Raw genomic sequence first — 274,870 nt, forward strand, 5'->3', positions numbered from 1 at the left:
TTGGTTTGTTTTTTTTTTTTTTTTCCCCTCATAACCACCAATATATTTATATGCATTATTTTAATGCAGAGATTTTATTTTGATGTTATGTGAGAGATGGGAAAGTGCACCTGGGAAATTTGGCTGGCATTTCAGTAGAAATAGTACAATAGTGGGACTGCTTAACCAAGTGGGTGCTGGTATTTAATTTGCTTTTCTTTCAATCCAGTAATTCAAAATGTAATTTGAAATATGCATGAGACAGCAAGACAGTGACTCATTAAAAGATGCATCATGTTCTATAGAGTGAAATGCTGTGGAAATGAGAAGTGTGTTTACAGGTTGTGCAGATCAAATACAGCAGAGGCCAGAAGGGGAGGCCACATCACAAAACTGTCACCTTTCTTTTTTCTCAGTGTGTGCATATGGCAAGGATTAGGATCATCATGTAATATTCAGGAGAGTTGCATGGGAAATACATTTCCCATAGCAACAGCTGGTTTAGGCGTTAGGGAAAGATTAAAGAGAACCTATTTCATCTATCTATTATTTTAAATGAAAGGTTATCTGCCAAACCACCAGGTCAAAACAGGCACTTCCATGAAGACAAACGTCTTTGCAAAAATTGTACTCTCTCTGTGGATTTGTTTTTCTTATCTGATAATGGGCAATCATGTGCCATACTTAAGGTCTTTGTGTAATTTCTAATTCAACATTTCAGTCCTACATGGCTAGCCAAAAAGGCTCTTAGGTAAGTAAAAAGGAATGCAAAAATGGTAATACATTCAACATGTTAAACTTTGATTTGTACCTAATTCCATTAATACATTTAGTTCAAATTAAAATGTCACATCAGACTTTCCAGTTTTGTTGGCTTTTAAAAATCCAGTAGAAGACGAGATTGTAATATAAAGATATTATAATCCAGTTATGCTCTTATCTCTAGTTCTGTTAAAAGAAAACTTAGAAGCAAGTAATAATTTCTATAAACAAGCCATTATCAGAGATTACTATTTTTAAGTAGCATTCAGATTTTGTCAGGCATTAAAAACCAAATAGGCAAGATTTGACTTTGATCCTTGTACGAAGACATTAGGCTCAAATCCTCAAAGAATTTCATACTCAAGTCCTGTCAAGGCCCCAGGTTTATTTCATCTGACCAAAGGATCCTAAATTAGGAATCAGTCAATACAGACTCCCTCTAAAAATGGTCAAAGAAAAATGAGGGATGTCAGGCAATGACTCAGGTTCCCTAAAAGTCAAATAGCCCTCTGGAGGAGGCTGCCTCTTACTTTTGGGGTCCTTGCAGGAGATGATGCTCCTGCTGAAAGCTGATGAAGGCAAAATGCAATCAGCTCTGAAAGTGCAGGGGGTCATCAGTGGTTCAGTAGTTCATTGCTTCTGCACAGGTGGCAGGATGGACCTCTGTTGTATGGGATGTGCCAGGTGCTGCCAATAAACAAGGGGAGGAACAGAGGGAAACTGAATAAATCCATTTATGGCAATGGACTGTGTACTCATGAATTTTTTACATAAGCATATCCTGATGGTATTTGCAAATTTATTAACTGATTTAAATTACTTACGCTAGTCATATCATGTGCTGCAGGCACCATGGAAGAAAGAGTTGTTTTTGAAGTAACATAAATAAAGAGCAGATGGTGGCTTGGTGAACAGGGCCTGAATTTGTGCTCAGTTACAAGTTCACAGTCACAACCTATTTGTGATATTCTAAATAAGAATGTATCATACATGAGCCAATATTCACAAAACTCTTTATGGAAAAGATTACATTTGATAGCTTATAGTCAGTGCGTTGATTATTTTTTGGTAGAAGGAACCTAAATGTCCTGGTTGCTTTGGCCATTGCATATCTGATTTCTATTCCTTGGAAAAAAACAGTTATGGGGCAACATCAAGACAGCTCAAAGTTCTTGATTGAAGGTCTCTATCCTGGTAATGTTGGGGCAGGTTGTAGTCACTGATCTCCTTGGAGCACCAAGGAAATGGCATAGCTTCAGTCAGGTTCATATTGCCCAGGGAAAACATCTGGCATGGCACCACTTAGGTTTAACCTGTGACATCCTCCCAGAAGCTGAGCTCAGGACCAGAGGTAGTGCCAGCCTGAAACACACAGGAAACAAAAAGAACTAAAGTCCCTTTGAAATCTCGCTCCTCTGCTCTAGCACATCTTCATTAAGAGGTCAGAACATGTCTGATTGGGTTTTAGTGGCACAGTGTTAAGCCATGCGTTTGCACCAGTCCGGGGAGGGCACCTATATATTCCCCACAAAAGCAGCTGAATTCCTCAGTCAGAGGAAGAAGCTGTTCAGTTTGTCCCCCAAGTTTGCAAGATCTCTCCCATCTCAAGGGAGAGGCTTGTTACAGAGAGGGTTTTCCCTTCTCTCACTGAGCACTTTGAATCATTTCAGTGTGACGTCTCCCTTTGGATCTCATTTGTTGTTTGGAAGGTGTACCTTACTTGTATCTAAAATAGAATTGTTAGGAACAAAAACATCTATGTGTGTGGGAAAGGAATTAACACAAATAGCCACATCTGCAAAAAGACACTGCTTTGCTTTTCAAGTGACTATGACCCCAGATGGTAATACACTACTGTGTTCTGGCAGTCTTTAAAGTGCTAAAATAAAGCCCCTTTGCAAGTACATTTGCCCCTAGAAATAGAAAAATATAATCTATATTTATGTTATAATAGTGTTTGGGTTTGGAAGTTTTGCCAAAGGTTGTCCGGAAATAAAAAAAAAAAAGGTTTTGCATGAATCATCTCTGTTATGGTCTTCCTACATTTACATCATTACCAAAGTATGACCCAAATTGGTGCATGAATATCAGACTCAAAATACTAGTGGGAAAAGGAGGGTATGAAATTATGTCAGCGTACAACTGGTACTAATATGATGGCAACACAATATCATCCTGTCAGCTTACGAAATTTTTGTGGTGATACTGTAAGACGTATGCCTTTGATACCACTGCAGATGTGGTAATGCTCTATTTTACATACTATGCCATGCCTCCATCAGTCTGTGGCAATGTAACCTCAAACCATAAAAGCAAAATAAGTCTGAACCCATAACTATTTTAATACTTATTATAGTGTGCAGCATTGCAATGGTAGTACTCACTACAGATCAGATTGAGGGTGCCCCTGAAGAGAAGAAGTTGCTGACACACTAAGATTCTTATGATGACTTAAAATAAGACTGATTTATTGAAGACAGTTGTATTTCTCTTTCAACAGCCATCTCATGGAATAGTTTATGTTGTTTTCATGATACCTATGTTATAAAGAGAAGATTTATGAACTTTTGCTAGTGAACACATAAATTGTCATCCACAAAATGATGATCAACCTATCCATTCCATTAACTCTTTTGTCTTTGCTTATTCACTGTTAAACACAAGAAGGTCAGGACAGTCAACCATGGGAACTGAGAGACTGTGCAGTCTCCAGCCTTTAAGGTTTTCAGAACCTGTATGGATTAAGGCCCAAATAACCTGGTCTGATCTCACAGATGCCTTAGATTTGAGAAAGAAGTGGTCTTCCTGAAGCCCCTTTGCACCTGAATTATGCTATGATCATATGACCCTAATATTTGTTATTTCCAGTTTCATAGCTGAAATAATACGCACTAGATTCTCATAATTCAGCATCGCATTTACACCACAATAGTAATTAAATTGGACAGAAAGCTCTGATTTACAAACCCTGGACCCCAAGGCAGACTTTCACCTTCTTGGCAGCTGCTAGAAGGAAGATGAGGTGGGACACAGTCAAGAGGATTTGTGGAAAAGGACAACTTCTTGGTTCAGGTATATGATAGGCAACTAAGGCTGATGCATGGTTGGATCTACTATTCACTAGGAAGGACAAGCTGATTGGAAATGTGACAATCAGTTTCGGCTGCAGTGCCTGTGAAACAATGGACTTTGAGATCCAGAGAGAAGCAAGGAAAGAGATAGTAGAGCATTAGAGAGCAGACCTCAGAGTATTCAAGGAATGGGTCACATCACTGCATCTCTGAAGGGTCTGCCAGGAAAGGTATTTGGGTGCTCTCAGCCAGGCCTGTGTGTATATTAATTCACTGAAATTTACATTTTGAGGGCTTCCCCCAACCCTAACAGATCAAACTGCAACCATCACTTTGACCAGTATATACAAACACAGGTCCTTCAATGCTATTTCACTCTAATCCACCCCAAGGGATGTACTAACAAGAACCCCAGTTAGCCTCACCTTCAGGGGTGGGTCACCACAACAGCAAACTGGGGGACCAGTCAATGTGCTCAAGGGCAGAGCTACCAGCCAGGGGGAGCCAGATGGGCTGGAGGGATGGGCCAACCTTGTGAAATTCAAATTCCTAGACTCCCCAGAAAAGAGTGACTGCAATCCACAGTGTGGCTGAAGAGGCTCAGGGCTGATTCTTTCCCTCTTAGACAGGGGAAAGACCTCTGCTTTGTGCCCTTCCACATGCATGTAGTGAGAACCAAGATCAAACTTTCCCCACTATATAGTAATGTTGCTGAAAACCTGCCAGTGCATTCCCACTGCCTTACTACATTTCAAGTCACTCAATCTTTCCACAAATTATCAGTCTGAGAGCCTGATTCCCTAACTCATTGAGGTTGCTGCAAATCTTTCAGCAGACTGTAACAGCCCTTTTGTCAAGATCTTTGCAAGCCATGACTCTCCTTTGTGTCAATACATTAATAATTTTCTTATACCTTGCCATATTTACATATTAGCTTTTTTTTTTCTTTTTTTTTTCCCTGAGATTTTTCCTTTTATCTAAATGTCTAAGCTCAGTTCAATTATTTTGTTTTAGACCCTATTTCATCACCCTTCAGAACTTTGTAGCTAACCCTAGAGATAATCAGGAAGTGGAGATCTACTGAGGTCCCCTCACAACTGCATCATTCTAGGAAGATATGAATTGCACTTCTCTGCTTGCTGAAGAGTTGAAGAGTTGAGGAGTTCTGTTTTAAGAAAGAAACTAAATGCACCTGCAGCACTAGGTGGTCTATCTTTCTCCTACCTTCATCTTTCCCCTGACTCTTCTAATAGTTCATTAAGCATGTTTATGCTGCTTTCAGTTGATGAATTGTTTATGCAATCCTTCATGACACAACTGTGGCAAATGCTTTTCAAACAAACAGACAGACAAAGAATTTGGCTGTACTAGTGAGGACTAGACTGTGGCTTTGTTCCAAGACCCATGCCCAGAGGGATAATCAGTTGTACTATGCTCAGCAGTAGAAAAAAAAGAACATCTTTCTAAAAGATTCACATTCAACCTAATGTTGTTGTGGGAGAAAGAGGAAGGGGGGAATGCAAGCAGGAGCACGTGACAATTTTTACTGTCCTATGCCAGCATAAACTCATGTACACGTACACACCCTCTTGGATTCCCAGCCATGATCTCTTTCAGTTTTTGTTGACCTGATGGAGAAGAGCAGGGGGAGAGGAGAGGCCACATACAGATAAATTAAATTCATCTTGCTCCTCAGACAAGATATTGCAATAGTAAATTCAGTTTTTAGTGCTCAAGCCAAATAGAGTCTAGGAGTTTTCTTAAGCATCCTCAGTCATTCACATTCTTCATACCGGGAGCTAAAAATGTTAAAGTCATTGGCGCAGCAAACTGACATAACAGCTAAAACCTTTGGTCTGTTAAACATATTAAAATGGAGAAAAGCTATCCTACAGGCACTCTCAGTACGTTTGAACAGCTCTAGTGGAGTCTAGAGAAGGAATTTTAACGTAAGAAAGTTGAAAAATGTATTTTGAGTTCCTCAGACATAAAAGTTGCTTTACCTACCAAAATAAGAGGCAGGATGGAAGAGAAGCATGGAGGAATTTGACAGAATTCATAAAACATCTCCAAAATTTAAATATGCCTGTAGTAGGAATCTTAAAGTTAGAAACTCATAGGAAGTAACCATGGACAGATTTCCAAAGGTATGAAGAAATCTGTGAACCAGACTTGCAATCCTACAGAAAAAAATCAACAGAGAACCAGAAGAACTTCAGGAGCAGACCTATGACCTGACTTAGGCAGAGGAGCTCAGGGAGCTGGAAGAAGGTGCTACCATTTCTTTCAGTTGAAGATGTTTAAACTTTTATTAAATTAGTTTAATTTCCTGTCCTGTCCAGTTAATGACACAATTTGTGGGATATGGACCTGCCAGCTACCTGTCCTGCCTCATGGACACAGGCCCAGTTTCATAAAGAGGAGTGCTCTAATATAGGAGATGTGAGAGCACTGTCACAGCTTCAGGTGTGCCAGAGAAGGGTTGGGAACTGGCTTTTGGACTGGGGTGTTGTCTCGAGTGTCACCACACTTTGAATCCTCTGGGTCTCCTACCCGCCAAGCGAGTTTCTCACCTGCAAGTCTAGACAGCCTCTTCTGTCAGCCAAATCCCAAAAGTAGCTCACTCATTTATGAAGTACCCTGCGCATTGGAGAGCAATTTTCCAACATCTTGGTTAAGGTGGCACAGACAGGGACAAAGAACAATCACTTCTTTTCTTCCATGTTTCCCATTGTATTACTACTGAGCCATAACTCCACGTGGGCTCAGTAGTAATTGGATGCCAAAATCCCCCTGAAACCACCCAGACAGAGCTGGCATACCCATTTTACACAATATGGATCCCTGCAGATGAACTGATGCCTAAAAACCCACCTTGCAAATCCAGCCTGAAGAGATTGGACCTCAGAAATTTTATAACACTCTTATTTTCATGTATCACAATAAAGCGAGCCCTGAAAATAGACAGAATCATTTCCTGGTACTAAAGGCTTTAGATCACTGAAAAAAATATGTGGGTTAAACGTATTTTCATGGCAAATAGGGGGATGAAATTCCAATCTCAGTATTATTTAAAGAAGAAAGCTGAATTGGGTTACAGGGCAGGTCAGACAGATGTTCCACCCAAGGAGCCAAAGCATTACTAAGTATTACATTTGTGTTTTATTACAGAGCCTCAGAACCTTTGTCATGGCCAGGACCCCACTGTCAGTGATGATATATCAAAACAGAACTAGTACCTTTCTTGACTTAAGCCTGAGAAATCCACTGGCTTTGGCGTGGTTACTCCCACTGCAAAGAGTAGCTGATTTGCCCTCACATACAAACCATTAATGCATTTCAAGCACAAATAAAAACCCCAGACCCAATACCAAACACAAACAGGAAAGAATACAATATCTGGCTGTAAAACTTAAGATTCACCATGAAAATGGAGAGAGGTGTTTCTAACGAACAACATGTGCCTTTCCTTCTTGTAAGCAAAGAACACCAAGACAGCCTTCTTTCTGTCTTGTTTTGGCATCGTTTTGTGTTGGTGATTTCCAAAGACTCAGGCTGGCCCCATACCTAGAGTAGCAAATTTAGTCAATGTAAAAGTTGATTATAATACTACTTGAATGAAACTTTGCATCTCTTGTTTGCAACTATAATTAAATAGTACATAAAAATCTGCTAGCACGTAACTCTCAAAATATAATTATGATTAAACTGAAGTGTTTGAATCTGTAGACAAGTTCTATTAGCCACATACACTAATTTATTTTACCAATGACCATGACTGGGCTTTACCTAGGCACCAGCCAAAACATGCCACAAAATTGGAGATGTCTTAGAAGCTGAATGAGAAAACTACTTTCTTGCCTTCTTTCAATCTCAAATAAATAGCAGGGTACTGTGTGTGCTGAAAGGGAATCGTTTATGTTGGACTAAAACAGAGAAGGAAAAAAAGATGCAAAGGCCAGAATAAAAGTAGGCTGGATGCCTGGAAATAAATATGAATATATTTGAAAAATATTTCAAGCAAAGGATGTGAAAAATGGAAAGCCCAAACCAAAACTAGGGGAGGAACCTAATATAATTCAGTTTCAAGACTAAGAAGTGGAATAATACCAATATCAAGCAGGGCAAACTTTCTTCTGAGATCTGGAAAAATAGGAAATTTCTACTCCTTACCTGTTCTGATGTGAGTCTTGAACCATTCCTTTGTTTTCTACAGGTTTGCTTTGAAAACAGTCCCTAATCTTTTGCCTACAACTCCTGCAAAGGCAGCGTGATCATAATGCAACCTTCTTGAGAAAGAATAGCAATTACTTGTCAATTGACCTGAAAGATTTCAGGTTTTGACTGTCTGAAGTGAAGCAGAATTACGGCCAACAAAAATATGCTTTCACCTTCCCCAGGGGCTTTCACTGCCAACAGCACAAGGTTTTTACGCTTTTGCCAGAGGAATACTCTTATCTGTCTGGGTTTGCCAGACACGCACCACCATCATCCGTGGCAATGCCACAGGGAGAAAGATGACAGCATGTGCCAGATGGCACTTAATAAAAACACTCTTTATTCACTTCCTACCACAAAATCTGGGAAGATGTTTTCTTCTAAGTGTTCTTTACCATCAAGAAAATGAAGAAATATCAAACTAAATCTGTTAGTTGGTACGTAGGTAGAAGAACATAAGAGGATAAATGCTGCTATGAAACCATGACCAAAATGAGGATCTCTCTGTTATTCCACCTTTGTATTGCAATATATACTATAAGATAATTTTTTGCTGGTTTTGTTATTTCATGATGAAGGCTGCAAAATAAAGAACTAGGTTACCATATTTATTATAATGCACTAGAAGGATAATTGTCTCTTAAATACTATGGAGTCAGAAAATGTTGGTGACAGAATGACCAAGAATCTTTGTTAAAAAATTATTACTAAGGGCAAAAATAGAATGACTGCATAAAAAGATCAAAATCAAGAGCATGGACAAGAGGAACACAGAAAAGCCTTGGGAACATAAAATGTACTAAACTGTAGATACTGAGCCAAGGAAAAGAAAGTTATCTACAAACATAAAAAGTAAAGGTGAAGGAGTGCCAACACAAAAAATATTGTAGAGTATATTCAAAATATTACAATTTAAGACGTCACATAATAAAGAGAGCTTTAAGAAAACATGCATTAACAAGACCAAAACCTGAATGAGCAAGAAAATCCGTCAAACCAGAGGCCAGACAGAGACAGAGAAGTAGGCAAATCAGAAGCAATGAATGGTGAGAAAACACATCAGATAGGTTAATGGAGAGAAGGAAAACAGCATTCTAGTCAAATACTGGAGGACTTGTACTGTATATAGGACAAATTACACGACAGGCAAAGGAGCAGTTAGTAGAAAATAAGCCTGTCATTTAATCCTAGGAGCTGGTTAGAACCCGAGCGGATGAGAACTGTGGTTTACGTGGTTTCTCTAAGATCAGCATGCCTGAAGCCCAGCTAAAGAACATAAACAGAAAAATGGTGTCAATCATGCTTGCTGGAAGAAAAATGGCAGAGGAATGGTTTAACTTAATCCCCCAGGGTTGAACATTGACTCTAACTTTATCTTCGGGTTTCAGCCTATATTTAAGAAAACCCCTCTGTTCCAATTGCTGCCCAGAGATTTTGACATTCCAGTTCTTAACTTTCTTCCTTTCTTCATAACTAAGAGGATCACTGATCAAACCAAATCCAACAAATGTCAAAGGCATTCTTTCAAGGCCAGTATGTGGTCTCAAAACATCTCACTTCTTGGCAATGACTAAAAGCAAGAAGACTGGCCCTGAGACCAGATGATGGTTATTATTTTTAGGGAAAGGTATTTGTGTATTCATATTTAGTCATATGTTCCATCTAGGAGATCTTATTCCAAGGTTGGTTCTCATTCCAGTCAGCCACGCATCACTGACTCCCATGGGAACCTCGGAGTTTCAGTCTTGTGCTTACTCACTGGAAAACTCTCTTCCACAGAGACATCTGGTGTCCCACGCAACTCAACAGCAACATGGTGTTTTAATTTGGGGGGAGATGTTGTCCCAGCACTTCAGGCTCCAGAGCGTGGGCTCACACTGGTAGGGAGCACCATGGATAGAGGACAGAAATGCCTTTGCTCTGCATTTCACTGCTCTGTGAACTCCAGCTGCATTTCATAAAAACAATCAAAAGTATTTAGTTATAAATTAAACAGGAAGACTTTATCTGAAAATATAGTCACAAGTAGGTGTGAAGGTATTTAAGGGTACATAAACAGCTGATGATGTAGGATCTGTCAGCACAGTTGTGTCACTAAGTAGAATTTGCCATTTTTTAGGTCTCAGCCATTTATAAGCATTGTTAGTGTTCAGGATCAAGAAAAGCAGGAGATAAAAATCCTTTTCTTTTGGAAATACGTCCTTTTCAGTGTGGGGTTGACTTAATGTACCTGCATACTGACCTTCATGCTGATTTAGGAGCATGTGCAAGACTAGGCCAAAAACAATTTTAATGGGACACAGATAAACTATTAATGTCATCTTTCTCAAAACCAAAAGAAGGGGGAGTCCTGGTCCTCCAGACAGATTGATATTTACATCAGAACTAATACAAAGGAGTAATTTTGGAATGTTGGTATCTTGTAAACAAGTCAGTATAATTAAATCTGAGCCGCATTTTTTGACATTTTCTTATTTCCAGTTTTCCATCACCCATTTCCAATGTTTCAGTTGTACACAGTGACTACTTTCCTGTACATGGGCAGTACCACAAAATCCCTTTGTCTGTGCATTTATTTGTTTCTTTAGGCTCACAGGGCTGGTTTTTTACACATCAGTGACAAATATAATTTACAGAATGTTTCCCTTATTTTGTCATTATTTATTTCCTAATCCATTAGTGAGTCTTATCCCCATCATCTTAGTAACAACATATCTGAAGTTGACATAGAAAGGCAGGAGAGACTGTCCTTACCACACAACTTTGTTGATGTTTCTGCTTCCACTGTGATTCTTGGCAATCCAGTTCATCCTCTCCCAGCCTTGGCTGATGAAGTCATACCCACAACCTCAACAAAGAGAGATTCAATTTCTCCTCACTTATGTTAGGTGGGCTTTTCAATATTCTCCTCAGAGAGGTTGAGGCCTCCAGATGCCCTGTGCAAAACAGCTCAAATTTATTTCCCCTGGCATTGATAACATCCATGTGCCTCATTCTCCCTGAAGAAAAGACCTACTATTGCTTGGAACTTGGGATCCCATAGGTAGATGTGTTTTACATTCTTCTAGTTCACTGAATACCTCAGGACTAGGGCTGCTCATTAGGTTTCCCATGGGAAGTAGGGCTCAGTGCCTTTGTCACTTCCACCTGCTGTCCCAGTAAAGGTAGAAGGAAGATGGCTGCCATTTAATTTATTTAACATTCAACTTGCTTGTGCTGTGTGCATTTATGTCTGTCTGTCTGCTCAGGGACTGATCAGACCATCCTCCCCCAGTCCAGTAATTTTGAAGCCATTGGCTAATCTCAATTAAATTTGATTCAAGACTGGAGCTCTCTCTCAAGTGTTTCTACAGCCTGGTCCTTGACCATGTTGCACAGAATAACTCACATCTGCTTTCACTACAGAGCATTGTCTTTGAGAGCACGTCTGCCCTTTTCCATCTTGATTTCTCCTACCCTCTTTGTGCTAGGCAGGAGGCTGGTAAAAAATGGGTATGGGATTTGCCAGCTTCTCATGAGATGGGTGTAGAGATGCAGTTGGTGTCCCAAGGAAGAGAAAGGCTGGGCACCATCACAGTTCTTTCTGGGCCAGGCACTCAGCTCCCTTAACTTCAGGCCACCTCCTTTGTAGGCTATTCTTGTTACCAGCTTCCCCTTATCTTCACCTATGGTCTCTGTTACATTAAAATATTAATATGTATTCATTTCCCCTGCCTTTCCAAGAAGTCCAGAACAAAAGAGTATCCTGTCTTAATATTTTTTTAATGCTGCTAGGATTGTCACGGGTCAACATCATGCTCTTGCAGGTAAAATCTTTCAGTGGTATACAAAACAATGTTCACTCTTCCAGCAAAACCTGTATTTTTATCAAGTATGAATCATTTGAGAACTGTTTAAAGTTTGACAGCTTACAATGGAAGACAATAAAAATTAATAGTCCTGACATTTCTTCAGAGGTGTCAACAAAATTTATTTTATTATGACAAAATTTTGCCTTTCAACCATTTTTCCATTATTTCATTTTAACTTTTAGATGATCATTTTAGCATTATATTTATATATGTATTCCATTTTTTTATATTGAAGTTTTGACCTTATCCAAGTGAAATAACACAATGGCTCTAAACATAGCATTTTCTGGAACAACAAACCTAAAACTCACTTATAAACTGTCCTTATAAACTACATTCTGTAGAGCTCAGCAAATAATAGAGTTTGTAGTCTGGGATTGAACCAAAAAGATTAAAAAAGAAATTTTATTCAAGCCAAATCAAAACAGAAACAGACATTACAAAAATAAATTTAAAATTGGGTGGCTATTAGAACAAAAAAGTTTTTCCTCTTATTTTAAGGATGGCAATGTCTCTGCCCTTCAATATCTTATTAGCCATTGATTTGCCATATTCAGCCCAGCATCCTAAGTGGTTTCTGTTCATGGGAAGGCTCCTTTTTGGTGGACATAATGAGAAAATACCTTTCTGGCTCAGACTGTGTCCTACAGGAGCACTTCTCCATGTCTCTCTTGCCAGACAAGACCTCCGCGTGTCTTTGAGACATCTGAGCACAAGCTAGAATGGTCCTACTTGTTGTTTTTTGGTTTGGTTTTTTTTGTTTTTCCTTCTCTCATTTTTAAACCTATATGAGACCACTGAGCAGCACTGGTTTTGTGTAAGCTCTGGCCTGATACTACCTTCACCACCATCACCATCCTTGGTCAGGAAACCACACCTAGCTAACTTGAAGTGACAGATTTTGTGAGTGGGGAGACGAGGAGCAGTTATCAAGCACTAGATCCTGTGAATAAGGAGGTTTAGAAGCTTTGTGGGTCCTAAAGTGTGACTTGCCCATCACAGAAATCCTTCAGTCTCTATACATAGCAACACAGCAGCTTGGTCTGATTGCTGGTGTTGTTCTGACCAGCAGAAGAGCGGAGCTTGCTTGAAAATTAAGTTCTTGGAGGAAAAATTAAAAAACAGAGGCAGAAATTAAAATCCAAAGGGTTTGTTTTCAGAGGAAACTGTTGCAAATCCAAGTAATTCCATTAGCACTGATGCTAACAAGACCCAGTTGCCCACGTTTTCTTGTCTCAGGACCAAATTCCCTGGTGTTCCCCAAATTCTAAATGTCTCATAGAATTACTTTGCAATTTGAGAGAGTTGCAATGCCACTTTCCTGTGTGGGTTTCTGACAGGAATGTCAGGAGGTCTTGCTCTCTCCAGCAGGCTGCATACCTTCAGGAAGATCACAGGAACATTTTGGAGTTTCCATCACATTTTGCACAACTAGCTGGGGAAGTGGACTAAAACCAGCAGCAGATGCCAGAAGTCCTAATACTTTCCTTTCCTGTGCTCCTGTTGCCGCTTAGACTGCCACATGATACTAAGCACTAAGAATAAGCTTGAACATCTGTGTGATTCAGGCAGTCCTCTTGGTGGATATGAAGTCTAATCCTCTTTATTTTGATGTTCTCCTTTTCTGGCTTTCCTGGTTGGAATTATCAGCCTTACACAAGATAGATCACCCTTCTTCTCTTGTCTTGCTGGCTGAGCACCACATAACTAAAAAGACAGGTTTTTGCATTTGCCACTAACTTATTAAATTGTTTTACTAAAACTAGGAAAAATTTGGTATCTTCTGGGATGCTGAAATCAAGGGTTAGAGTTTGGCCCCTTAAGACATTCAAATCCAATTCAAATTTTCTAGAATTTTCTCCTTTCTCCTGACACCCACCTGAACATTGCTATGAAAAACACCTCTGTAAATGATCCTTGAATTGGAGAAACAACTACACCATTGTGCTCTGTTAGCTACCAGGTTCTCTTCCCACCAAAATTATTGTAGAATTTTTTTTTTTTTTGCTTATTTGACAGTGTCCTGGAGGGAATAAAATGCTTCACAATACAGATGAGAAAAGCCAAATTACTGCCTATAGCAGTTCGGAAGCATGGCATTATGACAGGGATAACAATAGAATAGGGGAGCATTGTCAGAAGGAAAAATCAAGTATAAACAGTGAAACCATGCTGCTGTTCCCTGACACTTGCTGTGCAGCATGAAGGGGCAGAAAATCAAGGGTTTTTAAACAATGAAACACAAAATTCAATTTTCTTGGAATCAGATTTTCTTTCATAAAATCATGATTTTTAAAGAAGTCTAAATAAAAAAACTTAAAAATCAAAGTTGTTGTCACCAGTTCAGAAAAGTATATTGACTTCAATAGCTCCATGGTCACATTAACTCTTATTTTTTTCCAGAATGATAATAAGTATTGAATAAAATCTGAGCCAATGACTAGTGTGGAAATACTGGCATCAGAAATGTTTTATTTCTCAAATATTTTGCCATTTTGAATGGTAATTACTGAAGTAATTACTGCAGCTTTCCTCCTCAATTTTTCTAAAATAGTTTTTAAATGGACCTGGATTTGCTGTTTAGCAAACTGTAGACAGAACAATATAAGAAAATCTCTTTGAAGAAAAATGTCATGATTTCAACAGATTTTAATTCTATTCTTCTCACAAAAGAAGGGTTTGGCTACAGAAACTACTTTGGGTCGTCATATCCCTAGTCTGACTTGGGAAAACAGATCTAGGAAGCTCTTTATTTTCATCTATTTTTCTAAGTGAAAACTGCACCATTGACTTCATAAGATTTAAAACTTGCTGTGGTGTGAGCCACAAGACTTTCTGCAGCTAGTTATAGAATTATTTCAGTCTTAAACACCACCAAAAATAACTAGCACAAACTCATTATTTTTAAAGAAAACAAACTTATTTTTGTAGAAATTCAGAATACATACATTTTTGCATAGACTTGTAATATCAGCTGAAGGCAGTGCTAAAGATCAAACATCCTTTGAAAATATATGCTTTCTTCCAGTAAAAGGTTTTATGAATCTATGCAACAAGGCGGCTTGGATTTCTTCCAAGAATAGAATTCTAATTGTCATTCTTCATATAGCAATAGCGTCTAAATGCTTCTATGATTTTCAAGCCTCAGGGATGTTGAGTAATGGTCAAGGGAGATAGCTGCTGCTCCAAAGCATTACTGTTTGAGATTAACAAGCAGCACAAAGGATAGGTGATGGAGAGGGGGGAAAAAAAGACACAGAGCGAGGAGTGATCTACACAAGACGTGCAAATGAAACGAGGTGAAATTCAAATCTTAACCCCTCACTGTAATGCCTTGTCCAAGCAGATGAATTGTCAGTATGGTGATGGCACAATGGCAAGACTGAGATTCTATCCCAGCAAAATCAATGGCAGATTTTCTCAACAGTGTCAGACTAAGAATTAAATAATTTTGAAGGCCCCACTGTGAGTAATGTGTTCAGATCTGAGGCCTGCCCAGCATAACAGACATGGTCCTGCTTGAATGGGTCCAGAGGAGGGACATACAAATGATCAGGGGTCTGGAACACCTCTCCTATGAAGACAGAGTGAGAGCTGGGGTTGCTCAGCATAGAGAAGAGAAGGCTTTGGGAAGACCTTATAGCAGCCTTCCAGTACCTAGAGGGGGCCTACAAGGAAGATGGGAAGGGATTCTTTATCAGGGAAAATAGTGATAGGAAAAGGTGTAAGAGTTTTAAACTGAAAGTTAGTTCAGATGAGATATTAGGAAGAAATTTTTACTCTGTGGGTGGTGAGACACTGGACCAGGTGGCTCAGAGAATATGAGGATGACCCATCCGTGAAAATGTTCAAGGCTGGGTTGGATGGTGCCTTGAGTAACCTGGTGTAGTTGAAGGTGTCCCTGCCCAACCCAGCAGGGGGGTTGGAAGCAGATTATCTTCCAAATTCTTTACACTATTCTATGATTTCTAAAGGGATTTGAAGGCTATAACACTTAATCTACCAAAGTCATTATCAAAGTTCCTACTGACTGAGTGACCAAGGTCTTGTAGTCAAACTCTATGAAGCATGTGCCTGCTCCCAGAACTTAACTATTTTGCAGTTTTCTTCTAGAGAGTTACTGAAGAACTTTATTGATTCTCAGTGAGCCTGCCTCTAGTTTCTCAAGTTTTCTACATTTGGGGCTATGGAAAAATTTCCCATACATGGGAGGAACTCTTCTAAATATGCTTAGTCAGGCTTTCTTAAATACTAAGTTCCTGTGAATTCAGCTACTTTATATACGGCAAAAGTTAACATATGTAAAATATATTTCATTATCCTAAACTGCTGTGTTCTGAAGTCTGTGAGATATATTCTAAACACACTGACACAAATTTTTCAGTTCTATTTTAGTGATGCACTCTTTGTGAATAAAATACACAATAAAATCTAAACATGGATTTAAAATCGCTTGATAGAAGCTGGCTTCAGATTCCAGATTCAGAGAGATAGAGATTTCAGCAGAGCAAAAACCTCATTGCAATCAGAAGTATGTTAAATTTGAATAGATTCAATTATTCACTTAAAAAACATTGATTGCATAAGTAATTATTTCCTTTTATTGTGAGCTGCTTATGGACTAATGGACTAGTTCATTATTAACATTTTTTACTCATAAATATTCACAGAATAATCAGGATGATCTTCAGATTCAGAATGTTCACCAGATGTTTTCTCTGACCACTTTTTGTTGTTATTTAAGCTGTGTGATTAGCCACTCGAACCATATGGCATTGTTTCTAGTCCCTGAATCAGTGACAAATGCTTAGATCTGGATAGTGATGAAAAAAGTTCATTTCAATTATGAATCTTCAAATAAAAAATCGTGTCCCAAAAACCTTTTCTTTTTCATGAATTGGGAATATTTTCACCCATTCCATGTGAATATCCAAGCAATGATGAATAACATAACACATAAATTAATCCTAGGACATTTCTTTTTCTCAAAGTTTGCACAGACCATTCTTTTCTCATTTGACAAGCTCCAGCTTCTCCATAGGTTCCACATTTTAATGACAGCTACATTCTTTGGACTTTGGTTGCTATCATCATCATCATCATCATTTTTATTATTAACCTTTGAATTTGTTATTTCTTCAATTAATTCAATCAGCATATTTACTTTTCAAAACATGCTTTCAAATAAATATTTTTGGGCAAGGCAGACATATTGGCTCATTCCTTTAAGAAAACAAACACCATTTTAGGAATATTAGGGGAAAAGCCATATAAATTGGCACTTTTCTTGAAGATTTCTGCACATAGCAGCACATTTTTTCACAGTTATATAAAAGTCAACTTTACTTGAACATTTCTGAGAAAACTAACACTTTTTTTCAATATCTGGAAATGATTCCTACATAAAACCAACGTGTCTCAAACTTCCAAATTTTAAGACTATTAAAAACATAGTCCACATGGCATATTTCATAATACTAGTCTATTCTATTCATACCTGTTACATCACTCATCATCTTGATAGCTAAATGCACAAAGCTAAAAAATTGGTTTTCCTATTAAAAAAATTCAAATCTGACTTCTCAGAGATCATAGAAGTTTATTTCACATAACGAGCAAGAATTTGCTCTAGTCTCAGCATCTTTATTCTCAGTATCTTTAAAATTAACTTTTTTATACATAAAAATATAACTACTATTAAAGTTTATAATTTTTCTATCTGCAAAATAACAAGGAATTTGTGGGACACAACAGTTCAATCAGTTTAGAGTAAAACAGTCTAACTCATGCAAATATAAGGTGTTATGTGTAGGAAGAGTGACACAATCACAGTCATTGGATAAGAGCATCTCGTGTGAGAGACAGTGTTAGGCAGGGTCTTAGGGCATTAGGATGTGGAAGAATTGATCTGTCTGTCATGGTTGTCCCTTCTCCATGTAAAATTCTGTAAAGCTGCAAAATAGAGGAGATCCAATCAGGGCACCAAACAGCAACAGAATCTGAAATTTGACCAGCCCTTCCACAGGCAGCTGGTTTCTGACATTATTAATTCATCCAAAATGCAGCCTTTTTCTTCCATCATTCCAGTGTTTCATAACAAAAATGTCATTTTGTAATGAGCAACATTTCTAAATAGAAGCAGTAGAAGGGAGTCCTGCTCTTCAGTAGTGTTTTTCCTTCTTGATTCAGAATCTTGTTGCCATGCTGTAGTCACATATTTAGAAGGGTTGCATTAGCTACTGTAACTGAGGAGTGCTTCAGGAATTATCCAGAGTTATTGACAAATTTCAGGGCATGTTTTTCACGCTTGGCCTCTAGAACACAAAGCAAAGATTTTCACAACCTTCTGGCATGTTTTTTTTCAGAATTATGGAAGATATCATGCCACTCTACAAGAATTCTGTTGTATCACCGAGGGGTGCATTTGTGTAACAGCTATGCACAGCCTGATATATGCCACCAGAACTGGATCTACCACACATAAACAATCCATGCAGATCCATACATTCATTATGAACTTAATTATGTCTTCCACAGGTACAGCAGCCATACTGGAGCTACTTTACCTGCGTAGTAGAACCCAACCTGCTAGAGGCCATCAAACATACAAAGTATCATAGGAAAAAGTAAATTATGCCCAAAATTCACTTAGATAAAACTACTGAGTTGAAAAAGGCTTCAAAAAAAAAAAAAAGACATATAGCACTTCTAATGTAGACTGCATGTTTTAGTGTAAGTCTGGGTTACTCACTGATGGTCCTGAATTTGACTCGAAGGATCAGCTTCCCATGAGTTAGGCAAATCTGACAGAATCTTTGCATTTATTTCTATGCACATACACACATACACACACCATAAAATATTACAAATGTGTAGGATTTGCCACTTTAATATACAAGAGGTTCTGATTATTCCAAACACTCAGAGAACTTTCTGGTCTGCCAATTATAAGAAGAGTGAGGAAAAGAGAGGAGAGGCAAAAGAAAGAGAAATAGAAAGGAACAAGGTAAATCAGAGAAAACAGAAAATAAGAGAGAAAAGGCGAAGAGAAAAATCCTAGTCCTTCACATAAAACAGATTTTTCAGGATGCACAAAAATGCCTGATGACATTGCTTGTTTGGAAGAACTGTTTTTTGTTATATCCCAGAACACCTCCTACTGCTTCCAGTCCTGGTTCAACTCAGTCACTTCATTTTGGGGAGAACCATATGTTTTGGATAAAAGATCCACAGTGATCTCTCTGTGCTTTTCACCAGTTCTGCAGTACTCCAACCATTTGTTTGTGTTCTCGTTTAACTGGCTTCATTCCTCTAAGCCCATTGAGTGCTGTCATATACCTTTGTTGCATTTAACATGAATTTTGAGTACTTCAAATAGATGAAGAACCTGAGATGATGCTGTCTGAACTATCTGTCAATAGCATGAAATAAACTTCTTGGTTGAGCTTCTGTGTCTCTCCTTGTCTTCCATCTCTTCCAGCATTTGAGCAGGATACTCATGACACATTCCCTGACTGATCACCGTCCAACTTCAGCCCTTCTGGAGGCTCAAGTTTTTGTGAAATTGCACCAGAAGATGAAGCCGGCTGGTGGAGCACAGAACACAAAACAAATTAAACCAAGAAAAAAAACAGTAAAGAAATGTGGTGCAAGAAAAAAAATTCCTTAGTGTATACAGTAAAATCTATAACTTCCTCTTCTATTGGAGTTGAGGACAGAATGGTTTTTCATCACTTCTATTGACAGCAGTTTTCATGCTGCTACATTTGCAGTAGCACTGGAGAATATTCAGGCCTTGCAGTATCAGGGAATGTGCTTATATAAAAAGCTGCAAAGTTAAACTAAAGGAGGAGATAGAGCAGGAGGCAATTGCCTAGATGCATATGAATACTCTGCTGAAAATGAAAGGTGGTGTTTTTTCTTCCAAACCTATAAGACTCCTAAAAACATATCTCATTCTTCTGATGAAACTGGAGGGATTCTACATAGGGTCTGAATTTCACCAACAAGGTCTACTTTGAACTAAGGGACTAGAAGGGTTATATTTTTCTTATAGTCTATATGTTTCTAAACTCATTTTTTTTTCTGGAAACAGTAAATACTCATAAATAAATATCTGCACTTTATTTGCACTTGTATTGCATCATAAAATCTTTTTAGGAATCACTATCTCATCACTATTGAGATTTCTAAGACAGGAAACTTCTGTGACCAAGGCAACTTACATTCCATGTTTGGGAGGAAGTGGAGAACAGTCATGCATTAGAATATCACTTCATTTGTATAAAGATCCCTACACCTTTTATTAAATATTGGGGGGGGATTAATTTTTATTATTATTTTGACATAAATAAATTTATTTTATTTTCTTCAGGGCAGCATATCAGGGAGTTGACACCACAAAACATGCATCTACCAACATAGCCACACAAATTTCAAACAGGAAGATAGAAATTACTTATAAACATTTCAGAGGTTTGACTTCAGTGCATCCTTTTGGATTCTCAGTCACCATTGCACATTTTGAAAAATGAAACTAGCAACTGGAACACAACCCTTCCATCTCTGTTTAGACACCTTACAAAACATGAACAATCAAATCTGTGAAGCATAGAAAGGGAAAAGGAAAATTACATAAATGAAGCTGAAAAGAATGACAAAACAAAAGCAAACACTTCAGATAAAAGAAGAACAGAAGGCCAAGTTTATGTTTTCAGCTTTGAAAAGTATCATTTCCTGATGAACAGTTTCTCACAGAAGTGATTCTGAAAATAAGAATATCCAGGGCAGTCATTCAGTTCTATACAATATTATTGATAAGCTATCAGTTTGTTCTTATCGTTGCAAGATAAAGAATTTTCTATTTGTTGAAGCTGCAAACCAAAAATTTGAAACTTTAGGAAGTTTTAAATAAAGATAATTGGGTTTTGTATCCTAATTTAAAACATATGCCAAACTAAAACAAGGTTCAGTTTATTTATCTCTTCTTCAGAAGTCTTACTGCTCTTCAAGGGTCTCACTGCTTTGCTGCCAGAAAACATCTTCTCATTTCTATTCTGAGGCCGGTGACGATAAAGTGTTTGACCCTAACATGCTTGGATGGCACATTGTAGAAACTGTTTGTTACATGATCCCTACCAACAGCAGCACAACCACACCAGAACTCTTTCCTGTCTGGAAGCAACAAGGAACAAGAAGATGAAATTCTGTCTCCCTCCACCCAGGCTCAGGCAGACTGACAGAACAGCAATGAGACCTCCAAATTCCATCAGTCAGGATGCAAACCAACCATGAGCATAAAGAGGCAGGGCTGTTAATGCAGATTATACAATTTCTTGCAATCAAAGACAGAAGATATGTTCCTCCCACATACTTATGTTATTCAAGTCAAAGCTGTACTAACTGCCCTGGAGTGACTTCACAATAAAACTCATGTTGCATCTAGACCAAGACAATCCCCACAGTCTCTAAATACGTAATTCTGTAAAAAAATGTTCTCTTAATATTTGCAACAATTAAAAATAAGTTTCTCTTCTTAAAAAATGAACTCACGGAGTAGCTGTGTTCAAGAAATCTACAAATGCAATGCACCAGACATGGACCAGGTAGTCTCAAATCTGCAACACTGTGCCTGGCACACCACAAGGTTTCCTGCAGGACACTGTTATTGCTTCCACTAAACTACCAAGACACAATTAATTTTGTGACAGCTTGGTAAACTTGGTGATGTGGGATATTTAAGCAAGATTAGGAGTTTTTTGCTGAACATTTCATTCAGTTACTGCTATTATTGGCATATTTGGTGTTTAGACACTTTTTATTGCCTTCTGTAAACCAGGAAGTCTAAATAATTTTTTTTTTTTTGGAATTTTATTTCCAGTGAAACCAACCCATGTGCATGCCATCTGATTAAAAAAAGAAAATAAAAAAAAAAAAAGAGAGACAAAGAAAATGAAGAAAATCTAAGCTTCCATCAAAAATAAACAGCCAGGCTTAAAAGATGAAAAAATGCTGACAATTTTTCTGCTTTGAGGTTCTGTCTTTCCCATGCAAACCTGTTTTCTTCCCCGCGACTTTTGCCTTCCCCATCAAAGAAAGATTTGGACTTTTTTCCCTTTGAATTCTTATGAACTCAGTGCTTATCCATTGGAAAACTATCCTGAGAAATGGCCTGCTTTACCTTACTTCCTTCTTATCTTTCACACTTTTCATGTGCTATTCCTGAGAACAGACTCAGGGTCTAACCCCAATCTGCTGCAGTCAGTGGGCTCTGAGCCAGGCTGAAACCCCGGATTGCTGCAGAATCTGTCATCAACCACTGCACAAGCAAGAGATGGACCAGTTTTTATCACAAAGCAGCCCTCTCACACCAGCAATCCCTCTGTTGGAGCACCAGTTGCTAACCAGGATGTCTGGAACACATGCTCTGATTTTAGGAAAGCTCTGGACAAAACAAAGTCATGTCTTTCCCAGAGACTGGACAAGTCAGACCACAAGAATGAAGCAGTACTGTGGTTTCATGTTGCATGCTTGTAATTAGAGAGCAGATTGGTAGTTTCTTCATTATCATCCTTCAAATCCTTCCTGAAGCTGCCTTTTGTCAACAAAAAAGAAAAAAAGTGGCAATGTTATTATGATTGCTTACAGAGCTAAGCCATACCTTCTCACTCATGTTCAATCTGCATCCATCTATTGCCTCATACTAAGAAGCTCTTTATTCTGTATTTGTAAAGTGCCTGTTAAAATGGAATCCAGACCCACAACCAGCTGCCCTGAGCATCACAACAAGATGAAGGCATGTCAGCCTCAGGCTTCCTGGGTTCAAAAGGCTGATAATCTGAGTACATCTTTTAAGTTTACCTTGAGAGGTAGCACAGCTGATCTCATAAAATGAGTGGGTTTACGTTTCCATGGAACAAAAAGAGTGCATGACCTACTGCACTGTTTTTGATGCATTTAGCCAACAAATGTTGGCAATGCCATCACCCATGTCATGGTTTTCTGTGTTGGCAGACTCTGATGTACACAGATTCCCCTTTTTGCTAACACCACACACCCATGATGAAAGGAGGCAGCCAGCACACAGCTGATGGCTGTCAGCTGGGACAAGATTATGGTAGAGTCTGTGCAATAAGAGCTCTATCCTCAGGTCTGCAACCCAGGTAGCCCCCAAAACCTCCAGGTTTTTATTGCTCCTGGCAGAACACCAACATTTTCCCTCTCAGCAGCATTTTACCCACACTGGGAGAAGGAAGGAGAGACTGAGCTCAGGTTTTTCCCATATAATTAGGAAAAAAATTGAGGAGAACTTGCTAAACAAAGTATTTAGATTCAGGCAATGCTAATAAAGCTCAAGGGATGAGTTTCCATTATTTTTGCTAAGAGCTTATCAGAAAACTTATTATGGGTTGAAAAGCCTATCCTCTACTGCTGTTAGTCATCCTGAGTTTGTCCTTCACAGTCACTGGAGGTAGAATACAGTGCTCTGGGTCCTGGTGCTGCTGATACATCTTTATCAGCTCTTCCCAGGGAAAACAGTGTCAGCAATGGCTGCTGAAGATGTGAATGCTTTGCTTTACTAAATTGTCCTCTCCCAACAAACGTACTTCTCTCAGGAATTAATCTTCCTCTGCCTCCATAGCTTTTTTTAACCTGGGAGGTGTGGATTTGTGATTTGCCACAGGAAGAGCTCTTACAGTTGGTGGAACACCATGTTCCTGAGGTCAGGACCAGCATAACCCAGTCAAAAACAACCCAGCATCTGGAAGGGGTCTCTTTTTCAACACTGGCATCTCATTCCATTTGATTCTTTTCTGGAAACCACAGTCACTTGCATATTTTTAAGTCCCGGGAAAAACCAGTCCAGCTGGTTCCTGAAATGACTCCAACTCTATTACAGCAAGGCAAGAAGGCAGGGATTTGTTTTTCTTTCTCTCCTGGTTTGTTATTTAGTGCTTTTTAAGAGACACGCATGTGGCAAACATCAAATTAAAACACAATCAGCCTCAACACTGTATTGACAGTGAAGACAATGTTTTCCTTCATACTCATTTGAAGACGGCTTATGTCTGTCACCTCACTACATGCAGAACTACATGCACTGCCTTTAAAAATGTAGAGGGAACAGAATAAAACACTTGTAAACAAGTTTAGTTTCCTCCAAAACTGAAAAATTACATTGGAACAGACAAAAGAATGTGCATTCAGATGCAGATGTATACAATCAAACACTAAAAGGATAATAAAATCTTGTGGTTGAATCCAATTTAAAAAAATTTGAAAAATACTGAAGGTTGCACATAATAAGTCTTGAAAACAGTAACTAAACCTGAATTAATCTGTGAAAATTTGGTCCTTCATTAAAAAGCTGTAGCTTTGCTTCCCATCCTTCTATCAAAGGCTTGAAATTTGGCAGAAAAACTGCACTAACCCCAGACAGGAATGGTATGTCCAAGAAAAGCTGCCCAAATCTGGCTAAGGTTCTGAAGAAGAAAAGAGGCAAATGTAAACTTGTTATTGTTTGGCAGCAAAACTATTCCAAAATGTATTTCACTGAGTATGATTCACTGTGGATTGATAGGGCTTGGTCAGGACTTTACATGCAATTGCTCTTACTACCGCTTTCTGGAGCCCACCATGGGGACAGACACAGGGAATAACCACAGGGAATGGCTCCTTCCTTCCTGCTTTCTCTCTGGACACTTATTTTAACCCCCATCATGCCATTCAGATTTGTCAAAAAATTTAAACCAATAGACTAAATCTGGGACCTGTGTCATTCTGCAAAAGCGTCATCTTTCCAGCAAGCCAAAGAACCTCTTATTTGAGTATATTTTGGTGAGAACAAGGTTTCAAGTAACCTGATTCTAAATTACAATTACAATTACTGCATATTACCTCTACAACTCATTCTTCTAACAGAAATTTAATTTTGCTAATGACTCACAGTAAAGCCCTCCTTATTTACAAAATACATTCCTGAAGTAGAAAATCATTTTGCACTCATTGAAACACAAAATGTGTTCCCTAGGGAGATTTTATTCATGGCACAAAATGTTGAAAAATGATATATTTTTTGAAACATTCAAATTTGACTTAAGCACAGAAAGACTGGGAAGATAACTTGCACAAATTATGCTGGTTTTAATTTAAGTACAATTTTTCTAATGGGAAGGTGGTACTGTCTGGATTTTTTTTTCTTTTTTTTTGATGCTACTAAATAAAAGTTTGCTCTGTACAAACAGTAAAGATACATATTTACTTTCCTTCTTGAAATAGCAGGTGATTTTTTTATTTCTTGAAGACAGCAGCCAAGGTGAGAAATGGCATCTCCCAAGAGCTGAGCTGCTGCACGCTGAACACTAGAACTCCAATGTTCCAATCCAAGGAAGTCTCCTATTGGAATCAGGGCAAATAGTTTTTTCAGAATTTCTTAGTGAGAGCAACTACCTGTCAAGATCATTAATTTCCTTGCATTTTTTTAGATCTATTCTTTGATTTTTCAAGATTCTTTGGTGATTTCAACTTATCCAGGATAGTTGGAATATTATCAATATAAGGGCATGAAAGGGAATGTGTGTCAAGATACTTCACACAGGCTGCTCCCCATTTATTTCCCTCCCCCAGTAAAGCTGAGTCAGTTACTTTACACTAAAAGCAGAGCAAAATATGCACATGTCAGAGAGCAGCTGGCATGCATGAGATTAATATTGTCATACCCCAATGTAACGCACCCATGTTCCCAAATCTCATGCACAAATGTATCTCTTGAGCTGTGTGGATTGATGCAGTTCATGGAAAGCCTCTGCAAGATCAGTAACTGACCAGGGACAAATTTCTTTCTCTCCCTCTTTCTTCACTGTAACAGCATGCAGGAACCTTGCCCCACACACCTAAATTCCCAGAAACCATCTCCCCTGGACGACAGACCTTACTGGAAATGGCAACATAGAAGAACAAGCATTCCCCTTACCAACTGATGAAAACATCTGCATAGGAATTTAATAATTAAACCAGAATAATTGAAATGCACTGCATTAGATCTGAAGTGCCCCTATCCTTGTATTACTTAAGACACTGACAAACTCAGCTGGCTAGTATTTATTAGCTGATGAGAGATTAGCCAGGGCAGTTTTAGATCCTTTTCAAAGGGAAATTAGTTGTGATAATTATTCATTTAGCCAAATAGCACCCATCAATATTTATGTATGACAGGAAAGTAATGTAGACTTACTTCTGAATAAATTAGAGAAGGACTAATCTATGGTAGGTACATAATGCAGAAATGACCTGCTTAACCTTTAGTTACATTTCCCAAATCCCTTTCCCAGAGAAAGGGAAATAGGCAGACCTACAGAACAGTGTAATTCTCCATTACATGTAAAGAATATAATGTAAAATACCAGTTTAAACTGAACAAAACAATGCAGTCAGTATGAGTTCATGGTCATTTTATATAATAAATACCAAACTGCTGTGTCTAATATCACCTCCGCACAGAGTGCATTTCAGCAGGAGATGTGAGGCAGCAAAGGGAAAGGATGAAGCAACAGGCGAGGAGATTTCCTGCCTGCAGGCCCCCCATCCACAGCCACATCCACACTGAGGTTCTACAGGCACTGACTCTAGGCAAAACATCCAAGATCTGTGTGATAGAAGTCATCTCAATAATTTCTTGAAGTCAGAGCATTTTTAAGATGTGTTCATGCTTCTGGGAACGTTGCTGAAATTGATATTATTATCAAAATTTTAGTAAAAGCAGAATGCTAACTCTTTTATGTTTAAACATTCACAATATTTGCTTATTAATTTTTCCCATACTTAATAAATTTTTTACAATCTCTTCCAGTACATGAACCGAGTGGCATCAGCTGAGAGGAGAAAGGGGTGGGCTGAAGCGAAATACGTGAAAATGTTTCCTTGCACATTAGGTCATTGAGCTGCAGGAGTCTGTTCTATGTTCAGCTAGTGCACACCTGAGCTTGGTCCTACAGGGCCAAGCCAAGGGGCTGTGTGGGGCAGCATCCTGCCTCCAGCAGGGGCTCCAGCCTGAAAAAGGAGCCCCAATATGGCCTTTCTTACCTGCTTAGGTAACCCTTCCCTGCTGGCCTGAGTCTTTTTTATTTGGACACTGTCATTGAAAGTATATCCAAATGAGGCTTCAGTATGAGCTCCTGTGTACCGAAGTCATCACAAATTCTAAAAATTGTTTCACCCAAACATCTTTATTAAATCTGGAAACTTCAACTAATTTATTTCCTTCTTCAAGAAATTACAGGTAAAATGAATGGAGAAGGTGGGAAAGGCCTCAAAGTCTATGAGAGACAAGACCTCTACGAAGAGAAAAAAACTGACCACAAAAAAGAGCAGTTCACAAGAGACACAATGTTATACCTAAGGTATTGTGCTATGTTATACTAAACAGATAGAAAATCACATCAAGATCCCTGACAACATGCTGAAGAGATGGCAAGGAGTTAAGATGGCCTGTCAGCTTTGTGCAGTGAAAAGACAAGACATGCCTCAGCCAGGCAGCAAAGTCAATGGGATTTTCTGCACAGTGTCAGCAGATTCATTTATCCAGCCCAGCAGACAGACCTTGGTACTCTGGAGAAACACAAAACAGGAAAAAAACCAACAAGTCAGCAAAGAGAGAACATATCAACATAATCAGGGCTTCTTGGTGAACAGTCTTTCTTTAACCTGTTCAAGACCTGAAACTGCTATTTTGCTGCTCAGCTCAGTGAAAGTTTGCCCTGTGAAACAGCCATTGCTTGATCATCTGCGAGAGACATTTGCAAATAAGATCACAAGCGCATAAGATTTCTGAAGCCAAGGACAAACCCTCTCTTACTGTGACTTACATACCCAAAACTTGTTATCATTCTACAGCAACAGCCAGTGCAACAGCATTTTAATAATATTTGTCTGATTTAAACTTTACACACATATGCTGAATCCTTCAGTCTTGAGGGAGAGGGGGAGAGTAATATTCCCAATGCTATTGTTTAGCTCCTGTTGAACTGAGACAAAATCATCACTTGTTTAATTTTTGGGACTGGCTTGAAACCTTGGTTATGCTAAATCAATGAAAACACTGCTGTTGGCTTGAGAGAGCTTAGCATCTATGAATATACTATTCAAAGATGGAATAGGGAGAAAAGGCTGTAAAATGCAGACAGCAAGGAGTTCTGCAGGACAACTGGACTTGGTCCTTCTAGAAAAACACAAGTGTGTGTTCCCCAGCCTTGTAGGATCCATGAGACTGGGCTTCGCCAAGGTGCTTAGACCTTGATCCATATGGCAGCCCAAAGGTGGAACTCAGCCCTCTTCCCCCTTCCAGCCTCTCTTGGCCCTTCTCTTCTGTCTCTCACTCAGCCTGTACCACTGCCACCATCCCAAAAGCATGGCATTCACTCAGGAGAAAGGGAGAAAGATTTCACTCCAGTAAATCAGTCTATTTTTCTCTATCCTCCAGCCTGGAAACTATTGCCCAGGAATCATAGAAAAATCTCAACATTTTGAATATATCTGTCACCTTCCTATAAAAAACAAAAGAATGGGACCAAATATCTCGAGGCTAATGCCCAGCATGGAAAATGTCAGAAAAAATTGTTAAAACTTAACAAATTTGTTTATGTCCAAGAAATGGACTTGGTAAGTGAGAGTAGTAAGGAGCCTCACACAGCACTGAAGTGTGTCCAGGTTCGAGTGGCACTGGAAAGTCATTTTGTATTGCCAGAACTATGCAGTGGTTTGTAAAGCAAAGGAAGAATGACCATCATTTCTGCACACAAAACTGCTCAGTCAGGATAAACTCCATTTGGGAACGGGCAGCCATGGAGTGTCTGACCTGGCCAGAAATTTGGTGACGTAGCAGAAGCCAGGTTCAAAGACTCTTACAGGACACAAGTGGAATGCCAGCTGCATCAGGGACCTTGGGTTGGGTCAAGTTTTATTGACCACACATTGAAATCTCCTGCTGAGGTTGCCAGATGCTGCTGAATTCATCCATTGCTGGCTGACACATTCAGGAATGCCCACAGTCTCCTTCTGCACTCCTGACTTGTGTTCTTGGTGATATTTAGACCTGATTTGGGTTGTAACTGAGATCTAGGCAAAGATCTGAGCAGTTTTCACACCTGCTAAGTGTGGTGATTGATGGCTTTTCTCCATTTCTCTTTTGCCTTCACAGACAGGCAGAGAAAGAGGGCTGTCCTTGTTTTATCTGAATATATTTTTTACTGCTATTTGTACTTTAAAACACATTCAGGTGCAACTGCAAATGCAAAGTCTACATAACAGACTGCAATGGATGTACCCAGATTACTTGAAATGCCTTCTGCATCAAACATTTTCTGCATTCTTGGAAAATTTAACAAGGCATCTGTTCAAGAAGAATAACAAATACAGGCCATTTTATTACACAGCAGAAAATAACAAACTTCTAGACACACTTAAGTCCACAGCAAAGAGGGCGATTTTAAAAGATGAACCATTTCACTTTAAAAATTCAAGAAAATAACATTCTTTAGACCATAAATTAGAACGTAATGCCATTTTGTGGTCTCAGATTAAGCAAAACATTATCTTCTCATCACAATTTTTGATAAATGTCTATTTTGGCACCCACTTCTGCATCTACTCAGCTTGCCTAGGCAGCTTTACCCATTCTGATGGTGTAAAGGGCTGGTTTCCACATGAAAATGTCTCTTACTTACTCCAGACCTGAGCCAGAGGTTGAACTCTGAGCCAGATTGAGCACCCCGACTCCTGGCAATTCAGAAAGAAGTGAGGATATCACGGCCTTAGAGACACACCATGATCCTCTCTTGGTCATGGCTTGCACAGATCAGTCAGGCACGAAAGCCATTCCGCGCACGAATGACTCCTCCAGTGCAACCAGTCGTGCCTGCTGCAGCCTCGGATGCCCAGAGGCCCAGCTTTGCTTGCAGCACTTTGCTCTCCTGAGCTGTCCTCCACTTCCCTGACCCTGAAATGCCATCCCTTACCTCCCCAGAAGAGGGGAGAAAGGAGGGAGAGGGAGAGGGAGAGGGAGAGGGAGAGGGAGAGGGAGAGGGAGAGGGAGAGGGAGAGGGAGAGGGAGAGGAACGGTGGGGTGCCACACCGAAACCTGTGCTGGAAGGACAGGTTTGGAGAGCACCACGCCCAAAGGGAAAAGCCTGGGATGCAAGGTGCAGGGAGGTTCTGTTTGCTGCTGTTGCACTCCCATGCCAGAGCCAGAGCTGGGGTGCGGGAGAGGCAGAGATGCCTGAGAGCATCCTGACTTGCTGCCAGAGAGCCGGAGGCTGGCTGCTGCTGGGGACAGAACATCATCCACCGCTTGGAAAGAGTGAATGTGCAGTGAGAGGCCAGCTTTGGACACGAGGCTGCGGTGCCTGATGCCGTGCCAAGGCAGAGCCTGGGCTCCATGGGTTACAGGCATGTCTGTGTGCACACAACCATGAGAGGTGAGCCGCTGGCTGCAGTCGGGGCTGCAGTCCCCATGGCCCTGTGTTTTCCTAGCTAATATTTAGTTGAGAGGCCTCCAAGGAAAACCCATGGGATGCTGGTGCTGGTGATTCAATAAGTGTCATTCTTCCCTCTGAGTCAGTGCACAACCATTTCCCATAAATGGGGTTAATAAGTCCTCGATGGCTGGAGAGAGCAGTCTTTTAGGCCAGACATAAAAAGCAGAAGTCCTGAACAGTAGTGTGAAAAACATTTGTAACTATAGCAAAGTGAAGGGATTTTCCTAGCTCCATATAAACAAATGGGTTCACTTCTGCACATTTTGTTAAAGCAGTATCAGGCCCATTTTCCATTGAGAGCAAGCCAGCTTCAGAGCAAGACTAGTCCTGGTTTGGGGTAAAAATGACTTTTTTATTATGTACGAACAAGGTGATATTTTTGTCTGGGTTTTGTCCTGCAGTGAGGGATGTGAGGTCAGGCAGTGGAGAGGAGCCATTGCACCAGCACACTAAAGAAGCGAAGGGAAAGGGAAGGACCACCACAGCGGGGCTCTGTCCAGAGAGGAGCCTTAGGCTGGGGTTTGCCAGGCAGGTACTTGAAATGATGCTACAAAAAATGCCACTGCTGCTGCTGCCAGCAGTGCTGCACTGAGCAGTGGTGCTGGGCCAGCATGCCGAGGTCCCCAACAGCCAAGGACGGGCACAGTCACACCCAGCTGTCCTGGGAGAGCCGTGTGGCACTGGCTGGAAGCAGAGCTAGCATGCAGCCCTGGAGTTTCACTATTCTTAGGGATGCAGGTTTTTCCTGCTGGAAAAAAAAGTTAGTTATAAGGCAAGGTTTAGCAAAGAAAAAGTAATTTTAGGTGTACCTAAATCAGAAAGTTATAGTGAAAGTGTCTCATAAAAGCCAAGTTAAGGGCAGGTGCAAGACATGCTGCTCAGTGTTGCTCATTAACATCACCTCCACTACTCAGGTGATGCAGGTGAAATAGGTACCCTCAGGGCACAGAACTACAAATCCAGAGAGCTGTGAGCATTTCTGAAGGTGGTACAGGGTGCTGTGGGGATGTGGGATGGTGGCCAAAGCAGAGGAGGAAGTCTCCATTGAGGGGATTAATCACAGCAGCAGTCACTGCTGTCAGGAGGGAAGGGACAAGGGCCCTCCCCACACCTGCCCAAACCAGGTAACTGTAGGAATTTATTGCCATAACCTCAATCCTCTCCCTTCCTGCCATGTTTCTGCTCTTGCTGTGTCCTGTGTGCAATTCCAAAAAGCTCTTCAGAAACACTCATCATTGTTATATGTGGCTATTGCTATTATTTGCATGTTTAAGGACCCTAAATATGCAATGATAAGGGAAATAGGCACCTAATGTGCAGCTAGCAGAAGCCAGAAATTGTCACAATTCCATATGACTGATGGACTTGGTTCTTCAACAGTAGGGAGGCTGTGGAGTTACTTAACCCTCTCTGTACCACAGCACTGGTAATTCTCACTTGTAGTAATCTGCCAGAAACCTACACAAAACCATGACTCTCCACCAGAATTCACATGATGTAGAAACAACAGCTGTGGAGAATTGCAAATTCTGTCATGCTGTTCCAGTCAAAATCAGTGCAGATGCCCAGTGCTTGTTGAAATCCAGTACTTTGTTTTGTCCCTACAAAACTACCATTCCCTTCTTCTAACCTCCCATTTTACAGCAGCTTAGAAACCCTCACTGGCTTTTTTCAAAATGTTTAAAGGCTTCTTTACTTCTGTTCTCTCCTTGCAAAACGAGCTTTGGACATCCACACTGGAAAGTTTTAAAGGAACTGCTCTGCTCAGACAGGCTAAATTACTCGGTTACAGGGAGTCATTAGAAGTCATTGTTCATGAAGATTTTTCCTCCCTGTTGGGCATTATTTAATTGCTATTTGATTTCACCCCTGCATGAACTCAAAGGCATTTTAAAGAGACTGGGAATAAAATCTCACTTGCAAGAAGCCGGCATTTCTCCTGCAGGGAACACTTAGGCCAGGAAGCAATTCAAGGTTAAGGCACCGGCATTTCAAGGGCCTTCTTGTGAAGTAGGTGACTGGAATCCCGTTAGAGATGGAGCTTCAAGGGTGACTCAGTTTACTGCGAACACCCTGCAGCTGTGCAGCAAATCACCCTGTAGCCTGCACAGACACCTAGGATGGGGCAGGGCAGATATTTTGAATGCTTTGGGGTTTCTCTTTTGCCTGCTTGCTGCTTTTGCTGTGCCTGGAATGATAGCCTGTGTGCACACTGAGCACAGGCAAGGAGGGGGCACCTGCATCTCCGCCTGGGTACCCTGGCACCCGAGCCCTGCTGGCATAAAACTTCCTCTACTATTCAGAGGTGTTAACACATTTGGCACCAGCTTTGGGAAAGTTCAGAGTTTATCCTCTGACAGTGTATAAGCACTTTGCAGACAGTGCTGATTTATCAATTTTATTATTTATACCCCATAGCCATGATCTATTATTTTTAGATATGAACGTGTAACTGTGTTGCCAAGAAAATGTGTCCTCTGATATATTTGGTTTCTTTCCTTTTTTGAGCAGTGACACAGACAGCCCTTTGCTCTGCCATCCATTAACATCTCACTGGAGCTGTGATGGGATGGTATATGTGGGACAGCACTTTTTTGATTTGCTTGCCACTTCCAAAGATGTTGCCCTGTTCTTCTAAGTTCTTTTAAGCCTTCTGAAGTTTACATTCTTGTAATGAAGTTTCTCACATACTTTTACGTAAATAATTATTGTTTTACATTCTTTTCTGGAGAAAGAGAAATTTGATAGACTGTTGGTTTTTCCAGTGTCATTGGAGAGGTGGAAATTTCATCCTCCAATCCACTGTCCCATTTGAAAGTCTATAAATATTAAAGTCAGGAAATAAGCTTCCCTTCTTCTTACCTAAGAGTTCCAGTGTCCACGTTGTTTTATTTCATGTCCTATTTTGACACAAAGGGGAGCTCATTTCCTAGTTTAACAGGTGCTGTACAGAGTGGGGTTGATGATGGCAGTGCAAGGGAAGTTAACTTTCATCAGAGCACTACAGCCCTTTGCACGTATTTCACAGATACCTCAGTGCCTCTCTGTTCTCTCCCATTGCTGCCTGTGCTGACAGCCACTGCCCTCAGCTACAGCCACACGATGCACACACAGGAGCAGTGCTGAAATCCCCCACAGCATTTGGAAAGGCAGATTTTGCTGGAGGCATGAAGGCTTCACCGGATAAGGCAGATTGCTTCTGGACAGAGATGTACTAATGAGGAGGTGCTGAGACCCTTCTGTCCCCAGCTCTTTTCTTCCAACAAAATTGTGAGAATGTAAACGTCACATTTTCCTGCGAAGGATTAAATAACCACTCACATCCAAATATTTATACTAATAAGCACATTTTCAGGATTTCCTGATTGAAACCTTTTTTCCCAAGCAATATGCTCACAATGCTCCAGGCTGAAATTGGAAGTATAGCAGGGATTCAGATGAGAGAGATGGAGCGTTATGTGAACGCTTCACAAGCACATGCCTTGAGAGACCTGTGCTGGGAGGCATTCCCTCATGTTTTGCTGGACCTCCCTTTCCTGTTACACCATGGCACAGCTCTGCTCTGAGGAGCAGTAGCAGGTCTGGGCTGAGCCCCATGGTACTGACTCCACTTTGGAACTGCAGGCAGGGATGTTGGACAGATGCCCCTGCACCCTTTGGCACTGGGCAAATGCTACACAAGCCCTTTGTGTCAGCTTGGCTGCAAAGTCATCTCTCTTGAGCACCCCAAAGTGAAGCCCATGGCAGACCTAGGGGCATGGTTGCAGTCAACATTTCCTCAGATGAAGATTTTTAATATCAGTTGAGTGTCTGGACTGTGTTCATAAAATGCACATCAGAACAAGTGTTAAAGCTTAGTTTTATAGGAATGTTTGGTTTTCATACATTTAACTAAGCAGTAGTGGTATCTTTGAGTATATTTTTAAGCAAACACATGAAACACTTCTAAAGTTGAAGAAAAAATTGAAATCAAAGGTGCCAGTAAGAAGCATAAGCACAAGGAGACTACCAGGGCAAAGAAAGGGCATTTCTGGAGTATCACTCTGACAGCAGTAAAATGCTCATAAATGTAATCAAAGATTAGATGCTTGCTGTTTCCCAGATTGCACACAAAAATACCACCAAGAGGAACATATTTACAAGAAAGAGGAACATACAACAAGTACTACAGCAGCTGAGTATGTGTGCAGTTAAAAGAGTAACAACTGGGTAAATAGCCATAACCTCCGGCATTTATCTCCATAAAGACCGTCCTAAATAGCCAAAAGCTCTGCTTTAACTAAAAGCAGCAAAAAAGGTGTGTGTTGATGATATCTGCCTATAAAGGGTTTTTATTTTTTCATGCCACAGAGAAATTGCGCACCGTATTCTAGTAACTACACCAACATGGCTATAACATTTCCCTTTTGCAACAATGTAGCTATTATTGTTAAATAGGATTTAATGGGATATTTTTTCCTTTCAACACAAGGCTGACAGTGCTGATTTTATTACACAATTACTTCAGGCATTCTTGTCCTGTTTAGAGAAAGGGAAAAATTGGACTGAATTTGGTTTGAAATCTTCTCCTTGATTTGGAAAGATGGCTCCGAGAAACTCAGCAGAGATTACTAGTCTGATTCCATTTGTGACCCTACAGCAACACAAACCTCAATCGTGACCTGACACCCTCACAGTTATCTCTAAAGAACTGACTCTGTCCCCTGGGGCCAGGCCTTCAGCCCTGAGTGACACTGCCTATGGTAATCACAGTGATGCACACGTACAATACTTTGCCATGTCCCCTGTCTATCACTTCTTTTCATGCTGAAAAATACTCAGTCGTGCAGCAGACAGATGTTTTGATTTATCCCTCAGTGCCCAAAAACAGTGGCAACTTCACAAAACTTCTACTGATGCCTACAAGCTTCTTTTATTTAGAAACAGAAATGAAACGAAAATTAATTAGTTGATTACCCACACAACACACTAGCAAAATTAATTGCAATAAATAGTCCATCACTTTCAGAAAGTTCAGTAGGGTAGGAAGTCTTTGTCCTAACTTATGAAGACCAGGTTTGTAAATGTGCAATGAGTTTGAGTGGGATAAACACCTCTCCAAAGGGCTGTTCTGGAGGGGACACTTCCAACATCCCTTCCACTGACAGGCAGGCCCCAAATCCTGGCTCCTCCTCTGAGACCCAAAACGGGAGACAGGGGATGAAGGAATGGGAACAGGGGGCAAAACATGCTCCATTTCCATCATACTGACAGCATATAACCACAGAGAAATCTCCCACAGCAATCCTACCTTTTACTGACATTAGAGGCAGGATTAGAAAAATCAGTGAGAAAACTATTAACATGTCAGATTTCCCTGATGACAATGAGAGCACTAACACATCACAGGAGCTGCTCTGACTCAGTGCAGCACATACTGAAGCCCCAGTAAACTTCCCTAAACTACCAAGTACACAGGCTCTGCTGCTGTTGAGTTTCCTCTTGATGCAGAAGTTATAGATTTCTCTTGCTGCCTGCAGTAACTGTAACTTTATCTTTTAAACACACAGAAAGGAGTCCAACTCTTTTTGTGAAATCATCTAAGTTATAGCTTACAATGTCACTACAGCCTTTAACACAATTTATGTAACATCATCAAGAAGTCTGATGGAGAGATAGTGGACAGCTTAGGGAAAGGAAAACAGGGTACAAATCATGTTCAAAACATATACTTGGTATTTCTCCAACAACTTGAACCTGGACCAAAAAATCATAAATATGTCAGTATTATTTTCTGGTGATATCTTTGAATGGAAGATAAAGTATCTTTTATTACCATGTAAATACAACCTTCTAAATTGCCACAACTCAGAAATAAATTACACAAACATGTATAAATGTCAGGAAAATGGTTTCCAGAATAAATAATGTTTTGCAACTCTTCATTTAGCTATATAATGTTTTCTAACTTTTTAAACAAAAATAATTTCTAAACTATATTTTTAGACAATACCACTTATACACTGAATTTCTGTGAATTTAATTATAAAATGTAGATTTCAGTGATTTGAAAAATTGCATGCATTTCTTTTAGATAGACCTGCCAGAAACTAGGCTCTTGTCCTGCTGGGGGACTTCAACCACTCCAGCATCTGCTGGACGTGTGGCACAGTGAGCTGTAGGCAAACCAGAGGAATCTGATATGCTTGGAGGATAACTCCTTGAGTTATCCAGGTAATAGAGTTGGTGAGGAAAGCCAAGGCAAAGCTGGAGATGAACCTGGCAAGGGACACAAGGAATAACAGGAAGGGTTTCTACAGTTAACCAGTTCTACCTGTTAGCGAGAAAAGGAAGGTCAAAGAAAGTGCACTGCCCCAATAAACACGGCTGGCAAACTGGCAGCCACAGATGAGGAGAAGGCTGAGGTACTCAATGACATTTTACCTCAGTGTTCACTGTCAGCCTCTCTTCCCACTCCTCTCAAGTGGGTGGAATGCAAGGTGGGTTCTGAGGGAGCAAAGTCCTTCCTAGCGTAGAAGGTCGTGTTCATGACCACATGAGGAACCTGAACATACACAAATCTATGGGGCCTGATGAGATGCATCCCAGAGTCCCAAGGGAATGGGCTGGTGTAGCTGCCCCACCACTCTTCATGCTATTCAAAAACTCATGGCAGTCAGATGAACCCCCTGGTGACTGGAGAAAGGGAAATATTGCACCCATGTTTCAAAAGGATAAAGAGGAGGACCTTGGCAACTACCAACCTGTCAGCTCCATGTCTGTGCCTGGGAAGGTCATGGAACAGAGAGGTCCTCCTAGAAGCTGTGATAAGGCTCACAAAAGACAAGGATATGATCTGTGACAACCAGCACAGCTTCACCAAGGGCAAGTCCTGCATGGCCAGCTCAGCCTTCTACAATGGAGATGACTGCATCAGTGGACAAAAGAGCTATGGATGTCATCTATCTGGACTTCTGTCAGTCCTTTGACACAGTTCCCCACAAACATCCTTCTTGCTAAATTGGAGAAAGATAGAGTGGATGGGTAGGTGGTTTGGTAAATGAGAAATTGACTGGATAGCCACATCTAGAGGGTTGTGATAAGTGGTTCAATGTCCAGATTGATGTCAGTGGCAGTTAATGTCCCTCAGATTTCTGTACTGAGACTAGTGTTATTTAATATCTTCATTAACAATGTAGACAAAGGTATTGAGTGCACCCTTGGCACATGTGTAGAAGCCACCAAGCTGAGTGGCATGGTTGAGACACCTGAAGGATGGGATGGCATCCAGAGGGACCTAGACAAGTTGAGCAGTGGGCTGACATGAATCTCATGAGGTTCAACAAGGCTAAGTGTGAGGTGCTTCACCTGGGCCAGGGTAACCCCCAGTATCAAAACAGGCAGAAGAATGAAGATTGAGAACACCTCTGCCAAAAAGGACTTTGGGGTGCTGGTGGGACTCAACAATGTGCACTTGTGACCCCAGTTCATTAGAGAGAAATGGATTGAAAAGTCCTTTCACACACACAAACAAATTCAGCAATGCGAAATATCCCTTAAATCACAAGGGTTACATGGAGCACAGTGAGGCCATGCTTATGAGCCCAGCACATCTTACAGAATAGGATTTTTCAGCAGCTCCATTTCCATTGTGGGGTAGGTAAGAATTGCAAGTGCACAAAAAATGTGGGTGGCCATGGAGAGGGTAAGGCCTGGGAAATACTCTTGGTTTTTCAGTAGAGCTATTTGAGCCTCATGGCTCACTAAAAGACTATTTTACAGCTTGATGCTCTTCCACATTTCTTAAGTATATTCTATATTAAACATGAACTAAAATAGACAGAAGCAACTTACCATAGAAATGTTGAGGGCAGCAAGATGAAAGTAGAAGAAAAGTATTATGTTCAACCATGCCAAATCCTGCCTACAGCTCTGGAGTTTACCTAAGTTCAAGCTAAAATGAGGCTGACAAACCATCACTAAGAAATAAAAAGCCCTGCAGAAAAAAGCCTTCCATATGGGTTTTTTGACCTGTCCACATGGACCAGCTTCTCAGGTGTTATTTCAGGGCCTGGGAAGGGGCCAGAGCTAAAGCCTCTTCCAAGTGGAGCTGTGGGAAGGGTTTAGCTAAGCACCAGAAGCTCTGGAGAGAGAGATAAGAAGGCAGAGATAGGAACCTTAGGTAAGAAGGAGATGTCAATGGGTACAGGAATGTTTTGGGCAACCAAGAGCTGGAGAAGGTGGAGGAACCCTTCAGTTGGGCTGGTTTAATGGTGAGGGCACTCTGGACTGCCATGTCAGGCTAAGATTAAATGAGACTTAATTAACAGTTCCTTGCTGTTGAACAGAACACAGGTGCCCTACAATGCCAGTTTCATTCAACTGTGCATTAAAAGGTGGGATTAATGCTTCTAATAGCTAAAATCTGTGCTCCTGATTTCCTGTTAGTTTTCCTTGTTTGCTTTCACACATCTTAGGAAAAGCAAGATGGTATCCAGAAATTAGATTGAGGACAGACTGTGAAGAACTAGCTCTTTAAACTTGTTTTATATCTTGTTGAATTTTTACAAATTCATTTAGCATTTCTTCACCGTGCTGATCAATGTGTTACAGTAATGTCCTTATTGGTTATAAAAAATCATTCCTACCAATATGACAATGACACAATAACCAAGACAACAAGATACTAACACAGTTAGTCTTGAGACTCACAACTAATTAAAAATTAGTGAGGCACAACAGACATCATGACTTGAAAAACAAAAATTTTGTTTTTCTTGCCATGCAGTTCAGAAAAGCTGATGAAGGGAAGTACAACTGATTAGCTCTCTCCTCCAGGTATAAGTCCAAGGTGTCTTCAAATGGAAGAAAAAAGGTCTTGTGCTGTCAAATGCCCTGGGAGCAGCTTGTATCTTCTTCATCCCATTTGTTGCAGCTCCATGTGACTTGCTCACTGGGTGTTAATAAACTGCTCATTTTATGGAGTTTTATTAAAATATGAATCATAGTTTTGCTGTTTCTGGAGCTCTGTCAGGAATAAAATCTGTCCACAAGTCTCACTGCAGACTGCATGTCTTTGTTATATCTGACACAATAGCAATAAAATAGTGCAGCAGAGTTAAGACTTTAGAACTTGGGGGTGTGTCTTGAACATGGGGTCCAAGTTAAGGCTTTAGGAGGGGCTAAAGCTTTAGTGTGTCATTCCTGGGGGAATGAGAGGGGCTCTTGTATTTCCCAGCAGATAACTGAGTTTCATGGGGAAAGAGAGCCACTCACTCTTGCATTTAAAAGCCCTCAGGAGGGATTAATGACATCTGGTTGATGTCTGTGCAAATAAAGACACACTTCATGCTGCTGCTGCAATCCCAGGAATGGGGGTGGGAAAGTGAGATTTTTGCTCATGTCCAATAAAAACTAAATGGGAATTTAATCTACAGGTACTTCTCTCAGAACTGATCAAGAAGTAATTGAATTAAGCAGACACACTGCAGTGGCAAGCTCTGAGCCCAAATGTGTCTTGATCAAAAAGCAAGTGCTGATAATGCATGAGCTGCAATAAAACTGATTAGGCCACTGACTGGGAGGAAATTGGTGGTTTTGTTGTTGTTGTTGTTATATTGACCAGATCCTCTAAGTCCATTAATTCCTTAGACCTGTGCTTGGATAACACTGCAGAACCTGTTATTTGAGAAATAACCTCGGTAAAGCCACAGATGCAACATGCAGAGATAAATGAGACAGGAATCAAAGCCACACAAGCTGGCCATCTTTCTTCTATCAGAAGTGAGTTGAAAATCATTAACTAGCTCTCAGAGGGAAACTCATGCAGAAAGTCCAGGTGGATGGGCAGGAGAAGAGGTGCTGCAGTGTAGTGCTACTTATTTCAGGTAACTGAAAATGCATTTCAGCAAGTTTGCTGTGGTTTTCATTCAGAAATTATTTAGCTTTGATCTTTTGCTTTCCTTTCCTGATATATGCTAACCACCATCAAAAATGAGTTGTGATCCGTGCAATCTCCTCATAGATATTTTACAGACCATGTGACATCCTGAAGACTATTACCAGGTTGAAGTAATTGTCATCCCACTCTTGCCTGTCTGTGATTCTTTAGTAGTCCTCAGGAGTCCTACAAACAATATCCAAACTACACAAACACCACGCCACTTTTCCTTCCTGTTTACACAAAAATATACATTTGTACAGATAAACTTAGACCAGCTGATTACTGTGGAATTGACCACTAGCCAGAGGGAGGCAACATCTGAAGGATAATAATTTTATCTTCAGCTGCTTTTGCTGGGAATGGGAAGAGGCTTTAACTCACTCTCCCAAAAGGGAGAGAACAGAAACTAGTGTTTGGGGGTTTTTTAACAGGCATCAGATTTCTGTGCAGCATGAGCCACAAGTAACTCTGCAAGACCATGGGTGAATGAGGATCTGAGCAGAAGTGGTTGGATGCTGAAGGGCAGAGTGAGGCTCTGTAGTACACAACAGGAGACTACAGAAATGGGGGAGACCTTGGTGCATGCCAATCACAGCCAGCTAGCACAGCCCCTATTCCCTTCTTCCCACTAAAATTTCAGAGGAGCAGTTGCAAAAAAAGTGTTTTCTTTGCTTCATCAGAGTGAAGTATTTTCAGAAGTTCCCCAGTGATACAGGAATAAAGGTGTCTCTGTCTTTCAGCAGTTTCCTCCATGCTTTTGGAATCCCAGCCTGCTTGCCTCACACACTCACATGACCTTCATGACTGCTGCACCCAAGCACCTCACCATCTTTCAGACATTAATCTTCCCAGCATTCTGCCAAGCAGCCTGGCTGTACCAGCTCTGCTTTACAGCAAGTGATAAATGGCAGTACTGAAATCAAGACCTAGAGATACAAAAAGACTCAGGCTCCACAAAAAGATTCTGCTGCCCAGTGTGATGAAATGTGTGCCAGGAGAGGTTTAGGCTGGACATTAGGAACACTTTCTTCACATAAAGGATGATAATTACTGTTTACTGAAATAGGCCGTCTGCAGAGCTGGTGGAGTGACCATCCCTGAAGGTGTTTAAGGAGAGACTGGACATGGACAAAGTGCCATGGTCTAGTTGACATGGTGGTGTTTGGTCATAGGTTGGAGACTTGATGACCTCAGAGGTCATTTCCTACCTAGCTGATTCTGTGATTCTGTGACATGTAACATGATCCAGCAGCATGTTGCCCCACATGGGCTGCAATACATGGGCAGCAGGAAGCATGTCGCTGCACCAGGAGGTGAATGAACCTTCACATCCCTCCAGGGCATCTGAGGGATGTGAAGGTTCACTCCCACTGTCACAGAATCATTTCCATATACATAGTAAGGTCCTTCTGAAGCCATCCCAACTACTTGACACTTGTTATAAAGCTCCTGCCAGATGTCATTTCTTAGGTAACCAGAAGTTTCTCATTTCTGACCTAATTTCTTTGTCACCCTTTCTTTTTTTCTACTATTAACACTGCCATTTAACCTAAATAGTTATTTTCTCTCACTGTGATTTCAACACATGATTTTTTTCATGAAGGGCCTGTTTTCTTCATATCGTTAAGCCAAAGAAGTCACTCTCAGTCTCCACGTGGAAGATAGACATCCCATTGCTTTGATCACCCTTAGAGCCTTTCACCACATCTGCTTCAGTTTATCTTTTATTAAAACACAGCTGATCAGAGCTGGAACCAGTTTTCTAAACAAAATCATGCACAAAGCCTTGCACAGCAGTGCTAATGCTTCCCATCTCTAGGGGGAAGATGTTGTCTGTCTCATCCTAAAACCTGAGTGGATGTTTTTAGGTCACATTTATCTGCAGCTGTAGCACTCCTGCAGCTGGGCTCAGTTGCTGTGAGTGCTCGAGAGGCACCAGAGTCCGGCCTGCCTCACACCTCCCTGCTTGTTGCATGTTTAGCAGCCCTGGAATCAACACACTTAACTCATCCCTACTTCATGCTTAACTCTGGGCTTTGCCCACTGTGGTCTGTTGTGAAAAATGCCCACGGCCAACACGGGAAGGAAAGGGAAAACCACTCCCTCTCTTTTGGCTACCTTGCCCATCAACAGGAGCCCAAAATAGTGAAAAGGCTCAAACCTGACTCCCACAAGTCTGAGGCTTTCACTTCCAGGTGCTGGTGTCTCTGTATATTCTGGGCAGGTTTCACTGAAGAGGACAAGACAGCCAAGAGAGGCAGCCCCACTTGCTTTTCTATTTTTGTCTAGCTAGTGTTATCAGAGCCTGCTGACTAATTAGCAAAGGACAGTCTTGTGCTTCTGAAGTGCATATGGCCTGACACCCAGAGCAATTTCTAGAGCATAGAGGCAAATACTCCAAGGAATACAAATGCAATAAGAAACAGTTCCCTGAAGCTCCCCATCCCTGCTGCATCCAGCTGGTTGGCCAATTGGTCTTTTTTTCATTATGATAAATTTCATTTAATAATTAATATAATTTCATTTAATTAATATAATTTCATTTACTAATTCATTAATATAATTTTCATTATTATAATTATAGTCCAATTTTAAATACCTGCCATAACCTTCTGGAATATGTACACAAGCACTTTATGAAGCCTTAAAAACAAAATTAAGAAAATATATGCACAGCAATAGGAATACCAAATCTTCTGGGGCGTCCAGTTACAGCCTTCCTGTCCTTCTGGGATTAAAAGAAAACAAACATAAACCCAGCAGAGCATAAAGCAAAAAGTAATGAGCATGCCAAGGTATCCTTTGATAGAGGTATCAAGCAGGAGTGCTGTAATTGTTCAGCTTAGTTCTTCATTTTAAGAAACTTCTAACACTGCGAAGTGTCTTTGATCTGAACAAGGGAACAAGTGGTTTTGATATGAAAAAAAATAAAGGTGCTTAGAGAGGTACATATCCTGTGCTTCTTGCATAATTATAGAAACATAACCAAAATGGAGCTTTTTGGTGAGCTACAGGCATCTTTGATGGCATTTGCACAAGTGACAGGACAGACTCTGGGAAAGTGTGGGCCAGAAGCTTACTGCACTTGTGAAGAGATGTATTGTGGTCCCAAAACTGCCATCAGCATTTTGGAAAAAAAGATGTCTACCTCTAAACAGAGGTGATTATGCAAAAAACTAATTTAGAACTTATTTTTAAGTCAGTCCAAGTTTTATGTCACGGCATTTTTTGCCTGCATTCTTAGCATTGCTCTGGAATGACAATTGAAAAGGAAACTACCTCATTTAGTGAATAGCCACACTTCAGATGAGCTGTTTGAAATGCTGTGTGAAGGAACCATGTGCCATATATTTCTGAGATTGCAGTAAACAAGAACATCTCATCACTGACTGCATCAAAGTTTCATTTAGAAAAAAAAAGATCCAATCTCTTTCTGTAGGTAAAAGAAGTCTTAGCAAGGCTTTCTGTCCTGTCTACTGTGTGAAATCCTGAATTTGTCAGCTGGAGCTGTAGAAACTGAACCAAGGTGCATCACCAGTACTGCTTTTTTTCCACTCTTCTTCCCAAGTGGACTGCAGGCTTACCATGGTTGTTGCCATTATTAGAAATTTCAATTGCAAGATGTGATATGACACTATCTACACAAACAGGAGGAAAAAACTAGCACATCAGTGGCTTTCCCCTGCAAGTCAATAAGCATCAAGAGCAAATGGAAAACACCAGATCCATCAGTCATGCTGGCATCCCAATCCCCAAGCATCACAAGGCTATTAGGGACAGAGAAATACTTGGTGTCACATATTTGAATTACTGTGTCATGGTGGCCTTCAGTAACACCCTGTAAAAGGTCCTCAGAAATGTTTACCCAAAATCTCAGGAATGTGACAGAAACAGTTTGCCCTCAGCCAGGCTCCAAGCAAACAGAGCACATTGTAAAAACCACAGTCCATAACTTACTGCATCCCATTTGGTTATAGATGCAGATGCAGCCATGTGCACACATCTGGCCACGGGTGCGTGACAGCTGTCACCTCTCCAGTTATTGCTCTGGGACATTAAGTTCTGCATGCAGCAGTCAGTGGCTTCATGGGAAAGGAAAGTAGCTGGAGCTGAAAGCAGTGGGATCCAGCAAAAACAACTTAGTTTTGCAATGCTCATCACCCCTTCCAGTGTCCCACCTTAAGTGTAGTAAATAGATGAAATTAAAGCAACAGAACAGCCCAAGGTTCCCACATATACTAAAACTGATGGCCACCAGATTCACAGAAGCAGTGATGCAAGTGGTATGAATTAAACTCACAAGTGTTACTCATTTTTCTGGGTGCAAAACTCCCTATTTTTTAATTCAAATATGGAGGGAATCAGCAATACAGTACATGCAGGATAAATTAGTGGTTCATTCCCAGACCCAGTAGGTTATAACTCTGCCTGCCTGCCCAGTTCTTGTTTCTATCTGGTTTTGGTCTCTGTGACTCATAAAGCCAGCAGATGATTTCTCCAAAACCGCAGACATTGGTCCTTTCATCTACTTCTTCCCAGCTGATCTTCAGCTCATTTAGGTCCTTGCTAATGTTTTGTTGACACAATGCTCTTGGTCATCCCTGACTTGTCTTCCCAAACATTTTCTGGACCCCGATGGTCACAGGGACCTGCCAGCTTTCCACTTCAGTATCTTCCTGATCTAATGAGCTTTCCTACCATAGCTTACTGGCTGTGGTCCAGCTCTCTCAGACATTTCCAGACCCATAACCCATAACCGGTATGTTCTCTTAACTCTTATTCCCTGTCAACATCATGAGAACATGTAAATGACTTTAACTCTTACCACCCATATTTGGTTTTCCCCAGGAAGAAGAATATGTCACTGTTTTACCTGTTGAAGGGTTTTTCCAGCTTGTCTCCTTGATCTCTGCTCCGGCGTTTCTCAGCACTACTGGCCTTTACTGCCTCTTGTTGAACTGCTCCCGCTCTTTTTCTCCAGTAAAAGCAAATGAGAATTATCCAGGCTTTCCTGCCATGTCAGATGCTGCACTTCTGTCTGTGCGCCAGGAGTAGGTGCTGCAAGGTGTCTACTCACCCACACACCCAGGGCTCCTGCCAAAAGCTGGCACCACCCCAATGCTGCTGTTTGAGGCATCCCTTTCACCCAAACAAAAAAGAAGAGGTGATTGCCATCACCTTGGTCCAATTCCTGATGTTACCTTATAGCAGCTGGTTGTTTTGGGGTTGGTGTTTTATGCCATGTTCACTGTTGACATAGAGCTGCAGTTTTTTTCTTCTGTTTCTTCTAACATCTGCCAGGTGCTATGATCTTCTCTGGGGTCTCTGCAAACCACTGCTACTGTGAGGAGATCACTGCCAAGACTTTATGGGTATGGTTGGCCCAGGCTCCCCAGTGCAATTTCTTGAGTCTCTGTCACCATCTGTGCTTAGGCCATACACAACCTCCCATCTCTGAAGCCTTCCCATCTATCCCCATCATCAGGCACTGTCCCTTCTCACAGACCCAAGCTTTTCTTGCTGGCTGAAGACCAAACTTCAATTAATCATAGAATGGTTTGGTTTGGAAGGAACCTTGAAGACCACCTAGTTCCAATTTCCCTGCCACAGCCTTCAACTAGACCAGGTTGCTCAAGGCCCAGGCCAACCTGACCTTGAACACTTCCAGGGATGGGGCATCCACCACCTCCCTGGGCAACCTCTTCTAGTACTTCACCACCCCAATGGTAAAGAATTTCTTCCCAAGTTGTAATATAAGCTCACCCTTTTTAAGTTTAAAGGCATTACCCTTTGTTCTATTGCTACATGCCCTTGAAAAAAGTCCCTCTCCAGCTCTCTCGTAGGCCCCCTTTAGGTATGGAAAGGCTGCTTATAAGGCCTCCCCAGAGTCTTTTCTTCTCCAGGCTAAGCAATCACAGATCTCTCAGACTGTTTTCATAGGAGAGGTGCTCCAGTCCTGTGAGCATCTTCATGGCCCTCTGGACTCCTTCCAACAACTCCATATCCTTCTTATGCTGAGGCCCCAGAGCTGGATGCAGCACTCCAGGCGGGGCCTCACCAGGGAGGAGCAGAGGGGCAGAGTCACCTGCCTCATCCTGGTGGCCACATTGCTTTTGATGCAGCCCAGGACACAGCTGGCATTTAGAGTTGCAAGCGCACATTGTTGGCCCATTCTGAGCTTCAGCGTGCCCAGGTGGCCAAGAAGGCCAATGGCATCCTGGTCTGCATCAGCAGTGGAGCTGGGGAAGGGTCTGGTACACAAGTCTTGAAAGGGATGCCTGAGGGAACTGGGGGTGTTTAGTCTGAAAAAAAAAAAGGAGGCTATGGGGAGACCTTCTCACTCTCTTCAACTCCCTGAAAGGAGGTGGTAGCCAGGTGGGGGTCAGTCTCCTCTACCAAATAAGAAGCAAGAGGACAAGAAGAAATAGTCTCAAGCTGTGGAAGATGTAAGTTGGATATTAGGAAAAATGTATTTACCAGAAGGGTGGCCAGACATTGAAAAATGTTTCCCAGGGAAGTGGTGGAATCACTATCATGAAAAGTGTTCAAAACCTGTGGATGTGGCACCTGGAGACATGGCTTTGTGCTAACATGCTGGTGTTCGGTTAATGGTTGGACTCTGATCTTAGAGGTCTTTTCCAACACTTCAGTTCTAGGCTTCTTGTCAAGCCACACTCCCAAGTCTTTTTTCTAGGAGCTGTTTTCAATCCATTCTCTTTCCAGCCTGTAAATGTTGCCTTACACCTGTGCAGGACCCTGCCCTGGCCTTGTTGAACTTCACGAGGTTGACATGGGCCCACCTTTCAGGCCTGTCAAGGTCCCTCTGGATGGCATCCCCTCCCTCCAGCAAGTCAGCATCCCCACATAGCTTGGTCTCGTTAGGAAAATGGCTGAGGCTGTACCCAATCCCAGCATCCACACTGCCAACAGAGATGTTCCACAGCGCTGATCCCAACACTGATTCCTCAGGAACACCATTCATCTTGGGCCCCACACATCAAGTAGGTAACCAAGGCATTTCCAGTTGTTATTACTGCAGTTAGCACGTGTGTCTCTGGCCTGGCCAAGCCACAGCCTCTCCAGAGATGCCTCTCATCCAGAAGATGACCCTCTGGGACCAACCGTGGTGTTGTTAACTCACACCACACTTCCACGCTCACAGTTTTGCCCAGAGGAGGTCGGAAGAGCAAAACCCACACGTTTTGTACAGCACAGCTCACCCCAGCAAACCTTGAAGTGAAGGTCACACCTGGAAAAGCAGTTTTACCTTTCATTTATCGGTTTTCTCACTTTGTATCAGAATGCAAAGTGGGGTTGTGGGGGAACACAGTGAAAAATGATACTTCAAAAGATTTCAGCATGAAAAGGTTGCTACATGTCTCTGGCACAGGGGTCTGAATTAGAAAACTCAAATATGTAAACACACCCAAAATGGTACAAAAGATCAGGCCAATCGTATCTGCCACATGACTGACTTTATTATAACTGGAAGTCATACAGGTACTGAACAAGGATTTTTTTAATTCTTTCAGATATTTTGTGAGCTTCAGAAGGGAATTCTTGGCATGAATACTGCTTGAAAAAGGGCTTTTCAGCAAATGTATTAACCTTACAGGATATGCCAAAATGAAAAAGCTGTCTATCCATGGATTTCCTGTATCTTTTGGCATGTCCATACAATAGAAAAAATTTGGGGGGCGTTATTTATGATTATTATTTTGGAAGCTCAGTAGTGCACTCAAGACTTTAATCCTGGTAGCTGAATTGTACAGTCAAACCACTGACCTGTGGACTACTTGCAAAACAGAAAACTTACAAAGGGCTTGACAAAGGTTATTTCTCTCTGCAAAGCCACAAAGGTGCCAGCAGGTTTGGATCCAGGTGCCATCCTACAGCTTCCCCTTGAGGACACGGAAAACAAGGAACCAGCTCTGATTTTCACCCTGGAACCCTTCCTCTTCCAGGAATGGCAGCTAGGGCAGGGGGAGGCTGAGGCTCCCTTGGGGCTGAGCAATGAGCAAGATCCTGTGGGTTGAGCATCCTCATCCCATCTCATCCCATCCCCACCACTGCTTCCAGAGCTGACACGCTGCAAACCCCCCTGGCTGGGCTGGTGGCACTGCCTTCCTCTGGTGTGTGAGAGGCAATGCCCACAGTTTCATGTCTCAGCAGGCCTTGCTCAGTTCAGTGGTAATAACATGTTTGCTACAGGATGTAAAAATAGAAATGTATGGATGTGGTAATCCCTCCCTGAAAGCCTGGCTGCTTAGGGAATGGCTAAACAGGCAACCTAACCCCCATCACACTTTCTTGCATGTTTTTCATCATCTCTAGCTGTACCTGTGCTGCAGACTGAACGTGGCCAAGTCTGAGGGGTGGGGTTGAGAAAAAAAATAAATCAAGGACTTTGTTTAAGCAGGTTTTTCTGTTAAAGAAATTGTGTCAATTCAGGAGTGTTACATCTTCATGGAAGTAGTTTTAGCTAACATTGCTACAAGCCCTGCCTTAAGTCTTTGGAGCTAAAACCAGATCTTAGCAAACAAACTAAAGTATAATCCCTCTTTTTCAATATACTTACCTGTGTGAATTGCTGGCATGTAGCACACTGGCAGAAAATCACTACTTTTCACTCAGGTGTTTTTTGTGTGGTTTTTTTAATGCAATTAAAAGAAAGAGGGGGAAAAAAACATTTAGAAAAGAAAAAAAATACGCCGAAAAAATGGGGTTAGGGAGGAGGTGTTGTGTTTAGGCATATCTAACAGAAATAAAGAAATTATCCTCAAATCTCCTTCTCTAATCAGAGATCTGTTCATCAAATATACTTTAAAGAACTGATTTAGTACATTGCTGGCCAGTTTTAGATGTTCTCCACATGAAACACCAGAGATGCCTCTTGGTCATTTTTTCCCTTTCAACAATGAAGGCAAAGAAATCAACAATAGGCAAGGATAGGGGAAGCAAAGGAAAAAAGCTGAACTTTGGTAATACACGCACAGATTCCATCACAGCAAAAAATATAGTCAGTCTAATAGCATATCCTAGGCTGAGTATATATATAATAAAGGCATAAAGCAGTATACAGTGCTTATTGACAATACTGTGGTAAAGTTAGTTCAACTAGAAATGTAAGTGATGAGGTAGTTTTTGATGTGATGATGCTGACAGTGAAGGAGAAGCTCCTCAGCTCTTCCCTGGTGCTCCTGTGCTTTCCCCTGAGAGCACTGCTGGCTGAGGGAGTAGGTGAGGATCTCATCCTGCTCACTGCATGTGTCACAATATTCCAGTGGAATTTCACCTATAACAGCACATAATCCAGGGGCTGCAGTCTGGACTGGACGACAGCCTTTTTGTTCCCAGGTCAGTGGCAGAGCAGAGCTGCTCCTGGCACTGTGCCATGGGGTTGTCTGCATGCTCAGTGCAAGGCCCTGCCTGTCAGCCACACAAACAAGAGATGCTGCAGGCACAGGCACATCTGTGTCACTGCTCATGAAAGGTTTTCCTGGTGACAGGAATGCTCTGGCCAAACTGACAGCACTCTGGTCACAGCCTTTCAAATTCCTTTCAAATCCCTGAGCACACCACCGCCACCTTTGAGGAGGTTTGCATTCTTTCATGGCCAGGAAGCTCTATCCAGGTGTGGGACAGAGCTGGAGCCCCAGTACTCTCGTGTCATTTTCACTGGCCTGTTTATTTCTGTGTGGACTTGCAACCCAGAAAGCCAACCGGGCTTTTTGCATTCTGGGCTGCATCCAAAGCAGCCTGATCAGCAGGTTGAGGGAGGTGATTCTGCCCCTCTGCTCTGCTCTTGTGACACCCCACCTGGAGCACTGCATCCAGCTATGGGGTCCCCAGCACAGGAAACACACAGACCCTTTGGAATGAGTCCAGAGAAGGGCCACAAAGATGATAAAAGGGCTGGAGCACATCCGTGAACACAGGCTGGGAGAGCTGGAGGTGCTCAGCCTAAAGATAAGATTCCAGGACAACCTCATGGCAGCCTTCTCTGACCTAAAGCAGGCAACAAGAAAGCTGGAGAGGAACTTTTTACAAGGGCATGTAGCGACAGGATAAGGGGGAAAAGCTTTAAACTGAAAGAGGGCAAATTTAGATTAGATATTAGGAAGAAATTCTCTGCTCTGAGGTGAGGCAGTGGAACAGGCTGCTGAGAGGTGGTAGATGCCCCAGTCCTGGAAGTGTCCTAGGCCAGGCTGGATGGGATCCTAAACAACGTGACCTAGTTGAAGGTGTGCCTGCCCATGGCAGGAAGATTGGACTAATGACATTTAAAGGTCCCTTTCAATTCTATGATTCTATGATTTATGCTTAACACCCCAGCCCTGTGAGGTCGTGCATCAAACCCCAACAGTTTTCAGGTCTAAGAGAAACCAGACCTGGTTCCATGGTCCATATGTCCACTTCACAGCCATCATCACTGGGCTCTCAGTGGTTTGAAGATATCAGGACAAAAAGATTTCCAGGAGTTTCTCCTACTGTTTATACTGCCTGAAACAACATTTTTCTCCAAACATCCCTAGATCTCAGCAGCCAAAAGGCAGAGCTACATTTACCCTGGGACTAAGAGGAGCAAAACAATAAAGGAAAACAGAGGAGCCTTGCAGACAGGAGTCCAGAAGGAAGACATGGGGATGGGGTGAGCCAGAGCTTGCTCAGGGAGCCGCCTGCAGCCGTGGATGCCTCCCTGCCTGGTGCTGGCTCCGGCGGCTCAGACGGGCAACAGGAACCGTGACTGGCACTTGGCAGCAGGATAATTATAATCTGGGCTCTGCAAGTGTGGGTTAGCTCTCACTGAAATAAACTCCTCAAATCTAGGATGAATATCAACATTGTAGGCACAAGGGGCAAGGCAGTAAATTGTAGTACGATGAAATACCTACATTTAATTATGCAAAATTATATAGAATTTTAGAGTTTTCCTGATGCATGCTATTTAAAGCTATGCCTAAGCGCACTTCCTTGTCTGAATAAAGCAGCTTTTCTTGCAAGATGTGGGCTTACTTTGTAGTTTACAATTTATAATCTTCACCACATTTTGCCACTTTCTTATTTCTTAACTGAGATGTTTCTGAACATCTTATTTCAAATAATAGAACACAGCTCAAGTGCTGCACTATATACAGCCTCTTAAAAACTCATGAACAGGGTTCTGTTGATTTTTTTTCCTCCAAGATACTGATACTTGAGTATGCTCTTCACTGAAGTGTGTAACACATGCATGCACAAACAATAGTCATTGCTCCACCAGCCTAAAATTCAAGCACTTGTACGCCAGATGGATGGTGCCAACCCCTCTGATTTTCCTTGCAAATAATTTTTGATCAAACCAACCAGGAGCATTTCAATAGCCCCAGACCTGCCCAACTGAGCTCATTCTTAGTCTCCAAGGTGGAGCCCTGCTTTGGGACACTGCCTTGGGAGCTCTGTGCTGCACTCTCATCATGGTGGGGCTTGCAAATTACAAAGTAGGGAGCATCCATCTCAAGGCAGAGGGACACCTAAATCATTTCCAGTGTGGGCAGAGGAAATGACTGGCTGGTGAAGCTGAAAGGGTTGCCACCCACACAGTTCAGTGGCCCTGGAAATAAAAGAGGGTTTTATGTGCAAATAAGAGCCTGGAATATTCCTGCCTGACTGGCTTGGCATGCAGGATTCTGCAGAGAGTGAGCTTACAGCTGCAGGCCAGTAAGGATGCACAGGATGTCAACAGAGAGACAGAAATTTTGTTCAGCCTCAGTGAGCACAACATTTAGCTGGTGATGGTGACCCAGACCTGAACCATTTATTCACATGCAGAGACACATGGGAATATCTCTGATCTGATGTTCCTGCCACTACCCAGCCCTCAGCACCCTCCCTGAGCTGCAGGGCTGTCCTGAGGGGTGGTCAGCCCTGCACAAGCCTTGCAGCTGCACTGGCTGGTAGGGCCAGGGTCTGGTGATGACCAGCAGATCTGATGTCCTCCAGGTGTACAGGACACAGGACAGTGGAGTCATGGCTTTATTTCTCAGTGTTGTGGTTTAAGTCCAGCCAGCAACTAAGAATTGCACAGCCACTCACTCCTCCCCTCCACCTCCCCAGTGGGGAGGAGAATAGGGAAGAAAAAAGTAAAGCTTGCGGTTTGAGGTAAGAAGAGCTTAATAATTGAAATAAAATAAAACAAAGTAAAATAAAATAATAATAGTAATAGTAATACTGGAAAGGAAAGAAAGAGATGAAACCCAAGAGAAACAAGAGGCACAACACACTTGGTGACCAGCTGCTGACTGATGACCAGTCCATCCCCAAGCAGCAATCCTCCTGGCCAATGCCCCAGCTTATACACTGAGCATGGCGTTCTATGGTATGGAACATCCCTTTGCTAGTTTGGGTCAGCTGTCCTGGCCCTGCTCCCCACCAGCTTCTCATTTGTCTCCTACTGGCAGAGCATGACAAACTGGAAAATCCTTGAATTAGGGTCAGCACTACTGAGCAAAACCCAAAACATCAGGGTGTTACCAACATTATTTTTGTACTCAATTCAAAACATCACATTGTACCAGCTACTTTGTGAAGAAAATTAACTCCATCCCAGCCAAAACCAGGACATTCAGATACAGTACCAGGTCTTCATATTCCCAAGCAGTGAAGGGGAGTAATCACAGACATAATTCAGCTCATTGCACAGGACTGCAGCAACACTTACTGAGCAGATTTTTTCAGCATAGTATCAGAAGTAACGAAAGAATTAAAGAGCTTCATAAATAATAAAAGAACAAATCTCACTTGAATTTAACTATTTCCCCTGGCTGAAAAATAAGCAAATAAATCCAAAGAAGTTGCTTAATAGATAGCTCCATATTTACTACTTAGTTGAAAAATCTTAAGATTTCATCTGTGGATATGTTTCATGTATGGATATTTATGTTGCCAGGACAGTGGAAGGAAATGACTGTAACCTAAGGATTGCTTGTCCTTAAAAATAAAATTAATCAAATTCATTGGGAAAGATACTTTAAATTTCAATCTCATGGAGCCAGATTCATTCAAGAGCAGCCTCACTAATTTCAGTGTGTCTGTAGACACCACAAACATCAGTTTGCTTTTGCGGCTATGCTCCACCGAGATAATTTTAACTGCATTAATAACTTAAACATCCTCCTTCCCAAAGCATCAGGATGAATGCAGGCAGTTGCTGTGCTGCCACAAAACAGCTTTGCAAGAGCAGAGGCAGATGAAGCGAAGGGGAGTGAGCTGGTGCAGCAATGACAGAAACCCAGACAAATCTGCACAGGGCGTCCCTTAAGCCGCAGTACTGTGGAAGCTGAGGCTCGGTTAGCGATGCTGACAGCAAAATGCTCCGTGATTTCACTGCTCGTAACACAAGATGAATCACACGTTCTTCGTTGAAAGCTAATTAGATAAAGTGTCATCTCCCAAAGGCTCAAGCTGTGCAGATGACAACAGCCAGATCACTGCCTAAGTGGGTGTTTCACAGCCTGAGCAGTGAATTGCTGTAAGTCACCAAAGCTGCCTCCACCTGGGTCAGAAGAAACAAGAAGGGATGGGGATGGGACATGGTGGCTGCACGCACCACGGTAGGGAGAGATGCACAGTCTGTGACATCCAGGCTGGCTCCCTCTCCCAAGGGACTGGGGCTGGGACTGGCAGCGGAGTGGGAAGCCTGGGAAGGCTGGAGTCACTGGTTGAGGACAGGCATGGCTATGCCCCTGCAACAAGATGCTAATGCCTTCCTCACACCTCTTCTCCCTCTCACTCTTCATCACCCAGCAGCAGCAGCAGTAGCTGCCACTGCTCTGGTACTCACTCCACGACCTCCCTGGGCCCAGCCCCCTGCCTGGGGCAGCAAAACACGCAGCAAAGTTGTGGCTTGGCTGTGGCATGGTGCCAAGCCAGGAAGGGAAGGACCAAGGAGGAGGCCAGGGCTTCAGCTCTGCTTTGTAAGGCTGTCCAACATCCACTTGCTTCAGTGGCCTCTAAGTCAACTGTAACACAGCAAATGAGGAACAATAGTTTGGTTTTATTAAAAAAAATAGAAGTCTGACAAAAATGACTTCAAACATTTAAAAGTGTTGTAGTTGATGGAGTAACTAGGTTGTTGGCAAAATGGGAGGGGGGAAACTTTACTCAAGAGATGAGTGGGGGGACTGACAAAAATATTTGAGAGGACTAAGTTACATTTACACTAAGCTTGTCCTTAGTCCTTTTTGTTCTCCATGTATTAACATTTGAATGCCAGCCTGCTCACACTTTCCTTCCCAAGCTAAATTCTGTTTTGTGAACAAACCACAGGATCAGTAGGTTACAACAAGAGATGCCATGAAACCGTCAGAGCAGCACTTGAACAAGGCTGCACTTTGTTCCTCCACTGCCTCACCACTCTCTTGAGAGGCATCTTTGAAAATTCCTGAGGCCAAAACAATTTATTATGTGACACACACATCTCAATCATCTTATGCTTAGACTTGAGGCACTACCCTGTAGCAGGCTGGATAGTAGAGAAAAGCATACAGCACCATGTTACTGCCACAGGTCCTGCTTAGGGCACCTTGTCTGCACCTCCTGCACAAACCATCCAAAAATTTTTAACATATCTGTGTTTGCCCCTTCTTGCAAACCCCTAGACTAGCAAACAAGTGTGAGACAGCCGAGCTGCATGTGGAACACTGTGCACTGCAAATGCAGGCAGGCTTGGAGTCACACAGTGCCTGTCAGGTCCCAGGTCATCACTGAAACACAATCTCTAATATCTCCCCTGTGCAGCTGCCACTGAGACCTGCCTGGATGCTCCAGCCGTGCCAGAGCCCGTTCCTGGCTCACTGACCTGAGCGGTGCCGCTGTCGCAGCTCCCACAGGGCAGGGCTCTGCACCCTCTGCTGCCCCCGCCAAACCAGAGGTACCCGGGGTCCCGCAGGCACAGCTCGGCACAGCCACAGCTCGGCACAGTCACAGCGCCCTTCGCCGGCCATAGCCTCGGCAGGGCTGCCTGGAGCCCCCAGCACGGCTGAGACTGGCAGGGCAGCAGAGGGGAAGGGGCTGCATCAGCTGAGACTGCAGGCCAGCAGAGGGGAAGGGGCTGCATCAGCTGAGACTGCAGGCCAGCAGAGGGGAAGGGGCTACATCAGCTTTAGCATCCACAAAGTCCCGTCTGCAGCCCGGGTCAGTCTCAGAACTGCCAGAGACTACTCACACCTGGAACCAACAGCGGCTCAGGCAGGGCAGAGCTCACCAATGCTGCAAGAGAGCAACCACAGGCAAGTCAAACAATTTCTCTTTTCAGCAAGTACTCAGCTGCAAGCAGAGTGCAAGTAAACAGGGATGATTTAATTACCATATAAAAGTAATTAATTACACACAGGAATCAACAGGGATGCCTTATGAGACACTGGTGGCACATTACTATCAGCTGTAGAACAGTCAGCCACAGACCTACATGAGCAAGACCAGACACTAGTTTCTGCTCTTAGAGTAGCAGAATTATTTTGGCAGACAAAAATAGGGTTTAAAAACCTCACCAAAGACCATAAAGCAATTTCAAAGCAAGTAATATAAAACCAAGGCTGGGGTTGCTTCAGTGCTGCCCTTGAAATATGAAAATAGGCAGCTGATCAAATTAATTGGTATTGCTCATCAGGAGGTTTAGTTCTTTCTGTTAGAGGGCTAGGGATGACTTACATGACCTGAAGTATGGATTAGGCCAATGCTGCTTGTAGCAGCTGGACTGAAGGACAGATCATCCTCCCCCAGCTTCTTACACCACTTAGTCCATGGCCCCAGCATCCTCAAAACACTTCATGTGCCTCCTCTCCATTCTATCCCTTCTGCCAAAAGCATAGAATGAGAAATTTTGTCTGAAGTTAAGAATCTAATGCCTACCTTTGGGCTGTGATCCCATGGCAGCCACAGCCACTGGGGAATTGTTGCCCAGACATTTAGCAATGATGCCCCAGATGACTTTGAGCATGGTGAAAGATGTACCTTGAGTACAGCAGGTGTGACCAAGCACTGATGGGAGACTTGAACCTTTCCAGACAAGCAGCTGAGGGCCAGGCAGGACACCTTACAGCACCTAATGTGGCACCATGCAGAGACCAGTCAATGGAGTCAGTTCAGCCTGCAGAATGAGTCAAGATTACCTTAAAGGAACTTAGTACCAGCTCAACTGCTCTGCTCAGTCATACACACCTAAATCCAGACACATTTAGGTGGCTTAATCCTGAGTTGAATCCCACACAGAGCCTACAGAAAGCAAGGGGACTCATCTCCCATTAACTCACTCCTGTTGCTCATGGTTTTACTGAAATAGAACTAGGTCCTTTCCCCGTTACCTTCAGATAATCATCAGAAACCTTGTGACATATGGCAACCAACTCCAGCCAGGTAACAGTTCCAAGGCTGGGGTTTTGCTCTAAATTATTCTCCTTGGGGAACCAACAGGCCAGTGCAGCATCAGCCCATCACCTAGGAGATGATACTTTCTTTCACACACAACATCATGTATCCCACCTTACATACATACTGAGGATTTGCCCAATTTACCTGGAAAATCAAGGAATAGACCAATCTCATTGCTGGCATTTTATGCAAGCTCACAGAAAAACAGTCAGACATCAGCTATCCTAAGTTCTAGAAAACAAAGGGCTCCATTTAGATGCCTGAATGCCAGCATCTATGCTATTTGAGATGCCCTGAGGCACCCAAGATACACAGGGGGTTGGCAGATACCACATAGGACCTATGGAAGCAGCAGCTGGAGACATGGAGACCATGCAGGATACCCCAGGGTGCCTCAAATGGTACTTGATGCCAAAGCACAAGCAACTGAACTAAGTTCTAAAAATCATGTTTCATTCTGAAGTCAGCTGTAGCCCTCCCATATCTAATCAATGTGTATCTTGCAGAGCAGCTAAGCTGAAAAAGAGCTACAAAAGAATTGCATCCTTATTTCAGGTCTGCTGAAATCTGGCAGAGCTTACAGACTGTGTCAGCTTATTTTGTTATGAACATATAATGCTCACTGAACCCCATGAGCTGCTGTGATAACAATCTCTGCCAGCTTGCTGAATGGATTCCTTTCAGTTGCTGCCTCTGAAGTTATGTGGCTAGAACAGAGCTTCTGTAGTATACCAGTGTACCAGGAACACCGGGTTTTAGCTAAGGGAGCAAGAAATCTGTCTGGAAAGATTAATGGGCTCAGAATTGATTATCAGACTGTAGGAGCAGAAGGTCATTGTGTCAAGGCTCCTGGCTACTGCAGTGAGAATGTACTACTGGCTAATCCTCTTACAAACACATGCACTTCCACGAGGAAGAATACCTCTAATGATTTAAGTCCAATTTTTATATAATCAGCGCACTGTTTATTACTGTGAGGTTGTTATGGCACTACAATCTTAAGTGAGCTAGATGACAGAAGAGGATACAAGTCTTTCATCTCCAGTTAATAAATCTGGGGTCCCAGGAGGGCTGTGTAGGTCTTTCATAGAATAATAGAATAACTTAGGCTGGAAAAGACCTCTAAGATCATCCCAGTTCAATCATTAACCTGGCACAACCAAGTCCACCACTAAACCATACTCCTAATATCAAAGCTACATACCTTTTAAAAACCTCCAGGCATGGTGACTCCCCTATTTCCCTGCAGCTCTTCCAATATTTGAAAACCCTTTCAGTGAAGATCTCAGGACCCAGCAATTAACTTTGTACCATAAGTATTTACAAAAATTGGTGTTAAATGAGCATGATTAGGTAGATTACCAATTTTCTGGACTATTAGCAAGGAGTAGTGACATGATTTTTCCTTTAGGAGTTACTTAGTGTGAAACAATCATTGCCCAGGTTAAATCTGAGAATAAAATTAGGAGACCTAACTGGTTAAAACCCAGAAAATATGACTTGTCTTTGGATTTTATTATTAGGAAACTTAATAAGAAACAGTTATTTGTATGTACCAGCATACACCTTCCCATCCAGTTTAGTACTGTAAGTCATTTTTCCGTAGCACGCACTTAAACAGCCTCCATCCTTGAGCATGGGTTATGTGAGTGAATACTGCCATCTAGGCAGGCTTTTGGAGGCAGCACCTCCTAAAGAACACTAATCCATGTTTGTCAGGGAAAAATAATCTATTACCCCAAACAGAGGAGAAAGGAACAATTTTTATACTATTAAAACCAACACAACACCAGTCACCGAAAACACAAAACCTGCCCCTAAATTGGATTGTAGCAGTCCACATTAAGAGCAAATATTTTCTACACCTTTATTAAGAAATATATTATTTCAAATATCAATACAGGAAACTTGAATTTAAGCTTTGCACTACATTAGAAATCACTTTTTTCTGTGAAAACTGTAAATACAAAGTATATTTTGTTAAGGCTATTAATTACCAAAGTACATTTTACTAAGGCAGTACTATAATTGCATCTATTTTATATGCTTTGAAATACAGTAACAGTACATTTTTAGGAGACAGTTACTAAAATATCTATTAATTTTTTACAAAGACAGAAATAATTTTTAAAACCATTTTTCTTCATATGACCAAAATAGCTTCCATCCAGCACAAAAAAATATAAAGTATGTAATGCACCTATCTTACTTCAGACAATAAACAAGTTCTATACATGGCATTTACAGGAGACTTACACAATTTGACAACAATCTCATTTTGACTGGATACATTAAGAACTAGCTTCATTATCAAGTGTGAAATTCTTTAGGGAGTGTACAAACTGTGAAGACAGAATCTTACACAAAATGGTAAGACCTGAAAAGATAACAGTTTAGCACTTCCCATAGATCCACTGATACTGAATGTGAAATTATCCCCCTCAAGTTCCTCCCTGGTGTGTTTTACCTGTCTCCTTGAGGATTGTCCTGAGCAGGTTTGTGTACAAAGGTATTCTTCTTTCTCTGAGAAAGACCCTCCTGAACAATCACAGAAATGTGATTATCTGGCTACAGTCCTCCATCTCCTCAACCCCCCCCAGTTCTTCCCCTATTCAGTAAGAAGCAATGCAGCATGAGATTGATTTGTACAGAGAGCAAAGCAGGCAAAAAGAAGAGGAATTGTTTTTTGCCTAGCTGCTTAATAGCAAACACATTCCAATTCTAGAAGGAAGGATATTGCAGCAAAGATGTACCAATTAACCCTCTCCCTCACAGCAACAAGGCAAAGAAAGCTCTCCTCCCCTCTCAAGAAAAATGCAGAAAGGGAAATCAAGTATTAGGGACTATTTTGCATGAAGCCACTCAAGTAAAACACTGATGCCACCAGCTAAAGCAGGTCTCTATCACACAAGTTGGTCTGGCTGTGTAAGGTTTATTGTGTTGAAAACAGTCACATTCAAATAACTTCTTTGGGTTCTTCCAAAACAATAGCAAAACGAAGAGACTACATGAGCATAACATGTTTTATTGAATAAAATTCTGCTTCTAATATTTACACAGTGAAGTCTAGATGTAGCCTAGTGAAGCACGGCAATGTGCAATTTTCATTCAACATCTGGAATATCTTTGAATACATCTGAAAGTACTTACTGTAACAATCACCTGCCCATCACTGATTTCATAATAAGGAAAATTTGAACTTGCTGAAGAATAGCCAAGATGAACATTTAGGATAGCTGAGTTAAAAGAAAAGTCTGCTATGTAAATTCCAAACCCAAAAGATCTGATTAAATGTCAAGAGTTTTGAAGGCAGCTTCTGTATTTCCCTGTTGTTCTTCTCCTCTCTGCAGAAAAAGATGACAAAATAAATTATAAATGTGAAGACTGAAACTAATATCTGCACATTAAACAGACAGCTCACTCCAGGGTAATCTTAGTTTTTAAATTCATAATGTCCTAACTTCAAGGTGTATGAATTAAAACAAATTACTATCAATTACTTACTGATTTTGTATTAAATACTATTTCATGTCTGCCTGGGTAGACCCACAGAAATTAGAAATGCTGCAAATGATACCTAGATTCAGCACAGCACACCACTAATTATTGCCATTTACTCAAAGAAATATAAGATGAACTACCTTCCCTCCTACTCTAGAATGTTCAGCATTAAATGTTTTGTATTTTTTCTACTAGATATAGTCTCATTCTACTATTACAGAGAAGAGGGGTCTGGTAAAGAAACTATAGGCAACACCTTTCCTGTTTACAGGGATTTTTTTAAGATAATTTCATTATTGATCTTGCTTGAGTTCTCAGCAATGTCTGAATGCAAGTATAGATTTGCAGCAGCCATACTAACAGTCTAACTCATAGCTCTAGTAGAGTGGTATCTTATATGTGGACTACTCACTTGTAAGAAAGACATGATTCACTGACCACCTGTATGATTTTTGTCATCCAGAAGGAAAGGATTATAAACCAGGAATGTTGTGTCCTACTCAAGTTTCTGGAGGTTGTTTATTCTAGTGGGTTACAGATAGCTCTTATTAAGCAGGCAGTCTTGTCTGCCACATTTTTGATTTATGTATTGAAAGAAACAGGTTGTTAGTCCCAGGTTAAAAAGATCTTGCACAGTCTCTCATATCTTATTTACCAAACAGGGAGAGGAAGTACAGTTGTCCTGTCCTCAAGCTAACCTGTATGAAGTCCTGCCAAACAGCCAGGAGTGCAAGGAAGACACAATTACTAACTAAAGTACCTTCCAGGTCCCTTCCTGTTTCCCAGCACAACCAATTTCAACTGCATGCTTGGAAGGAAAAATAAATTTAAACCAGTCCCATAAGATCCCCTAACATCACCTAACCTTTAAGCACCAAGATTAAATTTCTCATACAATAGTTCTGCAATGAAGTTCAGTGTGCTGCATTTTTAGAGAGTAGGTTTGTATGAGTAACAGTGGCTCTCCATGAACACACACACTCTTATGGAGGTAAAGTGAAACCTAGCTTTAAAATTCAGAATTTGACAAGAAAACAAAATATGCAAATGTGGTAGTAAAAGCTGCAAAATTAACAGAAATGCACTTAAATACTTGCCATTTCGATGCTACAGTCAGCCTTCAAGGTATTTATGAACAAGAGCATATTTCATAAATCTTGTCACTATTTTCTTTGGTTTCATGGCTATCTTCTGTTTCTTCTTTTAGGGTTTTTTCCCTCAAACAAACAGCCAGACACTGTTCCATTTACCCAGGAAATGTATATCCATCCTAATCTCACCGCATTTTTATCTTTATCTGTTTTCCAACTACAGAGAGTTATCTGGAACACAGCTGCCTATCTGGAAGCTATTTCTCATATACTTAACATAGCTAGAAATTTTAATAACTGAGGAGCTGCTGAAAGACAGAGACTTTGCTCTTGCCTGTCTCGTTGGCGAGGTACACAGGACACATTAACAAACACTGTCTTTACACAGGAAATCCATCTGTACTGACAAACTCAAGATAAGCAACTACCTGTGCATGAGATGCTGTCAACATAGGCTGAACAAAACTAAATGTACATTAAGATAACATTGCTAACTTTAGAAATTATTAACCACAGTACCCAGATATTTTTACTTTTCTAGTTCTCTCTCCCCTATCCCACTGGGGGGAAATGAGAGAGGCTGTGTGGAGCTGTGTTGCCAGCTGGGGTTAAACCACAACACCAGCTTGACCATTTTTGTAACTCAAAAGCCAACCCTACACCCATCTCCACCTCAGGGAAATCCTAGCTGCCCTGCCTCTCCAACAGTAGGACATGAAGGGGCCCAACCCCTCTAACATCCAGAAGGACTGGCTGTGCTCAAATCCACACAAACTGTATAACCATTTCTTAGAACAACATATGAGATGGTTTGGAACACTTAAATCCATCACTGTACCAATGGCAAGTAACAAATGCTACCATGAGTACAAAAATAAGCAAATATAAAGCAATCCTTTAATTTCTTAGAAACATAAGTGAGCTACCTTACAGGCAAACTCGGTGGAGTTGACAGCAGAATGGAGGTCTGTTGCAACTGCTGTGTCAAGTATGTAAGACCAATATATAGCAGACAGAAAAATAAGGGAATACTCCCCTGAAATGTGCCTTACAACAAGGAACATTAATGTTCTCTCATAGAAAAACACAGAAAAACTTTGAGCAGCTCATTCTGTGACACTAACATGTAGTCACACCAACCAAAATATATGGTGCTATGGGCCTCAACATCTGGGTGTTTTGTTAGACAAAGCAGAAAGCAGAGTTTTCTGTGTCTTGACACTGTTTTTCAGACAACCTCTAATAAACCTGCTCCTTAACATGCTAAGTCCAGGCAAATTTTTTAGACCAGGGTTAGTGTGGATTTCCAGTGTCGAAATTGGGCTGTGCGCAAATTCAATGCAATCTCAGAACCCATTTTTCCCTCACTTTACCATCCTACAGAGGAACAGGGGGTTAACTAAGTCTCTGAACAAACAAATGCCCTCAGTTTGTCCCCCTTTTTTATAGAGGACCAAAGGTTTGGTCCTTTGGTTTCCTCTGAAAAGGAACAAATCAGAGGCTATCTAGCATGAGCCAGTAACTTGCCTCGAGGAACAGATACAACCAAACCATTCTCCTTATGTAAGATACCCTGACTTTGCTACAGAGGTGCCAAACAAAAGAGGAAATAAATCTTTAGTGGGGTTACTTCAACCCAGAACAAAGGCAAGGACAACTGTTATAAAAAGAAGAGCACTGATTACATATTCTACAAAAAATATGACAGGTCCGAAAACAGCTTTACTTTTAATTCCAAGGAAATGAGATGCACTAAGAACTGCATCACCAGCTGGGCAAGGGAGGGGATTGTCCTGCTCTGCTCTGCACTGGGGCAGCCTCACCTCGAGTACTGGGGGCAGTTCGGGGCACCACAATGTAAGAAAGACATTAAACTATCAGAGAGTGTCCAAGGAGGGCAACAAAGATGGGGAAGGCCTTGAGGGGAATCTGTGTGAGGAGTGGCTGAGTGTTCAGCCTGGAGGAGACTGAGGGGAGACCTCACTGCAGTTACAGCTTCCTTGTGAGGGGAAGAGGAGGGGCAGGCACTGATCTCTTCACTCTCATTATAAGGCAGGACTAAAGGAAACAGCATGAAGCTGAGTCAGGGAAGGTTTAGGTTGGATATCAGGAAAAGGTTCTTCACCCAGAGGGTGACTGGGCATTGGAACAGGAAACTTAGAGAAGTGATCATAGCACCAACATGAAAGAGTTTAAGAAGCATTTGGGACAACAATCTTAGGTACATGATGGGACTCTTGGGATGTCTTCCCCAGGGCCAGGAGTTGGACCCAATGATCCTGATGGTTCCCTTCCAATTCAGCATATTCTGTGATTCTATGAAATGCTCTGGTATGTCAGTAATAAGCCATTTTTATGTATGAAAAAGTAGAACTACATTATTTTTTGCAGAAACTGCATCACTGGTAGCAATCCCATTTCTCATACACAAACTCTGCTTTTGAAGGAAACAAACAGAGCAGAAACAAAAACATCTCCTGAAAGCAACTCTGGGAGTTGGAGATGAGGGTTTGAATCCTTTCTTCCTGAGACAGGGTGGTGGGGTAACTCTAAGAAGGAGTTTAGTCTTCAATCTTTGACTTACAAGACCAATGTTTTTATAAACTATTAGAGTTAATTAGAGTTTGAGTATTTTATTTTCTAGGGCGGCCGCAAGGGGGAATAAAACTAGGATGATTGTGAAGTAAGTGAATGAGGCTTGTTGGCCAATGATGATGAATGGGTGTTCTACTGGTTGGCTGCCTACTCAGGTTAGAATGAGGATGTTAGCAACTAGAGTTCAGAATAAGATTTTTGATAGAGGGTGGAAAGTTATTGATCGCAGTTTTGATGTGTGTAGTAATGGAGTGAGGAACAGGACGAGGATTGAGGCGGCTAAGGCTAGTACACCTCCTAGTTTGTTTGGGATGGATCGGAGAATGGCATAGACGAATAGGAAGTATCATTCTGATTTGATGTGGGGAGGGGTTTAACATTATGGTATTGGTAACCTTCTATCCATGCCTCTAAATTTACTTCACAGTTTCATGTAGAGGTAAAACAGACAGAAGATGGCACTCGTCATTTAGGGCCCACCTTGGCCCTCCTGTCTTGGGTGTCAACAGCTAAAAATTCCTTGCATGTCCATTATAGTTTCTGTTGTTTTCTTCTTCTCATTTCTCATGGACAAGATCCATCAAGACTGTATCTCAAAAACCAGGTTACTTTGTTCAGTTAAAGGAAACACAGAATACATTTTGTTAACACATTTTCTAAACTGTTAAACTTTGATCATTATACACCAGAAGTTCCCCCACAGCACAATTCTAAATCCTCATCAGCCCACTCCACAGTCAAATGTTACTTAGTATAATATTATAATGAAACAAAAGATGTTACAGACTGCGAGTAACAGACACAGGAATATGTATTATTTCACACTCTTTGTACTCTGTAAACAGAAATCTTCAAGCATGATTAAATTACATTGAAGACTGTAAAGAAAAATAATTTTTTAATAAATATTAAACAATAGTACTTCAACAGAACTGTAAGACACTACAGATGCTTCACATTATTTCCAGTGGTTTATGTGTGTTTACAACACAGAGCCAATATTCAGAGTAAATTGGGTGTTATTTGTACGTTGCAGGATTACAGGCTACACTGAGGAGTGAAAAATTATAAAATTTAACACTGTGGTTTGCCTACGAAGTAACTCTTGAGTATTCTAATAGAGATTAAAATATATTCTCTGCATAAGTATTCTTTTCACCCTTTGCTTTGTACTCTTTTCACTTCTCAAGATTCAAGACACTTAATATTCAAATTGATTAAGCAAGGTAATTAATTTTAAACACTGATTTCAATGGCAGTACTCAAAAATATTCAAATGCCTTTAAGACTGAAGGCCCAAAGCTGTAAGAGGCAAATCTTATTAAAAATAAATAAATAAACGAATAAATTAAATAAATAATGCAATAATGAAAAAATTAATTTAATAAACAAGTAGTACTATAGGCCCAAACCTTACAGTAATCCTGTCAGAACCCTTGCAGGTAACCTGTCAGTACAAGCTGTTATTCCTCACCTGTACTATTGCTCAGTAGTTAATCATTCTTCTAAGAGCATCATAGCATTTCCATTTGTCTGGGATGTAGAAAGGCTCAAAGATGTGAGGGAAGGGAGTGTCATAGCCACATACTCTTGCAATAGGAGCTTCTAAATTCAAAAAGCATTCCTCCTGTTAACAAAAATACAGAATAAATGTTAGCAAGGACATTCTTTTCAGGAGTCTTGAATCACAAACTGGGGTCATATGAACTTTGCCAGACAGACAGTCCTGGAAACTCAGAAGTTCTATTTATATCACAGAATAAGTAGCCATAACCAGAATAGTCTTCCTCTTGCACAAAGGTCCTAATTAAAAATACAAATCATATTAATGTTATTTTCATTCTCTGCATGTGTGCTGCATTAAGTCATAGCCAGATTATATTTAGTACATCTGCTATACATTCAGACAACTCCTGACAAGAAACAAATATTTTAGGAGCAAAGGAGTAAGAGTCTCTTTCCTGTGCCACTTTTAAACATATAGAAAAATTATATAATCTAAGAGTGCATATTATTTGTTGGATAAAGGAACACCATATTCAAAATTCTTTCAACTTTTAGATTATTAAGGCTCTGTCTAAGCATTAAGCAGTAAGGAAAAGTAAGTGGATTTGCATATCTCCAACCTTTCAGTCAAATCCATGCTCTACTCAACCCTCCACAATTTGTGTTCTACTTGGAGATCAGATTTGATAATGATTCATAATGTTTCATTACTTGACCTAGAACAGCACAAAATATTACAAACACCACATTAATTTGAAAGTAACCTGTAAATATGTAACATTATCAGCCTTAACAACCAAATAAATAGTGGGGTTTCCATCTTCTCATTCTCAAGTGCCAGAATGATGGCATGGACCACAAATACCTGCAAGAAGTGGATGTAGAAATAACTTAGCCAGACCAAACTGATGTTGATGCTAATTTTCAGCTCCCTTTTCTCCCCGTATCTTTAGTATAGGTATTTGCTTTCCAAAGCAGACAAATGAAGTGATAAAACATGTCTCCTCTTGGTCTCTCCTTTATGGCGTGCAGCAACTGAGAAATCCTGGCCAACTTCCCCTGTACTTGGCTCAGCAAAATGGAAGATGAAGTATTATCTACTGGTCCTTTTCCGCCAGGCCCACAGGGAAAACAGTTTAAAAGGTTTTCTACAAATGCTTGAACGAAAAGTTAAAATGCTTTTCTACAAACGAGTGCCAAGTATTTTCTCAGACTGATGAACTGTTTTGAACGCACGTTGCCTTGCAGTCCATGGCAGCCTAATTCCACTTACTGTGCTTTCTATACATCACTGTTTGGCAGTATAGAAGGTACTGGTAACACACTGAGATCTCAACCTTTCACTCCAGCATTGTCAGATGGGTTTTTCTGGACAACGAACCAAAGTAAAAAGTCCAAGAAGTCATGTGATTGCACACAGTATCAATTACACTTCATAGTGCATTAATTCACCTAGAAAACTTCACACTCTGAGTAGGTCTGAGGTAAAAGATAAAGACAAACAATATAAATATTTTTGAGCTCCATTTCTAGGCAGTCTTTTCTTTGCAAAGCAAAAGATTCACATCAACACAAAACCCTGGAAAGCAGAGTGTAGTAAGTCCTTTATCTGTCCATGAGATAGATCATGATGTCCTACTCTGACCTGCTGGCAAGGGTAATTTTGATACTAAACAGACCTTGATTCCCATGTTGTAACTGACCAGTAAGACAAGACAATAGATTTTGGACCATGCCAAAACTGACTGCCCAATCCACCTGGCAGTTGCATTACACCAAAACATGCAAGTATATTCCAGACCTGCAGGCTCCCAGCCCTGCAGTGCTGTTTTCAAGTGCCCAACACAGACCACTATCTAGAAGACAGACTGTTTAAACAAACTGATATCTCCCCAGGAAAGATATTAGGAAAAAACTTTAAAGTTAAATGGTTTTGGAAGTAAAGTAGTAGGCATGGGATTTCTGGTTCAGTGTAAAATGTTTAGTTTTGAAAACCTGTATGAAAAAATACTCTATTAGCACAATATCCATAACCTCCAAAATTCAGTTAAAGTAAAAAATTATTATTTTGTAAGAAAAGTGTTTATGAAACCAACAGCTATAGTTATTAGTTCAATGTATTGAAATTTTTTTAATGTAAAAAAATCCAACAAAACATTAAATTGCTGTTCTTGCCCTGCTTCCTAACTGCAGAAGCCAAATTCTGGCCTCAGTTATTCAATATGACTTTTGCCAATTTTCCTTCATTTGCTTGATTTTCACTGAAAGCTTTCTGGAAAATATATTATTATATTAAGATATAAAGGCATATAATTGGTCACATAATTCTATTTGAACATTCGCTGCTTAATACACTCTCATTAAGACTTTTCAAAACATCTTAAGAGCACAGGTCACAATAAAAATGTGTTCTTGAAATTCACAGCAATCAGTCAAATGTATCACACATGCAACACTTTAAAACAATCACATGCCTTGATTTTTTAGAATAGGACCTAAAACCAAGGACTTGCTGGATGTTACATAATTGTATGTGAAATGGATCCTCCAGTATGTGGTACACTCAATCTATTTCCCCAGATTACAATGTCTCAGTATGCTAATATAGAAAATTTTATCCACGTTTCTTTTAGCTTTATTTAAAAGCATATTTTACTTTTATCAGAGATACAGGTACTCATTGCTAAATCAGGGTTCTAAGTTAAAAACTTTTAAAAATCTTGGAATGAGAACTGCAGACATTTACAGAGATATATACTTGTACAAAAAGGATAAAATAAAAAATCAAGTCCATTACTGGGCATTGGTGAAAGAAAACATTACTCATCCATCTGCAATGTATGAAAAAATAAAGCAATCTCATCTGCTGTTTGGAGGAAGTGCTTTCAGGCACCTAGGCAAGAAGAAGATAGTTAAAAGAGGGGTTTTTTTGCTCCAGCCTGTCCTTCCTCTGAAGGGAATCTCTACAATTCTACAGTCACAGTAAAAAGATCTTCAAATGCAAACACTTTGGTAAGTAAGTACTGGTAAATGAGACTATTTAATGCATAGCTAGCAAATCAGGCAAATTCAAACTTGGTCTTTCCCCCATTACAATCCTAATTTCTTTTTTTCTATATTTTGGATCTATTTCATTTACCCCTGTAGCTGGCATGGATTAAAATCCATCAATAGGATTTTTTAAATTATTTTTAATTTCTGTTGTGTGTAGAATACTTCCTAAGTGAGAAAGCTTTCCTTTAAAAATAAATTACTTCTGCAATATATTATGTCCTCAGAGTCTCTCCCACACTATTATTATTTTGCAATACTACAAGTACCCCAAAAACAGCTACTCAGAATTAACAGCTACTAGAATTCCAGAAGGTATCTACATGAGACCACTGATTTTACAACTCCTTCTTGAGTACAGGAATTTACTTTATGAAGGATGATAAACAAAAAGTTTATATAAAAGGCTAATATGAATAGCGTGAGTTAGATGGAACTCTTGATGTTTATTGTGGTATTATAGCTATTATAATAAAAAGAAGACTAAACATAAAGTCCATTACACAAGGCAAACTGTAGGAACATTCTTCATGCAGGAATACTCATTTTTTGGCTGACAATTACAACAAAATTTAGACTCAGAAATTCATTTGCAAATGAATTGCAGGATGCAAAGCTTTAATTAAATTGTGGTCAGTACTGTCAATTAGAACTCTGAATTTTGCTATCTCATCTATAGATTATAAAATTTTAAATCCACGCATTTAATTATAGAACTTTTCAGAGGGAGAACTTACTGCATCAGAGTTTCAGTTTCTGTTCTGGATTTTTATTCAGATTTATTTATGCTGTTGCCATGAACTCAAGTGTGGGGCTTAAACAGTTAAGAAAATTTATTTCAGACCACTTTTTTTGTGATTGTTACATCTATATTATCAATTACTTCCACATACAGATTTTCAACAGTAAATTACCTATTATTTAAAAAATAAGATTAAACCTATTATAGGTTAATAATGAACACAGAAATCTCATTTATAATAAAATCTGTTCTTTAACTCATAACTTATATTTTCAAAAGAAGCTTTCCAAAGACATTTTCAACCAAGTCCCATTTTATAAAATGTGGATTTCATGCAATAAAGCTGACACTAAATAAAGACTAAACGTCTTTTTCCTTGGTTTCTGCTTAAAAATGTCTTATTTTAAAAATCTACTTTTTATAACAGAAAAGTCAAACGTCTTCAGTTTTCATATGTTTCTCAGTTGCAGTACAATACCTTCCTTTGCAGCTGCAAGCACCAAATGCTACACATTTTAAACACAATTTGCTTTGATAACAAATATATGTCACATTCCTATGAACAGTCACTTCTAAGAGCTACGTAAGTACTATACAATGCACCCACGAGATATTCTCAATTTGAGATATGAGTAGAGAGAGTGATCTATACATTCTTTCTTCAGAGGAACTTTTTTTTCCAACAGCTTAGCCATTTTTGTCTTAAAGTACTTTTATAAATCTTTTCCTGATAGTTACAACCATGACACAATTTTTCCTCAGAGAACTCCGCAGATGTATGTTATAAACTTTTAACTTCTGTCAAATATTTTTCTCCTGTTCAAATCACTCTAAGACTATATAACTTAGCACAGATTAATAATGATCCATTTTATTTGTTACCAATTCTTTGAATATATGTAATTAATATCTTGTCAAATACATAAAAATAGTTAGTTGCTAAAATTATTTATTTTGTAATTGCCAAAAGAGATCATACTTTTACTTACAAAATACTTCAGTAATTATAAAACAAAGAAAAATTTAGGGGGAAAAAAATGTCCGTTCTGTGTAAGTAATTGCCTTGTTACCATTAAAATGTAATTAACTGCAAATATTGTCTTTGCAGTAATAAATTATATAAAAGAGTATTTATAGAATAACTCAAATTTATTCCATAAAAGATAAAGCATTATAACATAAAATGAACAATTCATACACAGGCTTGAAGATTGCTTTCAAATTTCATTTCAGACAGCTTAAAAAATGAATGGAAAAATCTTTAATTACCCAATACACAACTGGTATGGTCTATTAAATTTTCCTTATCAAGTTAACAACAGAACCACTCCAACAGACATTGACAGCAAGATCATTAACTTGAAGCTGTTGGCTGAGTTGTCTTGGTGGCAGAACTGCACAAAGAAATCGGCACTGCATGCCCAAGGTATTTACAATACCAAACAAAAAAAAAGGAAAACCCACAAACTAAACAAACCCAAAACTTTATTTATGTCAAATAATTATCTTTTCAACAAGGAGGAAAATGAATAAAAAGTAATTTTTATTTCTTCACAACCTAATCCTATGTTTTATGGAAAAAGTCAAAGACTTTCTATGAAAATACTATACCACTTAAATTGATTCTGGTAGAATCTAGGACTAGAATTGAAATATATTCAACTCAGAAGAACACACAGAGAGGAATTAAGGTCTTCCTGGTAAATGTATAATTTGCATTGTTTGGGGTATGAGGTGCAGCAGCCAGTACAATTCTTCTCCACAAAATAAAGGGCACAAGACAGATACACTCCAGAGGATGTGGAATGACTTGCAGATTATGGAATATGCTACTTTAATTTAACCATAAGAATGTATTCTGGCAAGTCAAGTTTTTGATAATTAATTGCAATTCGCTAAATGATCACTTCCCATCTTTTTGCTACAAATACTAGAAATACTATCTTTTTCCAAGGCAATTATGTTATGTATTATGTATGCAGAATATGACAAAATTATTCAAACAGAAGTTGTTCCTCTATATAGCAGCAAACCACCTTACAGCAAAGTTACTACAAATTCTGTTATTCTATAGGATATTCCAAGTTTTCTGTGCACTTTTTAAGTGGCAGTTACAAATATTTGCAGCAGGACCCACATATTTTCTAAAAGCATGCCCAAAGCGCCAGAGCTAGAATGATTCCCCAGGCCCATGAGTATCTGAACATTCTTGCCTTTTTTAGCTACTTGGCATTACTAACTGATCTGTTCAGTAAATGATCCTGCAAACTGCTACACGTACAATAACATGGCTGGATAATCCAAGGGAAATCAACAGAGCTGAAGGGCCTGCACAAAATTATTCTTACGTGAAATTGTTTGCAGATCACAGGTCATTTTTCTGCATGAATGAGCAGCTGTTCTGTACAACAAACGTTTGTTAAGATTTGCAGTAAAGATTAACCTACTTCTAATTACTTCCTACCTTTTAATAACAAAGCTAGAAATATGCTACCAATGTAATCAAACTTTATACTTTTCAATCATCATTTATCACCTACCATTCTAATAACTTATTTAAGTATTTTGTGAAAACATCTTCTGGTTAAGCTCAGCATGCCAAAAGTGACTGGAAGGATTTGCTGCTAAGAGTTTTAATACTCAGCGAGTGGTATTTTTATTTTTACAGCTGTTGAGGCAGCTGAGAGATTCTTGCAAAGACAGCCTTGTCAGTCTACGTATCTGGCACAGTAAAATTCTCGTAGAAGTATTTCGCTCAACACACACTAATGAACTTCAAAGGAAATGCAATTTCAGCTGCTGTTACCAAAGAATTTAAACCAGCACACTTCCCTTTTCATACTGAAGCATTTGCATTTTGGGACAGTGCAGTGAGAATGATGCTGTCAATGTGACTGTCACCAAATCCTTCCCCAGGGCAAACCTACAGCTTGGCCAGGCAGCCAAGGCACAAATACAAAGGAATTATCCCATCCTCTCATCAAAAGGTTAGGGCTTACCTCATATCTTTCCCAAATTTTTTACATTATCACCTTTGCAAAACAGGCCCAGAGTGGAGGGGATTATTAGATCACACAAAGATATAAGGAATTTCATGGTGTATTATTTAAAGCAAGTCATCATTTTACTTATAAATTCAAGTTATCGGAAGACGCTTGATGGTTCAAGCCCTCGGGTAGAAGAATTCTAGTGAAAAGCTTCAAGTTAATAATAAATATTCTCTCATACAAAGGCAAAATTAACAGTTATGAAATCTGACTGGTGAGAATAGACATGATTTTTATTCTACAGAAAAAGTTTTAAAAGTTGGAGAAAAATGTAATGAGGTTTTAATATAAAGGTTTATGCAAAAAATTACACAGAAATACTAAAATAATTATATTAGAGACTGAGCTTTTGGGCACAGGTTAAACTAAAAAGCATGAAATAATTATTTCAACAGATTTCTTAGAGTAATTAGCTTTTCTTCTTTCCTAGAGAGATGCAATTTTTTATAGTTTTGATCATTCTACACTTCATTTCCTAAATTACTATTCAAACAGGCTATATTGATATTACAGTGTAATGAAAAATTGCCAACAAAACAAATGAAAACAAGACCTCTAAGAAAATAAGAAATTAATACTTCATTAATTTTTGCAGCTATAAATAGTCAATGCAACTCTGTTACAAAAGACCTGCAAATTAAACATTTTTATTTTAAAATGTTTAATAATACTATAAACAGTTCATATTACATCTCTTAATTTAAAAACTGATCCAAAAATGAAGACAAAGAATAACATATTTTGGAAGCTATTAAATTTTGAGTTTCTTTTATGCCAGAAAAAATAGTTGAAAATTATTGCCCTGATTTCGAGGAGTCGATGAAATGCATGTATAAAAACAAATGTGTGGGACCTGCGACATATTCAGCAATATTAAACACAGAAATACAGATAACAGAATTAATTATTTTTACACAAGAGAGAAGCATAACATAGATGTCAAATGTATATTTTAGGAGTCTCACTGAAGTTTTCATTGGATTAAGCCCAAGTAATTAACTTGGTCTATGTTTTTGATCATTTAAATAAATTTCTTAAAATGGTTATGTGAACTTTATTTTTATGCTAAATCATTTACACAAATTTAATTTTCACCCCACTAATGAACTTACTGTTTTTAAGTTGAAACGACAAATCTTTTATATAAGCTAACATATGTCTTCTATCAATGTTATCAATTGTACAGTGAAATTTCTTAAAGAAGAACAAAGTAAAATACCGACACAGCTGCCTTACTGTGAAGCACCTCTCATAATTTTCTTCTTTTCTGTTTCAGTTAGCACTCAACATAAAATTGCCATGAATTAAATGCAAAAATAATCTATTGGTAGTACTGCAAAAGGAAAATTGCAATAGAGTTCACACTGAGATATTTTTTTTCTGCCTATATGTCTGCTAAACAATAAAAAAAAGTGTTTCTCTCATGCAAGTACTTGAGAGAAATTCTCAGTTTATTCACTAAATTTTTTGCAGAACTCAATCCATCAGGACTCTACTGGACTAGACATCTCTAACAAATTACATTCAATAGCATAATACATAAAATCAGAATCTATAAAACAGTACTATAGTACAAATGGACATTAATTTACTCTTTTACAAGGTCTGATTTTATTAAGCTAATTATTACACAGCAATCCTAATTTCTATCTGCCCTGAAAAAAAAAATAACAAAAAAACACTAGTATTATATTAAGGCAGGATTTTTTGACAATTAGTGTTCCCTATGTCAGATTTTTTTTTTTTTTAATTTTTAACATAGCTCTTGAATTACATTGGACTTCTGGCTACATCCAGTACTGTGATTGTACAGTAGCATAAACTCTAACCTCCTGCAATCACAGAGACTGTGATACATGACATACAAGAGGAAGCATAAAGGGAGAACCCAAAATGTAGAATTCTGTGAAAGTCTGGGATTTTATTTCCTTTGCTAGTGACCAAACTCACCACTGCTTGAGTCAGGCTTCCTGTCACCTAAAACCACTACTGATGTCAGAAGTGAGGGATTAGGTGCACTTACACTGATGTGCTCGCCCAGCTGGGCAACCACAAAATCAAAGCACATTTTTAAACAACAGTTATCCAGCCATGGACATTTCTGTGCCCACCTGCCCATATGCCTGATTTTCTCTCAACAAATGAGACCACCAGGCCGTGCACAGCTGAAGTTGGAGCTTTTTCCCTAGACTTCTGACAAAGAGTACGGATATGAAACTTGGCAAGTTCTCAGAACTGAAGACCTGTCTCGGACATCACAGAAGGCCGGAGCTTCTATCACAAATTGATATTGATATATTTGACTGTATTGTACTGTATTGTGGTGATAATACTGTAATGTGATTATTGCTGTTTTTATTCACACTCCTTCTGTGTGACAGGTCATCTTGAAACTCTTTTTCTAATTTCAAGCTATTAATGTCAGATCCATTCATATATAGTTTTCACCCAGTATTACTTTAGCAAACACTTTTCTGCTGGTTACCTTTGCTTATTTTCCCAGTAAATTTATAAACAGGAGTTACATTCCTTTAGTCTTCCTTTTGAAAGTGGAAAGAAGGCAGGCACTATTAAGCTATTTTCACAGAGCAAGATCTCCACGGCTTCTGATGACCCTAACAGCTCCTGACTCATGTCACCTGGTTTCAATACTTATTTTAAAAAACTAGTTCACTACACCACTGTCTTCTGCAACAAAATAAGTCCTTACCATTTCTACCATAAGGGCCTCTCCTAACACACTTGTCTTTTTATCCACCTGCAGGATATACAACTGAGCTGAAGCCAACTGATACACCAGCTCTTCCTCTTTCATCCAACAAATCATTTATAAGTTTATGCTTAAAAAAGGTAGGAGTTCCTAGCCATGTAGAAACTCTGCCTCTGAGACCCTCCATATTGCCCAGGTTCATTATAGGATTCTAATTTTTACTATGTCAATAATAGACTGACTTTGTGACTTCAGAATTCTGTGTTTTTAACTAAGAGACTAAAAGAATGTTAAGATCTAATTAAGTCTTTAAAAATGCTTCTTTTTACAACTTGGTGATATTTTTGAAAGCCCACCATACCACAATCCCCACATCATATACCTTGCAGTTCTTGTACTGACATGATTTTGTAATGTCAGGATCTAATCTGTCAGGTTAATCTGCCACAATCTACACTCACTGTATAAAGCCCAGCAATTCACTGACAAATTAAATTTCAAAAACGTGAGGCTGACAACATTTTTACCAGAGCACAATAACACAAAATTAGTACTTCATGCTTTTAGAAGGGAATTATTTGTCAACACTGAAAACCAGTATTCAAAAAAATCCAGCCAGTACAGAAGTTATTATGGGGCTTTTCTCACTGTATTTGGTGAGATTTTTAACTGGTCAGATGGTAGAAATACAGTCAACCAATCCTGCTAACAACAGTAAGAATGAAACATGCAGACACTGCAGATATGGGTTTAGATCACTAAAGATCCAGTTTAAGTGTCTGATGTACTTTTTCTTGATCAAGACAAGAAACATGTTCTCAAATGTCTTCTTTTGTGGTTGACTTTAAAAGAAGTCATCAAATAAAGTTCACACATAACACTAGTTTCTTGGTTTGTTTCTGCTATGAATTCAGGGATACTCCAGAAATTACGGGGTTTGTTGGCTTCATAGTTTCCTATCCACTGTAAAATCAATATTACTTTGAATACTCTAAAAAATAGAGGTTTAAGTATCTTTTTCTGAACAGTATATAATTTTTCAAGGCATTTCTACTTATTTTAGTGGTCATCACAAATTATGTAGAGAAAGAAAAGCTTAGCTTGTAGTGGTTAATAAGCAACTTCAGCCTAGAAGACACAGTGAATGAACAGATCAAGGGCTGAGATTTGCTGCAGCACAATGACCAGCATGCTGAAATTCAAGTTGCTGCTTTGCCGTTTTCTTATTGAATACAACGGTTTCCTTTATCCAAACATCTTCTGAAAGTTTTCACAATTATTTGATATAAGTTTCCTAAATTATTAAGGCTGTTTTCAAGACTTATTTCTTTCTGATTTCCCTCCAGCCAAAGAATTTTTAAGGGTAAAACAGGCAGTTCTGTGTAATTCATTAGATTGTTACCATTAAAAGTCAAACAAAGCTATTTATGCTCTTAAAAGGGAGACAATTTTAGGAGACAATCAACAGGATCTCTAGTTCTCAGGCACTGCTAAAAAGTTTCAAATCTCTCCATAGGGATATTTACTCTAAAATTAAATGTACCATCCTTCAAAGATATTAATCCTTACTGACTATAAAGGAGGCTTGTAGGGCATAGACTGGAGATACAATTTTAGATCAATCCCAACTTAGTCATTATTAATAAAATTCAAATCCATGCCACCTTATAGCAGTGGCAATCTCTGAGATGAAACAAATATTCACAATTAAATGAAATTATTGCAGAAGGTAGACTGCTACAAAATCTGTGGTACCCAGTAAGAGTGTCCATCAGTAACAGTGAAAGAGACAATGATATTGAAAAATCAATCCATATTTCCCTTTCTTTTCAGTCAGATCCACTGCCAAGGGTGACAAAATATTTATGGACATAAAATACAAGATGATATATATTGTCAGTACACAGACAGTGAAAAGTCTTCAGATCTTTCAAGTTTCTCAACTACCTGGGATTCAAAGCTGGTATAATATCCAGCTTTACAGATGAATGAAGATTGCAAGTAATCAAACATATAAAAGGAAAATAAATGCCATTCATTAGGTGACTTCTGAAATTACTCCTATAATTTTGGTAAACCCATTGGCTTCTGGAAACTTCTAAATCCATATATAATGTTACACATAGTATTCAGAGCCAAATGTTTCCCTCAACTAGCTCAAAACTCCATATGAAAATGGGGTAAATTCAAACCTTCCTACTCAAAGTTAAATCAGAATTTCAATCCTTAAACAACAGTACAAGTTTCTTTAAAACTTGTGCAAAGATGGTAACATCCATATTTATTCACATAATCCCAACATGCTTACTTATAGAAGAAATCCTTTCCTTAGTAGTCTCAATATAGACAGCAATTAAATACATAGGAATTAGAAGGATTTTGCCTCAGAGGAAAGTAGATTTTTCAATTCTGGTTCAACCAAGTGGGACTCTTCTCAGAGAAAAGCTGCTAAAATTGTCTTGGTAAGGCAACATTGATGACGTAAAGTGGTTTTTGAGTAACAGTGGGGCTACCTCCTCTGCATTACTTACCATGTTCCTTGCACATCTGAAACATTTTCAATATATTCTGAAGACAAATTGCTTACCTGAAGCATTCTGAATAAATGGGAACAATTTTCTGACTCAACACATAGCAATAGATGGTGTTACAACTCATATTTCAGAGACATTTTGTCTCCTTTCACTTCTGCCCTTTGGGACTGAATAGAGGTAAGTCCATCAATATATTTATTAGCATATAATCACATGAATTCCATCAATATCAATATATTTTGTGGTTAACTCAGACATATGCATATGCAGACTTGAACTTGACACCTACAATACACAGAATGTGTATTGTGACACCTACAATACACAACAGTCAATGCTTTTTATAACCAGTACTTCTTATTCTCAGCCAAACAATATTCTTAATGTAAGGTGGTGGCCAGGCTACCAAGAATCTGATGTTTGGAACCTAATCCTCCTCAAGTAAGGTATCTGAAGCTATTCTACAACAAGCAAATAAAAAATAAACAAACAAACAACAAAGTCTAATTTTTTAAGTACTCCCATGATTAATAAATAACCACAGAGATGGGTAAAATTTGAAAGAGGGACATTCTGTTGTGGCACCCCAAAAGTCACAGTGCCACTGAGCAGCAAAGAAGGGAGATCAAGTAGGGCACTTCTGCCCATGGCCAGGGTGCTCATCTCAGGGGTGGCAGCTCCTCACATAAGGATTTTATCCAATGGACATGAACACAAAGCAGAAAACAGTCCAGGGAAGAAGTTCAAACTTTCAACCAAGAACACTGATTTGTCAGAAATTCCACCTGGAAAGACAGAACAGGATTCCCTGAAAAACCTCCTGCTAAAACTGGCAAAAAGATTTGACATTGGCATTTTCTGACAGAACAGTATTTTGCCAAAAGGACAGTGATTAGGATCAGTCCTAAAATAAAGACAATTCCTTTTTGTGCTAAAGAATGGAAGTGTTACATGTAATTAGCATCCTGCTTGATTGAAATAATAGATTGGCAGGGACTAAATATAAGCAGCCCCAGTGGAATTGGTTATTCCTCCTCCAGGTCCTCAGACAACTTTCATCTGTCTCCTTCTCCTACCATTAATGTCTTGGATCTAACTCTGACTTACAGAGGTATTTAAATGTAAGAGTCTGAACATCTTTTACAGTTCATCTTGAAGAAAAATATTGAAACTATGTTAGGCAAAGGGACACATACATCATATTTCTACTTGCATATTTCATAAATGAATTGCAATGCTTGTTTCTCTGGAATAACACCAGTCAATGCTAGCCACCCAAGGGGCCTTCCAGGATTTAATTACTGAAACTTGGGCCTACAGATAAGTTTTTTTTCTGTGGCAATACTGAACAGTATAAGTCTGACTGTATTTAGAGCAGCAGCCAATCCTAAAATACAGTTCATCCATCTCAGCTGTCCAACAAAAGCATGGAGCTTTCCCATTATAATGCAGGATTTAAGGAGTGGGGTTTTCTGCCTTTTTTTTTCCCCCTTCAAGTTTTTGCAGGAACACCATGTGAGTTGTCTTTGGCCTCACCAACTATTTCTTGTATGCTTTTTGGATATCACTGTTACCAGTATTTCTGCCTCCCTGATGGAACATCTTTGGTCTGAGGTTTCATGATTCAGAGCAATTATATCATAAAAACTGAAATGTTAAAACAATTCATTTACACGTATGTTTATACTGCTCCGAAGATTTTTTACACTGAGATCAGATTATAAAGCACATGCAACTAAACTTGTGTTTCAACTTCAGCTAACAGACAATTCAAATACAGTAAATTGTTTTAAATTAAGAAGGCTGCATTTAATTTTAAAGTTTGTGCATTTTTATAATTATATTATACTCTAATGTATTTTGGAATTAATTAATTATATTATTTGGCAAAAATACAAATGTAGTGCTTTTATGTTTCTATTGTATTATTTAAACCTGGCTTTGATTATAAAACCTATGAACAGCTGTAGAAAGAATAATTTTGCCTTTAGTCATAAGCTGTACAAAAGAGATAAAATATAAAAAAAATTAAATATATAGAGTTCCACATACCATAAAATAATTGTTATCATATTTTTAAGGTATGGAAAACTAATTTTTAAGATTTACAGTGCATCAATCAGTGGGTTTTTAAAATCAAAAGTTATGGAGTTTTTTCTAAAGGAAAATTAGTAATATGGTCAACATTTTTCTGATCTTTAGAACTAAATTTAATAATTTCTAAAAAGTAATAAATTATAAACATATTAATTTAGCACAGAAAGAAATTACTTAAAATAACAGTTCCGTCTTTAAGTTCTGAATGTATGTTCCATAATTCACTGTGAAATTTCATGCTATGAAATAGGCATTAGAATGGCTTTCAGATTTTAAAGCTGCAGTGCTACTATTAACCAAAGTACATGGAAGCAATTAACTCCAATTGTAACCATCTTATGCTGTGTTTAGAAAATTAAACTTTAAAAATACTTATTTAAAATTGTCATCATTCACAAATATGCTTCGATATGCATAAAGAGAAAGAGGTAATCTATTATGTTTTAGTATCAAAGTATGCAAAGAAATATACTGTATTACTGAAGTAAAAACAAACCCATACATTTTCTTTGGAATATATTTCATAATTGTTACTAATATTTATATAAATATGGTCACTAAATTGACTCATTATTACTTCCACTAATCACTATTTTGAATTCTTTCTACAATGTAAACAAAATGACTGGCTCAGAATTATCAAAAAAAAAAGTTGCATAGACATTAATGATTCCAGCCCTATGACTTGTGAAATGCCTTCCCATTTTAAGCTTACTTAAAACTCAGATTTCAGTTAAAGGTGACAGCAATAAATAACACAAAGGGTTTGGTCTGAATTTTTTGTGAAAGAAGCAGTGCAAAACATGGCACTAAACTCTGTTCTAGTTATTTTACTGCTCGAACATGTTACAGCCGACTAAACTGCAGACTAAAAGCAGGAAACATTTCATTTTTAAAACAACTTTTCAGTTTGGTTTTTGTGCCCTCAGGCATGGACTCCAGTTCAGCTCCCTGGGTATTTTGGCTATAGAGGAGACAGACATCCATGCCATCAAATATTCACATTTCTGCAGTAGCTGGTCAAAAACTGTAAGAGCTAAAACAACTGATTTTGCTTTATACTTATTGTAATTCAATTCAATTGAAGACAGTGACCAGTCTGCTTCAAACGCTGCTCTGGAAGTGGGCCCTGAGAAAAGCCATATGTTCCACTCAATAAAATCAATTTTTTGGGCCCTCTTCCACTTTTATTTCTGAATTCAAGTGCCAAACACCTGCAAATTCTCCAGGCAACTTCCAGATCCAAAATTCCCACTTCCCTCACATTTCAAGACATGAGTGCACACTGCAGTGACTAGCAAAGCTCCTCAGGGTGGAGCCCCCATAGTTAGGAGGCATCTCCAGGGGGGACAGAGCTGTCCCCTGCGCTGAGCAGGCAGGGATGGCACAATGATCACTCTCCAACCTTGGGCAATGCAAGTCAGTCCCTCAAGTCACAAAGCAAACATTGAATATCCAGGTTTGGCACGTTTAAGATACCTAAAAGCAGGTTTTGTTACTCAGAAGCCGCTGAATAAACTTGTGTTACTGTTTTACTACCCAGAGGAAAAAGGCAACAACCACAGCTGAGTATTACCTGAAAGGACTTGAAGATGCACTTGGACAGTAAAATATTTAATTTAGAACTGTTTTGTCAACAAAATGTCTGAAATCAGTCCAAACAGTGGGCAGTTTCTAGCCTCAGCTGGCTATTTTAGAGCCAGCATCTGGTTTAAGCCAGTTGTCCAAAACCTCCTCACAGTTTGAGGAGAAGAGAGGGGAGGAGAAGAGAGGGCCCTGTGGGGCATAGCAGACCCTGGGCATTCTGTGGTGTGACTGAGAGCTCTGCTTTGTGACTGCAGAGGGAGTTTATGGCACCAAAACTTCCCAGTCCCTTCACGTACCCCAGCCCAGACAATTGTCCAGTCAAGCAACAATTAAATCAAAAATTATTATCCCTTTGTATAAAGAGTTATCACCACTAAATTTAATGTATCTGGCCCATAAAGAACATACAAAACTGCATACAAAGAGTACACAACTACCGTGTGCCCTGGTCATCCTGACAGTTAGCTACATAGTGAGGTGAACCTTTGTTTTTCATACAGTGCAGTAAATCATGCTGGTAGATGACACCATAGAGCATGTCTAAATCCAGAGAGCCACTGAAGAATACCTAAAAACTATCCAGCCAAAGAACTGCAAAGAACCGGCACTAAAATCTCCCTCCCTCATGCCAAAAAGTGCTACAGGGTTAAAAGGAAAGTATAAAAATACTCTGTGGTGGGGAAATGCTCAACAGCTTTTAACACTGTAACACACTTGCCTATTAGCACGGTTATCTGCTTATCAGATATATTTGTCTTTTTAGCAAAGATCAAATATTTTCTCTGCCTCCAGGACTTCACATTTTACAGCATCACTCAGTGCCTAAATGAAATAAGTGCATCTATCTGGGATTAATGAGTCTGGCCTCCCTCAGTTTAAAACATAGATACCCAGGTTCTGCAGCTGAAAATCCTAATTTTCAACTTTCTTGCTATAAATGCTAAGCATTTCTGAGCTGAGAAAGAATTTTCTTTCCTTAATACTCAAGGGTGAAGATGGCAGGAGAAAAAAGAGTAACGGGTCGCTCACCATTTCCCAGCTACAGAAACAAAACCATCAGCAGTTCCAATCGGATCAAACACTTTGCTCTGTACGTCTGAATCAGCTTTTCCAACCAACTGAGTAGTTAGAGGTTAAAGCACATGATAAAATCAAAACACCAACAGCATTTCAGAGCAAATTATTGCAAACATTAGGATTTTCAAATATTCAAATGCAGGAGATAATTCTTAAGTCTTCTGAATAGCAAAATGTCCTCACTAGTAAAATCTGGCACCCACATAGCAAGGTAGATCTTATGAACCTCAGCAAAAGTCTAAGAACAGCCTTTGAAGTTTCAATTAAGTATATTTTTATTTTCTAGAAATTGTGTTCACAATGAAGAACTAAAAAAGAAAAGTGAAAGTTCAATAAAGTGTAAACATAATTACAACCATATGCAACAAATCTCCGTAACAAAATACTTGTGCAAAAGCCCGAGTGACCTGGAAGAATATCTCTCAACAACAGAATATATTTTCCTGATACAGTCCTCTTGCATTTTAAAATAACAATCTTTGAATATTTTTATGTATACAATCTTCTCAGTCTGTACAACTATGAAAGATAAGTCACAGGTAATGCCAGTTTTATATCAGAGCTTCAATCACATTTACTTATTTTGTTGTGCTTCAGAGGCTTGTCCTCTAGAATAAATGTCATCTGTCATTTTAAAGACTACCATCTTGATTGCATATCCCCTCCTTTTCATGAATTCTGAACTTTGCAAACATTCCTGAAATCCCCTGAACTCAGTCCTCCTTTTGGACTCTATTCTGAACTCCAATACTATTTTTTTTCCAGTAGCATTAGTGAGATAATTAGAATTAGACCAACTACTTTGCACAAAAATCCAAATTTCTTTCACTATTTCAGGATATTTGACAACTCAGGCATTGAGCAAACACACCACTCTGATAAAGCTCATGTTAAGTATATTTCTTACTACTTAAAAATTTGAAGGATTTTCTGCTTCCTTTCACTTGTTAAAGTGTCATTTTATCTATAGCACTACACTAAAACAAGTCAGATTTTTGACAGACCTATTTCACTTTCTTGTATTTTAATATCAGAGAGAATTATGATTTAAGTAATTTTAAAAACCTTTTAATCCTCACATTTCTCAGCTGCATTGTGGGTAACACTACTGCTTACTCTTTATGTATGTAGTAATGTTTGAAAGGATACACTGCCTCTTTTTTAAGAATTATTTAAGGTTGGGATTTGAAAATTTATTTTGATATCCCTTACAAACTTCCCACTGAATATTTGCTATTATATAGGGTAAGGTACTGTTTCTGTAGTTATCTTCAGAAAAAGAGCTATATATTTAGCCTTTAATTCCTCCTTTTCACAGACACTATTACACAAGGCACTCCTATAATCTGGTGAACTAAGGCTTCTAGATACTTGGGAAACTATCTATTGCTAGATCATACAGGATCTTTATTAAAGATGCTATGGTAGCTGAAATAGTATTTTGATTGGGTTATGATACCATAAATACTTATTCACAGATTTTCCCTCACTGAGATTTTTAAGTGTGACTCCTTATTTTATAGCAATCTAGAGGAATGTGGATATATTCAAAGGTATTTCAAGAGCAGATGGTCCTTCTGCTTCACTTACATTTTATTAATAGGCTCACAAAATTACAGAATTCATACGGTTGGAAATGACCTCTAAGATAATTCAGTTCAACCATTAATGTAGTATTGCCAGGTCTCCCTTTAAAACCATGTCCCAATTTGCCACATCTACACATCTTTTAAATATCTCCAGGGATGGTGAATTCACCACTTTCCTGGGCAGCCTGTTCCAATGCTCGACAATCCTTCAGTGAAAAAATGTTTCCTAATATCCAACCTAAACCTTTCCTGGTGTAGCTTGAGGCCATTTCCTCTTGCCTTACCCTCTCGTCACATGGGAGCAGTGACCACCCCTCAGGCTACAACCTCCTTACAGGCAATTGTAGAGAGCAGCAAGGTCTCAGAGAGCTCAGTGATCGCTTCCATCAGCTCACTCAATATCCTTGGGTGGATCCCACCCAGACTCATAAACCTCTATGTGTCTATGTGGTGTAGGAGGTTGCTGACCACTTCCCTTGGGTTATGGGATCTTCATTCAGATCCCCCTTTCTGCCTTCCAGCTCAGAGGGCTGAATACACAGCTATTAGATATTGTCTTCAGTGTGAAATTCTTAGTCACCTCTGCATTCTAAAGCTAATCCCCACACCCCATTTTCAGAGCTCAGAATGTTAATCTCAGTTCTAAATACATTCTTTATCTTATTAGAAATGCTGAACTATCCTAAATAAACAACTGTTCTTAGAAAAAAGTACAATAGTCCTTCTCTACTTGGTAAAGAATCATTTATCTGGAGATAAATTGTTTGATTCTGAATAGACAAAGCAGAGTGTCTTCAAGTGCTAATCACACGTAATTTATTAACGTCTCCTTTAAACAGGAAAACTGAACAAGTACTCCTGAAAACAATGTGCTGTCTTATGAATGTTTATGAATTGTCTGAGAAGACATTAGTACTCCTTACTCAAAATTAGGGATTTTCAGCATGTAATTCTTACCAGACAGGGAATTCATAAATCATCTATTGTAAATTATGCAGTCTACTGTAAGTAATGCAGACAATTCACCTGTCGGTTATTACTCCCTCTAAGAGTGGAATTCTCCCTAACTTCAGTTTAAGTTAGGCATCCTAACCTAGCACCAAACACAAGATACAGCAGAGATTAAACACCCTCTGCATATGTTAATCAGTTTTAGAGAAGGGTTAGTTCTTCAGTGTAAAATCCCATTTCATCTGCTATTAAAAAAATAGATAAAAATCTGACCTTAATCAATTAAAACTATGTCTGACAGTTTGCATTAAGAAATTATCTATCCACAATAAAATTAAACTATTGGCTTATATTCAATTACAGAAGCAGCACAACTGCCTTTGGAGAACATTCCCAATCAAGCATAGATATATGCAGCATAAGAATAGTCACAAATGTAATGGATTCAACATTTTCTTTGACTGTTATTAAACTATGTTTAAGTAATGCAAAATAAACAGACACCAATCAACACATCTCAGAGTTACAAAGATCAGATGTTGCTATCATTTGCAAGTGAAGCTAGCAAGCTTTACATAACAATTTAAAGTTTAAGGAACTTATTTTCAGTTGTTGACATTTTTATTGATTGCACTGACGCCAAGTGGAGGTAAATTACATGAGCAGTGGAGCTCAGTTAAGCAGTAATTCAATACAATTACACAATATTTGTTGATGAGCACCCACCTAGAGCAGAAGTCTCAGCAAGATCAATTAGCTACTTGCCAATATTGCCACAGTTTAGGAGATGTCCCTTGTATTCTAAGTCACTGCACCTCTGCAACTTTTGGAAAGACTTTGTGCTGCATTCTGCAAAGTCCCTCACAGAGTGCCCTTGCTTAAGATGCAATGCATCTAAAGAGAGTAACAGTTTTGCCTGCAACTCCAAAATGCTTCTCTAATTATTTTTATGGCCTGAGTTAAAAACAACAGTTTACCATTACAGGTTTTCCTTAGATAATTTTAAAATACCTTCTTGTAAATGAGACCATATGATTGTTTTCCTTCCAGGAGTATTTGAAAGAGCTGCTAAAATAACTGAATAGTGCTGAATGTGAGAAGAGGCAAAAATAAAAATAAGAAATGACACTAGAAAGAGAGAGTAAGAAAAAACAATGAAAATTAATCTTGAATTATACAACAGGGTCATCTAACTTGATAGTGTAGAGATCTGAAGTGTTCTCCAGAACACCCAGTCCACTGCCCCATACAGAACCATTCTGTTTCACACAGACAGCTTCCAGTAATCCCAAAGATAAAATGGATTCATACACGAAGACTTTATGGAAACTATGTGACACCAAGAAGTAAGAGATAAAGTAAAAGCCTTTTGTCAACAGCAGTCAAGGTTTATCTAGCATCAAGGATCAGGAGAAATATGGTCAAGCAATAATCTAGATAAGAGATGGACACTCATGTTCCAAAGCTCTGCTGCTTTTCCTGCTAATTTTTCCCAAAGAAACACATCACAGATTCCCAATCTTTCCAAACTGAAGTCCCCTTTTATCTAAACCAGCTAGCAATATACAAACCAGGATTCTAGGAGAGACAATTTTTCAGATTTCCTACTGAGCACTGTTCCATTTGTCTACTTTTTGAGCCCAATTCCAGCTGTTGCAAAGGAATGCAGTGCAAAAAAAAAAACCTTTAGACAAATGTGATGCTGAAAACCATGCATCTCTGCAGGATACAAAGTCTACTAGACTTCCAAAATAAATACCTTCCTTCCTTCAAAAATAATAAAATATTAATTCAGCTTTTCTTTTCCAAGTATCTCAAAGTATCACTGTTTGAACCTTAAATATGTCAAGAGAATGTTCAAAGAAAACCCAAATTGACCTGTTTGATGATGACTGGGTTTGACAGACCAGATGGGAGGTAATTTAGGTAGTGAAAGATGTTAACACAATACATAGCAAAAGCATTCCGGTCTCATGTGGTCACTGCAGCTTTTCATATTGATACAATAATTGCCAGGCATTGAGTTGCTATGATTTTTTTTCAGAAATGCTATCATTAGTTTTCTTTTCTTTCCACCATAATATTCTAGATTAATTAGGAAAATTAGTTATGTAAGAATAGACTAGCCCATGCACTTCTGCCAATCCATTCTGTTCATGCCACTGGGTACTGTATAAACAAAACCCAGCATGCCCTTTCAGCTAAATCAGGTGGTTGACACAGGGTTGGGGTTTTTGCTTAGAGGGACTCCCTGGTACCACAAAAAGATTTATAAAAGCTGATTTCTTCCTCATATCCTGTATGATTATAGGAATCAGACAGAGTAGGGATGTGATCTACAGAGCAATATAATTAATTCACATTTTTAGGCAGGGCAAGGAGGACGTACAGACATGTGAATTTACAGCTGTAAGCCAGTCAGCCTAATATCAAGTTTCTAGAAAGACAGAGTAAATCATTCTCAATTGCATCTCCAAGACCACCAAGGGGCCTCAATGCCATGTCTAAGAGCAAAAGTTGTTTGGGAATGGTCAATATTAATTAAACAAGGGCAAATCTTGCCTGATCAACCCGACTGCCTTCTAACACGAGATGTTAAAGATAATGGACAAGGGGAGATGCTGTTCTACCAGGATTTCAGCAAGGCTGTCAACAGCCTTCCTTTAGTCAAGCTAGTGAAACACAAGCTGCAAAAATGAGCACTGTTGGAAAACTGTCTGTATCTGTCAGGTTCAAAGGGTGGTGATCAGCAGAACAAAATGTAATAGGAGGTAATTAGTCGACATATTCCTTGGGGATCAGTGTTCACCAACAGTTTTATCACCAATCTTCAGGGATGGAGCACACAAAGCAAAAATACAGAGGGGACAAATATGGGGGGAAAGGATTGATAAGCTGGGACAGAGGCACCTCATCACACAGAAAAACTGAATGACAAGCACATCGTGGAGCACAAGTCCTACACCCAGTATCCAAGCACCATGAGCACCGCTGCCAGCTGGGGACAGCCGGCTGGAAAGCAGCTCTGTGGAAAAGATGGAAATCCTGTCAGGCAATAAGCTGCATGACAGGTAGCATCAGGCACTTCCAGCAAGGGCAGGTAATGGCATTTTGGGTTGTATTATCAAGTCCAAGATCAGACTGGTTTTAAAGACTTTGCTTTCAATGTCTATGTTTCAAGATTTTGAAAATCATATTCCTTACATGACACAAGTGTGACCCTCATGGGTTAATACTACAACTGGAAGTAGTTCTCAGCTAATGACTTCTTCCTCAGCTCTCACTGTCTTTTCTTTCACGTATTAGGACTTTTCATGGATTTTAATTTTAAAAAATATATTAAAAACTGAGTAAAGGAAAACAGATAGGCCAAAGTCTAACAGATACATTTTTGTCGGGTTTTTTCCTTGCTTTAAATGAACACTCTTTGCTAATGAATCATAACACATAACCCCTGCTCATACTATATTAGTTCAAAAGAATAAAAGCCAAAAATAATTGGCATCAGCAAAGATTTCAGATTTAAAGAGAGTGAGCACAATACATGCCTTGTGTTATTCCTCTGTACTGTACCAGAAACTCTGTAATATCCCATCATTACAAAATGTGCTTGTGAAAGAATATAAAAATAGGCAAACAAAATAAAGACCAAAACACTCAAGCTCAGAACACACAGTGCACAAAGTACATTCCCATTGTATTTACCCAGTCATTAGCTATCTGTTTGCATTGTATATGGGGAAGTGCAAAGTAAATCAGAAAGCCTGCTTGCGTAGGCACTGACATCAGGACTGAAGGGTTATTAGACACTGGACAACCTTTTGCAAAAAGCTTTTATGATTTAAAAACTATCTAAAATAACAGATATGGATTTACTGTGAGAATTGAGAAAATTCTAAGCCCTCATTGCTCTACTTTCTCTAATTAACACTCTCTGCTATGGCGGGCACAGTCCCCAGCACTGCATGACAGAGGTGTCATGCCTTCTGTTGATGTAACACTCTTGAGTTTCAGAATGTGATTATTTAAAATTCATAAACACAGTCCACCAGATTATGCATTTCTCTGTTAATCAAAAGCCGTTATTTCTTTACCATGCCATTGCAAAGGCACACAAAAATGGAAGGAAGAGTGGCCACGACTGTGAAAATATCTCCAAGATCTGTCAATAATCTTAATGATCTTCTCAAGAGCTGCAGCTCACATTGCCAAGTACAAATGAGAAAGCAGGGGAAAAGAGTCCAGAAGAACAGCAGCACAAACACATCCTTTTAAGCCCAAAAGAATCTATGGAGCAATAATTCAACTCACATTCATCTTTAGGACACACACAGACATGACTCTTTAGCAGAATGGCTACTGTACACCTGTGGGTTTGCAAGGACCAAGAGAAGGGTATAAAAGCAGCATGCTGGCACGTATCTCTCCAAAAATTGGTTTTTACTACTATTTTTTATTATCTAAAAAAATGTTTTGTCAAAACGGACAGAAAAAATCACCTATATAGGAAGCTTAATGTGATGACTGGTTTCGATTTTTCATGATTGATGTACAGCAGCAGTTCAGCATCATTCATGTAACTCAGTTCAGTCTGGAACTTAGGAACAAAACCTTCCCCCACCAAAAAAAAAAAGAGAAAAATTTTACAGTTTAAAAAACTTAAGAGTTATTATTCCATTTTGGAAGCATCAAAACAATATTTATTTCACTATTGTCAAACTTGAAAATTGCCAGTAAAATCTGCAGCCATACTTCTCCATTTTTTTTCCTTCTGATCCGTGTACGCTAAGGTTTCAGGAAGCACAAGCACTGCCACTTCCTTCAGGAGAGATACAAAGGCATGTTGCAATATGATTACTTTTAATCACTTCAGCTGCCAGGCCAAACTTAATAGTAATTATCTCAGCCATCTTCCTCAATTGCTTCATGTTTTAATATATCTACTGCTAGTAAATTATGACAAAATTAAAAGCAAACACAGAGCATTTTGCAACTGACTGGAAAAAGGTATGATGAACATCTAGGACTCCCAGACAGTGAAGCTGTTTGGAATACTGTCAGAAATTTGTCTCAACGCCTTTGCAGAAACTGTTAGTTACCAGGAATAAAGCTGTTGCACAGTGCAGCTATTTCCAAGCAAATTGTTAAGGCTTCAGCAATTGAAGTGGGTGTAAATAACAATTTTCTAAGGAAACAGGGGGTTTCCTCTCAGCCCTCAATAGATATCAAGGGGAAGAAGGAGAAGATACCACCTTCAGGTTTTGTTGAAAATGATGCTGTTTGCTCTATTCAAGTTAACACATTTGTGATCTCTAGTGAGACTCCATTCTAACAAGTATCAGAGGGGACCTTAGTTATGACAGAAGGCAGCTTTGGGATGTTTTGATACTACTCAGGCTGTATTTTTCCTCTCAGAGAGAACATGCTTCACATCATTCCCTATGGCTGAATTGAAGAGACTTTCTTCCCTCAGCTTGTGACAAAGAGGAAAGTAAAGGAAATGTACATGTGCTTAATTCAGTCACAATTGACTGGCTAGTCAGATCTGTATATCCAGTAAATCATGAAGCCCAGCCTTTCCTAATGTTATTCCACACTTTTATAGCTCTTTCTTCCTGATGGTTTCAATCAGCATTTTAAGTGTTTACTTCCACTGCAATCCTGGCTGCGATATTAATGTTGTCACAGTCAGTCAATAATAGAAGTAACCTATATATTGGCCTTTATGTTTCTCATCATTTATTTCAGCCTTGTTTTGATACACTGTAATTACTGGCTCTATTTTTATGCCTCTCAGTACTACTGACCTTAACTATTGCAAAGTAGGACTGTATTAAGATAGATGTTACACAAGGGCTGATAATTGGCCCTCATACCTCTCATAGTCAAAGTGCCAGGTAACTCACAAGGCAAGGAGCACTGGGCTGCTGCCTGCAGCTGGCATGATACCTGTTAGCACACAAATAAAGGACCAAGATCTCACACTTGCAATGAATTTTAAATATTGCACAGGCAATTTTTCAAGTAAAATAAATCTGATTTACTTCCACAGGTGTAAGTGATCTTCACCATATTTTTAGCATCACTCCCAGCTCATGACTCAGAGTAGGACTAACTTATGCAGAACTACATCCCACAGTGAAGCACTAAAGCACTGGAACATATGCAAACAAGCAGCTTTTTTTTTCACAGAAAATATTTTAAAATGTCACTGAGGAGGACCTGGTTTTAATAATGTAAAATATACCTACCATAATAAATATTTTAGGGGCTGATTAAAGAAAAACTGCCCACATAATTATAAAAATGTGTAGCCTACAGAACTTCAATAACAAACCAAAATTCTATTTTAACACTGTAAAACCATTTTATTTTAGATATTCAGCAATTTTATTTAACTACCAGCTGAAATCAGATTAGGGAAGATATTTTCTTTGGCAATGCACGTTTGTATGCTTAGAAATATATTTTATTCTGGTCATAGTTTAAGTTAGTAATGCTGGAATACAAGTTTCAGTAGCAGATTTTTCTTTCATCTTTAATTTGAGCAGTATCATGTACTACCACAACTCAGACCTGAAATTCACTTCTGCAATATGAAGTCACTTGGCTGCCAGCATTTCAACAGCTCTCATATGTATCATAATAATTCTGTATTTAAAGCTGATATGCAGGATTTTCTTTAAAATTCATAGCAGCTAATTTTATTATGTCATCTAGAGTGCATTTAGCTGTGATGTTCAGAAGTAATAATGAGTAATAGCCTCACCATGGCATCAATTATTATTCAATTTCTGCTTACTTTCTCTTAGACTGTTTATACACATTAAAAACAAAATATATAATCAGTGTGACAGAGAAAACCCTATTATTTTACCACAATGGATATTCCTCTGTCCAACAAATGTCATATGCATGGTAGAGATTAACATATTTGTATCTTTTAAATTAATCAATTCCTGGGAAAGCCATGTTTTTAACCACAGGAAGCTCAAATTATGTATTCACAACATCACAGAAGTCACACAACTTTTTAAAAGTTAAGTGATTGAAAGATTCACACGAAAACTCTGAATTCAGTATGGAAAGATTTCTGAAACATAGTTCTCAGACATCTTTTTTTGCAATAATTCTCAGACATCCTTTTTTGCAAGCCATCCTACCTATAAATAATGCTTGCCCAGGGGCAAGTTAAGCCCATAGGTAAGCAAATAAATCAGAGGAAAGGACAGGAAAAATAATTTTTATTCTAAATATTAGTTTTATCTCTACTTCAAAAAAAACTCATTATATTAGCATTATAGATTTCTGTATCTATTGGCATAATACACATGCAAGCCAAGTGTCAATCTCTATCCATGGGGAGGCAAATTTCATCAGCTAAATTTGCAAACCATGAAACACATCACTGTTAAACACAAAAGTGCTGCTGCCTCAGGCAATAAGATACTCCCAAATCTACAATCCATTTTAAGAGAACCTTTCAAACCACACAACTTCACATCTTCTTATTTCCAAAGCACTCTAAATTTAAAGAAGTTCTGAAACCAGTAAATAAATAGTCAGATATGGACAGAAAACCCAACACCTTTTCAGTCACACAATCATGAGTGCAAAATTGCTGGGTAAAAATCATATCTCTCTCAAAAGGTAGAAAAGCTTCTTTATAAAGAAATTTTGAAATGCTAGCTATGCCAAAGTTAAGTAATGATGTGTTCATCTCAGTGGTTCAATTACTTTCAAACAGAAAACTTAGATACAGACCTTCCCTTTTTCTTTCAGTACTTTCTTTTGAAAAAGTGTCTCTGTGATTATGACATTTTCTCTCATTTATTTCTGCAGATGATCTATGGACTATCAACTTTAAAAGGAATAACTAGGATATTAGATTACTTTAGAGTAGATTAGATTCACCTTTTTCACTCAGTTTCTTGAATGAGAATCACTAAGAAAAAGAAGCAAGAAGAACTGTTTCAGTAAGCTTCAAGACAGATGTGGATTGATTTTTTAAATTTTTTTTTATGTCAGGCCATGTATTTAGGTAACCAAATACAGACTTCTTAGTCTAACTACAGGTATCTTATAAAGGAAAAAAACAGACACCTTTAAAATGAAAAGTTATATGAGAAGGACTGGAAAACAGAAGACTGCGGAGTCTCACAAATGGCTTTTAAAAACAAAGGCTAAAATAATAGAATTTCTTTTTCGGATTGTCAGTGACAGAACCACCATAATTGTGGCATATTTTTCAGATGGTTGTGTGATACCCATAAATGCACTGCATTGCCTTTTAAAACTTCCAGTAAGGCAAGACACACTGAATAATGAAGATTTCTTCTTTACTGCTGCTTTTATCATTTCATGTGGCATGAGTGTAATTTTGAACTGAATCACTGTGTTGAGGAACACTGAGTTCTTTCAAAAAATGTACTTCATTTTGACTAAAAGGGCTTAAAAGAAATGTGCCCAAGCTACAAGTTTACTCTTACAGTTGGATACTATACAGCTTCATTTAGGTCTCCCAGTATACAGTAAGCAGAGGATATTCATGCAATATAAAGTACAAAGCCATAGAGGATCCTGATATAATGTTGATGAAAACAACAAAATTAGAGCAAAACCATTAAATGTTTCCTCTCTAGAACACACAGTGATATATGATTCTTATGCATCTATCAATAATATTCCTAATACTGCAATATTAGAACACAGTCTTGGCATATTATTTCTTGACACTTTTTAGTTATTTACTTATTGCAAGATTATTCATCAATGCACAGCAAACCTAATCTTGTTGGCTGAACAAAAGAAGGTACAAAAAAGCAAAGCACTAGAGTCTTTGGTTTAATGAACTAGAGCTTTCCAATTGTACACATGTGCAACCAGTAAAAGAAGAAAACAGGTGATTCTTAGGGCAAACCATCCTCTCCATGCACTGATATATAAAAGAATACTAAAAATGGAATAATAAAAAAGAGGTATTCAGAATGAAATCTTAATTCCACAGACTTCATCACCAGGGCCTACATTTGCACTGTGGGCAACTCAGAGCCAAGTTGATAAAGCCAGAGACACGTGGGGATTGAGAGGATATGCTATCCACATAAGGGCTGAAAACTGTGCAGCTTGTGTTGCCTACCACCCCCTGGGAGAAGAGTCAGGTCTTTTTTTAATGTTGCTTTGAGTAGAAAGTCACATTTTATCTATGTTCCTTCCTAATCTGCATTACTCCAAATGTAGGACAGCAGTTTCTTTAAAATGTACAGAAGAAATGGCATGTTTTCACTAGATATAGGGAAAAAGTGAAACACTTCTGTGCCCACTTCAAGCATCTATTCAAGAAGACATTTGCACGCCTTAGACACCCAAGTTACTGTTAGTCATTTGTGCATGCTTAGTGCTTCAGCAAAACACAGCTGGGTGATGAGCATGCCACTTGCTGGAACATGGATAAAAGGCACTTCTTCAGTGATGACAGGGAGCAAAATATTTTTTCCAAACAAATGTATCTGAGGAACAATTCCAGCTACAGCTACACAGATCGGCTTTTAGAGAAACTTCAGAAACTTCTATATGTAGATTAATAAAAGATGGATTTGTCTCTTTTGTAGAGAAACTTTTTCAGTTTTGAATGTTATTTTATAAAATTATTCCTTCAGTGTTTGGCAAAGAGGAAGCAGCCCTCCCTCCGTCAGTCACAATGAGCATTAAACCTTCACAAGCCTTTTCTGCTTGTGACATAAGTGTCATTATAGAAGGATTTGTGCTGTGTGTGCCTGGAACTTTGTCTCTTGCTCACCATGATCACTGTTAAGTGTGGTAAGAGTAACAAACATTTCCAACAGGATGCAGACAGATGCCAGTACTGCTATAGCTCTTCCATAAATGCTGCCTTTCAAAATCCCACAGTGGTAGCAAACAGCACAACTAGAAAAAGCATCACAGGCACTGCTGATATACACATATGAATTATATGCACAACTTGGAGTACCTTAGCTCATTCTCTTTTGCTGGTGCTACATTACAGAATAGAGCTTTCTCTAGCACAGATCTTGTCACAGGTAAGATCATAGGAAGAGAGGGACACACAAGGTTCTCTCCCAGTGTGGTTATTTTTGTCATGTAATGGACCGTAACTGTCTTTTTCATTGGAAATTAGCTCCAGGCTTACATCTGCTATTCAGGCATTTTTACCTGCCTTTAATCACTTTTGTAGCTTAATTGCCTCACTGTAACTGCTAGATCCCTGCATGATTGCAATGAACATGTATCCATTTGCATTCAAAAGGACTGTCGGACAAATAAGACTATTTGAAAATTTCTTTCACTATGCCTACCTACAACAGGGAAACTTGGCACTGTCATAACTTATCTTACTGTTGTAGATCCAGATTTGAGGCTTTGACATCTGGGGCACTGAGAAGCTGTGCCTGCCCCAGGGAGGTCAGGCAGTTCCCTTCTCAACGAAGCAGCAGAAGCTCCTAGACTGGTTTTTTGAGGTAGCAAAACTGTACCCTCCATTTTCTCTTCTACATTAAAAATATTAATGTAGCCAACAGCAACAGTATAAAATTCACAGTACTCTGGAAGAGCACAGAAGCTCGGAAGAGCTCAAGAGGCTCTTTTTACATCTCCTCCTACGAATATATTCATCACAGAACTGAAATAATTTGATTTTATGAACATACATAAAACATCAATAAATACACACACACTGTTTTACAGGCCTTTATGTAATTATTAAATTAAACCTGCAAGAAAATTAAAAAGGCAAAGTTCCTTACATATTTCTTTTTATTTTTAAAACTTCATTGAGCCATTAACATAGAAGGATAGATTTTTCTGTGTTGCTCTATAATTTTCCCCTATTCTGAATAGATTTTTATATGCTACAGGCCACTCTTCTCTAATCGTGCTACTCTGAACTATGTCTGTTGCTCTAAACTAATAGTCTAGCCAGATTATTTCCAAAAGCCATATCAAATATGAAAGACCAGGAAAAAAACAGAATATACTTGCATGAATCAGCACTTTACAACCCCAAACCAACAGACTAAAATAATTTTTTCAGTAAGACAAGGTAGTGATTGTATGGTCCAAGGAAGTAAACCTGACATGCAGTGCAATTAAAAACCTTCACATTTTTCTTTACCCTGGCTTGCCAGGGCGCCTTAGTATGTTTTAACTTGTTGTACCTGCGGCTAGTAAGGGATTCTAGCATCCCACTGAGGCATTTGGAGAAATCATGCCAAAGGTTGAGTGACTTTCACCACCCAAGTAGTTTTTACAGCTCCAGGGCACTGAAAATTGAAAGAAAGGTCATTATTACACTTTAGAGGAGACTCCTGGGCTCCCTATCATAACCTGCTGTTCAAAGCTCTTACTAGTAGTTCTAAAGCAACTCATAATTTACTAGGAATTAAAGATAATGCCAAAGAAAATAAAGCAAGTTACACATGGTATTGTTCAGCTTTCAGACAGGAGAGAAGTTGAATATCCTTGAATTAGTAGGTGCTCTGCAGAGTTGCCTTATTCCAGAGCCCTGTCACAGATCATCTGTTATTGGACTAAAGTCAAAATTTCAAAAAACTTCATTTATATTAATTTTCATTAAGCAATGAGTCAGTGATTTGACAGGGTGTAATATAAAGGCCTGCTGAGTAATAGGCTTATCAGGGACCCAAAATTGCTAGAGGGAAGTTCATAGTTCTGATATTCTCCTAGATCATCATTAGCTGTATTTACATATCAGCTAGAAATGCTGAGATTACTGAACTAAAATATGGTATTAGAGGGGGAAAAAAGGAAAAATATCACTGGATCACAGAGCAAAAAACATAAGATGTGCAGTTCAGAGAAGTTTTTTTTTGCCCTCCTCACAATTAAAACCATTTCATTTCTATCAGCTCCATGAGCTATCAGAAATGTAAATGCTAGAATCACAACATGATTCTAATCAAAACAGTTTGCATTAAAACTGTAAATGTAAATTCTACCTTAAAGTAAGTAAAAAAAGGTTCCTTCCATTAGAAGGATTGCTGATAACTAGAAAGATTCCTGAAACTAGAAAATGCAAAGGGAAGATAGTGTACAGAAAAGAGAAAATTTTAATTCTGCCTCAGTGCCCATGTTTTTGGTCTTTTTCAGAATTAGTATATGGAAGACTAAACACATTGTTTGAAGTTATAAATCACATTGAATGAACATGGATGTATCAACAGGACAATGATGCTGGAGCTCAGCCTCAGGCATATGAACATTTGCATGCCAAATTAAATATTAGAACATGGAAAAAATGTCCTCATTGGATCCACCAAGAGCACACTTTATACTCTACACTTGAGTTACAAGAGTGAATTAAACACTGAATTGTTCAGTAGTTAAAACTTTTGATTTCACTGAACCATAATGACTTTCAGCATATTCTTCCACTTTACCACTTTGTATTGCCCAGGGATAAACTTGTTCCTCTTCAGGAATTTGCATTTAAAAATAAAAGTACTTGGCTGCACAATTCTGTACCCCACCAATACAAGGAAAACCAGTTCTGACAGGAGAAGACAAACAGGGTTTGATGCAGCTGGAAGAAATGCTAACACACAATGCAGCTGAAAGTGGGACAGGAAAGGGTTATTTTGTTTCAATCCCAAAAGCTGTTGCTCAATACATCACTTGAAAATAAGTAACTCCATAGAAAGCATTCAAGTTAACTCTCAGTTTTAAAAATGCTCTTTTCTCTGTTGAATGCTTTTGTTAAAGGTGCCTATCTTACAGGGCTTTGGCCACCATAAATGGCAGCCTGGAGAAGCAGGCAGTCACAATCTGATCACTGGCTTGAGCTCTCCCTGTTCAATCCATGGTGAGGTGTTCATGGGCACACACCCCCCTTCCAACCCATCCTTTCCATCTGTGAACTCTGGTCCTGCAGCACACTCCAAAAAAGCAGGCATTTATCCACACACAGTGGGAACAGTCCCCAAAAACTTCACTGCTGGACTTGTTCTCTCACTTACAAAGGACTTTTAGTAAGGCAGACCTTATTGCTCTCCTCTCCTTTCAGTGCCTATGGAAACTGCCAAGCTCCTGTCCCGTTTTTCATGTAAACAAACAGCTTTAGCCCCATAGCACATAGGAAAAGCTTACCCCAACCCATATTTTTTAGACAGAACAGACCCAAAGCCAAGTAGATGGGGCACAGTCACATAATGTAGAAATCCATGTCCAAATCAGTGCCAGTGGGATTCAAACATGGTTTAATCATTTGCTACCAGAAGAACATGCCACACGTGGCTGACTGAAACACCACCTGAAGGCAAGGCATTGTTCATGTCCTCTGTCACCCATGGAATGACACCGTGCCCAAAGCCAGGAGGAGCGAATGTGCACGAGCAACCTTCTGGCTGGGACCACTCTTGGCCCACGTGCCCACTCCTGTGTGGACTTCTTCATGAAGTGCTTCACAGAGCTGAAAACACTTCAAGCTAAGCTGCAGATGAATAAAACATTTTGATATTTGTTATGTCTAGAGACTGGACTAATTGGACATGTAAACACTTAATGCTTTCATCTTTACAGAAGGTATTCTGGGGCTGATTTTATGAAAATCCACCAACATTTTTGAGCACTTAATTTCCCAATGTTGAATCTTGTTTTAGAATTTGGGGGGTGAGAGCTTGTTTTAAGAAATGTATTTGGGAGGTTTGCACAGTACAGAATACCGTGTCCTGTTCAATATTTGGCTACACTGAATTCATTAAATCACTCTGCTCGGTATTGCATTTATTCCAGCCTAGAGAGAACACAACAGTCCCTTGTAGCTGAACTATAACATATGCCACTATTACAATCATTTGCTGTTTTCATTGTAGAAGAATTTGCTCTTCCTTATGTTCACTAAAATTAAATAAGTATGTGTAAATTGGACTTTAACACATGATAACATCAAACAAAATATCCTAGAAGCCCATTTCATCCTGTACTGAATTTCCCACATCCTCTACTGCATTTCCTAGTTATTAACCAAGACATCTGTATATGTGTAAGTATCAGAAGGTAAGACAAATTAAAATTAAGATACTTCCATGCAGTGAGACAAACTAGAACAAGAGACTTTTGTGCAATAGCCAAAACAGTTTTGGCCTCATAGATTTAGTGTGAAGAAAGTCCCAGGCACCACCCTGTGAACAGGCATTGCTTGTTAGATTTTGGCTCTCTTTTAAATGTGATACAGATTCAGGAAAATGCCATCTCTGCCTGACAATCACAACCACCAAATCCCAACAGTTGGGCTCACAATCCCAGGGCTGTGCAGGCACTACAGCAGTGAGGGGCAATGCTCCTTCACAGGGCACACGGTGGAGTACAAGGCACAGAATTTCTTCTTTCTTATTTACAAAAGAAAACAAACAAACAAAAAATCCTAAATGTTTACTGCTATATCCAAGCTCTTTGAAAAGCTCTTTTAAAATAAAGAATAACTCTCAGTTTGATAATTAATATAAACTATTCACACTAAATTCTTACATCAAATTCCTAATCTGAAAGAGAATTTTTAAAATACTGATTTTACTGAACTTTTTAGAATCACTGTTGAATCTTACTTTTCAAATATTTTTCATAATGCATAAACCTTTTTTTTTTAATAGATGAATACTAAAGATTCATTTCCTTTGAGAAACCCTGGGTTTGTAACATATTGTCTATTCACCTTTATTTTCTACATTGTGTAACAAAATATGCTGACATTCAATGCTATGCAAGACTCCAGACTTGTATAGCAAAAATTGCTTCTAGTTCATTCTGCATCATAAACTGGGAGTTTGCTGAACTGGGAGTTTAGAGTCACATTTAATGAACACAGGCAACATTTTCATGTACCTTTGTCTCCAGTCACTGAAGGCAAGTTTATGCTGGTATTTCCCTTACTGCTCCCAATCCCTCACTTAAGAAATAATCTTATTGGTTTTCATCATTATGGCTTATTTCTGTATTTGATTTTCTTTTCCTTCAAATCCCTGTTCTTTTTTGTATTGCTAAACAATTTATGACCACCTTGAATTTACTTGCCTGTATTCTAGCTTCTCTTTATATTCTATACTAATATTTTCTACATCACACTCCTACTGACAGAAACTGATGGTGTGATCTATAAAACCAGACTTTTATATTGCAGTTAGTGATTGCTGCTAGATGTGCCAAAAGAGTGATAGTGAAAGTTAAACAGGATAACAAATGAAGCACCACATTGTGTCAATATTTCATCTCTTCCAATTCTGCTGCCTATTGTAATTGTGATTTACTGTATTGTAATTGCATCAAAGGAAGTTAAAAAACATTAATTCAGATGTAATAATTTTCTTACATCAGCTGAAGCACCATACTGCTGTACCTGTATGTTTTAGTGAGCCTTTTTCTTGGATGTTTATGTTACATTTAGTCCAGACCTTCTTTCTTTAGCCATCCCATTAAATGGCACTCAGTGAAAAAAGTCTGTGTGCTATGAAAAGCTGTCCAGGCTGGCCTCAATTATTTTTCTAATCAACTCGGGGAAATATATTTGAGTTTTTTTATTATTTCTCCAGTTGAATAAAGAACAATTAAAATTTCCTTCATTTCCATAATTATGTAGTTCTAACAATTTGTACCTCAAGCTCCTCCAGTTTCTTAACACACACACACATTCCATTATGTCTCAAAGGTCAGTTCAAAAGGCAATTTGTTTCAATACACCTTGTGAGAATGAAAACATTTACCTATAAATGAAAAACAATTACACCAGAATCACTGCTTTCAATAAAGTCAGACTTTAATACCAGTTTACAGCCTGTTCATTAAAGTAAGATTTCAAGTGTCACCAGCACAAATTCTGATGCTATTGACCGTAACTTAAAAATCAATCCCAGAGACAAAGTTATTCATTAGTTCCTTTGGCACTAAGTACAAACACAGGTGCATAATCTGAAACTCAAACCTGGTCTCATGGATATTTTTAAGTACTGCGCCATATTCACTTCGTCAAATCACCACAGAGACCCAACGAGGACTGCAATAGCTTCCTTGGGAAACCCCACCTCAACTTCTACTCATGGAAAACTGAAACAATGGAACTATTTGGAAATCTCCACATCCCAAATTCTAAAGACAGATAATGCAATGGTATGAAGAAGTATTGGGGCCAAATATTCTGAAAGCATTTTGTTGGAAAGGTGAAATTTTTCATTAAGACTCTGTAAAATAATAGTTACTCTACACAGTTCCTGTTCAGTATCAGTCAGTACCAGGTCATTTTATTTCAAATGTTCACACCGCTGAAGTCATTACATTTCTTTTTCTTGTTCTTTTACTTTTTTTGGGCATATTTTTCTCCTATGGCAACCTGCTTTAGGATAAAAATGCTGTGGAACTCTGATGTCTTGAAAAGCTATTTCACAATACACCCACTTTTCCTTTTCCTGAAATGCTTCTCACAAAACCAGCTCATCTAATAGTTTCCCCTAACGCCACACTCTAGCAGAAAATTACACCACTTACTGGAGATTAGGCCTTATTTTGCTGCAGGAGAAAGAAATCTAAAGCATCAGTGATAAAACAGTCAAATACTGTTATATCCAATTTATAGATACAGAATGCAAGATTTGAAAAAACAAGATCATGTAACTCAACTCTCAGAAACAGGCTATTTCACTGAGTTTTCTGAGTCCTATCCTCTGACTGATACTTCTGGGTAATTCTGAGAAACAAGCCGAGTCCTCTGGAAGGGCTCCTGAGGACTGAGCTGTGCTCACCTGAGCATTTCTTGGGTAGCTGACCCAACATCCCCTGTGCAGGCAGATGCCCAAGGACAAAATACTGACCAGGCAGTGAGAAAAGAAACTGAGCTAAAAACAGGAACTGCAATTAAGTCAGAATTGCTCTGTTCCTGCAAGAATTATCATCTGTGCAACTGTCTACAAAAAACAATGTGCTAACTTGTTACTTTAAAGACAGCAAATTTGTTTACTCATAAACATTTCTTTTATTTTAATAACAGCATATATTTTCATGGTGTATCCAGCTATAATGGCATCAATGTACGCAAAAATCAAAATTCCTAAATTAAAATTTAAATTCCTTAAATGAAAACATTTTAAATTATTAGAGTAATTTTCTATTTTTAATAATTTTAGCTATTACTTACAGAGAATGGCTAGAAAACCAACAAGATCTTCCTAAGATGTACATTTCCTGTATTTGCAGGATCAATGCCAGAGGGTATATGCTACTTCCCTGAATTTATTTCAGCTCTATCAGAAAATAGCAACCACCATGAAGCCACAACACAAGCTTCCTTTTCATCCCTTTCTCTCTCTGTTTTCCCATATCTGTGTTTCCCCAAACCACCTTGGCTCCCACATCTCTCCAGCTTTGATTCCTTCTCTAAACATCCCACAAGGCTTGTATGATTCCAAAATGCTTCCTCCTGCATCCCATACCAAGTTCCCAGTGCTGGCAGGCAGCAACTCCGTGAAATAATCTGAAGAGTCTCTTACTCTTTGTGCTAGCTGGCTCCATCCTGCCTGGTTCTCTTTTTTTTTTTTTTTTTTTTTTTTTTTAATATTTGTTTTTAAACAGGACACAGTTACTGGATTTCTGTTTCTGTGTATTACAAATTCTTCATATACTGATGATTTCCACACACAGTTCTTTATTATTTTGGAAGTGACATCTCAGTGGACTTTTCTCCCAGTGCTTCATTCAAGTTTAACCCTTCCTCTGCTGAACAGAACAGTTTTGCAAGCTTTTATACAGAATATAAACTATTTGGACTTTTAACTGCACCTGTACTGAATTTGTGCTGGTATCTGTTGCTCACTTCAGAATACCCATTGAGAGCACATAGGAAATACTGGAACAAAGGGCAAAGTTGTGTCATGTAGAGTTTTAAGTAAATCATGTTTTCTTGGTTTTAGTTTTACATCTGAGCAGAGCAAATGACCAGTTAGTGCAGTAACATGCTCCTTTAAAATATTCTGTACTCGACACACAACAAATCTGATTTAACATGCTCTCCAAATGCTGCTTTTAACCTCTCATATGCAAAAAGGAAAGTATTCAATGTATTTTTTCCTACAGTTCATGACTGAAAGCCACCATTACCATTTGATCTCTTTTCCTTGAATTGTATATCACATGAAGTGTACGTGACCACTAACTTTTAAAATAGCCTATATACTTCTATTCACCTTATTTCTATGATGAGACCTCACAGCAAGGATGGAATAACAATATGGAAACTAACCATCTAATCCAACTGGGCATATTTTATTGAAGTCTTATTGCTTCCATGTGTTAGAAGAAACTAAAGCCAACTGCAATCCCCAATTTTTGGCATTCTCAGTATGCATTGTATCCAGCAATAGAGAATTTCACTTTTTGTTTTCATTTTTACAGCACAGTGATATTAGACATACAGACTTAACTCGATCATTAAGAAAACAAGATTTTTAAGTGAATAAGAAAAGCAAAGTTTTTATTATGCCTAAAGCAATACTGTTCTTTAAAAAGTTGTAACTTTTTATTTTAATCTCTTTTGCAGTATAATCTTTAAAGAACTCATATCAAAATTTTAGTATGGGTGATAGAATCTTCAAGAATGGAGATACACAGTAATGATAATATGGTTATAACACAGAGTCAAGTCAGGCAATTTATATCAAAGAAACTTGTCATGGTTAAATGCAATGCCAAAGAGTTATATTCAAATTTATTCTGAGGGAGCACATGTAATAGACCAATATTTCTTAAGATACAAAGCCTAGTTTCCTAAGAAAGATGAATATAAAATTATGAGCAACTATAATAAAACGAGTATTTTATTTTAATATTGACAGAAATAAATAGCCTTTTACTAAAGCATTTTCCACTTTGTTTTCTAAACAAGTGATATTTGTCAGATATACTTCTGATATGAAAAACAACACCTCAAGCAGGATCAATCAGGTAAGTGGCTTTCTCAGTGGAGATCAGAGAATTAAAAACTAATATTGTAATTTTAGCAATATATTGGGCATCCCATGTTTTTCCAATTATATTTGCTGATAAGATTTTTTTTTCAGCTCACTTTTTTATCCACCACATATGCTTTCCTTAGTTATTTGGAAGATTTTAACTTTGCTGCTCACCTTAGAATAGCTTTCTCCTCAAGTGTTGATAATAATACAAGATGCTAGAAGACAGGCTCTTTTGTTTGAGTCTATTTCACATTTTTGTGAGAATTTATAAAGAAAATTAATTTCCTGCACTCACAGCTGGCAGTATCTTATGGTTTTATTAGTCCTAGTTTAATCAGAGGCTGCTAAAGAAAGGAGGTCAAATGCTGATCATTTAGAAGGATGAAAAATCATAGAATGGTTTGGGTTGGAAGGGACCTTCATCTCATTACAACTCCCTGCCATGGGCAGGGACATCTTCAACTAGACCAGGTTGCTCAGAGGTCCTCCATTCAACCTGGCCTTGAACACCTCCAGGGATGGGGCATCCACAGCTTCTCTGGGAAACCTGCTCCAGCGCCTCACCACCTTCACAGCAAAGAATTTCTTCCATATATTTAACATGAATTTCCCTTTGTTCAGTTTGAATCCATTACGCTTTTTTACCACTAAAGTTCCTGATGAAGTGCCCTTCTTCAGCTTCCTTGTAAGATACTGGAGGGCTGCTATGAGGTCTCCATGAAACCAAATATTTGGTTCTTAAGACAGAAAACATTTTGGTAGAAAAAATGAATTTAACTTAACATGATTACATTAAAATTAGTTCAACTACTCTTTAAAAGAAACTGTACCACCAAGTTAAAGAAACATAGTATTCTGATTCCTTCTGCATATTTAATTCAGAATTACACTCCCAGAACTATTCCTTCCCATAAAAAGGCTAATTACCAAATTTTAATAACTGCCTACATGGTTTATATTTTGAATATTGGGAATTTTACAATCCTATTTCATTCTATTCCTTTAATTTAACTGTCCTAAAATAATCAAAAAAGAGTCATCAAATAGTGATTGACACAATTTGGATGTTTCTAGAAACTGTTACTGATGTGCACAGGAAAGAAATCAAGTTAAAGGGGAAATTTTCCAGGAGGTACAGGTATAAAACAGAAAGCTCAGAAGGACTTCCAAAACCTAATGCTCCAGCTGTAAGTGACACTGATGGACATTTCAGCCTTTCCAAGCTGCTCTGTGTACACGAGCTTGACACGTGCATGAGCATCACCACAAACATGTGAACAGCTTCTGCAGACTTTTCTCAAGAAGTCTCTGAGCACTGTGTGTCACTCTGTGTTATACTGTACTGGACATGAATGCTTTTCCTTTGTCTGATTTCAACATTCCTAGCATGTATTTTTAAGTAGCTCAAGGGATAAGCATATGAGAAAAATAAAAAAGAACATTAAAACCAGACTACACATGAAGATTTTTCCCCTGCATCTCACAGTGCACATTCTCCATGTTTTGCTGTGGAAGTTAAATTTCTAGCTTAGCAGACACTATGCACAGTGCCTAGTAGGAACATCATTTCTCACCTGTTCCAATAAAGAAAGGCAAGTATGCAAAAAACTGCAAAACAGAATAACTTTAAAAAAATATAAAACCTCTACTTTTAATGTAGTGTTAAGTATTTCTTCTACAGGGTAACATTCATCCACACAGAACACTTAAAAACAAATAACCTGTGTACCTGAACTGTGGAACTGATTTCAGATGCAAATCCTCCTGTCAGGGGAGCCTCATGGCTAATCAGCAATCGCCCAGTCTTTGCCACCGACTGAAAAGGAAAAACAAACGCCCAAAATGTCACCAAATTACAGCTCTTGTGCTTTCTTACTTGTACTACTTGTGGAATATATGAAATACGTGACTTTGTTAGCAGTGTTAGAACACAGCTCCTTTTCCCCTCTTGCATTTCCAGTGAACAATAAATTATCCTAAAATACTCAACTGAGTCATTAATAGGATGGTTTTATACTTACTATAAAAGTATTCACATTTTCCACTCAGTTTTAAGCAAGTATCAAGAATAAATTTCAACCCATTTCATATTAATTTACCCTATCACTGCAAACTGTAGCATTTCTGAAATAGAATAAAGATTTTAACAAGTAGCCAGTAAAAAACTGAGTCCTCAAAATACTAAAATATACATACACAAAGAAATTCTTCCCTGATATCGCTGTACAAATAGATCCTATATAACATCATAAACCACTGCTATTCAGAAAGTAAAATTGCTAAATAAAAATTTTAGCAAGAAACGTGTGGATTAGTGCTGCATATTTAAATTTTACATGGCAACTAGTAGTACCATTTTCTAATTTTAAATTTCAATGTTTGTGCAGTTATTATGTAATCCACTTCATAGCTAAATAAAGAGCATAATATAAACAGATGACCTAACCATCTTTGATGAAAAACCAAAACTGTGCTCCTTGCAGACTGCAATAATAAACGCAAAATATTTTTAATCTTATGGGAAATATAAACTTCATCATACAGAAATATATTGATGTTTATTGGAACTATGCTAAATTGCCTGAATCAAACAGTATCAGATACCTTTAATAAGAAAAACGGTAGCAAAGTCTCTGCTTCCATGACATGCATTTTAAAATTATTATAATAAAAAGGCTCATTAAAAAGTTTCATAAACTTCTAGATATGCAAATCAAAAAAAATCAGATTATTGTGTATGTTAATCTTTCAAGAACAGTTGCAGTCCGACATTTAAGATAAGTACATAGTGTACTGCTGGTTGAATATTATCCATCAAGTGGAAGAGCCCAAGACAGTGCTTGCTATCAGATCAGATCTTCTGAATAATGTGATCTTTAATTTAATGTCTACACCAGCACACTCTCCAGTCAGACAGCTCCATGTTATCTACATAATAGGACACATAAAGGCAATGCCCTAATTAGGCAGCTTTCTCTCTGATTCAAGTATTTTACTAACTCTTTTGATTTTCTAGCAATGACTCAATCAGTGGCTCTAAGCAGCTCATGCACAGATGTACTGGCAACTTGTAGGCTACGAACATGTTCCATACACTGTACTACGAAATGGTCTGAAAACATTCAGAGCTAAACAAGACAGAAAAAGTAATTTCAGCAGTTGGAAAGTAATCCAGTTACATAGGCTGATTTCTGGGGTATTTTTCCAGCACTGGAAATTCATATCTAAAGGAACAGAGGTATTAACTGCGCTATAAATCTGTCCAGTACATCAGAACAACAGTTCCACGAACAAAATGTACGCTCTAGTTTTAAGCTGACATGATTAAAACTGATACAATCACTTGCTATAGTACAAGTTGCTATAGTAAAACTGATACAATTAATCAATGTTAAAGTTCAGTCTGGTTGTTCATTTTTTTTTTAATCCTCTTGATTTCAAAGAAAGATTCTTTTGCATTACAAGCTGTCATTAAAGTTACAGATTTTGTTTCTCAGATAGAGTACAATCTAACACTGTCAGTATATGGGAAAATTCACATGGGGTCAGACCAATAATCCGTCAGTCCAGTAAATTATCTCCCAAAAGAGATAATTTAATGTTTAGGGTAAAATAAAATGTGTTCCTTCACTATGTCTCAATCTCCAAATATTTCCACATCTCCCATTTCTTGAATCCAATATTGTCTTTTATACTAAATAAGTAATAACTTTTATTCATCTGTTCTCAAATTGAATCCATGCAAATAAAGAAAAGGCGGGGGGAAGGGTAAAATAATCTCTTCTTGGTAACCTGCTTCTATTGTGTGAGAAATCCTTGTTTTTACATATGATTCCCATGGGCTCCAAGGAAGTCCATGTCTGTGGGAGCTTGTTAAGAGTGAACAAGCAGCTGTGATCACCAAGTATTGCAATACAAACATCTCTACATGCACTTATATGTATCACTCCTGCTAGGAAATCATGCAGAGGTTTGGTGCTTTTAGAACCCAACCAACCCTACAGTGTGTTTTTCAGGAACACATTCAATCTAAAGTATTTCTAGTGTTTATAAATGAGTCATACCTATTGGTAAGTTGTTCCAGTTTTTACATCCCTTCCTGGTTAGAATTTTGCACCCTATTTCCAAATTAATTTGGCTGACTTACTTTCAAAGCTGCTGCTTCGTGTTTTATTTCTGTTTGCTAGAAGGAGGCACTATCTATTACCACATTTCTGCTCCCAAATGAATACATTAAGAGTGTGATCAAATGGTCTCTTAAATATGATTTTGATAAATTAAGAAGACTGAGCTCTAAATCTTTCAGCAAACAGCATATTTCCAATTCCTTCATCAGTCTTGCAACCCTACCCTGAATCATCTCCAGTTTTCTATGTCCTTCTTGAAGCACATCCATCTGGAACCAGCATTCCAGATTTTATCAGAACACCATCAAATGCAAAGATAATACAGCTGCAGTACTGCAGCTCTTGGATGTATGAGGCCTGTTGGCCAAAGCATAACTGGACAAGTCCAGCTTTCACTGATAACTGGAACTCCCTGCTTATGGGAAAGAAGGTTTAAGGATAATGGCTTCCTGGAATAACGATGAAAATATAGTGTGCTTTTATTATTTCAAGACACAAAATTATATTTGGATATACTGAAAAACATCTTATGTGCCTGAGCTTAGCTCAATTAATGAGCTTATCTTTATCAGTAACTGTCTATTTTATTGTTTTCTCAGCGGTTTCTTACCTCTAACTTTTTACCAGTAATGGTTATAATGTTTTCCATATATTTGACAGAAATATTAAAAAACAGGTTCCAAATCCAACTTTGCAGGAATTTGAGACTATTTCCATTCACTATCACATTCACCACACAGTTACAAGTCAGCTCACTAATTAATGTCTTGCTTTTCAAACTATGATAATTTATTTTTGAGCACCTATTAAATGTTCTCAACACTGAACAGTTGAGCATGTATTTCTAATTACTGTTGAATAGCTGCTTACTTCTTGGTAGTGTCTTCTGAGCTTACAGATCACTCTCCCCAACTAACTTAGTACAGGTTTTTTTGTGGAAAAACTGATCCATAAGGTATCAGACTAAGAAATTCCTGGTCAATAAATACTTTCAGTTAGCAAACATTTTGCAAACATACTGCAGTCCTTGTATGCCCTCCTTATTTTAATTATTATCTTGTTTTTTCTGTCTACATATGACAGTACAATACAGTAATAACAGACAATAACAACAGATGGGATTCTTTTAAATACAATTTTTAAATATCTATAATCATGAAAAAATATTTCAGTTGGCATAGCTTAGAACAAAGCCAGGCAAACACATTCATAGTGTCCTAGAAAGCTAACATTTAACTTCAATATCTTCAAATGAAAATTTAATCTTACTTCCTGGAAGCAAAATAGTTATTCAGTTAAAAGTGCAAATTTCAAAACTAGCTGCTCTACTATCTACAGGGCACCGCAGACATGGTTAGTGATTATTTGCAGGTATCATGATTGTTCTTTTATAAGGCATTAATTTCACTTTATAAATCTATGGCAAAACATTAGTTCCTGTTAATTTAGACAAGGTGATTATTCAACTGCCAGGATACCAAAGCCCAATATTCAGAAGAGCATTTAGAGTACAAATAAATGCAGCTCAATAACATCAGATAATGGAGTCCTCAACCTTCAGATTTCCTAGGAAACATCACTGCATAAAACCGGAGAAAACAGTGGCTAAATCTGCACAGTGTAGCACATTGGCCATCATATAATCCTACCACTTTAGCACCTTTTCTGAAGGTGTACAGATGGATTGGTTTTATTGGTCTGGATTAGGTAGAGAAAAGGATGGCCTTTCAAAGAACAATGTATTTTGTCCCCTCACAACCAAACACTTGCATTTCTGTAAGGGATAGATTTGCCCCACTTCCCCAACATTCCCATTCTGTCTTCCAAAACCGCAGTCTTTACGGTTTATTACCTAAGTAAAAAACTGAGATTTTGAACTGCATGCACATTCTGCATCTCATGAAGATTATTTTTGAAAATACATCTTCAAAAGTGTGGTATGCCTTAAGAGATTAGCACTGATAAAAATGTTCCTTCTTTACAACTAGAAGTGTTGCTTGCTGATCTTTAAAGTCTACATATACTTCAGAGGGCACCAAGAGATTCTGCGTGTATATCACATCTCAAATATAATGAAAATTGAATTTTTTTTTTTTTGCTATCTTCAGTAACACACCATGAAGGGAAGTCAGAAGCATTATCCAGGCACTTAGAGAGCATGGCTTCTCCTTGTATCATGGTCACTCTGTGCTGTCACAGCCAAGTTCAGATGACACAACCCTGGGCTTCCAAAAGTGAGAGGTCCTACCCTGCCCAGAACCTCTTTTTCCCAGACCATCCCTGACATCTCCTCAATGCTGAGAGGGCTACTGGGAAAGTCACTTGAAGGGGATAAATCTGATTTATCCTGTACAGTTAGCACAGAGCAGCAAACATCACTTCAGAGACAGATTTCGAGATGGAAAGTACATCAAGATTTGCACAGAAAAAGCTTCAGCAGTGCTCTCTCCTTCTGGAAGGCAGCAGTGACCCAGGTTATGGCACACCAATGTCACCTCTGCTATATCCAATCATTAGAGAAGAAACTCTAGGGCTTTAAACTATTAAATTAGCCCTCCAAAAAAACACAGAAACCAATACTGACTATACTTTTCCACCTCAATTTCACTGTCATTTCTGTTTTACATTGATGTCATTCACAAGAATGACAACTGATAGTGCATCAGAAAAAAAGTCTAACAGCACAATCTAATAAGGAAATGTAAAAAAACCTAATGCCTTTGCAAAACAAATGCTTTCAGGGTGCACTCTGAAGGCTTTCTGAGATGCAGCCCAGTGTTTTTATAGTGAAGCAGTTGAGCAAATTGTTTTCAACCTCCCTGACCACACTCTCTATCCAAGAGTTTCTATAATTACTTTTCTGTTCAACTCTCAATTCATTTTGTTGGATGTTTTCTCCTCTCCTACAGGCACCGATGACAGAAGGAAACAACACAAGCCTGGCACTTCCAAGCACTTTGAAATCCAAGTGCTGACACTACCAGTAACATGTTCTGCCCTTACTTAGGAGAAAGCAGCCAACCAAAATGAGTTTGATGCTAAACCACATGTAACACTACTGCTCTCCACATATAGCAACACCACAACTACCAGTGTAACCAGCTGCTTCACTAACACAGACACTGCCTTTAGAGATACTATCAAAGTCAAACTTTTCTTATAAATAGCTGATATTTTTTCACAATGGTAAGCTAGATATTTTTGTTAAGAAGAAAATTCTGTTCTCAGAAAAAAAAATATTTTCCATCTCTTACAGAAAAGGATTTTTTTAAATTATGTTCACTTTCCCCTTTAAATTTTTGCATGCCTTTGATTGTGTTCTTTAGAAACTATAAAAATTTCCTGCATAATTGAAAACTAGCTTTCCACAATAATTTTTAAAAAGCTGACGAAAACACTCAAATTATATTTTTAGTGTATTCCATTTTGTACTGAGCATGTATGAAGCAATTATAAAACTGTATAAAAATGAACATTAATTGACATGTGCTTTTCCTGAAAATAAATCAGAATATGGAAGCTTTAAAAAAATTACTTGGTAAAGTTTCAATAAATGTCTCGAAAAACATTTTCCTTTTTCATTTTTAGACCATCTTTAATGAATTTGTGTTTGGAAAACGTAAACCCTGAGGGAGACTACTGTCCCCAATCCATTAGTTCTACCTTCCCTTTAACGTTTCAATAACAAATTGCATAGCAGCATTCTTGGTACTGAACACCACAAGCACAGGGATAGAAGTAAGATCCCAGATTTCTATTCAGCACTTCCCACTGAGAAATATGTAACTTAATCTGCCAGATAAATCACTGAGGATTACATTCACTTAGCACATGCAGATCCACAGGATGACACATCCCAGCTACAATGAATTGTTTGTGCATGGGACACACTGACAGTCTAGAAAATGCAGTTATTCCATCACCTATTTCCAGACATCCCAGAGGATGAAACCCACTGGATTTTTGTGATGTCTGGAAAACCAAATAGATCCTCAAGCACCATTTTTCCCCCCTAGGGTCCTAAGAAAAGGAATAGAAAGGAAGAGGGACAGTTTGTGTCCTAGTAGCCTGGACACAAGAAAATCCTGCAGCTTCCTAACAATCATGTTCTAGTTTGCAAATTATAGCCCAAAAGTGCCTTCTCCTAGAAGCAGGAAAACTAGGAAAAGTATGCCCTCTTTAAAGGTCCAAACAACAAAAACTCATTCTTAACATTGAAGAAAAAATGAAACAGGAAAACAAAATAACATCATTTGCTGTGGGTTTCAACAGAACTAGATTTCCAGAGAAGGAAAATGAGAGATGTACTCTATCACAGTGTCTATGATCTACTTCCAAAGTTGACTGAAACTCATTGAGTCATTTTTCAATAAAACCAAGACAATTCCCAGGTAAAAAAATGACATGAAAACCATTATTTCATCAGTTCAACAGCCCAAAGCATGAATGAGATTTCTCAACTACTGGTAACAAGGCAGTCAGCCTTACCCTTCTGTTAAAGATTCTTTGAAGTATAACAAATATTATCACAGTATTGCAATTGTATAGCAGAGAATCCTAGCCTAACACTGGCAACAATCCATGAAGATCAAAGATAAATCTACTTGGAAAGAAAAATAAGTCATTCTTATTACACCACTCAGGAAGGCCATTGGACAAAAAAATCTTTAACCAAAACTTCTCAAACAATAAAATGAAAAAAGCATAGGCAATTCTGAAATAAACTAGTATGCTGATTAACAGCAGGGAATGGAAAACAAGTCTATCACCTTTTCAGCTTGAGACAAACAGCTAAACAGTTGCCAATTTGAACTGACCCACATTAGCAGAGCACAAATCTAAGTCTTCCTGTTACTACTTAACCAAAACTGAGGCTTCTAATCCACTCCTGTCTGCGTTTTCAGCTGACGCAGCCAAGGTCTGTGCTTTCTGACCTACAAGTCTGGAATTCATGGACTGCAGATGGCACAGCCAAAGTTGCTGGGACAGGCTCAAACCTACTGCCAGCTTTGGAAGCACAGATTGAGTTTCCCCAAAGCAAAAGGATCTGTGATAACTAATTTGCATGTCAAGAATGATGACAAGCAGATCCTTTACAGTTCCCAGACTGCAAAGAGCCAAAGATGAAGATACTTTGATTCTGGTTTCTGTCAAGGAGAAGCAAAACAAAGGAGAGGACAACATTAACAGGCAACTGTGACAAGGGAACCGACAGAGAACAGTCATCCAGTAATGTTTAACAAAATGTGTGACCTTCGCATATCAAGAGTGGTAAGAGGAGCTGTCCTGCTACACAACCCCGCTCTGACACGGTCCTTTACCTGCTTTCTCTGGAGTAAAAGATGAAAACAAGTAAAATCCACAACACCCTCTCTCCAAAAAAACAACCAAACAAAAAAACACCACACAAAACCCCAGAATTTTTTAGTCTCACCTCCTTTCCCATTGATTTCAAATCACAAGACCAGATAATAGAGAAAATCAATGAAGACCTAAAGTATGAGGCATTACAACTGTAAGTTATCATCCAATGGACAAAAATGTAGGAAAATTAACAGAAGTACTAGAAATGTATTTGCTGCCCAATAAGATCTCTACCTGAAACCAAATGATTAATGCTTAATCAAATAAATTATCAAACCACATACTCAAGTATAGTATGTTGTAGACAGCTGCCATGCTGTCTACTCAGCTCTTTCAAAATGCATACTCTGCATTTGAATATTGGCTTCCAATAAGGAGCAAAGCTCAAAAAAAGAAACTTAAGTTCATTTTACATAGCCCCTTTAAATCTGTTCTCTCCTAAACAATCAGTCCAACTGTGCTGCTACCTGGCTGCTTCTTTTACCAACTCCTTAGTATTAGCAATATCTAGCTGGAAGAAAATCCTAATGAGAGCTCAAAGGAAGGGGAAGCAACAAGTAAACAATTTGGAGCACAGAGAGAAGCTGGGCTATATTTTTGACAGTGCAAATGCAGAAGCAGAAGATGATGCTAATAGTAGCATGGATGAAGGAAGGAAGGAGGACAGGCCCTAGTACAGATCCCTGCAGTCCTTGCTAGTCACTGGCTTCCAGGTAGAATCCTGTGCTCTACCCACTAACCATGACTATGCAAGCACTCAAGCAGTATTTTACCTACCCAGCTGTCCACTGGACCAGAGCTGTTCATTGGATATAGGAGTATTCTGAGAGTATCAAGAGTTTTCTTCCAGTCAAGGTGTCATTCACTGCTCATCCCTTGTCCACAGATCCAGACATTCATCACAGACTTAGCCTTAGCAAGGCCACACTTACTTTTCCTCATCTCATTAACACATTCAGAAATCATACAAAACATTCCGTTTGGGTGAAGTTTTATCAAAAGCAGCTTAAAAGCATTTACTGATAACTCTTTCATTAAATACGTCACATTTTCTTAAATTTGATCACAAGATGCAACCAAGAGCTCACTGAAGCAGAAGACATGCACCTGTGAGCAATCTGAGTGCTGTCAGTAAGATGACCCACAGCTGGGAGCACTCCAGCAATCTCAATACACATTTTCAAATCTGTATTCTACATCATTATTTAGAAAATTTTGCTGTTTTCTTCTTGGGCAAATCTGCAGTGGCATCTGAATAATGGGGTATACCCTTAGCAGAGTTGCAGATGACACCAAACTGTGAGGAGCAGCTGACTGGCCAAAGCAGCTGTGCTGCCATCTGGAGAGACCTGGACAGGCTGACAGGAACCTCGTGTAGTTCAAAAAAGGGAAGCACTTGCCCTTTGAGACAGAGTAGAGATCAATTCTGAATTAGGTGAAGTGTCTAAGACAGGTGAAAAGCCTGTGAGGCCAAAGCTGAAAGAAAAACTGCAAGGCAAGAGACAGTGAGGAGACAAAGAAAAAAAAAACAGAAACAACCACAAAGTCGATTTGCCCCGACCTAAGAATTCCTTTGATAAAGAAGAACTGGCGATAAATGTCACACAGAATGAATATGTCTGAACCCATTGTGAAACTGTATGCATATGCATTTAGAAGGGAGATAAAAGGAAACCTGAAATCCTCAGGAGTACGCATGCCTTTTGAAGAAAATTTTCCTCTGCATGCGTCCCACGCGCCTCGTAATAAAAACATACCGAGCTTTACAACTTTTACAAAGTTGTGAGGTTTCTTCTTTTCTCCGCAAAACACCTTGTGGAGGAACAATTCCATGCACCTGTGCACACCTGGGGCTGCACAGCTGGAAAGCAGCCTGGCAAGAAAGGGAGATGGATGTCCTGATGGACACCACATTGACCATGAGCCAGAAATGTGCCCCTGCAGCAAAGAAGGCAAATGGTATCCTGGGCTGCATTTGGAGAGCTGACCATACAAGGGATGTGATGCTGCCCCTCTGCTCAGCATTGGTGAGGCCACAGCTGGAATGTTCAATCCAGTTCTGCACTCCTCAGTTAGACAGGCATGGACATACTGGATTGTCCAACAGAGGGCCACAAAGATAATTAAGGGATTGGATGAGAGGAGTGGGATGAGGGGTCCTCATTGATATAACTACAAACCCAAAGGGAGGGTGCAAACAAGACTGAGCCAGACTCTTTGCAGTGGTGCCCAGAGGCAGAGTTTCTGTTGTTATGCTGATGTTGCATTCTGAAATCCACATCAGGACAGATTTTTTGCCCAGTCGTATGTATGGCAGAAACAGTTCATAAAGAACTAATGGGACCACAGCAGGGAAGCATATATGAAACATCTTGCTGAGAAATGTTAACACAACTATAAAATCTACTGACTCAACATACCAGGATTTTAATATTCCAGTATGTATAATTTTACACTATAAACGCCAAAAATAATTCCAAAATACTAATGTGGATTCTTCCTGCACAGCACCAAGAACAATGCTGTGGCATAAAGATAGTGGTGCAGAGAGAAAGAAAAATGAAAACCAGCACAGGAGTAATGCAAAGTAACATGGAAAATTTTTTAAGTTGCAGTCAAAACCAAATGGGGTTGCTACAGGACTAGATAGAACATCCTAAGAAACAGTGAAGAAAGGATAATAAAACAGTTGTGGCTTTTATATCCTACACAACATTGTCAGCATATGACTGAGATGATCAACATAGAAATTTATAAGCTTCCTGCAAAGCCAAGAACTAAAGACAGATCCCCCGTGTGTAGAGTAGCATATGAAGAGTAGCAGAAAATTCCTCTCCAAAGAACTTGCAATTTAAATAGCTGAGACTGTGAAAAGCGAAATGAGGTATGACACACGGCAGGGTGCACCTCAATACAGTTTGGGTTGCTTGATATAATTTTTAATAGAAGAGGGTTAAAGTACACTAAAAGGACTAATATTCTATCAAGTAGTGACTAACTCTCCAATGCCTTTCAGTAAACCTACTCTTGTAATCCAACACTGCTACAAACTCTCGTAATACTTTTATAACATCATTCTACATACCCTAAAACAGATAACTGCTGAGAAAACAACAGGTGATAATAATGGTCATGGATTGTGAGGACAATGAAGAAAATTGATGTTTTGTGCAGATGGACACTCCTGCTTAACTTAAAAGTACTTAAGAACACATTAATCAACTTCATTAAGAGATGGGCAAAGAAAAAGTACTTCTGGAATTCCACAGCATGGCTTTTTGACATCCATAAGACAAATTTCTATGTACAAACTAGACTGAATTGGTTAGGGATGTAAACTGATTCAGTATTCAAAAGTTAATATAAAACTGGCTTGTTCTTATAACTTCAGATACACTACAATGATTTAATTGCATTATTTTCCTCCACCTCTTCACATCTCATTTACTTTCTGGAAGCTCTCTTTAATAGTGACAATTAATTATTTTAATATACATTTGGTGCAAGAGTATGTTTATTTCTGAGGACTCCGCATACAATCTGCTAACACTACTGAAATAAGTAGCATGAATGTTAAAAAAACTTATTTTAACCGAATACCTCTAGATTTCCCATTCATTGTGTTCTAGCAATAATTATGAGCAGATTCCTTAAATAGACATTTGAAGTATAATTGCAACTAAACTCAAGGAAGATATTAATGAGTCCACTGTATTGGTAACTCATGACTCCTCAGTACTTTGAACTATGTTTGCCTACCTAACCACAATTAAATATATCTATTCAAATAATCCTTATTTGTGTATAGCCTAAAACATAACATTTAAGAGCAAAGGTTTCAGAAAACAGGAACTTTTGCAGCAGCTTCCAACCTTCACCAGTGTGAATAAAACACTTGGGTAGACTTATCCCTCCCTCTCTCTCTACACCATTTAATTCCCTGTTTATGGGAGCAAAAAAAGTCTCAGGAAATACAGATCAACAATACTGCACCAAAGAGATTCTTTTCATCCCAAAAATCTACATGGACACATTATAAGACACCCTTCAAGTCTGTGAGGCATCACCACATTCAGCTGACATTCCATGGAGAAAAGTAATTTTCTGAGTTTTAATTAATTGTTAAACATACTAATTAGTGCCTTCATAAATTAAATTGCTTCTTCAGTTTTTCTATATTCATGTTCAAATCCAGCACTTATTTTAGGCCTTAAGTGTTGTAAATCTGTTAATAAATTAAAATTTGAGATTAGCTAGCCCTCCTCTTGCCTTTCAGAAATTACATGCATATTGTTTATTAATATTCTCAGGTTTTGAAAATTTCATCTGTCCCTCAAATTCCTGGAATAATCAAGCTGACATAGTACATATTCTTTTCACTATAATACTTTTTTTAAAAAAAATAAATTCCAAGCTTTCAAGTCTGAGTGTTTTATGAGGTTCCTCCAAGATAATCTTTAAGGAAAGACTGCAGTCTTCTAGAGGCAAAAAGGTAGGGAAAACATCCACATTCCATAAGACGAAAGTCCCAAAATCTTAGAGGGATCTACCCCAGGACTATGAAGATACCTAAACCCCTGAAATACTAAGAGCCTCTAGCTAGCTTTATTTATCTCCTTTCTTCACAACCACCACCATTCTCTCTGTTCAGTACCCCTGCTCTTCCAGGTGCTCTGATTCTCAAGTAGAGTCACATCAAAAAGTCAGACAGTGAAACCAAGTTATAAAACAAGAGGATGAATAGTGCCTCAGCCATTCTTCTATTCTTGAAAAACAGATGGGATCCTGGGCAATTCTTAAAGGCCCTCCATGGACAATCCAGTGCTTTGTAAGATCCATAAATCCTCTATTAATCCAAATATTGTACTATACTTTTTGTATAGAATATATTTAATATATTTTCTCTATACGAGATAGAGAACTTCCCCAGCTACTCTAGAGGATCCAAGAATGGGCCAGCTAATTCACTGCCATACTCACACCCCAACAGACACACAAAAACAATGTTTTGGAACAAATCTTGGCAGTACTTATCCAGAAGCAAAACACCATCCTGCCAGATATGACCCACATAACAAGTCTCCTCAGAATAATTTTACTGAAGCTAACTATAGGTTTAGAGAACTTGAAAGAAGCCAAGAACTGTTCTTAAAAGAAAAGAGAAAAAAAAAATCAGGTCACCAATAAAATAACTAAAACATACTGAAATTTCATTGCTGAAGACAATACTTTCATTTCCCCCCACTGAACTGGTTAGTAGCTTTTAACACAATTCAAATAACCCTGTAAGACAAATAGTTAGAGTGTCTCAGCAAAAACCTACTTTGGTCCAAAGAGAAAGATTAAAATAAAAGTGATGTTTCTTAAATTTGTAGGTGAAGAGGAAGACTGTAAGAATATAAGAACCTGAAGGCAATATAGACGGAAGAAAATGAAAAGCACAGGAATGTCAATGAAGAACGGCAAGAAAAAAGAAAAGGCCATAGCAAGAGAGATGCCAAGTTCTGGAAAAAAAAAATCTGGATTCTGAAAGATATGGAGATAGGAACTGAGAAAAGTTCCAAAAGTGGCAATACCACTTGTGGCATACCCCTCGTTTTTCACTCTGGCTCATACTGGGCATTACAGCATGACCAGGACAGCAGCAAGACTTTGTTTCACCAAACCTCCCAAAAAAGAGCTTCAGCATCTCTGCATCCAGCATCTGCTCCATTCTTATTTCCTAAATTACTTTCAACTCTGATAGCACAAATTCATAAAGTTCATCACAGACACCTGAATTCATTTCACTGCAGATGTTGAACCCACTCAGGCTGTATTGGACTCAGTATCTGAATAACTAACATGGATTATATAGGAAAGCACAAGACAATATAAGGGAAACATCTGAGCAAAATAATCACTAAATAATTAAATAAAAATATGAAGCAGACCAGGATGATCAAGTAGAGGTACGAAAAAGAGAGCTGAGCCACCTCTGCCCCTTTCAAAAAGAAACATTAGCAGGTGAAGTGATAGATATAATTATTTGAATAACAGATTGTTACAGAATTTTATGCCAATTAGCTTGCAAACCTATGCTTTAAAAATTACTGTATCCCTTGTTTATGTTCTTAATATATTTTTTCTGTTTTACTTCCCATTTATTTTTCTAAAGCAACAACCAATTCACCTTCTCCTTTCATTCTTTCAGCATCATATTTTGTCCTATTCTCTCTTCTATCTTTTGTGCTCTCTTCATTCAAACTATCTCAGCAATCCTCAGGTCATTTCTTCTACAATCTCTATTTTTTTTCTATCAGTTACACTTCTCCCTATCTGACCAACTTCAACTTACAGAAGAAGTCATTTTCAAGACATGCATTAATTTTCAGTCTGTCAGCCAAGAAAATGAGGGTCCCGCAACCTGAGCTCATTTTTCTGTCCATTTGTCAGTGTCCTGATAGACATTTTGCAGCCAAATCCAAGTCTTAAAAATATTAAGTTCCTGAAAGCTTTGTAAAAATCAGTCGGTCTGAGGAAGAATAGTACTCCTACTAACTTCATAACCTCATGAAAGCCAAGCTACACTTAACACTATCTCTCCCACAGCTCTTTATTGGTAAGCACCAATAAATTGTCCCTGACGCTTTTTGTCTAGCCATCCATTTTAGAAAGGAGCTGAGCATCTTAGTGTACATAAATGGAGAACATGGAATGATGGAAGGCAGGAAATATGGGACATAAATTCATAGAAAAAGTTTCACTCCTCAGGTAGTAATTATTTTTCATTATTTATCATTATGTTGCTATCCAACGTAAAGAAATAAATTAATTTCTGTGTCTTCACAGCATTGCATGAGAAGGGAAAATATGGTAAGGCCAAATGCAAAACCCATGGAACACATATCTGAGAGCTCTCTAGGGGTTTTTTCAGGCTTCCGTTTCATGGAACAATCCTACTATGCCATTAGAATTTCTAAATCATCAACACAGAGTTGATGATTTAGAAACTCAGTAATTTGCCCATAATTTCTTCATTTAAATTTCCGTGAAAATACCATTAAACAATAGCTGTTTTCTATTTAAGCAATAACTCTGTTGCTTTTATAACAATCAATTTGACCTTTTCGATGTCCGTCACTCAAGCCAGTAATTTGGCTATAACTTCTTTTTCCCAGAAGACTACAGCTACAGCGCTTGGGATAAAGGTAAAACAATACTTCTCAAAAACAACTGAAAAAGATCACATGATTACTCAAGTCTAAAAAATTTGAAGGCTTTATTATTCCTGTTTTCTGGACCAATTGTATGTAACAAAATGTCTGAATCATATAAAAAAAGGTTAATATTCAGCAATCTTTTCTTTAATAGATAGACTTGAATTTTAGAAACTCTGATTCTATTTTCTGGCAAATGCCAGTATTATAATCTTCTAGCATGTTCCATATGTCTTTCATATCCAAGCTAAAATTAATAAAAAGATTAGATTACACTAAAATAAGAACTTCTAATGCTCAAAAACATTACTGTGGTGAATCATATGCTGTTTAGGGCTACTTGTACTCAACCAAAGTCATCCTCCAATTATTCATTTCCATAAAGTTTAATGGTCTTTCAGCTACTGAGAGCAACAATAAGCCAATGACATTTCATGGGTTAGCACACACAAAAACTGTCACAAAATGTAAGCATTTGCCACTGACCAATGGAAATCTCTTTAGTGACAAACACCAAAATCAAGCCTCATATTTGAGACAGGTATTTCTTGACACATAACTGAGCTTCATTTAATCGTTACATCAAAACTTGTAACATGCTAGTCCAAGAATCACTAATTATAGTCATTTTAAAATGTAGACAAAAGAAATTCTACTTATAGATCAAGAAATACATTTTATTTTTAAATGGCTTCTCCTGGTGAGCAGAAAAAACTGTGAAAGTAATCTGGGGAAAACAGCTTGATATAAATTTTTTTTTCATTGATCACTGATCATCATAGCATTACAATGAGACAGCAGCATGAGAAAATCATCAGACATAAGAGTGTGCAAATATTCCTTATCTATTTGGTATATACTCCTAAAAGAATTAGCTATTTGGCTTCTTCTGTTCAACATGATACACAAGCACTTGCATTTTTCACTTAGATCAGCAGCTTAAAAGACGTTGAACCCTTTAAATGTTTATCAACTAAAAGACAGCAGTCATCTTTGTGCACGACAGAAAAAATAATCAAAGCCTGTAATTCATTCACTGCAGAGTTCTGACTATTGCTGAATAACAGCCTTTGTTCCCTCCTGTCTGCTTATTTCATATTCCTTGCATATCTGAGATAGTCTTTCCTCTAAGCAGTTTGAAATGTCACAGTTTTAAACTATGTGTCACATGAATATTTTTCACCCAAATTGCTATTACAGTTTTTATGTTTGATGCCAGAAGGAATACAGACAGAAAAATCATGAAGTTGCTATATGAACCATACAAGGCACAAATGAGACCTTCCTGTCTTGAAGCTTTAATTTCCAAATGCAATATTATTGAATAACACTCATTCCCAGTCTGGAATTAATGCTGCATCACTGTAATCACTGAAATGCCTGTAGAGACCCCCTCATTTACATCCTCTACATATGCAGGGCCAGAGAGAGAAGGCATTTAAACACAGATCTATGGAAATACCAGGGAGCTTTGTACATCTCAGAGCAGGACAATGAAAGAAGCATAACCAAGCTTGTCAACAGAGCAAAACTATATTCAACCAGAATGTCAATTCATTTTTGGAAAGCAGTAATTAGCAGAGCTGTAGTTTTGTTAAGGATCTCTAAAAACCTTGGTTTGCTAGGGGAAGGGCCAGAGGGAAGACCAATTACCCAGCACTGTAGGTAGCAAACAACACATGGTTGTTTACTATTTTTCTCCAGTTTTTTTTTACTCTGAGCAACATTTGCTTACAGAAAAGCATTTGCTACACACCACTTCTCACAGAAGCTCAGCAACTTAATGCCCCAGAACAAATTCTGTGTGCTCTGACATTCTTTAGAGGTCTATTTGCAAAAAGCTTTTCAGAAGCCAGTTTATCACAGTTTCTGGAGTTCTCAGGTAAAATTTTCTTCAGTGGAATGCAATCATTTTAGAGAAAGACTGTTGGTTAGTCTTTGTTGTCACTTGGTTTTCTTCAAGAGGAATTGGTTAAGCAAAAGTCTAACAGTTAGAATGCTAGATTTAGAAAACTGAAAAAGGGGACTAAGGAAAACTTAAAGAAAATGAGAAAAAAGACTTTAAAGTTTTAAGTTAGTGGAAGCTCTAAATAATTCATCAGACAATCATAATTATCTCATGCAACACTGGAAAAATGAAAGATTAATATAAAATTTATAAATGGGAAGACCACAGCATAAAGAAATTGAGCAATTTCACAAATATCTTAAAGGATCTGTAAGGCACTTGGCTAATGCAAATCCCAATTTCTTCCTCAATACTTCCACATTTCTAATGATGTTTACTTATGAAACCATTGAGCCTCTAAATTATGGAATTTTAGATTGCTCAGAGCTGCTTACTTGTTTAAAGATCAGCATTTCTGTATTGCCAAAAAATATTTTATTCCTTTAGAACACAGATGGTGAAAGCTCAAAAATTCATCACATCAGCAATTTCCTCTGTACTTTGCTGAATCATCAGATGCTCAATTGTGTCAGTTCTGATATTACTTTAGGTGATAATGAAATAAATACTAAATTAATCCAGGAGAGAGGGGGAATGTGATTCTTCTACAAACCTTTATTTTCACTTTTTCCCAACAAAAAAAAGGTAGAAAAAGGTATTTTATTCTAGTGCGATACAGGTCAGAAAATTTACGCTGATGACTTAAGCAAAACAAGTTACAATTATACTAAATTTGTGAGAAGTAGTGATGTCACAGAGAAAAAAATATATAGCTAAATTTATCTTTTCTATTAAGCAAATCCCAGTGTGCTACTAAGTAATTTCTGAAACAAGAAAGGGTCCATATATTAGCTTTTCAATTACCCCACGTAATTGCCTTAGAAAATCTCTACACTTTGAAACACTTCAGTATTGCATCTATGCAATTAGATATAACAGCCAAAATTTTTCAGGTTGAACTTAAACATAGATACATCAATCCTGGTGATACTTAGATGTCCAGATCATCAAGATGATACTTTAAATCTAGACACAGACATACCCAGTAACATATGCATTAACTACTTCAAATATATTTAGATTGTCCAGTAGAAAGGGCAATTTACAAGTGATTATGCAGACAGATTACTCTGAAAGATTAATTTTCTTTCTGGAAAATAAAACTGTATTACCACAAACTGCTGACAGTGTTTTAGGATCCAAAAATCGCATCTTCTCCTAGCCAATCTATTATTTAAAACATCACTGAGCTCTTAGCCAAAAAAATGACAGTATCAAGACAGTTTTCTAATGTCAGCAAAACACCATAGCTGGTAATCAGAAATTAATTGTTTCCATGGGCTTGTTAAAGTGCAACATTTTTCCCCATCATATTGCAAATGGTTCCATATTAACACATGAAAACTAGGTCCCACTGCTGAGCTTAATAACCCAATTTTTTTTTCCCCTCAACACCATTTTCCCTGTAAGAAAAAGCAGTTAGAAAACACACATCTTCTAAATTTAATTTTAAGAGAAATGTTTTAAAACTTTGGAAAAGTTTTAATAAATCAATTTTTCCCTTTATTACTAAAGTAACGTACCAGTTTAATGGCAAATAAAAAATAGATGCCACTTGCTGTTTAAACTCAGAACTGATTCCCCTTTTGCAGCACAGCCATATTTGTCCTTCTTCCTTAAGAAATCTGAAAGCTTCCAAACACAGCACTTGTAAATTTCAAAGTCTAGGGAGCGTGTCAAAAAAGGCACCACAAGTGCCAGATGTGATAATATAGTACAGATTGGTACTTATTGGTAATGTGTTGACCACATGCCAAAAGAGTGATTTTATAGTTTTGTCATGTGCAGATCAAGGAGCTTATTAAAACTGGCAATATGGGGGTTCTCAGCTGGACAGAGAAATTAGAATGCACATTTATAGCACAATCATTATACAGTAACCAAGTGGTATTAAATTACCACTTCCTCTTTTTCTTATTAGAAAATTTGATTATCATTCTCTGTAAACGTTTGTTAAGTCTTAAGCTACAAGACACAAAACAAAGCACAGTTCCAATTTACAGCACACTTCACTGCTGATCCAAGTAATGTGACTACAGTTTAAACAGAATACTGCTTAGGCAAGTTAATAAGCACCTCACATATGAATCAAATGGAAAAAATGAATCAATTGCATAATCTTAAACTTATATCAGGGTAAGCATTCATTATGCTAACAGCTTCCTCAGTAGGCTCAATGAACAATTCCCCTCACACCACACATTTGAAAAAATTTTGAAGATTATTCTTATGTTTAACATAGTCATTTTAGATTGCTTCAGATTAAGACCTTCCAGTACTTTATTAATTTCTGACTGCCTTTCCTATATGTTATTCTTAATATTCTCTCATCAATGAGATGAAAAATCAGTCTGAACTAGTTCCCCTAAAGACTTTTCATAACTTCATTAATAAAATCTCTTATTTTAAATTAAATAAATTGGCATAATAATTACATAACACCAGCTGACAAGCTACTCGGTTGATTAATGGCAAAAGCATTTGCAGAATAATCACACAAGTAGAAAAGTAGGGAAGAACAATGTCAAGACAGTAAAGGAAATTTATTTTGTACTAATATTCACAAAAAGCAGAGAATACCCAATTTCCCAGCAGATATAGCACTGTAGTGAGATTCACTATGCAGTAAGTAAAATCGCAGCACTTGCAGTACTACAGATGGGTAGCTCTTCGTCAAGTCATGGGTAGAAGAACAGGACATGAATCAAGCATATGACAACATTCCAGCACTGCCAGTGGAATCTCCTGCTTTTTCTCAGATGTCACTGGTCCATCCTGCATTTCCTGCCACTAAGGCTCGGTTTTTTCCATTCTTCTCAAAGAAAAGATGATGTATACATGCCACAGCTGAAAGCACTTCCTTTCTCTCGGCTCCTCATTTTAACTAGTTTGTATTTCAAGTACAAAGACTAGAAACTACTGTAACACATCTCTGTGAACCAAAAGGGTACCTGAAGAAGAGAGCAACAAGAGCAGTAACAAATGTTGCAACAGTCATTCCTCCTGCTCTTCGTGTCTGGGAGAGACTAAGAGAACCTCTGTAATCAGGTACTTCTTTTCCTTTTTTTTCCCCTTTGTGCCTAGAAGAATCAAGTTGAGTAACAGCAAAGCTTTTCTCTTTTTCAGCACAGAAAACAGAATATGCTCAGATGCCAGTAAAAAACAGGTGCAAAGATCTCCAGAGATCTTAAAGGGCTGATATTAAAGGTAAATTAGATGAGCATCTTCCAAGAGATGAAGCCACATGGTTTCACAGCATTATTAATCATTTGCTGTACCCACCATACAAACACCAACAATATTAATGTAATTTAGCCAGGAGCAAAATTTCAAGCAGAAGAGACTAAGAGTTAAAGTTAATCTCTGTCCCTTAAAATTGTCATGTGTTGTCTGAAAAAGAATACTCTGCACTACAGGCAGCTTTTCAGTTCTGTAGGGTTAGTTCTAGAGAACAACTGAACAGAAATCACAGATAAGGGGAAAAGCTGCTAAAGTACACTGCTAAAATGTAGTACCACCAAAAAATATAATTAATTATTTTGTTTTAGAATTTCCTTTTATGGTAAAGTCCTCAAGAACTTTGAAACATACAAAGTTTAGAATTCTCAAAACTGCACATCAAGTGAAACAATTTCTGCAGTAACAGCTTTACATATCAAAAGCATATTTTGCAAACAAAAAGCTAAGAAAATGAAATTAGTCTAATTTTTTAGTCTGCTTCTGGAGAGAAAAAAATGCAGACCTGTTTTTTTTCCACATTAAACCACTATATAACCATGCAATAATTAAATTAAATACATGCATCTCATTCTAGGACATTTTTTGTGACATTACAAAAAAATCAATCTTTTGGTTTTCTATATCCCCATGCAAAAGTAAAATGTCCACCAAGCCCAAGCAAATTCTGTCCTATTCTATCATATTATGAAGTGAAATATCATAAATTTCAGGACAATGCAAATTACATACATAGGAAAAGTAAGCAAATTGCAAGGTTTTCAGATTACTTCAACCTCCATATGATAAAAAACAGTAGTAGAGGACACATTAACATATAACCAGAATTTCAAACATTTCAGTATGGTAAAGGTCTCAATGTATCTCAGAGCTATCAAAAATTATATAACAAGAAGTTATAATACATATAACCAGACAGTAACTGTTCTATCATAAGGAGTCAATAAAGTGATCAGATATTCAGGATTTCATGCATTAGTTCAGCCCATTAGATTGCAGGGAGCAGAATTAAACAGCCCAAAAGAATTTCGAGAGACTTGGGGTATTTTAGGAGTACTCCATAACAGCTTGAAAGAAAAAGTTATTCTGGAATAGACTGAATTTATTTAGAAGAAATCCAATCACAAATTGACTGTGCTGAACACTACTGCGTGGCAGACAAAAAATGAAAGCAATCTTTAAGTACAGACTCTTGAACACAAAACAAAGATGAGAGGGTTAGGAAATATTTGTCCAGTTCCACATTAGTAGTATCAGAGAAAGTAGCAGCATAATGAAAACCAAGTAATACCAAGACAGCTCTAAGACCTTTGGAAAATATCTGAGTATATATATCTTAAAGAAAAATAAAGCCTTCCTACAAAAAAAAATTTAACAATATTTGCCTTTGAAAATCTCTGTAGTCTATGCTTTTATTATAAGCATTTCAGATTGCCTTCACTGTGAACATAAAAAAACTTACAAGAGGCTAAATACAATGCACTGTGCTATTAATAAATGCATATTGTTAGACAATAATTCAGTAAAAAGTAGATTAAATCTTGGCATGATCAAATTCAACATTATCTTCAGAAGTACGAAATTACTGTAGAAATACTTAAAACTTCGTTCTCATGGGGTAAAGATTAATAAAGCACAAATAGGAAGAATCTACAGCATGTGAATCCTAAAAAAAAAAAAGTAGTCTAAAAGAGCAGCTGGATCAACTACGTGATAATGGCAAGAAAAATAGCTACAGACATTTAAAGAAAGGCAATACTGTAGAGAAGCAATAATTATGTCTGTGGAAGAATGATTCATCTATGATTACCATCATGGAACTTCATCCCAACTTCCATTAGAATTCAATCAGCACCACTTGCAAGGAAAAAAATAAATGCACATACTGTAGCCATAAAATAGCTTCTAACCATAGACTATGTACCACTACCCATTTATTTGGATAAGTGCCTTTAAATCTGAAGGTTGTAATACATTATGTGAGCAAAAGGGAAAAGGTTTGATGAAGAACTGATGGACAGTATCATCAGCACTATATGTTAAGAGAAACTACTCACAAATGACTTTTCTCTACCGATGCTTTTTTCTAATTAGACTCTTTCTCAAGTATCACTTGTCAATATATAGGCAAAAAGACTGAGAACTATTTTTATATTGGGAGGGAGAAAGGAGAAAACAGAATTATATATAGACAAACACCTTGGCACTGAGGTACCTCCCTTAAAAATCAAGATGCATAGGAACAAAAAACAAGGCTTCAAAGCTTTCTTAAAACATAAACAAAGACATGAATAATTAATTTATAAAATGGTTATGTATATATATTCTCATAACTTTAAAAATGTCTGCCTCCAAGTATGGCTCCAGCGTTCTGCTTCTGGAAGCCAAGCAACAGTCCACAGCATGCTCTAGTAACCTGAAACTACAAGACCAAAAGACACAAGTTTCTTATGGAAACGGTGACAAAATTAACTGTCATCATGCAAGCAGTACAACTTTAATCATATTTTATAGGTGCAAGATCCATTCAATAAGAAATCCAAGGAGCAACATGTAAAATGGCAGAAGATCAAGAACAGATAGCCAAGAAACATAAATCTGATCCCAGGATACCTGTGCTACAATTGTACAGTTCAGTGCCTGGTGAGTGTAGTTAATGCATAAAAAACCCACATCAGGGTTGCTGATCATGATTTTCCTTTTATTCACAGTCCAAATAGATGAAGTAAACTTAAAGGAATGGAACAAGCTGGTGGACCTATAGGTCTGCTAGGACATGCTGCCTATTAAGCATAGGACATGAAAGATGTACTACTGAAAATTACTCACTGATGACATCTGACAAAAATGCCACTTGTGCATTAAGGATAATGCTTCAATACATGATGGAAACAAAAGCTCCTGTCAAGAGCCTCAATGAAAAACAGGCACAGAGTTTGCTCAATCTCTATTACCCCCAGGTTCCCCCTGTGGAACTCTATTTCTTTTGCTCAGATTTGCTCTTTCCAATGAGTAGCAGATGGGTTTGCAGCCTGACAAGCATTTTTGCTGACCTCCATGAGGAGGTCTGCAGAATCCTTCCTGAAGAGGAGTAAAGTAGCATGGAGTGCCCAGAACTATATACATGCCTTCACTTGACTGTAGCATAGGGTCCTAAAGAAGCAAATTCTGAATTACTATTCTCAACATTTCTTTGCACTAAGGTAGCAACCATTCAGAGACAGTTAAGAGAACTAACTAGGTATCATTGTGCACGGCAAATACTTACCTTCTAAATAATTCAAAAAGGTGCATTTGCAAATTTTCACTTGCACAGTTAAAATGGCAGATCGATACTAATCGGTTCAACACTCAAATTAACATTCTTGCCTCAGTTCAGGGTAAAAAAGCTACAGTAACTTCACAATCCTTTAAGAGTACTTAATCCCGAGCTAGATTTCCTACTTCCAGTAAAATGTATTTTTCAGTATAAAAAACACTACACCTACAGAATTTTACCCTGAATGTGACCAATGAAGAACTGGGAAGTGTGCCATGGACTTTTAAATCAATACCACACCATCCAGCAGTTCATACACAGGAAAGTCCACACAGCCTAATCTATTCAAAGTGTCCAAGCAAATCTGTTAAGTATAGTGAAGGAAATAAAACTTCTGCTTGAAAATTTCATTTCTGAAAGGGAGAAAAAGTGCTTTTAAACAGTTTTGTGGCTTATAAATAACCATTTTTATAGACATTTCATATATCACTCATGTTTCAGTTTTCTGAGCAGTGTCCTTCATGGCAGCTTATTCTTTCAATAATAACACAGCTAATCAATCAAGTAGTGGAAAAGTGTTATCTGTCTAGGTTAGGAACTGACATCTTTGCTGTGGCTGCACTAAATGCAGATGCCTGCATGCACATGCAACAGCTGAGGAGTCAGCAGAGCATTTAAGGCTTCTTTATCAGCAGGATATGTTGAGAAACACAATTTCATGCATTCGTGTTTACAGGTGAAGGTATAATGGGAAAAAAAATCACTCCTGATCCACATCAATAAAACACACAGATGTAGGATGATGTCAGAATAAGCACCAGGAAAGCATTCTCTCCCTCAAAAAAATACAAAAAAAAACAACTCTATGGACAGCTAGCTCATCTCTCTTTGAGTTAGAACTGCTTACCACTTATACTGCAATCCTAGTGAATAAAACAAGAGCTATAGTCAGAAATCAGTGAAGACTGTCAAAGTAAACAAAAGATCTAAAAAATTTCTCATCGACCACAATGACTTTGTGTTTTGAAAATGTATACATAGACAAGATGCTCAGTAATCTAAGGACAGCCTTTGCCATTACACTTGCTAAGGAAGCAGCTAAGGCAGCACATACTCTTTAAACAAGCTTGTGTCACTTTTCTGACATATAACAACAAAACTTTTTAAGCTGGTTTATATAGCTACATATTGGGAGTTGATGCTGAGTTTACTTTCAATCCTGCAGGGAAAAAGCACGTGTTTGCTTTTTCTTCATGTCTCATTCAGAAGTAATATACTGGGAAGCCTGTGCATGTACAATCTGTACAATCTACCCCATTTTTCTTGCAAAAGACCTTAGAAAGATTACAGATCAGTGTGCATTTTAATGTACAGAAATGTATATAAAGCAAACAGATGCTTTGCTTTTATCCTAGTAAAAATGTCAGATATGTTTTTTAAACAGCCCAACTACTTACATCCTTTATGTCAGCAGCAGGTGTCATTTCTCAGGTGCAAAATTAGAGTTCAATTTGCCTCACCTAACATTAGGAAAATTACAATTTCTCTTTTTTTTTTTAAAGACCAAACTTTTAAAGCATGACATTTCCAGAGGCCAATTTATCTCATGGAAAAAAAAAGACTGCTGATGCTGTTGTGGAAGTATCCTTTCTCTAGAATAGCTCTATGAGCTCCTGTAATTTCATTTCTCTTTCATTTCTCCTTCTTAGACATCTGAAGATTAACAAAAGAAAAATCTAGCCCCTGTTTGCATGCTGACCTATTCCAGGAATTGTACCAAAAAAAGTTTCAATAACTGCTGGGAGCCATTAGAAGTCCATGATAGTCTGCTCCAGGTAGGTGCAACCTCATCTCCTCATGCAGATAACAAATGCTAACCTATTTCAAAACTGAGAAGAATCTCAAAATCTTAAAAATGCAAAGAAAATATTAGTAAAATTAGGCAGGAAGTTTTATTCATGCTAACTGTATTTATTCTTTATGTTTATTTATGTTTCTCTCAGAGATATTTATTCACAAATGCACTCATAGGAGCAATGCAAAGTCAAACAGACGCTTAACTTGGCTAGAAGAGGCCTCTGCTGGCAGTTGTGAAGTACAGCTTCTCACAGTTCTAGGAAATATGCATTTTGAGGACATAATTTTCTGTATTGAAAAAGCTAATAAAAGCAGACCAAGCAGTTAGACTTGCAGTGAAAATCTCCATATTAGTGCTCATCTCCAAAGCACTAACAATTTCAGCCCATCCCTCTTCCTGGCTACACCACACTGTCTAATTAAAGTTGCATGTATTTCCAGCTAAGACTAAAATGACAGCCTTTACTGATCACAAAGGACACCACTCCCAGCAGTGAAACTGAAGGATGTATTTTTACAGCAAAACCCAAAGTCCTGGTCTCCAACACCACACAGACTCCCATCAGCCACGGACCATGCATTCCAGCACCAGCAGAAGAGCAATAAGGTTACAGCACATTATGCGCACCACCATCTGCATCCAACAGACACATTTCAAACACACATGTGAGACAAGAAAAACAAAAAACTGGCTTGATGTTTATGAGTGCTGACACAAGTAATAGTCAGCAACAAATAGTCAGACCTGTAACAGCTGATAATTTGCTTATTGGTTGGACTGGAGTAAAAGTAATTCTGTTGTCATTTAAGAGCCCACAGAGAGAACATCAGCAGACCAATGGACAGCTGAGGACTTTCTCTGGAATGGCCAACTTTTCTATTCATCTTTTGGACCTTGACCCTGGCATCTCAGGATGGGAAAAACAAGTCACGTCACCCAAACTGATGCTGTAAGCCACTGCCGACTGCAACAGCTGCCACATGCTATTCCTCTTGGGATGAGACTAGAGCAAGCAGCTAGAACTGTAGTTACATTCATCTGTTGACACAAGTAATTACCTTAAAAACTGTCCAGGATGCAAATTAAATTAAAAAGTTTCAGTGTTACATAATGCAACCAACTAATGCACAAAAGCAAACCACAAATTATTTTCAGATGAGCAAAACAGAAAAGATCTAAAGAAGAAGAGAATTTAATATTTCTCCCATCAGCCAGCATACAGCCAAACTAACATAACAGCAATGCTAACTAAAAACATTTACTGTTTGGTATTTATTATAATAAGCAGCAGAACTGCCTAGCCAACAGGCACTATACTTTTTTATAAATGATTCTCTTAATTCTTAATAGTAAACATATTAACAGATTTAAAACAACAGGTCCATCTATTCTATCTTTTAGAGATATGAAAAACCTCTCCTACAAGGAAACACTAAGAATTGGGATTGTTCAGCCTGGAAAAGAGAAGGTTTTGGGGTGACCTAATTGCAGCCTTCCTGCATCTGAAGGGAGCCTACAATAAAGATGGAGAGCATCTACAAGATGCTCTACAAGAGCATGTAGTGACACAAAAAGGGGGAAGCACTTCAAACTGAGAGAAGTGTTGGATTAGATATTAGGAAAAAAAAAAAAAACAACTTCATTGCAAGGGCAGTGAGGCACTGAACAAGCTGCCCAGAGAAGTTGTGGATGCCCCAGCCCTGAAAGTTCAAGGCCAGGCTGGATGGGACTCTGAGCAACCTGATCTAATAAAAGATGTCTCTGTCTATGTCAGGGGAGTTGAAACTACATGATCTTTAAAGTCCTTTTGGACTCAAACCATTCTATGGTATTTTTATTTATGCTACAGTTACCTTAAAAGATGTTCAGGACAGAACATGAGCCAAAAATCTTCATGGAGTATCCAAATTTAAAGAACATATTTGCAAAATACTGAACAACTAAAGCTCTGCACTTCCTCTGCACAGCTACATTTTTTCCTGATGGTGTTTCAGTGCAAGTCTAACCCAACAAAACAGATTTAATTGCTCTTTCAAAGAGATACTGTTTTCAAAGAATGACAGCTCAAATCTTCAAAGAAGGAAAAAAGAATTACCAAAAAAAAAAATCATTTTACTTGTCCAGAAGAGATTGTGAAGGATTTATTATGGCCAAAATTTCACTTCATATTGATGAAAGTAACTCAACACATTTCATTTTTTACAGTTAGAAAATACATCCAAGTAACAAGAAATACACTTCAAACAAAAAAATGAAAACACTTCAATGAAGAAGATCAAATTGATATGAGGCAACTCAGAGCTACACATATAAGTGCACAATTTGTAACACATCCACAACCAACAGCAGAACGCTGCCAATAGCAAATGCACAACATGGATCTTTCCTCCCCTAATCTATTCCATCCCATCCCACTGGCAGTCCCTCAGATAAATAAAACTGAGGAGAAATACAAGATTTGCCATAGAGTAGCAGAACAATGGCCCATCTTTCCCTTTATCATACTTAATGTGTTTACATGTTATCTGACCAGAAGCAAGGCCCTTATTGAGCAAACACAGAATGACAGAACACTTGTCTACACAATTAAAATATTCCAAGTACATAGAGTCAGATATGTGCCTGATCTGCCCTATTTAAACATCTGTACGATCTGAGTTAGCTGTACATGACACCATATTGCCTTAAATTAGAAGCTGCAGGCAGAGAAAATATTTGATGGCCCATGGCTGCTCTCATCCCTGTGGTTAACTCAGTACACCACAGTTACTAGGCCCGAGTTAAGAAAGCTGCAGACATCTCTCAATCTTCTGAGTAATTTGTTCAGGAGCATAAAATGAGTGAGTCAACCCAGCTTGAATTAGGACCCAAGGAGTTGTTAGCCAGGTCCTGCAGGACTGTGGATTTGCCAGATTAAGGAAATTCTCAGCTCTAGCAGAAGCAGTAAGTGTTCTGTTAGTGACATCAAAAACTTCCACAAAGAAGAAAAGGACTTTCCAGTACCCAGGAATTTCAAAGTAGGTAGTCTGAGAAGAATAAATGCTGCTTTTTCTCCCCAATTCGAGAATTCATATACCTTAAATAAAAACATTTATTTCTAGAAATACAGATAACACTAAGGCACATTACTGCAGACCTATAACTAGATGAAGATCTTAATGTAAAACAGCAAGAAAAAGAAAATATAAAGATTTTCCCAAGACAGCAGGGATGTTAGAAAGACAAAGACTCAGAAATTGTGGAAAAGCAATTTTCAGGTGGAAGTCTGATTAAATCATACCCTCTGCTTGAAAGTAAAGAACATGTATTCTGACATTATTTTGAGCCTTGAAACATAATTCTCTTTCAATGCTAAAGTAAACGTCTGGTCCACGTAATGTGCATGTACCCTGCATTTATGATACAGAACAAAAATACAGAATATATACAAAGAAAAAACAGGTCTTTTTAAAACAACCTAGGTTGTTTTTAAATGAGTATGTATCATTTCCTTACCTTGCAAACAGTCTCTGTATCCCATGGTAAGATGGTTCTCAGATCAATAACTTCACAGGACACACCAAGCTTTTCTTGAGCCATTGCTGCCACCTCTTTAATCACATGTACCTGAAAAAACAATGTATCATCACCAAATAATCCAAATTATGCAAATTGCTCTAAATTATACATCTGGAATACAAGCAGTAATTTAACATACCACCTGCATGTTGAGCAGGGATGTTTCTATTCAATAATAACCATTTAGTATTTACTGCGTTCTTCTTATTTAGTACTGAATTATTCCCAGTATTTTAGCACCACTCCAAAAACTCAATTCACTGAAGAATCCCTGAGAACAAAATTTGCTTTCTAGAGAAGTGTCTTTCAGTGAAAAGTATCAGTCCTCACTATTTTTTTTTAATTAGTTTGAATGAGTTTTGGAAGATTTTTGTTAGGACTGTAACTAAGCTAACAGCCAAATACATCAGAGTAATGTATTTAATGTACCAGTCCCATGCAATCCTGCAAGAAGCATTAAATACATTCAGAAATGCTACACTCCACTACATCCGATCTTAGCCAAAAAGCCAAGAAACAGTTCTAGTAGCCCCAGTAACTGCTCTAACTTACTGAAACATAGCCAAGTGATCATCTCCAAAGCATTATTTTAGAGGAGCTAGGAGAAAGTGATTACTACAACCTGTAATTATATCCAGTCCTGATCCCCACAGTCAAAGTACATAGCAGTAGCACGCCATTGTAAGCACTTATTGCTCTTCCAACACATAGTTTAACACCAACAATACAAATCCTGCATTACCTGATTACTACAATTAACACTCTACTAAAACAAAAAAGTATTCTTCTCTAGCAGGAGGCTATCACTGAACTGGAATACAGATTATACCTTATCCACCAGTCAAGGAATCTATTTAGTAGATTTATATCTACTGATTCGCTACTATTTAGTAGTAGTGAATCACAGTAGATATAAATCATCCACATTTACACCCATCCTTTACATAAGGTGTATTATGCTAAGAACAGAAAAGAAAGAAAGAAATACTCTACACATTTAAAACTGTGTCTTGACATTAGGTTATAATACACTTTTCAGCAAAATGTATCTCAAGCATTGGTTTCCCTAAAACAAGTATTTGCAAGCAAATGCACCAATATGGAAAATAAGAACTGATACAACTCAGATTATCCTCCACAAATATCTCAGCAAGAAGCATGTGCTCATGAGATATGCGGGTAGAAAACTTTCTTAATATGATGTTGCCAATAAACTCTAGTGCTCTCTTTATTGTTAGAACATTTCACAATACAGATTTGGATTGTGGCAAATGACCTCCATTAAGCAACTCCTAGGCATAGCAAAGAGATTGAGCCAAGGACCATCCCCAGAAATCAATTTGGATAAAGTCATCTTCATCTCGAAGGCAACAGAAATTTAGCAACCTGGACATGGTCAGGCAGTGTCAGTTGCCTGAAGGTCAGAGGGCATTAATAAATCCTACACAGACCCCAATAACAACAAAAAGCACAAAACCAGAGATCAGTTCAAAACTCTTTTGTCACAAAAGTTGTAAGATTCTCTCCTCTGAAAGCTTCTCAGATACAACTAGGCCAAGAAAACAGTAACTTCTGATTAGTCCACACTAGACTCAAATTTCTTTTCTGTAATTCTGGACTATGAAGATGAATTTTCTTAACAGCTTTTTCAGTATTTGCAGATCTTCATCGGGGGGCAGGGGAGGGTGGCCAATGATGTTCCTGAACAGCTTTGAAATGTAACTGTTAAAATCAAACCTATACCAATCCCTACTTGTATTAAATGTCCCATGGATTTTTAACTTTCAACAAAGGGACCCAAGGTTCTTTAAATCATGCAGTGAAGATCTTTTCTTTCAGCATACTATTTTGAACTTTTCTTTCCCACTACCTTCCTCAGAGTTACATCTCACTGCCCCATTCTTAAATCTGTAATTTTCATAATCATAAAAAAATCATTAGCCTGATGCACAGGTACCTGTTCTACACTTCCAGAGTCATCTTCAACCAAAAATGGGTAAAAACTTACACAACAAAAAGCAGGTTTCATAGAAATTTAAACACTGGCAAACATTCATCCCAGCATATAGTGATGGAAGACACACACATTTTAATGTCTGGCCCTTGAGTTTGAATGCAAACATCACCTACCCCCTGGGCCAGGCTTTGCTGGGTGACAAATAAGAGAGTTACTGACCTGAGTGCCCCAAGCAACCATTGTCACATCATTGCCTGTCTGCAGCACCTCAGCTTGAGACAGTGGAATGTTGTAGGGCTCTACAGGAACTTGTTCCACTGAAAAAAGAGAAATAGGGGAGAATAAGCATTAGATTCCTTTATTAGTCAATATTATCCCATAAAAACATACAGTAAAACTTTTCTTCACTGTTAGAGCCATCTAAAATAATAGAGTAAAATTTCACTGAGTATGTTACTGGTGCCCAGTGACAGGATGAGGAGCAATGACCACAAACATAAACAGAAAAAGCTTTATCTCAATATGAGGAAAAACTTAATGTTGAGGGTGGCAGAGCACTGAAAAGGCTGCCCAGGGAGTTTTTGGGGTCTCCGTCTCTGGAGAAATTCAAAACCCACCTGGATGTGTTCCTGTGTCACCTGCTCTAGGTGACCCTGCCTTAGCAGAGGGGTGGGACTGGATGATCTCCAGAGGTCCCTTCCATCCCTAACAACTGTGTGATTTTATTAGCATTAGACCAAAATAACTGAGTATTAGCATTCATTTCAAAGGTTTAGCTGCAATTCAAATTCTTTTTAATTAGACTGTTACAAATATGTTCAGTGGAGAGTTAAATTTCTGTTATATACCACAACAAGATTATGCATATATACACATGCAAAAGATAGTAATGAGTTCTGACGTACATCCAGTCAAAATGTCAGCATCAGATTTGGAAATGGACACTGCTACAGCTGATCAAAAAACCTCAAGTAACCACTAATTGATCAGAATTCTTGATTATTCTAGTAATCATCAGAAGAGTCTTGAAATTATACTTTAATACTCAGACAAGAAGGATCATCTGTGCTAGCATCCTCCTGATGCTCCAAATACAGTGCTCTGCAGTTTTATGTTTAAATTGAGGTAAAAAGTTTTCAGAACCTACATAGGAATGTCAGCAAGAACTTCTGATTATAGCAGTTTTAAATAAATCTAAATATTTTTCCTTTAAAAAATGTTACCTAGTCACTAAAAATACACCACAATTCAAGAGAGAAGGCAAGAATTAGGCATCTTATCTTCTCCTAAGACATTCAACATAGCTCCATTCAAGACTCATTTATGAGTTTTCAGCTGGAAAATTGCTAAGTTAGGTCAGTTGTGCTAGTTCTGAATCAGTGCTCCAATGCACTATACATTGACTGGTTTAATGACTAAAACTATGATTAAAGACATCCATATATAATATTTTAGAAGAAATACTGGTTTTGATCTAAAGATGAACTTGTCTATGCATCAGCAAGCCAAATAATACTTCTTGAAACATATTCTAGTGATAAGTAGAAAAAAATAAATCTTCTAAACACACAGAAACAATTTATAAAGAAAACACTCTGCCTTTTTTTGTTAACATATTTGATAGCTCATAAAATACATATTGAGTTCCTGCTGAACAAAATTGCTTCTTGAAGTAACAATGAACAATCTCCCTGAGTGATAGCAGTAGTGAAGTGGTTAGTATTTTTCCTTCCCTGTTATGGTAAATACAACACAAGTAGAATTACCTAGGTTTCTTCCTGGCTTACAAGTTGCAAATGTAACTTCAAAAAAATAAAGTAGCAAATAATTTTCAATCCTGGCAGACAATTTTCTTTTTTCTTGTTGATAATGATCTATAAATACAATGTATATTACAGAACCAGAGAATGACTCAGGTAGGAAGTGACCTCTGGAGATCACCTAGTACAACATCCTGCTCTGTAATAATTTTTTGAATAACAAGGGGCTAGAAAAATATAGGGCTGGGAAAGAAAGGGGAAGAAATGCACATCCAGCAGTTGCACACTGCACATTAGTGGCAGACCAGGTTTCTATGAATTTTGCACATTGTACAACCCTCAGGCAACAGAAAGAGATCCTGAAAGATAATGAAACTCACAACTATACTAATAGGCATTGCATGACTGTCTTTGTCATGGAATGGTCACCTACATGAAACCTGGAGAACAAGAAACATAAAGAGATACCACAGGACCCTCAAGTGGAAACCCAGGATACTGACAAGAATTAGAAGGTTCTGAAGAGAGGATGAGCCAGAGGAAGAACTAGAAGGTGTACATGCTACAGAAATAAGAGCTTTTTCTCTGTGCAATGGTTTTATCCATTTAGGGAAATAAAATACAACATACAATTACACAAATTAACTAATTTCTTACTATAGCTGAACCATTCTGCACTAAAATGTCCATTAAATGAGCTCATCTATCATACCTGACAATTTTAAATGGAAAATTCAGCTTGTCAAAAATTTACAGCAAAGTACCATTTGGAAGGATTTTCTTGACTGCTTTGCAAAAACTCCTTTCCCAACTAATACTGATGAAAAATAGGACATGGAATTATTCTATTAATATTCTTTCATAATAATTATCTAATCCAGGAAAACAATGTTTATGTACAAAGCAGCCTGTTCATCTATTACTTCAGAAATCAAGTATTTTAAATCAAATGTTTCAAACACAGATTTCAAATACAGCAATTAACAAAAAGTTGTAAATATCAGTGAAAAAGGGCCATGACAATTTTAAGAGGGTACAACATCTGTTGCATTTTCTAAAGGAGCAGTCTGAACAGCAGAAAGAAAATACATGTTTTCTCATCTTACCTGCCTTGTCTCTATAACAACCACTGATGCAAGTTATATTTATTTCTACACCACCAATGTCATATATAGTACAATTAAATGAAACTGAAAAGGTCAGAAAACATCAGAGTAGGTTCTCCACAAGATGTCTAAACCTGATAATGTCAGTGTGACTCATCTTCTCCTTTGATTCATAACCATTATGTTCTCTTGACACTGCACAGGCTGTTAACACTTTTTATAAACCAAAGCCTCTTTTTCTTAGTATATCTGATATTTAGGGGGACATCACTGCAGCACTTTCAATAACACTATGATCTCGTAAGTTAAATAGCAACAGAATTCTCTCTTCACACGTGTACTTGCATATTTAACTCTAGATTTTCACTCAGAAAGGTTTACATTTCTTTGCTCCTTCCTAGTATAATTGAAGGAAAATTAACATACACAATACTTCTGATAAACACTTGTATGGTTATGTGAAAGAAGAAAGCATCTGCTCCTTGAAGGGTGTCTAGAAAAGGATCTTTACAACATAAAAGGGGATAACAGGAAGAGAGAAAAGCCATGAGGAAGGACACACAGGGAGATAGACCTTACCACAAAGGTTGAGAGGTGCAGTTACAAAAACCAAACCTGCTCAGTCCCACTTATTGATAAGGGTATGGGGCATATGGGAGTGTTTCTTTCAGTAAAGCTATCTGATGGGATGATAAAGAAAAAGGAGAAAAAAATTGCAGACATACATGAAGACAAATATGACTACGACAAGAAACAAACCTTGTCAGGAACACTCAAAGAAGGGTTATAAATGCTTGGTGGCTGGAATGGAGTGGAAGTAGGATTTTTGTCATTATTTTAGTTTAATCTTTTTGCTTGCTTGTTTTAAACAAAGCATTATTAGCTTCAGGCTTCCTGAATAAGGACAGATACCCTGTCTTTTAAAGACTATCCCACCTACAGTTTCTTTTCAACTGTAATTTCAAATATATCAACAACCCTGAACAAAATATCATGGACAAATACTTAGAGGTCTCATAGGAAGAAAGAAAAGTCCATTAGAGGAAAATGAAGAGGCTCAAAAGCCTACATTAATTTTACAGACAGAAAATCTCCTTTCTCATTAACATCCTTAACACCTTAATTTTTCAACGAAGTCCCTACACACCCACTGTAACATCAGTCACAAAGCTCTCTGAACAAACATGTCTATTCACATGAAGCAAAAAAAAAAAAGCTATGGTAGGGGCAATATAATTTCATTATTCAATGACTGAGCCATCATCATGGAAATAAAGAAACTTATTTTCATCTGGAACAACGAGATCCCAAACCTTAGGTGAAGTATTATACCATGCTAAAAAGGGAAAAAAAAATAAATTAAGTAATAGAGGACAACTGATACCATTTTGTGTTCTTATTTTGAAAAGCCTGCATGTTCCCAGCCTTCAGAAAACCCTGTACTGTCTTGAGACACTAATGGAAAGCACAATAAATACAGACATAGTTCAAGCTTACTGTCTAAGTCAGAAAATTGTACAAATTCAGAAACTTTCTCCTGCTAGAATCAATACATTCACATGGGGTGTTGTAAAACTTTTCTTTAGGAAACACAAGAAAGTCACATTTTTAAAACCCTTCTTTCCACCATTTATCTTATTCTTGTTTACCAGGTTTGTGCTCATTGCTGCTGCATCTTGATCTTATCAATCATGATGGCCCCAGTGCATTTCTGAATTCACCAGGTCACCTGGTTTCTATGGTGGAATTACCAGAAACCCTGACTGTGGCCAGGAGAATAAGAATGAACTCTAAGAGAGACCGATTTTATAGGAGAAACTCCCAGACAGCAGTCATCCTCCAGTCCAAGCTGACACATCCCACAAAGGGTAGTAAAGATTACAAACTAACGATAACATAGAGAAAGGTTCACAGTGGAAATAAACAGAACATAAAAACCATTGTAGAAATAATACAATAACCATGTAGATGAAAGAAGTTACCTGTTACAATCATCCCTGTCATATGTACATATAGAACATTTGTTGATGCAAATGTACTATATGTACATTTGCATATATTGTACATACATTTGCACATTTGTACATATAAATTTCAACTTACACCACTAAACTGATGTTCTTAGAAATTTTAAGACAAAAAATATTGGTAAATTAGCCATCTCCAAAAATTAGCCATCAGAATACAGGAGGAAATCACTGTCTTTCAGAAATTACCAAAACCAGCAATGCTGTAGCTGGTTACTGACTCGCACATACATCACATTAAACACTATTTCAGCACATATTTACTCAAGATTTCCATCACAAGCCTGATTTATATTCAATAAATGATCCAGTAGTTGCTCTACAAGTCACTTCCTCAAACACAAAAATCTCCCTATATTCTCAAAAGCTGTGTGATTTTGATGCACAGCCTTTCATGCCAATATAAAAGCCAGTATTTTATTAACTCTACAGTCTATACTTGTGACTCATAAATATGGGGGGAAGGGGGAGAAAAAAAGGCCTGCTTTAAAAGCACTTCATTTTTTTTCTTTGTTTAACAGGACTCAGACTCATTTTTCAAACTACTTTCTCTAAATGAATGGACAGAGGCCCTTCAGTTGAATTTTAGTAAGCCTTCAAAACACACTGAACTTAAGGAATGCAACACCCTATGGATACATCACACCCACCACACTAAAAATAGCTGCACTGTTAAATTTACATTGCTATTGGGATTTCTGGGCTTTTTTTTTAAATTTAAAAGCAAATAAGCAGTTTTACCAGGAAATATCCTATTTGATCCTCAGTTATATTACTATTTCTTTGTAGTTTTGATGTCTGTTTTCTAAATTTTTCCTTTGTTACTGTCTCCCTAGGAAGAGGATAAATTCACTGACAAAATGGATGCACTGATGAAAAAGTGCTTTTAAAAGGTCCAAAGCAAAACAGAAACATTTTGTCTCTCACTCAAATACAGTCCACACAGAGTCAACTTATAAACTGGACTGATGGATTAAGCAGAGCTTGCATATAAAGCCACAGGACAGGGAAATGCTACAGGTAAGTCAGGGCGTCTGTTCTATTTTATCAGTTCCTCATCCTACTTCTCTGCCTGTCTCCACATGCAAAAAATTTCATCTGTTTTCTCTTCTGTCAAGTTTCTCTAGTCCAAAGAAGTAACCAGCTAATTTTTAGAACCAATTCAAATACCATCATTGTCAATTTCCAATGTTCCAATATATTGCATGTAACTGAGAGTTGTTAAAACTACTCTGAATCAGAAAGGTCACTATGACTAAAAACAAAGTAATGGCAATCACATTTCCTTTCAAATAAGGTTGAAAGCTAAATGAGGAGATTTTGAAGATCTTTAGAAATTAAGCATTTCAAAGAAATTTTAACTTTGAGAAAATGGTGATGGTGAGGCTCAGTTCTTTTGGAAAAATAAAAACTGATCTGGAATCTTTATTTTAGTACTTAGAGTTACCACGAGAAAGCAGTTCAAATTCTGCCAAATTTATACTGGAATTTGATAAAGAATAATACCTCTTAGTTCTACTTCTTTTGTTAACCTTAGACTGTAAAGCATTCCACTTCCAAAGCTAATTGAGCATAATTGAGCATAAATCAGACCGAAAATGTTTATCTTTGCAGTCAAACTTCAAGAATTTATTCAGTTTTCACAATTCCTCTAAAAACCCATACCACTTCATAGCTAGAGTCAAGTCAAAACTTCTACTGAAGCATTGTTTTAGCTGAGACTATTAACATACATGTGCAAAAAACCCCCAACATTGTTGCATTATTGGAAAATACAACATACAAATCTTTACCTGCAGCTCTGTAAAGTATTTTAGGTTCAAAGAATATGCATGGATTTTTATCCTCTATGCATGACAGCAGTAATCCTTTGGCCTGCAGAGGACTCCTTGGAATAACAATCTGTAAAAATATTTTTAAATAGTTTAGTCAAAATAGAAATTCTGCTAGAAACTGCCTCATAATACTTAAAACTAAGCAATTATTTGCTTTAAACAAATCTACCTAGAGACTGAGCTGTTCTTACAAAGTGAATTGACATCAGTGCTTCATTATTAAAACACACTCCAAATTTTGAATTTTATTTTGTTCGCTGATGAGGCTTCAATGGTCCCCTCTATATAGTGATTGAAATACTAAGGTGCTCAGAAAAGGTAGAACTAACATCTTAACAGTAATATTTGAGGTAAAAAGGAACATAAGAATGTCAGTCAGATTAATATACATATATACATAAACTTAGTGAAGTTACTGTAGATGTACAACAAAAAATGCAGCTGAATGATCCTCAATTACTTGGGTAAAATTTAATCGGAACAGACCCTAAAGGTATTCAGACTTAGTCCAGTAAGTTTTGAAGGCTACAAAATGAAATAGTTACTTAAAGCTGATTTTTTTTGCTTACAGTAGAAGCTTGAAATTTGTTCTTTTTGAAAGTAAATAACCAATAAATACCTTAAATCATTATCAAGCAAAAAAAACTTAAGGCCTCCAGATGTAATCCAAATACTAGGAAGGAAACAGTATAATTCATTTGCCAACAGAAGAGTTAACTTTGGATGATCTAAGAGAATTTCAATTATGAAAAGAAAATTACCAAATTATCGCAGTTTAAATGAAAATAGAACCCAAGAGCCAAATTCCCTCAAATCAAAAGAACCAATTTCCATCCCAGAGACCTCAAAAAGCTGCAAAATGCAGCATGAAGTTTACCAGCAAACACTTTTGTAGATGTGTTGTTAGAAGTCACTGAAAACATTAGTTCTAGCACTTGTTAAAAAAAAATACATTTTAATTACAGCCATGGCTTCAAAATATATTTTGAGAGTAATATCATTTATTTATATAAAAATAATATAAAAGAGTGAAAACACAACCTAAATCTCCTATTACATTAAATTAACTTGAGAAGTGATTTTTCTAAACAAGGGAGAGGCAGTTTATTAATATTTCACCAAAGCATTTGGTAACAGACACATGGGAAATTACCCACATTAATACAGCTCCTTAGGAATGAATCATTTTTAGGACAGACTTTATTTACCTTATTCATTTACGATGTTAAATCAGAACATGGCAATGAAGACTATTCCAAAGCTGGAAGCCACTACACTAGAGAGGATGATACTAAAAAGACCCAGTTCACAGAAACAAACTGAAAAATACATATTGAAAGTCACATGTTTAAGGACTACATTTTTGTTACAGATTTAGAACTCAGGAATAGAAATTCAGATGTGAATTTATTATCTGCTCAAAAAATGACTAGCATACTATGCAGTTAAGTCCTAAAAAAAAGTAACATAGCCAAGAAACTGTTAGTGCTATTGTAAAAATCGCTGCTGGAAACTCAACTGGAATACTTAATGTTTCTTTCAACTCTTTGAAAAGAAAATGAATGAAACAGATGTCAAAAGAGCTCCAGATACTGTTAACAATTCTTTGATACTTTGATTTCTTTAGTCTAACAAAACAACGACTAAAGAGAGTACAAGTGCTTTAGGCTATAAATGGACAGATAAGTTAAATATACAAGTTAGTCAAGAACAAATTTAGGCTAGAAATCTAAAAAAAAGCTTCTAACCATGAGAGAAAATATTCGTACAAGGGAATGCAGAGAATCAATATTAATGTGTTCCATGTACACTCTCACCACAGCGGACAGAAGATACAACCATCCAGTATTGTTCTCAAACCCCAATAAGCTTTCCCTAAGTACCAATGACCACAATCCTTCCCCTGAATAACTAAAGTTGAAAAAACTCCACTTGGCTTGAGCAATACAAATTCTACCTGCCACCTAAGAAAAACATAAAATAAAAAGCCAGAAACCTCTCACAAAGTTTAATAAGAGGGTTGTTTTGAAAGCCACTCTTTCCAAAGATCAAACCTTACCCTTCTCAGCTTGTAAGACACTGACTTTCCTCCTGTAATATGGAGAAAGTATGCTTAGATATGGGACATTTGAAAATGGTTCTGAAACAGCAGTTCATTTTAACTTCTTGATTTCTATTTTAAGGGCCAGGGTTATTCATAAATACCTTCAATCTTGAAACATTATGAACTGTACCAACAAACAGCTTTGCAAAAAATATTAAAGAACAACATTTTTTTCACAAAGCAATAATATTCAAAAGATAGAGTCTAAAGCACTTCTCTGTGCACAAAAAGCTAGTTGATTGCCCCATCAGCTCCACAGAATTAATGTGCCTTTAACTAAGATGACGGATCGTAGTGGTAGAAACCTATTTTAGCATTTTACCCAAGGAAAAGTGAAAGAAAGTGAAAAACGAACAGAAAGATCAGAGGTGGGAACAAAGAAATCATATTACATGGAGTGACTAAATAAAATTCTGACTTACTAACTTGTTCATAAGACTAGCCATCAGCCTAGGTAGCTGGTAAGAATCAGAAAGAGTATTAATCACCAGAGTGGACCACTAAACCTCAACCTTTGGTTTAGTATATAGAAATTTGAGATTGATCTACAAGATCAGCAGAAATTAGCTGGACCTGGAGTCAGTATTTTAATTATCTAAGCTATGTTTTGCTTTCATACATTAATAAACTACTTTAGTTTTAAACAAGCTCTAGAAAACATTTGATTCAATAGCCTGGCAAAAGACTTTGTAGATGGTTTTTGTCTATAATCAGGAAATACTTTCAAGTTCAGAAGATGACCTCAAATACCATAAAGAACACCCAAAGACAAGAATGTATAGAATTCCTCAAACAAAACAAAATAAAGTGTGAATAATATAGGTTTGTTGGGGGTTTTTTTAAGAGAAGAACAAGTAGGAGAAATGGCTATGGCCTCCCTGTAGATGAGTAATATCTGAAGCTTTAGGACACCAAAATCATACAGAGACAACAGTATAAACAGCAGATAAACAATGAACATGTGTCTTTAGAATACAAATACTGGTTCTGCTTAAATCTTCTGTATTAATCTGCCCTGAGTCATTGCTCAATGGACTGGATGCCAGCTAACCCAGAAGTACAAGTTCACAGACAAAAATTTGGTCTGGAAAAAATGAAGAGCCGGACAAACTCTCTTGGTCTGAAATGATTATATCCTGCACTCCCTTTCTCTAGGAAAGTTATCCACCCAAGCACTAGGTGTCTTCACTTCAAGGGAAGCCACCATCTTGGGCAGAAAGCTTGTCTGAAGTTCTCACTCCAAAAATCACCAAGCAGTTGAGTTTGGCAAGGACCTCCAGGGGGTCATCTGGTCCAATGCCCTTGACCAAGCAGAGGCATCCAGATCCAATTGCCTGGAATCACATGCAGACAAATTCTGAGCACCTACAAGAATGGAGACTCTGCAAATTCTCTGAGCAATCTGTGCTTCATTGTGTTCAGAAAGAACTTCTGGTGCTTCAGTTTGTGCCTACTGCCCACCACCGTCTTTCATATAAATTAATGCAATAATGCACTTGAGATGCAGAAATTTAAAAAAAATTTAAAGGAAAGTACTACTTTTTGTCAGTTTTTAGGTTCTGTACTATACTGGACACAAAACTATGTAAAATGTATCTTTGTAATGCAAAAAACCAGACAAATACAAAATGCTATGTGTACTAAAGATTGCTTCAATAATGGCTAGAAATTTTCAAACACTAACAGAGTTTAAGTTTTCTAATAGTTTTTAATTAACATATTCTGATATTTTGTTCTGGATTGACATGTACTCTTCTTCCCCTCTCTGCACCCAGACTCATTGCTAGTCAGGTCCATTATAAAACAAACAAACAAAAAAAATAATCTTCATAAAATAAGAGTTATTATACCTTTATTCCTGGACAGTGAGCAAAAAAGGCTTCTGGACTTTGAGAGTGATATAGTGCACCATGACCCACACAGCCCCACGGTGCTCTAATAGTGAGGCTTCCACAATTGAACAGATCTCCAGAGCGGTATCGATATTTGGCTGCTTCATTAACAATCTGGGAAGATTTATATACAAAAGTAACATTCAGTCCAATACCTCTAGTATGCATCAAGACACATCAATACATGCAATGTAACTACATCATCTGTTCCATGCATGGGATTCAGAGGATGACATTAGAAGCAAAGGAATACTGTAAGTCAGCACAAAGACAAACATTTTCCAAGGCAAATCAACCAATAATTTTTTGTGTTCAAATTAGATGCCTAGGCCTCAAGGGTAGCCTTATAATCCAGTTCTTTCATCATTCTATACTGTCAATCAGCCCAGTCCAGATCTGTACTTTGTCCTGTGGACACGTGGCCAGCTGCAGCTGTATGCAGAAATGAGACTGTGTTCAGAAGACATAGGCTGTTGACTTTATGGCTGCTGAAACCAACACAGCCACAAAACCAAAAATTAAAACAAACAGACAGTTGCCTCAAACCAGATCTTTCATTTCCATTATTTAATAAGACTTCAAATTGGCCATGGTACAGTTTACTGTTTACAGTCCAGTACTAGCACTGTTTGCAGTTTACGCCTGTTTACCTAAAGCATGCATAAATATTAGTAATACAGCTGTGGTTATATTTGCAAAATTTGCAAAAATTACATATTCAAACCAAGTACTAATGCTAACAGAAGAGTAATTTAAACAGATGTAAGATTTATTTTAACTGCTCTCAAATTTATTAGTACTAACCTGATCAAATGCTGGAAAAATGTAATCTGCAAATTGAATTTCTGCAATGGCTGTAGCACCTGTAACAGCAATTCCAATACCAAAGCCAACAATTCCTTGTTCACATAAAGGGGTGTTGAAAACTCTGTCTTTACCTAATAAAAAAAAGAAAAAAAAACACACAATTCCTTTAATACAACCAGCTCTAAGCAGAAAACATTGTCCCAGAAATATTTTGCTTATAAACAAGTCACATGCAACTAAGCATATCGCTGTTTAGATGGGCTTTTTTAGGTGCAGCAACAATAACCATCCATTAGAGGTACAGATACTTTAACTTGTAACAACTTAGAGAAAGAAAAGGAAAAAGTGAATGAAAGCTAAGAACAGTTCCTGTAACTTACAACGTTCTGAACACTTGAAGGAAAATTTGTTCTGACGTATTCACATTTAAACATGCATACCCCCCATGCTTATATGGGAGTGAACAATACTTACAACTGTCTTTAATAGTTTGCAATAAAGGTAAATGTTGCTTCTTTCATTTTTTTTTTCCAGGCACTGACAAGTAACTGTCCCTGCTCAAAGGCAGACAGATGCCCAGGGGCGCCTGTACAAAAGCACACTGCCTCTGGCCCACACTCCCCATCGGCAGTGCCCATTCTTACCACCCTTCTCTCCCAAGGTAAGGTCACATTTACATAAGTTGCTTTGTCCCCAAGGAACTGCAGTTCCTGCTACAAACCCAAAACATTTCCTTTCATTTCTCCCCTATGGGAGTGCAAAATTTCTGTGCCACAGTAATTTCTGATCCCAAATATGCATCAATCTAATAGATGACTGCACACAAAATTGTTCAATTCATTAAATTAAAAACAAGAAGGAGTGGGAAGGAGATAAAACACCACTAAAAAATCCTGTATAAGACTTATTTACAATATTTGCCAGCAGTACTTTTCTGCCAAGGGAGTACAGCAGAAATATCTTGGTCTGCTATCAAATCTTCCTTTTAGAACACTGGGTAGACAGTAGGTTTCTATAGGAATCCATCATGCATGAAAATGCCAAGACTTCAAATTGGATGGAAAAATGTGCACAGCGCACACCAGTGGCTATGAAATAAATTAAACAATAATAAAATAATCATGAATCAACTAACCAAAAAACCAGACTGAACTAATAAGTGGGAAAGCTGTTACTAGCCGGACTTCTAATTTCAATATCTCGAAGTTCAACTATAAAAAGGAAAGCTAACAAAAGTTTTCAGAAAGGGATGATTAGGGAAAAACCATTGTCCAAGTACTTGCAATATACTAAAGGGAGGCATGTTTTACAAATCTTTAAAGGACACATCTTCCATTTTCACAGGTCACCCAGCACACCACTGTCACCCCTTGTACCCTGTCCATATGCATGTATGAATGTATAGATATATCAGTGAATATGTTTTTGGCTCTCCTTCTGCAAGAAATGCCATCAAATGATACTACAGTGTTGGTGGTTGGCTACACAAGCCAACACCAAGTCCAAAGATCTGCCACAATTGCAGGACACACCATGATTTCTCATACAAGACCGTGGAAACAAAGAGAATCCAAGATGAATTTTCCCTCTAGAGGGACCCTTCATTGTGTAAATTGTTCTCATTCCTGAAGGAGCTGTAATCTCAGTTCCTATATTGCATTCTCTGGTGCACACTCTCCATTGACAGACATCATGGCCAAAAAAAGAGGAAAAACTTCCTGTGTAAATGTGTAGCTGTCCCAGGCCTTACCACCACAACTGTGAAGTTGCAGAAGCCCTGTACCCATATCCATCTGTAACACCATAAACACTTGGCAAACACTTCCTTCCCTCCCTTTTATTTGTCTAGCATACCATGAATTAGCCATCTTGATTCCCTTCTCTTGCACTGAAACAAATTAATTTTAACTTAAAACAAATCTTAATAAACTAAAAATGTATTAACAATATAAAGACATATGGTAATGTTGGTCATTTTCTTTCCTACTTTCTACTTTCCTGCTTCTTATAAGTCCATTGGCAGATCACTATTTGTCACTTCACTTGCTTATAGCATATTTTGATCTAAGGCTTATAGCTTACCTAGCCTTGCTCTTTACTAACAGATATTTCAGAGTACACTGGAATACCCTAATACACAGATTCCATAAATAAATAAAACTCACACAAAAATTTAAATGTATTTGAACAATCCTGTAAAAGGAGCTTTTTAACTAATAATTGACATAAGCTTGAAAATTAATTCTTTAATATCAATTTAGGGTGACAAATTAATTTAAAAGCACATTAGCCCCACCACACTAGCATATAACACTATCATTCAAAATATAAAATACATCCTAATAAAACTGATGAAATATTAAATGAGAGGTATCACATTGCTATCAATGGAGTGTGATGAAATAAATGAAGTGAAAATCATTAAAGCAAAAGTGAAATGCAACAAGATAGCTGTAATGTGAGGAGTGTGAAGCACCTAATTTGGACTTTCAGGACTAAAGGTACAATTCTGAAGCACCATGACTTAAAACAGAAAAGAGTAAGCAAGGGAACTCAATGAATGAAATTTATTACTCAGAAATGGTTTTGATTGTAGCATTAAACAATAATACTGACCACTTAAAAGAAAATCCTAAAGCACTTTACTACATATTATATCAGAAAACAACTTCAGGCAGAGTTTTGAGGAGTAGGGCTTTCTTTGTAAAATCTAGCCCCTTATGAAAAAAAAAATACACATTGTTAGGATAAAACAAATATATTCATTTTCCCAAACATTAAAAATTGTATTGTGTTGCTTTAACCTTCTATTTTTATTGATAGAGCATGAAAATCATTACTAAAACTAACACAACATATTTAAATATTTAGCATTTAAATGCATTAGGCCTATGTATTTTTATCTATTTTATTTCACATTTTCTTATTTTTCACTTTTTTTCAAAACATGAAAAGGAAGCCCATTTTGATAAACCACCATTCACACCATCCTCAGCAAACTAGTTGAGTCAGACTTCAGCTGAAATCTGACTGAAGCAGACAGACAACCCAGAGATACACTTTGTGTGTCCATATTTCATTTCCTTACCAACAAAGAAACACTTCCTAAAATGGGTTCCTCCTATGATTTGCGTCAGCCACACAGCTCAAAACAAACTAACACCAGCTCAAGGAGGTGACTTGTCAGCCCAGGTGAAAGCAGCAGCTCTGCGTTTTCTGCAGCCAGGTGCATCAGCCCCTGCAGAAGACATTACACTGGTGTGCATTGCAATTAACCTGCCTGGCTTCACAAACACCCCTGGTTCCAGCCACCTGAACGGGTCAGTGCCCTTTGCCAGCTACTGAGGGAAGCAATATCGCAAACATGGAGGGTTGTGGGAAAATAAAGGATGATTCTTCTCATCTCTCCATCCCAATAACTAAGGAGTATGACTAGATGCATGTTCACGAAGTTAAAAAAAAACACTCTAGAAGTGTTCCCTAACAAAGAAAATCTGAAATTATGAAGAACAAACATCAAAGAAAAAAGCAATACTCGGTTCAATTTTACTTAAATAAAAAGGAGTGATCTTTGTGATTATCAGAACAAAGAGTATCCCATGAATGTTCAAATTACCACAGATCCTTTGTGTAAGAGACAAAAGCTTTAAGGCAGTCTCACAGTCATTTTCTCATTTGCCAGGAATAAAGAGTTTCATAGCAACCTAACAGAACATGTTTACAGACATTTGTAGTCGATTATTGTGCATTAATGTTTTGGCTGCTTCATCTCTATTTGTTCCAAGCCATCAGGAAAAAAGTATTTCAGGATTCTGCAACAAGTCATGTTCCTGTCTTAATTTAACTTCAAAAATGAGATATTCAAACAATATTAAAGCTCCTATAATGTTAACACACCACCCAATGCTCCAACTCTGAGGAATTTTATATCGCTCTGCACAAGTCCACCCTGGACCATTTGGGTGGTTTAGGGAGTACTGCTGGTGATTTAGCCAAAGGAGAACTGTGCTTTGTTTTCAAAATACAGCTACATCACTGGTGCTAAAAAAATGCATAACACATCTTAAAAGATGTCTGTACTGAGCAGTATTAACAATATATGTGGACAGCATTTCATTTGTCTCAATGATCTCATTGACTTCCATTTAAAACATCCATAAGAAGTCAAATAGAAAAGTCTAAGAAGTTAAATATATTAGAAGTTCAACCAAAGCAGTCAGGCTCCACATGCAGAAAGGACTGGAAAGAAAAGATGGAGTTTTTTTGGTACTCACCAGGGACTTTGTGTAGAAAATTCAAATAGGAATTATTAATTCCCAATCAGTCCTGCCTTCAAAGACATTTTTTAACCTTAAAATATCTAGGATTTTTCACAGATGTACTTCTACATCAGTCTACTAAATTTATTTCTTAACACATTTAAAACAATCTATCCAACATTTACGCTTTCTTGGTCCCATCATCCCTTTTAACCCCATTTTACAACTGGTGACACTTGTAGTCTTCCATTTCTCTGATACTATGGAAGAGGGCAAGCCAAACAGCAAGTAAATTTTAGAGCTCCTGGGTTAACAAAAGTAGTTCTAACAACTTACTCGTTTCAATAATTTTGTTCTACCATTTTTTCTACTGATAACCTAGTCACAGTTCTCCAGCTTTAAAAAAATAGGCCCTGTTGCTCTGAAGGGAATACCAGTAAATATACATTAACTTCACAGTTTAATATAGAAATTTCCAAGCTACTTGTCCAAAGCAGGGCTTCAGGCTCACTGACACAGAGATGGTTTAACTCTCAGTCTTGAAACTTTGCACACTAAATGCTGTGTTGTTTAAAAAGCTGCTTTTTCCAGAACTATCCATGCTACAGTACTTCACCTGATGAAAAGTGATTGTATGAAAAGGATTTCATACATTGAACTTCTAAAGATGACTTTTACCTACTGTGCATAGAATAACAAAACTTACAGAATTTAGCTATATTCCTCTCCTGTTCTTCCCTAACCTTGTATCCTGCAAAAGTCAAGAACATTTGTGTGTGCCCAAACATTTGTAACAGGCTTAAAGGACCCAGCCATGCCTCTGGTATAACTCAGCCAACCCCAGGGCTGAGTGACCAGGTCTCAGCCCTCAGTCAAGTCAGTGTAAAGTCCCAAGTCACGTGCAGTGAGCTGGTCTGTTAATAGAAGAAATACATGTATCCACACACACTGTGTACACACTGCCTATGCCTTCAAAACTATTTCAACATTTCATTACCTTGAATTAAAAAGTCATTCAAATTTTGACTATTTAGCAACTAAGTACATCACATTCCCATTATATTTTCCTTAAATATTCCAAAAATTCACATTATGGCAGTAAGATACAAAAGTTAGTACAAAAAAACATACTGCCAAAATCTGTGAGCAACTGACATCAGGGTCAGAAATGAGATTTGCATGCAATAACCTAAATTAGCTTCTTCCTATTTTGCTGCTGCAAAATCCACTATCATGCTCTATTTCGCAACAAAGGAGCTGACTTCCTATTCTAGTTTTAGACAGAAGTTTCTAGACAGAAGTTTTGAAGATCAAATGACAGATAAGTCTTTCTTACTTGGTTTCACTTGTTCACAGGTGATTATGCTTCATTTGGGGCAAAAACAGAAAAACCCACAAAAAATGCATTCTTCTGAACCACTTGTCACCCCTGTGTTGCCCAAAGTAAAGGACACCTGTTCTGCCTGGCAACTGGTAAGAACAGGAATTCTTTACAGGTTTATATTATATGTCACTGACATATCCAACACTTGAGAAAAGCTCTTCAAGTAATTTGGAAATTTAGAACAGCTGAAAGATATATTTTCCTTTTAAGTCTTCCCCAGTTACTAAATCATACATTTGAAGAAACATGAATGTTTGAACTAGTAGTTCTAGCTCAAAGTGTTCTCAACAAGACATTCTTTGACCTAAGATGATGCATTTTTCTTCTAAGAGCTTATTAGATCACAAGTACACTTTCACCTCCTCTCCCCCAAGATTCCCTCAGGAGAAAAGCCTGTTTACTGCATTTGCATTTAACCCTCACTCTCACTGACTACAAATACAAATCAGTCAGGAGAACTGCTGAAGTACAAAGAAAAGGTTACCATGGACAGAAATTTTTATAATCTGCACAGTTACCAAATTTCAGCTTTGGAAAGAAAACTTTCTACTAAAACTTAGTAAATTCTGAAAGTTCACAGCATGAATATAAGATTAATAATGTCCTTGTCAGGCTTACAGAATTTTGGATTAAAGAAGACCCAGAAAAACTCCATAGATACCTCTGCCTTCCTAAAGCAAAGAGTGAAGATTTCATTTTTAGCCCTCTCCCCCAGTTCAGATTTCCTGTCATTTGTGACAAACTAGCAGCCACTGAAAGCTAAAGAATAAAACAAAAATATTAAAATATATTATGTTATTCTCTCCCTTTCTCAGGGAAGAAGTGGGACGAGTTGGGGGAGGTTAATTCAAAGCTTTGGCTCTAGCTTTGAATGCTGGTAACCTTGCAAGTCATTTAATCCTCCCACAATGGAAGAGCAGCCAAGCAGTAATATGAACAGGGGGAGGAGCAGATTCTTTTCAGGTATACAGTGTCAAGTGAAAGAATGATGCAAAAAAGTAAACGAATTATAAAAAAGAAAGAATCTTCACTATGACAGTAGTCACATGGTGGAATAAGCTGTCCCAAGAGGTTGTAGAAGCTCCTGCCTTGCACATGTTCAAAACTCACCTGGAGAAGATCACAAGCAAACTAAACTCTGTGTTGAGTACTGACTGGTTCTAAACAGATTACTTTCAAGGTCATCTCTTTACATCTCTCTATGGTTTATTAACAGCCCCAAGCAGGGCTTCATGCTGACTGCCAAAACTTTTTATGCTTGTCCTTTTTACCTGGCTTGTTCATGGAAGCAATTCATGACATCAATAAAATAGTACTCAGTCAGATCCATACTCTTAGGAAAATATTTAAAAAGATGCTCACATCTCAGTGGCAGATTTCCTCACAAGAATTTCTTTTTAGTTTTCTAAGAGACTCTTGGAGGAAGAGGAGGTGAAAGAGTAGTTGTGATCTAATGAGCTCTTGGAAGGAAAACACATCATCTTGAGTAAGAGAATGACTCGCTGAGGACACTTTGAGCTGGAACTGCTACTTTAAACATTCATGCAGGCTGCCCACTGCACACTGAAATCCTCCTCATCATCTGGCTCACACACCCAGTGGCAGCCTAAATAAAAAAAAGAGCAATGCCTAACTGGACAAAGCATTCAAATATTCTTCCAGCTATGATTAACAACATTCCTTTGTCAACTACAAAAAACTTTTGCTGCGTGAGAAGCACACTTGCAGAAAAGCATAACTGGCATACAGTTTGACATGAGAAGATATGCCAGACGAAGCTATGCCCCAAAATTGACATCTACCAAATACTTATAGGTGAGTATATGCAGAGGACAACATACCAGCTTAAATTACAAGGCTTAGGTCAGTTCCATGCATTTTCACATCGTCTGCAACATGACATGACATGACAGAGATCCAACAGGAAACACAACAGTTGTCAAAGCTAATTTTTGCAACCTGTCAATGAAAATTCTCCTGTAATAAGCTGCACACACCATGTGGATGACAAATCAAGAAGTAGGCAAAAATGTTAAATAATACCAGTTACCCTCTCTCACATTCCTCAGTATCGGTAGTGTAGATGTATTTTATAGTAAATGTGAAAGCATGCTGGATCTACCTGGAATTGTGAAGCAAGTATTCTTAAGACAAGAGCAAGGATTTCATGCTGCTGTAGAAGTACTCAGGAGCAAAGAGCTCAATGACCAGAAACCTGCAGTAATGAAAACCATCTTACAAATCTCACTGGTAACCGTGCCTGGCCTTTTATAATGCAAAGCATGTGCAAGGGGAAAATTAATAAAGTAGTCTATACTTGGTGCTTCCATCTAAGTGTGAAAACCCTGTGCCAGGTTTTGAGGATTTAATAATGTTTCTGCAAACTAAAAAGAAAAGAGATCTTCTATAATAAATGACTAGCAGGTTATATCAAGCTGGTCACTGAAAGATGGCTCTGAATCAAGTCAAAATAAGATTAACCTGCACCTCAAAGTGCTTCTGCTGCAAATCTGGGTAAACAATTCCCAAACTTGGATACTACTCTTGATTTTTTTCCACCCTTTCAGGCTTCAAGCAAATTACTTCCAAGAAAACTCTTGAGAGTTTTATTCCCTGTAATAAAGCCTGCAGAACCTTCTTAAATTGAAATTACCACCCTCTTACCACCAAACTCAGAGTAGAAAAAACAGCAGACATATTGAACTAACCCCAGCTGATGAGTGGGATAAATAAACATACAGATAAACAGAGGGAATCACAGGACTAACCAAAGAAATTGAGAATCATTTCATTCCACCTAAGGAATTGCAAAGGCATAAAGAGAGATGTCTAAAAGAAAGTACACAAAATGTGCTTCTGACCTCATATTAACACAGACTGCAAAGACTAGTTATGCTCATCAATTCCATCTTGGGTCTTTAATACATAAAGTTTCATCCTCCTCGACATGATATTATCAAAATACTGTTTTTACATGATTCACTACAAGTATTTTCTGAAGTGGAAAATTCCATTTTTATGAAGTTCAGCAGCACATACTTTTTTGCCCAGCAATCTATCTTGAAATATCTTAAAAATGTGAGAACAGCTTTCTCTTTTTACTCTACACTGAATATCAAGTTCTATATTAAAAAATATATTCCTTATCTTTCCCTCAAACAGGTTTAAAACATAGGCAAAGAAACATAATAAGTATTAGCAAGCCCCAAATAAATAAAATACAGTTTTCACAGCAGGCACACTATCAGAACAATTAAAAAGAAAAGGAAAACACAACTAAAATAAAAGCCATTTAGCTACGACAGTGACTGATTTATATTATTATCCCACAGATAAAAAACATGTAGAAAGACATACTACATTTTACCAAGTTTTTACATTTTACCAAGTTTTCAAATAACTTTCCTTCTAACTGTAAATCTTCAAAAAAGAATTGGCTATTTAAGATGAAAATGAACAAAATGTACTATTGCGTAATGAGTCCGGAACACATTCTCCAGATGTTACTGATCAAAGACATTTATATAAATCAGAACAAATCCAGGTCTTGCCAAACTGTTCTGGAAGAACCAGGCAAGCAAACTGCAGAATTCTTCACTTAAATCTATGCAAAAAGAAATAAGGATAACCAAACCCCAGGCTATTTAGGTTTTACTCAATCTACACACAAGTAGTCATTTTGAACTCTGAATGAAATGTTCCACCCTTAGCTTACATCCATGATGTCAAAAATTCTGAACTCCTTCCTTCTACCACATGCAATGTTTTAGAAAGGACCAGTACCTGTGCCAAAGAAGAAACATGTTTCTCCAGCAAGCTTGTAGTCTGCTTTTAAGCATCAAGATAACATTTTTCTATCTGCTTATAGAGAGAAGCCCTAACATTTATGCTACTTTAGGCTGAGTTTTTCCTCTTCCTCATAATAGTCTATGGTTACGTTCTAAAGAACGTAAAAAACACCATGATTACTGATTCAAAATTCCACATAAAAACCTCAGAGTGTCTTCCCACCTGTTGAATTAAGACCCACCTACTAGTAGCTTTTGGGAGGCAGAACACACTGTCTTAATATATTGCATTACAGCCCATCCAAATTGTGTTCTTGTACTTCTTACCTTTGCACTGTAACATTTGGGACCACAGAAACCCAGAATCTCCATTAACAGATATCTGCTACCTTACCAGTCAATTAAGCGTGGTCTACACAATAAAAAACTTCGTGAAATCACTACCAAAAATATACACAACATAAACATTTTAAAGTATTTTATGTATTTTGGAGGCAAACTATCAGAATTGCTTTAAAAACAACCCTATACTATATATACTCCTATTAGCTCAACTTCAAAAGGTTCTCCCATCATTTCATGCTACTAAAAGCCATCAGGACCTTAAGCAGTTTTTGCAAGCACATCCAAACTTCAGCCAACAACCTTCACCAAATACCATAAAAACATGTGAACAACTCTATCTTCTCACTCATGCTTTCCTCCATAGGCTTTATTTAAAACACAGAACTTGCTTTCAGGAGTTCTCTACAGCTAAAGCTCATAGAATAATATTGTGCTCAAGTAAATACTTATCTTCAAAGAATGACTACTATTTTTTTAGAAAAGCTGGTGCCCTTTGGGCATGGCTAAGTACAGCCATCTCCTGGCTAAATAAACAAAGACTTATGAATTAGTTTACTGGACTATAAATAAACTATTGATTTACTGAGAATGAAGTGTTCCCTGAAAACTCACACAGGTGTTTACATCTTAGACACAAGATCTACAGAATAACAACCAGGGATTACAGTGGATCAGTTGTTGTAAATAAACATTATTGCTCAAGACAAGCTAGCATTATCTTGGGATGTAAGAACAGAGAGCTGTAAGCAACCAGGTTTTACTCAATAAAACACATGAGTAAAGTATCCAGTTTTGGATGCCCTATATCTTCCAGCTGCAGCAACCAGAGTTCAGAGAAATTGATCAATAAAGAAAAGCTTCAAATCATAACAATAATCCTGCACTGGGACCATATGTGTAGGAAAGCCAGAGAAACTTCACCACTGAAGGCTAAAAACAGCCTTTGCCAGTTGATGTGTCCTAAAACATACCCTGTGCTTCAGAAAGAAAATATTGTAAGGAGGAGAGAAAGAAAAGAAAAACAAATATGGAAGTGATAAATAAAATCATTATTAAAGCATCCAGCTGATTGCTAATGTGGCTAGGTCATCCTGACATAAGGAACATAAGGATACTATTTTCTTTCACAGCTACAACTGTGGTTTCATATGTAGTTCAGTTACTTGCTTTTTGCTGAGTTTGAAACTTGCCACAGGGGAAATTTCTGATTCAACTCTCCCTGTCCTCACAGGATTCAATACAAGTGTTACCTCTTCTCCTGATGTTCCTTTTTTGCCTGTAATTTATCAGTTTGCAAGAGAATATCCTGAACTTAGTTAAGAGACAGAAATTAGTGTTTACCATCTGCTCCCCATCTATTTCACACTTTTTTAAATCTATGGTTTGGAAGAAAATAATCCTAGCAGCTATATTTACACTCCTAGCTGCATCAAAATAATAACAATAATAATAAAGCACAGGAAGGATTATATATAAAAAAAATCCTATAAACTTGAAAATATTAGGGGAAAAAGAGAATTAAATTTCAAGTTACTTGTGCATTCCCCTTCCACTCTACATAACAAAACTGTAAAATGAGTAAGGAGAAAACAACGAAGCTGCTTATTACACATTTACTACTATCTGCACGTATTAATGTCTCTAGCCATGTGTGTACCTCAGTATTACCTAAAAGGAAATGATCTGAGATTGATTTTGTTTTATCCTACGTACATATAGGAGTGACACACAGTTGTTCTTACCAAGTTTCATTTTATCAAGCATCCACCCAGCAAAGAATTAGTGGCTGCACAGCAGTAGATTAGAAAAAAAACTTGGGGACTAAATCAGGCTGACAAACTGACAGCCAACACTGCATTGCTAATAAAGGTGGCAAACATCCCTCTAGAACATTTCAGCAATGTTACACAGAAACCTTGGGGAAAGCACTCTGTTCTAATTGACTGTGTTTGAGGGTATCATAAGCTGCTGTGGGCACTACATCTCTGTGTGCACTGAGACACAAAAAGAGGGGAACAGCAATAACAGAGACCAAACAGAATAGATAAAAAATAAAAAGCCATGAGTCAAAAACTCTCCAATCAGTGATGGAACATTAACCAGAAAGGAAGAACCCTATCTTCCTCTTGTTCATGCTGTGATCACACAGAGCATCCCAAACAGTGAGACATTAACCACACGAGCAAAAGACAAATTCATTCCAAAATATTTCAAAAGAACAACTGCTGCTGTATCTTCACAAAGATCAGCTTTGGCATCTCAGTCAACTCTTTGTGAAGTAAGTTCAGAACTCCTGAGGGACATCATTAGGCCAAGTCTCTTACACCCTGGGCAAGCATTTGCTTCTGGTAGAAGATACCACAGTGACATCCTCTTGGAACTGAGACAATCTTTGAAATAAAAACTCCCATTCAATGTATTCACATTCTACCTGTATTTGCAAATAATTGCAAGGGAATTAAAATAGCATTATTCAGGAATTCCCTACTGAAAAGTAAAAGACTCATTTACACTACTCTTTCAGTCAAAAATAATTTTCAATAACTCAAAAACTTAGAAAACAATCTATTCAGGCCTGTAAATACTAATCTACTAATTTATCTAACTTATACAGTCACCTAGACTCCTTTGATGGCAAACAGAAGGACATTCCATGACAAGGAACTGCAGATTGCTGCACAATAGGGAACTGAGTGGAACCTCAAAAAGTATGCAAACTTCATCTGAAAAAGTGAACATACACACCAAAATAAGTCAGCTCCTACTCAAGCACTGCGATGGGGAAAGACCTGCCAAGCTCACCTTTCTTCTGTTGGACTCTCAGAGTTCTGAGCAAGGACTGATCCTATTCCACAATCTCAAAATATCAAGCTATGAAATAGTCAGAAAGCTCCTGATCCTTACCCTTGCTAAGGACAATCTTTTGACATGGCAGCAAGTGCACATTTAGATTCTCCCTTCAAGTGCAGACCAGAATTGTATGAAAGAAAAATCACCACAGAGGCCAAATGACCACAGAGGCACTTAGAGATCAGGAAACCCTCAAGCTGTAGGTGTATGTAATTTTCACTTCTTAGCCACAGTAGGATAGAGAGGTCTTTTTCTTTTTTTTTTGAGTTACTCAAAAAACACCTGCCCTAGCATTCTTCTGAGTTACATCACTATTGCCAATCACTATGTCTGCTATTCTTATTTCTCAGTCTTCACTTCTGTCCAATTTCTCCACTTGTACCTGTGTTTTTTCCTCCCATTTCTTTACCTCCTATCATCTAATTCCTACCTCTGATCTCCTCTATATTTCTGTCATGTGGATGATACTGATCTTTACATGTTGCTACTTTATTTGACACTTCAGGCAGAGCAACAGGACGCATACTCCCATTCCAAGATAGTTGTTTCAAATCCATTTGCAGACTCAAAAACAAATGGACAGCATTTTCTCTGAAGGATTGGCATAATAATGTACTTGCCTTTAAAAAAAATTTAAAATATTTGCACACATTACCTAGGCTATGGAAACACAGTAGGCAGTTTACATCACACTGTTCTAAGGACAGGAAACACCTCCAGAGAGCAGGACTATGGAACAGCACACATTCCTTATTTCAATAAAGATACTCTAATGGTTAGAGGATGTAACTTCTGGAAAACAGTGACAATCAAAAACCTGTCAGAGGGTGATGGGGAAGAAGATAGAAAATAAAACATGAATATGCCTTCCAGGGTACCAGATCAGAGAGAGGGGACAAAGGAAAAAAACTGTACAACACTTATTTCCCTTAACTGAAAGGAGTACTCTGCATAAATACTTCAGAAAGTCTACTCATTTTCAGAATTATACAGTGACAGATTTTTAAACATTCAACTCAATGCCAGAAAACTGGAATAATGTATTTTAGACCTTGACATAAGATGCATAGGAACAAATATACCATCTTTAGTCACACTATCATGAAAATTAAATTTCCACACACTGACTTACTTACATACCATTCCTTAATTAAATATTTTTAAACATAATTCCTGGCAGCACGTTAAAAATTCATATGCTCAAAAGGTTGCATTTATTTCCTTAAAAAGTCAATGAGCTTTCCTTCACTTACTAGTACAGGCCTCTGGCTATGTTTATACAATGTAACTCTCCACTGGAAAAAAAAATAAGCAGCTTTTCTATTTAATGACCAATTTATTCTAAAAGCAATGTATGAAGTCTCCAGAGAGACTTCAGCAACATTCTGGACACCAACCAACATCTCTGTAATACTACTACTGAGTATTACTATATTGTAGTTCTTCCTACTATAATATTAGATTATATTTAGACCTTAACCTCTATAGAAGTGCTTTAAAATGAACTATCAGTTTTTATCAAAATAACAACTTACAGGCAAAGACTGCCACCTAGTGATCTTAATTATCTACAGAGAAAAAGAAAGTAAACAAATGAAACAAAAGTCAGCTCCTCTTCCAGGATAGAAGGAAAAAAACCCCATTTGTTCCTTTATATGTTATATCAACATAGAGAAACAACATCACATTATGTTACTTGCATCACCTACTATAATTTGACAGTAAATTCAGGAGGGGGATGGGGAAAGAGTCAGTAAGTGTAGGTTATCTGCCTCATAAGATTCATCAGGTTGGTTGGTCGTCACTTCCATCTGCAATTCCTCCTTATTTTACAGGGAGTCTAGCCTTTTCATAATACAAGCATTCCATCTAGAACTTATTTAATCTCTGAGATTGCACTGATAGGCAGACACACCCCTCAAAACACTGTATTCTTTCAATTTTTGCACTTTCAGTCTTTTCTGTTTCTCCTCAGCATTCTAACTATATTTTCAGTACATGCTCCAGTTCATCTTTGCCATTCCCTCTTCAGCCACTGTCTGTTTTCTACGGAATTTTACTGTCAGTGAACAAAGAAGCCGAGTTATCTGTGTCCTCTTATCTGCCTTACAAAACTGAATTCCCATTCTGTAAGTGAGTCCTAAAATCAGGACCTTATTTTCAGACTCTCTTCCTGTTCAAACTTGTATTTCCTCTTATTCACTCTGAAGAGGTTAGTACCCTTTTTGAGCAAATGGCAATACTAGTTTAATTAGTCCTTGTTCAATGTTCATGTAAGTACAATTGTAAGTTGTATAACTTACAATTATAAGATATATAAGTACAATATATAAGTACAATTCCCATGTTCCCTCTCACATTTTAAAGAAGTTCTTTCCAAATATTCCTGAAGTCACATAATAGCTTCCTCAAAAATCTCATTAAAAATCATTGATATTATACCCATGAAATAAACCTGACCCTAGCTAGACTGCTGATGTGCTGTGACTGTTGCTTATCTTGCTGATTAGCACAGTGTAAACAGTCCTTTGCACACCCTCAACAGACCCCCTGTGCTCAGTCAGGGCTGTCACAGTCTTTGAACAGCACTGGCACATTGGAATACACTACCAATAAAATATTACTACAAAGATTAAATAATATCTTTTCTTCATGCCAATATTTTATGTCTGTCTTACATCAAAAAACCAATCAAATGACCCCTCACAGCACTACCCTAACAATATAAAGTTTGTCCCCTCTGTCTTTTAAACTGGAGATGTTCACTAAAACCCAAGAAGGTTGCTTATGCAACCATCTGCTTCTTTTACTTACTTCCCAAATAACATCTGTTGCCTGTGTTTCCAGCAACTGGTTGCTGCCTCAGAGGCCTGATTTTCATATGGAGTCTAGTACCCACAGTCAATATATCACACCAGTTACAGAACTATACCTCAGTCTCAACAAGCAGCACTGAAGATCAAAGCTAACAGAAGTTCTATCACTAATGTGTAAACTAGAGAGCAAGAGAACATCTACATAATAACTGAAGCAGAGAAGCAAGGCAACAAAATATGGTTGTGCTTCTGAAACTTCTTAGAAGTATAGTCTTCATCCTCTCTCTTTTTGGTTTACTCAAAAAAATGTGGATGTTTGTTCTCCGACATGGCTGTAACGCATCTTAATTATCGTTAAATAGATTTAATCACTTGCTGCCAAAGGTCCAAGTCATCTCTGTGCCCTGAAGAAAGTAAGCTGCTGAAACTAAATATGTTATAACCTCTTATTCTCTGTAACAGCCCAGTGGGGGAGTAGCAATTGCCAAATTAAAAGCTGTATCATGTTACTGTCTCCACAACCAGTTTCCAAGACCTGTAAAATGCTATACACTAATTAGCCTGCATACATGAAACATTGATTTTACGGTTTTTTAGCATTCCAGTAACAACACTTCTCACAGCAAAATGGGTAAAAAAAAGAGCAGTGATGTTAATATGAAACTGATGTCAGATTTATAAATTACATCAACTTACCATACTTGTCTCGCAAGCCAACCGTACATCTGAAGACTCCACCAAAGGCCACGTCTTCACCAAATATAACTGAAAATAATAAAAGCAGGGGAGGCTAACATTACTCAAACACATCTTACTTTCAAAGGCTTTTATATGAGACACTAACAAAAGTAACTCCTAACACTTCATTTCACTTCAAGATTTATCTAGACCTAAGAATTTCTCATGCACAGCCTGACTATAACAAATGAAGAACAAAGGTTAATGAGGAATCAGAACACAGCTGTCTTAAAACAGAATTCATGACAATTATTCTGTTAGGCTTATTAGCTATCTACTTTTTTGAAATATCCTATAGTAACACAGTGTCTAAAACTGTGTCTAAAAATGAGTAAAATTCCAGAAAGCAATTACACTCAGTCACAAATGAGTCATTGAAATTAAGCCTTCTGCTTCAACTGGTAACCATTTTCATTCTTCATCCACAGACTTCAATAAATACAATGTTTTGAAAACCATCAAATTGAAGTTTTTTTCAAAATATCAATCCAATATGAAATGTCAAGCCTTCTCCAAACATACTTGCCAGACCCTGAAGAGTGACTTCAAAGGAACTCCTCTACAGAAAACATGACTACTTAATAACTAGGACAGTTCTCAGTATTTAACACTACGATTCTTGTAGTTAATAAAGTTTTATTACTTAAAGCATTTGCCTTTAAAACTTGGCTTCATATCAACTAATCTATTTGTGGGGTTTTTTCCTTGAATTTAGGGGATGGTTATGTCTAATTTTCTTAAAACAGTTTTGTTATGTGCTTCACAGAAACAACTATTGCCCAATTAAAATTTTTAAGCATGTAAGATGTGCAGCAATATCACCAATAGCTGTTTGCATGAACCAGGGTCAGTTCTGATTATTCCACAATTCTTCAATATTCTCCATATTCTAAAGGACACAAAATAATAAGTTAACCTTCTTGCCTTTCAAATACTGTTCTTAATTAAATAAAATAAATTTCGCATTGGAATCACTAAAATGGATTAGCATACTTGTGCTAATCACATCAGTGACACCACTTAAAGAAAAATGAATTCTATAAAGCCGTAAAACGAACACACTCATCGTGTGTATGATTGCACTATGTCCCTAAATCACTTCTCTAATTTTTAACAATAATTTGGGTGGGGTTTCATGTACTTAAAATCTTTGCAAGTTACTCATATGGCTGACTTTTGAGCCAGCTGGCATCTACAAAATAAATTCCCATTTAATGCTGGTATTCACAAACTCAAATGGATTTACTCATTCAGTTCAGCCACTGAAATGTATTTTCTTGGAGACATTTTAATTCTGATCAACACAAATATGAGGATTTCCACACTTAAACAACAGTTGCTCAATTCCCATACAACTAAAAACATATGAAGGACATGTTTTCCATTGTGAAAAGTCCAAATTAGTTCAGTAAGTGTGGTGATTCTGAGAACTCACATCTGGACTGGAGAACACCAACAAGGTCTTGCAAAGGGCTTTACAAAGACTAAGGCCTGCAAAGCTGAGGAGCAAGACTGGAACCTTAGAGCAACTGGTTCTCTAAAGGCTCAAGATTATATATGAGTCTAGTCTCCTGATGGACTAACACTACTTGCTTTTATAAGGCTGATTCTACAGAAATGGCAATAAAATCTGTTCTTGGCCCTAATTTACCCTCAGTTGTCTAAATTTAACCTAACTGAGGAGCATATAGAACAGCTGAGATTGAGAGGGAACATATACAGGCATAGTACTGCACACAACACACACAAGAATTTGTTCCAACAGATTAGACAATTGGTCAAAATTTCGACTGAGCAGTGATTCAAGCAGTGACAAAAAGGGCTACTAACAAACTAAAAAGCAAACCCAAAATTACACAAGATGATGCAGCCTTAGCAGCTGTGTGTTCATGGCATGAAGCATCTCTTTCAGATATCTGGCCATCATCATGCCTTTGTTGGGACAACAGAAGCAAAAGACCTCCTGTTATATATAAGAATTAAAAGTGGAGTAAATAGTTTTGTGCAATAGTTTACAATAAGGCTTTTAAATCCTGCTATAATGAAGTAGCATCTTCCAAGTCATGGGTTATCCAGACCACAAAAGCCTAGGAAATCTTACACTGCTTATGGACAACAATGAACAGAAAACAGTAAAGCTATAAATTCATTTTGGAGGGCAGGGAAGAAAGCAGAATGTACAGAGTGAGGAATATATGGGCTCATAAAAAATACCAGTTTTAGGGAACAGAAAGTTTAAGAAATGTAAAGTAATGTTTACATTTTTAAAACTCTGACTAGTGGGACTCAAGATGCCCTCAAGGACAGTTCTCATCAGTAATACTTTAAACATGGTAAATAATGTATCTTCTGTCCTCACTTTCAAGTGAAATACACAGAGCTAATACAGAAGATACAATTGCATTTTAGACCATATAATCCGTTAGTTATCTGTTAATGCGACATATTTTTAAGATTTGAGATCGAAGTGTAGTAATAACTTATTTAAAAACTTCACAGGCCATAAGAAATACATTAAATATTATACATAGATAGGCAAACCAAAACACAATTTATATAAAGCAAAATACACTAACAAGTATAAGGTACCTGCAGTTGGATCTTTGGCTAAAACATTGTCCAAGGCACTTGTTATGGATTGGAAGAGATTCATCTTCTGAGTTTGCCCTGTGTGAAAGTGATCATTCCGAAATTTAATTTGGTTCAAAACATGAAGTACATTAGAAAACACTGGTGCAAACATGTCCAAAAACTTAACCATCAAAAACAAGATCTCTGCTAGGAATACTCAAGATTCATTTGTTGAATAAAATTAAATTATGGGATAGATGGGATTGAGCATGGTATACTTGGCCTTCCCAAGGACTATAATTCCACTTCCAATTCCTTTTTCAAAAAACTATGCTCTTGCCTGGAGCAAATGTAGCTTTGCAAAGCTCAAGCACTGGGAAGAATGCCTTCCTTTTCAAAGGAAGAAACCAACATATTATTGTTTTGAGAACTGGGATAATCCCCTTACTAAAATTTACTGAAGCTTACTTTATCATTCTTTAATCACATTTCTTGAAGCTCCAGTCTTTCCCATTTACAGACATCTATTACTATCAGAAATTTTCTAGACCACTGGCCTGCTCTCTGCACTGCAGTTAGTAAGTGTCTGAAGCTTCAAATCCATACTTCAAAGAAAGAAACTTGGTACTGAAGTAAAGCAAGCTGTTTAATTCAAACAAAGGCTACCAGAATGCCCTTCTTCATTCCAGCACTTTTGGGAAAAAAAAGAAGACCTGAAAGCAAAGATGGACCAAAACAGTAGCCTAGTCCTCACTACTGTGACCAATTCACCAACTCTCCAAGCAAATAAAATAATTCTTAAAAGAAACCAAGTAAGTAAGAAATTGCTTGGCTGACATTTGATAGATCTTTAACTGGCAAAACTTCTGAAGTCACGACTAGAAGCCACAGTCCAGGAGAATTCTACCTACCAACACACAGAGTGTGTAAAATTAAAGAGATAAATAAGATTATTAGATGAAGATCCCACACAAACTAACGGGAGTTAGAATTCAGAAAGGTGAACTACATTCTTTTCCCAGTAATTATAGTACCTCTCAACAACCATTCACCTTCCCTTTCTTCTAAGTCTTTAAATAATGTTAGTATTTTTTGTTAGACTCATGTCACACCACACCTGAGGAGCTGCATAGTTGCATTCCTACACATTCCTATGCTTGGTAACTTCACTTATACTTTAGGTGGCCCTTTAAGGAGAGGAAAATGTGGAAAAGAAAATGTTATGGGAACTGTTCAAGTTATACAAAAGCCCTAACAAAATTCACAAATTCAAGAGAAGAAAAGCTCAGGAATAGCAGATGCTTCTCTTTCCCTAGTTGTCCACATTAGTACTTAGGTTATCTTATCTTTCCTACAAGATACCATCCTTCCAGTATTTGATATAAATAAATGGCTATTACTTAAGCAACTTTCAGAAACTCCTCACCATGACAGTTCTAACCTGTTTCTCTTGCTTACAACACAGGCCTTTGTATAAGGCCCACAGAGGAAAGGGGGAACAAACTGTGCCTTTTAGATTTGAGCTGTGAAGTTGGAAAAGCAATAGCTCAACAATATCAGGACCAGCATTGCCATAATTTTATCTCACTTCCACTGCTTTTCACAGAATTTCAAAGTGTATTTTGACTCACAGGGAATTAGATTTCTACTAATTAATGGCAGTAACTGGCATGCCACTCCAGAGCTTCTTTGCATGGTCTCAAGCAGGGACCTGCCATACACGAGCTTCCCCACGTGGCACCCGGTCGCCTGTACATCTTTGTCACTAAGGGAAACTCTGTTTCTGCTGGTCCTAATCAAGAAGCAACACCAAGGCATCCAACCAAGTAACAAGTTTTCTGGAGGACAGTGAGGTTCACGTGATAGAAACAGCTGTTCTGCAGCTGGCAGGCTTCTTCCAGGAAAACTCAGCACTAGCCATTTCCAGGGATGCATCTCAGAAATAAAAGTCAAACGCCATGCGCTGCTCATTCCCAAGTTATCTGTGTTTACTCTCAACCATGTGACCACGAGGATGACCTCGAACCTTTCGGCGGACAGCAGTCTTTATTCACCATAGGTTTATTATCACACTCATGACCTAAGCACGCAATACAAAAACCAGGACAGTTGTCAATTCACTAAGTTACTGCTAGAAGCTTTTGGTCTAGGACAGGGGCCGAGGACGGCCTGGCAGGTCTGAGCCCACGATGGGCCCATCTAGCGCAGCTGTGGCTCCGACAGCCCGAGCCATTTCGCCACCCCACTGTCGAGGGGGCCTGCCGGCCCCGCCAGCGGCCTACGGGCCCTTCCCACCCCGAGCCCGGGATTTCTGGCTCAACCCGCGGCTGGAAGGGCCGAGGACACAGCGGGGTCACGCGGCCGTGCGGATGCGCCCACCGGCCCCGGCCCGACTGGCAGCGCCCCACGGGGCCCTGGGCGGGTTCTGCCTCCCTCCCTCCCGTCCCGGACGGGGTTGTTGGCGGCCTCCGCCAAGAAGGCGGCGGTGACAGGACGGACCCGGCGGCAGAGCGAGGTTGAGGCCGGCCTGCGAGGTGGACCCCGGCCAGCCGCGCTCTCACCGTACTCGCTGGGCGCCGGGTCCGGCTGGAAAGAGAAGTGCGCGGCGGTCCGGCGGGGAGCGCCCGGCAGCGGGGCCAGGCGGCCCCAGAGCCCGGCGGGGAGCGCCGCACGCAGCGCCCGCCCCGCCGCCGCCATCGCCGCGATGCCGGGCCCTCCGCCGGCTGCGCGTTCTAAAGAGGCGGGGTCCTGGGCCGCCCTCCCATTGGCCAGCGCCGCGGGGGCACGCACCAATCAGCGGCGGCTCCGCGGTGGGTGGAGGGAGGGTAGGGTTTGCTGCGGTTTGCTGCGTGAGCGCGGGGGGGGTGGCCTGGGGGGGCCGGGGGCGCGGGCACGGGCACGGGCACGAGCACGGGCACGAGCACGAGCACGAGCACGCGCGCGGCGCGCGGCTGCCGTGAGCGCGCCGTGAGGGCGGGAGCGCGCTGCTCCTGCGCCCTCACAGTTACCGGGACAGCTACAAGGCACGGCCACAGCCATGGGTACAGGCACAGCCATGGACTCAATCATAGGCACGGCCACGGGAGGCCTCGCCTCGTTGCTGTCACAGTCACAGCTGAAACCAAAGGCTTCACCTCTCCCCTTAAACTCTTTTCTTTTCTTCCACTGCAGGGCTTGTCGTGTCGCCACCCCAGAATCCATGAATCGTAGACTGGTTTGGGTTGGGAAGGACCTTAGAGATGATCTGATTCTAGCAGACCTGCCAGTGCCTGGGACGCCTTTCCCTAGGCAAGGTTGCTCAGAGCCCGTCCGACCTGGCATTGAACACTTCCAGGTATGGGGCACCCACAGCTTCTCTGAACAACCTCTTCCAATGCTTCACCATTCTTGCAGTAGAGAATTATTTACCTAATATCCATTCTAAACCTATATTCTTCTAGTTTGAATCCATTCCCCTTTGTCCTGTCACTACATGTCCTTGTAAAACTCTCCATCTTTCTTCTAGGCTCCTTTCACAAATATCTGAAATCCTCAAATCCTGAAATCCCCAGCAGCTGCCATAGAAGGTAAAAAAGAATTCATAGACCTGCAGATATTACCTGTTCTACTCTGTCTCTCAGAATCCCTCTCAACTGCCCATCCAGCCTGGCTCTCAGTCTGTCTTATTTTAAATTCATTTTTTCCAATGTCCTTTCTTCCAAACTCTCTTGCTCAGACCTTTGTTACATTATTTTATTGAAATTATGATCTTTCATATGCACATATTTTCTTTGTCAGGTTTTATAAAAACATTCTTTCTAATGTTCTCCTCATCAGAGTGTGACAATGTCACATTCCTTCCATCATCCAGGTGAATCTACTTGGTCTGCTTGGTCTGCTTTTGCAGCCTCCATTTCTTCCTCTATACACCCATCCTTGCTGCCTTTCAGTTGTCTCCAGATCAATCTTTTTTGACTTTCCCTTTCGCCAGTGCTTCACATCTTGTCCCTGTGCATGCCTCTTCATCAAGCCCTTTCATGCAGCCTCCAATGCATGTGACAAGCTTTGAGTTGTTCTTCCCTGTCTGTTTTGATGTTATCTGTAAGACCAACCATACTGGCTAGCATCTTTACTTTGCTCCAAGAACTCTAACTCAATACTGTGCCTCAAAGAAAAAGGCTAGAAATTAGAATTATATATAAATGGCATCACCTCTTTCAAATGAGATGGCTCATATGTAACCCTGTGTGAACAGGGCCTGGTTTAAATATTGGAATGTTAGATTATATGTCTAACATAAAATATATATAACTGTTATGATTAGATTTCTTTTTCTGAGTTCCTAGCCATTACTGAATATACCTGTAATGATCACAGTTCCATTTCATTGAAGACTATTGTTTCATTATGTATTTTGTGAAAAAATATTTTTTCACTTAGAATTTCTTAATCATTAAGATTTGTGCAAAATAAAAGGCTTAATCCTCCTGCTTACTGGGGGGACCATCCACTTGCTCTTTAACATGCCCTTTATCCTTAGAGACTGCTGAAAAAGCACTCAAATTTTGAGTGATGTTTGATCATGGGATCAAACAAGTTTGAGCATATCCCAGTATATTCCAGGGAAACAAGGCACTAGTTAAGTTTCTAAAGGGAGTGATAATTTTAAAAAACAATAGAAAAGCCATCTTTGCAATGAACAAGGAGTATAAATGTCAAATGTTGAGGTTGCTTCCAACTTCAACTGAAGGCAACATTTGATGTTTGAAAAAGTTTAGAACCTGGAAAACATCATAACCATCAAGTGATATATAATCATGTAATATGTATTGCTAATAGTGGAAGATGTTAAAAATATCCAAGTTTACGATTCAAATGTTTGTGTTTCTTTCAGAAAGCAAATGTATCTGAGTAGGAGGAATTTAGCTATATTTCACATCATGGAGGCAAAATCTGCAAAACTTAAAAATGGAGAGCAGTAGTATAGAAAGGAATTGCTTTACAGGTGAGTCTGTCATCTATTACTAATGTGTCAGTTACTGTGAATTGCTAAACTCATACTATAAACTGTCAGATATATCCTGCTTATGTACAGTTAGTAGATACCATGCTGTGACTCTTGCCTCCTTTACCTGGTAATATATGGAACTTGAAAAGGAAAAGAATGGTCATGTGGCCCAGTATCTTACAGAGGAATTTACAACATTTATGATGGAAGGGTGGAAAGAAGAAATATCTTCAGTAAAACATTCACCTGCTAGTCAGACCTAGGTAAAAGAGAAAAAAGTATCTGAAGGCATACTAACACCTAAATTGTTGATGCCTTTTGAGTACAAAAGATGGTTCGTCCACATGGCCTTGGATATTTGCACTGGTAATTTAAAAAAAAAGGGGGAGGGCAATCAAAGAGGTTTATCCAAATGTACATTGGCTGAACAGTATTTTAGTGGAGTTTACTCCCAGCATTTATGTCTTTCCAGCTCTGACAGGGTAATAATTATATCCATGTTGTTGCTGGTGTATATTGTGATATTCCAGCAACTTCAATTACATTTTGAAGACATTTTTCTCTTTTGGAAGTTGTTCAGTCACTTAGGGCCACTTCTGTTAAATCTGTACAGCAGACATTAAGGGCTGAAATCAACTGCATTCCCCATCTGTGTGTATTAGTCATTTTGCACATCCTTAGTATTCTTGACAACCATTAAAAAACTCTGGCAAGGATTACTATTATTTGTGATTTAAGCAATTAATGAGGATATGGTGGTGATTGCAGACCCTACTGACTGATCCAGACCAGATTATGCCCATATTTAAGTCAGCATCAATGAGATGTAACTCCTTTGAAGTCTTTGTTGTTGCCTCTGATTGACATGGATCCAGCTGTGAGCAAACTGCAATATTGGATTTGGACATAAACATATGGCTCCAAGTCTACTATTCTTTTTCAAAATCTCTCAAAATTTTTACATAGCTTGCAACTGAACCTTAAACTTGTCACATTTCCTTGTAGGTGTTACTTTAAATTACATTTTTGTAGATGATGAGGCATGCAGGAGACTTCTGTTGCATTCCTTTGAGCATAGTTGGTTTTTTGTCACATCTCTCTGACATGGTTTAGTATCACTGTAAGTTTGCCTCCCTGCTCTGTGGTTCATGGAAGGAATTTTGTTGCATGTTTCCACCCCAACAGCTGATTAGCTGTTTCACCCCTCTTATAGGAGCTGCTAGTAAGCACTCTTGTCACGCTACTCCTAGGTCCTGGTGTTACAGCTGTTTTCATGCTTTGTTTGCATGTCTTCCTTCTGCTCTAATTATTGTCTGCTTTTTCCTTCTTTTTCTGTGCTGATACTTTGGAGCTGTTTTCTCCCATCCCTCCTCCCTCAGACAAATAGGAGTTTTTGTTGATTAGGGACAGTTATTTCTTTCTTTGATATGTGAAAAAGAGAAGTTGTACCGTTTGGCCTGACTGGTTTTACTGTCAGTCCTCTACAGATTAAATGTGGGAACAGAAAGGGTTGTCTTACCCCTAAGAATGAGTAAAACAAACTGAACAAGACCAGAGCAGTAATGGTTTTGATCAACAGGATTTAGAATAAAATGGTTTCATCTTAGGTAGTATAAATGCTAGAAACCCTTTTGCAGTTTAGCAGAGAAATTATTATTTTACACTTTAACAAAAAGCAGGTCAAAGCAATCTATCTGGAACCAGACAAGTTGTAGTCTGGCAGAGAGCAGGGGGGGGAAAAAAGGAAAAGAAGCTTTAATGGCATAGTTTTGCACTCATTTTCATCTAAGGTCAGAAATCATCTAGTTACTTCTGCCATATGACCCACCTCTGTGGTAAGACTCTGCTTCCCACTCAGTCTGGAATAGTAACTGTGGTTTTCATCACCAATTGCTTTTTAGGTTTTTAAGTACTGCACTCTTAAGTTGAAGACAGTCCTATTTTAAATTACATGAGTAATTCATAACATTAAGTGAATCAAGGCTAGAAACTGCAGTGTCTATCCATAGAGACATTATTCAGCTCTCTTTATACGACATTTCAGTGTTTCATAATTACAGGATGAGAATCCCACTCTGTTTAATTCAATCAGTTTTAATTGCCTTGAAACCACAGAGCATATTTAACTCTATTTTCTACTAACTTAATCTAGAAATATCTGTACAGGGAAATGATTTCTTATACTTGACAGTTCACAATTCTAATGCCAAAAAAAGTCATAATTAAATCAAATTTGTGCAAGGAATGGGGATCATATTTTTATCCTGGGGATAGTTAAATGTAGGAACAATTTGCCTGAGAACATGTTGGATTCTCATCACTTCCACTCTTCAAATTATAACTAGATTTCTTTGTAGAAGATGTACTGTAGCTCAAACAAAATTACTATCTTGATAGCAAAACTACTAGGTGAAGTCATACTGAAATCTTATTTATACCTTGCAGTTCTAAAATACCTGTTCTTCAGTAATAAAGTGAGAATTGCTATTTGACTGGTCAAGAAAGTATGCCAAAAATCGCAATCAGATTCAGAAACACGTGGAGTGATGGATTTTTCAAGTATATTGAATGTATTTGTGTGTATGTATATATATACACACATATAGCTGACATTATAAGCAGTGTTCAAAAAACAAATATACAGAGATGGTTTTAAGTAAAGGTCATGTGTTTTAAAGAAGTCACATTTGGATCACATTTGGATCCCATGAGTTCCCAAAAGGTTTCCACAGTGTTCTGTCTGCTGCTGGCTGGTGCTGCTTTAGAGATAACCATGTACCAAGCAACACATTCAAGAGGTTTAAATAAGTGCTTGAGGCTATGTTCACCTCGCCACAGGCTGGCCTTCAGCTGCTGATCAGAGTGGGAGCTGTGATCAGCTGATCAGAGATTTATTACAAAAGTAATAAATCTCTCCACCGAATGTTAATAGTAATTTCTGAATTACTAATTAAACATACCAAATGTGTACTCTACCAGCCAGTGAACAAGTCCTACTGCAGCCATGTAATTGTAAAATATGCCAAACTTCTACATGTGGAGACATCAATTTCTGTGCATCACCTGGCCATTTTTTGAACTAGCACCACTAGCCAGAAAAGCAGCATTTCATAAGTCAGTGCAGTATCCAGGCCCATGTTTCATAGCTGTCAAGCATGAGAGGATTGAAGAGAACTGTGTTCAGAGTATGAATAATCAAAGCTACCCAAAATTAGACCATACTTTAGGGATACCTGTGCCACTAATTTTATAAAAGCCAAACCCCATACTCAGCTGTCAGTTTGCCTAAATTTATTCCAAAGTGCAGGGGTTTTTTTCCTTCTTCATATCTCTTCCTTTTAGTTTGACCATCAGTGCAGTTACAGAGTATTCTAGGTGTTTTTTTCTAGGCTAGGTTTCAGGTATTGGTTCACATTCAGACTCTAAAGCTGCTTTCAGTGTGACACTGCTTTCTGCACCCCTGCAGTCACCCACTTGCAGCTGTCTTTATTTAAAGTACCTGGTTGTGGTATTTATTATTACTTCTCTTTTCCTTTACCCAATCAATTTTCATCATCCCAGCAAAAAATGTCTAGGTGCATCTTTTCATTTTAATATAGAGTGTATCTTTCTGTATTCTCTTTTGATTGAAGATTTTCATCACCACAGAGTACCTGAAAATTCTTTGGGTCACCATCAAGAGGAGTGCTTAACACTCATGCAAGTTGTATGGGTCTAGGAAATCTAGGATGGGTTCAGCATTTCTATGTCCCATTCAAAAAGGACAACTAGGTTGTGGCAATGTTCTACATTAAAGCTTTCTTTTATATAAAAGATTTGATTTGTACAGAAAAGATAGTCTCAAATACATATATGACAAGCTTCTGCCTAAGTTTAATTTAGATGAACAGGATATCTTTAATCAGGTTTTCAGTGACACCCTTAGGCAGCACAGGGATTTAATGTAAAATACAGCTTCACTAAAACACAGGATTTAGACTAATTTAGGCAGCCTGGATCTCACTGAAAGCCAGAAATAATAATTCACATTTTTATCCCTAACTTTCGTCTTTCTCTATATTTAAATAAATATATCAGCATCTATTAGAAAAAGCATAAATTGAGAATTTTCTTACTGGTTTGTAATTTTTAATGAATACCATTAGGTGGCAGGAAACAGTAAAGATTTACTTGATGAAATACATATGTTGAAATACAGATCTATCAGATTGTTCTCTCCACCCTTTTTGAATCAGATTTCCTACTGTGAACTGTCAAGAGCTTTGTTTAGCTAATTATTAAATGACTTACCAACAGGGCTCACTGCTTTCATCAAAACTGCTTCAGATTTCATTTTTGTGCAATCCTTTTGTGAAATAAGGGGGAAAAAACAAACAGAAAAAAAACAACAAGGCAAACTCATTCCACTGGGAGTTCCTTAAAAATTAAACGTCAGCACTGTTGTGTATCTGCTTCTAATCTCTTCTTCTGGTCAGGCTAAGTCTTCTGCTGGAAGAAACCCCTAGGCCAGTCTAATTCAGTAAGCATTGGTGGAAGGCAAGAATGTTTATTATTGTTTGAGAGCCTTGGTTGTAAGGCCTATGCTTCTGTCTGGGTCTGGCTATCAATAGGGATCTTTTACACTGCATAGGCACAAAAGGATTGAACTGAGAAGGCTTAGACACCCAGGCTGACAGACAGATGGTTGCAAGTAAAAGACAGGGAATTTATACTACTAGCAACTTTTATGTCTCTAAGTCTAGTTGGCTGCTGATTTTAGAGTTGCAATGGATGTCACTGGTGAGAGGGTAGGTGGCAGGAATCACAGGGCAAGACTTGTCTGCTTGATAACTCACTCAATGATTGATGTATGGGAAGTTAATTGCACTACTAGTGACTCTGTAGGAGATAAGGAAATCTATGCTCAGCATTTCCCAGAGATGTTGAATTAGATCCCTTGCAAGAGTATCCCCTAAAAGATTTATTCTTGTTCGCTCAAACTCATCTAGTGATGCTGGTAGGAACTGTGCCACAGATATTGTCACTCATGCTTAACTGGAAAGACCCAAAGCATATTTTTCCATATGTTTATGTAATAATTTAGTGCCAAATAAATAACAATTCCAGAAAATACTAAACAGCTGCAGTTTGCCATTCCCATTTGATGAGCGAACACCTGAAAGGAAGAGAAGCACAAGAGAGATATTTTGTTGATTTATTATTGATTAGTCTGATATGAAGAGAAATTCAGCTCAATGCAGTTTTAACATGGCAGTGACAGTCAAGAGACAGAAATCCATTATTCACAGAAAAATGTGTGGTAGCAGCTCAGAGAACTCTTAACAGTGTGTCTCTTTTGTGTCAGGCAATTGCCTCTGGAAGCAAGGAGTCCTTTTATGTCCCGTCTCGGCTGTTCAAATGGCCTGGTAAGGCTCTGGATGGCCTTGGGGCAGCCCGCGCTCCAAAGGACGAAAGGAGTCTTCAGGTTTTTCAGTTCTTCAGTGTTGTTTATTAATTCTTATCTACAATATTTTCTCCCGGCCCGACAGAGGTCCGCACAGCAAGTCAGCCATGGGCACACTGACCTCCCTCAGGGCGGCTGCTTATTTTTATACCAAAAACTACATGTAAGATATTTACCTTTTCCTCCCAATACCTTTCACTCTTATTGATAAGTGCAAATTCAGTAAGAACCAATCTCAAAGTGCCACCATCACCATCAAAGATGGATGACAAGAAGAAGAAGGACACGCCCTAATCCCTCCATCTTGTCTCCTAGAACCCCCCTGTACCAAGATTCTAAAACCTGTGTTTTCACTCTATAATTAATCTATCCCTTCACCACTTATCCCCGTGTGATCCTCTCATCCTCATACAGGTGCGGCATCCCGTGCAGGATCAAAGTCTAGCCACCAAGCACTTCTGGCAACGTTCCAGGACTTCCGAGCACCCCAAGGCTTGTCTCTGCAATTCTGGACATCGGGAATGATGTGCGGAATTCCCACACTTTTAGTCCTTTTTTCCTCCTGTTCAGCCCCAGCATTGCCTGAGAACACTGATAGTAACTACACAAGCTATAACCTCACTATTTGTGAAGTCCACATGTCTTCTTGAGTTAGAATTCAATATTTTTAATCTCAGTCTCTGAGTTTAAGTAGTTGTATTGTATCCACACAGTTCAGACATAGGCAATCTTGTGGGAAACTATCTCAAACAGGAATCTTCAATAGTTAAAAATGCCAAACCCAATAATAACAATGGTACCACAAGATGACTTAAGCAACAGGATTGCAGAAAATCAGATTCCTTCCAAATATAAATACTCAATGCCTGTGCACATCACGGTCCCATGGCCACCACAGCTGTCAGCATAAAAGGTGGGTCATCTTCAACATCAATTTCTTTCCCTCACAAATAATAGTTACAGATTTCAGAAAGCTGCCAAGCAGGATTGAATCTAATTCAGCATGCTATCAGCATGTTGAATCATGCTGTCGATGCTGACAGCAGTATTGGTACTCCCAATGGATCAGTCTAGCAGTCAATCTATCGATCACCCGGCCCTGTTTCTACCTTCTAACTGTGTAGATCACAAACCTCCCAGGAAAGATGCAGCATAGCCCTGGAGGGCATGGGAGAGGAGCTGCAGTGTGTTAGGAGATTGAGCTTGGACCCAGTGTGAAATCAAACAAGCAATATTTTTTCTGGTGCATTGTGAGTTGTTCAAGAATCAAAAATTTTTGTCTTTGAGAGACTAATGTCCCTCTAGTCACTAAGTCACTAAGCAAGTGTGTTTCTCAGAGGGAATTGTGTTCAGTGGGGCTGCTCAAGCTCTCCAAAGGACAGGCTGCTGGGAACAGGTGTGTGCCAGGCAGTGCAATATGCAATGCAAGCTGTGTGCACATTGCAATTTGCCCCTGGAGTCTGCAGCACACTGCGAGATCTGGGGTGGATTGGGCATGAACTGATCTGTGTATGCACATCCTGATGCTGCTGCTGGGCTTTCACTAGCACAGAGCTTAACAGGACATGGGTTAATCCTGGGCTTTGGTCTGGGGCAGTGGTGGTTTGCTTATCTTTGTGGGAAAGGGAGGAACAATTATAACCATCAAGCTGATCACTTATTGTGCTTTATGTTTTTAAAACCACAGAGAAGTAGTATGAAGTATTTGCATCTCCACAAAGGAAAGGTCTTTCCAGTCTGCATAATTCAAATGTGGGTTACCATATGCCTGAAGCTAGGAAACATTATTTATATATATTTATATGTTATCAGCCTGTTTTCCTTATGTTGTTCTTTACAGTTTTATCAGAAATGTTAAGAGTTGCTTACTCAGCTGAGTCAAAATACTGAATATTTCTTTTTGTACCTTTGGTCCTTTCATTGTTGTGCAATCAGATGTGAAAGTCTGCTCAAGAAGAGGATAAATATGTTCTGAGATATTGCCACATTTTGAGAATGTAAGGATCTAAACAAGCAGTCTCCCTGGACTCTACTTAGAATTTACAGTTGTTTGCAAGAGTGGGCACAACCACCTTTTTGATTTCCTCTTATCTGTGTCCAAGAGGACAAAGTTCAGCCCCCTTTGCAGGACTTTGCATCTTCCATTTACTTTCTGAGGTGGATATAATAAAAAACAGGACTTGAAAAATCATCTGCCTCAACCCCCTTACCCTCACTTCAAAAAAATCCCAAACTATTGATGTTCTGTATCATCTCCTTTTTATAGAAAGCACCAAACAGTTTGGTTTTGTTTTTCTTAAGCTGCCCATTTAATAAACTGAAGATTTGTACTTTCCTGTGCTTTCTTTTGAAGAGACCTCAGTAAACTAAAGCATATTTCAAAATGCAAGACCATTGATCATACCTAACTCAGATTAACAAATGAAAACAGTTTCCTTTGAAAGAGGGATCTCAGGCAGCACGGTAGAAGCAAGTTAGCTAGAGAAGTCAAAATATTCTAGAGGTCAGCAGAACAAAGTGTATTTCCTAGGCATATGATGGCTGTGTGAACACTTAAGCTATCTAACAACATTCTCTGTATTCCTGATAGGCTTCCCACATCATCCAGAAAGGAGATTAGTGGAAAGAAAGAAGCATGCTTTCCTAGGACACTTTCCTTAGCATGGCGTAAAGGTGATAGCAAGAAGTAGGATGGGGTAGAAAACAGGAGTGGATTTGCTCAGGTCTGGAGATACTGGAATGATTTACATTGCAGTAGAAGAATGCCTAGGGTTGTTTTCCTTCAAATGTGCCAGGAGGTGGTACAAGACCTACTGGTGGTTTCATATGTATTGTCAAAGCTACTGCCTACGACTGCACACATTCAGCTTCTTGTGAAAGACTGTTACAGGCAAGACCAAAGGAAAAATTACTCTTGCAAGGAATTTTCTACCTACACAAAACAAACAACAGCAAGGGTGGCTTGTGTAGCAATTTGTAGGAGGAGATCTGAGAATTTTCATCCTTTCTTTAAGGCTTGGATCTAGGAAACTTACCTGAAAGGCAAGAGAGAAAGAAGGATGCAGTTGCAAAAGTAAAACAAAAAAGACTAACTGATAGAGAAGAAAAAATTGAGAAACTAAATTGCAACAATGGAAGGGGATATGAAAAATCAGGCAGATGATGGAATGGCAAAAGAGAAAATTAGGGAAGACAGTTGCAACAGAGGAGAGGGAGATACAGTTGAGATAGCTAAGAGGTGGAGTCTCAGACGGAGCAATGAAACCTTATGTGATACTGACATAGAACAGGAAACAAAATTACCTCCACCTGAAGGAGAGCAGATGGAAACAAATCCGAGATTCACCTCTGTATCAAAGAGTTTCATCAGGGAGGTCAAGTTAGCATAATGTTAGCTTGCCAGTCAACAACAAGAGAGCAAGATGTGGACCAGAAGTTGCAAACTATCAGAGTAGGGATGACAGATGGAGCTGCCAGAGGCAAATGGATAGGGGACATCACTGTTTGTTGATCCACAAACATCTTGGATATCCAATACCTTGAGTGAGAAAAGCAATTTGAATTCATACTGGTAGTAGAAAGAAGGTGCATATAATAAAATGTTAGTAACCTATAATTGGAATTAGAAAGTTCTGGAATTAGAACATTCCTAACCATCGGATCAGGAGACTCTGTGTCATTATGTACTGTCCTATTAGGAACAGGGTATGCAAACACATCCTAGATTATCTTCAGGTGGAGCTTGATAAGTTTGTGGATGCAATCATACACACTGTTGATATCGATATCCACGATGAGTGAGACCAGATTGGATGTTGTAGGTGGACCTTCCTAGTCCCTGCCTTAATCTTATTTTCCTAATAATGATGCTGTTGACTCATATGTATTGACCAGGACAGGTGCAGACAGACACACATTTGCCTCACTCACTTTCCAAGCCAACTGGATGCCACCCACTTCTGGAATCTGAGTAGCTGGAGTGGCCCATGGCTGTACCCAAGTTGTTAAATCTGTGCAAATACACGACTTCCAGACCTGAACCGGCTTGCTTTCGCCTAACTTGGAGTGTGGGCGAAGGAGTCCACACCTATCCATACACCCTCAGAAGGCTGTGCAGAGCTCACAGGTTCGGTGCCTCAGAGGAGTATGAAAACTTCATAGATTGGGGATGCAGGGACTGTACAGGGTGATGTAGCAGGACTGAGGGGACTCAAGATCCCAGAAGTGCCAGTCCAGGGTGCCACAGCAGCATGGTCAGGAGCCACGTGCAACATCCTTGTGGTTGCTTTTATATGACAATGTGGTGTTTTGTGACAGACTAGTCTGATACACCACCAATGTGTACCATGTCACCAGGAATGACAACTTGCTCTTACATCTTTGGTGGCCCTCCCAGTTGTGTTGAGTTCCTAGACAGTGCTGCACAGTGGAGATGGTGCTCTGTTCCTCCTGATTAAAATATCCCTTCCTTGTCTGTCATCATACTTTGTGTCTTGCTCCAAGGAGCTGTATTGCTCCTCAACAGACGTGCAACTCCCTGCTCATGCTGCAGTGGCCACAGCCATCTACTGCATCAAGTTATGTTCCGAGGCACCAACTGATATTTGAATATTTGGAAGCAAACACTTGTCTGTTACAGGTGTATGGCAGATTACTTTCCATTTCTAATAAGATCCTGGTAAGGAAAGAATTTTGGACCCTTCACTGTGTGGTCACCTGCACAAAAAAGACCTTTATTTTTCCCACTAGATTTCCATTTTTCCCTCCTAGTAAAAATCTATGGTTATGAGTGTGCGTGGGTTGCACTGTTTCCGCTGTGACTGGAATGGGACCATTCCCACGCTACTTGAAGTTTTGCATTCTTGGCTCGTGAGATTACTTGCAGAAAGCTGTGGCTATGTCTTCCTTTGATGAAGATGCTCTTATCTTAGGTGAGATGTGGAGCGCTTCATCTTGCAACATTTCTGCTACCCCCCCAGGCAGAGAAAGAGAGAGAGAACACAGGAAGAATGACAACTTGTACTTTCAAAATCACAATCTCATAAGGACAACAGTTGATAACAAGCCCAAGCAAAACCAAACTACTGACTCACCCTCCTCTCTCCTAGCCTACTGGGAAAGATTGAGGATTTATGCACAAATAGTAACACTGGTTTCAATGAGACCCTTTTTTGTCATTACAGGAATGGATGCTTGTTTTTAGACTATGCATTTATTGTAGAAACTTGACTCCGTTTTTTTCCCCTGAGCCAGGCTGCTTTTATCAGCAGTCCTGTGATAGAAAAGGAGCATATATTTCCTTGTGTGCCTCTATTAATGTGAAGTGAAGAACTGCACATTTCACATACCCATGCCGTGTCTGCAAATGAAATTATGTCTGAGATTTCTACAATTTTTTTCTTTTCTACAAAAGAGGTAAGAAAGGCATTCCACAGGAAAAACAAAAAACCCAGCCAAAGAAAAAGAACTCCATAGAAATATTAGTATAGATAGGACAGAGATTTGTAAATGTGATGCCCTATGTGTGCCTTCTTAGTCATTAATGGGCAAGTGAATAAAATCACAGAATTATGTTTGTTTCCAAGCATTTATCAGGTTTTTTTTATTAGAAATACATGTTTAGCTGAAAGCATAAGTCTACTGTGTAATAGTCAGGACTGCAAAACCAAGCATGCTTCTGACATTAATTAGAAGACATTAAAGTTAATACTGCAGGTGCAAAATGGATCCAAACCACTTCTGTATATGCCATAGAGGTAGGATTAATCTCATTTTTACTGTGTGAAAGTTAGGCAGTGAATCTCAAATGGTCAGGTGGGCTCCTTAGCTGTACCAATAGGCAGAAGTAAAGCACTTCTTTGGATTCACCCAAAGTTAAGGCAGGTGTCTGAGAGAAGGGAGGCATATCTCCCTCAGAGCATGTCCCTCTCTGTGCTCTAGAGAAAGTGCAAGTGACTCTCTTGCAAGATGGATCCCACCATTGGAAATGTCATTGTTACTTTTGCTACTAGATCACTGCCTTACTTGGTGCTTACTAAAGCTTGATCTTCAATATCTTCTCTATTTATCCTTTCCCTGTAGTGTGTAGGTTTCTCCATTACTTTACTGTGTGCTGCTCAATTTAGCATAGAACACTGAATTTAATAATTTTCAGTGGGATTCCCTCATGTTCTCAAGTACAAGTACAAACACTGATTAAAATCTTCAAAGATGAGTCAAAAAATGAAGGCATTATTATTACCCCTTCTTTTTACAAAGGAGGAATGAAAACACCTAGATTAGAGTTGATGAAAGCCTCCTGCATTTCAGGTGTGCACAGACTGATTTTTCACAGCTTACAGTACTATACATCATTCTGGAAGCATAAGACACAGCCTGTTGTGACCTGGATTGCTTCTTGTGAGAGCCTTCTGACTTCTGCAGTCTGCCCCTTCCCAGGTCTTGTGTTTGCCTTTGTGAAAAACTATAACCTTTTACTCCAGTTAACACTGTTAGTAGCAGCTTTTTTCTGGGACAATACCACTCTGGAATAATGCCACTTAATTTATGTGGCTCGCCCACACTCTGTAATGTGTCATTCAACCAATTTCATTGTAAGAGCTTTGTTTCTGGCACTGTAGATCCATTTTAGTTCAGGTTCTGCAATGATGGTACTGCAACAAAAGCAGCTGAGCCTTAGCTGACAGCAGGCTCCTCCATTGCCCAGTTATAACACATTCCCACAGCACACACAGGCTATTCTTTGCCCCAAGTAAGGCAGGGAGTCCTGAGGGGAAACCACAGGAGTTTGTAATTAGGTCATGAACAGAGTTTATGATCATATTCAGAAGGAGGCTGGAGTAAGATTTCACAAGCAATTTGAATTTACTTTTCATTCTTGATTTTGCAAATGTAGATTTCTTCTAACAATTTAAAAATATTGCCATATACTATTTTGAACAAGTCAGCAAGGGGATGTGTCCCTGAGTGAAAGCTCTGCCTGGGTCATCAGCAGCAGTAGGTGCTGTGTCTGGCACGCTTCCAGCAGCTAAGCTCACACTCTAGGTGATGGCAATACTGCCGTCTCCTGGGCGCTAGAGGGGGATGGCTACACACGTCACATTGGTGGATTTCACAGCTGGAGAAACAGTGCTTCTGTTTTCCATCCCAGAAGCTAAATAAAGTGGTGACAAACCTTTCTTCATTGCTTCTCTCTCTTTGTCTCTCCCTCTTTCTCTCTTTCCTTTTTTTCCTGGAGTATGGATTTTTCTGCTGTCATCCTCTTGCCTTCTATTCATTTCAGTCTCTGCTTCTTCATTCCAATACTAAGTCATTTCCATTGACTTCTAAAGTCTGTCTGGTGCTGTGCCTTTCCACTTTCCAGGGAGAGCTCCTGTTTTTGCTCCTGAGCTCTGCTCACAATCCCTCACCTCTCCTGTTCCTGCCAGTTTCTTGTACCTGCACAGCCTCCAACTTCATGTGACACTTAAACACAGTAAATACAGGTTCTTACTCTGTCCTCAGCAAGACAAGTGGTATCAGCCCCTTTGAACAGGATACCAAGATAAGATCTGTTGATCTTCTGAAGAATCTTGTATTCAAGCACAGTGAAGTGAGATCCATGAGTATCAGATCTTGTGGGAGTTCCATTTGAAGCCTAGTATTTGCCTTCATGGTAGAAGGTAAAGTCACCTTAAAAATCCAAGACGTTGACCACAACTTCACTGTGGAGCACTAGGCACCCTTTTCAGACAGGTTTACATAAACCTTTCTGCAGTTCTGAAAGGTTTAGTTAGCTTAGGGATATAGGAAAGTGAGTTGTGTTTACTGCAGAGATTGTTATTTCTGTGATCACTACTACTCGGGGGCTTAATTGGTTTGTCTTGGTTGGGGTTTGCTTCTTCCCCTTGACTAACAAAGTGGGAGAAAAATGTGTGTACTTTTGTCAAAACAGATAGGTACTAAACTCTTTTTATTATTTAAACTTCTTTTTCCTTAGTTGTTTGACTTCTAGAAGTCCTTTCAACATCCATCTCTGTTGACGTGCATTTTTACATATATATATATATATATATATATATATATATTTGATATATATTTGCAAGTTCTCCTTCCTTTGACTTTAACTTGACATTCTAATGAATTCTAAGCTGTCATACTCTTTGTTGTGCTGTCTATCTACATGTCTGTCAGCCCCCATTTGGTGAGTAGGAGCCCTCTTGCCAAGCAAAACTAGGCTGGATCTGCTACTGAAAAAACTCAGAAATTAATTCCCTTAAGTTTCATGGAAACCATTAACCATTGTGAAAGGAGTGGGGCAGGAAATGGACACAAATAGCTTGCCCTGTTGCAGCTGAAGTATAAGCTCAATGTTTTTTTCATCCTGACAGATGGGCAGTCAGCACACACATCGTTTTTGGCACCCACCCCAACACATGCTGCCTCTTCTCCAACCAGACGGGTAGGGGACAGAGAGATTTTTGGGGCATGCCATAGTGCATTTGGAACTCCTTCAGTGAGAGAGGCAGGAACAGATTGTACACATCTGTAGGAAACCATATTTAGCATTTCTGCTGTCCAAGGAATGTCTGACATCTATTTGGAAGGAAGTGAGGGTAATTATAGAAGGGTGCAGGCAGGGCTAAAGGGAAAAGGTCTTAAATGTGTAGGAAACTGGGCTACATTAGTTCTGCTGCTTATGGCATGACACAGTAACTTTCAGCCTTTGTTATTCCCATTCTGGAAACATTCCTGAACAACGGTTTTTGTCCAGTCAACCAATTTTTGATTCCTGTTGTTCAGTTCCTCAGTTAGGGAAGGACTTTGTAAATAATGAGAGAGGGATTTAATGCCCACAGTTTGCTGCAAGACTTAGAAAGAGCCTATAAGAAAGCAATTAGTAAGGGGAAGCTCCATCCAGCAATTACAGCCAAGGACTAGATTTCTCAGTGGAACAGGAAAGGGACTGGGGTCAGGGACTGACAAGGAAAAGGAAAGATTTATACTGATTTTACCATTGACCAACCTTTTATGTATCTATCTTCAACTGAATAAAATTTACCATTGCCCCTGTTCCTTAAAGCCAAAAGCATAAACAGCTGGAAAAAAGCTCACTAGAAATATTACAGTTGAACCTAGCACAACTGGAAAGTATGCTGGTGCTCCTAGACAATCTTTAAATACTTAGACTAAGGGGTTTTAAAGCACACAGTATCATGAAATGCTTAATTTTCTCTGCTTTTAATTATAAAATGTTACAAAATTACTTCATCATTGAAGCATATATGGCTTACAAATATTCATCAATGATTTGCTTGAAATGTGTTTATTTAGCTCATAATATTCTCTCATCTCTTCAAAATTAAATATTTTATTGCTCAGATGTCACTTGTTTTCAAAGCCAGTCTGGCTTGATATATAGGGTTTCTATAAGTAGTACATTTAGGGTGGCCTCTCCTAGGATGGGCCTGAAGAAGAGCTCTTCAATAGCATCTGCATCAATGTCTCGAAGAGATGTGATTAGCTGAAGAATCGAAGCAAACCTGCTGAGGCTCCCAAGGAGCATTGTTGAGATAAATTCCATCAGGGCTTTCTGAGCTTCCTGCTGCAGTGATTGTACATAAGGGAGACATTTCAGGGCATGACATTCTGTCAAAACAAAAAGTAAAATAACAAATCCTGAGTAAACATTTCTGTTCTGTGTCTTTTGTAATGATGGGTGTCTGGATTTCTGGCTTATAGGACTACTTTCTCCATAGAAAAAAAATAAACACTTCCTAAACATACTTTTTGGAAAAAGAAGGTATGTGTGGCTCAATAATTTGAATGAGCATTGAGCAGCATTGTAATCACATTGGAATCTAGCCCATTACATTAAAATCCATCTTTGAAATGGTAACAGCAGGTAATTTTGACTCAGTACAGATGGAGAAGAAGTTTTCTAGTGTTGTCTACCCACCAAATGATGCTGAGATAGTAGTCTGGGCACATTGAAATATTCCAGCTCTAATCCACCCTACCTAGGTAACAGCAGGAAATGGAGATGATGGTTTGGAGGAGTGAGCAGGCTCACAGCCTGAAGATGTAGGTTTCCAGTACACCCAGCCCCATCTCCTTCCTATTGTTGCCTCTGCTTACTAGACTAAGCTGGGCACTGTGGTTCACCACACTATCTAGGTATTTTCATTTACAGTCTAAAAAGAGCAAGAGGAGTGCCTCAGCAAGAGGAGTGTCTGAAGGAGAGGCCTTTGCCCTATGGAGTCATGGTCATGAGCCTCAATCACATACCTCCCATAGCATGTGACCTGCTGGCTCACTGAGGGTGTTTGTGGGTGCCAGAACTCAGTGATAAGGAAACCCTATCTTCATCCTTTGCCTCTGAAGAGAGTGCCTTGCTATGTAGCTCTCAGCAACCTGTTGCCTCCTGTCCTCGCTCTCTAAGGATATCTTTTCTCTCCTAGAACTGTTGCAGTCTGGACAGAGGGTAGAACGCACTATTTGGCAACATTTACAGTGACTGACCCCATACGTCCCTAGAATAGAATCTGAATAGTTCACACCAGGTGTGTTTCTCACAGTATCATTCATTTCAGTGTGGGCAGTTCAGCATTCTTGCCTAGTGCCCTGTATCAGGGCAAAACCAACCTGGCTGGGTTTCCTTCAGTCTGTAACTGGCTGACTGTTGTCAGCCTTTAGCAAGTCCCTTCTTCTTAGACACCATTGCCAGAGGAGAAGAAGCCTCAGCCAAACCTGCAACCAGGCTAACCAGAAATAAAATGTGTGCAAAAGTCATCATCTCCCCCAGGATTACCAGCAGCTGCAAGCTGTGAAGATGATTACAAATGTTAGATTTTTCATGGAAAGGAAAATGTCAGGATTTTGTGGATTCAGGATGAAGTTGCAATAGTTTATATCTCTTCAAATATGCTTAATTTCCTCATTTGGTCTTCTTTTCTATGTAACCAAATACTGGTTTTAATTTACACATTATGAGACACTTCTTGTTCTGAGATATGTTGCAATAATATTCAGTCAAACACGTTTCCAGCTGAACTGTAAACCTCTTAAGAGTATCTTTTTTTTTTTTTTAACAGAAGCCCTGTCACAGCCTTGATGGAATTTTTGAATATATATGTGTACATAAATATGTATATATATGGCACTGATATAATAACAGCACTGCTTTTCACTGCTCCCATCTCTTCACTGTGCAGTCCCAATTGCTCTTCAGACAACTGTCAAAAACACAAAAACATTTTCACCTCACTCTGTGCTTTTCCTGTGTGGCAGAACAGTCCTACCTGCTCCTTCCTTTGACTTATTGCCTGGTTCCAAGTAGAGAAGACCTTGCAGCTGGACCCTTCACCCACAGATACTGAGACAGCTCCAAAGCCACCCAGCCAAAGCTCCTCTGGGAAGAGTGGGGATGCCAATATGTTCTGGAGAGTCTGGATTCTGTTGATGTAAGGTGCTGGTTTCCCCTCAGGGGCTGGTGCACAGTTTCTTCTTTGCAGGTTCTTGCTGGCCCAGATGTGGTCAATCAGTAACCCAGCCAGAGCCTCCCGCACAGAGGTGCTGCACAGATTCTGTTGTTATTTCCAGCTCTGGGTCCCTCATCATAAGAAGGACATGGACCTGCTGGAATGACTCCAGAGGAGGGCTCTGAAGATGATCAGAGGGCTGGTGCACCTCTCCTATGAACACAGGCTGACAGAGTTGGGGTTGTTCAGCCTGGAGAAGAAAAGGCTTTGGAAAGACCTTAGAGCAGCCTTCCAGTGCCTAAAGGGGCTTTACAAGAAAGCTGGACAGGGACTTTTCAGGGGCCTGTAATGATAGGAGAAGGGGAAGTGGCCTTGAACTGAAAGAAGGTAGGTGGGCTTAGGTCAGATGTGTAGGCAGAAATCCTTTACTGTCAGAGTGGTGAGGTGTTGAAACAGCTCGCCCAGAGATGTTGTGAATGCCACAGGCCCAGGGGCTGGCTGGAAGGCCAGGCTGGATGGGGCTTTGAGGAACGTGGTCTAGTGGAAGGTGTCCTTTCCAATGGCAGGGGGGTTGGATTAGGTGATCTTTAGGGTCCCTTCCAACCCAAAGCATTCTATGATCCTTGTAGGAGGACCTATGCTCCATTGTGCTGCCTGCCACCCTCTTGCCAAAGGGATTTTTCTAATCATAGTCAGCACAATGTCTGTGCCACAAGAGATCACTCAGGGTACAAGCAGAGCTTTGCATAGTTGTCATGCTTTTATCTAAGAGATGGCTGCTGCAGCTGCATGCCTGGATGTCTCCTGTGGAACTCCAGCTCATGACCAGCTCTGGACCGCTCTGGTCCTGGCCCTTCCCTGTTGCTTCAGTCAATTTTGGTGGTCTCAAAGGAAGTAAAACATTAAGGGTGGTAATGAGGCACTTCATAATCCAAAAGAGAGTTAATTTACCATTGTCACTGCTGGTGGCTTCCTGAAAGTCTTTTATACTGAGGCCTGCAAAAATAATAGCATTTGGCCAAACATCAAGCCAAAACTTGAAAAGTTTGAAAATGTGTTGAAAATATGTAGAAAACATTTTCTGAGTTTGGTGGAAAGTGTTGGAAAACTATTAAAAGTAGTAGTTGTGAAAAAAGAGCTGTACAGATTTGTTTGCAGCAAAGGGTGGTTTGGGCTATGTATAAGTCCTGAGTACCTGTTTCAGCCCAGATTTAGATGGTGACTCTGTTTCATACAGAGGCTTAACTGAATCTAAGCTTAACTGTTGTTCTCCAGGCTGCCTTCTGCAGTTCATGGAAAAATACTCCAGGGAATCAGGTCGTCCCAGCTAAGAGCTGAGTGTCATTCCTGAAACTGTGGAATGTGTCTACAGACAGCATTGAGGGCTGCTGGCTCTCTCATACAGCACCCTGGGGAAGCAGCAGGCCTTTAGGAGGCTCAAATCCAGAACATAACCCTGCTACTGCTGTTTCTCCTTAAGTGAATATTGCATTTTACCCACAGAGACAATAAAAATGCCAGCTGGTTAAACTGTGTAAGCTGCTGCAAATGAGGCCTTTCTCCTCTTATCATCCCCCTGGATATAAAGAGTGTTTTCTTTTAGCCTGATTTTATTGTGAAAAAAGCTTGCACTGAAACAAATTCTTCTGCTTTGCTGCTGCAGCACAGACACTCAAGGCAATACCAAGCATCTGGATGACATTACACCTCAAGAAACAGAATTTGAATCCCATTGGAAGCAACTATAAAGACACACAGCCTTTGAGCAGCCTATAAACCATCCACCACAAGAAATATAATGGAATAACGGAGGCATTCAAGCATCCTTTTGGTGCATCCCCAAGTACAGCACACTGCTGACAGTGCAGCCAGCTGCAGTGATTGCTGTGGAAGGAGCTGGGCATCTGAGCCAGAGCAGGCTGGAGTCAATAAGTCTTTCCATTTACTTTGGTGGACTTGGAGCTCAGTTTTTAGTTACTCATGCACTCCATGGTGCTGACTGAGGCAACCTTCCTTCCTAAGGAGCCTGAACTTGGCATCAGAGGTGAGAGGATGCAATCAGAAGTCTAAGTTTGCTTTCCCAGGCTTTGAAAGTAGAGATACTAAATTATATAAATATACATAAAAGCTGTGTAAACTCAACACAGCATCCTTTTGCCTCACTGATGAAAATCAGATGGTTGTTTTCTTGTGTTCTTGTTACTGAAGAAGCCATTGTTAAAATGCTTCTAAAGCTCACATCATGTGCCCATGTACCCTCTCTCCCTTGCTGTGAGGGTGAGGCTGCTGTATTACCTTTGAACTGGAAGTCATTGAAGTTACACAAATCTTTATGACTTACAATTTGTCAGATAGAAGCTGTTTTGGCTTACAGTGGGTGACGAACTGCACATGTCCAAGGAACCAAATAAACCACATCAGGCAGAAAAACTCTTAAATCAGGGAATACAGGTTTTTGAGAACATTTAACTATCTATTCATATAAATGAGTAAAACAAAACATTTTCTCTACGTAAATAAAAAAATGTCAAATATCTTTCTAGGCACATAATATTTTGTGTAATTTCTGGGAGGACTTACCAGAATTAAAAAGAATAATTCCTTTAAGATAGGCATATTCTTTTGCACTTATGTCCAGGTCCCAGAATTTCCACAATAAATTCTTCATCTTCTGAACTTCTGTGAAAGATGCTCCTGCTGATGAGCTGCCCAGTTCATTCATAGCTGTTGAAGACTGATTGAGGAGGATTTTTTTCAATAAACTGGTGGCTGGAACCTCTCTCAGGTCAAAATCCACTCCTTCTTGTGCCATGCCCAGGACAAAAAGGGGGACCCAGTTCTGTTGTATGAGGACAAACTGATCCTCCCAAGGCATGTGATAAAAAGAAGGTAAGTTTCTAATAAAAGTTGAAGTCTTCAACAGCACTTCAGAAGCTCTTCTGCATGTGGCTTCTGGTGTTCTCAGGACAACTCTTCTGTCCAAACAAGGACAGCATTTTCTTCTTGCAGAGCAGTGGGGGCTGCAATGCTGCTGGTGCCACTTGGTCTCACTTCCATGCTCTTTGTTAAGGATCTGGTACAGGATGCTTTTAGAATGGAGTGTCTCACACTGACATTTCCCACATTTCTCAGCAGGGATCTCGGTGGCCATGCTGTCAGAGTTCCCTGTGGCAGGAAGCAGCATGTCTGGAGCAGTGCGTCAGCAGCAGGGGAGGGCCCTTCTGCCACACAGGGAGGCATTGTGTGCTTATATAGACCTGGGCAGGTGTTGGAAGGTGATATGACCCTGATCCATAAGGTTACCTTGAACTTTACTTGCACCAGTGTGTTTGGAATGGGGCGTGGCTGCAGGCTGCTGGCATGGGCCAGTCCTGGGGACCGTCCTGGAGATGGAAATCCTGCGTTTCACAATTACCTCAGGTTTCTGTGAGATTTGAGAGAAACTTCAGAGAATGTCAGCTGTTGGGAGTTTATGACAGTGTTCTCTCTTGCAGTTCACAAATGATAATTTCAAACACAGAATGTGAAGGCTTAAGTCATAGAATTGATTAAGTTGGAAAAGACCTTTCAGATCATCAAGTCCAGCCATTAACCCAACACTGCCAAGTCCACCACTAATCCATTCCTCAAGTGCCACATTTACATGTTTTTAAGTGCCTCCAGGAATGGTGACTCTACCACTTCCCTGAGCAGCCTGGGCACCTGGGCATTGATGTAGAACAAGACAACACAAGACATCCAGTACAGCTTCCTCCTTCAGAATATTTCTCCCAGACAGGCTGTGTAATTAAATTTTCCTCATAGAAACTGATGAAACAAAAATGGCCATTCATACTAGTGTACATGGGAACTTTTGTAGCAGCACAAGAGCTGAATGATTGAATTGTCAGGACTCTTCAGCCAACATCAGGGAACACTAGGTAGCAGGAATGAAAGCAACTCAGCCTTAATAAGAAGATATTGGTAATTCAAGTTTTTGTTACTTCACACTCTACTCTCTTGCTTGCTCTTATACAGGGGAAAAGGTACTAAGTTTTTTTCACCAAGCATGATGTTTATGCATTCCTACCATGTGGGCTCTTAGCATGTCTCAGCAAAAACTGGGCATTAAAAACAACAGCTTGAAGGTCTCTATCTGCCAGATCTCCAAGCCTTTGGTGTGCAAAGGCCTCCCCCCACCATCAGATGCCTAACTGCAAATTTGTGTTTTGCTACACCAGGTTGGGTTTTTTCCATGCTGGGCTATTTTAAGAAGTACATTCTTTACCTCTTCATGATATTTATGTTGCAAAATTTTCCCCCTCTGAGGAGGCAAAAAGTGGAGTAAGGGATGTCTGCTCCAAAGTTGAGAAATTTAGGAGTGTAGTGCTGCTGAGGTGCAGTGACTGCTAGCTGCTGTGGAGGTTTCAGGGCACACACAGCACTGAATACCTGGTGGTATTTGCTTGTCCACCTCTCCATTCATTCAACAGCTCCCTGCTACTGTCCATTGCTGGGGTATCAAAGAGCTTTGTAAGTTAAATCACAGAATCACAGAATCACAGAAGTTCAAGACTGGAAGAGACCTATAAGATCATCAAGTCCAGTCGATGTTCTAACTGTTCACTAGATCATGGCAGCAAGTGCCACATCCAGTCTTTTTTTGAATTCTTCAAGGGATGATGACTCCACCACCTCACTGGGTAAATGATTCCAGTATCTGACCACTCTTACTGTGAAATATTTGCTTCTTAATTCTAACTTACATCTCGCTTGACGCAACTTGAGACTGTGTCCTCTTGTTCTATCTGTTATCGCCCGGAGAAAGAGGCCGACCCCCAGCTCACCACAGCCACCCTTCAGGAAGTTGTAGAGAGCGATGAGGTCGCCCCTTAGTCTCCTTTTCTCCAGGCTGAACAACCCCAGCTCCCTCAGTCGCTCTTTGTATGGCTTGTGTTCCAAGCCCCTTATTAGTCTCGTTGCCCTCCTCTGGACACGCTCAAGTAACTCGATGTCCCTCCTAAAGTGAGGGGCCCAGAACTGGATACAACACTCCAAGTGAGGCCTCATCAGTGCCGAGTACAGGGGAAGAATGACCTCTCTGCTCCTGCTGGCCACTCCATTTCTGATACTGGCCAGGATGGCATTGGCCCTCTTGGCTACCTGGGCACACTGCTGGGTCATATTTAATCGACTGTCAACCAGCACCCCCAGGTCCCTTTCCACCTGGGCACTATCCAGCCACTCCATCCCCAGCTTATATCGGTACAGGGGGTTATTGTGGCCAAAGTGCAGGACTCGGCACTTGGGCTTATTGAAGTTCATCCCGTTTGATTCTGCCCATGCATCTAACCTTTCCAAATCTCTCTGGAGAGCCCTACACCCCTCAAGCAGATCTGCACTCTTTCCCAATTTAGTGTCATCAGCGAATTTACTAATAAAAGACTCTAAGCCCTCATCCATATCATCAATAAAAATGTTGAAAAAAAAAAAATGGCACAGCAAAAGAGAAATGCCCAGAAAGTCCCCAGAAAAGCCCCTCCCTCTTATTCATAATGTAAATTCAAGCTGAGCTGAGGCTGAATGGAATGAACTTCAGTTACAGGGGCATTGCCATCTGAGGTTCAGCATGAATTACATTGATTGGCTAATGGCTGTACTACAAAGACAGACTGAGCTTGCTAAAATCGTTCTTGCAGAGAGTTTGCTTGTGAAAAGAAGTGCTGTCTCCTAACTGCTGGTGAGTGAGTGGTGTTTCAGTAATCTAGGCAGCAGAGTTCTGAGCATCCTAGCTCCTGTGCTCCAAGAGCAACATCTCATGGTTAACCATTTCACTCTCTTGGTACATGCCATTATTTCACAGCTCCTATTAACTGTGCTTATGAAAATTCCTTCAGGTTAAATTGGTTCTTTTCCTACTTTTTTCCTTCTGAGGTCTCCATCAGTCATATGCAGAGTTCTGATGTCAGCAACATATGGTATTGGATACCATTTTTATTTGTCATCATTTATTTCCTTTGTTTGTGTATAGAGCTAAGAGGCAGAAGCAAATTATATTTCTTTCTCTCAGAATTTCCCAGTGTGTATATATAAATATATATGTATAATTATATAATAACTTTGTGACTATTTACCAAAAATAAGAGTAAAGGTCACTGCACCAGTATGACTGCCTAGGATGCATTATGCATTATCAGATTTCCTGAGAAAATGATTACTTAGAATTATGAGTCAATATTGAATTGCAGGTGAAACTGATCCTGGTCATCCCCATTCAAAACTGACTGCCTGTGTGACCCAATTTTCTCAAAGGTAGAAGACCAGCAGCCAAATTTAGCTCTATACTCATAAATTAGGCAATAGTTAATTTTTCTTTCTAAATCTTACCTACAGAATGGTTACAGCCACATGCACCTAGATATAAAGCATCTGTCTCCATGCTGCAGTAGCAATACTTTGTACTTTCAAATGTTAAGGAAGAATACAATACAAAACCCAATTTTGTGATATGATAAATCCCCATGGATTTCTATCTATTTTAGCTGTCTCTAGCATGCTGGCTTGAGAACAATAAGACACAATCACATCAGTGTTATTTTTTGCTTTTTGCATTTATATACTTTTTCAGCCTAGGAGACACCCATGCCCACAAACACTCACTGCCACCACATTCTCTCTGATACCATCAGAATTGCTTCTCCAGCACAAGTGTTGCCATTTGGACAACAATACAATGTGTCCCAAGTTCACACACAAAATTAAAAGACCTGAGAGAGAGTTGGTTTAGATTAGATATATGGAAGGAATTCTTTCCTGTGAGGCACTGGCACAGGTTGCTCAGAGAAGCTGTGTATGCTCCATCACTGGGAGTGTTCAAGGCCAGGTTAGAAGGGCTTTGAGCAACCTGGTCAGCGGAAGGTGTCCCTGCACATGGCAGAGGGGTTGGAGCTAGATATCTTTAAGGTCCCTTCCAACCCAAGCCATTCTATGTATGTTCACCCCATTGCTGGGAATTAAAATAATAAATATCTCATTGGCTCCAAACTTATAAGACGTGTACTATTTTTGGCTCATAGTCCATAGCATTAAATCACTTAATGGAATACCGGAAGTCTGAAGAGACTTGTCACATAGTAGAGGAGATTGCATGACATACTTATTGCCTTGGCAGTAGCCCAACTTGAATCTTTCAGTAACAGTGTATGATATATCCCACTCTTCTCATGACTATTTTTCTTGCCTTGAATAATTTGCATCTTAGGGAAATCCTGAGCCAGAATCACTTTATGCATTTAACGACTTTCAATTAATTTCTAACCTTTGTTCCTGCAGTCTGCTTCTAAAGCCACAAGAACATCCACATTGGCCTACATCAAGGAATTCTCTGGGGATGCTTGTAAGTGAGACAAAACTTACTCAAACATTACATTTACAGGATCTGGTGCCTTCTTGCTCTTTTATTGGAGGAAAAAGGGGAATCAATCAATCAATCAATCAATCAATCCCTATTCATCCTATTGCTTGGTCTACTTTATAAATCACAGTAAGACTCCCTTTGTCCAAACTAAAGAAATGCAGCTTCTTTCTGTAGAGTGACACAAGGCCTTTGTTCATTTTGTTAACCTTATTTGAATCTTTCCTAGCCCTACAGCTTTTCTAAGATATTCTTTAGAGGGATGTGCATGAAGTATCAGGACACAGTATCCAGGACTTAGGAAAGCATGGATTTATACAGAGACAGGATGAAGTTCTCTGTTTTGCCTTTCTCAGAAGTCACTTTTGAACAATGAGCTGTTGTTGCTGTGGAACAGTCACAGCCCCCAGGTTTTATTCCTGAGTGATGGTCATCAGTTCAGAGGCTCTTAACTTCATCAGGAGTAGAGTCAGGAGTGGTTTATGTGCATCTTTTGCCATATATGCATATGCACATATTCTTAATCATCATTGACATCTAGCTGATGATTTTCATGAAGCCTTTCGGCAATTCTTCTGAAAGTCCTGTCTTCCTCCAAATAATTTTGTACCATCAGCAGACATTGATATTCTCAGACTTTGAAGGCACTGCTCTTCAGAACAGTTCACTCAATACTGTGAGTCATTTAAAATACTATAATAATTTAGCTATGAGACAGAAATCTGACACTGTCCTTATAGTAGAGTGTCCATATATACAAGCACATAAATGTTGGACTGTACATATGTACACCATATGTATAGTGACTGTTATTTCCAAGCATTGATGGGAGCTCTCCTACTTTCCTAAAAGGTAAGATTGGAGGCAGATGCATTTCTGGAGGAGAAGAATCTTCTGCTATTATTTAAATGGGCTTTAAGAAGGAAATGCCTCCCCAGGAAACTGACAGCAGCCTTTCTGGCGTCACACCACCTTGATATGAGCACATTTTCCTTGATTCAGTGACCTCTTATCACTCTGGTCTCACTTGAAAACATTTAATTGGCCTATAAACATCCATATGACTTCAGAACAGGAATCTCTAGGAGTTTTATACAATGTGTTTTCTGGGAGAGGTTGGGTGAATTCCGTGTCACTGGCACTTTTGAGGACAGCTGACCTCTCTAACAGCCTTAAGAAAAGGAAACAGCAATAAAACCATTATCTTTCTAGAAGGGTTCAATTCCCTCCATCTTTCTTGAGCTATAAAGGCATTAATTTCTCAGCTAGAGAAACTAAAAGCTACCATTCAGACTGCCAGCTTTGGCTAGGCAGATACTGGGAAATACCAGGTCCACACTGAAGCCTGCTCATCTTTTAAACAAGTTCTGAAACAATGAGAATGCCATGGTAAAGTAGGATTTGACCCTAATATCTGAAGTAAATCTACATGAATAACAAATCCAGTTAATTTAAACATGCTTAGCCTACCTTGAAGCTCAAGTGATTGAGGGTAAGCATGTGCTTAAAATGCTTTTGTTGGTTATGTCTGATAAAATCAGCATCTTTTTGATGATAGCTATTTGAATAAATTAGCAAACTAATAGAGAGGCAGCTGCCCTGCCATGAAATGTTTTCTAACCTTGAAACTAGGCCTGTTTTAAATTTGCCTCTGGTGACTGAGTTAGATAGAAGGCAAGTGTCTCTGAACTTCTGCCCCAAACTTTGATGCAAAACAGGACTTCTGAGGAGCCCCCTCCCTAAAAACATATCCAAGGCATCATATTTAACTCATTCTTTGTTTCAAGAAACCTTGGGTAGCATTTAATGTGACTTTTTGGCAGGTGCTGCTCACTAGCTGAAGTAGGGGCAGAGTTCATCTTCATTTTAAACCAAGGACATTTTGTTAGAGTTATTATGCTGCCTGACTGTATCTCAGCTGTTGCAAATGTGAATGCAAACATGTGCCATCTGGAGCTATAACAAATACGAGACTAAAATATTAGCACAGAAAGTAAATAACAGCTCAGCAGTTCTCCTCAGGCAGAAGATGGGATGACACAGGAACATATTTATTAACTCTTCAGCTTCTTATAAATCTAAAGAAGCAATAGATTTCTTTGAATACATGTGCATAAATAAACCCAAAATATCTGTTCATGTTGTTTAAGAAAGCAAAGAAACAAATAAACAAAACAACAAACAAGCAAAACAAACAAACCCAGCTGAATAAGTAAACTCTTTCCACAATTTTTTAATAGTTCTAACCTGCCCCACAGTCACATGGGGTCAGAGACTTCTTCAGCACTTTGCACACCATAGCAGGTGTGCAGGGACAGGTGACAGGTAAGGGATTGGTTTAAGTCATGTTTGGAAATGGACATGAATCTGGAGACATGAATAGATTTTAGGCTGCACAACACCAATTGTTTGCTGTCTTCATACTAAATTTTTTACAAGGGTAAATTGTCATTTTTTTATAAGGGCACACCTTGGGATGTAGAGATTCTAAAATAAACCAGAAGTGACCTTGTACAGGTTTGTGCCATTTTTCTCCAGCTCCCCCACTGAGGAGATGGTGTTTGTACAGTCACCCCTATCAGCACTGGGACAGGCACCATCTGTCATTTTAAATGCAGATAGATGTACCACTTATTATTGCTCAGCAAGTGAAAAATAATGCAAAGCACAGTTAGAAAATGTTCCTGGCTAGCAATGCCATCTCCAGAGTGGCACTGAAAAGGAACTCCTCCTTCAGCCCCCTCCCCAGCTGAGAAGAGTGGTTTAGATGATAAACTTTTTAATGTAGTATGGAGCCCACTGTCATATCAAAGTTTAGTCTGTCTCGTGTCATTGAAGATAAATGCCTAATTTAGTGATCAGCACTCTGTAAATACCACAGATTGGCAGGTGAAGGTTAGATGGCAGATTAGATATGTGGTGTACATCTTCAGACTTGGCTTTATGCATTTCATTTATGATCAGATTAGCAAGGCCCAAGAAACTGAACCCCAAATTCTTTCATTTTATTTTGAAATATATAGGGGCCAAACAGATCAGAAGATGCCTTCTGTGAGAAACATAGGACTAATGTATTGAATTTTCCCTGTGACAAAATCAACATGGCCAAACTTCCCTTGCTGTTTGCCATGGGATAACTTCTCTACTAATATAAATATCTGTCTTCTTAGACTGGGGAAAAGGAACCAAGCAGTTCTGTCTCAAAATCTGGATTTTCTAAGAGCTCAGAGTACTTAAAAACAGAAAATCCTCTGGTATTACAAACAATGGATGCTTAATCTGTCAAACCTTTACCTGACTGGCAGCACTGAAAGGCACGAGTCTGCCTGCCTTTAGGCAATTATTTCTTTAGAAACAGGCTGGTCTGACAAAACTGGGGAGAAAGAAAAGATGTTGAGTCACACTGTAAATTGCAAATGAATTTCTTAGAAAAAGAAATTATCTCCATGTTAGAGGCTCGGCTGTCAGGGTACCTTGGGGAATGAGGCAGCCTTCTGAGAACCATGGAGTCCAGCAGGAGTGACGAAAAAAGATTGAAAACCTTTCCAGAGAGCATGTATGGTTTTGAGCAAACAGTTATGTGAGATTAAGGCTAAGGAAATGGATTTCAAATGTTCAAACCCAGGGAAGGATAGCCACAGTCTCTCTGTAGAAATAACTAAGCTGCTGAGACAGTAGGAGTTTCTGAAAACTGAAAATGTTAAATAGTACAGGCTAAAAATAGAAGGGAGGGAAAGGAGGGAAAGATCAACCTAAGCACATTTAATAAGAACAGATTATGACAGGATAAATGCAAACAGTTGTATAAAGATGTGAATTGCTGAGTCAAAGATGGCCACAAGACACAGGCACTTCCAGGCTGTTCAGTGGCAGTTTGAAAGACATTCAGACCTTCTTCTGGACCTGTTTCTGCATACAGTTAATGACTTAGTACTGAGACTTCAGTGTTGCAAGATCAACTGCTGCTTACTCTGGCATTTATGTTATTTCTGTCACTCTGAAAAACAGCTCTGAGATTTTTAGAACCATGCACATTTGCAAAAATCATATTTTTGAAGGAGAAGTCTGGCTCCATTTGTCTCATAAAAGTCTGTACTTAACCACTTTTTTAAAAAACACTATTATTCTAAGGTCAGTGGAAACTCCATTAAAGTGTTTCAGGAAATCATCAGATCATTAGAGCAGTGGAAACTGAAATGTATGCAATGTACTGATTTCAAACACATTATAAAACTGGGTAAGAGATCAAGTGTGCAACATTCTCCTTTGGGACCCACACAGTTCCAGCATGATTTTATCATGCTACATGCCAGTGACTGGTCCTACCTCACCGTGGCTACTGGAAGGTATTTTTCCTTCAAAGGTTCATCCATTGTCACCTCTCAAACCAGCCTTTGAAACCAAGCAGAGACATAACTTTTTCTCCCTTAGCTACCTGGGGAAACATATGTAGGAGGAGTTTTGTCCTCAGGAGTGTATCTGATACCCAAATCTCCCACCTTGAAGGTGGGACCTTAGAGTCCTGCCATTGTGCATTGAAATTGTGCTCAGAAAGGCAGGGTTTGAAAACCACGAATCAGATCAGTTTAACTGCAAGGCTTGTGTGAATGCATTAAAAGAAACAAAAGACCAAGAGAAGCACATATCTGCAGTGTGCTCAACAGTCCTTTCACCCTCCCCAGTTCCTGTGACAGGATGGTGACAGCTCTGTGATAATCTTGTGAGAGGTCACATCCAAATTCAGATGGACCAAAGCATTTATATCCCCAGGACCTGTTTGCCTTTATAGCCCAGATCCAACAGTGCAGGTCCTTCTGACCCAGACCTCTCCCCTTTTTCCTCCCTCCTCCTGCCTCATATGCTTCTGGTTCATTAGGTCAAGCAGGAAAGGCTCTAGAATTTCCTTCCACTAAATCAGTACTTGATGCCATCTGTTGTAGAGATGAAATTCTCCTTTGGACAGGGCAGAAGGATTTCTCCATGCCCAGTTTACAGCTATTCCCATAGTGGGCCAGGATTTACCAAGTTCTCAGCTCAGTGTGAAGTAGAACTGATCTGGGAAATGCCCAAATCCCATTATATAAATGTTTCATGCTAGAACTCCTCCTCTGAACCCACACAAGTACCCTGCCCATCATGTGTTACACAATTTCCTAAGTGTGAGCAAATGACACAGCTCATTATTGATCTCATTGGAGACTGGAGCTGGCAGCACCACGCGTGTTGTGGTGGCAGGGCTTTGGGGGTGCCTCGGCCCAGACCCCAGCCCAGTGTGGGGAGAGGCTTTAGGGACAAGCTGCACTGAGCTGGCCCTGTGGCAGGAGGTCACAGAGCTCTGTGTGCCTGCCCAGTGCCCCACACTCCTGCAAGCAGGGTTTGGAAAGGGCAGCACTCGCCTCTGCTCTGCTGGCATGATAACATCACTTTACTAATAAACTATAAACTGTGACCAAGAACAGAGCTGTTTTTCAGAACAAGTTTTGGAATGGAACACTCAGTAGAAAACAAACCTGCGACAATTTTAATTTCACACATATTTTCTCTTGAGTAACTATGCACATGGGATGTCTGGTTTATTGTGACTACAGGTGTCACCTTTAAATCCCAAAAACCTGGGGCAAAAATGAAGTCAAAACACATAGAGGGAAAAGTAATTCTGGTTTTATTTGTAATGTCAAAACAAGACATCACTTGAAAAACTTCTAAAGTTAAAACAAATAATATAGGATGTATTTAAAAACAGCATGCAGAACAGCTAAAAATATTCACTTTTGGAAGAACCACTCCCAGTCCCAATTCATGTGTCCACAGCAAGTAATATGGTTTGAAAAAAAGCAAGCAGAGTTGTTTTATTAGCTGGCCTTCCTCACCTTCTGCTTGACTTTGTGTTTCAGTGTGACCAGAGGATTAGCAGACTGTTAATACAGCCTCAGAAAACACATATCCTGACCCCAAATGTCATTTTAGGCAGCAAGAGAACAGGAAAAAAAAGCCCAGTAGATGATAGAAAGTCCCATTAAATAATTATAGCAGGAGAGAAAGAGGTCTCTGGATTATCAAACCTTCTGAAAAATGAACATTTTGATAAGGGTAAGGTTGAGATTAAGTGTGAGGCCTTGGTGCATTTTGTTACAAGTTAAATCATGACACAGAAATCTCAACAGATGAAGGAATTCAGAAGAAGTGAAGAACTAAGGAAGAAAACTGGAAAGCAAATAAAATTATTGGGAAAAAATTATTACTACTCGTTATTTGTTTTCACTGTTACTGTTTATTAAGAAATTAGCACTTCACTGCCTGAACCAAGAGCTTACTATGGAAGTGTTAATCTCAAAGAAGATAAAATAGAGGAAGATGGGAAGAATTTTTCCCCCTTTAATTTTCTTTTCCAACACGAAAATAATTTCTTTGTTTCAAATAAGCATTGCTATCACTGATGTTCACATGAAACCACACAAGTAGTTGGGTTTGGATGTGCCTTAGCTGCACACAGCTGATACTGTGATCCAAAACTTCTAAAAGAAACAATGATATATGAAATACTTCAAAATGGGCATTAATTTACTTCATAAACAAATGTTTTCTTCTAACCTTTTTTTCCTGCCTTCTGTTTTGTTTGCTTGTTTGTCACTGGATGTCTGAGCAGGTAAAACAACTGGACCTTGACCTTCTTTGGATTTATCACAAAACAAATTAAGACAAGAAGTAAACAAGTTGCAGCAAATTACAGGTGCATCCTTGATTATTGCTCTCAAAGCCCAGAAGATTTCTAAATGTGAAAGAAGTAAGGTAGATTAAACCTGACACACAAACATCATTATTTGTAAGACAGTTGCTGGGATATGCCCTCGTGTATCTGTATCATGCAGCAGGTGCTGTTTATGATAGTAGACATAACAAGAGCAGTGCTGATAGGAAAATACTTCCCTGTTTGTAGAGTATCATGAAGCTTTGCTCTGCCACCCTATTTCCAACTCCTTATTTCCTTTTTTTTTTTTCCTCACTCCATCATTGGACAAATCCAGGTAGACTTTTGAGTCCTTAAATGAACAGCTAGATTAGCCCTAAACAGGATGATGACCACACACCTGGTAATTCTCTGCAAGAACCCAGTGACTTTTTATCTGACAATCACCTCCATGAGTATGTTATTTATTGTCACTCTAATCATCTTAAAGGTGAACCAAACTACCCAGATGTAATTGCAAAATCCAAGGACAGAGAATCATATTCAGGTTGATTTCACAGATAGAAAACAACTGATAAGCCATCCACATAACAGCTGACTGCAGTTAACCTTTAATTGGGATCCAGCAGCAGCATGTGCATGTTAATATGCTACTTTAAAGGCAAAAAAACCAACACAGTCCTGTCTTGTTTATGGAAAAAGTAAAATTAATGGAAAACGTTAATCTCTGGTCTAACATGACCATATTTACCCTGTGATGCCACAGTGCAGTGAGTATTATTCAACACTGACTCTCAAGTTGGACTGCTTTGGCTTTGCCTTTACTTTACACTGTGAAAACAGCGCTTTAGTGTTCACTTAGCAGACATAAAAGTTGTTTTTTAAAAAAAAATCATTTACAACCTACACGTATTTAAACACCAAGAGACACTTCTCTCCAGTGTTACATAACTCTAACACTAATTTCCCCATTTATCTTCACAGGAGATATAGGGTAGGAAAAAAAGAAAAGATAAACTGTGTAACCTCACTTAAACTTATTAACAGAATCCTTTGCACCTTCATCCCTGTGTTCCACTGCATGTAGATATTCCAGGCAGTTTGAATCATTAGTACAGGATTAGAACTAGAAACACAGAACAGGTTTGCAATGGCCTCTCCTTGGACACAGAGATGAAATCTGTTTCTCACTGCAGCAGAGACAGTGGCCAGGGGGACCACCTGTGGTAAAGCAAGAACTTGAATGAGAAGCATGCCCTGGAGAAGATGGGGTGTTGTGCTGGTTTGGCTGGGGTGGAGTTAGCTTTTCCCAAGTGCCTTGCAGGGGGCCGTGTTTTGGACTTGTGCTGAACGCAGGGTTGATGATAGAGAGATGTTTCTGTTATTGCTGAGCAGGGCTCACACAGAGCCAAGCCATTTTCACTCTGCACTGCCATGCTGGGGAGGAGGCTGGGGGAGCCCAGCAGGTTTGGAGGAGCTGGGACAGGTGGCCCCAATGGATCAAAGGGATACTCAGGACCATATGAGTTCATGCTCAGTGTACAAGATGGGGAGGAGAAAGGGGCAGGGGGGATGTTTGTAGTGATGGTGTTTGTCTTCCCAAGTCACCACCAGGTATGAGGGGGCCCTGCTCTCCTGGAGACTGCTGAACACCTGCCTCCCCATGGAAGCACTGAACTCATTCCTTGCTTTGCTTTGCTTGTCTGTGTAGCTTTTACTTTCCCCATCAAACTGTTTTTATCTCAACTCACAAGTTTTATATCTTTTACCCTTCCAGTTCTCTCCCTTAGCCTGCAGGTGGGGGAATGAGCAAGTGGCTGCGTGGGGCTTGGCCTCTGGCTGGGGTTGAACCATGGCAGGTGTAAAGGTAATAGAAGCTGCCAAGCCAATGGATTTATATGAAAGAAAGCCAGGAGCCAGAGGGATTTGCATGCAGATACTCTTTGTGGCATAGATGGAGCAATTGGACAGGAAGAGAATGGAACTGAAGACTTAGAAGTAGAACTGAACTACCCAGCACCTCAAAGGGAGGGTAGAGTTCACAGACAGCTGGAGAAGAGCCCAGGGCCTCCAAAGATAGTAGAAATACACCACAAAAGTATAGTCAAGCCTAATTCTCAGTGCCTTTTGAACTGAGCAGAGGCACAGTTAGATCACTGAGATCAATCAAAGAGATCACTGTTAAATAATGTTCTCTTAGATGCCAGTGAACAGGAACCATTCTGTTCTGACATCTACACCAAACTGCTTAAAAAGGGTGATGGAAATGTTGCTGGAGTCAATGTTCACAGCACACAGCTGTTTTCTTTCCAGAAAATTGGTTGGTTAGCTGGTCTGGCAGAGGGAAGAGATAAAACAACTTGTGGAGTTGATCCCTGGGCTTTCAGACCACACTGTGATTCAAGAAGCAAGAGACAGTCCCAGTGCATGGGCTGGCTGGGACAGTGGGAGACCCTCACACAGCTCACCCAGTGCAACAGCTCTGCAACAGGAGACTTCTGGGTTCTCACTGTAGAAACCCAGGGATACCAATGTTTTTTCTTCAAACAGTTCATTAAACTCAGCAGTTGTTTGATTGCAGCCTCTGTGGGGAGTGCAGGCTGCACCTCACTCCCAGCTGGCACAAGCTCAGCAGATTGACTGGCGGTCCCAAATCTCACAGCCTGATCACCAGCCTCATTCAACAAAGCTAAAAGAGAGATAATAGTTGGCAAGGAAGCAGCTGACCCAGGGACAAGAGGCATTCATTTTTCCCACCATTTAGACCAACACCAGCCTGCCCAAAGTCTTTATCGGGTGAAATTTCATCTGTTGCAGAGGAGTTCTGAAAGAGATGACTCACTGAGAAAAATAAGGCTCTCAATGAGGCCATAAATAACAAATCTAGACAGCAATGTCACCCCTACATTTTAGGCCATTGAATGTGAATTTAATGAAGTGCAGTGTGCAGCTACTGAAGCTGAAGCTCAGAGAAGACACAGTTTTTCACACAACCTGGTGGTAGATTTGAGATTCAAACCCATTTTTCCTGTCTGCCTGCCTGGCACCATGCCAGCCAGGGCCCTTTGGAATCCTGGGCTGAGCCCCAGATGAAATCAATTCTTATCCTTTCTGGCACTGTAGGACAGATCTCTCCTACTGAAGCTTTATGCATTTGGGAGCCCATTCATGTGCTGACAAGCCTGCAGTGGCCCAGCCTCTGAAATGCAAACAGAAACACTTTTGGGGTGCAACTCCAAGGCCTGCAACACTTGCCAGAGCAGCACACACCTCCTCCTTTTTATTCCTCTCAGGTAATAAGCCTAAATTCAAAGTACCCCTCAGGAGTTTTCACCAGGCAGCTCTTTACAGGGCTGTGAAGGACTCCTGACCTGTTAGCAATAGGCCCTAGCAGGAACAGATCATTTTCTGGTTTAGTCACATCCTCAGCCAAACCTCTCTGCCTAAAGGGCTCTACAAAGGGATTTGGGCAGGCTGGATGAATGGGTCAAGGTCAACTGTAAGATTCAGCAAGGCCAAGTGCCAGGTTCTGCACTTGGGTGACAACAACCCCCTGCAGCACTGCAGGCTGGAGGAAGAGTGCCTGGAAAGCTGCCCAGAGAAAAAGGACCTGGTGGTGCTGGCTGACAGCAGCTGAACATGAGCCAGCTGTGCCCAGCTGGCCAAGAAGGCCAATGGCATTCTGGAATGTATCAGAAATGGTGTGGCCAGTAGGAGCAGGGCAGTGACTTTTCCTCTGTTCTCAGCCCTGGTGAGGCCACACCTCAAGTGCTGCGTCCAGCTCTGGGCCCCTCACCACAAGAGAGACACTGCGGGGCTGGCACGTGTCCAGAGAACAGCAAGAAACTGGTGAAGGGTCTGAAAGACAAGTCTGATAATGAGCAGCTGAGGGAGCTGGGGGCATTTAGCCTGGAGACAAGGAGGCTTGGAGAACACCTTTTATCAGCCTACAGCTCTACAGGTTCCTGAAGGGAGGTTGTAGCCAGGTGAGGATCAGGCTGTTGTCCCATGTAACAAGTGACAGGACGAAAGGAAGTGCATTTAAGTTGTGCTGAGGAGCTAGATTAGGAGGAAATTGCTTCACTGAAAGTGTAGTCAGACATTAGAATCAGTTGCCTAGGCAAGTGATTGAATCACTATCCCTGGAAGTGTTCAACAGGCCTGCAGAGGTGGCATTTAGGGACATGGCTGAGTGGTGGACCTTGCATTGCTGGGTTACCAGCTGGAAGTCTGATCATCTTATATGTCTTTTCCAACTTTAATAATTCTGTGAAAATTCAGAAACCTCCCTCTAAAACCAGTAAGTAACCATCCCTCACCAGTGCCAGCATTGCTCTCCTTCAAGCAGCCAAGCCAAGGGGCTGCACCTCTGAGGGGCTGCAGGGTGAACCACGGCCATTCTTGTTCTGGGGCTTGCTCAACCTCTGCTTCTCTAGGAGCTGCCACACTGTGGGGACGTCCTCAGCCACACAAAGTGACCTTATTGCCAAAAGAACTCCTTGGCTAAGGGAATGCAGCTGCACCCAAGCCTGGACTGTGCCGTGCCTGCAGGGGATGCTGCAGAGGGCAATAACAAACATGCCTGCATTGGGCTGGCTGTGGATGCAAAGGTCAGAGCCTGAGTAAAGCCGTGCTTGAAGGGGAGAAAGCATGGGATGCAGACACGGAATGGAGAAAGGAAGGGAGAAGAGGTTCAGCATCTCAGGGGCAGCAGTAGCTTTGCCTGTTGGAGGGCGGGTGCCGAGGGCTGCCTGCCCAGCCCACTCCCCATGCTGAGCCCTGTTTCTGCCTTTGGCTCATAGGCCCTTCTCAAATAAATGAGTTGTCACTGCCCTGGCTCTCCCAGAAAAGCTGGTACCCCCACCAGAGCTAATAACTAAATTACTCCTTATTTTTCCTCCATTTGAGTCAGTTCACCCACAAGCACATTACCCTCTCGGCAGGGTTAGGGCTGGTATAACTGTGCGCCACAAGAGGGTCTGCTGGGGCAGAGCACCCACAATCCGGGGGAGGTGAAACACAGCAGAAATACACATTCTTACAATGTGGTGGTGGTTTTAAATAAACTATGCAGGGCTATTTTTTTCCTGAAGGATTCCTTTATAGTGCAGGGTACAGTCCCGCAGGTAGGTAACAAAATCCCTGCTACCGCAGTGCTGTGGTGCCCTCACGTGGATGCAGAACACCGAGAAATGCGCTACACTGCAGTCCCTGCCTCACAGCCCAGCCTGCAAACAAAGCCCTGCCCACCACAAGAGCTCTTTGCAATGCCAGAGGAATAAATGTGCTTCAACATTAGGACTGCCAGACCAAAAATTTCTCACGTAGGAAAAATTTATTTTTCAAGACATTATTTGATTTATGAAAAAAAAAAAAGCCTTCAAAAGGGGGATTAATTGGAGCACTACCCTCATGATATTTCCCAGGAATAAGCTGAAAATAGAGATGTTTTTGGGTCCAACCACAGACCAAATGTCCTTGAGCTTGATTGCCCTCACCAGATGCAGTATTGCTGGCCTTCCTCTGGAAATTGGCAGTAGATACCAAATTGCCTGACATCAGTCCCTACCAATGTGCCATCCAACCACTTCTCAGTGCCAGCAGATGTGAAATACCCCATTTCCCACCTGCTGCTTCACTGGTGGCAAGTTATTACCCATGCAGGGCTTCCTCCTCCTCCTGATTGTCCTTCCCATATGCTGTGTTCTTTGTCACATCACAGAGATGTAGGGGCACAGGCTCTCACAGCCAGCCTTAAAGAACACAGGGAAGACCTTGAGAGGCTGGAAGGGTAATAAAAACATCCTGACACCCAGGTCACATAATTTTTAAAAATCCCTAACTTTCTTTTAAGACTACACAGTGAGCATGGCTGTGTTTACTGCTCAGAGGCAGGGAAAATCATGCTACCGCTAGAGAGAACTTGAATCATGGGGGAATGACACAGAACTTAGCAGCAGTGTTTGGCTAATTTTCCTGAGCTAAACACTCCACAGGCAGAGGTTCTGTTGGAAGAGCACTGCAGGTGCTGATCTGGGGCACACACATGCCCAGCTCACTGCCTACCATGGCCCTTTCCACAGAGCTATTCCCCAGCAGTCCCAGCTTATCCTGGTGCCCAGAGCAGGGCTTGGCATTTGCCCCTGCTGAATTTTATGGGGTTCCTGTTTATCCATTCCTCCAGCCTACCTGGGAAAAGCATGCCTGACCTCAAGCATTAATCATCTGCAAGTTTGATGAGGGTGCATTGCATTGCCTCCTCCGGGCCATCGATGATGTAGAACAGGACACACCCCAGCAACAAGTAGAGAACTGCAGGGGTCTGAAAGTGCAACCCATGAACCACTGCCCTCTGATCCCAGCCATCCAGCCAGCATTTCACCCATCTTCTAGCTGTCCATCCACCCTTCCACCCAATCCCTAATATCCTGCCATGCTCACAAGAGTTTTATGAGGGGCAGTGCCAAAAGTCTTGCTAAAGTCAAAGGAAACATTATCTCTTTCTCACCCCTCATTCCCAGATCCAGTCATTTCACCACAGAAAGCCATCAGATTAGTCAAGGGTGACTTAATCTTGTGAGCAGCTGTGGAAAGAACTGGCAATACAAGACTAAAGCTACCTCAAACCATATTGATTAGAAAAACATTCCTAAGTGCATAGAGGAATCATGGCCAACCAGAATCAAACAGAAGCAGCTGTCCAGCTGAGCAGGAATGAATACAAAACTTCCTAAAGCAGTGAACTAAGTTCAGAAATGTCTTACCTAACTTTGTTCTCTGAATCAGCTGCTTTAAGAGTATTCCTATGCAAAAGTATCCAAGCCACTGTTAAAAACCTGGTAAAGATTTTACTCTCAAAGGAGTTAATTAAAGAACCTGATTGCAATACCTGTAAGTCACTGAAGGACTGCATGGGCAATGCACTCCTAAAACACCAGCAGGACACGGAGCTTCTAGCATGTGGGCCAGGCACAAACAGACCCCAGCAAGCAGCATGTTTGAGCAGAAACAGCTTTGACCACAGCCTATAGTCACAGAAAATTTTAGACTCACTACTAGAAGATCAGTGTTTGACTCTGGACAAAAAACATGCCTTTCAGAAAGTCAAAAAGCTCTGCGTGCTTTCAGTCAACGTAGGTAACACACAAATCAAATGCTAACCTGGGAGATATTTGATGAGTGCAGAATTTTTTCCCTGAGGATCCATCAGAAGTGAGTTAAACTATAGTGCACAGCCAGTGGCATGTCAGTTTTGTACAGCTCAGCCAACCATTACAGGAGCCATAACTAAACACAAAACCTTACCAAAAGAAGGCAGAGCTAGAATACAAAAGATTGTTCATAATCTCTTAGTGACACATGAGGAAGCTGTCAGTACAGGTAGAAACATGTTTTAAGGCACCTAGACTGTGAGTAATAAAATTATTTTTTATAGTGGGATTAAAGGAAGCTAAATGACATTTTATACTGCTTGAAGGTGGTCTGAGGACACTGGCAACACCTGCCAGTTCTATGCCAAAAATACAGGCCCTTGCAGAAAACAGGAGGGACTGCTGCAATTGCCACAGCAGCTCTTACACCAGTGCCACTATCAATTTGGCATTGACTGGACAATGATATATTGCTCTGTAGCATCATCCCTGATAACAAACCCCAGGACAGCACCAAAAGAACCCCTGCTCACTCCTGGCACTTTGTTCTGACTATGGGACAGCTGAAGGAAGCAAACCTGCGCTCTGGCTGCCACTGGTACACACCTGGTTTGGATACAGTCACAGCTCACATTAAAAGTTTGCACTCATTAATACAAGGGCAACCAGCAAGCAGCAGTTACTTGCAGCAGAAATACAACATTAAGTTACTTGCAGAAGTGAAACATGAAGCAATTAAGAGGTGATGCTTTGATCAAGACAGATAGTTGAGTTCAGGCTGTAGAAGATGCAGCAGAATATCCTTCTGCTGAGGAGATCTCTTCTGGCCCTTAGTGCTCACCAAGCACCAGTCCTGGCCCAACCTGAAATGCACTTCCCAGGGCAGGCTTGGGGCCACACCAAACCAGAAGCATGAGGAGAGCACTCATTTATGGCTTGCCTCAGACCAAGCTCCTCAGGCTTCTGATTCCTTTCTGACCATTCTGGCCAGCAGGTGACATCACCTCTGCCACCCTGGCCAGCAGCACTGCCTACAGGAAAGAGCTGCTCTCCAGAGACATAGAGGCTAAAAAGAGATTAATATCACCATATGCCATACCCTTTGGGAGGCTGGCAACCTCAAAAATAGAAAGTTCAAGGCACAAACTAGAGAGAGACATTTCTCCTTACCAAATAGCTCCTAAATCTGTAAGTCCAAAAGCCAGGCAGTTTCATTTTGTTAAGCAAAGAGGATAGAAGGACTGCAAGACAGTCTTTTAGGAACAACAAGTGATCACAAAGTGTCAGGGCAAACAAATGCAGATCAAGAATACAGCTTCTGATTTCTAAAAAACTCAAAAAGCAGGAATTCCACATACAACATGTCAGAACTTTATTTCAAAAAAAGGGGGGGAGGGGACTATTAGAACTTTTACAAACTTTTTTGTCATCTAAAAGGCAATCAAAATGAACAGGATGTTCTCCTACATAAAAAGAAACAGGGAAAACGAGGACAATAGACACATAACTAAATTTACATCTAACCCCAAAAGAAATCTTTTCTCTGTCTCAGTTTTCAGTGAGGACCATGATGTCTCCTTGGAGCAAAGGCACGGTAGCCATTGAACCTGAGCATGCTGCTGCACAGCTCCATTATCCTGGAACTGGAAGAGCAGCTGTACTTGCAGGGAAGGGAAGGTGCTGATCACCATCCTGAGGTGCATCACTGCACACCTGCCCCAGGCCATTCTTTCCTTAGCATCCCATACTGGCCAGAGACAAGCTCGGAGGCAGCAGGGACCTCAATTCTAACCCCAACAACCCGAACAAACTTTTCAGTAACTTTGAAAGGATGGGTATATGAAACTACAACTTAGGTAGACTCACTTTGAAGTGAATGTAACATGGTTGAAGATGAGCAAGACTACAAAAGGCAATAAATGTGCTGATCCATGCAAGACTAACTAGCCTGACTTCAAAAGTAGGTCTTGATTAAAAATATGTAACAATAATGTAGAAATTGACACAAAATGCAGCTTGGGCACTAATGATAAATGAGACACTGCTGAATAGTTTCTTTCCTTATGACAGTCAGAAGATCAAGATGCATTGCATATATCTTCCCATGCATCTTCTGGCATGACTTTTTAATGACTGAAATAAGGGAAAAGTGAACCATTAAGACAGATGACAACATACAGTACTAATATTCATGTTCATCATGTGACTTTGGATGTTATCCTGCTGGTCAGAAAGAAATCAGGAGCCTAAATTGCTCAGTGCAAAGCAGTTCCAGTAGGCTGAAAAAAGGCTCTTGGAGCACCTTCAAAGTTTAAGGATCACAGATAATTAATGACACAACCAATATTCTAATAAAATTTATTCTTACCTCTACCTTTATCATCCTCAATTCAGGATCAGTTATTCAGGTCTAGGTTGTAAGGAAAAAAGTCACAGTAACCTCAGTCATACATAGAACAGGTCAAGTACCTAGTGCCAAAGCCTTTCACTGTGTGCTGTAAGCTGCTGGAAGTGAAAAAAGGGGGCAGAAGAAGAGTTCTGCATTAGTCATTTTTACTAGCTATGAAGCATAACTGCCTAAGCCAAGAAAAAAAAAATGCTGCCTAGGGATTGTTAAATAGTTCCTTCTAAAAAGGCACCTGGTGAGACTTCTGAGATGTTTTCATTTTCAATGCATCGTGTTTGAATGTGGCCAACCAGGTGCACAGAAGGGCAAAGACAGTTCAGGAGGTGGATCAGGAAAACACGCTATAGAAAGTTCTGACTCACTCAGCCAAGAAGGAAGTCTGGGAGAAAGGAGAGCAGACACCAGCCCAGGGAGGCTCATAACAGCCTCACAAGGCAGAACAGGGGGGATGTAGCACCTCCCCGTCTCTGGTTGGACTTTGTTGTTTTGTTGTGTGTTTTGGTTTTTTTATCTGGATCCATTCACACCAGCCACAACAATAGGGTTTTCCTTTAGATAAAGTAGATGCCTCAACTAGTCCTGGATTTATATCTTCATCTTTCCTTTATGCTTGGCCTGTCTTAGGGAAATTCTTCATTATTAGGCTATGATGCTCTAAGAGATGCTCAAGATGAAAATCAATTAACTCCTGTGTTACCATATGTCAATAAAGACTTCAAGTTATAATTATAATTGCAAAATTGAGAGAAAGATACAATATTTCAGTACATAGAATGAGTAAGCCTTCACTTGTAGTGACTCCTGTTTACTGGAATCAGACACAATGAATAAGCTTTTATGAAAAATGTGCTTGGATGTAGCTTTGGATGCACAACTCATGCATTAGCAATGTTTATGGATTGACTCATTACACTTCCAGTCTTTCTGGCTTAATATTCTTTTTGAAAACATATAGGTTTTCAGACATAAAACAGGATGTCCACCATGTAGCAAAGTCTATTTTTCAGTTATCTTCCATAAAGCAGAATCTCCCTGAACTCAAAAAGATCCTTGGCCAGAGTTTGAATGGACAAGATTTAATACTCCAATATAGTGACAGACCACAAAGGGATAAGCAGATACCCCAGGATCCTTATTATTCAGCACTTATTCCAGATCCTGGGAGAACCTAAACTCCAGGACACGGAGGTCTTATATTCAGAATTATGGGCAGGAGTCTACCCAAATGATACCAGGCTCCTGTCTAAAGTGAAACCCAGAATTTGAAAGGACCACTGTGAACCCCTTGAACTAGCATTTCCCCATGAAACCACCACTGGAAAGGTTCCAGCTATTGCCTTCAAACAGGGTGTAAGGACATGCATACAGCAAAGTGTGAGGCAAGGTGCTGTGGGAAGACTGAGCACACAGGGAACTCTGGAAAAGAAGGGCTAGCTAAACAAGTTTTGCAGGACCCACCCATGTACAAAAACCCACCAGTGTGCCAAAGTGGTTATTGAAACATCACGACCTGCACCGACCTAAGCTGCTGGCAGGAATTGCTGCTGGTGTTATCAGCAGGCAGCGTGTGAAGTGGGACATAGTGCCAACTAGGTCAGGATGTGGCTACAAGCAGAGTAAAGAAAGCCACAGCATGGACACAGAACCTAAAACTGGGTCTGTGGGACCAAACCTCTGACAAGCAGATCTGAACCCTGCTTCTACCACCACTCTAGTTGTCTAGCTACTTGCTTCCTTGTAGCCTTGCTCCAAAGCTGACACCCAGGCAACAGCCTGCCATGATCCCAGCTTCCAGGTGCCTTTCTGAGGTACAACTATGATCTCAGCAGGGAAGTTACAGCACAGCTACAAAACCTGCCTGACTTCTTGAGGCAGTGGCTCAGGTGGCAGGTGGGAAGCAAGATAAGGCAGCTCTGGCCAAGCTGCTGCTGGTACACAATGCCTGCTAAAACACGATTGCCTTCCATTGACACTGATGGAGCAAATACATTCAAACGCTGCTTGCAAAAGGTGCCACGTTGACAGGCATGGAGTTGAAAATCAAGTACCCAGGACCCAAAGAAACCCAACCAATTAAGAAATCTATTGTCACAGGGGTCAGAGCACAAGGCAGTGTGGTCTGCTAAACTTCATCATAAACCCTTTGAGCAAGGTAAGCAATTTCATTTCTGGCAAAACAGCCCAGGCACTTAGAATCAGAGATATATATGTATAGGGGGAATTCCCAAGCCAGAGATTACATCTCACCACTTACATACAGTGCCAAGGATCATCCTGACCTCCTTGAATATATCCCATCTCTTTTTGAATACACTACTATCTTTGGCTTCTACAATACTTCAGATGTACTTACATGTTGCATACTAAACCCCAAGATCTTCCTTTCATCCCTTTCTAGCAGTCTGTCTGATCATTTCATCAGCTCCCAGCCCTGCGCAATGCAGATTCCTCCTAGTGAGAGTTTCCTCAGGAAGTCAGACTGCTTTTAGTCTTGTATGGAAGTCATTCCCATCTCCCTGAAGGCCTGCATTGGGTCTCTCCATATTCTCTAGCTTTATTAAACCTTTTCAAGGACTGCAGAGAGCATTTAAATCAAATATATTTACATAGCAGCATACCAATATTTTCTTGCATTCTTATCCTTTCCCAATAATTAATATTCTAATTGGTTCCTTTGGTACAAGGTTTGGACAGACATTTTCAGAAAACTATGTATAATGCCGAAGAACCATCCCCAAATACCACTCCAACAGCCCCTTGTGTTGTATGTGTTAGGATACTTTTTCCCATGTGAATTCCTTTGTGTTCTGCCAACATAGGCTTTATTTACTATGGAAGGCATATTTGGTAGTCTCATTTACAAGCTTCAACATGCATGAAGACAAGTATCATATTTACTACCTTCTCTGTGTTCCTAAGGCTAATTTAAAAATCACACAGGACAACACTTCACACAGCTCTTACAAACTCCTTTAGACTTCAGCAGTAAAAGCCACCTGGGTCTGGAGAGCTTTATCAACTGCCCCTAAACAGCTGCTACTGGCACATCAATTTCAAGTAGATCCTTGGACTAATATCTTACAAAACACAGCTTGACATGAAAATTTCCAACTTCCTCAGCTCTGAACATTGATGCGAGTTGGCTTTTCTTTCCAGATGAGAAGCTAGAGCAACAGGAGCATTCTCTAAGCCATGGCAAACTGCAAACCAAAAGCCCAGGTTTCTTTGAAGCTTCATCTGCTGTCCCAAAAACCAAGGCTTTGTTCATATTTGCATAGCTCAGCATCCATCACCACAGTAGGAAGTGTCTTTACCTTTGCAGTGCTGGATGTCTGCTAAGTCCAAAGATCCGACTGAAAGAGATTTAGGCAGACACTCGTCTTTCACTCAGGTACCCAAGACCTCCTGAAGACTCAGAACTTCTCATTACTGAGGTACCTTCCTGCAGTGTTGCTGAGTGCTTCCTGCTGGATGGCTCAGGAGTCCCTGCAGCACACAGCAGCTGCTGCAGAGCCCAGCATTTCCCCACCACTGTGGAGGGAACTTCACTGCCTTCTGCTGCACAGAACTATGTTTCCCATTGCATGAACATCCAAACACATGTTTTATGCCTGATAAGAGTATTTCAAAGTAAAATGCCACTCTGCGATAGCAGTGAAGAGCTTTATGCCCCAATGAGTCACTGAACGGAAGCAGCACTGTACAGATCCATGGTACTGAACAGCTTTCTGACAAACAAAGCAAACAAGACAAGGAATGTAAAGAGCTAAGACTCACAGAAACATTTTATCCATGACTTTGCAGTGCTAGGCTAACAATCATTTGAGACCTTTAAAATGTTGCCTATTCAAGACTACAGAGGAAGGAAGTGCAAATCCAATTCATATTTCCTTAAATATAGCTACTTAAAAGCCAATTAAAAATACAAATAACAATGACATAAAATAGGGGAAAAGCAAGAGACATAGAGCATGTTACAAAGAGGAATTCAAAGCATGCCTGCACTTACCACATAACATACACATTCATTAAGTGGGTACAGAGACAAGCCAGAGAGCCTTACAACATATAAGGGTTAAGACCAATGGATAAATATTTTTTAAACCTGACCTATTCCTTGTGTTTTTTCAGGGTTCAGAACAGTGGTACCACTATTCCACATCAAATTAGTCATATCTTTCATTGCAAAATCTGCCTGGATTTTGGCAATTCATCTGATTAGAGCCAGAATCTTCAAATTGCATCATTGTTTAGCTGTGAATAGTCTACCTGCCAAGAGAAGGAATTGAGGTGAGGAGTCAGATTTTTATCTCAGGTTTCATTTCAGCAACTCCCATGAAAGTTTATGGACAGGCTGTATAAAGATTTCTTCTGTGTCCACACAGGTGTACACCTCTATATCCTACAAGTAAATCACACTGCAGTGCCTGCTCCATTCTTTACAGCCTTTATCTCACAAGATTTATCTCCTAATTACTTTATGTGAAGCAGTAAGCAAACAAGGGCACACTGACAAGCCTTGTACTCCAGGCAGGTGGGACAGATAACCAAGCTGGGAAGAGATATATACAGCAAGCAGGAAGGGAATACTCTCATATTAGCAGTTTACCCTTAGCTGAAACAGGACATGCCTTAGGAATAAAAGTGTTAAAATAAAAAGTGGTATTTGTTTTATTTGTTGCCACTGAGAACTCTGTTTTGTGTGAGCAGCAAGGCAATAAGAGCATAAATAACTGGAAGAGAGAAGCAGGCAGTTGTCATAACTGGCACCTGCAAGGATTAGCCAGAGATCCTTGCTGAGGAGTTCAGGGAGCAAGCTAGACTTCACACCAGGGCTAGAACTCAAGTTTGTTCAACTGTTGAATTTTTGACATGATACTTACCACCACTCCCAGAATTAGTTAAAACTGTTGAGCATGCAACCATTATTAAGTACTTAAAGGAAGAACAGAAATCCACAGGAGGGACCAAAATAGTGACAATTTGACAACTTACCTTCAGACTAACTCACACCCTCTGCTCTGTACTCTGCTGTTAGGGACTGTACCATTTCCCTCCTGCACAGCTACATGTACAGCAGTAGCACCTTAGGAGTGTCTTCCACAAGACTAGATGAGAAGGAAGAGTTTGACTCCTCCAGCATCATGGTTGTGAATAGATTTTTCCTGTTCCTTGGTCAAGTGTCCTTAGAGCAGAGGTATATGCAAGCAAACAGCCTCCTTTTCTTGATCTTGTCAAGGACTCAATTCTAGGTATTGTCACAAGAAGAATGACTGCATGAGCAGAGCCTTCAAATCTTAAACTTTATTTAGTGTTTGAATTCCAATTAACCTTACAGAGCAGAGTTCAGGCAGTCATAGAATCATGGAATCAAAAAATGTCCGGAGGTGGAAGGGACCTATAAGGAACATCAAGTCCAGCTCCTGGCGCTACACAGAACACCCCAAGAGTCACACCAGGTGCCTGAGAGCATTGCCCAAACACTTCTTGAACTCTGTCAGGCTTGGTGCTATGACCACTTCCCTGGTGAGCCTGTTCCAGTGCCCAACCACCCTCTGGGTGAAGATATTTTTCTGATATTCAACCTAAACTTCCCCTGACACAGCTTCAGGCAATTCCCTCAGCTCCCATCACCACAGAGGAGAGGTCAGTCCCTGCCCGTCCACTTACCCTCCTGAGGAATCTGGAGACTGAGTCATGCTATACACCCATTCACAAATGAACAGGGAAGTCACCCTTCTGCAGTTAGGTTTCTTTTGTAGTGCTAGCTGCTGAGCAGAACTTTTGGACCACAGTCTTAGATTTACAAGCTATAAGTTCCCAAACCCATTTTTCCAACAAGAATTACAAGAGAGAACTTAGTGAAGTGTTCTCATTTACCTTTGTACCCTTCACATAGCTGTGGAATCTCATTATTAGCTGATACAGTATTATACTGCAGATTTATCTCTTTACAGAGACATACTCTGCTTTACCAGCCATCTTCTCTCTCCACTATATACAATATCCTGCAATGCAGCCTTGAGGGTGACAGTGACACAGGATGGACATTTCGTAACCTTGAAAAAGCTTCTAGCAGTTACCTGCCTGTTACCCAACATTTAAGATTGTTATTTTTTGTCCTTTAAAGCTAATCACACATTTCTGTAATTCACTTATGCTTTTAAGACTCCAGAAGAACCTGAGAAGGGAGATAGTTGTCTATAAGGCAGAAATAAGACTGGAATAGATTGAAGACTCATAAGTGGCAGCTACCAAGGTAGACAGATATCCTGCAGCATGTCATTGAGGTGGGGAAGGAGTATAAATCAACTGCCCATCTGCAGTGGAAAAAAAATTATTTTAAAGGGATGACTGATAACAACCCACTGCCTCTTATCAGCCCCAGGGCTCTTTCATAAGCTCCCTCTCATGCCAGTTATATTTCCTGTGGGTTCTTCAACAGCCATGGAATAAGAGAAAGGTTTGGTAAATCATACACTACAAAAGAAAAATAGCTGTAGCTATTGTAGCACTGCTGTGCAGTAATGTAGCACTGCTTCTCAATATTCAACACAAACTAGGAAAGCAAAACAGCAAAAGTTAAACAATTGTAACATTAGAATAATTACAAATAATTTTTTCAAGCGCTGTAATCTAGACAAGGACTTGGGAAACTTTTCACTTTATGAAAAGACACTTCTGCAGAGTAAAGATTTTCTTCACAGGTTTTTCTCTGAAGAGGCTGATACTTCTTCCCCCCTTCCAGAGAAAGCCAAAGTGTTTCAGTTCCCATACCTTAGCAGTCTCTCAAACTGTTTAGAATATGAAATGTGCAGAACAATAAAATTTTTTCTTCACTGGCTTCAACTTTGAAAATTTTCATATCTATATAACAAACTATAAACAAATGGTGGAGTACAATTAGCACAGGCATAAGGTACTCCTTATGCCTGAAATACTTCTGAACTTCTGCAGCAGCACTAAGTCTTTAAAAAGATGAGCAAAAACAAGACCTCTATGGGGAACAAGCCTTTTTCACTAGAAATATGGGACAACTACCCCCATCCTGACAGATGACTGAGATTCCACACCCTGTTTCACATAATGACAACGAGACCAACACCTTAAGTTTACCATTCCAGGTTTACCTCTTAGGAAGGAGATGTGCTGTTCTTTGTGTGCTCCAACACTGCAGTGGAGCACACACTCTGCCCCTGCTTCAGCCCTCCTGCTTATCAGGAATAATTCCCACTCTGATCACTCTCCCTGCGTAATGTGGAGAATCACAGGTAATCCAAAACAAAGGAGGGTAGGCATGAACATACACTCACACCAGAAATGTAATTCAGTTAAAACCTAACCAATCCAATAACAATCTTGTAAAATCCACTTCTCCTACATTCAGTGCATTTTAGAGAATGCTTAGTATCAATGCTTTTAAAAAACCAAATTAGTAATTTATTAGCATTGTGAAACCTGAAGGAATTTCTATTTTGAAATTTGAAAAGCAGACTAAACTTGTAATAGCATTTTTAATACAACAAGAGCCATTTTATTCATACAAGTTCAACACAGTACTGATGATTCCATCATAACACTTAACCACAGGAACAGCTCAAAAACTGGGTGACATTTACATGCATCTGCCAATATTGTAACTGGTGGTTTATACAGAATGCTCCTTTCCAAGGTATTTGTTAGCAAGGTATTTGTTAGCAAAGGTATTCCATGTTTTTCATGTATATCAGTTGGCATTTTTGGGGAACTTTTTATATTAGCTTCTCATAAGATCTCCTCTTAAAAGATTCTCATACAAGTTTGTGTACTACATACACTGTAGTGCTTTGTAAGTAACACAGACCATAATCACCAAGTAGCCATTGTTGTTGCTCAACCCAAGCAGCATGCAAGGAGTGAAAGAGCCCAGAGTAAAAAGCATTCAATTAAGCTCTTTTTAATGACCTGAAATCATTATCAAAAGAACACAACGAACATATAAAAATGCAAACTTTATGCTGAGTGTCCTTTTAAAAGCTAGCAGCACAAAATACATTTTGAACAGACCAGACATCAGTTGCATCCTGAACAGTAGCACATCATTTTGTTGTCCATGTTTTTTGACTCCCAGGTTTTGCAAATGCTGATACATCAAGAGTTTTACCACTGCTGCACTGTTCATATAAAGTCTGAAAGTTAAACACACAGGGTATTCAGGTGAACACAGTTGTACTGCACATGGATTCAAACTATAAAACAAGCATTAGACTTGAAATAAATCATCACATACTGAAATATTCCATACTAAAATTGCTCTGTCAAATCAAAAAATAAAACACTTAAGACAGCTTAGTTGTACCAGCTGTAATGCAGTGCAGTGCCCAGAGGAAAATACATACGGCTGACTTTGCAGTGGGGGCAAAGTTATAGAGTTTCACAAGTCAGGAGAGCGCAAATGAGCTGAGAGATCTAAAAATCAAGTTAACTCTATTAAATGTCTCCACTATGGAAACCTCAGCATGGAAGGAGTTATTTGTGTACTGGGGGCATGCAAGGTTTACATGAGATACTCAGATACTTGGCCCACAAACAGCCAAATCACCATTTTGTTAGAAGAATAAACTACTTGTTCACCCTCATATTCAAAACAGATCAAGTGCAACTAGAAGTGTAAGCATGAACTCCTTTAGATTTAATATACATTGAATTTGCTTTCCTCCCCATGAAAGCAGCTTTGCATTCTCTAGGTCTTATGTATACTTTACACCATCACTTCTGAGACACACATAGAAAGAACAGAGTTGAAGATTTATCCAGCTTCTTTCAGGCAATAAACAGAGAGGCTGCAGTACTTCAACACACAGGAACTAATTTACACATAGCACTAGCATTAACAGCTCAGCACCTTCCAGGAAGCAGAAACAGTTGCAGTCCAAAAGTGTGCACACTTAACAGATCAATTGAGATAATTTTTCCATAGTGAGAGTTCTTAAATTAGAAGACCCCCCACAGAGGGGCTGCTTAAAAGCAAAGCAGATCTATCAGGAGGTGGAAAGGAAAGAAAAAACTAAAAGGAAAAGTTACTAGCATCACCCATCACATTTCAACCCTTCCAGTTCAGAATAACGTAGAGAGATTCTGCATCCTTGCAAATAAAAGCACTAAGACATGCAATGTTTTCCCAGCTATGGCTGAAGATTTCATATATGTATTGTTTCATCTTTCACTACTAAACATTCTAACCTTGGTCTGCATGAGCATGTACTACTACACAAAATAGAGAAGACAATTTACTTACCCTCGCAGCTCTAGAAATAGAATTGGGAGAATTCAAGCCAACAAGCTGGCCAAGGATACGTTTCATTTCCTCTGTTGTTCCTTTTGCATTTGGAACACCTGCAGGTAATTTATACTTATGGTGAAATTGTATACATTATCAGCATAAAAACTGCCAGAACAGTTTGCAAGAGGTTTAAGAATTAAAATACTGAAGTCTTTTCTGAAGCAGATGTAGGCACCAAACAAAACTGTGTCACACCAACAAGCTCATAATACCTCTAAGAGGGAAGTGGTTTCTAATGCATAGTTAAAAATACTATTTAATAAAATATATTTTAAAATAAATGTACCTGTTGGACAATGACTTTGAATTTGAACATAGGGATGTACCAGCAACTCCGAAACAGAAATTCTCTCTTTAGGATTTCTTATTAAACAGCGCTGCAAATGAAGAAAGAGGAAGAATGTTTTGCCTATAAATTATGAATTGTCCCAGGAATTAACAGTATTTACTTTGGTTGTTGAAAGCTGGTATTGAGCTGAAAAGAGACTTTAATATGGAAACTACATGAGTAGCTCTAGCTTAGTTCTTCTTTTAGAATAAGGCCTGTTACTACAAGTAGCAGTGAGCATCTCTGTGGAAAAAGTCTTTCAAGCACAACTCATTCAGTTTTATAAAATATGCTTTAAATAAAGAAATTATCATTACTTAAAACAAAAGGAACAGTTACCTTCAGCACATCTTGAAGATCCTTCTCAGCAATATCTGGGAACCCTATTTCATAGCTTGGATCAACAATAGCATGCATTTTATTGATGTGATTTGTTATATGCTGAAACGGAGTCCTTCCATATGTCATACAGTACAAAATGCAGCCCAGTGACCACACATCGCTTTTGGGACTTATCTAATATTAAAAATTAAAAAAAAATTATTATTCTCTACTTAAGAAACTGACCCTTCAGTCAATTTATCATGTATTTGTACAGTTTTCATTGTGTAAGAGATCTTTGTAACTGTTACACAAAATCACCAAGACAGCACGCCATTATCTACTAAGTAGTGTGGCTTCCTTCACTGATATTCCATAAGAAAACTATTGTTGTAAACGATTTTTGAAAATCAACTTACTTGAAGAACTTAAAAATAAAGTTAGTCCTTAAGAAGTCAAACTGCAGGATTCTAATTTCAGATTAAAAATAAACACAACTAAAAGCATACTAAATTATTTAAATCCAGGAAATGGTGAGAGATCACTGCTATGTCTCCTAAGTGGAAAGCCACAATTCAATTCCCCTGGGTTTAAAGGATTCAGGTCCACATTTCAACTATGACACTCAGGCTGGTCCTTGCAGGACAACTTTGCACTTGTCCTTTTGAAGCTGAATTACTTCAAGAGTGGGGGAGAGGGGGGAAGTGGAGAAAGATGCATACAGAGAACCTGACTCCCAGCACAGCGGTTAGATTTCTGCTTAGATGAGCTGAAAGAAATCTGCATTTTGCATGCAGTTTTAATTTAGACATACAAAAGGTAAAAAAATTGCCATCCTTAAAAAAAAATCCACTTTTGAAATATTTTATTCTCTATTTAGGAAGCCAAGATTTTATTTTATTACATAATAATACTTCCATTCAACTGTTAAAAAATTAATCTTCATGTACATGCGAGTACATATGGATTTTAAATACTTTTGCACCAAATGATGTAACCCTCAATTGAATTTTGACTGCCAATGTGAAAAATGCTTTCCCTTCAGTACTTTTCTCATCATTCACATTCCATTGCCCTGGTGAAGTTATAAAATTTTCTACAATACACAATACTCTGTAGTGGAGAAAAATTAATAGGATACACTGAACTCATTTGTGGCCCTAAAATGCCCAAGCCTGTGCCTCTGCTTTACTTTCAATTTTACACAGTAACTGAGCGCTTACATTTTTCTAAATACCATCTGCCAAATGCTTTTGGGTAGTTAGGGCAATTAAGCTTAACCTTCCAACTCTGCACACCATCACAGCACAATAAATTCTCTTGTGTTCAAGTTCAGTGGAAGATTTTGAAAAAATCTGAAGATATGATTGAATTCCTTCCTTCTTAACATGAAGGGAATAGGAGGAAAAAGATCATACTACCTTAGAACGAGGGTTGCCATTTTCTCCATAGGAAGACCTATCTTCTATTGCTTCGGGTGGCATATAATTCATTGTACCAGCCTAACCATAAAAATGAAAGAATATTTTAAGTAAAGCATGCATTAAATTTCATTAACTTAATAAAATTTAGATTTCTGTCCCAAAACACTGAAAAGCATCTTAAAAGTTTGTTTCTATTAAAGTTGAATGCCATTATTATTTTCTTCATTAAAACATGTAAAAAACAATATATACAAATATTCACGCACACATATAAAACCATTCAGCATAAGATTTCAATAGTAGTTGAGGTTATTACAATCAAAGTTATCAGCAGGTACTATTGCATTTCACAGAAAAATGGACATCAATTTTCCAGAAGTATTTCACCTGAGAATCTTTAATGATACTTGTCACATCTGGCTGCATTTGGTTTGCAATGCCAAAGTCAATTAGTTTTAACATTCCATCAACTATCAGAAAGTTTGCTGGTTTCAGATCACTGTGAATAATGCCTGTAAAAAAGAGTTTAAAGTAAATCCAAATTACTACCATAAGGTTTAGTATTACTCAATTCCTATAACCCTTGCACAGAGACAAAGTACAGCCTGGCTTTGAGTCTCTGCAGATTTCACAAAAGTGCTTCCATTTTTTTCCTAAAGAGTTCTTAACTTGCATGAATTTACAGTTAGAATTACTACTTAATCAAACCTGCAGGTACCCCAGAACAGCTCCAAGCAATTTGAGTTGCAGAGTTTGTCTCAGTTTGGGACAGACACTCCAGCTCTGTGGGCACATAGCCACACTGGATTGCTGCTCTGGAGCAGTTCAGTGGCCTGTCCATGCTTGTCGTTCTCTCTTTAATTAGCTAAGCAGGGAGTTAAAATAAAATTACATTGCTTAGTCTGATAAAAGGTACCATTCACTAAGGAATATACACAACTGACTTCTCACAAACTCTACTTGCACAATTTAACATGAGTTTTGGTTACTATCTACATAATCAACCTATCTATCTTGATATTTTACAAAAATCTATGGCTTTTTTCAAAACATCACATATATGTATGCCCGCTGAATTTCAGTAGGTTTTGCTGTTTGCTATATTTTTGGATGTTCTAGTCCTAAAATAGATGATGCTTTCTGCTACATGTACTACTCTTCACTTGATTATTATATAGGAAAAGATCCAAGTCTGCCTCTCCTTTTTACTATACAGACAAACAGAATATAGATGCTATAGATGCATACACAATTATATAGGTAAAGAGGAGAGGAAGGCCTGAAGAAGTCTAGGAGAAAGCTGAAACACTTTGTCCAAGTAAAGATGGCAGAGCTGTCATTAATGTCAAAGCCAAGTATGGAGAGACTGAGTGGCTAAAATTTGAGTCTAACAGAGAACAAGCGGGAATATACGAGGTAGTCTAAAACAGAAAATATTTTCTGGCTGTTGAAAGAAAGCAGATAGCATTACAGAGACAGTATATTTGTGAGATCCTTCTTGAGTTAACCAAGCCTGTCTCTGGATCATGATTTAACTTTGTTTTTTGCATCACTGCTTTTTTTTAAATACAGTAAATATCCATCTTTGTAGATCACTAAGATTACACCAACATTAAAAACAATACCATCTCCAAAATTAAAACAAGAGACATTATCTGCCATATATCCTACACAAATACCTAGAATTATTTAAGAATACCATATTCATGGATTGTGTGAACAGCTTCCAGCATATTTTTCCAATAGCTCTTTCGTTCCAGTGGATCCATCTTTTTTTTCTTTTTAAGCCAGCTATTGAGATCAATATTTCCACACTCCATTACCATGTAGATATGTTGATCAGTAATTTCACTAAAAATAAAACATGTGTGTTAAAAGTGAAGGAAATATCTTTTTACAGTGAAACACTGATTAAATAGTTAGTATTTACTCACTAGCTATAAAGGCGGATGATCTTATCACTATGTTGCTGCAGTTTACTCAAATGAGCAATTTCATTCTTATAGCTCTCAACAGTCTGTTGATCAGCTTCCTCTAGGTTCACATATTTGACAGCATACAGCTGCTTCTTGTCATTCAGTACTTGAAACACCTACAAAACAGTGTCAGTTAATAACTTCATTCATCCCTAATTCAAATGTACCATGGTCCTTCATCTCAACTCAGCCTGAAAAGTCTACCTTTTCAAAAGGAAGAAACAACATGAAGAAATTCATACCAAGTCAGCATGAAAAAAATCAAAGACACCAGTTACAACAGAAACAACCCTCTATCAGAAGCTATCTTGGTGCCACATTGTATTTCACCAGGTGTAGTACATCATGAGTCTGCAGTGTTTTTAAATTATGAGATAACACTCTCAGAGATAAAGGTTTGATTTGCCCTCACACATTCACTTTGTCACACCATGATCATTTGGAGGCTAGATCACATGGCACATTAGAAGAGGTTGAGAGCACAAAGTGTCATTTAGTCTTTAAGATGAGAAGGCTGCAGGAAACCCTACATGCAGTCTTCAGCTATTTAAAGGGAAGGTATGACAGAGTCCTCTTGAACCATCAAAGTATGAGATACAGCAGACATAGCTAACAACAAGGAAAATCACAATTGGATGTTTTGATTTTTTCACTGTCATATAGACCAACAGGAAAACTGCTTGTCCAGATAGGCTATGAAATCTCCATCCTTGGCAATATTTAAACACAAAACCTCATGCATACCCTGCTCTATTTGAGCCTTGTTTTAAGCAGACTATGAGAGTGACACACAGAAGTCCCTGCCATCCTACCTCATTCTACAACCATACACTGGCCACAGAGAGCTCCTCTTTCCGGAGTTCCCTGCTGACTGCAAGCTGGCTAATATTAGTCCAACTGACAAGAAGGACAGGAGGGCAGACCCAGGAAACCACAAACTTGTTAGCCTAACCTCAGTTGCTGCAAAAATTACAGAGAATATCCTACTGGGTACAACTGAAATGCAACAATCAGACAGTCAACATGGATTCACAAAGGGAAAGACCTCTAAGTAATCAGTTAAATTAGGTGTCCTTAGGATACCACATCCTCCTAGAAGCTCTGCTAAAACACATGGAGAACAGGGAGGTGATTTGAAAGAGCCAGCACTGCTTCACCACATGCAAGTCTGTCTGACCAACCCAGTGACCTTCTGTGAGGGAGGGACTAAATCACTGGACAAGGGAAGAGATAGAGATATCATCTATCTGGACTTCTGTAAGGCCTTTGACATAGTCCCCCACTACATCAAGCTAAACTGCTTATGCTGTTAAGAAACTAAGGGACTATAACAAGCCCAAGAGATTTTGCCAATATTGTTTCCCAAGCTCCCATGACCCCAGATTTCCATGTAAAAAGCATCTCGCTCACCACTTCAGACATAGCTACAACTCTACTCCTCACACAAGTTACAGAAGTAGTTAAGAGATGGTCTGTCTCCCTCAGGCTCTCAATCAACTTTACAAAGTCACCCATTTCCCAACAGTGTAATCACACTGCTCTAAACAACAGCCTCTCACATTAGGATGTACACAATGCAGCACATCTCTTACAACAGAACAGCTGATTCTACCAGGAATTTTAATGCTTACTCTACCACAGAAATTATCTTCAAGAGCAAAACGTCTAAGCATGGCACACCAGCAAAGTTCTAGATTCCCTGGGTCAAATATTGTGTACATGTTAATGCTAGGCACTCATTAGGTGATTTCAACATTTATAATAGATTGTACTCTGTGTAAATGAGTGACTGCCTAAAAGGATAAAGGAGCACCTTACCTTACTTGAGCCCCCACTACCTATTTGCTTTAACACTGTATAAACTCTTCCATTGATGACAAGGCATTCATGTGAAGGTACAACAGCTGGAACCTGTGTACACATAGAAAAGGTTAAGAAATAAATATTGGTACATGCAACAGAACTTGAGAGCTCTACTTTTTATTACATTAAAATGCTTTAAGTTGTCTCGCGCTTTCTGAAGATAACGTTGTTTAGAAGCAGTAAAGAAACTCCAAATGAAAGCTATATCCCCATACACTGATCAGCATTTGGCATGTAACATCACTGCACTCACACAAAAGGAGCAATGCTCCTCACACTGGAAATCAAGGAAAGGATCTTCTTTAATAAGGCTTTCCAAATCATTAGAGACACCTCCCTCTTTACATCTAATGTCAGAAACTACATTATCCAAGAGACTTTCAGTCTCAGCATGAAACTTAAGAGCTGAACTGAAACCATCTACCATTCTTTTTGAAGCTAATAGCTAAAAGACTGCAGTAGTGTGAAGTTGAAACAGCCTGCATTGCCCATATCTGCTACACCAAGCCATAGAAAGGCCTCAAGTTTGATTTATTAATTTATCAATACTTATCCTCTGGTAGGATGCTTAAACCTATCCTCCAGTTTTATCTACAATTGGGAAGGTTGCTACCTGAATATGCAACACATCTAAGGTAACCCATTTTTACATTATGTCAGGCCACAACAAATGTATCAAAATTTGTGAAATCTAAAAAAAAAAAAGGAGGAGAAATGCAATCTTTTGCCTCCCTCAAACTCATGATTTTCAACACACACTGCTTCTCTTTAATGATACTGTACTGGGTAATACCAGTGTAAAAGCACTGCAGAACAAAAACAGAGGCTCTAGTTCTTCTCTGTGTCATTAAGATAGACCTGAAAAGGCTTAGATTGCTTAGAAAAGGCTTAGACAAAGGCTCCAGCATTTTGACAAAATTGAACTGATTTTTCAACATCTGACTTAGGTCATCTAAATTGAGACATACGAAGAAAGTTATTTTAGGAATACTAGACTACTTTCCATTAGTCCTCCAGGAAGATGAACAGTAACTTCAGATCAAAACAATATATACACACATTTATTTTACCCAAAGTAGCTCCCAATGAAAATATGTGCTAAAATGACAGAAAATTGTTACCTGCAAGCCAACTTGATTTTGAAATGGAGTTGCTGGAGTATGTGGTAAATAATATGGGAACTGGCTGTAGGGAGTAGAAAGTTGACATCCTGGCAGAAATTTGTCCTTTACAACTGGTGTGCTGAAACTAACAAAAAAATAAACAGTATCTGCATTAGTTGTATTTTCTAAGATTATTTTAACAACAAAGTTGAAATCTTCAATGTTTCTTGAAAGTTAAACCCTAGTGACTAGCAAGAGCTCAAGCCTCCACTTCATTCAGTAATTATCATTGCCTGCTTCAACATCTTCATTTAGAAGTCCTTTTGAAAGTACACTGAAACTATCACATACTTTATCTTCAGATAATAGCTGGCACTTCCCAGCAACTGAAAAGTGAAGGAACTATAAAGCTAGAAGAGCTGACTAAGAGTTTGAGCCAGTTACTCTTCTCCAGCTTATTGTTATTTATTCAAAAACTTTTTAGATTACCTATTTTTAGAGTAAGCATATTAAGACAGACAACTTCAAAAACTTTCACTATTGCCTTGAGAGTTTTAGCTACACTGTGTATGAGCAGAAAGATCACTGATTTAAGAAAACAAAAGATTGTGAAAAATCCTATGGCTTTTTGATTGGTTGTCCTGATGTGTCTACCATCTCTTTAGTTATATTTCTAAACATACTAAATTTTTCCCCAATTGTATTTACAGAATCTAATGCCAAGATCAGAATTGGAAAATAATTTCTATAACTAGAATTTATTTGGTAGAGTAAAATCACAGAAGTAAAAAAAAAAAAAAAAAGGAAACCAGTCCAAATAGAGAAATAGAAACACTGAGCAATTCTGCATATTTAGTATGTACAAACCAAGTAAAGAGAATTTATTCAAGGACTATTATCACATTCCTTCATGAAATTATGTGGTTCATGCCCTACCTACAGTCTGAATTCGGCAGCTATGGAGACAGAGGTCCTACCAACAGGAACAGTACTTACTCAGCATACAACCTTGACCTATATGATTCATCCTAGAGACTTATGAAAACAAAAAGTAATCATATAATTAGAAAGGTTTGCCAACACAGGCATAGGGATTTATGCCTTATTTAAGGTAACATGGATAAACAAATGCTATAGTTTCCAAACATAAGTGCTTAATTCCGCAAGCTTCTGGATTTATCCAAAAGCTTTTAAAAAACCTCAGACACTTGCATCATGGGAAATAAACTGATATATCGTTATCAATCTAAAAAGTCTCTCAGCCACATAATTTATCCAAAAGAAAGTGTCATGTAGCAGGCATCAGTGAAAAAGGTAAACACTCTACTAGGGCTCTACTGATTTGATGGCAAATATTCAAATGCTGAAAAGCTGCCCAAAAAGGCAAAGGTCCCTAAATGCAATCTGAATCTCAAAGTCAGGCACTTCACAGAAGCACTTGGAATATTTGCTATCGAACAGAAAAATTTAAACCCTGTAAAAACCTGCTTAAACCTTTCCAGATATCAACTACCACCTTATAGTAGGCTTACCAGGCCATATAATCATTAGATGTGGTGCTTGGTGTTCCATAAACGTGCAATGGGTCACTTTTCTTAGAAAAAGCATCTGATGGTGATGATCGTCTTGAAACAGGATGACCAGACTGTTCAATGTTCATTTGTTTTCCCTACAAAGGGCAAAGCAAGATATTGTATCACACAAGGAGCCACAATTAAGAACACAGAAATAATTTCTTCAACGTGAGAAGGCTGCTAGCACACATGTAACATTTTTGTTACTTTACCTCTCCATAGCAGCTTTTCTGTGACACCTCTTGAGCTGGCATTTTCTTTCTGGCATTAACACCGTTTAATTTAATCTGCTCCAACTGCTTTCTATAGCTTTCACCAAAACTAGATTGTTGTTGTTGACTTTCCAGACTCCTGGGCTCTGGTGTCTTCAGCTCCAGATGTTGAACTTTACTTTCTGTGGAAAGAAAAACACCAAACAAAAACCAGACTATTAAAATGAATCAATATTCAACACTTGAAAAGTTACTACAATAATTTTACCTCATTTTCTAGATGAGACTAAAAACACAGATGATTTACTGGAATTAGGCCTTAAAAGACATTAATGAAGTCCTCAACTGCATATTCAATTCACTGTAGTAAAATGGCAACTTTCTTCAAAAAGTCTTAGGATAACACTGTAACAGTAACAGAGATGCAACTGTTTCCTACACCAACACAGGCAATGACAGTAGGTTCACAAATCATACCACAACATCCCGGGGTTTTGAGCAGGTTTATAAAGCAGTGAAGATAAGCTTACTACCATACTCCAAATTAGAAGTCTGTTGTCTGCAACAATAGGCAACCTATAATCCAAGTGCAATGGCTGAAGCCAGAGGCCTAAAGGGACTTGGCACTTTCTCCTAGTTCCTTTTGCACAGGTAGCACAAGAGTGAAATTGTGGGATGTGACAGTGCCAGCTGCAAACAGCACAGCTTAAGAGTGTTCCTTCACAAGCCTGAAAAGTTTTCTTTTCAAATTACTAGAAAGCAACATCCCATGCTGAGCAGCTCAGCGCAAGTCAACTGCTGAAGGACTCAACTACCTCAACCAACATTTAACCTGGAAACATGAATGAAGCACAAACAGGGCAAGTATGACCTGAAACCAAACTGTTCCCAATGCAAGTCAGTGGGAAAAGCTCACTGAGGAGCTGAGGGGACAGTGAAGTTCAAAAAAAATTATGTTTTTTCAACTGTAATGCTTCTTTCCTACAATACATATGTACTTATCCTAAATCTAACTCTTGCAATATTAGACATTTTCACCTAATTTTTTCAGCAGGATGAGAACACCACTTAGGGAACCAGCTTTCTGATGAAACACTGAAGTACTTAGCAACTAACCATAGGAGGTTAGTACATGTATTCCATATTCCATGAAGTTGGTAAATAAATAATAGCAACTTTCTAGATTTAACTAGCCCTGAAATCCTTGCTATAAATCGAAGCTGGTTACAACATTTTCCAGAAAGACAACAGAATGTAATCTAATACCATCCCTATTTTTAGCTGACTTCACACACCAGTCAAAATCCATGCAATATCTAAGTGAAGTATTTCTGAAATACAAAATTGTTTTTAAAAGAACTTGAAGAATTATTCCCCAAAGGTATGTTAATAATGCAGTAATTTCCACTTTTTGAAAACATTTTGTTTAGCAACACATTTTTTTAAAAATACAGAATAGCACATCTTCAATGCTCCTTCTATTTCAAACTACTCAGACATGACATTAATGTTACCTGCTCTTTTCGTCACAAGACTTGCATCCACTTTGGTTTTGAGAGTTACAGTTGAATTGGTAGCTGTTTCTGAGCTGCCCTCATCCAACATTTGCAAAGCTGTTTTTTCTTGTAAGGACTAAAGAACATAAAAAGCATCTTAAAAAAAGAATCAAAGGAAAACTCAGGAGTAGTACACAAAAGCCATTTCCTTAAGGTGGTTAAGTGGCAGTTGCACTGCAAAGCAAACATGCCTCAGGGAACTGTGGAACTATTACTGATGCTATTTTTAAATACATCCACATTCTGAATTTTCATAATCCAGTTTCTATAATAAAGGCCTAAGTGCTTTCTATTCTGGAATTTTCTTTTAGCAGATGGGGACATGGGACATGAAAATATAAGACATAGTAATGCAAGACATTTGGTTTTTGATGAAAAAAATCTCTATCAAAAGCTGGAATTTATGGCTCCATAGAGCACTGAGTTGAATTGACTTCCTTAAATAGGGTCTTCCCATGGTAAACTTCATGACTTCAGCTGAAAAAGGTCCTATAGTCAAGTTGAAATCTGTTCATCTCCTCTTCATAAATCATACTCCAAACACCACTCCCATTGAACAGTACATCTGATAGGAGCAGAGAAAGCTCTTTTTTAATGCCCTATTGCGCATAACAAATTTCAAGTTTAAAAGCCATCATGAATGTTTCTATCCACAAATGATTACGTAAAGGGAAATCCTACATTATTTCTTTCTTGAATTGAAAATGCTGTTAGTATCTTTTTTAGTAATATCATAGGATAGCTAGAGTTCCTTCATGTATTTAAAAAACATTTCAGTTACCTGCAAATCTCCCAGGCTGCATGAATCACGCCCACAAGGTTTCGGTGTTGATGGTGGAAAAGGTGCAACAAAGGCTGTTTGTTTGGAGCTGGACATTTGCCTGTTGAAGTAACAGTCTTAGTTACATCACATGCCAACACAGTGGGGCAATGGTCTTTTGTGTGAAAGAGATGAAAAAAGTAGTTCTGTGAAGACTTTTGGCTACAAGTTCCAAATAAGCAGAAAAGCAGGTCCAGCCAAAGTGAGAACCAATACAAAGAAGTCCAACAAAATGAGGATTTAAAAATATCTTGAGTTACAAGATTGTATTTTCTCCTTTTTTTTAAAAAACTGGACTACATAAACTTAAATATTTTGAACAAAATTTATTTCCACTTTAATTTCCATTTCTTTTGAGCTTACTGAGAACACGCTTTCTCTTCATCTTCACATGCTTTCATACAAAGAATTTCCATAAGATTTGAAGTAGGTTACTGCACTACCCATTGCAACTATACTGATATTTGTCTCTATCCTTCAGGTCAAATTTGACATTGACATCTGACATTTCCACTACCCAATAAAAGTATCATTGAAAAGGACTACTAAAGTCTGTGGTGCTGTAGGTAAACCCAATAACCATACCTCTCTGTAACACTGGCCATGAGTGGGACATCTGAATCCTCCATGTCATCACCATCATCAGATACCAGGGTAATAGGAATCCTCCCAAATGGGCAAATCTTAGAACAAATTCAAAGTTACCAAGTGTGTACAGCAAAATAAAGAGTTTAAGATTTTAAAGAAAATGTTACATGTTTTACCTGGTTAGATTTGTTTAGTGGTCTCAATGGATTGTGGTAATTAACTAGAGCACCCAGCTCCTGTGACTTCTCTTCCCTAAAAGAAAAAAAAATAAACAAAAAAACCCCACAAAACACACAACACTGCAGTGTATGTGTTTACTTTTCGTTTAAATAATGTTATAAAGCATTAAATAAGAAATTAAGACATTACCTAAATAAAGATCTGTTAATAGTTGAAGAATTTTCACTAGAATCATTCTTTTTTAAGCTTCTGTGATTTCCACCTATATTCTGAAGTCCAGACTCCTGTGTACTTGATACTGTAGGGAAAATAGTTACATTCAGATCATATCAGACAAATTCAACTAAGTTATTCTAAGCAATTAATTGGGTTAAATTGAACCAGCTGATCTCACTGACAGCAAATTTGAGTGGTCATATAAGCTGTGCAATGTCAGGGAGTATCAAAGCAGGCAATAGCAAAAAGCTCATTCACTAGCCCCATCTTAATCAAGAAGAGACTCTTGCTTGATCAATGAATATTAAGCAGTAGTTTTATGAAGTTGTACATTAATCTTAAAATTGTCAAGTCAACTTAATAAACTTTGTGAAAGTATATATTTCAGATATAAACACAGCCAGAATTCAAGTTATTTGAAAAGTCATTATAGAACCTCAAACCCACAAATAAACAGTTCAGAACAACACTGTCTTCTACATTATTTTTCTCTACAGGTGAAGGGAAGGTCATTTCTTAGAGACAAAGAAACCACAAGAACTCAGAATACACAAATGAAAATGTATCAACACCTTAATGAACACACATTCACATTACAACACAGTTTAATTCATCATTTAGGGAACAATGTGGAGTACAAGCTATTTTAAGCACCTTCAGATAAACAATCACTTGAACTCAGCTATTTTTCTGACAAACCCTTTTTCAAAAATGTAAATTAGTATCTGGTTATTTTGATTAAGATCTCTTCAATGCTACAAGTTTTTTTTTTAAGACAGACACCAAAGAACATATTTAAAAAAAAAAAAAGAAAATCAAAGGCAACAGGAAGTGTTCAAAGCCAGGTTGAAAGCTTTGAGCAACCTGGTCTAGTGGAAGGTATTCTTGCCTCAAAGCAGGGGTTTGGAACTAGATGATGTCCCTTCAATGTCCCTTCCAACCCAAACCATTCAAAGATTCTAACTAAGACACTATATAATATGATATTTTACATCACACAGGCCTTGTATAAGAAATTGTCAGTATAGGAAATTGTCTGCTTAACCAACAAGATCCACAGCTATCCACAGCCTTCCAATAAATCACAATTTAAGGAGTTTTATATAGCATTTACCAGTTTTAAATTTGTTTTAGCTCATTAAAATGGATTTTACTTTTCTTTTGAACTCTCCCATATCCCTTTTCTACTTTCAGCCAGAAATCAGACTTCTAGTAGATGAACAGCGCAGTATTGGCTATTTCCAATACTTAACATTTTATGAACTACTTATGCCAATAGACTAAACCACTCATTTAAATAAAACAAATGCCTCAGTGTACAGTGTTTTATTACCAACCCAGGACCATCACCATCTCACAAATCCAACTCACACTTTTTTCCCCAAATATTTTTATTTTTAAACCAACAAGCTGGCCACTGGACTCTCACAGCCAGCTGGTGATCTACAATACCTTTATTCCTTCACAGTCTAAGACAGCCTATCTGCTTCTTATGATACCCCTTAGCACAGCTGGACCCATGACCTAATGCTTTCTTCCACCCAAAGCAATTCTGAAGTGGTTCTCCATTTCTGAAATACTAAATTCCATTTTCCCAACTGAACATGTTTGATTGCACCTGGTATGTGAAATACTTTAGATTGCTGTGCATGAATGAAAGAGGAAAAAAAGGAATTAGACCAAAGGTTTCTAGACTTGATGCATGGTTTATATTTGCATCACAACACTAACAGCATGTAACTGTCAAAGACATTCTGTACAATCTTTTGAAGCTGTGAACAAATGCATTTACATATACAGCATTCATATTTTCAAATAAAATTTTCAAAAGCAGCTCTTCAAATGGTAATACAAAAAATACCTAAATGCCAATATACTAAAATAGCCTTTGTTGCTCCAGAGGACCATACAAATTCACTTAAAGCCAAATTCAGTGTTTTACCCCTTTTATATCCCAGAGTTTGAGATATTTCAAGTCTGGTGTTATTTACCTTTGAAACTTTAATCTTTAAATAACTAAATTAATAGTTTGCATTTTTCAAATACCTAATTACAAACCAATATAGATGAAAAAATAAATGAGCCTACTCTTGCCCCACAGCTCACTGCTTCCTAACTGGCAGGCAGGGTTTTGCCATTCATTCTCACAGGTATTTCCTTAGCCCTGCAGCAGCAAGTCAATGTCAGCAAAAAATGATACAATCCATTAAGGGCATTGGTATCCTTCAAGATATTCTCCTGTGGCACAGTACATCAGCAGTGGTGTTTATGATGTCTATGTCCAATTAATGATAAACAGAATAAGATAGAAAAAAGAGTTTATTAGAAATGAATGCCATAACTGAATGCTATTAAAAGAGTTCACCCCCACTAGTGTTTCAGTCAAAGGTTGATTCAATAGGTGCCAAGGAAATCTCAAACACCACTCCTGAAGACATATCCCTAAGGAAATTAAATCAGATCTATTTCACATTAATCCTGTCCTCACACAATGCAAAAATATCGAAGTGTTAGACATCACTCTTGAAAGAGTTAGCTACACACACTCCAAAGCTGAAGTCAAACCATATTTTTTGCTCAATTCCACTCCAAAAAATGTATCTCTTGAAAGCTTCAAGAAATAACTGTTCCCTTTTTGAAATTATATACCCATCAAAAAGGATCACTTGGGATTTACAATACAGCCAAGCACTTCAGTTTTGTACTGACAAACATATGGGTTTTGTCCAAAATAAAGTTGAACTTGATTATTTTTCCTAGATATGACTTCACTGAAGTGACTGTCAAAGCTTTCCCAGTCTGTCACAAGATACATCTCCAAACAACCTATATAATATAGTTTAGTCTGTATATTTCAGTTGTAATTCTTCTCTACCAACAGTAGCTCTTACTTCACAGTTACAGCTGTCAGTCTCTATTACAAACTGCAAATCCCTGCTGACAGCCAGAGGAACACCCTCTGCAGAATCACAGGATTGACCATAGCACAGCTCCTGCCAACTGCAGTCACTGCACTGAAGAGGGAAACAAGCATTGAAAGAATAAGATTCATAATACAGACAAATATATCTGTTTATTGAGCAATAGAGATTCTGAGTTTATATCAGAAGGGACAAATACTAGTGATTTTTTCCAATCTAGAATCACAACATGCAGAAGCAACCAGTATTTTAAGAAATGCAATTACCTGCTAAGTTCTCCTTCTCCTCATCTGAGAGTAACTGCTTTTTTTTCAAGTGTAAGTTCTGCAGAGCAGTTTCCAACAATTCCAGAGGAACAGCAGAGCACTCCACAGCTTTCTGAAGGATCTGCTTACACTTCTTCTCATTTTCTAAGTGTAAGAAGCACAGAGTTAGAAATCACAGAAGTAAAAAAAAACAATTACACTGGGGCAAGATTTTTTTAACAAGATGGTTACATTCATGTTGTTTTATATTCACTTTGCATAGTTCTATGAAGCCATTGTTCATTTGGGACACCTCCCCTTACACTGCCATTTTAAGGAAATTGCCTGGAAATAGTTAAAAGCAAATCACACATTAAACTGAACACCAAGTCACAAAATATGTATTCAGTATTTTTTTTAGTGTTATAGGAACTGTAAGAAAATTGTACTCATTCTAATTTTTTTTTTTTGTCATATCAGCAAGGAATATGTCCTTTATGGACTTCCATTTAGACCTGACCAGGTAAAAATTGCATTATGCATATATTACCAAACATCTTTAATGCACTTACTAGAAATCACATTTAAAACCAGCTGCTGTGAAATAAAACAACAACTCTAGACAGCACTACAGTTAAAAAAAGAGGAAAGAAAAGCAAGGATATCTTTTCATTACAGTTTTAGACATTACTAAATGGCATAAACAGAGAACTTTGAAGAGAGCTGGGGTGGGAAAGGGAATGTGTTAACAAACCATATTGAAGCAGTCAATTTACATATGTAAACATGTACATAGGCATCTATTAGAAAAAGTCAAATAAGGAAAAAAGTGTACTGTAACCACAATACTTCACTTGGTTTGAAGAACATCTGGGCAAAATGATGCAATGGTTTGCTACAGCTGTCAATGCCCCTGAAACCCCAAATGCCCTTCTTCCTCCATCCCAAAGCAGCAAAACAAACCACTTGGTTCTTAACTTTATGCTACATATATATTATAAGAAATACTCAAGTATATGCATAATAGCATACACATGTCACCTGCACTCACAACTCCACTCATAAATGAACTTAGACATCACTGTTGCCTGTAGTTCAGGATGGTGGAAGTGCAGTGTAGGTACCAGGAACTTATGCTTTAACTAATCTATTTTAAGAATATTAAATGGGTAATGCCAAACATGAAGCAAGGAAGCAGTAAAATTAGATGAACTATAATTTCATTTAAATAAATTTTGTGCTAATTTGTTACAAATTGTTTTTTAACCATATAGTCCAATACTGTTTTTTCTCCTAAATCATTAGCAAAGTGGATAGGCTCTAAGAATCCTTAACCAGCATTCTGATTCTACCTTTTGCTATATTTAGTAACCACACATTGCTTCAACAAGACCTGCTACTTGGAAGTAATTCCTCCTAGTACCCTGAGTAAGAAAGAGCATGACATCAAAACATGTATGTGAAAAACTGTTTCATCCCCCTTAACAGATGAAGAACCAAGGCACAAAATCAAGCCAGAAATATTTCTGAATTCCAACCAGTCCACTTTATCAGATGCCAAAAGCCTGAATCAAGCACCCTGGCATAAGATTTGAAACAGTCAAGAGTAGAGTTTTATGGTCATGAGTTCTGACCAATTCACAGCAAATCATCCTCAAACACACCACCCAAGGTACCCAAGTAATGACAAGACAACTCTTCATCTAGGGGACTTAAATGAAATTTTACTCAGTATTTTAGTTAAAAAAGAGCCACAAAAAACACAATGGCACCTTTACTGTGTCACCCCATTTCCAGGTCACTAATATTCAATTATTAAGAAATCAACATCAATTTACCAAATCTAATTTCACAACTTGAGCTTTTATCTTGAGCAAAACTGTGAGCTAAGGAAGAGAACGTGCAATTAAGTTTTTCTCCTTAATGCAAAAGAAAGCACTGAGAAGTGTGCCAAGCACTGCTGAAATCACTGGGATGAAGAAGCAATAAAGCATTACCCTCCTTTCCCTCTGGCCTAAGTGGACACAGTGAAAAAGGAACAGCACTCTTAAGTAACAATTTACAACTCACATGTCCCACTAATCCTCTTTGAGCACCCAGCAGGGACACTGCACTCCATACACATTACTAAAGGACACCTAGATCAGCTCAAGGGTAACAGATACACATCAGAGAGCACACTGCAGATAAAACAAAGCCGATCATAACTGGCTTCTTTCCTCTGGGATTAGCACTTCATTCTAGGTTGATTACTTACTGTCAAAGTAAGGTAAACTACTGCATGGACACATCCCATAACTACAGGATGAATTCAGTCACTGGTAACCTGTAGCAGCATTTCTACACTTTATTAAATTACACAATAGGTTTTATTACACTTATTTAACAATATCTTTGTTATTGCAGTATTAGTGTTTAATTATCCGTTTAAATAAACATCCAGTGCTCACTAAATAAAATTATCATCATCTTTTTACTACTGTTTAGAAGTTCAATACCATAGGTTTATATTAGAACAAGACTGGTCAGATAACCAGATAACTGGTCAGATAACTGACTCAGGCATAACACAAACTGTAATTTCAAGACACAAACATGCAAATTTTTGTCTTTTTTTTCCCCATCCTGTACAGGAGTCATTCACAAAACATAACATGTACTTCTGGGAGGGGGGAGTTGGTTCATGGCCTTTCCTGCTCTAATGCAAATCATTTCATCAGAAAAGAAAAACTGGAAAATCTCAGATGACAAATGAGTATCGACTTTGATTTTAACAAAATGGCTCTGCCTCATGGGCCACACACTGAGCATCTAAACAATATCCTAAAATACAGTTAAAAAGTATCACTGAAGCAAAAATGTATAGACAAAACCACTATCAGTGGAAAATAAACAGAAGTAAAGACAGACAGATAACCAGTAAAATGTATTCAGAATCTAGAATGTTGAATAGACAGATTAATTTATTTAGTGTAGCTAAGTTTGGGCAGAATTTCTCATACAAAGCAGTATGAGAAATATATACAACATACAACAATATACAATAACTTGCATGATACTGAAAAAACATGAAGGAAAACAAGTCACAAAAAAATTAATATATTCATCAAAATTTTTCCATTCAAATAAGAAAACAGCTTTCATGGAATGTGCTTGTCTTTCTATACAGAGCAAACTGTCAAAGGAAGAAATACCCAGGGCAAAATATGTCACTGCTCAAATCACCCATGGAAACAAAAGATACAAAAGATCCAAAAACACAAGCCTACAAGCCTGTGGGCAGCCAACACAGCCTTGCCAGCAAGTACCAGGGCAACCAAATTGCACACTGGCAGTGTATTTTGGTTTAATAAAAAACAATCTACAAATGCTTTTTGGAAGAGGACTGAATTTCCTCCACAAGCAAGCAAAGTATTTGAGCCTCCTTCCATGCAGGAGGAGCCTTACTCAAAAGCCTTCCACTGCAAGATCTAAATTAGAAAAGTAGAAACTATTAACAATTTTCACCTAGTTTGAAAGTTATTTCTAAAACAGAAAAAAACCCCAATGATCTGTGTGCATATTCTCACTTTAAAAGTGAACACACATTCTCAGTAAATTTCAATTTAAAAAATCCTGATATTTTTCTGATTCAATACCTATCAGTTCACTTACAAATTATGTAAGGGAGCAGAAGTTGGTACCAACAAAACAGAACAACAACACCAAACAAGTTTAGTTCTTTTTGTTTTTTTACACACCTTGTGATAGCTCAAACTGTGCAAAAGCCACATGCACAAAAGCAAATTTCTTGCAGTTCAGTCTGGCTAGATGAAATTGGTCCCGTGCCTCCTCTGGATCTTGAAGCCTGTAAAGAGAGCACATTCACAGTTATACAAGGTGAAGAGCCTGAGAAGGATGAAGTTCCATGTACTGGATAAAGCCTTTAAGTAACTTTGAAAAAGTAACCCACCTATAGGCTAAAGATTTCCCATTTCCTTAGAGTAATCAGTGAATTACAAGTAGTCAGAGAAACTTAAACTCTAATTATTGAAAGACATCAAGCTGAATCTTCCCAAAACCCAATGGACTCAATCCTTAAGCTCTTCCACACTTGATAGCTCATTTACTTGTGGCAAATTTTAATCCTAGTGTTACCTTCAGCCAGATTGCTGAGCAGGTTCATGCTTACACACAGCACACCAACATTTAAATATCTGAGAGCAACTACAGCCTCTGCAAATACCAGTCAAGACACAAAAGGCCTAAATCTACATCACTACATAACACATTAGTATTAATGTTTCAACTGACAACAAAAAAAAAGGAGCTTAACACTTTTACCAGCAATATCTGTAATCAAGAGATAAAAGAATTCTTTCCTAAGTTCCCCCTTGACTCAACAGGTACCCAAAGGTACCACTTAGAAGTGGGAAGAGCAAAAAATTTATGACCATGGCTCAAAATAAAAGTACAGAAAAATACAACATGGAAAGGTAAAGAACATTTTCAGTAGAATTCTATGAAATTTTGAATGAAAGAAGTTGTTCATGTAACTTAGGCATGTAACCAGAGTCACATAGGTTAACTGAACTCAGCTCTGATCATCCAAAACAATAGGACAGGCACAGAATAACCCATGTGCAGGCAAAGTCTGAGCCAAAGAAATTAAGCTGTACTGCATTACATTCACTTTCAAAGAGCTTGTTAAAATTCAGGTTCCTGTAGAAAGCAGCAACAGCTTGGATAGCAATACACAGAACAAGACCTAAGACCAGCAATAGGCACCAAGTGTCACACGCCTGGTGGCACTGTGCTACAGCCAGAAGCATGCCACAAGAGGTTTGGCATTGAAAATGTACAACACAGAAAATCATAGAACTATTTACTGTCTTCAACTATTTCAGAGAACACTCAATGGTTCTTCAGACAATCTTGGTATCACAACAGGTCAAAAGGTATTGGCACAGCCAGACTGCAGCTAAAGCAGATACCAGGACAAAAAAGGTCCAGTGCCAAGAACGGAATAATCCAGTTTCTCACCTAAAGGTTGGGCAGAGATGTGATTGCAAGCAGGCTTGGGGAGAAAGACTTGGGGGTGATGTGTGATGAAAAAGTCAACATGAGCCAGCTGTGGGTACTTGGAGCCCAGAAAGCCACACAGAATCCTGGACTGCACCAAAAGGACAATGGCCAGCAGGTCACAGGAGGTGATTCTGCCCCTCTGCTCTTGGGAAATCCCACCTGAGACACGACATTCAGCTCCCAACAAAAAAAGGACAGGGACCTGTTGGCACAAGTCCAGACAAGGGCCACAAAGATGATTAGGCAACTGGAGCACCCCTCCTATGGAGATGGGCTAGAAAAGTTGGGGCTGGTCACCTGGAGAAGAGAAGACTGCATGGAGACCTCATAGCAAACTTCCAGTACCTGAAGGGGGCCGGTAGGGAAGCCAGAAAGGGACTTATTGTCAGGAACTCTAGTGGCAGAACTAGGAAAAATGGGTACAAAATGCAAGAAGGAACTTCAGCTAGATGGCCTAAACTATGGTAGTCACAATAAAGAGGTAATCCTGGAGACACTGGAACAGGTTACCTAGGGAGGTTGGGGATGCCCCAGCCCTGGAAGCATTCAAGGCCAGGCTGGAAAAAGCCTTGAGCAATCTGGTCTAGTGAAAGGTGTCCCTGCCTAGAGCAGGAGGGGTTGGGACTAGATGATCTTCAAGATCCATTCCAAGCACTTAGCATTCTACAATCAGAACAAAATAGTGTTGATGGCAGTAGACACTAACATCTCAAGCCACTGCCACTGCTTCTGAAGGCTGTGATGCTGATTTGCTCTTCCACCTTGTTTACATGGAATATTTGGGAGAACAGCAAGCAATTCTACTGAAAAGCACATCTCTTCTCCCACTCAAGGTAGTATCAGAGCACCTATCAGTGTCACTTAACGTGTAGTATCAATATTGCTTTACTTGCAATAGCTAAAAAATAAACTAGCACTCGACAAAGTCATGAGATGAGAGGATTTTCTTTAACAGAACCTAAACCCAAGAAAAAATACATAGTACTGGACAAACTGACAGCCAGGAACAGAGAAGGTAGAGTGTAGACACCAGGGAAATTGAGAACAAAAAAATTATGAGTAATGACAATAAGTTATGAGCAGTAAGTAAACATGCCAAACACAAAAGATCCAAATAAGTAGCAATTGATTAAGTTAATCTCCAAAAATTACAATGAACACTGTTGGTTTTTAGGTTCAACCAGCCAAAAGTAATTTCGTTGCTGATGATATTACAGATGTAGTTCATAAATGTAGTTTCACATAAATAATTGATATTATACACTATTCTGGACAAGAAAGTATTAGATTATAAAAATTATTAAGAACAAGCTAGTATCTGAAAGTAATTTCCAAATGAGGACCCATCATTTAGGGAGATCCTATAGTGAAGTTCCAGTGGGATTGATGCTATATCAGATGTTGGTGGGTACAGTTTTTAAAAGAAGTTTGGAGTGGCTTGTTCATCTTTTTAAAAGAAATTTTTATTAGGCATGTCAAGAAACATGACTGATAATACCTGCCAATTAAAAACTATGCAGCAGAAAACAAAAAGAGCAGACCCGAGCTACCTCACGAGATAGGTAAATTCTGCAATGCTGGCTACTAAAGTAGAAGTTACTTTAGTACAGCTGCAGAGTGCATTTTAATAGTGAAACAAGACAGACTACTTTCCCACAAAGGTCCCTAGGCTGTAGCAGTGAAACAACTGAAGGTATTTCAGTGAGACATCACAACTAGTACTGTTCATACTATTGATGTATTAACAAGCTACTGACAGCCCCTTTGGTTTTGCTGTCTGCAATACATCACACAGAATACTGAAGATGTTCTTCCACACATCTTAAAAGTATCCCACCTTTCAAACCATGTTCTAAAGATCAAGTGAAAATAGGTCCAAGTGATTAGGGAGGTGGGAAATAATCTTTCTGAACATTAACTCTCCTACAATGAGATAACAGATGTGACTTGATCACTATTAAGGAAAAGAATTTCCACAAACTAGGATCCAGAAACCTATATAACAGTTTCTGCTCTGAGGAAAAGCAACTGATCTTTGAATAAGAATGCCATCTTCCAATGTATCTTTAAACCTTTCTGGAAGAGATTCCTTACTCCACTTACACACAACCACCTTCCTCCTTCAAGATACTGAAGACTGACAAGGTCATTATTCACTCCTGTTTCTCAACAGGAGATTCAACAGATTACTTCCACTGCGTGCTTTTAGTAACAGTGATGCAGCAAGGTCCATGCAAAGGACAGTGCAGAGAAGTAGACATTTATCACACTGCAAGATGAAACCATATGCCAAAAAGTCAAATAGAGGAAGAACATACAAGGAAAAGATCAGCTACGTTCACTGGAAAATAACTTGCTCAGCTCTGATTGTTAGATTGCTGCATTGTTTAAATACAGCTCTTCACAAAATATTTGCTGTACTATTTCAAGTGACAAAAGAACCTATTATCAAAAAAAAATTCCAATTATAACCCTGTCCCAAATTATGTCTGAACACACCTCTACAACCACACTGCTTGAATCTGGACTGAATAAAGCAATAAAAGACCACAACCAAAACTAATTTTCAAAGTGTGGAACTAGAGAATGATATTTTGAGACATTCTTTCTATCCTAAGGCAGTTAACTTAGTCAAACTGTGATGATCTTGTCCAGTAAGAGAGAAAGCATACTAAAGTAAAGCTCAAAAAAGCATTTCATGCTATTCCCTCTTGTACCTTACATAAAGAACCAAGAAAAAAGGTAGTGTTAACATCTCTAAATCAAATAACTCTAAACAATCATGTTTATTAGCATATACAAAAAATACAAGTAGTGGCAACAACAGATAAGCTGACTAACCAAAGCTACTTACCTTCCACACTCAAAATGACAATTTGCTGCAGAAAACACTAATGAAACAAGGTATTCTTACCTTAATTCAAAAACAGAATGATGAGTTCTCATATTGAAAATTTATACTTACGCTTTCAACTCAGCAAATCTCACAAGGATGCGAGCATAGCTCTCATCCTGACTGTACTTTTCTGCAGGCAAGGCAGTCACTGCTTGGCTGTAACGGCCAATGAGTCTATTGAGTACACTAACATCCATCTGAGGAACGCCCTTTTTCTCTAGCTTAAGTAAAAAACATAGCCAGTCTTCTGGATTGTTTGTTGTCATCATTATTTGATTGACAGTTCCAGAGTTATCTGACAAAAACAAAAAATGAGATTGATTAAAATAGCAGCAAACATGTACAGAAGAAAACACTTTTTATAAGCTTTTGTGCAAGACAGTTACTGACTATTTTTAAACAAGATCAAAGCAACAGAGCTAAGAAATAAGGAGAAATGAAATTAGCTTTGTGGTCATTCATATTAAAGAAACACTAAACTTGAAATCATTTCAATTAATTGTTCTTTCACTCAGTCTATGTTAAGATCTTTTGCATGAGTGACAGTAAAATAACAAAACCAAATACCTGTTGTATCAGCTGAGATTTTAGTATAGTTAAATTCATCTGTGATATTCTCTTCATTTCTGTATTTGTTTTTCAAGTTTCTAACTCTATTCATGATTGATGTAATCTGTGGCAATCCTCTTTCACCTAGGTCTGTCTCCTCCATCTGCAGGCACAAGGTTAAAAACAACGGAGTTACTGAAGAACCCTGTTGTAGCTCACTTTGATTGGAATTACCATGGGAAAGCCTCTCATGTATCATTTGGAGCTTGAGACTCAAGGACATTATGTAACAAATACTCCATTTAAGCCTTTGTCAACGTAGTTATACAAGTAAACTACTTTGCAGAAGACAACTTGGACAAATAAAAAGAATTGGTACTTAAATGATCCACCCAAATCCTAATTCATGCTCCACAACAGCCCTTTCCAATCAGGTATATTCAGCATTTGAATAAAATGAGGAGTATGATGTGTTGCCTGAAATAGCTTCCAGTCCATCACATGAAATCACATTCTGTACTCATAATTAGGCTGGCTTTAGTTTAGCACACAGTGTTAATCCACACTCTCTCCCACAGGTTACAGCAATTAGTTCTCACAGTGGGTTAAGCAGAAAAGAATTCACATTCTCCTCTGTTCAAAGGACAAAGACAAGTGACACCTATTTTTAAGTTTCTGAAAGGAGGTTTAGAGATTCAAAGACTTCTTATAAGAAACTTACGCCAAATCCTCAACATTCTGAAAGTTTATCATCATCTGAGATAATACATGTATATAGCTCAGAGGTAAGAATTTAGGCAATCTGAGCAGAGCAAGACTGCTAAAATAAACTAAAAAAAACCCTAAAGATTTCTTCCTTCTCTGCCTACAATAAACAGCTTGTCCCACATCTAATGAACATAAGAATTCCAGTAAAAACTGTGGTGAATTTAGTGCATATTCAGGGGGTTTGACATTGTAATTACTGTGAAGTTGGGCCCAGAAACAAGGAAAGTAACGCACTTCAGACAGATTAAATAGGCTCAAAGACTAAGTTTAGTTCTACAATGAAATGTTGGTTTTTGTCCTCTTGTACTTGTGTATAACAAATCAACAAAAAGTTGCTAGTGGGTTAGAAACTTTAGATCTACTTTTAGATGAATTATTGCTAGAAAAAGAATTGAATGGAATGAAGCTCATCTACCTTTAACTCCATTATCTAAAAAAATGCATCAGGCACCACTCTCAGGAAGTCTCACAAACAATTTTTAGAGCATTATTCACCAGAAGCTGGCATGTCTTTAAAAGCACCAGGCTCCCAGCTTTCCCCAAGCAAAGACCACAAATCAGAAGATTTGTGGATTATGGATATGTGGGTCTTGTAAGATTATAATGTTTACAAGAGTTTGCTTATAAGGCAAAAGCAGGCATATTCCATGTTCATCCTGACCTAAATATGGCCCACCAAGAATACCAAGCCTGCTCTTGTCTATATGGAAGTGTTGTTTTGTGGGTTCAAAACACAGTGGCACTGTGTAAATTCCAAGACTTAGTCCAGCAAAAGCACCATCTACATTACCCCTATGAAGAGGTCTGGAGAGACACCCAAATAGCCTCAGGCAAGACCTATGATGAAAACACCCCAAAATCTTTTGAAAGCTAAAGACTGTATGCTAAATCAGTAGTATCTGAAATACTACTTTTGGTTCACTGAACAGAAGCAAATAAAGGAACCCTTCTCTTATTTATATTCAAAAGTGCACACTGAATAGATTTTAATTTCAATGCTTGTTTGGAACTTTCTTTAATATCTCTTTCTCCCCAGAGCCAATTTAGGTTCTGGGAGTGGGTCTGTAAACTGTCCCATCCCAAACATCTTTTGGGGATCACACTGCTAAATATTACACAGGTGATTACTATAGCTAACACTGTTCAGGTGATACTTATTCACTTCATAAGGAAAACTTTAGTACACATTGCAGTTTTGCCTTTTAAAAACACTGCAGAAGGGGCTACAGGAAATCAGATACCCCAAATCACCTCTTTATGGGTGAGAATATCCACAGAGATCTGATTTTCAACTGTACCCACTCCCTCAAAGTATGAAGTCAGCTTCTCCAGAACCTGAAGCACCAAGACAACCAAAAGAAATTTACCTCATGTTAACAAACACCACAATATGTCATTACAACCATAACTGCTAAGAATTCCCAGATGGATTTTGGATTTCTTAAACATAGTCTTTATATTTTCCCCACCAATATCAAAGATTCATTATTCTTCCTGCAGCGACAGCTTCCCAAATGCAGTAGACAAAAAGAAAAATAAATTTCTGTAAAATTTGATCTTAAGTCACAACAATACACATCAAACTTACATTTACGGTGTGCTCTTTAACTGCTCTAGATTCAAGGTGTTACAGAGAAAAACTCTCCTGAAGAATGGATGGGCCTTGTCAAAAAGGTAAGATGGATGAGGGCCAGACTACCTCAGATGATCCCAAGAATCCAAAGGCAAGAAATGAAGTTCTCCATCCTGAAGAAGTTCCTGTGCATTAAAAATTGATGGGTGAAACACTGAAAGCTTATTGTGCAAGCTTGCCTAATCTTCATATCCCAGAAATACAGTTTTCATCAAAATCAATTAAACTATTCCTAGTCAGTAATAAAAACAGAATTTTAAAAAGCTTAAAGACAACATTTTGAAGGAGGACAAGCACTTCCAAATGTGCTTCAGCTTGCTGTGACCTTCAGAGACTAAGTACAGTAAGGGCATATTCATCTACATAATGTCATGATTTGCCAGCAATCTTTCTACTCATGCCAATGTTCAACCAAAAGCAAGTATTCACACGTTCTTTGTCTGTTAGCCTGCTGCATAATTACCCTTAAAGAAATCGTTTGCCATGAATTTCACTGGTGTATATATGTATAGCAAAAATCTGACAACAGTGAAGACCTAAAGCAGGCACACGCTGTTAAAAGGCACTGAATGGGAACTGAGGCAGTAACTGCAGCAGCGCCACTGCAGCATACCTGAGATGCAGAAATGCCTGCAGGAGAGAAGGGTAGGGAGAACCAGGGAACAAGGAGAACACACAGTGCAAAGATCAGCAAGAACTAGCTCTAAATAAAGCACAGTCGTTAAAGTAACTTCAACCCCTCCTACAGGCCCACTACACACGGAGCCAAGGGACAGAGACTTGAGAGCAGCAAATGGATAAGTGGCAGCAGAAGTTAGTGGTAAGTCCACATCTAACACACTCAAAAATACTCATTGATAATAAAAAGTAACAGCATCCAGTCTTGAAATACTGTATTTACTGTATTACACTACCTGTTCTGTTTATGTCTTCTATAGAGGAGAGGTAAAATAACACGTGTTTCTGAAGCATCTACCCAGCCTTTTAAAATACTATCTATAAAAGTGCATCATCTTCCTTCTGTTTTGTTTGCAAGTGCTAAATGAGGAATTTTTTTTTAAAGGAAAACAAAAACTCCCAACACTAAGAAAAACCGTCGTCAATTTTAAAAAATTAGCAACACTAAGAAAGAAATAAAATAGAAAAACATTAAAACCTAACGTAAGACACAGGAAGGACAAGACACCAGGATGCAAAGTTGGGCTAAGTAAGACGGACTGAGCAGCAGCGGAGCAGGTGAGGCAATGCGGCACAAACAATGACCGTGAGGCAGCAGCTTTCCTCCCCTCAGGGCCGGAAGCCCAGCGAAGCCGCAGCCCCGGGGCTCTCGAGGAGCCGGCCCAGCACCCCCGCAGTCTCACCGCAGACCAGCACCTCTGCTGCCCCCTGGCCCCGTCACCCACCTTCCCTCACTGCGCTGCTCCCCGGCCCGGTCCCTTCCCCCTCGCTGTCCTTCCCGGCAGCCCCGACCCCCGCCCGGCCCGGCCTGGCCGCCCTCACCGAGGCCGCTGCGGGGCCGGGACGCGGCTCCGACCGAGCGCGTCCGCGCGCTGCCCCCGGTTTGAATGTGACCGACGCCCCAAGAGCGCCCTTCCCATTGGCCGGAGGGCGGGAGGAAGCGAGCGCTGATTGGCTGCAGGAGGGAAACACGGGCGGCCCACCCGCCCATTGGCCGGTGGCTGCGCCGTGTGCGGCGGCTGCGGGTCCCAGCGCCCTGTGGGGCCGGGCGGAGGGGCGGGTGCGCAGGCGCGCTGGGGCCGCCGCGGCGGCCGCGGCCTGCTCCTGGTGAGGGATGGGGAGCTCGGGGACGGGGCCGCGCCGGCTGACTTAAATTATTTATCTGGAAATGCTTTCCCCGTTTGGCCATGGCCGGCTATAGTTTGAAGCTCATTTAGTAACGGAATAGCTGGGTTGTGTGTCCTTAACGTTACGTGTCTCCCTGTACCTTTCCCTCCGTGGAGTCGTTCCTGGGCCCATGCCGTGTCTGCAGAGTGCCCAAGGGTGCTGCAAGCAGCTCCTGCTCCGAGCGTCCCGCTCCTGGGCTATAGCAATGCAAACGCACTCTGCAAAAGCAGAACGGTTCGGCCTCTCGGTTTGCATTCTGGGTGCACTCAATAATTTGTGTTCTTTGCTGCTGTACGGTTCTGCTGCTGCTTATAATGAATTCACTATTATGCTAGATATAGTGTATTTTCAAGATTGATGGCACATTATAAAGCTCAGATGTGTATTTATTCCTTATTAATTTGGTAAGTTGCTAATCATTTGCTTGCCATAGACATAGCACATGATGTCTAATAAAAGATACCTACTCTGGCCTTTCATTGCAATTTATCTCATTTTTCTTTATTCATCTACATTTTAAATAGCTCAGCTCATCTAGTGATACAGGCTCACTCAACACTCAACAAAAAGATTTCAACAAGGACATTTTGTCCAAACATCTTTTTTAGAATATAATGGATAATCCCATGGAGGTCTCGGTGTTTCTCTACTAGATAAGAGCAATTCTAATTCTCAGCTAAGGCTAAGTGAGATGATCTGTTTTAGCACTGCCTTACTCATCCTTCCATATTTTTGGTGGGTATGATAAGTTTGTTGTGTTGGTGATCTTGCATTCCACCAGAATCCAAATCTAGTGAAAATGTAAAGAAACAGCACAAGTTGCATGAATCTGCTCTGCGTTTGGCTTTGCTTGAGGGACATAAAGGCAGATTATTTTATTAGCAGGAGTTTTGATGGGTGTTATAGGAGAGGAAAGTGGTATTCTTTTAGTAAGTGAAAAATGCCTTAAGGAGCTGTCATTTGATTTCTGTAGCTGTGACAAGAAATATCAATACCATATAGATTCCTGGCAAAACTAAAATAAATAGGAGAAGGAAGATGGAATAGATCTTGGGGGGAAAAAAGCCCCAAACAAACAAAAGAGTCAGAGAAAGAAAGGCTGTAATGGAAAAAAAATAAAAGAACCTCCATTTAGCATTCTTCAACAAAACATAAAATATGCATAGGTTTTGAATGGTTGGTGGAACCATTCTTTATTTGCTTATAAATGTTTATGCTTCCCGTTTTGTTTAATATAAAGTCATAGATACATAAGGAATTTAAGACGTGTATGAACTGTAGCCTCCACCTAAAGGTAATTCCACTTTGAATGACAGAAGTGAATTGTGAATTGCAAAAGCAAGTACTAGACTGGGTAACCACCAAAAGGAGAGAGAGGTCAGTCTTTGTCATGAGTCACTATCATGAGTCTTGTTTGACTCTTTTAAATACCTCATCTTATGGTAGGATTTCATATTATTTTGGATAATGGTATTGTAAATCTAAATGTAACAAATGCATTGGTGAGTCACAAAGGATTTTTCAAATGTTGGTAAAACCTTTATACCACACTATGGTGTTTTCAGTGATAGATACAAGAGAGAGGCCTTCCTCCTTTTGAAAATTTGGCAGGCACTCCCCCATCCTCTAAATTTGGTACTTGCGGTTTAATGTCTGAAGCCTATGAAGGGCTTATCTAAAAGGAAAAAAATGATAGGTCTTTGATTGCAACTGTTGACAAACACTCAGTGTAGTTGGTTTGGTGGAAAGTGCATTTGGAGAAAGCTTTGCTGAGTGTTTCATGGACACCATTTACTGAGAATATCTGTACTACTCCTGACTCCCAGTGCATGGCCACAACCTATGGATGTCCGTGAGAAGAAGCAAACAAACATTCAAGATGACAGAAGTCACCCCAACGACTGAGGAGTTGTTCTGAAAGCAGTGAGTAAGTAACAACTACTAAGATTTTGAGCAGCAAAAATAATCACCAGATGTCTGGTATTCCCAGTCCTCCTACATCTTAGGTTTCCATGACATACCAGTCCTTGTCACTACTGACTACTTTGAGATTTATGTGTAATTTTTTTCTTGATGTTTTTGTGTATCAGTGGATCTTATCCAGAATGGATGCTTTGTGACTGGACTTGGAAAGTAAACCTTTTTTCTATATTGATGATCATAGTCTATCAATAAAATAATGAGAACCATTGCTCTTTCAGGTTTATTTGTGTTGTCTTGATGCCAGTTTCTGCTGGATATCTATAAAATGCACAGTTTTTCATGCATACAAAATACTGATGTAGAAAGTGGCTAATAAACAGACTTCAAAAAGGAAGTGTCAATAAGAAGTGTTCAAGCTGTTCATGTCAGGAAGGGTACCTCAGGGATTGGCTGTAACAGTGATGTGTGTATTATAGTGGTGATTTTAAATTTTTGCTGATTAACTTGATACGAAGATGGTGTTAAGGCTGCAGGCAAATGATCAGGTTCTTGACTAGGGCCTGGATGAAGGTTAGGCTGCCTGAGGGGAGGTGGAAATGTAGAGAATGTAATGAGAAGTTACTGAGCATAGCATTGTAAGCAGCTGATGAAAGCTACAGATCAAACAGTGAAAGTTGGCTGGATCTCACGTGTCATTATGGAGGAGTTGTGTGAGGGACAGCCAAACTTCACAGGTGTTGAAGTGGAATATTTTGAAAAGGTCATCTTTCATGTAGCAGGATCATACACCATGAAGAGCACCTACATAACCACATCAAGAATACCAGCACCACAGAAGTATGAGGTCACCTGGGTGATGGTGCCAGCCATACCAGATGTGAATGTAGGTTTATCAAAACTGGGACCAATGGAGAAAAAGGAATTAGAGGCGGGTTCTGTATGGGGGAAACAGACACAGAGAAAAGCAGGTGCAATACTCAGTCATGTCCCTAAGTGCCACATTGTCCTCATTTTGGCTGGGATAGAGTAAATTCTTTTCCTTGTAGCTGGTAAAGTGCTGTGGTTTTGATTTAGTAGGAGAATCATGTAGATAGCACCCTGATGTTTTGTTTGTTGCTCAGTAGTGCCTACCCTAAGTAAAGGATTTTTCAGTTTCTCATACTCAGCCAGTGAGGGATGGCACAAAAAGCTGGGAGGGAGCATGAGCAGGACAGCTAAGCTGAGCTGGCCAAAGGGATATCCCATATCTGAGAACATCATGCCCTGTGTATAAGCTGGGAGGAGCTGGCTGGAAGGGCTTGATCTCTGCTCGGGACGGGATTAGCATTGGTCAGCAGGTGGTGAGCAATTGTATTGTGCATCACTTTGTTCTCTTAGGTTTTATTTCTCTCTGGTTTATTTTTGTCTTCCTTTTTGCATTAAAATTATTTTGTTATTTTTATTTTATTTTACTTAAATTATTAAACTGTACATATCTCAATGCATCCATGGGTTTTACAGTTTTTTTCCTGATTCTCCTCCTCATACCACCAGTGGTGGGGTGGGGACTGGTGAGAGATGCTGTGGTTTAACCATAACCTTAGCAGTTCTTTTTGGCTCCCAACATGGGGCATGATGTCTTGAGACAATGACAAATCTGACTAGAATGTGTTAGAACAATTTTATTATAAACATTTGTTATATCAGTTTAATAGTCCCTGGTCACCGTGTTGATTTATTTGCTCTCAAAGTTGGTGTGCTTGTTCTTTCAGTTGTGCTATGTCATACCTTACTTGCAGTATCTCACCCATGGGAACTGAGCTAAAGTTATCATGTTGCTGTACTTCGTAGCACTGGCTTATAGTATGACAGAATTGCTGGTTGTGAAACAAATCTAGTATTTGTATTCAGCATGGCTGTCACCACTGTCACCACTGTCACCGCTGTCACCACTGTCACCACTGTATTTTGGGAGCCATCTGTTGGAAACTATTAATAACGATAACGTTTTTACCTACCAAGTTCATCACTATTCAGTATTTTGCAGGGAAGAAAAAGTCTCTGGATGAAAGAGCAAAACAACAGGCACTGTGGTTACCCCGGCCCTGGGGACAGACACCAAGGCTCATCCAACTCCCTTGGCAGGCACTGCAGCTGAACGTGAGAACCAACCCATGCTGGTGTCAGATGCTCCTGTACATGAGAAGAAATGGACATGAGAGCTCACTTAGCAAAGGACAGAGCAGGGTTACCAAAAGAACAAGGAGGAAGGAACAGAACAAGAGGTGACCCCCTGATCCCTATCCTTGATGATCTGCAGGATGTGCAAAAAGATTTCAGCCATCATCCAGATAAGCACATTGATCACTTGGCTGCTCCAGTGCTGGGATAATGGCTCTACTATCCTGGAATTAGAGGGTAAGGAAGCCAAGCAGCTGGGATCACTTTCTGGGTAAAGGGAGTATTGATAAGGCAAATGGAAAGAGGAACACAAGTTCTTAGCCTGTGGTGGAGATGATTCCTGTCAGGCATGAAGGAAAGGAATCCCTTCAAGAAAGACAGATGGACCACCATGAAGACAAGTATCCAGTACCTTCAGGAATTAGCCATGCTAGAGATGATTTATTCTGACCCAAACAATAGGCAGTCACCCACAGATCAAGATGAAATCTAATGTACATGACCCATGTGGCAGACATTTGTACAGAATGCACTTTCTGTGTATGCCACCTCATTGGCAGTCATTATCTGGAAAAACAGAGGCAGCAATGATGGATTTAGTGGCTCACCAACTCCAGCAATGTGAAGAAAATCTCTGTTCTTCTCTATTAAGCTGTATCTTGGCTGTAGAAAACTTGTCCAAAAGTGGGAAGAGCTGTTCCAGGAGTTTCAGGAACAAAGAGAGGATAGGTCCTACTTGTCACCTGTACAGACCAGTATCTCAGCTATTGCAGTGAGCGTTCTTTTGCTCAAGAGGGAGGATATAGAGGTTGTACACCACAAGATACCCTGTGGTTTTACCTGAGGAACCACAAAGAAGACTTGAGGAAATGGGGTGGAAAGTCTACGTTGACTCTAGAGGCATAGGTACGTGGGTTGCAAAGAAAAGCAATCATAAATGCAGGTTCTTCCAGGAAAATTCTGCTCCAGTCTTCAGTGGGCAGTTCCCCAGTCAGAGTGGAAGGGTTGGTCTTACTCCTGATCCTATGGAAATTAATTTTGATTTTACAAGTCAATGGAGACGTTTATCACCAGTACTAGAGGAGCTCTTCCTGCAATTAGGTGAAAGAAGGGGACAGCCTGGCTTACTGACTATGTGGATCCCAATGGCCTCGCACATCAGATCCACAGGACTGCAAGGCTCTAGTAAATACCAGTCCACGGTGTCCACTAATGCCATCAGATCACAAAGAGGCAGAACCCACCTGTGTTTCTGGAGTAATGGGAGATCACAGGATCTGTCTATGTTGAAGGTTGAATTAAGTCTAACTGAGAATGAGTGGCAAAACCCCCTGTCTGTGACTGGCCCAGAGGCTCCATGTATCTGCCCTGTAGACATCTCAGGAGAGGGTATTTGAAAGACCTAGAAGTGTATTGGCAGGCTTTCAGTATAGCTGCCTTGGAGAAGGAGGGAATTAGGCAGCTCTGTATCTTGCCAAGTCTCTCAGAGGTCCCTTCAGCATTGCTGAAGGCTGAAGAACAGCAGGTGCTGATTCCTACCACTGCAGTGTATTGGCAGCATTATCACACCAACTGAGACTCCCTGATTCCCATTCATGAGCTGATTCATCAGCTGGAGAGCCAAGGAGTGATCAGCAGGACTCACCCTTTAATAGTCCCATATGGACTGTGTGAAAGTCTAACAGAGAAAGGAGACACACAATGGACTCCTGTGGCCTGAATGAAGTCATGCCACCACTCAGTGCTGCCATACTGGACATGCTGGAACTTCAACACAAGCTGGAGTCAAAGGCAGCCAACAAGCATTTCACAATTGACATTGCTAGTGTGTTTTCCTCAGTCCTTTGGCAGCAGAGTGCAGGGCACTGCTCACGGGGCATACAGTGCACCTGGGATTGACTGTCCTTGGAGTGGAAACACAGCCCTACCCTCTGCCACAGAGGGATCCAGACTGCCCTGGAACTCCAGAACACCTGTAATATGTGGATCACAGATAGTTGAAATCATTGCAGCTGGCTTGGTGAGCACCTCTGCCAGCTGCCTCAGTATCCTTGTGTGGATCCCATCTGGCCCTATAGACTTGTGTATGTGTGTTTGGTGTAGCAGATTGCTGTTTCCCCTTGGATTTTGGGGGCTTAGTTCTGCTCCTGGTCCCTGTGTTCCACCCCAGGGAGCTGGATACTGAGAGAACTACTAGTTTTGCACACTGGGGGAAAGGAGTCATTTAGTACCTCAGGCTTTTCTTTGTCCTTTGTCACTGTTTCCCTGCATACAATAAAGGATGGAAAACGTGAGGAAGAACTTGTTCACGGTGTGGGTGACCACTGCTGGAACAGATTACCCAGAGAGGTTTTGGAGTCTCCTTCACCAGAGATATTCAGAACTCATCTAGATGCAATCCTGTGCAAAGTGCTCTAGAATTACCCTTCTTGAGCAGAGAGGTTGGACAAGATGATGCTCTATGGTTCCTTCCAACTTTATCCATTCTGTGAGATTCTCCTCAGCCCTCCTTTTGTTGGTATATTTATAGAAACATTTTTTATTGTCTTTTATGTCAGTAGCCAGATTAAGATCTAACTGGGCTTTGGCTTTCTAATTTTCTCCCTGCATAACCCTGTGACATCCGTGTAGTAGCATCTCCAAGCTGCCTGCTCCTTCTTTCGAAGGTGATACGCCCTATTTTTTTACTCTAAATTCCAGCCCAAGCTCTCTGTTCTACCAGGCCAGATTTCCCTGCTGGCTCACCTTTTGGCACATGGGAATGGCCCGCTCCTACGCCTGTGAGAGTTCCTCCTTGAAGAATGTTCTACCATCCTGGATCCTTTGCCCTCAGGACTTCTCTCAGGGGATTCTGTAAACCAGGTTGACACTGAATACAACAAAGATGATTGTTCACCCGCCTGTTAGATAATTAGTAATCTGCCATGGATGGCTTTTCAGCTGGAGCTCTTCTGTGTTTTGTTCTGTTATCTGGCCAGTATAATGCATGTATGAGGCCACACAGGAAATCCGTGATGATATGAGAGTTGTGGTACCTCCAGTAGGAGGATAATACCCAGCTGTACACACTGATTTCATCAGATCCAGCTGGTGCTGTTCAGCAGCTTATTTCATTTATGACCAAACTGAGTTACAGATTTATGTGGGCTGGAAATAACTAGAAAAGAACAGAGTTGAGAAATCGTAAAATGTTGCTTGTGCAGGTTCACAGCTTTGGGTCATGCTGGATCCATGAGTTCTGTTGAATGTCCATGTAAAAAAAAAACAAAAAACATATATATATATCAGTCAGAAATTTCTTTTCAAGTCTCCATTTTATAGAAGCTAAGCATGGTACAGTTCTCATGTTTACTGCAGCACACTTTATATTAGTGCATTCTTAAATATTTCTAAAAATGTCAGATAACATATATTAACTGCATTAAAACCTATCAAACTTGTTACACTCTGTGCTATTCAATTCCTTAGTGAAATTTTAAATCTGAGGTTTGATCTTTAAAACTGTAAATAATGCTGTCTACTACTTCTGAGATTAAAGCTTTGGCAAAAGCGATCAATTTAGGCCAATTAGTCAGATAGTCACAAGTTATCTTTCCTGCCTACATTCTAGTTGGACATGAAAAAGTCCAGTTCAGAAGAGACGCAGCTGTACTGGGACAGTCCTCTGCCACCTGCCTGGAAAGCAGCATGTGCTGGTTTGTGCAGAGTTCCTCTGCACAGCCCTTAGACTGCATGTGGTTCCTATGTGATTACTTAAGCATGGCCAGAGAAACTTGAATCTATTTTTGCCACTCCCTAAAGAGTGAGAAAGCCCTGAGAGACTCCCATTTACTTTTTGATGAAAACAAGGGGTGTGGGCAGAGGGATATAATTGGTGAATGCCACCCAGTTTAAGAAATCTGAGACCTGAGTTTGTTCAACATCTATTCTAGACATCTTCCCTCATAAATTCCTCACTTGAGACATAGCTATTGTTAGATTTTGGAGAAAATACTTAGGCTATCAGAAAGAACCAAGTAAAAGTAGTTTTACTTGGGCAGCTCAGTGTAGTAAATATAAGGATGTGCATGGGTGAAAGATGCATTTTTGTGCAATACCAGATCAGGGCTTAAAGTTGTTACAACATATCACCATTGTTCACTGCATTATTAGAGTATTTCAGAGAGGAGGTGGCCATAACGCAATAACGTGTATCAGTCACTTTAACGTGTATCTTTCCAAAGAGGTGTAATAGCCATCTGAGCAGCAATCACCATTATAGCTGTAATGGGACGTACAGGTGTGGCATCAGACACTTCTTGTTCCACTGTCTAAAAAAAAAAGATTAAAAGCTAACCACATTGTTTATTGCCAGATAAATAACAGAAAATAGCTAACAGATAAATGCCAGAAAATAGGATACAGATTTGTTTCTGCTAATTTGTGAGTCCATGTGGCCATGTGGGGTCTTTAGCAGGCTGGGAGAGCTATAAAATGTTGGCCATGGTGCTCCACAGAATGTTAACTGCTGATACCATTGCAACTGTTAAAAGTCTCCTTTACCACAAAGAGTGAAAGCAAGAAAAGATACTGCATACAATTGTGAATTTGGTCCTGAAAAAGTGATGTTAATATCTAGATTTCAGTAACCTAAATTATGCTCTTAACCACAAGCACATGAAATTATTTCTAAATATTTAACCAAGAAGCCATTTCTTATCAGTCTGGTTTTATATGCAGCTTCTCCTAGCCAGTGTACCTGTGATATTTAGTAAGATTAAAAAAATAATTAAAAAACCAACAAGAACAACAACAGAAGTGTTAATTTTCTGGAAATCATCTGCTGGGGAAAAAAAGAGTAGAATTAGAGAGATGGAGTGTGTTTGAGGATAACTACATCCAAGAAGGAACAGTCAAGGTCCAAGAAGCTTAGACAGGCTCTTCAGAGAATAAATCCAACAATTGCTTTGCCCCTCAGATGTAATTATGACTCTGTTTCTATGCTGCCTCTTACTTGCCAGTTGCTTCTTTTCCCAGCTTCCCTTTTCAACATTTTTATAAAGACTGAGCTGACAATAAGCTAATAAGGAAAAGGCCTGTGTTTTCTTCACAAGTCTTTCACTGTCTTACTAACATACAGTTAAGGCTTAGAGTGTGTTTTTTTTCTTCTTCCTTATCTATGAAAAGTGATGATGATAGTAATGGAATTGTAATCATCTCATTGCCTCATGTGGAAGATACTATTATAAGTATGTAAATTGAGTTACTCTTATTATTGCATATATAAAAATATATTTGTACTGGGGCAAAGTGTCCCCTCATAACTAGAAGAAGTAGGGTTCAAAATTTATTTAAATACTTAATCATTAATACTCCACCCTCTGAATTATCAATGCATCCAAACAATGTATCATTAAGCCACAGAGATTGCACTTCTGACCTATTAATTAAACATTTACTAATGGCCTTAAGACGGAAGTAAATAAAATATTAGTGAAATTGATATGTGAATAGGAGGAGTTGGAATAGAAGTAACATGTAACAACCTTATAAGAATAAAGAGTTAAACCAGATCAGAAAACAAAATTATAAAAAAATCTTGTAATAATTCAAAAAAAATAAAACCAAGTGTGCAATCAGTAATGCTGCAAGGGAAGTGAAGGTGATGTTACACAAGGATTTAAGTATGTCCTAACTGCCCCCCAAAGCAATGGCATTTTATGCAATTGAACTCTGAAAAAGTTCTCATGAATCTTGTTTTTCACCCCTTACCTGATTTCTCCCTTTTCTGTTGGAGGTCCCTACTTTCATAATGCAGCTAAAGAATCCAGAGTACTTCTTTAATCCCAGTGGAAGTGGGATGTTCCACTGAAGCAGTGCAGCTCAAATACACATTCCTTTTGATGCTCTCTGCTACAGGGAAAGTAACCCAAGGCCATGGGATGAAAGGAGTATCTCAGACTGGCTCACCTCTTTTCTCAGCAGCATGATCAAAACATTCAAGGCCAATTACTTTCAAAAGCATCTCCTAACCCAGGAAATGGATATAAACAGTGAAAGTTCTCACTGTTTCTGCTGATAATAATGAGAAAACAACTGCAATGTTAGCAGCATGCAGCATTTGACATTTGCCTCACACTTAGCTTTAGTGGAAGACTCCAGTGACACAAAGCACTCATCTGCTTACTTCAACAGGAGATTTTCCTGTGTTAGATAAACCATGAGCATGCACAGACCACAACTATCCAACAAATCAATGATCTGCAAACAAAGAAGCATGTCAAAACTTTTGTTGCCAGAATTAGGAGAGAGATCATATTCAGATTTTCTGGTCTTTTTTAGCAGCCCTATACAGACTGAATCAAAAGCATCATGGTGGCTCCTGGTTACCACCACATTACAAAGTTATTATTATTACAAAGATATTTACAATTTGGAAAGAGTTTTTAAAAAATGCTGGCATTTAGTAAAAAAAAAAATTACATAGGGACGAAATCTAATTAATTTATTTGTGAAGGCAGACAAAAAGTAGGAACGTATCATATCATAACATTCAATTGGACCAATATTTAAAATGACAGCAGATCCTAGTATCATACAGATGGGTCATCTTTGTGTTGCATCATGTTGGTATTAATTGTCTTGAGCACTTTTGGACGTACATTGTAATTACTGTCCATCAGTATTGTTGAGAAAGAGGAGCCTGTGATTTCCAATCATATAGGAAATAGGGATTAATCAGATCTTGCCAGGGAGGAAGACAGGACCTGAGATGCAAAGTATCTCAGAAAATACCTGCTTGTGGATACTGCTTAAGCTGGAGTTACATAGATAGCTCTTTATTTACTGATACAGCCAAATAATCTCATCAACACTCTCCACAAAATGCACAGTGTAGAAATTGTTTTCTTAGTACTTCCCTTGAGTTGAATTTTATGGTTTGATTTTTAATGTTTCAATAACATAATATTTTCTCTGCATGTTTTTAAGTGTGATAGGTTGTAAATTAAAGCTTTTTTCCTATTTAATAAAAAAAAAAAAACTTTGGTCAACAGAAGATAATAATTTAGGACAACTGAATGAGTCTTCAGCTATTTTTGGGATATGTTCCAGTAAATAGGAATAAAAACCTTTCTTGTTTTCATAATATGAAAACAGTGAAGAATGGTAAGATTTGAAATATCAGGGATTGTTTCCATTGCTGCAATTAAAAATAGTTTTTAGACTTCAGCAAAAGAGGAGCAAACTTAAACTTTAGAATAGACTCAAAATGTATTTAAATGTTGTTTCTTTAAAACATAAAGGAAAAAATTGACACTGAAGGAAAAAGACGTAGAATCATGGATTGTTTTGGTTAGAAAAGACCTTAGGATCACAGAATCCAACTACTAATCCAGCATTGCCAAGTCCACTAGTAAATCATGTCCCTAAGTGCCACAACTATGTGCCTTTCAAATACCTCCAGGGATGGTGACTCAACCACTTCCCCAGCAGTCTGTTCCAATGCCTGACCACCCTCTTGGGGACGAATCTTATAATTTTAATATCCAATATAGACCTCCTCTGGCACAGCTTGATACTGTTTCTTATTGGCTTTTGCTTGTTAATTTCCAGAAGAGACTGAATACTAAGAGAAGGAACTGGAGGATATAGTCCTCTCCTGTGGGGGATATGGGTGGTCTTGTCTGTGATGCTACAGGAGATGCCCATTTCCATCCCTTTCTTCAATCTCTCCCTTCTTTGAAGAGAAGAAACTGATTAGATTTACTTGTAATTGCTATTATTCAAGCAATAATTTATGCAGCTTGAATTAATGCAGCTTGCTGCTATCATCAGTTTTACAGCAGCATATTAGTTGGTCCCTGATTGTTTTTTATCTCTTTCAGAAAAAAAAAAAAAGTGACTGTGATTCAACAAACAGTTCTCAGAATGAACAGCTGAATACAGATCTCCAGATGTCTTTCTAAAACAATTGTCCAAAGAACATACCAATACTGACAATCTAGTCACCAATACTGTGTTATTGAAAGGGCTAAAATCATGATAGGGGGTGATGTTTTCCCACAAAAAGAACTGGTGTTTTTTAGCTGAAAATATGATTGAAGATTACACAGCAAAGCAAAGTGAACGAAAGTTTTTAGTAGGCAGATTGCCCAGAATGGAGCCTCAGGAGATATTTAAAAGAAAAAAAAATTGGATCTAAGCCTGACAAACATGAAGTACACTTTAAGATCTTATTACTAGAAATAAATATGTAACTGATTTTTATCACAGCTGTAAATACCAGCATGAGTGCCAAAAGATCCACCTCAGGACATCCTTGTTATAGCTCTTAATTTTAGCTCATCTTAAATGAGCTAACCTGGTTATTGAAAGCAGTCCAAGGGCAGCAACAGAGAGCAACATGGGTTCCCAGGCACTGCTGAGAGCTGTTGAGCTGAAAGCCATGCACTATCCTGCGCAGTTCTCCATGCTGTCACTGTTACTTCTGGAACCCAAATAGCATTTTTTAAGGAATACCTATAATATATGGCACAATAGTGACTACTGTCTGATAAAAAGTCTTGCTTTCTTCATGAAAATATGACTAATGTAAGAGATGATGATAATTTTGTGCAGAGACATCTCTCCTATTCTGTCCTGACAGGTTTGAAACAAAGGTAATAATGAAAAATCAGGTGATTTCCCTGAGAATCAGATGTTGCAGGTTGACTGCACACTTCCCTAATTGATGGGGTATGGAAGCAGCAGAAAATTAGAAAAGGAACCATAGTTTCAGTAGCAAACTGTACTTGTGAACTCACTGCAGCAACACCTCCTCCCAAGGTTTCTTCAGGAAGGAGGTCACTCAAAATGTAACCCATAGATTAATGGCATGAAGGAAACAACCACCAAGATAAATTGAATCTGAGGGATGAGAGCTGAAATTAGCAATTAGCAAATGTCCAGACACATGATACCAATAAAAGATTAGAAGGCTTTGTCCACCCTGTTTCCACTGGGTGTGTGAGCAGCATGAAGAGGCATGCACAAGTTAGGATAATCCAGTGAGCAGAGGTAAAATAGCAGTCAAGATGTGGCAGGACAGCGTGGGCCAGGGAGGAATGTATTTGATACTCACTGGATAGCCCCAGCAACTGCTGATGGTACAATTATCAGCACTGTGGTTATTTGAGGTGCCCAGAGCACAGCCCACACAGTGGTTCTTACCAGTGCTGCTGCTGTCCTTCCCATTTGTGGGTGACATGTGGAGAGGCCAGTGGAGGCAGTGGGTTATGCTATGCAGAGCATTACTCTTGGTTGCCTGCCAAGGTAACTCCAGGCTCATTGGAAGGGCTGACCTACATGCAGTATTCTTGCAGCAACACTTGTTTACATTGTGCATGGAATAGATACCCAGAGGTAAGACAAGACAAAGCAAAACTTCTTTTTAAAAGTAAGGCCGTGAATAAACAGTTACCCCTTACCTAGAGTGCATCACAAGAGGATTTTTCCCCAGGAATCAAAACACAAGAGTAATACCATGGCAGTGCACATTTCTGTGTAGCAGAGAAACCCCATCAGTTGTCCAGTTTATTACTTTACACCCTGGGAAATTTGAAATTCAAGATTATTACACTTTAGATCACGCTAAAGCCATTGTCTTAAGCAAGCATATGTTCTTAACCTTGCTGATATTAAATCTTTCAAAACTGGAGTAACAGTCACAGGTAGGCAAGGTTGGCTGGCATTTTGACCCTACCTAGTATGTATTCCATTTATACTAAGAAAACCTGATTATTGGCTTGGCAGGACATTGGCACTTAGCTTCATTCTCAGTGAGGAGGTTCTGTGGCCATGGGATGCTCCAGTGTATGAGCGTGAAAACTGGTTTGAAAAATCTGTCCCCATTTGCAGGGGTGAGAAGGGAATATAATTATGACCAAATGAAATATTTGATTGTCAAAAATTAAGATCCCATAACACCAAGAAGTGATGCGAGGGCTGTCTTCCAAATAGAGAAGCCTGTCAGGAGCCCTTCAGGCTTAACTCTGTTTGAAGGATTGTGTTGGAAACTTTAGACTATTAAGGTTTTAAATCCCAGTGGATGTTTAGAAAGTACTGAGTGCATTGAAGATGGCCTGAGTTTTGAATAAGGCAGCAGCAAAGATCAAGGACTGAGCTAGATTAAAGAAAAATGTGCAAAGGAGATGATGGAATATGTAAGAATTAGCAATTAATATAAACTATCAATATAAACTGTCAGTTTATATTTAATTGCTAATTCTTACATATTCCATCAGTAGATATAAAGGAAATCTACTGTACAGATGTTGAAAGTTTCAGCAGATGATCTCTATCATTTCTGTAAAGCCTAGATCCCGAGTGTTTACAGGTACTCCTGCTTGCCCAGCCATTAACCAGTACAGGCATATCCCATGCCTCAGTACCAGCTCTTTCATACAAAAATGTAATCTAACACTTTCAAGATGCCTTAAAAAAAAAAAAGATTACAAATAAGAGCTGTCTTATTCACCAGAGTCATTACTTCAAAAAATAAATTAAAACTTAAGATAATAGAAGTTAGATTTTAACATCTTACTAGAGCAGTAGTAAGTTATTTACTGTAGTGTGGAAGTTCAACACAATCTAAATGGATAAGAAGGAAGATTTTCTTCTCCATGTTAAACTGAAAGAATCAAGTGTTCATGGTTGAACAAATTCCATTCCTTATAGCTTATACTGTTCTGTGAGCACTCTACAAAATACTGAGTCCCATTTTGTCCAAAAAACTGCTTGCTGTCTCTTTGAAACCATGATATCTGAGTCCCTTATCTATTTCATTTCTTCACCAAAAAGACCCACAAAGCACATTAAAAAAAGTCTGCCTAATTCTCACCCATCATTAGGCAGACACAGCTGAATTTTCTCACTTATGAAACCATTACACTTAATTTTGTTTTTTTCATTGGAATCTGAATTCCCAGGTGTAAAACCACAATGTTTATACTAGCTGGCCAGAAGACTGGCAGAGCAGCCAATAACATCAGATTTGGTTTTGCCCTGGTCTTTGTCTTACATGTCTTCTGATAAGAAACCATATGTGGTCACAAATTTATACCGTGAAGGTACTTTGAAGAGAGGAACATATCAGCCACTTACTGTGGGCCAAGGTAGGCTCTGAATTTAGCCTAATTGCCCAGGTTACCCTGCTCTCCTGTCTGGCTTAACCTCCGAAGAACGTGGTAAACAGGTCACCTCTCAGTGAGCTCACTTTTACCACAAGGTGAGAGTAGGCACAGAGGGAGATACTGATGAGTAGTTGATATGTGTGGGATTCAGATTCCTGGATTACTTTTTGCTATCTGCCCCCTTGCTGCTCTCCTAAGTTTGATTGCTTTTAGGTCAGAGACAGTAACTGCAATTGAGAAGAATAATTATTTCCATTCAGGAAACCTGCAGCATCTAGCTCGAAGGTATATTTCAAGAATTCTTCACAAGGCAAAATACTTCCCTGTTTATTTACAGAGGTGGATGTTAAACTGTGGTTCTGTGAATACTGCTATATATTAAAGATAGTAAGATCTGATTACTTTAAATTAAACACTATCAAATAGTATTATGGAATGATTTTCAGGTTGATTTTTTATAGAAAATACACCTTTTCTGAGAAAATATGTTGCACAATACCCTGTAAAGGCCAGAAAAGACATTTTTTATGACTGCTTTGCATGTTTGAAGAGAGAACCATTTTCAATAAAATTTGCTTTCTTACAGTCCTCAGTTGTCTGCCCCAGTGGCCGTGACCTTCCAAAGATAATTGAATGTCTTTTCAATTACATTGGCCAGTACTTGTGGGTGTGTCCCATCAGGTCCAGTGTGTATGTCCAGTTTATTTAAATGGTCCCTAACATTATCCTCATCCACCAAGAAAATTCTTTCTTGTTCCAGAACCTTGATGTATCTTGGGAAACTCTGAGATTTATACGAGAGGATTTTAAGAACAGAAAACTTATAACTGTGATAGCATTGCAAAAACAAATTATTCAATTCTCCTGTACAAAAATCATGTGGTTAGTGAGTAGGGGCTCAGACACTCAGATCTTATTTTTACATGTGGTGCTGGGGAGTCTCAAATTAGTCAACAGCAAATGACTCATTTCAAAAAACCAAGTCATTAAAATACACAAAAAAGTCACAAAATTACCTCAGACTTGAACAAAATGCCTTATTGTTTAAGGAAGAAAAGAAAAAGGTGTTTGAGACATAACTTGATTGCTGTTAATCTTCACTGGGAGAAAAAAGTAGGTATTACAGTGGTCTCTAAGTTAGTGGGAAAAAGTTCCAAGTAACCAGTGTCTGGAAGGTAAAACTGGAGACAAAACACAGCACTAAGCATAAGCACTGAAATACAGCTTTCAAGAGGATTTGTGAATAATCATCTTTGAATCAAATTTACTCTGAAAGAATGTTTTTTGTCAAAAGTTTCTTTGCCTCAATACAAATGTAATACAATGAAATGCAGTGAGTCTGATATATCAACACAGATGTTAATTTCACAGTTCTGTCTGACTTAAAACTATTACATAATTCATTCCAGAGGTCCTGACAGTGAGTTTGAAGCCAAAGCCAATGTCAGACTTTAAAAGTACTGCCCATGCTGAAGGGTATGGTTGATGCTGTATATCTACAGAATACCAGTCAGGCTGAGCTATCTTGGATTGCTGTCGAGGCATGAACACCAAAATTAGATGTGAATTAAAAACAGGCAGTGCATGGAAGACAGAAAAAACCTAGTAAAACATGAGATCATTTCATCAGAAGGAGAAGAGATCCCACTAAACAGTGAACATTTTGAAACTCCTACTTAACAGTGTTTCAATATAATTTTTGTACTAATGAAGTTTCCATAGACTTATGTCCATTTTTTGCCATCATGGACAAATCATTTGAGTGTGTACATTACTCTGCATTCTTAGCAATGCAGCATTGACTACGGTGTTGATTTTGTTCTAGATAAACAGGCCAGAACTATCAAATGCATTGTCACATTTGTTTTATATTTATTAGTTACTTTTTGCTTCCTAAGTTACTTACCATACGCTGAGTGACTGGGTTGCATAGCTCTATAGGAGGTGTAATTCATATGACATTAATATTTTGTGGAACTCTTTTTTGCATCGGGGTTTCTACCATTATGCATCTTAGTCTTCTCCTCTACTCCATCTGTTGAAATGGTGATTTTATTAAAGACAGTTTTAAAATAAGACTTTTGTGAGACAGTTATCTCAGATGTGACCTTTATGTTGAACATGGAATGCATAATTATTGTAAGACTTACGCAGCTTTTTGTGGAATTATAAATTTATCAAAATTTTGCATCATAAGAAGCAAAAAGAAAGAAGAAAATAAGCTCCATTAGAGAATTAAAGAACTCGGGAACAGTTCTGAATGAATAAACTGAGTACTCAGCCACAATTCATTTTTAATATACTTCCAAGAAAGGTGGTTGTATTGTACTTGTAAGAGAAGCTACAGTTAGATTTACATGTGCACTACCTCTCTGATGGAATGATTTTGGTTGTACTATATTAATGTCTTCTCCAAAAATCCCATCCTTTTTGAAATAATTCCTTCCCAAATCTATGTTGTAAAAGCATACTCTTACTCTGTTTTCACATCACATTTTTCCGAGCAGAAAGGCCCATCTATTTTCACCCACATCTGTCTTATTTGCATCCAGATCCTGCCCTACTGCTGCATGTTTCCCTCCTGTTCCAGGAGGCAGCACCAGGCCCCTGAGCATCCTCCCAGCTGGATTGGGATTCCTTCCTTCCTTCCTTCCTTCCTTCCTTCCTTCCTTCCTTCCTTCCTTCCTTCCTTCCTTCCTTCCTTCCTTCCTTCCTTCCTTCCTTCCTTCCTTCCTTCCTTCCTTCCTTCCTTCCTTCCTTCCTTCCTTCCTTCCTTCCTTCTTTCCTTCCTTCCTTCCGACACTTCCTTCCGACACTTCCGACACTTCCTTCCTTCCTTCCTTCCGACACTTCCTTCCTTCCTTCCTTCCTTCCTTCCTTCCTTCCTTCCTTCCTTCCTTCCTTCCTTCCTTCCTTCCTTCCGACACTTCCTTCCGACACTTCCTTCCGACACTTCCTTCCTTCTGACACTTCCTTCCTTCCTTCCTTCCTTCCTTCCTTCCTTCCTTCCTTCCTTCCTTCCTTCCTTCCGACACTTCCTTCCGACACTTCCTTCCGACACTTCCTTCCGACACTTCCTTCCGACACTTCCTTCCGACACTTCCTTCCTTCCTTCCTTCCTTCCTTCCTTCCGACACTTCCTTCCTTCCTTCCTTCCTTCCTTCCTTCCTTCCTTCCTTCCTTCCTTCCTTCCGACACTTCCTTCCTTCCGACACTTCCTTCCTTCCGACACTTCCTTCCGACACTTCCTTCCGACACTTCCTTCCTTCCTTCCGACACTTCCTTCCGACACTTCCTTCCGACACTTCCTTCCTTCCTTCCGACACTTCCTTCCTTCCTTCCGACACTTCCTTCCTTCCTTCCTTCCTTCCTTCCTTCCTTCCGACACTTCCGACACTTCCGACACTTCTGACACTTCCTTCCGACACTTCCTTCCTTCCTTCCGACACTTCCTTCCTTCCCACACTTCCTTCCTTCCTTCCTTCCGACACTTCCGACACTTCCGACACTTCCGACACTTCCTTCCGACACTTCCTTCCGATACTTCCTTCCGATACTTCCTTCCTTCCTTCCGACACTTCCTTCCGACACTTCCTTCCTTCCTTCCGACACTTCCTTCCTTCAAGATAAGGGACTAAGTCATACTGATTTCAATGCCAAGTGTATAATTTACTAATAAAACTTAGTAAGTTTTTGAGGACCCTCTGGATTTTGTTGCTCTTTTCCAACCACAAGCCTCTATGACTGTTGGGTGCTCCCCTTCCCTAGGAGTGGGACACCACACATACAAAATCAGGCCTTGAAACAATACCTCTAGGTTATAGGGAAATTCTGCCAATATCCCTGAAATAACAGCTGTCTGGAATGGGACTTTCCAAGTGTCAGTAAGATCATCAGTGGCACTCAAACACGTGTTATTTATCCTTTTAATAAAAGCACAGAAATATAATTGCTGAGGGTGCTATTCCATCATTCTCAAGTGGTACTCAGCATGAATATGTGTATGTATCACAGTCACAGAATTGTAGAATCATGGAGTGGTTTGGATTGAAAGGGAACCTTGAGGATCATTTGGTTTCACCCCCATTGCCATGGGCAGGGACACCTTCCACTAGACCAGGTTGCTCAGAGCCCCATCCAACCTGGCCTTGAGCACCTCTAGGGACATAAGAAAGGTATGTATTGTGACATTGTTAGAGAGTTAGGATGTTTGCCTTTTGGGACAATAGAGATTTTAGTCCCTTAAAGTCATTATAAGGCACATGATTTTACAGTAGCTGCAGGGAATCTACTGACCTGCTCCTACTATGGTGCCAGTTGCTGGATGATTAAAGAGTGTGCAGGCTGCAGTGAAAAGATCAGTTTCTAGGGAAGCACCTGGATGCAGTCCTGGCCATGCTGCAGAATGCTGATCTTACAGAACGAGCACCTGCACACTACACATGTTATCTTTTCATTGCTTGAGCAGATAATGGCAGGCTCTGGTTGCATACATTTTCCCCATACACACTCAGCTGGTAAATCTGGCACACACAGACAGAAATTCTATCCCCTCCCTCTAAATCTAAGAGGAAGCAATCAAGGAAAATGAGAGATGCCTCCTGCTCCCACATCCCTTATTGCACACTGACGTGGCTCAGGAATGAAGGAATGCCAGGCAGCCCTGTGTCGTGTTGTGTGTTGTGCACTGGTGTGTTATGCACATCCACTCTGCTGTTATGGACTGATTTATGTCCTGCTTTAGAGACTTCTGGTTTTACAGACTCTACCTGCAATAAATGTTTTGGGTGCAGCAACATGTGTCCCCTTCAATTTCCAAGTACATAATTTTTAGGGTACCTATCCTCTATGTACAAAAGCAAAAGTATGTGTAGAACAACAGAAAATATTTTTAATAGAAGAGGTGGAAAATGTTCTTCTCTTAATCTAAGTAAATAAAGCCTTGTTAGGAATTGTTATCAATATAACATGCATCTATTCCCATTTGAAATAATGCATGTTTGGAAGACTGCTCTGAAGCAGTCTGGGACAAAATAACCAGAGGGCTCTGTTAAGAATTTATTTTTCTATATTAACTAGTAAAAACTTCTAACAACTGGGAAAATGTAAGCAGGATTTGCTAGGGAAAATAATAATAGAACATGTATGGCATCATGATCATGCTACCAGAAATGGTTTCACTATTGCTTCATACTTGGTAGGTCCTGGAACACATTAGTAAAGGAGACTGAAAACAAGGAAACTATGGAAAGATAAGCATAATTCCATCTGTTAATGCAAAGGAGATTTCTTCATTACCTGGTGGCTCAATAGTGTGTTATAGACTGCAACATATGTTAGTTATGGAAGTTGCCATTGAAAACAAGCACTCATTAGCATCCCACTGACCACTGCAATTCCCAGGGTATGAAGTGGTCTGGGGTGTCCCTTGCCAGCTACGGGGAAAATTTAGACAAGCATGAAAAGAAGCTGAACTACGAGAGGAGTTCCAAAAAAGCAAACATTTCACAAGTCTTTCCACATCCCTTTCAGTCAGAAAAAACTTGCTGAGAAATGGCAGAAGCCAAAGACTGTAATTGTACCAAGTTCCACAGTCCATCCATTTGGGATAATTTTTCAGTGATAGTTAATTAATCTTAGTCTACTGCTGTGTTAGAGCTACAAAAATAGAGATGGGTACTCTTCCTTAGTGTACCTATATCTTTTATATCTCTGCAAATTGCAAAGACAAATTAAAAGAGGTCCTTGCTGCATGATTAGATCACTTCCCTTTCTCCTCTGTAGTTTACCAGGTACAGGAAAAAAAAGAACTAGCGCAAAAAAAAAGAAATGCTCTTTTCCCATCTTTACACAAAGACAAATACAACTCACAGCTGTAAACCACTAATAAGCTCAGATAGCAAAATTGAGGAGGTCTCTTCCTGTTCCATTACAACTCACTCATGACAACAGTCAAAAGGGTCAGTGGACCTTTTTCCTGTCATAGATTCTCAAATATACAGTTTTTATTTAGTTCAGTGCTTGTAATATTCAGCAGAGAGCATCTTCTAGTTCACCCACTGCCAGAGGTTGACTTTGAGGTCTGTGGTCATTGTGGTCTCTTCTCCCACCTCTCTGCCATTAACATGCAGCCTCTCAGTTACTTTCACCTGTGTCCTACAGGGAAAGGTTGAGAGAGTGTCTGTTCGAAATTATGTCATAGCAGATGATGGTGGCTCAAGGAGTTGGCTGTTGGCTGCTCGCACCAGCAACTAACCCAAACCGTACCATGACCCAGATAGCAGCAGGAAAAGTGACTTGACATTGTGTTGGATGGCATAACTGTGATGAACTGGGTAGCAAATGGAGAGCAACACACAGAAATGAAAAGCGAAACATTGGCAAATGTCAGTTCATGAGGAAGCTGACCAGTGCATGGAAGAGTGAAAAGGGAAAAAGCAGGGAAAATAAAAACGTGGCAAGAAATACATGAATAATATTTTGAAACTAGTTTAGCAACATGGGCTTGCTTTTTTCTGTGTAGCAAAGCAGGAAGTTAACTGCACAGGATTTTTCCTGCAGCTCTGGTGATACTCACTGATGAGTTGAACTGTAAGTCAGTACAGTTACAGTCTTTGGCTTGTGCCATTTCTCACACTAATGACAGGTTTAGACATGCAAATAAGTGCTGGACTAGAATGGCAGTAGGAGCATGACGCCAGGAGGGGAGAGCAGTGCTCTGGGGGGAAAATATACAGCAAATATTCATTGAAGGCAAGCTCATACGTAGGGACATCAAGCCCACTGAAGGCGTGAACAAAATCTAATATCAATAGATACCTATGTCCCCAAAAATAAATTGGCAGCAGGGAATGTTCATGATCCTGAAATGAAGTCAGCTGCACTAGCAAACTCCTGAAATGCTCTCTGTCTTGCTTTCAGTTGTAAACCAGCTGGGCTTCTTCACTGCTGTTCTAAAGATTTGTCCAGGGAGTTGGACCCAAACACTCTCAGCCTGCCTTCATAGGAAAGGTGCTCCACCCCTTTGCTCATTCTTATGGCCTTCCTCTGGACCTGCCCCTGTGCTAAGGACCCCAGAGCTGGACACAGGTGAGATCTCATCAGAGCAGAGCAGAGGGACAGAATTACCTCCCTTGGCCATCACACAAGGATATGGTTGGTTTTTTGGGCTGCAAGTACACGTTTCCAGCCCTTGTCCAGCCTGTCATCCACCAGTACCCCTAGTCCCTCTTGTCAGGGCTATCAAATTGTTTCCTTGCTGAAAGATTGGATTACTCAGAATCAAAATAAATGAATCATACAGACACACAAATATGTCAAGTATGTGGAACAGGTATTTGACCCTTGCCCTGTGGCTCTGTTCTCAGTCTGGCTATATCTGTACCAAGTTTAGTATATGGATGTGAACTCATCAGGAATTACCTTGTGCACACCACACCTCAACCTATTTACTTGGAATAGGCCGGAAGCAAGGACTGTATTACACTGTGTGTATTGATTTGGGAACCACACCTTATGATTACCTTATCTTTGGGCTATGAATGTGAGGCATCCTCTTGTATTTACATTTATGCCACTGGTTTTCTGTGCAACTGGGGACAACTTATTTAAACATCCTATGGCTCCATTTCTTCATCTCTAAATTGGGGGCAATTCTTTCCTCATAAGATTGTTATGAAGACACATTAATTAACGTTGATAAACAGAGGATATCCTGGGGTGAATGAGATAGATACATGAAAAGTATTCTTATCATTCATATTATGACAGCACATTCTGCTTGTATGTACACAGGGAATATACACACTGGCTCAGAATGAGTGAAGTTTACCTGAATAGTAAACTATACATAAGGGTGGGATCAATTTTCTTTAGTCACCTAACACCTACTAGTCACTGCTCTAGGCTTTTTTGCATTATTGATAGAGATGGAAAACCTCAGTCAATGACTTTTTTATCTAAGGGTGATAGAAAACATCTTCCTCTACAAGTATCTATTTCTCCCCACTGGCTATGGAACCTGGAGCAGCTCATAGAAAATTTGCAGAAAATTTCCAAAAATGGAAATTGAGACTAAGCACAAACTTACCATTTTGATCAAGAAAATGCTACTATTTATTACTTATTCATTAGAATGATAAGGCTAAAATATCACCCATATTGTACCCACCATATTCTTTAAAGTCAAGTTGGATAGCCACATAACAAAAATTATACAAGTGCATACCCATCTTTATTATTGTACATGTGGATTCTTATTGCACTGTCTTTCTAAGCATATAGATACAACACTGCAGAATCACCTGGAAACTCCAGAAACTCCAAATTCTGTAGGCATGATCTCAGGTCTCTTCACTGAATGCATGGCAAGCCCTAGCCCCAGAAGCTGAATATGCAGCAAGAATCCATTTAAATTTAACAGCAGAGCTGAGCTCACATTTGGGAGAAGGAAAGGAGGTGTAGGAAGAGGTGAAAGAGTGGACTCACCTCAGGTACCCATTTGAACATCAGTAAGATCAGTGAGTCATTGTTATAGGTCACTATACCTATACAGGAATATCGTCTTGGCAGTCTTTAGCCTTAACATGGACCAGATGCCATTTTCCCTCACCTTCCCTCCTCTGGCCAGATCATTTCTCATGCATCCATGTCAGAGCGTTTTAAAACTGCCAGTGTCCAACTTGCCCCCAGTATATTTTTATCTAAGCTTATTTTGCAAGGCCTCTATGGTAAGGGCTCTGTTCCTGCTGTAAGTGTGATTTCTAGAATAAAGTTTCCAGTTCCAGTCACTGTGGCATTACAGATAAACTATTTCTATTTGCAATTAATAGTATTCCACTCATAGGTGAAATTCCATTTATACATGTGTTAGGCATACAGAATATTCACATTTTAGGATATAGTACAAGATATTTTAACATGTTTGACATTGTCATGCAAGAAAAATCTCTGTACATTCATGTGGAATTTGAGCCCAAGTGACAATAAAAGAAATATTGCTGTAAGTGTTATATTTGGTTTAGTGTTTCATTTTCTTATTAAATGGTCTTCCAAAACTCCCATGATGACCATGTTGGATAGTCTGGCTGTATTGTAACTGCTGTTGTTATTATTATTAATCACAGTATTGCCATTCCTATAGGGTAACATATTTGTGGCTGTCATTACACCTGAACATTCACAAATATTCCTTTACAGTATGACTTAATCTGTATCATCAATGAATTTGAGTAAGTTTGGGATTATAAACATTACCTGGTCATAAATCCTGTATGATGTACTGTGAGATAGCATATCCTGAAAGTATAGCTCAGGTCATGTAACATTGTAACCTGTGTCCTTCTGCACATATCAGGAAAAAAACCAACTAAATACATCTAGGAATAGATTTCATTTTTACTTGTCATGCAAAAAACTTTCCTGTCAATTCTGACACATTAAATGCAGTACACATTCAACAGAGTACAATTTTCATCCCACCTAGCCACTTCACAAGTCACCAAGTAAAGCAATCCCATTTGAAACACTTGAAGTAATATTATAATTTAATGGATGCATATCTTTAATTATATTGGTAAAATTAAAAACCCTAAAAAGCACAGAAATGGAAAACTCAGAGTCCAAGAATATTAAAACATTAAAATTATTGGCCAAATTACTCCCTTAAATATTAAAGTTGATTTTTCTCTAATCCTAAAACACTAATTAATTTAATGTGCATTAGAGAGAACATGTTCAAATATTAAATTGGTTGATATCACAAATGTGTAACTCATTAACATGGCTCAGGTTCGGGACTCCATAAAAAGGCAGAAATTTGATTTCATTAAAACAAAAATAAAATATGTAAGCAATTAATGGCCACCAACCAGATATTATGAAATACAAATTTTGCTAGATAGGCTCACTATTTGAAGATCAGAAGTCTGATCAAAAAAGGTAATTGTACTAGTCTATTAGATAAACCCTCTGTAAGCATCTGAATTACATGAGTTTGAAGAGTTAGAGGTGTAAAATCCAGTTAATTTAATTTCTATGGATTAACA

At 38.9% G+C, this 274,870-nt stretch overlaps 3 protein-coding genes and 1 long non-coding RNA gene across 4 annotated transcripts; 1 reads left to right on the plus strand and 3 right to left on the minus strand.

The window, feature by feature from the left end:
• Positions 1–59,748: 59,748 nt before the first annotated feature.
• BCKDHB (branched chain keto acid dehydrogenase E1 subunit beta) lies at positions 59,749–169,374 on the minus strand. The gene is made up of 11 exons (XM_058801113.1): positions 169,221–169,374; positions 166,678–166,755; positions 164,047–164,115; positions 147,906–148,039; positions 147,060–147,215; positions 143,064–143,172; positions 136,597–136,694; positions 134,358–134,468; positions 105,540–105,626; positions 65,405–65,557; positions 59,749–60,087 (listed from the first exon to the last, which is right to left on the minus strand). Exons 1-10 carry the CDS (start codon positions 169,354–169,356, stop codon positions 65,417–65,419), a joined length of 1,119 nt encoding a protein of 372 aa, XP_058657096.1. The 5' UTR covers positions 169,357–169,374; the 3' UTR covers positions 59,749–60,087; positions 65,405–65,416.
• A 483-nt stretch (positions 169,375–169,857) lies between these two features.
• Positions 169,858–179,402, plus strand: LOC131556202 (uncharacterized). The gene is made up of 4 exons (XR_009274582.1): positions 169,858–169,993; positions 170,165–170,225; positions 171,533–171,643; positions 177,504–179,402. It is a non-coding gene; the product is annotated as an uncharacterized LOC131556202 (long non-coding RNA).
• Positions 179,403–186,462: 7,060 nt separating this feature from the next.
• Positions 186,463–191,699, minus strand: LOC131556339 (nuclear receptor subfamily 0 group B member 2-like). The gene is made up of 2 exons (XM_058802825.1): positions 191,129–191,699; positions 186,463–186,716 (listed from the first exon to the last, which is right to left on the minus strand). The coding sequence occupies exons 1-2, from the start codon at positions 191,697–191,699 to the stop codon at positions 186,463–186,465; spliced, it is 825 nt and encodes a 274-aa protein (XP_058658808.1).
• Positions 191,700–219,721: 28,022 nt separating this feature from the next.
• On the minus strand, positions 219,722–249,291 carry TTK (TTK protein kinase). Its single transcript, XM_058801910.1, has 23 exons — positions 249,247–249,291; positions 247,702–247,871; positions 245,364–245,508; positions 244,866–245,091; positions 240,577–240,683; positions 236,858–237,001; positions 233,644–233,752; positions 233,451–233,526; positions 233,272–233,369; positions 232,648–232,747; positions 231,825–231,942; positions 230,311–230,492; positions 230,057–230,193; positions 228,543–228,669; positions 227,377–227,469; positions 225,517–225,674; positions 225,282–225,433; positions 223,970–224,094; positions 223,580–223,660; positions 222,177–222,353; positions 221,796–221,886; positions 221,465–221,562; positions 219,722–220,355 (listed from the first exon to the last, which is right to left on the minus strand). The coding sequence occupies exons 3-23, from the start codon at positions 245,506–245,508 to the stop codon at positions 220,266–220,268; spliced, it is 2,634 nt and encodes an 877-aa protein (XP_058657893.1). The 5' UTR covers positions 247,702–247,871; positions 249,247–249,291; the 3' UTR covers positions 219,722–220,265.
• Positions 249,292–274,870: the final 25,579 nt, after the last annotated feature.

Source organism: Ammospiza caudacuta, chromosome 3 (assembly GCF_027887145.1).
Source record: "Ammospiza caudacuta isolate bAmmCau1 chromosome 3, bAmmCau1.pri, whole genome shotgun sequence".
Lineage (NCBI taxonomy): Eukaryota > Metazoa > Chordata > Aves > Passeriformes > Passerellidae > Ammospiza > Ammospiza caudacuta.

What these genes read in the sequence shown, in the direction of transcription:
- BCKDHB (XM_058801113.1), bottom strand. Translation starts at nt 169,356, where the DNA reads ATGGCGGCGGCGGGGCGGGCGCTGCGTGCGGCGCTCCCCGCCGGGCTC. An exon ending in CTCACTGTCCAGGAATAAAG is followed by an intron (nt 143,173 to 147,059) that starts GTATAATAACTC and finishes ATATTTTTACAG; the next exon opens with ATTGTTATTCCAAGGAGTCC. An exon ending in ATACAGAGACTGTTTGCAAG is followed by an intron (nt 105,627 to 134,357) that starts GTAAGGAAATGA and finishes TTTCCTTTTCAG; the next exon opens with TCGGTGGCAAAGACTGGGCG.
- LOC131556339 (XM_058802825.1), bottom strand. Translation starts at nt 191,699, where the DNA reads ATGGCCACCGAGATCCCTGCTGAGAAATGTGGGAAATGTCAGTGTGAG. An exon ending in AATTATTCTTTTTAATTCTG is followed by an intron (nt 186,717 to 191,128) that starts GTAAGTCCTCCC and finishes TTGTTTTGACAG; the next exon opens with AATGTCATGCCCTGAAATGT.
- TTK (XM_058801910.1), bottom strand. Translation starts at nt 245,508, where the DNA reads ATGGAGGAGACAGACCTAGGTGAAAGAGGATTGCCACAGATTACATCA. An exon ending in GTAGTGGGGGCTCAAGTAAG is followed by an intron (nt 225,675 to 227,376) that starts GTAAGGTGCTCC and finishes ACTGTTTTGTAG; the next exon opens with GTGTTTCAAGTACTGAATGA. An exon ending in ATGGCAACCCTCGTTCTAAG is followed by an intron (nt 222,354 to 223,579) that starts GTAGTATGATCT and finishes TTTTAATATTAG; the next exon opens with ATAAGTCCCAAAAGCGATGT.